This window comes from Sparus aurata, chromosome 17 (assembly GCF_900880675.1).
Source record: "Sparus aurata chromosome 17, fSpaAur1.1, whole genome shotgun sequence".
NCBI classification, from domain to species: Eukaryota; Metazoa; Chordata; class Actinopteri; order Spariformes; family Sparidae; genus Sparus; species Sparus aurata.
Window position 1 is genome coordinate 18,323,412 of NC_044203.1, and position 288,358 is coordinate 18,611,769.

Here is a 288,358-nt window from a genome sequence, read left to right on the forward strand (position 1 = left end):
ATGCACGCAACTCTCTTTATATGATCAAAACAAAACTTAACTATTTCAGACAAAAACAGCTGCATACTAAACATGCAGCGAGGCATTACCAAACAAACACAGATTAATTTGTCCTGAACGGACACAATAACAGCTGGTCTCATGCCAGTACTCCAAAACACGGAAAAAAGAAATGACGGAACGGAGTGCGTAGAAAATTAATGCACACACAGTGTTCCGCCCTTCCCACACACCGCGCTGATTTGCTAGCACACCGCCAATCAGAGTATCCAACGGCTCAGACGGTCGACAGCCAACCTCCTCAAACTTCGCATGTTGAATTGGATCAGACAACGCTCCGAAAGCTTCAGACGTCCAACGGTTGGGCCGGTGTGTTCCTGCCAGTGGCCTTCAATCAATACCTCCAGCAAGGGCCAATATTTAATCTCTCATGTGACTTGCTCCCTTTCCTCTATTGCCTTCACCAAAAAAGAAAAGGGACATCAGGAGCGTAAGTTAAAGGTAGTAAAGCAGCCAGCAGTAGCCACATTGATTCAAATGAATCTTGATAGCAAGAACGTCAATAGTCTTTCAACTGTGGAAATAATGTCAACTCTGAGCTAATCCTGGCTTCTGTCATCTGTCGGCTAGCAGTCGGGCTGCCAGCAACATAAAAAAGAAAACAATATGATTTGAATTTCAGTCCAGAAACCCAATAAAATCATCACCGTAATTGAATTATTTTGTCTGTAGGAAACACAGCAGCAGGCTGTAGAAGGAGAGTGGGCCGTAGAGGAAACAGGTGCATCTTCAGGGTCTCAAGTGATGTAATTATGAATGACTGTTTGGAATTATAGGCAGGAGTCAGCACTAAAATTACTCTTCAGATATTCAGCAAATACAACCTGTGAAAGTCAACATAATGGGTAATGAGATTATAAAAAAAAATGTTTCATATTCATTTCATATAGTATTTAAAAAGGGTGTGTTGTTGACCAAGCCTGCACCCTAGAAAAACAGTAATACTTCACATTTAAACATACTCAGGTACTCAGGTGCCAATGTCAGAGTAGACATTCTGTCAAAATTCTCAAAGGACACATTAGTTGTCAATGGTCTATTGAAGTTCCTGCTGTTTTTGTCTGTATCTTGATTTATCCCACCAAAAACATTTTACTCTCCATTAAGTGTGAATAAATAATTCTGTACCTCTCCATTCTCAGGCCATGAACCAACCATGCATTGCCTTAAACAAATAAATCACTGTTTGCTAATGAATCCATTAGAGTACAACAATAAAGGCGGTAACACCTCGGGTGTGTGCTATAAAGGATGATTAGTACCTCGTCTGATTTTTTTGTACTGTACGAGAGAGGGTGCTGCACCAGCAGTGCTCTGCCTTCAATATAATTAAGGGATAATGGTACAACAGCAATGTCTTACAAGCCAATAATGGAGGCCTTCAGTCGATAACAATTGATGTGGGTGTCACCTCATTAATGACTGAAACTAAACCTTAAGGTGGTTTTGTCTTAGAGAGTCAAGGCAGGAGACTGCTGTCAGGATGAAACCAGGTTACTATACTGTTAATTGGGTATCTAATTAGAGCATTAAATTACACTTGAAAATATTTTTTCAGACATACACTTTAATTTAAATAATGTTTGTGCAATAAATAAGCTGAAGCCACCATGAGCAGCCAGTTAGCTTAGTTTAGCCTAAGCACTGGAGATAACAGCTAGACTAGTTCTGTCCAACTCCTCCTAGCAGTACCTCTAAAGCCTAACAATTAACATATAATATCTTATTGGTTAGCCAAGAAACAGATGCCTTGTAAAAAACTAATTCACATGTTGGTTTTTGTAAGAATTTATGAAAGCAGAAATTCCACCAGATCCGTGTTCAGTCTGTCTCCGCTCTACAAACATGTAGAAAAAAGTGTTGAAAATTCTTGCTTCAACCACAGCTCATAACTATACCAGCATCAGGACTGCTACTAACTTTCATTTGCATACAAATGCACCATGTGCTTTTCGGCAGAGGCAACCAAGAGGAACCATCATTTGAAATTAATGATTGCAGTTTGACATATTGTGTGTTTCTGCGCAACTCACTAATCCTCAGCATTGTAATTGTTGGAGGCACACAGGGTTGTCAGAGCATGGAAAGGGCCTGATTAGCTCTCACCTTACACCAGTCAGCTCTGTTCACAGGCATTCGCAGCACGTTTAGTATTGCCTTCTCATTAGGTGCACAGGAGACCCGAGGTGCTACCCCTCCATTTAAGCTGGTTATTTAACTCTAGGGACTCCTCTCGTTTGTCGTAACACTGCAGATGCTGTCAGACATGAACGGAGAACTTGGGAATATAACAAGGCAGACCAATTCACCACACAGGTTGAATACTCAGTCAAGTAAACACACACAGAAAAAAAACAATAACACCCTAATTTTGAATTAAACTGTTTGTAACGGATAGGTAAAATGACTCCCTGACAACACACTTAGGATAAACCTTTAGTTGAGTCAGCAAACTTGTCAACTGGGAGTTGCAAAATTACTAAGAGTGGTGGGAAAAACTGAGTGAAATCGTTTACTTAAGCTTTTCACAAGAAACAACAAATTTCCCTGTGGACCATGTCAATACACATTTAAACTGATGGCAGTCTGCACAGAATCATTATTTCTGCATGTTGCCAACGAAATAGTGATGTTGAGAGCATAGAACATTTTTTTTCTAAATCTATTACAATGTTCTGGAGCTTTCAGTCGTTCGGTCATTCCCAAATCAACTCTCAATGTTGTTAATAATGTGGCTGATGATGGTGGTGTTGGATACATTGTTCACTCTAGGACTTTCTGGGAGTGCAGTCATCGGTATACAGTGTGAACAGGAGGGGGCTGAGCACACAGCTCTGGGGAGCTCCGGTGTTGAGCACTAACAGATGAGGTGTGAATGGCAATCGATACTGTCTGGGGTCTGCTTGTGCATAAGTGCAATATCCAGTTGCAGAGTGTTGTACTCAAGCCCAGAATGTTTAGTTTTCCAATTAGCTTCATTTGGGAGATTGCATTAAATGCTGAGCTGAATACAACAAACAGCATTCTGATGCAGCTTTTTTTATGTTCAAGGTTTCTGAAGACTGAGTGCAGGGCTGTGGATATGGCATCCTCTGTGGATCTGACGGTTCTGAGAGCGTACTGGTGAAGGTCTGGCTGGCAGGCATGCTGTTGATGATTTGCTGGAGAGCCAGTCTCTTTTCTCACAAATAGCACCTTTAAGATAAATATATGTCAAAGGGATATTCCGGTGTAAGTTTAATCCATGGTCTAACACACCGTGAAACTGTGTTAGACTCCCTCTCAAGGTATAAGGTTTGCAGACCCCTAGCTAACGTAGTTTTAGCATCCTCAGAAACGACCGCACGACAACAATACATTGCAGTAAATGGGTCCAAATATAAACCGCCATCAAAAAGCCACAAATAATGCTCAGAACAGCACCAAACTTCAGCAACATTAGAAATAGGGTTCCAGCACATATTTCGAGGCATCAAACATTTGATATAGTTGCCGTATTTGTCCATTACCGATTGCAGTAGAGTCCCGCAATAATGATCATCATTGAGCTGCGGAACTCTACTGCACTCGGTAATCGACTCACAGGGCTTCCCCACAACAAGGAAGGCTTCTCGGGTGGTGAGTTTCATTTATATTTTCCGACAAATACGGCAACTATATCAAATGTTTGATGCCTCGAAATATGTGCTGGGACCCTAAACAATAACTAAATAAATGATTAACAGGTTGTAAAGAAATAACAGATCTGACGTTATGCTGATGATGTTATGTATTGTGTTGCAGAGATTTTGACTAAATTAGCATTCTAACTAGCTACTGTAGCCCCAGCCTGTTCTATGCCAGAATATTACTTTGAACCTCACCTCGACATCATGTCATTACTTCAGCATCACTACCACTAAGCATGTCATTACATCATACCAGACAAACGTCACTATAAATATAAATATATAAATGATATTAATACTATTAAGTATTAAATATAAAAACAAGTTGTGAAGTTCAATTTAGAATAGTTGACAACTAAAATCTGCCTGTAAAAACATGCTATGAAGTAGATGAGTCTCTTTGTTTGGCAGGATGACGTTTAATGTCTGTGACAATATATGTAGTATCATTTAGCCACTCATTAGCAACTGTTGTTTTAAAGTCACATAAACATATTTGAATTCAAATGTGGGATATTTACTGATATAATATTCGAAACCTTTGGCAACCACAGATCTTATTTCAGGCATATAACCAAAAACCCATTCAAAAAACCACTGACTCTGAGAGGAGGGGACTGGAAGTGCAAAAATGCCAACCCTAGACACGTTTTAATATGTATGTAAATTGTTCTACTTTGAACAGTAATTTGTGTCTGATGTTCTTTTCACAGGAGAGGTTCAAATATCTTGGTAAAATGTCGACTCTCTCCTTCATTAAAAATTCAGAATTTGTAGGACTCCATCCAAGTTGAACTAGACGACAGATGTTTCTCACTACACTGTTAAGTCCAATCTCAGTGTATGTTCACTTCTGCAACCTTGAAAACTGGACCAGGATAGGTTTCCAAACTATTTTTGATATCACGAATCATGCTCGTAGACCTGTCCCTGATAATGGGATTGTCAGTGAGCGCTGAGAAACTTTTCTCCATCACCAAATGAATGTGAAAACAGCTTTTATTGTCAAACTACATAGATATGATTCTGCACAGTGAAGCTTCAAACATTACTAGGAGCAAGAAGAAAACATTTTTGAGTGGAGGAGAACTCTGAATTACTGTAAAACACAGTTAAAACTTAAAACATTACTGCTGACCTTTCCAACGCGTTGCTGCTGCTGTAAAGGTCTTCTATGACTCATTGGCAGTGGTGGACAGTAACGGAGTAAATTTACTTGAGTACTGTACTTAAGTACATATCCAGAGGATTTGTACTTTACTTGAGTATTAGATTTCTTTGTTACTTATTACTCTTACTTGAATAGATTTCCAAGACAAATATTTTTACTTTTACTCGCGTTAATTTCTAGGAAGGCTGAAAAGTACTCGTTACTTTCAGGTCTGCTCTTTTTTTTTCTAAAATACTATTGGACACAAGCTGTGTTTGTAAAAGAAGGAAACCTATCACAGTGCACGCTCTCCACTGGGATCTACGTAAAAGCGGAAATACGTCATCCCTCCCCATAAGGATACCACCAAAGTAGCCACGCTCTCGACTGCGTTTGTCAACACAAAACCGCGACAATGGCTGCATCAGATGTAGCTTTTTTTAAAGCAGCGATTCCCAACCAGTGGTCTGGGGACAACATTGGTCTTTAAGGTGGTTCCAGTTCCCAACTTAGCTAAATGATAGAGAGTTAGTTGGACGGTGCAGGTTCATTTGGTTACAGTTTTAATTATTGTTAATAAACATCTGCATCTGCAACATCTGCTGTCCTCCTGTAGGCGTTATATAACATTGTGGTTCTAAAAGCAAGCACATCAGTGCAGGTGGTTTCAAAGAGTTAATTCTCAGAAACAAGAGTTAAAAGGTCCTTAAATTCATTTAGAAAACATTATAGTAATTCACTGATGTGAAAAATAAGACATTTACTCTTACTCTTACTTTTACTTAAAGTAAATTTGAAAGCATGTACTTTTGGATACTTAAGTACCTTTAAAAGCAAGTTCTTTTTTACTCTTACTCGAGTAACATGTCGACTGAGCTACTTTTACTTGTAACGGAGTAAATTTTGACCAGTAGTATTTGTACTCTTACTCAAGTACTGGGGTCGAGTACTCTGTCCATCTCTGCTCATTGGTACTGTGAGCCTGATCCATGATGAGTGTGTGACTGCTCCCGACTTTCTCTCAAAGTGGCGCCCCTTGTCAGCCCAAATGGGCAGGAAATATAAGGCCATTGATAGAGGTCTGAGTGTGTTTCCTCTGAATGGTCACATTAATGCAGTGAACCCACAGACTCATATTAAAGCCGGAAGTGGACCCGCATCGCATCCTTTGTGGTTATTGGTGAAAGGGCAGCCATCTCTGTCTTCTCAATGTCTTTATCCACATTGAATAATAATGTCAGAACTGCAGGGGCAGACAGAGTTGTCGCATGGTTTAGCAACTCTTACTAGGCTACTGACAACACTGAACAACAGGGAGACCGCTGACTGCTCTAAGTGTATAGATTAAAAACAAGATGTAAATTTAATGAAAACAATTGTGTGTGTGTGTGTGTGTGTGTGTGTGTGTGTGTTTAGTGTCTTTCGTAGCAGGGATAGACTTTAAATCATATGGCTATGAGGGAATCTGGGTGTCAGCAATTTCCAGCCATTAGAAGGCCTTTGACTGTTCAATAATAGATAAGGCTTAATGGCTTCTTTGCCGCTGCTTCTGGCTGTATTTGACATGTAGTGAGATAATGAATGTAAAAGAGTGCTGGGGACATGGGTCACATGGTCTCAAACCTATTTTGGGACAGAAAATTTCCCCTTGTTTCCTAATGTCCTTTGACTACCACCTGCCAGCAAGGTTTCAACATGCGTCACCAAATTTCAAAGAGCTTGATTAGATTTTCGGTACACAAACGATTAATAAAACCCTTGAAGGCCACTTACGGATAGTCAATCATGTCTACCAGTATTCAGAAATGGGAACTGTGAGTACTCATATGTTTTCTTCATGCACGGAGAGCAACAACTTGCTTCTCTTTATTTCATCCAAACTGAAAATGCATTTGGCATTGTACGAAACTCTGGCTTTTCCATATGCCTTCAGAAGGCTCAGTGTTACAACAGCAGGAAAGTCTTTCATCTTAAAGCTAATTTTTTCTTTCAGATTAAACAGTAAGACTTTTAAACCCAGATATATCAGTTCTGGAAGTGTTTGGGCCATTTTGAAAGGAGTAAATAAAGTCGGGCGGAGATTCAGATAAGGCTGCTACTGAGCATATAATTTCAGGAACTTACTGCACACGCTCCCCTCACAGTGTCGGGATGCACACTCTGATTTACTGTAAATACCTCGCTCAGACACAGTCCAACAATATGGTGACAGAGAGAGAGATAATACTTTTAACAACATAAGAAAGGGTTAGGGTTAGGCAAATATGCTTGCTTTATGAAAATGTTTATTTAACACTTCAAATCATGCAGGAAAATAAAAGGCTCAAAAAATATCCCCTCACCCTAAATGGGATCAAAACATGGTGATGTCTGCTTTTGGCGAGGGGGGGCGGTGGGCTCTCTGCATCTGCCATGTGTTCGGCTTGCAAATGATATTTGAGAATCGATGTACTTCAATGGTAACTATTTCATGTCGACAGTACGTACAGATAACTTTTGTCCTATCGACCAAACCATCTGGCAGTGAAAGAAAATTTGCCGTTCATAAGTCCTTTATCCAGTTCCTTTCGCTTTTGCTTTTCCCGAACCGCCAACCCTGCTTCTTCTTCTTCTGTTTCCCTTTCTTCTTCTTCTTCTGCCACTCTGGATCAAGACTACAGGTGCCACCGGCGGCCGTAAATCATACAATGCGCGTTTCATTTTTTTTTTTTAATACCGAGCGTTAATCGTGCGTGTATATATATATATATATATATATATATATATATATATATATATATATATATATATATATATATATATACATATATATTATTTTTTTTCCCTGTGCTGTGAGTGCCTAAACCATAACAATTTTACTCACGCTATAGCTGCTATTAGTGGAGACCAATTTAAATACATTGTCAATAATATAATAATATACACAGTATGCCAGTTAACATAATTTCCTCATTAGGTTGCTAAAGAATTAATCTGGGCAGCACTTAATTTCCTGCTAAATGTACTCACTGTAGAAAATTAGCAGAATATAAACAGAATCTGGAGGAGACAGTGTTGCCCTTCTGACTCCTGTGACTGCATTTTGTTTCACATCTTAGTGTTTTCTAAATGTCTTATTTCCAATTCTCTGCAGCAACTGATACAAGTTCTGTGTTTGATTGATTTCACTGCCGGTGTCTTCTGTCTGTGTAAACATGTGATAAGGCAGGTAGTTGTTAAACATGGCTGACATTAGTCAGGAGGTACAGGCTGAAATGGAGGTGAGGCAGTACAAACAGATCTCTGTTAATGGGTCGATCCCTCTGAGTCCGCTGTGCACTGAGGCAGAGAGATAGCTCACGGACCCTCCCATCCTCCTGGAACACTGCGCCAAGAAATATTATTATCCAGATTATTGATGAGCAGCCTTCCTTAACTGTCAGCTCATTCAATGTGACCACGGGAGCATTCTTCATTTATTCATACCAATCATTAAAATGCTATCAAATCTAGTTTGTTGTAGTTTATTCTACAGCCCAGGAGAGAATAAAATGTTAGCAGTTAACATGTTTGCAAACCACTGATACATTTGTACCTGTCACAGGCTACGTTCCATATTGACATTTCTAAAAGAAAACATGTCATATGACGCTCAAATGATATGTTTGTGACCTGAGTTCATATAGGGTAGGTGGAGGGGATGGGTGTTGGAGTTTACACGATAAGACAGCCAAGCAACTGCCCGTTCAAGACTGCAATTCAACATTTGTCAAAATACCACTGGATATTTTGCGGACAACCTCAGGACAACTTAAGGCTGTGTCTGTGGTGACCAAAACTGGGTGTTTTTAAAGCTGCAATATGTAAGTTTTTTATTTTTTAATTCAAAACATTCAAAAGAATAACTGAAATTGTCAACACAATGGGAAGAAAGACCTGTTTTAACTTTATATCAAAGATGTGTGTGCTGTGTTGCAGAGAAATCTACTGAGGTAAGCATGCTAACCAGCTATCCCCGGCCCATCCTGATTCGTACTACCATTCTGGGCTACCAGTAACTGCACAGCTAACTGAGCTTAGTAGCCAATGGCAGCGAGAGTTAGGAACAATTACTCTGCTGAAATGCTGCCTCCTATTTGTTTGTGGTGACCTTCATTCTTACATATTGCACCTTTAACAAGACCTCAGGACATCTTTAGCCATGTTTTTGGCGATCAATTCAGGTTAAAGTGTTATTTGTGCCTAAACCTGTAAAAAGTAAAGTTTCAACATATTGCCAATATTTATTCCAGCAATTTGGTTTTATTTCTAAATAAACTAAACATAAACATAAACTAGAATATACAGTTAAAAGTCAAGATCAGTCAAAGGCAGCAACACTAGAGCACTTAATAACCGAAACATGTCCACTTAAACAGTACATAAAGCCACTCTTTCACTAAACCCGGGGATTAAAATTGTCTGGCTTTATCATTCAGAAGGCATTTCAGAATATTGGCAATGTTCACAAACATCACAGACCTAATTTCTTCAGCACTGATTAGAAGAAAAAAAAAACTTGGAAACCAAAGCTGTACGTCAAGAATTAAATCCGACCGTTTTCAAACCACAGCCTTATCTCACTGGTTTTCTTTTTCATCATAACAATTTAATGCATTCAAAACTTCATCAGCTCAAGGTGGCAAAACGGAGCAAAGCAATTCCAACAGCTGCATCTATAAAGGTGAAGATAAATACACCTGTGCAATGCAACATATAACAAAACATTTACACAACTCTACGTCAATGTGACAAAACCAATTAGCATGATATTTCAGTTACAGCTGTCTAGTTATCACTTGTTCATTGCTTACACATTTAATTGTGTGTCAACTGACAGTTACGATCTACATCCAATCAAAAGGTTTAAAAAGAAAGAACTCTTTTGTCTCATGTACGTTGGTGTTATATTGACTGTAAGTACCTTGTACTGCTACCTACGACGGATGTCATGCGTTGCAAAAACCTTCGACAATCTGAACAATGTGTGGTGCTTTTCAGAGACATCAGAGCATGCAGATAATCTCACAATGCCGCTTGTGATTATCTCTAGGAAACTGATGTTAAGTGTTTTTTCCAGTTGGCAGGATGTGTAAGAGATCTGATAGGACATGAACATGACGCTTGAGGATTAAAGCATTTTACATCGACAGAACTGCACTGGTAATACTTGACAACAACAGGTTTAAGGCAGGATACACTGCATGGTGTGTTTTCCTGAAAAGTGTTTTCAATACTTTTTTATGTTCAGTTCTCAGAGTTTGAAGTTTTTAATAAAAATAAAAATCCAGGATTGTGAGCTCCAGGATAAAAGTAACCACCATAGTCCATAACTGGGACTCAAATGGCTTTCAGTACAACACTTCCAGACTGAAATATCTGAGCTATTTCTTTGGACTTTGGTGATCCATGCCAGAGGGGGCCTCTCCAAAGTAACAGAGCTCACTTGGTTTTCAGGGAACCAGGATTACCCTGGTAAACAAGAGTTTCCTGTGGGACCACAAGCCATAAAGATAAGTATGTATCACCATCTACACAATGGAAAAAGACGACATTTTGCACACACATTAATCGTCTCCAGATGATTAATCCTAATGATTTTGGGGATCTTCTGACTTTTTCATCAAAATATGCAATGGATTGATATGAATTTTGGAACATCATTGTCCCCCTCTTAGGATGAATTTTATTAATTTTCGAATGACATTCCCATCATCCTCCGCGTCCTTTAGCATGCTGACGTGCTAAACTAAGTGAACATGTCTAACAGTATACATAGGGTTCTGTCAAATAATTTGAAAAGTAGGTACTAATACAAATTACATGGCAATTATCACACACCAATTATAAAAACAATTAGATGTAATCTAATATGAATACATGGATTCCTTCAAAATCAAACATCGAAACTATTGCACTGTATACTAAACCAATAATGCAGCCACAAATACGTATCTGCAGGTATCTCTTTAAACATCTCAAAACTTCCTCAATGTAAATAAATCATCAATTTATATGTAGCTTAAAGCACCCTGCATCCAAGTACAGCCTCACAGAGCTGCTAGGATGGCTGTAGACTCTTGATCTTGTTTTCTTTACATCCATTTAGTCTTCATTATGCTGACTTTTACCTGACAAACAGTTTACTATATAAATGTATGTCATTGCAACCATTCATGTAATTATCACTGATGTAAACATATCATCAAAATCCCTGTATTACCATGTTTCTGGCGTCTGTCACAACAGGATGACCTCTAATTACTAACTGCGTGTTTACTAGAAAAGCATCTAAACATCTGCCTGCCCTGCAACCACTTCACCCATGTTTCACGCACACTCAATTACCATTTCTCATCTGTGTCATCTATACTTGAATATTGTGGAGATCACAGCCTCTGATAGGGGAATTTATTCCCTCGCCTGATGTAGACAGAAGGAGTCACTGTCAAAGGATCTCCTGATTCTTTAAGGCCCAGGTCACCAGTGCAAAAGTGGGAGGAAATGCTGGAGGGGAATTACTGGAGGAGGGAGATATTTAAAATATTGGAAAGTAGGAAAAATTAAAAAGCTTTGACCGCTGCCAAGTAGCCTGGTACACTGACAGTCTCTGCGGACGCTCCAACAACAGCTGAACACGCCTGATAAGAAGTGAGCCAAGGAACAGCAGCAGAAAGAGAGGTACCAAGACTTAAAGAGAGACGAGAGACAAAGAGAGGGGGAGCGAGGGGAAGTCTGTGGAGCTTGATGCTTCCTATTTGATAGAAAACAATTTGATTGATTCAACTTGAATAAGAAATACTGTTTCTTGACAAGTAGAACTTTGGCTATAATGCAGAATTGTTCTCTTTATACTCAGAGGAAACATAATAGTAAAATAATAATAATAATTTGGAGATGGCGTCTGAGTTTAATTAACTTAATTAAGAAGAAGCTATGTTGTCTGACTGCACACTGGAGGATTTCCTCTACAAAAAAAAACACAACTTGCTTCAAAGAGCAAGTGAAAGTGAAAGAAGACTGAGAGCGTGTACATAAACATATAGCATCTAAAATATCCTCCATTTGCATGTTTACCTATATACATAATGCTTTTTGATATAATGACTGTCTATTTTTAGCACAGATGGCTCATATGAGAGTCAAACTGCATCCATTGTCAGTTCCTGCCTTTGCTCATTAAAGCATACTGTCCATGCATGTGTACTCATATCGAATTCAGCCATCAGAATTTAACAGGAGTCACATTAATCCAATGTCGGCTTACCTGGTGACTGAATGGAAAGATTTTAAAATTCACACATGAACACTTGAAAATAACTTTTAATCCCATGTAACCAAGAGTGCAGCAGATATTGTCTTTAGTGTACATATAGTTACTAAGACATGAGTGAGGACTGAACCAGGAAAGCCCTGAAACTAATGAATCATTAAGGAGTAATTAAAGAACTGTGGTCTCTACTAGACAAAAGACTCAGAGATACTGTATTAATAAAACATTAGGTAATGATTAGTTAATACATAGCTGTATATCATCACACTGATCACTTTATCCAGTGATCAGTGGTTAGTAACAGTTAGTGAGTAAGTCAGTAAGTAAGTAACTAACTAACTAACTAACTAACTGTTAGTAACTACTCAGTATTACATATCACATTACTTAATGGTGCAGAAAAAGAGTAAGTAACTATTAAGTAATTAGTAATTAATGAGTCTATGTAGTGACTGCTCAGTTTACTGAAGGGGGAAGAATCAGAGTAATTAATGAGTGGTGTGACAGTGTCTGTCACTCAGTCGCTGGTTCGTATTTAATGACGAGCAACTCATGAATGAATGAACTAATCGTAACCTAATGATTCATTTATAAAGTACCGCCCAGTCTGTTCTCTAGTAACTCTACTACTAGTCCTTAAATCACAGTTATTCAGGAATAACTCATTAATGATTCATTAATTATGTTCCTGATTCATTTCTCACTAGTTCTTAGTAATTCAGTCTGCACATTTCTATGCATCTTAATTATTATCCTAGTTGTCATTGTTGACATAGTTGTTGATATCATAAAACCAGTATTATTAGTATTTAAACTTCAGTATTTTATTATAAAAGATAACAGAACTCTTTGTGCTTTCTTATTTGTTGTTCACAAAATAAAATGTAGTTTTATTCAGCCAGGCCTATCCAAAATCAGAGAATAAACTACTTCCACAAAGTCGGCCCACTGGCCTTCAGTGCAGCTGGGGAGATTAGAATGCAAATTATTTAGAAGGGTTTTTATGTTCACTCCCAGTCTTCATCTGAAAATCTGATGTTTGTTGAGGTCTGCTGCATCTTTCACTCCCAGCTCATCTAAAGATGAACAAACAACAGAGTTCTCATATTAATTGACTTGTGATTTGTTAAATTCCGCACATGAAATGGTAACACCATATGGGTCAGTCATTTTAAATGTTTCCAACTGGACCTCCACATAAATATGGGTGACTAAGGTTGTGAAGCTGAACATTCAACCAATACTGTCAACCCTTTTGGGTTGGCACAGCGGGTGACTGCTTTAAATAACAACTCCAGCAGTCAAGTAAACAAGAGCAGAAAGAATACATTTGGTCCCTGTACTCAGATCTATGACAGAATAGATGATGTTGCCCACTATAGTGTTCACATCAGACTGAGGGTGTTTTGATCCTCATTCTTCCATGAACTGCTTTGTTTTCATTAACCATTCCCCTTCGCAAGCTATTTTCACAGCTGCACTATTTTCTTCCTGTCTCATCTGTTTTTCTGCTGCACATGGGCTTGGCTGACATGAAAGACTGAGAGGTCTCGAAGAAATTACCACACATTGGCAGCTCCATGCAAAGAAAAGAAAAAATACTTTAAAAAGGACTTTTTTGTGTTTGGGAACAAAAAGGTGATCTTACAATTTACTTTGAAATCATCAGCCTTACATGCTCAACCAGACTGAAACATTCTGCTGTTTAATGACACCTTTACTGGTCATCTATTTCTCGCACAGTAGGTCTTAGCTGAGTCTTAATTACAGCTCATTTTCAACTGTTCAAATCTGTTTCCAAAACAAAGCTGATTTGATCGTCTCCATGCAGCCCTGGTTATCTCACAGTCCTTTTTATGTGGCTGCCAATATCCTGTCTCCTGGTGCCACTGTGAACTTGTGCACAGTGCCCTGTACACACTCAGCGATCCATGTTCATCAACCCTGTCCACCTTATTCCTTTAATCTATTGTCTACCTAAATAAACTGCATGGCTTCTAACTGCAGGGCCTGTCAATACGACCTACGGGGGACGTGCAGGACTATTTCTAGTAGACTGGGTCTCACAAGGCCACAAATTGATTGAAAGTTGGATCCATTTTTGTACAACCTCTGGCACATTCATGTCAGCGCAACCAAGAGGGAGGCAAGTCAGCAATATTACAGTGAGTTAACATTGTTTTTCTTACCTGGGGTCCATGATCTCATCACAAAGATGACAAGAGTTTTGCAAGTTGCAAAACATTCAGAAAAAAAGACTAACCCTTCTTCATCGTTTGATGTGTGCAATAACAAGTGAAGAACCAAACAGTGTGAATATAAAGTGGGGGGCAAAGCAGTTTAAATTCTTTAAAAGTTTATATTTATTCAACTTCAAGTTTATATCATGTTGTAAAGTATTTTTCAGACTGTTACCCTTCTCATCTTTAATTTTTTAAGGCAGCAACTGAACAGTATGAAGCTTATTAAAATATCAAACATTTAGACAAGTTCCACCGTATAGAATATGAAGAGCCCGAGTTTCTTGAGTCTCTGATTTTGTTTTGCCCTTGTGCGTGAAATTTACTTGTCTTCCACACAATGAAATCAATGGGGAACATTAATCTTGCAGTGTTCATGACACCATCAAACATAATGTCTCAGGTGCATGTGAGAGTATTTCAAGCCCCACAGGTCTGATGTGATGAAATTTGGCCAGATGATGCATTCTGGCACCGCTGTGGAGATTGAAATATTACACAAATTGGCTTAATGGGGGTGTTAAAATGTGTAACTTTGAAAGGGCCTCACTTTTCTACTTCCCTTGACATATCCTATTAATCACTATACATCCAATCACAAAAGATTACCTTGAGACTGATTGGCCTAATAAAGCTCTGTCTTACAATCTTTGGAACAGTTATGATGATGCATGGAGATATCATCCATCAATGTTCTCGTTTATTCCTATTTAGAGATGGGATTTATCCTACAATGGTTGGAACCAAATGCAAGGAACACCCTATAAGCACTATAACTAAAGCTCACTTTGAAAAAAAACCTAGAGGTCATTCAGTGAGTGGAGGTCAGACAGTAGAAAGAAGTTCGAGGTCACAGTTTATTTTACAGTACATTAATAAGGCATAACAGGCCGTACTTTTTATGAAATTAGACAAAAACAATACACCAAAAGATGTAAAAAAAGTCATACTTTTTATGAAAGTAGACAAAAACAATACGCCAATAAGATGTAACAAGCTTTACTTTGTATCAAATTAGACAACTAGAAATAATGTAATCTTAATTAGACAGTAAACGGGAAAAGTTATACTGTAATTAGACACCATTGTATTAGTTATTTTAAGTATTAAGACTTTATATGCAGTTTCTGATTACAGCATAATTTAGGTAGGCTATATGGTGCCTAATTACAGTATAACTTTTCTTGTTTACTGTCTTATTAAGATTACATTATTTCTAGTTGTCTAATTTGATATAAAGTATAGCTTGTTACATCTTATCTTTTTTTATTTATTTATTTATGTATATATATATATACTATTTGTAAATCCGCAAGGGGAAATTCTTTTTCCTTTTTTCACTCACATTAGCATATTGTTTTTGTCTTATTTGATACAAAGTACGGTTTGTTACGTCTTATTAGTGTATTGTTTTTGTCTAATTTGATACCAAGTACGGCCTGTTACATCTAATTAATGCACTGTAAAATAAAGTGTGACCAAAGTGGATGTTTGAATCAATAGAGTTCCACCATATGAGGGGAAGCACTGTGAAAATGATGAATAATAAAAGGATTAATTATTTCTCACCCATACCACCACGGGAGAATCCCCATATGGAGGTTTCAGTCAATGAATTAAACTCACAGATGTTTTAGCATCTGGTTGATCCTTTTGGCATTTGCCAAGGCAGGATACATCACCAGTGGGGACCGCCCATGCTCCTTCCCTGTTTCTGCGTGCACAATTATACACATAAGCAAAGTGAGCACCTGAGGGTCCCACCTTCATTTCGCTGTTGGTCTGAATCCATACCATGGTTCTCTGATCACCTGATGTAATTTTCTCCCACTTCTCTTTGTCTTCACTAAACATAGAACAGTCAACATCGTCGTCATCTGTTTTAATTACATGAAGCACATCACAGGGCAGGTCAATATACCATACACACATGGCCGCCATATTCCGCTGACATCACGCTAAGGGTGGAAAGCTTAAATTTCATACTTTCTCGCTAACTTGCCATTTGACCCTGTCATATGTTACCATAGCTCAATTATCAACTCACATCGTGGACTCATTAATTTAGATCATGCTAACTATAGCTGTTATCAAATATTTTGACCACCTCCAGATTATAACTATTCATTGTCTCATCGTTTACTGATTAATCAAAAAGCTGTGTAATGTTAACACTTTGTGAGATTCCCTGCATTAATCCTACTTGCAACCTGTGATTCACTGGTAGCCTGCAACATTTGAGCTTCTGACCTTGAGCGTGATGTCAGAGGAAAATGGCCGCCATGGTCAGACAGAGTAGTTCTCCAAACAAGTGAAAGAGCAGAAACTGAACAAACCTGAAGACGAAGCTGTAAACTCAACAGGGCTTCGCATAGGGATTGAAAAGCTCTGTGCTCGGTAATATTTTTACATAAATATGAGCGTTAAGAACATATGGAGAGTACAGATGGACAGGCAAGAGTTTTATAAGTGCTTTGATATTTAATATTCCTCATAAAAAAAAATCCCACTCGCAATCAGCTGCTGTTTGCCTCTTCATGGAGACGCAAACTACAAATGATTTACATCCTGTGAACTCTGCAGGGGATGGGTGTCTCATACTCTCAAGACAGAGTTTGGGTGAGGTGTCACTTTCATGTAAAATAACATAATGAAACACACACACACACACACACACACAAACAGATGCATATACAAGTTGTGTACTTCACTTGCATATGAATATGTCTGAGAAGGTTCAAAGTGACTCTGACATACATCGCCTTCATTTTGACCTCAACAAAACACTCAGTCAGAGAGAGAGAGAGAGAGAGAGAAAGAGAGAGAAAGAAAATGTTTCGTTGGAGACGAAGTGAAGCTTCAACAAGGCGGAACATGTCAAATTTAAGGATTCATCGTGTGACCGCTCAGGTTTATGGTTGATTCAAGAATTCCAACGTGCCGAGAAGAGCTGATAGATGAAGGTACAGAAGAGGAGAATGGCACACATAACTCTTAAAAGCAGCGCAACTTGTTTCTTTTTGTCTCGTTCATTTTTGGCTGCTACACAACTCACAGCAGCAGCAGGACTGTGATGCTGCACAGGAACTGCTCAGCTCGCAGCAGTATTCTTGGTCATTTTAACATTAAACGGAAAACTGTATGCGGCTCCTTTGAGCTTATCATTTCTTATGAATGTGTGTGCGTTTTGTCTCTGCTGTATTTTTCATAATGTGTGAATTTATGCATTGTTGTGTACAGACAGCGGACAATATAGAACACTAACCGAGATTTAAAATAAGGTTGAATTAACCAGTGCCCAAAAGATAGAAACAAAAAACTGAACATTTTATGTTGTACTTCATGGCTGATCAAATGCAGAGATAGCTGAACTTTACGTATGTTATTATTTGGCATCTGAAGTTAAGAGAAATTTTTTAAATGTTACTACAAATTATAGCTGCAAAAGTCCTGGATTAAAAGAAAACCCTCCCCATCACATCATTTATACTTAATCTGTAATCTGTTTCCTAACATTTTAGTCACATCTCAAGCTCAGCAGATCATGACTTCCTTTTGCTTTTGCAAATGAATTTCTCCATCACTTCAAAGGCGCTCTGCCGCAGCAAGAGCAGCACTTTGCAACAGTTGTAGCCTGCCAGCATCAACAAGTTCACTTAAAGGCTTACTCACACCCCACGGTGTTTGTCTGAAGAAAGTTGTAAGCATTTTTGGATCCGTTTTTCTCTCTGTGGCTCCGAAATACAAGCTGGTGAAAGTGGCTGGAAAGAAGCTGAATAATGTACGGCTCCCTCTGTTTACTCCAACACACAGATATTTGCATACTTACAGTTTTTTACCACGTCCATACTGAGGACATTTCCTTTTGAACTTTTTGTGTGTCTGTTTGCATGCATCTGAAGATGTACTTAGATGAAGAATTATAAATACACAAAATGAGTTTTCTGTTGTTACAGTGTGTTCATTAAATATAATTGTCATAATCAAGAAGTTTGTTTGGAGCGAAGGCTGTCGGCTCTAATATCAGAACGTTTTTTCGACACAAAAGAGACGGCAGAGATTTTGATGTTTTTCTACTGTTTAAAATCAAATATGCACTTCATGTTATCTCACTGCCAGTTGCCAATTAGGCCTTCTTGTTTACCCTGAGCCTTTATACTTTTTCCAAAATCTATCTATTAAAACAAGAAAGCTCTGTCTGTCTCTGTCTCACACTGGTATGCGAGAGATACGCGAGGACAACAAACTGGAATCGGAATCTGTGGATGTTCCTGTGTAGTGTAGTGGAAATTCTCCTTTGTGAGGTAGAGAGTTGCTAAGTCTCCGAAGAATTTCAGACTTCAGCGTATGGAGGGAAGGCAAAAGTGTTCTCTCCCGAACTCTGAATTGTTATCCCTTAAGTACAGAATCAAACAGGAGGTTATCTTCATTTACAACAGTCATAAAACATTTTCTTTACATAATAATGACTCTTTGATATTTGGGTGTATCCTGTCTTCCCAGGACAGTGACACTTTGATGTAACAGACGGGACAGCAAATGTCATCTTATCTAATCTTGTGTATCTTCCCATGTGGGGTATGTGCCGCCCCTGTGGCTCTTGTGACACAAGCAATGTGACATTCTCCCTTCCTCCTCCTGTCTTTACAGCACAATTCTTCCCTCCCTTAGCCCCACACGTTCTGGATGTCTGGATACTCTCTGTAGGCTACTCATCTGTAAGTTACACTCTTATGTCTCAAAGTGTTTCTCCCGGCTTAACTTCATACTGGTGTGTTTCCTATTTGCTTACATTATTAATCCATTGCCAATGCTAGCTTAGGCTAAAACATGGTTACATGTTTCAAGTTCCTACCTTGCTAGCATGTTAGGCTTATATTTGTCTATCTATGTTAGGCTTCTGTTCAGTAGTTTATTTTGGTGTTTATGATGAAGTTTTAAACGTGCTGTTTTTCATATAAGTTGCAAGATCGCATTTTGCTTAGTTTATCTTCCTGTTAGCATGTCTGGTGCGTTGCTTACATTGTTCATCTTACGGGATTGCTAGCAGCTAGCTAATGTTTTTGCTTTTTCCCAATGGCTAAAAAAGCAAAAGTCACCGGTAGTGGTACTTTCACATTAGTGGAATGTGGTTCAGCTCCCTACAGTGTCCTTGCTAAGAGCCAAAATATATGACAACACAATAGTCATCAATCAATCTACACACATTTCACAACAAACCTAAATGTCCCTGACGTGCCACCTTCAAACACAGCCTCATTTGGCCATCCATGAAAAAGCTACTTAACCTCCCACTTTTCTATAGGAATACATACTTCCTACGGGTGATGCACTAGTTAGTTAAATTACAAATAGACTGTCTGCCATTCATCATCGGTCTTGCTGTCTAAACAGTGATAATCAAAAAATGCATGTTTCCTGTATCATGCATGTCCATGAAAAGAGAAAGCAGGAAACTCCACATCCTTGGCCTTACACACATGCATCTTGCCTCTGCAGCACCAAGGATGTGGAGTTTCTGATTTATGTGCAGCTTGATCTGTACACCTCAGTGTATTAGGGTTGAGAGATGTTCTTTACAGTGTTCGCTTCATTGTGACGAATGGGGAAAAGTCTATTTTCATCTTCACAAAGCAATCCCTCTGTCCGAAACATCAATTTCTCTTTTATCTGTTTTGACCTGACCATAATTGACCATTCAAAAAAAGCCTTGCACCACTAAGTAAAAGCTGCTACATCTCTCAATTTTCCCATTCTTGCACGACACAATTTGCCAGTCGAAATACTTGGTGAAAAAAAAGGTCCCCAGTTTTCGAGCAGTGGAAGTAGTAGTTATTTCTAGCTGGTGATTGGCAGGTTTGCTGGCTGAAATGAAACCTGTCGCTGGCACATTTTCCAGCTGTTGCCAGCTAACTAATTGGGCTGAGGTTAGCTCCATGAGTTGTTGTTATGCCTAGCTTGTTCAGGGATCTAACAAACACTGTAAGATGAAGCAAGGGGATATTAGACACAATCAAAACTAAGCAAAGCCAAGTTCACTTCTGTACGGAATGACACTTCCAGGAAAGAGCCATCTTGAAACCAAACAATTTATATAGGCTCCAAGCAGGTGAGGCTAGTCCATCAACTATTGTAGAGGGGCCACGCAATCAGGGACAACCTCAAAGGGGAAAACAGATAAGCAAATCAAGTGTTTTGGGTAAAATCGCCGTCACCAGCTGATGTTTCATTATTTACAAAATGCTCATTTTAAATGTTTAGAGTTACCATGGTTTTAAGCACTGGCTGGATAAATCATATCATGCTAAAACTAAATATGCCTGGCAAAACCTCAGCTTGGAGTGGATGATACATGTAGAAGACAGGTAAACAAAGAGGCAGCATTGTTCTTGTGTTGCAGGTGGAGGCTGTGGAGATAGTTCTGAGTGTGATGATGTTAGAAATCACACTGTTATTTCCTTCTACAGTAACATCTGTTTGGCAGTTTGTTTTGCTTGTTCATATTTTGAAGCAGAATGTTTCCACTTTACAAAGGAGAGGCTTTTTTTGGATGAGGACTAATGATGTGTTTGGCAGACAGTATGATGGGTAATGCGTGCCAGGGTTGCTGGAGTGTAAACTTCCTAACAATCCAGTAAAGAGCAGCAGAGAGCTGCTAATGTTAGCCTACACTCTGATAGCTTTCAGGCCTGGCTCTCACATGAAATAGGACTAAAATAGAAATTGAGCTTTTTTTTTTTTCTTCACCAAACTTAACTTTTTGGAGCAAATGCCTGACTTGGAAATAATAGTTAATTACCACTGTAGGTAGTTAACTACTTGGTAGGGTATGCTACCAAAATTTTAAGACTACCCACCGTACTTTTCAAAGATGCAATATGTAAGAATTTCAGTTTAAAACATTGAAAATGAATAAAAATTACCAACAGAATGTATTGAAATGACAGTTTTGATGTTATGTAAAGGACTCCTATGTATTGGGATACAGAGACATCTAGCTACTGAAGTTAGCATGCTAACCAGCTAGCCCCTGTAGCCACTTTATACCTCAAGACATAATAGTGCAATAGTAAACAAAACACCAACACTCCCCAGTTGCTCCAGGCTCCCAGGCAGAGTCAGCTAATGAGAGTGCTAGCTGCACAGCTATCTTAGCTAACGACAGACGCAGTTAACAGCAGTTAGTGGTTACTCTTGTGATTAGTTGCCCCTGATGGGACCAATTCTGACAAATCGCAACTTTAAGTAATGAGTATTGTTTTTGTTTTTTGTTATAGCCTCATGAACACAACATCAGCACATTAAGAAATCCAAAGCTCTACAGCCTGTTTAGCCTTTCGTTACAGGCGGATAATCCATGTTTTTGGGGAGGGTTTCGGCAAATGATCAATCATCTATGGGACCAAAACACACCAGTATCACGTTCTTGTAGAGCACCAAATGGCTTTATTATTATTTTGCTCTATTAACTTTCCCAGGATATTTTCTCTTATCTTGATAAATAGCAATAACAAAGCCCTGGTACATACAGTATTAATGATGTAGCACTCCTCGTGTAGCTGGAGAAGAGACATTTCCCATTTGGCAACATGTGTTTCATTGATTATGTTTTGTCACTGTGTAATTAAAGTGAAGCTTAACAAAATGAGAGTGTTGCATTAAATTGTTTTAGATCTTATCGCAGCGCAACTGAATGCAAACATATAAAATAAGCCAGAGTAGACAAAATTACACAGGTTTCATCAAAACTGCTTCCCCTCAGGCATCAGTTAAAAATCTGCGAGGGGAAACCTGGAGTTGTGCAGTGTTTAGTAAAAGCCACAATTATGTTGTGTTCCATTGTGTTTTTTGGTCTGCTCAGCGAAATTGCTTCACCCAGCCATCTGGTTGCTCTTTGTCTGTTTTTCTCTTTCATCCTCCGTCTCGTCAAGAGTGGCTAATCACAAAACTGAAAACAAATGCAACACACATTTTATCAAAAAAATATAAGGAGAGCACCTCTAAAAAGAGAGAGAGGGATTCTGTTTTGCGACTATGGATGCCCACGAGAAATCCCTTTTTTGTTTTTGTCTTTTCTGGTTTTTTTCTAATCTCCAGGAAGATTTACTGAGTAGGAGGCTGTGACCGTCGAGAGGATGTGAAGGTGAGTACAGGATTTTCTCAAAGTTGTACCTGAAATAACTTCAAAGTACATCATACCTTCAAACTGAGCTGTAAAAGGTGAGTTCTGAAAAATCAGTTGTTTATGAGTCAAACATTATGTTATCTCTTCTTTTGAATTTCTGTTGATTATAAACTAGAAAAGCTCAGTCATCTTCTCATTGTTTGCCGATGTCATTGATGAAAAATTGAAACAAAACAAGAAACACAGGCACTGACAAGTTTTTGTCACTCGAGAGGAAAATACATTCTCTGGTATCCCTGCCCACTTGACCCACTCAGGGCAGAGAACTCCATAAAGGGGCGTTCCTAAGAGCATTATAATCCCATATTTGTCGCTACGGTGTGTCTAGGGAATACCACTCTGCCATACTGTGATGATGTAGAGAGGAGGGAGGGGATTGTTAACTGCGTAACAGACAGGAAGTTAGCTAAAACCATGACAGAAGCATTAAAGGGTCTCTGAGACAAGGCCCCTCAAGAACATGTATGAAGTCACATCCTTTGGCATGCTCTGGAAAATCCAACCCGAGTCCATCACAAAGAAATCCACAGCCCAGCAGCGTTAAACAATTTGGCCACAGGCTTTTACAAGGCAGGAGAGATGCGGAGTGTTTCATTTTTCACGTCACGTTACAACAGGCTTACATATCACCGACGAATAAGTGATTAATATATGTAAATTACCACAAATTATTACATTGAGCCGATTTAAGTGTATATTTTATTGCCATAGAGTTATTTCCCAAAAAGAGGTGTGTGTTATTTCTTCTCTTAAAAGTCACATTAAAACATGCAAATTAACGCCGATCGAACTAAGAAGTGACTCTGAGGTAGTAGGATGGTTTCATTTTCCGTCCTATTTGCTATCCTCCACATTGTAATCCCGATTTTTTCTATACACCAATTTACTATTTTCATTTTCATTATAGTAATGATTGCAATGGCTGAATTTAAATTCTAAAAAGCCAACACGAGAATTGCCAAAGAATATTACCTGTTCTAGAGAAAAACAGAAAGAAATAGTGCAAAATATTTTCAGTATATTTACCTGAGTTTCTGCCTTGGGTGGAAGGTAGTAAATTAATCAGCCTCACATAATAACCTGACCCCGTGAAAAGAGCTCCTATTGCTAGTCAGTTGTTCATTATCCTCAGGAATATACTGCAGAGTACGAAGTGTGTGTGTGTGTGTGTGTGTGTGTGTGTGTGTGTGTGTGTGTGTGTGTGTGTGTGCTCATGTAATTGTGTGACTGCACATAATTACTGTACTTGAGCAGGTCTTTGCCTACTTGCATCCTGCCTGAAAATTGCATGTGTGTATTTACTGATCATTCACAGTGTGTGCTGTCGAAATATAATGATTGCATGGGCAGAGGAGATAGTATTATCTAGGATGTCCAAAAGACCAGGCAATGTCACTTGGTGGGATAAGTGTGAGCCAGCAATTGAATAGAGGTCCATTATTGCCAGTAGAGGATTTCTGATGATGTTTGTGAAAGCTATTATAACACAGAAATTGAAAGAGCTGAGCGCTCAATACAGAGTGCTCTCCACCAGCTCCGGCTGTTTATGTAAAGCACTCCTACAGGGATCGAAAGCCATCCACTGGTGTCTCACTTTGGAGAGGGGAGGACAAAAAGAAAGACGGAGGGAGGAGGGGAGAGGAAAAAGACACCATGTGCTTCAGTTTGCAAAGTGTGATTTCAATAAATACAACATCCTCAGACCTGTCTTCAGACAATTGTACAAAAACACTCCTAGTCAAACTGAGTTATGACCAGTTGAGTGGCTGCTGACAGCAGCTCTGTCACCACACATCTGTGACATTCCTAAAATCTTGCGTTTTCCCTCCCAGTTTGTTCATTCCACTAAAAATCTCCATCTCACCATCTCATTTAGGCTCGCCAGGTCTGCTGCTATAAAAATCCTCTGAGAAGCTCACCTAGCACAGTAAATATCTATAATCCTGGCATTCTCCAGAGTCTAGCTCGAACATAAATTTGGCTTGAGGACAAGTGACATGAATAATTCAAAAGGAACTGCAACATTTCCAGCACCATTATAAAACTAAATGATACAGGAATAAGGAGAAAGAAAGATATGTACGGCCTCTTCTCACGTATATACCCGCATGGACATATTGAAACATTCTCAGAGAAGTTTTTCAGATTCAGATTCAGAATACTTTATTAATCCTTGGGGGGAAATTGTTTTTGTTCCAATGCTCCGTGCAAAGTAGAAATAGAAATACAGCATGAATGGAAACAAGCAATGAAGATGAAGATGTAAATAGAAATAAAATATTAAAGTAGAGATTAAAATACAATAAAATAAAATATCAAAGTAGCCAATAAAATACAAATAAATAATAAAATAGTAACGTACACAATCTGAAATATATACAATATACAATGAAATGGTTGCAGCGTTATAAATGAAATGAGAATGAATAGTTATATTGTTGTATTGTTTAGCCAAATGAGTCCGATAATCAGAGGGAGGAGTTGTACAGTTTAATGGCCACAGGTAAGAATGACTTCCTGTGGCGCTCAGAGATGCATTTAGGAGCAATTAGTCTCTGGCTGAAGGTGCTCCTCTGTTCGACCAGAACGTTGTGGAGAGGGTGTGAGTTGTACTGCAGTATCGCCCGCACCTTCGACAGCATCCTCCTGTCTGACACTGCTGTTAAAGTATCCAGCTCCACACCCACAATGTCACTGGCCTTTCTGATCAGCTTGTTGAGCCCGTTGGCATCGACTACTCTCAGTCTGCTGCCCCAGCACACCACAGCAAACTCCAGTCCAGTTTATTGTCAATGTACACCCCCAGATATTTGTAATGTTCAACAGTGTCCACGTTATGCCCCAGGATGGAACCTGGGGTCATTGGTGTCCTGGGGCCTCATTTACGAAACTGTGCGTAGGATTGACGTCAAAAGGTTGCGTACGCACGAAACACAGAAAATGCGTAAGCACAAAAATATCCTGATTTATTAAACAGTGCGCACGCACATCCTATGCCGATTTCCCTTTATAAATCACAGTCCACTATAAATGTGGCGCACCTGTGTGCGGGTCATACCACGCCGATAGTCGCCTATGAATATTCAGAGAAACGCCCCGCTGGAGCTCACCCCGCTGGATGAAAAACTGGCGGGGATTATCAGGGAATCCCTCCTGAGTGACGTGGTGACGGAGGTGGAGGGGGACACCGATGCTGGCCCAATTCATTCTCACTCGGCACTCTTATAGCAACATGAGTGCAGTTAGTGGCCCCGATTACATTTGGGAAACCAGACATTGCTGCAAATTGCGCATTTTTATTTGCCTGTTCACCCACCGTATAAGGAAACTTTATGTACTGCTGCGACAAAACAATTATACCTCCTAACACGTCTGGCATGACACGTCTAAAGGTTGGCTGGGATATCCCTAACCTGTCAGCCAATTCCCTCTGGAATGAGTGTTGTGAGCACTTGAAGCGGGACTGGCACAGCGTGGCCATCCTCCAACAGTGCCAAAGCAGACATTGTGCGCCAAAACGCATTGTGAATACATGCCTTTATATACCCATCCATTAGGTAATATCTGCTACACATGTGAGAATTATCTAATTGACTAACAGTCCTTCAGACTAACAATATAAGATAATTATAGATATAAGATAATTGTATGGCAACAAAACAGTTACAAAGTGTTTTATGCATTATGCATTGAAAACGGAGATGAAACGAAATGGTCTATATGATATAGGATTTTAATATATTAATATAACTGCATTTATATCAGTGTAAATGTAATTTGCTTTACTGTTGTCTTACTATTGTTCTAAATCATGTTTCCCGTGTGCACTGCAGGGAGTATGTTTGTTTATTCATTGTAGAAATATTTTTTTGGAATACATTTTCTCACAGTTTCTCCCGTTTCTTTCTTCTGCCATCAGTGGCGCAGTTTCTCCTTACCCCAGTTATGTGTGTACGCATGGGTCAGAGTTTGCGTGGAGGACCACACATTTTCCCGTCAAGTTCTTTTTATAAATCCCAAGGTGTGCATAGAGAGGGGCGTACGCCTTCTTTTGTGCATACGCAACGTTTATAAATGAGACCCCTGGTTCTCCTCAGATCCACCACCAGCTCTTTGGTTTTTGCAGTGTTGAACTACAGGTGGTTCAGCTCACACCATGTGACGAAGTTGTCCACCACAGCCCTGTACTCAGCCTCCTCACCCTTGCTGATACATCCAACTGCAGCAGAGTCATCAGAAAACTTCTGAAGATGGCAAGACTCTGTCTGGTAGCTGAAGTCCGTGGTGTAAAGGGTGAAGAGGAAAGGAGAGAGGACAGTCCCTTGTGGGGCCCTGGTGTTGCTGACCACTGCATCTGACACACAGTGACGCAAGCGCATGTACTGTGGTCGGCCAGTGAGGTAGTCCACAATTCAGAGCCACTATCTGTGAAGAATGGGATGAGAGCTTCCTTTGGGTTTTCAGCTACGGGTGGGGATTTGTATGAAGCTGATAAAAGCCACTGAGGACCATGGGGCTGCTGGGTTTCATCGCAAATCTCAGCAGATCTCATTTGCTATTGAGTCATTGGACAGATACGCCTGAGTATAGGCTGAATGTCCACTTTAACATACGTACATAAATTATATATATATCAACTTGGCGCATATGTATGTTTGGGAATTGGAAGCATTAAAAATATGGGCAGTACAATTTAAGGGTGATCTTTAACAGAGAAGATATTTTTTTTGAATACATTTTGTAGTGTCTTCTAACAGGTGGTTTGATATCTTTATCTGGCTTTACTAGCATGTGAAAATTGGGATTGTGCGGGCGTTTTGTAATTTAATCCAGAGGAAATGTTTGGCCCATGATCACACTTTTGAATATACTGAAAAGCTAATAGTACAGAAATTGATTCAATTACTTTTTCAAAACAGATTTGTGGCACAGGCCCCTGATATATACTCTTTATGTATGATGTAGTGGTGGCACTGTAGTAACAGTTAAAAGCTAGCAGCTATAGCCGTATGTGCCTTAATACGTACTACTTTTTCCTCATATGTCTCCTTCAACCCTCAATCATTTTCCATCTGTTCCCCCCCAGTCTAATTTGCTATCGTACTTTCCTGTTTCCTGTAATGTTTCCCTTCCTCCTGCCGCATGTATAATCTTTTTGCTCAAGGCGGTTTGAGGTGACTCACCTTAACTGAGCTGCTCGGCATCCGTGTATCAATGACTTCTTCGCGTTAGTGGTGCACTTGCTATGTAACAACCTGCCAAGGATAGGAAAAATATGAACTTGGAAACATTCTGTATTTCATTGTCAGAAGGTTAAGCGTAATTGATTGTCATTTTACAACAATAGAGTTGTAAAACAAAACTGAGATTAGTCCCTTTATGCTACATAACAGGAATATACAATGGAGGGCTGAGGAAGAACTGAAGGGTCTCGCATCCTGAGAAAAGAAGCTGCTCTATAGTCTAGTGGTACGGCAGCAGATATCTTTTGTCAGCTGGCAGCAGGGTGACCTGACTGTGGCTGGGGTGTTTTTACATTAGGGATGATTGTTTTGTTACGCTTGCTTATGTACATAGTCTGATACAGTAGGTAGCAATATGCACCTAGTTGGTGTGCAGTCTGTCAATTTACACAAAGAAGAAGAAGCGAACACTTGCAGCTTCAACACATACTATAGCAATTATAGCTCCCACTTCCTTGTTTTGGTACAGTTGCTCAAGATCTGTTGAGATTGGAGAATTGTAAAGATCACACTGATGCAAACTGTACCCGACACGAACTTCAAGACCAGCTTTTCATCTGGAACTGTGCCCAAGTGTTCGCACTAATCAAACAAACTGGACCTTGTGGTCAAGTGTATCAAGTGTACATCTATCACCGGTGCTCTGTAGGTGAGCAGCGAGAGCCTTCCTGTCCTGGGCAGTGCACAAACCATTCCAGTTTGTGATGTTTCCAGTCGGGATGCTTTCTATCGCTCCTCTGTAAAAGTTGACAAGAACTGGCAAAAAGAAAAGAAAAAGGTGGACCTGCGCATTTTGGGGTACAAAAGCCCCAGGGGCTGGGGCAGTAGACTATATGAGTACATTACAGTGGCTAAAGTACAAGGACATGATCCCTCAACAGCTTCCCACCCAGGAACACTATATTCAATGGGGCCAAACACTGCTGCTGGGCATTGAACTCAAGTCTTTGTAGTGCTTTTTTTCCCCTGCACCACCCCTGTGCCTCCATCACTGTGCTACCTCTACTGACTTCAGTAACTCTGCTCGGAACACAGTCGTACATTCACCTCGGAGAAACTACTTATTTTTTTGTCTGCACTCAGTTTCTTGCTGCTGCAGAATGTAATGGACACAAGAAAAGTTGCTCTCTTCTTCTATTTACTGCCGTTTACTACTCAGAAATGTCAAAGCCCTCAGGCCTTGTGATTATATATCATTACAGATGGTCATTAGGTCATGTTGCTGTTCGTCAGGTTCTACTGCTGCCGTGAGGGAGAATTTGCAGCTTTAATCTTCCACATGTCGAACTCACATGCTGCATATTGACAGCAGACACAGATGAATAAAAAAGATATTGAAATTCCCACAAGAGCTCATACTCATGCACATCCCAGCAGCCTCTTGGAGGAAGGGTATTAGTCACTGAGACACTGAAAGGCATGAATAAACACAGCTAGGGATGACTGGGTCTGAGGCCAGAGAGACAGACTGGCTAAATACAGCCAACAATTTGACATCTCTCTCCCTTGGGACAGGGTGGTACATTGGGTTAAACGTCTGGTGGCACCTTTTGGTGTGAAAGACACTGCGATGTGTATGTGTTTTGCATCTTAACCTTTGCTGCGTTGAGAGATGAAATTTCTCAGCATTGTCGTCCTGCTGCGTGTGGGAATGATCTGAATCTGTAAGTTGACGTTGAAAGGCAACAAGAGGGTGCGGATTGGCCAGGCTGACAAAGAGGACGGCGCATTGTTATCTTTTTTCAGCATGTATTTGCAGACTTATCTCTAAAAATGTATCATTTCACCCTTGAAACAGCGTCCCGCAAAAACTTAAGTGGGAGGCACTCAGGCATGAAGGAGGGGCACATGCACAGAATGCATCTGTATAGGAGAACGCACACTCACTCACACACACACACACACATACACACACACGCTTACTCAAGTTTCACTATTTACACAGTTTTCGTATGGGCACGGTGCAGAGTAAAGGTCCCTTTTATGCTCATTGTGTAGTTTTAAGGCCATGGGTCATTGTCTCTGGGAATGTCATTTGCCAGAACATTTTATGACACTGTCGGTCGACCCCCATAAGCCCCAGGGGAAGAGACAGTGAGGAAGAACTCATCCTTGTATTAAAGCTATAAATAAAATCATTGGACTTGTGATATTGTTTCAAACCTCTAGGCTGCTTGCTCATCCTGCTGCTGTGAAGGACAATTTTCTGGCTGTGACAGGTGTTAGAGGATTGTTGTATGCCCTCTAGCAGTCTAGAAGAGGCTCTCCGGACATGGGCTACAGACCAACAGCATTCTGTGACTGAGACATCAGCCCCCGAACAGGTTGGTCATCTCATCTGATAGAGCTGAGTCTTTCGTACTAGCCTTCACAGCCGAGCAGCCCTGCGGCGCTGAGCCACAAGCACATAACATGGTGATAAAATACAGTAACTGGGCAGAGTTCCTACCGATACTTAACCAGGCAGCTTCAGGTCAGCTGCCAGCTGCTCTCGAGCTCCCAAGCATTTAGCAGAATGTTAGGTTACTGGCGCATACTGGATAAAACTACATTGTTTATGATCCGGGTTTATGCTTTCTGGCAAAGCATTAGGTGAGAACTCTTATGTCTGTCAATGTGGAGCTGCAGCCAGCAGGTGGTCAGCTTAGCTTAGCACCGGAAACAGTCAGTGCGTTTACATGCACAGCTTAGTCTGATTACAGCCATAGTTCGACTATGCTACTCAATCAGACAACTGCAATTGTCCGAGTATACATGCCGGTGAGAAAATCGGATTAATGGGCCGGAGCATGACATACCCCGGTACACTAGGTGGCGCTGTACCCATTTCAACTAGTGGTAACAGAGCCACCTCTGGCTGACCTCTTTACGTCACCAGCTGCCTCGGCATTCAAGAAAGATGGCATACGAAGACCGAGATGAAGCTACATCTGTGTACATTACGTTTATGGTGTACATGTTAATTACACGAACTAGATGCACAATGGCGCTCTTTCTTGCAGTGATTTCGGAGGAAAGACGCCGGCTCACGGCCCCGGGGAAAAATCTTGCGCCTGTGCAGAAAGGCAAAATCCGATCTGATCTGATGGAACGTATACATGCAGGAGTAATGCGACTATCAATCGAATAATCTGGGTGCTTTAGTTCGACTATGAGAAATCCGATCCGGTCCGGTTTTAGTCAGACTAAGGTGTATACATGCATCTTAAAGATCCGATCATAGTCGGACTAACACAGTAATTCGGTTTTCTTGAGTGTCATGTAAACGCACTGAGTGACACAGCAACATGACGTTTTTAGTATGGATTAAACAAGAACATATGACATCTTGACCAGTAGTATTGTTGTTAGTTGGCACATTTTGTCTGCTTTTTGTGGCACATGATGTCAAAAAAGTTACCGGTTACAAGAATTACCCGGATCTTCAGCAGTGCACTAAAGACTTCCGCTAGTCGAGCTGGCTAACTTCTGGTTTAGCCCGCAGGTAACTTAAATAGGGATAAAATAATATATGATTTTTTTCAAAATGTTATTGGACCAAACAGGGGATTTTGACATTTTACAGCCACCCTTTCACGATATAAACTTATAGGAAAAGTCTTTTTGGGCCCCAGTGCATCGCATGACGTTGTAATTACATGGTTGGACACTATGCAAATTGGATTCAAAGCTTGGTGCTGATCCTAGGGGCTGAATCAACAAGGTAAATTAGCCATCGCCGTACTCGTAAATGGCGTGACTAACTGGGTTGATCAGAAGCTGTTACATTTATTATTCATCAGAAAAAGTATTTACAGAAAAGCCTCAGAATTTCACTAGAGTGAGAGAATTATTTACGGAACAGAGTTTTCATGAACTTTAATGAATAAACTTCAGTCGGCTACCCGATGAGGATTATCCTTGATCACGAGTAAAGATATTGACACATTTTACTCAGATGTGTACTCGAAAAAAAGAACTCACTCAACCCTGAATATTATATTGTAGCATAGCTCTTGGCAGTTTTGTTATGGATATGAGTGCGTGCTGAATGGTTGAGGGTGCATGTCGAGTAAAAATGATCACTCTCACACCTACAGCAGAGGACCAGGCATCGACACCAGTCAGACAAGATTACAGGCCGGTCTGTCTCTCACACACACTTTCGTCAGACCACTCACCCTTTTTTCCAAAACAGTTCTTCTCAAAAGACTGTTTTTTTTCAGCTGTGCTTCAGAGAGTGGTTGAGCCAGAATCACTGCACCTATATTCTCTATCAGCTCCGTTAGCTGTTGAGAAATGTGCACCTGATTGCTGTCAAAAAGAGGGAAAAGATCCTGCTTCTCAAAGGTTTTTCTTTTAGTCCGTATTTGTACAGCATGGATTTAATTCTGCAACACACTGAGGAATAGAGCGAGCATATGCTTTAAGAATCAAGGCTTTTTAAAAATGTATGTAGTCCATACTTTGAGCCACTTATCCTTTTAAAATGACTTGGAACACCTGGGTACTCAACACCAGCTTAGACCAGATTGCTTGAGGATGAGGAAACTCAAGATTCAACAGATGGATAGACTCTCTTCCCACAGCATCCGAAGCAGATGGAGCAGCAACAGCGTCTCAAGGACTTAAACTTCAGCTCAGGTGGAAAACCAAAGGGGCTCGATAACGTGTGATATATCCCTGACTAATTGTTTAAAAACCTGTTTCTCAATGCGATCAAAATTTCTGACCTGACGACGCTTCGGTGTTTAGAGAGACAACTCAATCGCAATTTTTAAAAACAATTCTTCAGTCAGAAGAATAATAGCTTGAGCCCGCAGGGTACACAAAAACAGCCAGCTGTGGGTGGTAAAACTCGAACATCAATGGATTTTAACATTTATACTGTTCCTGTTAATTACACCACGGTGGAGATTTTGTTGGCACAGTCATAACAAGAGTTGTTTATGTCTTTGGTGAAGGGTCATTACAGAAGCTCAGGTCGGAGATCTATCCCCTTTTAATTATCTCTCCATTTGTAAAGTCCCGGTCACATCAGCACTGCATCAAGCTGTCAGCCGCACCGTTGAACTCTATGAGGATGGAGCAAGGTTAATTATATTGTTATTGCATGGCTGTAATATACTGAAGTGATTCAGAACTGATTACATCTTGTGTGCAGGTAAAGTCAATCAAACATGGGCTGAAGACTGGAAAATAAACGGACATAAACTTGAATACCTCTAAGATCGATGATATTTTGGAAAATTATAATAACTGGCACCCTTCGAGACTGACGTCATTCATCTTTGTTTATGTTGTCACTTTTTGGGTCACTTCACATATAAAAAACACAATATCTTTGTATTAGTGTACAAAGGCTTTGCTGGTGGTTTTAGCCTGTGTGCACAGACTGGAGCAAATCTTTGTGCTTTTAGTGCTACTTTGTTTTTCCCTGATGAAGTTGCACTAAATGGCACAACAGTTTTTTCATTGTATTTATTTATTTATTTATTTTATGTGACAAATGTAACACATCCTGATACCTAAATGACAGAGGTCAATTGACAATGAGGACATATATCCCCATTGGAGAGTACCAGCGAGAAATCGTACCCAAACTACTTTAAAAAATCAGTGGGCAGGTTTTGCTGCTTACTGATCTAGATTTTTTTTACCATCTCAAGACCCAGCTGTGAGAGCAGACACTTGTCAGCGAGGGAACAGACTTTGACACATCGGTTTCCATCACTCTCCCTCTTCACCGTCTTTCCCTCCTCCAATAGCGAGGTCATTTTTCTTCTGCAGTGTAGAGCTATTTCAGTTATTCCAGTTATTCGCGGTTATCCACAGATATTCCAGCTGTTCCACTGTTACCGAGGGAAAACGATGTCTCATTTGTGCTGTTATTTTAAAAAAGTGAAAGCGAGGCTTATGGGAAACCAATCTATATGCAGATGGTGGCAATTTTCTAGAGCCACTGCATATTGCAATTGGTACTTACTCTGAAATGATGAGTCAAAGCAAAACAGTTTCATTACATACATCCTGTAAGTTGACTTGCGTTACCGAAGTTGACATTGGTTATGATTGATTTCTGGTTTAAACAGGACATGAAGAGCGGCCTCCTTGGTAAAAGGATACTAGGTCACCTGACTTTGTCCTTTGCTCCTATCATCATTTCTGCAGTCGTAAGAGGTCGGCACATAACAATCATCACAAATTTGAGAGGTAATAAGCTGCTTAAACAGATGATTTACTTTATAGGTTCAGCTGTGTTTTTGGGGAGGACAGTCAAGACGATAATTGTCTTCCATCGTCTCCCTTTAAAAAAAACACAGAGATTGTGAAGGATTTTTCTTTTCCAAATGATAAAAGTTGTGGTATACACATTGCGGCAGCCCATTGCTTCTCGGGACTCCTTAATGGGATTTGAATTGGATGCCTCGACAACTTAAACCCAAACCCACTCTATTCGGAATAAATTAAACCTTTGTTGCAATAATAACCAATTAAAGCAAGATCAAAATAATACATTATCATGGTAGTTGAGCTGACATGAAAGAATTACTATTAATTTCCCTTCAAATTTTCAAATACAAAAGTGCGTTCACCGGTCGTGCTGAGAGATGATGCATGAGTAAAGCTAAAAGCTCCCCTGTCAATGCACCGTGTGGTGCTAAGTGCCTATTTTCAGTTCATTAAAACCATTTGAGCCTTAATTATTAGGACAGCGAATCTGCGCTAGTTTAATCAGAAAAAAAACAAAACATTTTATTATTTCATTGAGTTACTTTTCTTTTACGATCATGTATATGTGATGTATTGGGGTGATAAATACAGTAGATGTTAATCAATGACCACCACTGTAAAACACACACTAAACCCCCCCCACCCCGCTCGCCTTGTTACAAAAAGCATTGTTCTGAAACCAACACCAATGTAATTAACATGATTACAGCGTGTTCCATCATGCTACAACCTCCTAACAAGATCTTTTAGTGGGATCATTAGCTACCTCCATCACTTGCCTCCTATATCAAACTGTGACGTTATTGTTTGTGGCAGATGCAGGCCATCAGCTCACCCAGAGGCCTGTGGATGCAGTTTGTGCAGTGATACAAATATTAATTCATCCCGACTCAATTAAATGTATATTCTAAACTCACTCCTTTGCTTACAGCTCGGAGCTGAATCTTTTTGCTACACCGTGAAGCCTTGTTGTGCCTTTGAAGCACTCCAAAAGGTTAAATACTACACTTTGCTTTTCGAGGGCACAATGGACACCTTTCGCTTGCCACTCTTTTGTCATGTCTAGTCTGAAATTACAAACAAGGTTTCCTGTTGTTCAACCTCCTCCCACGGGGATAACAGTGGAACTGTGTAGCAATCGACTATGCCAGGACTCTACAATGTCCCTCCACCGTGGCCTGTGTGGAAGCACTGCTTTCCTGCAGCACAGATTGAGTTCAAGCCCCCAGACTCAAAGCAACGATTCAGACCGTCTCTTTATATTTTTTTCTCTGAAATGAGGAGACTGCGTGATTGACAGGGTGTTAATAGTAAATGGATCAGAGCAGCGATGTTGTCTGTTCAGAGTAAGAAAGGGAACTATCTGCTGTACCATATACATCTAGAGAGCCACAACACACCTACTCTGGCCTTCAACAGCTCATAAGTCATGGCTCTCCTGCAGGTAAAGAGAGGCATTTGATAATAATGGCTGTATGCAGAGGTGAGAAGCTACATGGATACATTTTCAATGCATTTCACTGACGGTCAGAAGCAATCCTATCCTGTCTATCACTCTGAATCTTTATATTCAACGGTGTGAGAAAAGGACGCTGAGTCCTTGTGTTTAATGTGCACCACCGTGACTAGCCATTCATTTACATAGGAAATTATTAACATAATCATAAGTAACATCGGCCAACAGGAAGCAGCTGTCCCCGATGATTGACTTGCGAGAATGTGGGCCTTAAAGAGTCTTTAATATATAGTGCTCGTATCAAAACTGAATCATGCTGTGGAAATAAAATATACGAGAATATGTGGGTGTGTGTTCTTCATATTAGATTAATCAATTCAATATGTTCTTATGAAAAGGGATAACAACAACAAGCTCATAAGTTATAATTACGTTGTTTTGTTTTTTAAAAAAAACCTTAGGAAAACTTTCACCAGAAAATTTTAAATTTGGTCATCATCAGCGTATCGTGTAATGCATTAATAGTTGTCATTTCCATGATGTGTTGTCATAACAAATTAGAAATAATCCGTTTTCAAGAAGGGCTACCGACATTTAATTATAAAAGGCCAAAATAAGAGAACAACAATTCAGTTTGATGACAAAGTCTGCATTTAAGGCAGAGTAAGTAAGAGACCTCACAGGAGACCTCTGCTGTGTACATTATATGAATGTAACAGTCTGCAGTGCACCTCAATGCTCATGTCACGTGGAAACAGTTCACACCAAATTAGCACACAGCAGACCTGATGTGCGACTGACAATGATCCCAAAGTGAACGGGATAAACTAACCTGGAAATGTTTCAGAATCTATGTGTGAGAGCAGTTTAAGTTTAGACTCTAAAAGAAAACACCATCATGAAAGAAGTGTGCCTGCCAGTACTTCACCCTGAGGAGAAACTGGCGCTGTCATGCCTCACAGCAAGATTTATCGGCACCTCTGCGAGAGGGTGTATGATTCCCTCACACCTCTCTCCTGACTCAGGGGTCACTGACAGTGACTTATGCGAGAGGAGACAGAAGTGTCAGAGGGAAAATATGTGTGTCAGCTCACATCAGGTCCTTTCTGCTCCCCTGGAACCCGATCACATCTGAAACAGTTAGAAATCCTTGACCGTGATGCTATGATACCTCCAGAACCTGAAGTGCTACTTCAAATCTTTTTTTTACGGTATGTAAGAGCTCAAAATTTACTGAAAATGACGGAAAATACATTTTATTGACGTTCTCTCCGTTTTAAAAATAGATGTGGACAATCAATAGTAACTGTATGATTAAGTGCTATGCAAGTTTATAAAAACTCAAAGTATATTTTTTATGTTTTTCCCGGACATTGTTCAACAACTCTGACCTCAGAAGCCAAGTCTCCTGTATATGATTATCATCAGTTCACCATTCGCTAGGTACCCCTCCTACTGCTACACCGATCATGTTTTCCATTGATGCACGGCACATAATTTAGTTTTCAGTCGTAATAGTAGCACTAGCACCACTCAAAACTCAAATTCACTGAAATGAACACTGCAATGAGAAGCTGTAGTTAGTGGACTAAGCTAATATTAGCTCCGTAAGTTGGTTTTAAAATCTCCAGGAGATTTTTCCCTCAAACTTGTTCCTGTAAGCCATGCGACTTGATGGCTGTGTAAATGATGTCATACTGAGGCTAAAACTACATGTCCCTGGTAAAAATAAATAAAAATAATAAATAAAAAAACTCAAAATCTGTACATATACATATATCTGTAATACATGAGACTAAGAATAAGATAAGAATCAACATGTTTCCTAAATTGTGGTTTCCTTGGGATTATGTGGAAAAATGTTAGAAGTGACTACAGAAACATTGGTTTGCCAAAAGTTGCTTGAGTATAAACGTCCGCAAATCAAATAGAGCAAGAGCTGCTAACACCTTTAGCAGCTTTAATTTGGAATAGCAGCATCAACGCTACCAGGTCTGACCCAGCGGAAAAAGTACCCAGTCGTCGTTCTATGGTTAACCACCTGCGTACAGCTTTTTCTAACAACCTGTTAACTGACAATATAATGTGGTTAGTGAGCGAAAATGCTCCCTGACCACTGAAGTAATGCTGGATTAGCTCAATCTGCATGAATTAAAGTTAGCCTAAGATTTTTAACTCAACATGCTAATGTTTGTAGCTCATGTTTTTGGTTTTAAGTAAAAAATGTGATTGATGGAGTCTGATGCCTTTGTGCACTAGACAGACAGACCCATAATGTTGCTCTGCTTGTAGCTTGATTGGATTGTTTTAAAACGGGGTTCAGCCGTCACATATAGCCTTTTCCGAGAATGAATTCTGAAGAAATATGAGAACTTGTCTCTGTACAGTGCAAACATTGTTCAAGACTACGTGTCTCTCTCTCAGTAAAGGCATCTCCATTTCTTTGTCTGCAGCTGTTGTTTACACCACGTGTGTGAATTATTATGGCTGCACACAGATATACTTTACCTCTTTGTCTACTCATTTACACATTAAACGTGGTTGTGCTAACCTTGTAGCATTGACCAGTGACTGCAGTAGAGCTCTGCAGTGCATCTTAAATGCCACATCTATACCTGTGTGGGAATTCCATTATTGCAAAGCTTTTGTCGTTGGCTCTGCACAGCATGATAACCTGTTGGTGCTGACAAAAGGAAATGGTGGGGAACAATGTTCACAGAAAACATGACTCACATCAGGAGGGGGTAGATTAACTGACAGCTGAGGCTGGCGTGCCGTGTACTGCTTTTGTGAAAAATGCAAAAAAATTACCTTAACATGAGTTTGTCACATTTTAAATATTAATATTCGCCGCCTAACAACCCTGTTAACAACAACAGCAACAATAATAGGCGGACGATAATGTCATCTTTCAAATTCTCTGTCTGTCTTGTTCTAGTACAATGTGGAGCACATACACAATATTTCCAGCCAAGCACTGTGGTCCCCCTATAAATGCATCCAGCGCAGGAGAACTACCCAGACACCAGGCCAGAGATAAATCCTACTCATTTCCTGTGTTGACAGTCTGAGGCTGCTTCCTTGACTTGGTAAAATTAACGGTCCAGAACGTTATTTTCCTATCCAATATGCTGCCATCAATCATCCTGTGTGCCTTCATCACTTTCAAAAATTATGTGTCACTGTTTTTTACAAAGGCAAAGCAACAAATTTAGTCACAAGGCAAAGGAGTGATGATAAAGCACAAGTCTTAGGGTGAAATGTGAAAAGGAAGAAGTAAAACCTCTGGATGAGTTGAATTCCTGCCTGTACAGGAGTGAGAATGTACTGCACAGCAATCATTGCTGCGTAGTTAAAGGTGCAATATTTAAGAATTGGCATCTTTCAAATTCAAACAAATAGGGGTCAGCATATCACCAGGGTAACCACTAACTGCTGCTGACTGCAGCTGCCCTTAGTTGCTTGATAGCCCAGTTAGCCATGCAGATAGCGGCTCAGACTGGGGGTCTAGGATTTACACCGCTAGCTCAGGGGCTTTGGATCGGGGCCGGATGGGGATGGCTGGTTAGCATGCTAACTTCATCTCTCTAAAACAAAATATGTAGGTACCCTAATGCCAAAACTGCTATTCATTCACATTCTGTTAATTGATTTAATTAATTTTTGAGCGCTTTCAACTTTTCTCACATATCACCCCTTTGAGACGCTTAATGTAAGAATTGTAGTTAAACATTCAAGAGAAATGAAGGTCAACATTATGCCAAAAACATCTATGTTCATGTTGCAGAGAACTCTATTGAAGTTAGCATGCTACCCAGCTAGTCTCAAGCCATTTTGTACCCGAAGAAGTGATAGAAAACACCACATTCCCCTGGTGAGGAGCTCCAGGCAGGGTCAGCTGACACACTGGTTAGCTGCACAGTTAACTGCACTTGCTAGCTAACTGCAGCCACAATTAGCAGCATTTCATGGCTATGTTTGGAGTTGTTTAGCGTATGAGTTAGACAGGTGGCCAGTTTTTACATATTGCACTTGTAATGAAAGTGTTGGTGATGTTAGGGCAAACTAGTCTGCATGCACTAACCTACAGTGAGAGCGAACATATGTATTTTTATTGATCCACTGACATAAGTAACTGAAAGAAATGTGGAATCACTGCAGCAAAAAAATATTCTGTAACCACTGAGAAAAAAAAAACCTAAATGTTGACCTCACGAAACTGATTAAGTACTTGTGGAGAGAGTGCTATTCATACATCATCTGTTATATAAAGTGCCACAGGCGAAGTATTAATAGTTTTGAAAAACAGAATCTTGGCAAAAGACTCCAAAAGCTGTTCATCTCTCAAAAGACAAGCATAAAACTCAGATGGAATTTATTTTTTTGGTTTAAGGCAAACATGGCAGACACCAGCATGCACATTTCATAAGCTTGATTCAATATAATTTATTTTTAATGTGATATGAGAGTTAAAACAGTTCCGCATGTGAAATATTAGCCTGAGCTGCATTTTTTGAGAGACTGAATCTGCATTTGAGGCCCTAAAAGTGGTTTGATTTGTGTTTTGTCGCAGAATAACAACTAGCCTTGTGTTCCTTGATAGACAGAGGAGAAGGTATATCATAACTGGTGACTGTGACTACTCCTGTGTGAAGTATGGAGTTTAATTGCAGAGTGGGAAATTGCAAGTGCCAGGGAACAGAAGTGAATGACATCAAGGAGGATGGTATGGTAAGGGAGCATGTAAAGCGCATCCTCATTTCACTTCGAGGCTGATGCTCCTTCACTCCCTGATCACAGAACAGCAAGGGCTGATGGGAGAGCGGCAGGGTGGGGGAATGTGATTTGAGGGCATCAAGAAGCGGAACTGACAGAGACGGATTCACTGTGGCCCAAGCATGGAATTGCTTTTCCTTTCCCCTGGAACTGAGCTGGAAGTGCCTGCGGCTGCAAACAATCTCTAAGCAGCAGCTTTCACAAAGCCCAAGAGCCAGAACTATGAGAGCTCAGAGGCAGGTGAGAAAAACGCTGAACTATTTAGAACAAGCGGAAATCAGATGGTGAAAAATAAGTAAAAATCAGCCCAGGTCCTCAAAACTGTTGCATCAACAGAAAAATGCTAATCTCACCATCCCCTAAATCTCTTTTTATAAATTAGCTGCATGTAGCATGCATGCGTTACTGTCTCTTGAGTCTATGTGCACACACACAGCCATTTTTATGGGTGTGTGAGTGCCAGGGACGGTCTGTGCGTGTTGTCGAGTTGCACAGCCAACTAATTACGCAGGTGTTACAGGCCTCCACGACGAACACTTACGAACACAAGGGAGTGTTTCGCTCTCTTGGCTTGACTCACGGATGGAGGTGCACTATTTAATTCACACCTTAACCTGAGAGAAGGTCCTCATGGAGTTGAAAAATGAATGGAAAATAAAAGTGGAGTGATAGAGGTTTCATATCAGAGCTACAGTGGCCGTCATCAACACCATTAAAAAGGTCGTAAATTAACACTCGATCAGCGCACTCCACGCCACCACGAGCACGAGAGAGGGGATGCGACTACGAAGAACATCATTAGAAGTATTTATGCATTAGCAGAGGAAATACAGATTAATCTCATTTGAATTCAATGTGACAAATAGCTTAGCTCCTAATGGCCCAAACTCTTGGGGTTAACATTCGTTCCAAGGAGATCAGAACAGAGCCCCTGTTGTTTCACCTCTAATGGTGCATGTCTGTGAGGAGATGAGGCATTGTCAGGCTGAGATCCTTGTACTCGTACAACCCGCTGTGTTCATTCTACTCTTTTTTGGGGTTTTTTTTCCACACGCTGAAAGCATGCAATCTCTCACGTCCGGCCGCAGATGTTGTCAACATGTCTGACGAGGTAAAAGCAGGTTGAGGTAACCAGTCAGCGTATTGAGCCCCGGACAGTCTAAAACCACTGAAACTGTCAGAGGCTTTCCGCCCTGCCAGGCAGCAGAAGCTCCACAGTGGGGCTGTGGACGGGCATTCATGTGCGAGAGACACACAGAGAGCATCATCCTGTGTCCCTGTTGTCGAGTCAGTGTGTTTGTGTAGAGTGAGCCCTCCTCATTTGTCTGTGTGCATTTAATCTGCCTCTGAAGCGGTCCCATTACAGCCAGCTGACAAGAGCAGAACTGAAAAGGACAGACAACAACAGAGAAGAGCGAGTACATACAATCGCAGACATGCTGCTGGGACAGAGGACGTCCTCCGTCCACTGACCTGGCGATATTTTTCTTTCATGAAATATCTACCGATAAAGGACAAGAGAAGAAGAAAAGGCTGCAATCGGGGAGAAGATGATAAGAGGATCACGTAACGAGCCATTCTCCCATCCATAATGCAAGCATGCGTTCGGTCATTTGCGGTAATTATAATCCATTGTTGCCACTTTAGAGACACATGTCAGGCTCAATGCAATATGCAACACGGTTCAATTTCCCTATTCTTCTGCTCATTCCAGCAGATTAACATCAAACGCGCCGTTAGGGACGCCACAGTGCATCACTGGACCCTTTAAATAACAATGTTCAAGCACAGAGTCAAAGTCCAGTTACTGTTCACACCTTGGAGAGTGTGACTTTCCTTGTCTCTTCCTGTGAGTGCACTTTGATATTTCCCCCTCTCTCTCGATCCATCCCTTCTCTCTCTTCATACACTCGACAATCACGGTTAAAAGTGAAGCAGCAGCTCTTCAAACGGAAAGACTCAACACAAAGCAAACCTCTGTTACACTACACTAATCTGTGCCATATCGCGGGCGCAAAATTGGCATGCTCTACATCGCTGTTGAAGTCTAACATGACGCAGTGACAGGTGCCAAGCACCCTGGCTCTAACAGTATGTGGTGTGTAGGTGGCCTCCTCTGAGGATGCTGTGAGTGACACAACAACATCAAAAACATGTCTCCGCAAAGCACGCCGTGACCCCCTTCACCCCGGTCACGTGGCACAGCAGACAGCTGACGAGAGGCCAGGGCGAGGCGTCTATTCGGGAAACTCTGTCAGAGACTCGAACCTCCAACCATCTTCTCGCCTGACACGGAGCAGGTGAGCGGCAGTGACAGAAAGAAAAAAAAAAGGACAGAGGGGCTAAAAAGTGAGGGAGGGAAGCTGGCGTGACAAAGAGAAAGAGGGCTGTTTACAAAAGAGGGAAACAGATGCAGATGGTGAGGAGATGGTAAAAAGAAAATACATAAGCGAAACGGCAAGAGCCGGAGTGAAATTGATAAAAGGCTGTGAAGGGAAAAAGGTAGCGAGACAGTCAAATGTAGGAAAAACAAGGCCATGAATTATTCTGTTGTTATCCTGTCTGACAGCAGTCTCCAAAGACTTTTCGCTTTTTTCTTCTTCTTTTTTTTTTTTTTGCAAGAAGGTATTCTTTCAGTACAGACGAGCAGCCCCGACCTGTGGAATGAAATATTAAAGAGTTCATATCTGCATGCGTGTAGATCCGAGGGCCCGGCCTACATGACATGACAGCATAATCCCCGGTGCTCCGCGGTCCAGGCACATTCTTAAATGGAAAAGCCATGGAGAGAGATGAAGAGAAACTGCTATTTCCTCCCTTCTAATTAGGTTTGAAGGTTGTGGAAAGCTCAGAACATGACACTGACAGTTGCTCTCTCCAGGCAAGAGACGAGACTCTTAAACCCAGAGACCAATTTGTAGCCAAGTCAGTCAGTCTCGCTGCCTCGCTGACCCCCAGGAAGAGGGGGGAGGAGTAAAGCCAGGGTGTCACACAGGTGTCGGGGCAATCAAGGTCAGATTTCTCGAACTGAGCAGATGCAAAAATTAAACTTAAATAAGGATTAATTGCAAAATGCTTCCTTTAATCAATGTAAAACATCTCGTCGGTAAGAGACATTCCCTTGTTTATAGAACAGCTTGACATTTTGGAAACGTGCAAGTATGGAGCTACAAGAAGCAGCTAGTTAGTGTAACATATCTGAATGACCTGAAACAGTCTATCAACGCATTTTTTACACATATTTTGAGGTATTACATGAGACAAGGTTGATATGTCAACGGCAAAAGAAAACAAAAAAACGTCCTCGACTTCACAAATAAAATGTCCGTCTGTCTTTGACATATTATCACCTTATAAAACAGTGGGTGAAACCTACAAACACAAGTCTATTTGAAGTAGCTTGCTGAAAAAGAAACAACATTTGCATTTTTTTTTTTTTTTCATTCGGAGTCATCTTTCCACGACTACAATATTCACATTCATTTTAACTCTTCTTGGGTTCCACTCTCTCTAACTAACTCCTGGCTCTTTAGCTGGTACACGCTCCACGATATTCACCAGCTTGTCTCTAACCTTGTTTTTGTGCCATTTTGGTTCCAGGCAGGGTTTTTTTCCCAAGTTTGTTTTTTCTTCTTTCTCCTTTTTGTTTTTGTGCTGGGAACAGCTGCCTGCTGCTAGAAATGAGGTTGATGAGCGCAGTGAGACCGAGCCAAAACAGAGAAGTCGCGAGCCCAGAAAAACCAATACTGAGCAGTACTCAGGCGCTCTGCAGAACTGCGGGAAACTGCCGGATTAGGTGATAATTCTCTGCGGGTTTGTTTGTACGAGCAAAGCCCTTCACATGCGGTACAAGCGCTCTTGAATCCAATTACAAATATATACAGATGTTTATTTTTTTTAAACATTTGCCACAGCCCTTGATTGAGTCCTTTCGGGCAATGTGAACCACGACTTGGTCATCTGTAGCCATCTTCCAGAGGAGCAGCCTCTCTCGCTCCAGGTGCAATGCAGATCAAATTCAGTAACGAAAAAAAAAAAAAAAAAAAAAAAAAAAATGAGAGAGATTGCAGCAGGCGTATTATTTTTGTACACTTACACTTACTCTCCACAGCATGAGGCGCTAAATGAGATGACGACATTGTAAGTGACACTACGCTGGTGTGAAATGCAGAGTGGCGAGAAGGAAGTAGTGTAGTGGGCCACGTTTTCATCGAGGATGTACAGAACTGTTTTACCAACTAGCGCAACATTACTCAACCATGGCAGAAGGGAGATAGGCTTCGGCTACAGGGCTGCATGAACCGGAGGACGTGGGGCTCCAGGGATGTCGGGGTGGGGGGGGGCCTGGGGTTGCAGCATTCTGCACTCTGGGATGTGTGGTGTGGATGAGAGATGAGGGAGCGGAGAGCGACTGATGTTCTCCCCGAGGTTAATGCAGTGCTATCAGCTGCACAACTGTCCTCCCGTGGCTGCATCTATTTCAGCAAGCGGCCGGAGGAGAAAAGGGAACAGAGAGGGAGAGAATGAGGAGGGTAAGAGAGGTGGAAGAGGGGAGAAGAGAAGGGTAGACAGAGAGTTAGAGAGGAAAGAACCAGGGAAGAGATGCTCTGTTGCTCTCGAGTGCCTTGAACGTAAATAGCGGGAGTCCCGTCTTTGTGTTAATGATCAAAAAGCACAAAAGTCGAGTTGTGTACTCGCTTCGAACACAAAGGCAGAAATCAGCTCTCATCAGTCTCAACTGTGGACGTGCAGTTATCCACTTGACAAAATGTCTACAGCTTTAAAAGAAAGAAGAGTTTTGTTTTTATTTGTATAAGATATTGATTGAGATCAGTGTGCAGTAGCTGCTTTGTGCCTGAATGATTTTTGACAAGTTACAAAGCAATAAAAAGGAAATATACACTTTATCGACTGCATTCCCTACTACCCCGAGAGGAAATCAAAAAGACTTCTGTTCTCGTCGAAGTTTGTCAAGGATCACAATGAAGTGTGATTGATGTCAGTCGTCGCTTGTGGCCCCATTTTTCTGCTCTAAATAAACTGAAGGATAAATCCAGTTGCTAAGCCAGTCCCTCAAAGGGCTGACCTTTTGATAAGCCCATCTCTCAAATTTATGGCAGCTCGGAGATGCTTTATTGCCACAACCTAGAAATGGCTCATGTTGACGCAAGATCATTTACAAGCCTATGCTCTCAGAACCCTCAAGGCTCAACATCTCTAGATGTGTACTAACAACGAGAGATTATCCTTGGGGGCAAAATAACTTCAGCCCCTGCTTCACCTGAGATTGCTATGGCGAGAGAGAGTGGTGACCAAGACAGCTTTTGTGTGTAAAACCTTGACATTTCCGCACTATAACTTCCACATCTTTGGTCTTTGCTTTGCCTGGATTTCACAGCTCCCCTCTGCCCTGTTTTATTTTACGGTGGCCATTTTATGTTGACCATTTTTTGCTCCCCCTCCCCCACTGGCAGCGATATTCAACTGCTCAATTCAAGGCCACAAACGACACAGGTCAAAGCGTTCTAACGAAGGCGAACTACTGAGGGGCTTCGTAACAGCAAAAGGTAAGTGTGATAAAGAGGAAAGGGACGGTTGAGTCACTCATGTGTCCTTTGATTCTGGTTATCTGTTTCAGGCTCCCTGTTTGCCCGAGCGGTCTGGGCTGGAACCATCAGTAGTACCCTCCATCCGCCTCGTTCATGTGAACCATGACTTCCACTGAACTGAGAGCGCGCTGCTGAGATAAGGGCTCCCGTCAGACTGGACTGTGGCAGCGGAGCCGGGGAGAAAACATGGTGGACGGAGCCATCTGGCCAGCTCTCCTCCGTCCTCGCTCTGCTGAGCACAAAGCTGGAGCCACCTGTCTTGTCTGCTGCGCTATCCAGCAGAAGTTGAGTACCACCAGGATCGTGAGACAAGATATTGTGTGTGTGTGTGTGTGTGTGTGTGTGTGTGTGTGTGTGTGTGTGTGTGTGTGTCCACCGTGTGCTGTTTTATAGGAAATATCCACAGGCAGGGGAGAAGAATTTCTCCTGAGAGAGCTGCAGTCTGTTTACAAGTCTGTGTTGTTTCTAAGAAATCATATCATACATTGATCCACTCTCCTACTCTCCTCTAAAAGCTTCCAACACTATTTCCATGCCATGTTAAAGGATATGCATCTTCTCTTTCTACTTATTGACTGAGGCTCAAGGCAAGGTCATCCGCAAAAGCTTTTGTGACAATATTCTCCCAGAGAATATTGGATTTTATCTGCATCTAATAGCGAAGCATTTGGCATAAAAGGAGCAACATTTAACATTTAGTAAGATACACCACTTTGCTTTGAGGCATCGTATTCTGCCAAGGGTGAAACCTTCCAAGAGCTCTTCAGCCAGGATCATGTCTCTGTAGCTATTAGGCAATTTGATAAAATGTCAATATAGTAAGCTAAAAGCAATGGCCAACTTGTCAATAGATAGCTTACGGAAATGGATGAATTGCAAAAATAGTTAGCAAAATGTAATGGATACTTAGTTTAAATATTTATCTATAGTTATGGGATTGACAGATCAATATTGTTAGCTAAAAGCAATGGCTAACCATTAGACCTAAATAAATACACTGTTAACAATTAGCTTGAAGTCATGGATAAAAATAGTGATAGTAATGGATGTTTATTTAAAATTTTAAATTAGTGGTCTAACATCAATGGCTGGATTGTCAAAACAGTTAAAAGAAATGGATAAATGGTCTAAATAGGTAGCTAAATGTAATGGACAATTATCTATTATCAATAAATTTACAGGCAAAATAGTTAGCTCTAAGTGAATGATGCCTTGTACGAACCACTATTTTGCAGCAGTCGTCAGCCATATCTCCCTCCCCTTCCTCGACCGGCTGACACTGCGAGTTGTCGACTCTCACTGCTGTTTTACAGAAAATACACATGAGAGTATATCTTGTGCGAGACTCACCGGGGAGATTGGGGAGAGGCCGACATCCATCGAGCCTGTCAGTGGAGGAGTATAAGACAGGAAGCCCAGGGAGAGAAGACAAAACCCAGTTGGATCTTGGCCCGGTGATAAGTTACCGTGCACACGGCAGTCATTACACCACCAGAATTAAATGATAAGATTCCAATTACCTGCTAATTTAAAACCACCGGTCAAATATGAGTAGTAAAGGATGATGGAGCCGGCCGCTAAGGATTTCATGTTATAATAGCTTTTCTGCAGGTGAAAAAAAAGTAAATTGAGAAAATTGTGCAAGTATAAATGACCTGCTTTCATAGAAATCTCCTGATCTATGTCATGTTCAATCTATAATGCCTTTTATGCTCCTTCTTGGCAGCATGACGGATGAAAAATCTCATCTGAAGAACACTTTCTTTTTACCATGTCTGAACGTTTTGTTTGTAACCCCCAAACAACCTAAAGGTGCACCCATATGGCCTCCATTGTCCTCAGCCCAACAATAGGGGGTCTTGTTCTCTAATTAATACGGCATGTCCCTCCGCTAAACACTGGATCCATTTGCAGGACTGCTGCATTATTCAATATAGCCGAGGGTGAGAGAGGAAGTCTGTGGTCTGGAGTCACCTTACTCCGGGCAGAGCAGCAAAGCGAGGGAGATGGAGAGGGATGAGAGGGAGAAATGAAAGTGATGGAGGAGGGATTGAGGATTGTGGAGGTGAGTGGAGGGGACAGAACAAGGCTGGGGGGGGGGGATGAAAAGGGGGAAAGGGAAAGAAATAAGGTGAGAGATTAAAAAAAGACGGGAGAGATCAAATGGTCGATGTGGTTCAAGGCGAAAGGGAACTGCTAAAAGAACACATCCGTGTGAGGAACCACAGGAGGGTCAGGGGCTTATAGACAGGAAGTCCATGTCCGGCTGACAGTTTCCCTGCTTCTGCTGACAAACCAATTATAAAAGCCAAACAGATTTTTCCAGCTGTGCGTGCATTTTTGACAGAGCATTCAGCGATAAATTGACAAAGACACATCTCTCTCTTTTTTTCCCCTTGTTCTTTTATTGTTGATAGCTGTTATTTCTCCAGAACAAAACCCCAATTCCTCACCCCAAAAATACATCCGTCGTCTCCGTCTCTCTCGTTAAATACACACCTCGCCCCCCCCCCCCCCCCCCCAAAAAAAATACAATGGTCAAAAACACAGTAGTCATGTACCATTGGTTCATACAGAGACAACACACGTGAAATCAAACGGTACTCTCGGCGGCAGCTGTCGCCACGCGGAGAGCTAGTCATAATAAAAAGCTTTGGAATGGTAAAAGTACAATGCACTCGCACAGTCGTGGCTGTTGAGAAACACTGAAAGCGGCTGAAAATTAAATGATGTGGATCAGGATATTCTGAAATGAGCTGAATGAAATGCGAAGCGGACGATGGATCCATACGTGCTGTGACGGACATGTTCTGATGCTGGAATGGACACTCAGGGAGACTCGGCTGTTAAAAGTTCTGGCAATAATCTCACAAAGAAATGGTCATTTACAGCACATTCACCTTCGTGGTTATTTAGTGGTTACGTACTGTACGTCTTTACTCTCAGCAAACATATAGCATATTATTCACATAGTATTCACAGAACATAATATACATCTGTATGTACACAGTCCTTCCACCACCCTCCAGAAAAAGTGTCCAGGCACTTCCTCCGGCAATCCGGCGTCTGATCACCGGCTGTCCGTAGCTACCTCATTACTTCATCCTCATTTGAAAAAAAAAACAAAAAAAAAACACAAGCTGCTCTATCGGTGAACCTGTGGGAGTCTGGTGATTTTGGTGCACTGTTAAGATTCCTCACGTATATTCTGGCCCTCCCACCTCAACCAGACTGTGAGCTGCAAACTAACAGCGGTAGAGTTTGCCTAGCTGCCATTTCTCAGTTTTCCGCGGGCTTCAAGGTGCCTCTCCTTGTTTATTTGGGCAGGTCCTGGAGTGATACCTCGACTGCCCCTCTTGAAAACCTGCACTTAGGAGGAGATATGGTGGAGCATAACATATTTTTAAAGGGTAATGATGCAGTGTAGAATTGATATTTTCTTGGGTCTGGGAAAAGAAAATAAAAGGGAGAGAGAGAAAACAATAGAAAAAAAAGAGAGGATTGCTTCCTGTCTGTGTGTTTGGGTGTTTTTAGAGAAAGGTTTCAAAAGCCGACTCGGATCAATTATGTGTAACACACATGCCAACCTGCCTGAGCTTTTCCCATTGATTCAGGCATTAACACAGTTCCAGTGGTCTCCAGGCATTGGCCAGTATAGATGAAAAACAGTGGATTCTGTTTGTCCATCAAGTCGGTGATAGCTAAACAGCAGAGTCTGTGGGCAACTGGTTCTCCACTTCCTCCTGTTTAAAGCTGCATTGTGTAGTCCTGAAAAGAAATTTCAACCAGAAGAGAAAGATCTTTACCGACTAAAGAGACTAAATGAATTAACCCTCTTTGTTTTCATGACTGAATAAACAAGCTGTCCTTAAAGGAAACCATAATTTCAGACTGTTTCATTCTGTTTATATGTGGCGGACCCTGCCACCTTCCTAGCTTCAAACAATGTTTTTGGGACCTTATTTTCTTCTGAGAATAACTTGTTTATTCAGTCATGTAAAGACTATATATCATTACATCATTAATATTGTAAATATAAAAATTCTGACTTTTTTCTCGTAGTGCCCCTTTAAAATATTTAATTCAAGACTCCTCCACCAGTGCGAGCCAATATGTTCAGTGGGGAGCGTCGACGAAATGTGGTATTTTTTTCCCTCTTCTGCACAATGTTAATGCCCATTTTTAGTCATATATATTTATTTATTTATTTGACACCACCAGGAACAACAACTAATATATTGTGAAAATGTAACCCCCTACCTGAAAGGGTTTTATGATCAAATCCAAACTGGCTTAGCTCGCTTCGACGGTTCACAGTACAACCAAATGCCTCAGACAACAGAATAATAGACTCAAATCTGTAACGCAGCACTGCTTTAGACACCACAGCATTAATGAAACATCACTTTTCACACCACCACTATGGCATGTCAGTACATCTCTTACAGGCCCCCCCCCCCCCCACGGCTCTGCTCAGTTGTCCTTCCCGCTGGGTATAAAATACAAACAATCACTTTGGAAGCGAGAGCATTAGCTGATGCAGTACATACTGTATGTTTGTAGGCATATATCAAGATGAAGCAGTAAGAACAAAGTAAAGAGAGGATTCAAGTCAGTCAATGGGATTGGCACTGTGACAATAATGAGACGGGAATCTCCCATGGTGGCACCGGGCCCAGTGCTGTGGTCCCTGGGTACGCCCACCTGTAGCACACATGGTAATCCAGCACAAACATTATGGCAAAAATACAACACTACTGTACAGTTTCTGCATCGATACAGTTGAGCACTGGGCTGGTCGATCCTAATGCTTCAGGTCTTTTTTGTGTACCAGTATGACAACCTTTTCAGATCCATTCAGTGTTCTGAATAAATCTGTCCTATCATCAGAGAATAAGGCAGTTTATGGTATGGTAGATAAGTCATGCCACAACCACGGTGGACTGCTGTTGTATGTAGCTCTTAAGAGAGAAGAAAAATGCCTCCACTTTGAGATAATTCTGCTGTTACTCTGGAAATCTCATCCAGCCCCCTCGCTGTTTGAAATGAAACGATGAAACACAGCCAAGGTGACCTTTCTTCAGAACAGACAGGTCCATTTTGTAGCTCAGATATTGTTTTGCTGCTACAGAAACCCATGAGCACAAAAGAGCCTTAGTCCAGAGGCAAAGAGGACAGAGGAAAAGCACAAAAAATATCAAAAGAGATAAACATCACCAACAAGGAGGAAATCACAGCTGTACATTAAAGGTTAAAAGTTAGAACCACAACCAGGTTTTCTTTTTCCTCTCCTTTCTTTGCAGTCCGTTCAATGCCAAGTCCACAGGTCCAAACATTAAAGTAGAGGGCTCACTAGGTGGCCTCAAAATCGTATCTCCAGCGCACTGGATCCCTCCGCTCTGGTAAACATTTAGTTGCTATCTATCATCAAAGCAGTCCAAGTACTCCAGGACAAGGTCATAGCAGAATCGATACTGGTCCTGGAGAAAAATACAATATTCTCAAATTAAAAAGTGAGATCAGGAGAATAATAACAGAAAATGTCTTGCATCTTCAAAACACACTTTTTATTTCGTTTTTTATTCAGACTGTCTTACCAAGGACTCCACCATGTTGGGTTTGCAGTTGCGTAGAGTTTTGACAGCATAGAAGATGTCCACCATGTTCTGGTACTGAATCATCTCAAGGAGAATGTTGCAGGCACAGAAGGTACCGCTGCGGCCACCACCGTTACTGCAGACGAAAAGACGTGTTTTGTTGAACATCTTCAACAGATTGCTGTATCTTTTTTAGTACATTTAAAAGCAGGTTTTATTCTTTTATGTTGACTTGAGCCATGCCGGCAGCGTGGTTTGAGTGATGGCTGTCGGTCAGCCAGCCAAAACCACTCATGTACAGATGTGTGAAAGATCTTCCCATATATTCAGTTGACTGCCATAATATTTTTGTTCATACATTCATGGTTCCCAGAAGATGAATCCCTCTGACTTTGGTGACCAGCCTGATAATTCATTAAAAGCTAATGTCTCGGGCGCGCAGGTAGTCGAGTGGTTAGAGCGCATGCCAAGAATGCAGCAGACCCCAGTTCGAATCCAGCCAGAGGACCTGTACTGCATGTCACACCCCCCATCTCTCTCCCCTTTCTGATCTATCCACTGTCAAAGAAAGGTGTCTATGCCTCAAAAATTTCTAAAAAAAAGTCTAATGTCTCAAAATCTCATTCATGTTCCAGTCTGAGTGAATTGTGATGACTTTAATGACGTCCAACCTAAGTGTGTTAGCAGGCTGATGTTTGCATAAGGCTCAACCAATAAGACTTTTTCAGGGAATATTAGAAATCGAAAAAGACCAATAAGTGATATCTGGAACAGTGCAATTTTGAGGCATTTTATTTTGAATATTTCCCTTTTCTGCTACTTTACACTTCCTTTCGACTACATTTATCTGATACATTTTGTTACTAGTTACTATGCAGATTCATATTATTTTATTGTTTATAGGCTAATAATTGTGACTTATTATCCATCAGATATTGGGCATTACGTGAGAGGATGTTGTATCAGAGGCAAAGTAGCACATTTTTCATCTGCAATCTGGCTGTGGACTCGTCTTGTTTATTGAATGTTTTTTTTTCGTCACTTGTGCACTTCAAAATATTTTTTAAGTTTGTGATTAAGAATTAATCTAATTAACTATATGTTTTGTGAATAATTCATCTAAATAAAATTGCATATATAACCTTTTTTTGTTGCATCGTTTAGTATTTTTGGACACAGCAATGTTTTTCGATAGTGGTGCAAAAGTTGTGTCAGGGGACAAAATCTGTGAAGCTGCTGATAAACTTCCATCGTTCGCCACCAAAATTGCCCGGCAGTCCATCACAATCCATTAAGCAATTGAGGTGGTTAATCTGTCACAGGCCTACTCAGTCTACATCTCAACGCCTGTGCTCTTGTAGCATTAGGGGCTGTAATAGGTCTGACCTCCAAGCTCACTGCTAAGTGCTTTACTTTGACATGATATTTAAGGCAACTAAAGTACTTTCAAGTACTCCAGTAGTGCGAGAACTCCTCAGTATAGAACGGTGAACGGTGCTTATATGAACGGTTCCATCTGAATGTAAATTCTCTGTTCACTGTCATGTGCCTCCATCAGGGACGGACTGGCCATTGGGCAATGTGGGCAAATGCCACTGCGGCCGCCTGGTGATGTGGCTGCATCACAAATAAATAAATAAATAATTAAATGAATAAACATAAAGCGACGGCTGCATCAAGCCGCGGCTGCAAATCGATAAATGGGCTAAATAAATAAAGTGGTGCGGCTGCGTCAAAAGGCGGCCGCAAATCAATAAATTAACAAATAAAAATAATTAAAAATAAAGCGGAGTTGATGGCGGTTGACAACGCTCAGAGCGGTCCCAAGCTCATTTCTCCCGGCTCTGTCATGCGTCATTCAAGTTTTTAAGCCAAATTTCTCCAAATACTACACAGTGAATTTTGATATGATCTAATCACTATTTATGTGCCACATACGAGTCTCTATATCACAGTCATGGTTACTTTCTACAGTCACAAACTTTTATATCACTCTAGTCTGCATTGTTTTGTAGCGAAATGTCTTATTCAGATGTTGAAAAACATGCATGGTTTGAAACAAAACAAATCTACCTGCATTTTTTATTTGAAAAAAAAAAACTTGAACCGGCACCTTATCGTGGTGGAGGGGTTTGAGCACCCGAATGATTCTAGGAGCTATGTTGTCCGGGGCTTAATGCCCCTGGTAGGGTCTCCCAAGGCAAACAGGTCCTAGGTGACGGGTCAGACTAAGATCGGTTCACTCGCCCCTGATGAATAAAACAAGACCAAGGACGTGCACGTCGCCCGGATCGGCGTCACCGGGGCCCCACCCTGGAGCCAGGCCTGGGGTTGGGGCTCGCAGGCGAGCGCCTGGTGGCCGGGTCTCTGCCCACGGGACCCGGCCGGGCGCAGCCCGAACGAGCAACGTGGGCCCGCCCTCCCGTGGGCTCACCACTCGCGGGAGGGTTCAGACGGGGCCGGTGCAGAGGGATATGGGTGGCGGTCGTGGGCGGGGGCCCCGGCGGCCCAATCCCCGGATGGTGACTCTAGCCATGGGGACATGGAATGTCACCTCACTGGGGGGGAAAGAGCCTGAGCTGGTGCGGGAGGTTGAGCGGTACCGGCTAGAAATAGTCAGGCTCACCTCCACGCACAGCCTGGGCTCTGGAACCCAACTCCTTGAGAGAGGCTGGACTCTCTTCTACTCTGGAGTTGCCCGCGGCGAGAGGCGGCGAGCTGGTGTGGGCTTGCTTATAGCCCCCCAGCTCAGCCGCCATGTGTTGGAGTTCTCCCCGGTGAACGAGAGGGTCGTTTCCCTGCGCCTTCGGGTCGGGGATAGGGCTCTCACCGTTGTCTCGGCTTATGGGCCGAACAGCGGTGCAGAGTACCCGGCCTTCTTGGAGTCCCTGGGAGGGGTACTGGAGAGTGCTCCAACCGGGGACTCCGTCGTTCTCCTGGGGGACTTCAACGCCCACGTGGGCGATGACAGTGTTACCTGGAGGGGTGTGATTGGGAGGAACGGCCTCCCCGATCTGAACCCGAGTGGTGCTTTGTTACTGGACTTCTGTGCTAGTCACAGTTTGTCCATAACGAACACCATGTTCAAGCATAAGGGTGTCCATATGTGCACGTGGCACCAGGACACCCTAGGCCAGAGATCAATGATCGACTTTGTGGTCGTGTCATCTGACCTCCGGCCGTATGTCTTGGACACTCGGGTGAAGAGAGGGGCTGAGCTGTCAACTGATCACCACCTGGTGGTGAGTTGGATCCGCTGGCGGGGGAGGAAGCTGGACAGACCTGGCAGACCCAAACGTATCGTGAGGGTCTGCTGGGAACGTCTGGCAGAACCCTCTGCCAGGGAGATCTTTAACTCCCACCTCCGGGAGAGCTTTGACCAGATCCCGAGGGAGGCTGGGGACATTGAGTCCGAATGGACCATGTTCTCCACCTCCATTGTTGACGCGGCTGTCCGGAGCTGTGGCCGTAAGGTCTCCGGTGCCTGTCGCGGCGGCAATCCCCGAACCCGGTGGTGGACCCCGGAAGTAAGGGTTGCTGTCAAGCTGAAGAAGGAGTCCTACCGGGCCTGGCTGGCCCGGGGGACTCCTGAGGCAGCTGACGGGTACCGGCAGGCCAAGCGTGCGGCAGCACGGGCAGTCTCGGAAGCAAAAACTCGGGTCTGGGAAGAGTTCGGGGAGGCCATGGAGGAGGACTACCGGTCGGCCTCGAAGAAATTCTGGCAAACCATCCGGCGCCTCAGGAGGGGGAAGCAGTCCTCCACCAACACTGTTTACAGTGGAGGTGGGGAGCTGTTGACCTCGACTGGGGACATCGTCGGGCGGTGGAAGGAATACTTCGAGGATCTCCTCAATCCCGCTGACACGCCTTCCATAGAGGAAGCAGAGGCTGGGGACTCAGAGGTTGACCCATCCATCACCCAAGCCGAAGTCACTGAGGTAGTCCGTAAGCTCCTCAGTGGCAAAGCACCGGGGGTGGATGAGATCCGCCCTGAGTACCTCAAGTCTCTGGATGTTGTGGGGCTGTCTTGGCTGACACGTCTCTGCAGCATCGCGTGGCAGTCGGGGACAGTGCCTCTGGACTGGCAGACCGGGGTGGTGGTCCCCCTATTTAAAAAGGGGGACCGGAGGGTGTGTTCCAACTATCGGGGGATCACACTCCTCAGCCTCCCCGGGAAAGTCTATTCTAGGGTACTGGAGAGGAGAATTCGGCCGATAGTCGAACCTCGGATCCAGGAGGAACAATGCGGTTTCCGTCCTGGCCGTGGAACACTGGACCAGCTCTATACCCTCCGCAGGGTGCTCGAGGGTTCATGGGAGTTTGCCCAACCAGTCCACATGTGTTTTGTGGACTTGGAGAAGGCATTCGACCGTGTCCCTCGTGGCATACTGTGGGGGGTGCTCCGGGAGTACGGGGTCGGGGGCCCTCTGTTAAGGGCCGTACGGTCCCTGTACTGCCGGAGCAGGAGCTTGGTTCGCATTGCCGGCAGTAAGTCAGACCTGTTCCCAGTACATGTTGGACTCCGGCAGGGCTGCCCTTTGTCACCGGTTCTGTTCATTACTTTTATGGACAGAATTTCTAGGCGCAGCCACGGGCCGGAGGGGATCTGGTTCGGGAGCCAATGGATCTCATCTCTGCTTTTCGCGGATGATGTGGTCTTGTTGGCTCCTTCGAGCCGGGACCTCCAGCATGTCCTGGGGCGGTTTGCAGCCGAGTGCGAAGCGGCTGGGATGAGAATCAGCACCTCCAAATCCGAGGCCATGGTTCTCGACCGGAAAAAGGTGGCCTGCTCCCTCCAGGTGGGAGGAGAGTTCCTGCCTCAAGTGGAGGAGTTTAAGTATCTTGGGGTCTTGTTCACGAGTGAGGGAAGGATGGAGCGTGAGATTGACAGACGGATCGGTGCAGCGGCCGCAGTAATGCGGTCTTTGTATCGGTCCGTCGTGGTGAAGAGAGAGCTGAGCCGAAAGGCGAAGCTCTCGATTTACCAGTCAATCTACGTTCCGACCCTCACCTATGGCCATGAACTTTGGGTCATGACCGAAAGAATAAGATCCCGGATACAAGCGGCCGAAATGAGTTTCCTCCGCAGGGTGGCAGGGCGCTCCCTTAGAGATAGGGTGAAGAGCTCTGTCACCCGGGAGGAGCTCAGAGTAGAGCCGCTGCTCCTCCACATCGAGAGGAGCCAGCTGAGGTGGCTCGGGCATCTGTTTCGGATGCCCCCGGGACGCCTCCCTCGGGAGGTGTTCCTGGCATGTCCCTCCGGGAGGAGACCCCGAGGAAGACCCAGGACACGCTGGTGTGACTATGTCGCCCAGCTGGCCTGGGAACGCCTTGGGGTCCTCCCGGAAGAGCTGGAGGCAGTATCCGGGGAGAGGGAGGTCTGGGTGTCCCTGCTCAGGCAGCTGCCCCCGCGACCCGGCCCCGGATAAGCGGATGAAAATGGATGGATGGATGGATGTTTGCAAAAGTTAAATTGAACAATGCCTTCTGGGAATTTCAAGCCTGAATCGAGTGGACCGTCTGAGTGTAGTTGTTGGAAGTTGACTGAGTTTAAGCTAGCAAAAAAATGAATCAAGGTGTCAAGCAACACAAGGTGGGAACGGAGAAAAAGAGAGAAATCTCAGAGAGCACTGTTGGTTGACGGTGAAAAATGCTGCAAACAGACTGATTTGTTTTTTAAATCAAGTGTAGCTTCAGCTAGCACTAGTGCTAATACTGTTAGCACCAGCACACCAGGGAGAAAGACAGGACAGTGAGGATGAACAAGAGGAGGATGAAGAGGAAGACGTGAATGACTGCGTGACGGTAAGACACGTTTGTGTTATGGAGCGGCTGGCTCTTATGATTTATTAATGTGTTTTATGTATTGGGGTGTAGTTGTTTATAGCTTGGGAATTTACGTTTACTATCACCGGGGCTAGTGCCTGTTCTTTACGTGCGTCAAAAATTGCCCGTGCGTGGGCGCGCGCACACCCCTTCCGTGGGCTGCTGGTGGGTGAAAATGCCAGGGCTGTTTTTTGTTCCCAGTCCGTCACTGGCCTCCATCATGTTCACGAAGTGCACAGTTGCATGTTCGGTGACGTGTGAGGTCAAGTGGCATTAAAGCGCATGATTAATCTACATTTGTTTTTTTGACATGTTTTGGTATAATCAATTTAAATTAACACTTTGTTAAGACATTGCTAGTTTTGAATGTATTAATACGTTCGCCCTCTTACGACCTTGAGTGGGAGCATGATGCAATCCCGATCCTGTCATATAGCATGTAAGGCAGAGTGTACTGCATACGTAGAGTACATTTCAATATATACTACTGTATCTCCGATAGGAATAAGCCTCCTAATATGTTTAACATGGTCTAGGAGACAACAATAAGGTATAAGCAGCTCAGGATCTGTGTAATCTGATAACCCTGTTTTTGTCTTCATGCCACCTAATGAAAAACAGACATCTGATACAGTTGATGCAGCATGCGCACGCAATATCTAGATACAAAAATAGCGACATGGGAAAAGCTGTAAGGGAAGAAAATTGAGCAATAACAGCACAGTGTGGCATTTCTTCGGAAATATTGTCCTGGTCATCATAAATGAAAGGCAATATCAATAAACCTGCGGAGAACAATCCACTTCCTCTCTCCTGAGACAGACGCAGGGAAGGTGGGCACCGAGAGCCTCCGCAGCGTATACAAGCAATATTAAGGTAATCAATCGTCGTCAGTGCTTTGGCAGTCTGGATTTACTGTAGTGAGAACCATCGCATTCTGTATTAAGCCATAATTGATTTGATCTCCATAATCTCTTTCCTGGTTGTCGTGGGTAACACTGTGTGACAGCGCTGAGTGATGTGCTTTTGGATGGGGGCGGTAGGGATGAACGTGTGATGGGTTGGCAATGAGCTGGACGGAGCCATTCATATTCATCAGCAGGCGTGCGCTCCGAGGGCTTAGGACAACAGAGGAGCGTCTATGCCACACGCTGCACTACAGCAGCAGGGCACAGCGCATTAAACCACAATTTGATTTTCTACATTACAGAACGCTACCTTGGAAAGTAGTTTGCACTGCATCTTATTGTGTCAACAACCAGGCAAAAACCCCATGGAGACAAGACATGACAAGTGTCTCCCTGATTCATTGTGTTTTGAACAGACATGTTTTCACGATACTCCACTCTGTGAACAAGGTTTTGGTTTAAATGCCACTCTTCAACAGCACAGATTCACTACGACCAATTCAGAAGGGGGACTGAATGCGTCTCCGCCTCGTCTCCTTTTTCGTATTAATTTACAGTACACGATGCGTGCTGCTAACAGATTACTCACAGGCAGTGGACAACAGTGCGTCCTTCCCCACACTCCCTCTGCCACTTGTGCACTTGCGCCAGCAGGTTGAGGAAAGCCTTCTTGGAGTCAGGAACATCTCGATACGCCGACCAGCGCAGGAACTGGAACTGACACACCACCAGCTGGCCCTCTTGGAGCTTTGAATGCAACAGAAAAAAAAAAATTAAACACATGCGGTCTGATTGTACCGTACTGTAGTGTGTGGGTGAGCGTGCTCTTGTGTGATACATTTTTTTTTTCTGGTTGTTTCAGTATTCTGCGCGTGCCAGTTAACACCCGTGTTTGAGTACTCCCCCGGCACTGTGCTGGCGCTCTCAGCTGTGCTCACTCAGCAGACTGACTTTGAGATATATGGGTTTTGCAGGTGTAAGTGGGGCCCGCGCTGTGTGTAAGAGAGGTCCCTGTGTGTTCATAACCTTGTGCTGTAGAATCTCACCTAATACTTAAGGACCAGTGGAGAACTGTAAGTCATGCAAATTGGGCTGGCAAAGACACCAACGATGCATGGAGGAATTGGCTCAGCAGAGGTGGGATTTACACAATGTACTTTTTTTTTCCTTACTGCTCTCGCACCCAGACATACATATGCTTGCAATGCACTTCCTTTGACTTTTACTCCCTCCCCTTGTATATCATTGTCACGCACAGGAAACACACACACTAATTCACAGAGAAAGGGCCAGAGAGAGAGAGAGAGAGAGGTGTGTGTTATTTCTGTGTGATTTGATTCCTCTCATGCTGGGTTAAGTTGCCCTCTCCTTGACAGTGGCGTGCACCGAGTCGAAAAAAAAAAGGTGCCGGAGGTAGAGAGGGGAATGACAAGGGCAGTCTACAGGGGAGGGGAGGATGCCAATCAAGAAAGGAAGTTCTGGGTGCTGCCTGTCGCGCTGTTACTAATGGCGGCGGGGGGAAACGTCTTGCATGCAGATTCCTTTAATAATTGGTTGACAGCGATCCTGAGCAGAATGCATGCATGCGCTTATGCAAATGTTCCCGTGCTTAAACCGTACCTGCGCGCACACACACACACACACACACACACACAATCAACATGACGAGGCGTGTGAAGTCAAAACGATTCATACATATGCACTCAAAAAGTTGAGGAAAAACGACCACGCTCGCATCCCCTGTGCTCCCTCTACCATGACAGAACTGTCGATTCCTTTATTTAGCTTGTTTCATGAGGTCGTCCTAATTCTCCACATGCCAGGTTCTTTCTCTTTTTTTCGTGTCTGTGTCAAGGTTTGTGAACATATCTAAAGTGAGTCGGCTTTGCGAGCTTGAAAAACAGTATCCTGCAACTGAAAAATATGGCATGCATTATGATGATGAAAGGGAGGGGACCCTCTTTAGTATGCCAACAGGCGCCTAAGAGTGGGAAGACGCCTATCTAGATAATGACAAGAAGAAATTGAAAGAGGGGGAAACTGACCTTTATTGCATGCATGTCAATGGTTTTCTCTTGCATGTTTTTCCACAGACAGTTCTTATTATATGTATGACTCTCATGAGAACACTGGTTGCTCCGGTTGAATTTTATGGATGGCTGAACATCAAAACAAGTTTCTTTGTAATATGTATGATACAGCCTATGAATACGTTTCTTACGGATCCGTCATTGTGCTCCGTACAAATCTCCAGGCTACACTTTACAGTGTATTTATTTTAGAGTGTATTCATTTGACAACCTCCTGTGACCCATGAGAAATGTTGTTGTGTATGCGCGAGAAAACAATATAGACAGATAACAACACAGAGGCACACGTTGTGAGGGTTTAAAGGATGAGTTCACCCGAAAACTTAAAATTCTGTCATTATGTATTCACCCTCAACTTTTGTAGTTCGCAAAGGATTTCTGGAGATTCACAACAAATGAGCATTCTCCTAACCAACATTTAAAAAAATAATAATAATAACACAACTGAAAAAACATAAAGGGGCTCCACACAACTGGTCATCGTGGCACGATCAATGTCTCCGGAAGCCGTGAGATCTCACATTGATTTGAAAAGCAGTCATTCACACCCATTTTAAGCCAAAATGGCTTAGAAAGCTTGGCGGGCTATTCATCCGCTTTATTAAATACCATGTTTTGGTCATCCAGTCTTTGGTCAGTCCTACCTGGTACAGATTTATCAATAGTAAACATTGAAAAGGCCCCTGAAAAGACTACACAAAAACGTTCAATCTGGCTCTCCACTGAACGTCTTTTCATCATCTTCAAAGACAGCACTGACGCCTTCTGGACATGTTTTTAATGACTGAATTGTAATATTTGTATGGACTTTAAAGGCACACTAAGAAGTTTTTGGAGAAGAAATACAATTGTAATATTTTCAATATTAATGAGGTCATAATACAAACTTAGAAAATATTTCTTCCATAACTGAATAAACAAGCTGTTCTGAGGAAAATAAGGTCCCCAGAACACTGTTTGAAATTAGAAAGGTGAACAAAGTGAAACAGTGTAAAATTGTTGGTCTATTCAGTTATTTGGTCATGAAAATTAAGAAAGTTTGTTTATTGAAGTTTTGTTTATCAATGAAGATCTTTCACTTCTGATGAAAATGTATTCCCAAAAACCATGTAGTGCACCTTTAAGCCTCTGAGTTTGCGCACGTACTGCGCAAGAAGTTTTACATCACTTGAAGGTTTCATGTATGCAGCATTTTTACCAGCCGAGTGTGCATAAGTCTGACTTTGAGGACTTGTGCTGGTTTTTTAGATGCACATTACAGCTGGCAGCTCTAAATGTACTGTAGGTAAAATGTCACATCTGAATTACCAGCGAGGAAAACAGCTAATGCATTTCTAATGAGTCTCAAGTTATCATTTGTGAAATACCACTGAATGGAACAACATGTTCTGTGCAGGCTTTTTTTTTTTTTTTTTGGAACTGCAGTGACTCACCCTCGTTACGTTCTTGACCCGAAACAGACGCGTAATGACGTCCTCGTCTGCTGACATGGACAGAAACTCCACTTCCATTGGCCCGTACTGCTGTAAGCCAGGCTCCGGCCAGTACTGCACGCACGGCTACATGTGGAGGGGAGATCAGAGAGAGAGAAGGGGGGGTTGTTTATCAGCGATTTAATGTGGCACATACAGTACTCACGTAATCTTTAGTAGCTGAGGCCAAAAAACTGCCTTTGCTCTTGCTTTGGATTATCAAAGAAAAAGAAACTTTAAGAAGTTGAAATGATGAAATTAGGCAAGTGTGTGTGTGTGTGTGTGTGTGTGCATGTGCGTGTGCGTATGTGTGTGTGTGTGTGTGTGTCTGTGTGTGTGTGTTTGCTTGCAGTGGGGGGTCTGCGTACAGGCAGTAATTAAAAAAGAAGAGAATACTGCTGAAGACAAGCAGCCACACCAGTATAACACTGTAACAGGGATGACAAAAGTGGTGTTAGCGTGTGCCGACAGAGAACCGGAGGCCTTACGGTGCCGAACTGGTGTTAATAAGGGGAGAGAAGCAGCGCGGGGCGGGAGAGATGTAATGTGCTTTGAGAGATTGCAACAATAGGGAGACAGACTACTCCAGTGCCACGATTGAACTCTATAACAGAGTTCATAACAAGATCTCGCAATGAACAACTTAAAGTGGCGATAACTCAATTTTCAGGCGAGGCCGAGAAGGAACTGCATCACACTGGAAGGAACAGGATGAAAATACATTTAAAGGAAGTGGATGAAAAGTGGAATTGAACAGGGCGACCTACAATTTCTTTTCTGCTTTTTTCTGTATTACCAGACCACACAGGGTGGTAAATAAAGAAGGTCAAGGTCTTAATAGTCATATTAGCTGGTGCTGATTTTGATGAAAATCTTTCGAAGGGATACTCAATGAAATACTGGCCAAGGAACATTATTACAACAGGTGAATGAATGCAGACAGAACAATATAGGCACCAGTATAATTATTTCTCCACCAGAGGGTCATTATTCAAGAAAAATGTTAAGGAGTGATTTTACAACAATCTGAAGGTAGACCTTGAGCCCAAAAACTATTCAAAATTTAGAGAAAGCACCTGTTTTCCAAGGCTGTGATACAACGCGATACATATTTCACTCAGTTAATTTTTAAAGTTGGACTCTACACAGCTTGTAAATCTTGCATTTATGGCCAAAAAACTAAATCTAGATTCTGTATAAGCCATTCACTCCAGCGTCTTTGGGTCGGTGGTCTGCTTGTTATTTATACAGATATTAATTATAGAGGTGTGAATACAAGGTGCTATAAGATGAATAGATATTTGAGATAGTAACAGTTTGTAATGATATGTTGATGAAAGCTGGTGAAAGCTAATGCTCGGTGCTAGAAAGTCTAATCTCTGCGGAAGAGGATAAGTATTGAATGTTTTTTCTCACATTTTTTTTTCTCAAAACTATGTTTCTGATTTTAATCTCAGAATTCTCAGAGAAAAGTCAGAACTCATTTTTTTTTATAGTGATCTTTTCTGTAGATCTCAATGAAGCATTAGACATTAAACATTAAAAGTGGTAAAGATTTCTACAGGATCCAAGTCAATGGTCTTTACTTGTCAGTGTGTGGTGCACCACAGGGATCAATTTTGGGACCCATCTTTTTCCCCATTTTCCATATTGTCCTTCTGCTGCATTATAAGACAGCATAACATTTCTCATTTCTTTCCATCACTATGTCGATTATATCAGGTCATACCTGTCCCAGCATTGCTGAATTATTCAGCAGCATTGTCAACTCCGCACAACTGTTTATCTGCAATTAGGCACTGGATGTCTGCCAAACTCTACAGCTAAAGTCCAACAAAGACAAGATCTTAATTATTGCCTGAACCCGGTCTGTAGTGAAGTTGTGCCAGCTCTTGGCTCTTTGACAGGGGATGTTGTTCCTTCTGGCAAAAAATTAGGAGTTGTATTTGATCAGAGCCTTAGCTCCCTTATCCCCATATTACAACTGTATTCTTATCAAGTTCCGTTTCTACCACCTGAGAATTATCTGAAGAATTCAAAAATTCCTTCCTTTAAGACTCTCACGCTATTTTACATGCTTACATTTCAATCACGCTTAATTATGTAATGACCCATTCATCCGCCTTAACTGTAGAACTTTGGAATGGCTCGATTTCCTGAATGGTTTGGTGCCAAAATCCTGACAGAAACGCTGAGATATAATTAGATTTCTGTGCCCACACTTAGAATAGACTTTAGGATCTATTGCTGCCTTTTAAATCCCTCTTCAGTATGGCACCTGATTGTCTAGTAGAGCCCTTAAGTCCTTATTTACCAGCTCAAGTGCTGCAGTTGGAGCTCTGACTAAAGCCAAGGCTTTAAAATCTCCTTTTAAAAAAGAATTGATGGCATATTCTTTAAGATGTCCGTTCTAAGTGTTGCACTGTATATTTAACTGAATCTTGAACTTGAATCGTGTGTTACGTTTCCACTCATTACTGCAGCTATTATTACAAGTGGCAAAGATAGAACGGGAAATATTGTAGTACAGAAAAAGGCATATGTTGATGAGAAAAAGTGGGACGCCAACAAAAAGAACCCTGAGATGTGGCTGGAGGGTAAAGCAAGCCTATTCTCCAGAGATGTAACGTGAGGAGGGGATGGAAAAACTGGGGCGGGTGTTATCTAGTCATGCCTTGCGATCAATGTGGTCAGGGATCAAAGCCCAGCAAAATGGCATGAAGGAACTAATCCCGAGCAGAGTAAGATACAGAGAGAGTGAAGGAAAAGTCTTAAGTAAAGTTCAGATAACCTCGAGACTTAAAGTAAAAACTAGTACAGCAAACAGCTCTTGTTTGAGTGAACTCAAGCTTTTTTTTTTTGCTGCGTCTCTCTTTCCTCATAGTGTCCAAGAAATCAATGGCAATAAAACAGTATATAACACTTTGACCTCACCCAGGCAGAGTTCGACTGGTTGAGTTGGTTGAGCATGACCACGGCCGTGCAGCCGTAGTCAAAGACCAGCCTCCAAAAGTCCGCCGTGGTGCCCGGCAGCGGGTGAGGGGTCACAATAAAAGCAGCCTGCCGGTGGAAACTGTCGGCGAGAGCGGCGTTGACGTAATTGTTGCTCTCCCCCTCCGTCGTAACCAGGAAGGCCAGGGCGCGATCGGGTGGCAGAACGTCCATGCTGCGGTTCTTCTCTCGGTTCCTGGGCAACAAAGCGATGCTGCACTCTTCCACATCCAGGTGGGGGGTCACAGAGTTGAGCGTCTGCAAATAGAAATGTTAAAGAGGTGAGATGGAAGCGAAGAGGACGTTTAAACGGTGGAGAAGACGTGAGGAGTGGTGAGACACAGCAGAGGAGTCAAAGATGTTACGGAGGAGGAGGAGGAAAAAGAAGTTAATCAGATGGAAGGAGGGAGGACTGGGACGCAGAGGATGCCAAGAATAATAATGTAAAAGGAAAACATCTTTAATATTCCGAACACCAAGTTGACAAACCGATTTAAGGGAATAAACGATACATTAGATCACAAAGTTTACATTTGAATAATAAAGTCTAAATTAAATCTCAAAAGGAAATACCACATATCAATATTCTTTGATGAACCCTCTGTTCATTTCGCCGTGATTACATTAGGCAACGTGAAAAAATAAATAAAAATGTGGATCATTAATACAGGGCATCAATAATAGATCTGTGACTTGCTGATCTCGGTGCTACCGGTTGGCTTGTTGCCTCCTGCAGGATGACAGAGTAAAAGGCAAACGGAGAGCTCACTGGGGCGGCAGAGAGGCTTTCAACGACAATGTCAGATGGATAAGTTTACAAGATCAAAGCGGGGCTTGTAACATTTGGCTTTATGAGGAGCTAACAGTTTGTAATCACAGCGTCGCACCTACAGTACAGTTCCCATAATTCTGAGCAGTGCATTTGTCATAATTCTTATAAGGATAAAAAAAAAAAATGTATGAAACGTATGAAATTAAATGGAGAGCGTGAGTCTTTTTCGGAAAATCACTTTGAAATGCTAAACCTGGAATCAATGTGGCTGCTGCGGCAGAGGGGAGGTGGATAAGGCAGGTAAAGCATGTGGGAACACAGCAGGCTCTCCTCACTCCTAATCACCATCTAATAAAATGTTCCGGAACCGCAATCCTATGAACCAGGTAGACGATTTAAGTGACAGTGATGCCGAATCAAAAAAGCACAAAAGGAAGCCGACGCCATCCCGCACGAACACGCGCATTTACAGACACATACATGAAACACAAAGAAACACGTCCATTAGTCTGTTCCTCTCTGCACTCTCTGCTGTTGATGTCTGTGCTATGAAGTACATCATTTCCACAGCAGAGGAGATGTACTCATAGTGCATCATTTGTCTGAATATCAAACAGGCTGTTTTAACCTCAATGGGCAAGTGTCAAGTACACAAACAGAACACAGGCAACACAAATGTGCCAATATGATACTCGTACAGTCACTTGTATGTGTGACTGTGTCCCCGTCAGTTATATGAAATTCAACAAGTGACCTAACATCATCAGCAGATTGTGGGGAAACTGTCTGTTTATAGTTGGAAGTTAGCATGCTAACCAGTTAGCCCCACCCTGTCTCATAATACCCCTTTGTACTGGCAAAAAGCAAGAAGTGTGACAGCCCCAGAACTTTCAGCTCAGCACAAGATCCCTTCTTAGTGGATTAAAGAGAATCAGATTGAGAGGAGGACAATTCTTACATGTTGCACCTTTAAGTACACAAAATAAACCCACAAAATGTCAAGAAAGGTGATATTTTTCCCCCAATTCTCCTTGACAAACAGAAAAACATAAGAATGTGAAAATATTACGTCACTACACGCTGTTTTTTTTTCTGTTGATGCCCGACTCTCTCTCTATATATCTCTCTCTCTCCTGTCCCTGTCTAGCACGTCTTCATGTCCCTTGAATCCCAGTCTTGGTCAGAGCCACTATAAAATGACCTCTGTATCCTATCCAGTGTTTTCAAACTGGTCTCCTACGGTCTCAGGGGCCGTTTGCTCCAAGGTTACCTGAGATAATTGCTCATGACAGCTAATCGCTACAGCCAAAGAATGTTTTGGAGCTACCTTCCAGATTCTGGAAGTATCTTACAAATTGCTCCCTTAAATCATCAGCAACTATCAATATTACTACTGCATTATAACAAGTAGAAGTAACAACAGTAGTGGTATCACTAGTACGAAGTAGGTACATGCAAAAGGAATGAAAGTATGTCTGTGCTGTTATTTGTGCCACGACAAGAAAAAATGTAGTATTAATAGTCCTGCCTGGTAGAACTGGTGTTATATTTGTTGTGACTAAAAGTTACTGAAGTTGTAGAAGTGCTTCTAGGATCCATTAAGGTAAATGAAAGAGTTTTGTTGATATTTAATGAATCGCATTATAAATGCAAATTACAGTGTGTGGGCTGTGTAATTGAGAATGTTTGCATGTTCCAGGATTTAATAGCTGCATATTAGAACAAAATTAAACTGTGCTTAGAAAAGTTGATGGAGGTCGCGATGCTGCTGTCCGGCGGAAAAACACTGACCTGAAACTCCTCTCGCAGCTGAGAGGAATTACTCTGAGAATCCACCCGCAGCATCTCTTTGTAAGTGACTGCAAACTCATTCACCAAGATGGCCGTCTCACCGCACAAGCAGGCCTCCAGAATGGCGTCGTGGATGAAGATGTACTGCTCCTGAAAGCACAGCAGGTAACGCAATTTCAGTTCATGCATGCAGTGGGCTTCAGCTGATGCATAGGAGCGTTTTATTCGGCTGCAAACACCTAAGCAGCGATTACAAAGAAGGCAGCTGCTGACAGAAGCCGGAACATATGTAGATGTAAATAAACAATCAAACCGTATGAAGAATGGAGGAGCTTTTCTCATAACCTGCCTCGTTGTGAATTAAACATGCACTATAATGTTGGAGGTGTATCAAAGCTGCTGGGGAATAAATAAACACATCTAAGTAAACAAACACATGCGGTGTGCATTTAATTAGAGCACCCCTGCAAATAACTACAAATGTAATAAACAGCCAAGTCAATGTCAGATTTACATAATAAGGGGTGAATATGTTAATTATCTCCACATCTAAAAGAACAGCACGTGCCGGCGCAGCACACCGCGAGACAATGTGAGTCTTTTCTTTAAAACTATTGCGATGACCTTTACCTAAGTCCCAGAGGGGGAGTACCGTGATAATACACCCCCCCCTCGCTCTTTGAATTTCCAAACAACAAGAGGGAAAAACAAATGTTTAAAGCCCGACTCTCCTGAAGTTTTCCAGCAGAGAGCGAGGTTACCGTATTGTGACCGGTGATGTAACCTCCTGAATATGTGCGAGACAAATTCTACTTTCGTTTTGAATGTGAAGCAGCTTCCTGGCTGTGCAAGGTGACCTGACCTCTGTCTGGATCATGTTGATGCGGCGAGAGCAGAGGGTTTTGACACAGTTGTAGATGTCCACCACGCCTTCGCACTCGGCCATGTCCAACATGACGTCCAGCACGATGTAGCAGCCGGTGCGGCCTGCCCCCACGCTGCCACACAAAGGACATGTTTCATCAATCAGGCATGTCTTAAAGCAGTGAGTGAAAGCATTTACCAGTCAGTAAAAATATTTTCACTAGGGTATGTATGCTCAGAAGCACAAGTTATTAGTGCTTCATGATTTAAAAGTCACAGAGAAGGCAAGGGTCATTCAACTAGCTATCACTGGCGTTAGCGGGCAAACAAGCAAGCTAGGCCACACCTTCCTTACTGCCAATATGCAAGTTATTATGACACTATTTTCTTATAAGCTGTGTGGCATGAAATGATTGAAAATCTTGTTTTGTCATTTTGGCTGCATAATATTTTGGTTGTGCCTCCTTTAAATGGCACCACTGTGAGGCATTTTCAAATCTGAATTAATGGACACTTAAAAAAGGTAATTGAAGGAGCCTCTACTAATGGTTTTCAAAGTCTTGATTAATAAAAGTTAGGTTTGCGTGACTATTCTTAAGTTCCTTCCGTCTCCCAAAAGAGAATATTATATCTTAGTAATAAGACTTCCTGGACTCAAATTTAGCTGATTTCGACTCCTCGACAAAGGAGTTTGTTTTTTTAATAGGTCCAATGACGACGCTGTGACAAAGTAATTTCAATATTCTAATAGTTTCAAAAAGATTATTTTTTTATTTGGCTTTACAGCACTACAGGTCACAACAGTTGCTAAGCATCACATTACCTGCAGTGGACCACCACCGGGCCGGCGTCAGGGGGTGTCGAGGCTTTCACTCTTCTTATAAAGGCCAACAGTCCAGTGGCGTGATAGGGCACCCCGTGCTCAGGCCAGGATGTAAAGTGGAACTGACGCACCTCATGCTTAGTCGAGTATCCTCTCTGCCACCAGAAAACAGTGCACATTAATATTACATGTAAAACACAACATTTACATGGCTTGCATCCTAACCAAAGCAGCCCACAGGCCCTGTTTCAACCAAAACATGCTCCCATCCACTCAGAGATGTCCCCCTCCGTGATAGATGTGACAGATTTTTCGGTTCAGTGTGAGGACAACCCCGGACATTATTTACGCGGGGTGTTAGGTCTTCTAGGACAGTTAGGCCTCCGGGCATCACATGCTAGCAGCGGCTGCCGTGTGACAGACACGCGGAGAGGAATTACTGAGGCTCTCGGAAGCTCAGGGAGAGCTGGGAGGTCTCTCCTCTCTACTGGGAGGCTGCAGCAGTCACACAGCAATTTCTCCCACTGTACAGAAGATGACAAAGTGAAGCGACGCAGAGCAAAGATTTGTTGAAGACAGAAATCCAAAAAAAGAACGGGAAAGGAGCTAAGAAAAACAAGCTGTCACCAGCTCCTAAATTCATGCCGATTTGAATAAGCAGCAGCGCGTGCCCATGGAGAGCGACTGTGACAGTGTGATGATAATGCTGTGTTTGTGCGACTGTCACCGCGGCACTGTTCTGAGCCCTTCCAGTGGGAGATTCCCCCGGGAGATTGACAGGATGGAGGCCATCAGGGGCAAAACAGTGTAACAGCTATATTCAAAAGACGGCAGGGGCATTCACATAGCTGCTGGTGTTAATTCCTCTCAATTTAACACGTGGCCGCCCCAAACCAATCAGCTGTAAATCCTGTCAAGTATCTAATCCCCTCTATTAATGTTCAACTTCTAATTTCAGGAATATCACAACAAGAATTAACAGAGGCAAAGGAGGGTTGGCAAAAACGTAAGTCTTGGATAAACTTACCCTCTCCAAGGCGAAGGTGCGAACTGTGTATTCAGCCAGCGTCTCCGTCTTCAGCAGAGTGATTTTGATGTCGCCGTACATCTCGCTGTCATCGGGCCAGTATTTACAGCATTTCACCTATTAAAAGAACAGTAAGGTGACAGAGTTAAACCTCATGTTGACATTCCTGGAAAATGTTCCGGCATAAGTGCAGGAAGTCTTTCAGTAATGTATGAATTACTGTTGGTCGCTTTGGACTAAAAGCGTCTGCTGAATGCCCTAAATGTAAATGTCAATGTAAATGTAAATGTAAGGTGTTACATGAATAAACGTGTTTGATAGAGTCTCTTGAAGGTCGAGTGTTTTTTTTCCCCAGCACAAAGAGGAGAATTCTGTTTCGTTTCAACTTATTTTTTCACAACACATTCCTCTAAACTCTCATTATAATGATGATAATGCTAACTTCAAAACTGGTCAACATGGTACACTGTAAAGCATCGAGCCATTCACAAAATGCTATACTTCTTTCAAAAGAAAATGATTTTCTGTGTGACACAATATGATCCAGTGGACTCTACAAACCAAAATGGCTTCAACCAGATCCTCGTTCGAAATATCCCAGGCTCAAAGTAACCAATCCAAACATCCTTGTACCGACAGTTGAATGCTCGAGCTTCACTGTGTGGAATGACGTACGTGTGATGTTTGACACGTAAAGGCTGCTTTCACTTTCATTTGATGGAGTTATAGTGAAAGTCAGTAGGGGACAATTTGTCCCTGTTTCGGATTTCTATGGAAGTCTTCGCCATCATATCATCATAAAATCAGAGCAAATGCATAGTAAGATACTGTAAGATGTGAGATTTAAGATAGTAGGGGTGTCATGATATACTGATATTGCCAAAACGTGATATCGTCATGTTGCTAGCACACATGTGATACTACCGGGTGAACAATACAGCGCCTCTTATATCATTTCTGTTTCTTTCCATTCTTGCTTGATAGTAGGTGGTTGAAATGCACCTTTACACTGATTGGCACCTGCCACGAAATGGATAAAAGAAGAAGAAGAGTTACTGACAAGCTACAGCAGCGTGATGGCAGATGAAAATTGGACACTTGCAGACACCTAGATGTTTTTTGAAATGCCCAAACAATTCATTTTAGCAACAGCATCATTCTCAAAAAGTTCTGTATATATTGCAATAATACTGTTATTGTGAATTCTTTTGGCCACAATAATCATACAGTGAAAATATGATAACATGACAGCCTAGTATCACACGAACAATTGCAGCAAATTATTTGACAGCTAAAGAGATACAATATAACCTCGTAAGTTCATTCATAATTAGGTAAATATCCGTTTAATAAAAACATGAAGTACTTCATTTGCTGGAGCAGAGAAATATTGGTGTGAAATGTAACAAGTTCAGAATGTACAGAGGTTTCACTTCACATTGTGTGGAGGAACAAAAACATGCTGTTCCTCGGCAAAAATTTCATCTCAGAAGGGCAAAGCAAAGCGCGATGATCACATAATGGTGGGAAGCATAATGAACGGGAGGGCAGCAATCTTTTTCACCAACAACAGGCACAAAGGAGATTCTTTTATTATTTTTTTTAATTTAATGGGGGTGTTATTTGGACTCAGCCACACCGACCGGTCCTCGTTTGCTGAGTGTTCCCAGAATTGTTAGATGGAGAACCAAATTGGTTGTGGAGCTGCTGCTAGAAAAATGGTGTCATTTTAACCATCCACTGAGGTAATACATTTCTCCTGCCTGGATGGAGAAGGATGGGGTGCTCGGAGCAGAATTCATATACTTCGGGTATTTATGTGAGGTGGAAAATAACAGTACTACAGTGTGGCCATTAAACCAGTGTATTCATGCAGCATCTATACGAGGACAGAAGTCGTAGATATGTGGCTCCAGAGACATTTTTATGCATCACAGGTATTTTATAGAACATTTTACGGACTCTATAATCATTACAGTCAAGATGTGAATTTCTATAAAACACAGTCGCAATTTTCATGATGTTTTTCAAAACAGACAAATCAGAGATAATCTGAGTAACAATCCCTTAAAATGCATGATTTTGACGACTTTGTGTGAACTCGCTGTTTTTTGACTCACTGTTACAGAAGGGTAAAGGAATAGTTTCACATTTTGGGAAAATATTTGGAAACAGAGGGAAAACACTAGCCTGGCTCTGTCCAGAGGGAAACATGTCCACTGAGCAGCACCTCTAAAGCTTACCTGTTAACATGTTCTAGCTTGTGTGTTTTATCTCAGAACAGGTGTGTTTTTTTACAGTATCTCTGCACAGAGCTAGCTGTTTCCAGCCGTTGTGCTAAGCTAACAGACTGCCTGCTGAAGCTTCTAGAGGCTGTTTACACCTGGTACAGACAATATTCACACGGTGGCCATTTTCCCCAGACGTCATGCTCAGGGTGGGAAGCTCGAATGTTTGGATAATGTTATGCTGCTGTGTTCCAGGTTGCAAGCTGTACAAAGATCGAGAATCTGAATTTGTTTTTAGAACTTTGCCACTTCGCGACAGATCAGCAACTCCAAAGGCAATGGGTGGTGAAAATCAGGAAGGTCGTCAGCCATAGTTTGATGTAAAACTACTTATTTGATAACCGGTTAGCTTACGTTAGCATTCAACCACTTACTAGCGAACATTATGGTTTGATAACATCCAGTGTGTCACGACTCCAGGCTTACATAAATGTGTCCGGATTGTGCGTTGTTATTTTAGAGTTCATTTAAGCCTTTCCAATTGTATCCTGTAACGTGTGTCAAACAGTAACGTTAGCTCGGAAAGCGCTGAATGCTAACATTAACTGTTGTCTAATGGGAGCTAATAGGCTGTCAAATATGTTGTTTTACCTTGGAATATGGCCCACGGATGCATTAAGGACGCACTGAGATCCGATCTCTCAGACCACGTTAAGGGTTGGACTTGGCATATGACCACATTTAGCAGTGTGTACACAAATGTATGGCCGCCTACTTAAATGACTTCCTCGGCAAAAGTGGAAAAAGAAGAAGAAGAAGAAAGATGAAGAAGGCAGAACAATATATGTATTCCCATACACATGAAACATGCCGTCTGATTTCCATTTGATTCACAATGCAAGGCACGTGTTTGACCTGCCAGTCTAAGCAGCGGGTGACCAAGTGTGAAATGGTGTCCAGGTGATTGGATCACCCAAGAGTAGCCTCATGGGTAGTAAACATACATGGGAGTGGTATCGATCTCCTCCTCTAACTTTCAGCAATGTGCCAAAATGTTGAACTACTCCTTTAATGTTGAAGTCAGGGTCTCCAAGTTAAAAGCAGCTCGTGATTTGTTGTGTCACATAAATACAGGACAGCTTCACCACAATGAGCAGCGTTTAGGCTGCTGTATGTATGCACAGCAAGGCCCTCTGAGGCCCATACTTATCACACACATAAAAGCCTGTTCCCTTGTGGTGATTGTGGGGTGTTTCTGAGCACTGGGTGATGACTGGGGGGGGGCATATCACTTACCCTGCCGACCTCCACCAGCTTGGTGATCATGACGATGCTGAAACAATTTTCCTGCCACACCATCCTCCAAAAATCATACAGAGTCTCCTGCTTGGGTCCTGGTGGGAAGAAATAACAGAGAAAGAGACATAAAAACGGCACAATCACAGCCTGACCCTTGATAATAGTGTTTTTGCTGTGAACCCTTGTGTTATTGTGACCTAAATGCCCTTCCTTCGACTGCTCAAAGTTCGTCGATAAAGTTTTTGGGAATTCCAGGCAGGAGGGGGAAGGGGTGACGGGTGACAAAAACAACAGCAGCAGCTGATGACGATGAAAGCCGGGTGGACCATCAGTCACTCATTGTCATCCAAGGAGGAGACGTTTAGGAGAAGGGAGGCGACTTGAAACAACGATCACGTAGGGAAGAAATGCTCAGAGAGACAAAAACACTGCTGACGTTCTTTTTTTTTTCTTTTCTTGCAAGTTTCATCTCAGCGTCTCTCTAACGGAGGTGTGAGGGGGTGCAAGATATACCCATGAGCAGACCTTGAGTGACTTTATGATAGGCGCTCTCCTAGAAACCGACACTCCTAGTGGGGTTTAGACGCAGCGGAGGGAGATTTTGAACCCTGGCACACGCAGAGTCCAACTGTCCATCAGGCGGCAACTCTGTATTAGAGCAGCAGAGGTAAAGTAGAGGGTCTCTATCCAACTGAAGAGCACACCGGTGCACATGTCACCAGGAATATAAAGCTATAATTAGAGCGCTTAATCATTAACCTCCTCCAAAGATTAATTTGGTGACATCACTAGCGCAGCCTTCATGGGTTGGTAGTCACACAATCACCTTGCTGGATTCTACCGGAGAGATGGTTTTGGCGAGGGACTGTACATGAGTAGGCTCATTGGCTGGATCATCTTCAATTTATTACACCGCCACGGACGATACTCGCGCACACACACACACACACACACACACACACACACACACACAGATAAACACTATAGACTTGCTGGGACACTCACCCTGAGTGGCGATGAAGTGGTTGGATCGATGGTAGCCCTGAAAGAGAGAAGAGGAATGACATGCTGAGTAAGCCATCTGCGCCTCAGGCACAGCGGTACAGGAGGGTGTCTCTCGGTCTCACCCTTTTCCTCCCCTTTTCGTCTCTGCAATTCTGCTCTCCTACTGACCCACTCTCTGCAACTGTGAATCGCTTTTCCTGTATAATTTTCCAGCGCTGGCTGACCTATTGCAGTCCTCTCCACCCCCCAGAGAGTCTGGAGAAGTCAAGGCGCCACGCGGTAAACACTGCGTTAAGACAAACTGCTGATAAATCTCTAGAAAAGTGATTCGTACAGTGAGTTGGACTAGCTGACTGAGCAGTGACTGAATCCCGATGACAGTTTGACAAGCTGCTGTACCATACAAACAAATCAGTTTTCACTCAAGATGCAATACGCACTCTGCTCCACTCAAGTCAAATGAGCGGAAGAATCTCTCACACAGGCTTTCACATAGACGCATGATAGCATCACTTACATAAACAGTTTGCAAGGCAGACTCTGACGTGTACAGTGAGATATACTGAGATCCTTCATATCAAAGGAGGTGGCAGCCTTTGATATAGATGACAGACATTTTCCCATGGTGGGCATGAGGTGAATATGAATGAACGATGAGAAGCCTTGAGGGGAACGGACATGACAAAGACCACCTGAGGGACTTTTTAAAGCAGGAACACTTTAAGGAAAAGCAAACTGTTCAAAGGAAGTCCTCCCGAAAATAAGCACTGCTTATCTAACCTCTTCCGGGCGAAGGTGACACCCGTTTCCGAGACACAGCCCTTTTGAAAACATCCCCACGTGGATGTTGTGGCTAACGGTTTGTTGTCATTTTTATGGGAAGAGCAGCTGAGAGGGAACACTGATGCCCCAATTACCTCTCGTGACTGCGTGGAGCGGAGAAGGCAGGTCAGGAATCGTAATAATAAGCAGCCAAGCCCACCGGCTCTCATCAAATCAGCATGATGGAGCAAATCCACCTTGATAACAGTTTATTTTTTAAAATCTTTTTGCAGAGGGCACCTTACAAATATGTTCGAGTCTGTCCACGTTGAATCCAGTCAGATATTTTGGGGACATGTTTGAAATGGTGATGGATGACCGGTGCTGTGCTGCCCTGCTATCCACAATTCCTCTGGCCCCTCGCAGAACACTATCAGCATGACTGTTACCTCTCCTCTACTTAAGACGGTCGCCATAGCAACTAAACTTCCTGAGTCTTGGCCACTCATGAGAACTAACAAAGGCGGCAGGGTCCTCTATCCGGGAGAGGACACATCTCCTTGTGTTCATTTAGAATCATTAGCTAAAAGGGCATGTTTTTTTTGGTTTTCCTTTTCTTTTTCTTCTTTTTTTTCATATGTGCACAAACCTGAAACAGACTGACCTTTGAGCATTTGTGGATAGAGGATAGTGGATAAATAGAACAGGGAAGGGGTAATAGAAGAAGGGGGAAAAAAGAGTAAAAATAGAGCGATGGCAGGCAGAAGAACGAGCAGTGAAGTACTTACTTCCCTGTTAATCCGAATCTACAGGGTCCAAGGTCGAGGAAGTGGGGAGGGGAGTAGAAAAAGAAGACATATAGGCTAGTTAATGAGAGAAGCGTCTGGTAAGTAGGAGTTATGGTCACAGACAGGTGGGAAGAGGTGTGTGTGTGTGTGTGTGTGCATTATGTAAGTACAGCAGGACCTGAGCACCCAGTTCTGAAGGGAATTTAAGACCAAATTCCATTGTGTTTCCATTTACTCTAATCTATCGGTTTTGGGTTTTCAGAGTGAACACACTTCCTCTTAACGGTTAAATTGGCGTTAGGGATTTTCTATTCAAAGAAAGTAGAGCGGAGAGAAACCCAGCCGCTGTTCACACATTATGCTGCTAATTGGAAAAACGAGGCTGTCTCACTGTTTTAAGAAAGGTGGCTATAATCTTTGCATTTCGTTGCATGTTGCACTGCAGCAGCGTAGGAGGGACACGCCGCATGACCACAGCTTATTTTAGTGTCTGTGACAAGCATCGTTCAAAAAAGAGTAACAATGTAATGTAGGTGCTTGTTCTTTAGGTTTCCAATATTAACACAGTACTCCAGCAGTTTAGATCTGCAGAACCAGTCACAATGTATGTTAACAATAACTTTCCAAGCAGAAAACCCCTGCCTCACGTAGCTTACATACAATTTAATAACATTTTCCTTCTCACAAATGTTATTTCCTAGAGTCTCGTTCATCTAAAATGCATGTTTGATGCCTGCATAGCTCATAGATAACAACACTTTCCCTGATTCACTGGTTGGGCCGCAGACTTAGTGACAGTGATGGATGACTCAAAATGGCTGGCTTCTCTTATTCTCATTATTGATTTACTGTATATGAGTAGTGCATGTAATGGAAAAATACCTGTAAAATATTATATTGAAGCATATCATGCACAACTCACGAGGGGGCTGAGGGGTGGTAGGCAATTGTATCAAGATGGCCGTGGCCCCCTTGACCACTGTTTTTTATTTATAATGTTACAGTTAAAAGCGAAAAATATGTGTGCTGTTATCACACATCTCTGCAATGTGAATCACACAGCAGTTATCTATCCAGAAGTGAAGGCTGTTGTTGGCGCAATGTCAAACATTCAGTCTATCCCATTGTCTTATGATGAACAGATAAAAAAAGGTCTAAATCTTTTTTATTGCACGCATTCTTCATCCTTCTTCCTCCACGAAAACCTGCCGCCTACATCCCCCACCATGCAACTTGACTGTGTGGTTAATGCTTAAAGCGACACTCTCGCCAAAATGGTCGGGTCAAACTCATTTTCAATGGGAGTGCTACAGGCACTTTTACGATAGCATCGCTATTTTTAAAACACCAAGAAGGCTTGAAACAACATGAAACTTTGCTCGTAGTATCACCAGGGTCTCTACGCATAAACACGAGCATTGAGAACATGAGTTGTTAAAAAAAGAACGTTTTTGAACAACTCACGTTAGCAGTAGCTTGTTCTGCTAGCCACCGTCCTGCCAGCCTAGAAGTATCGATTTCTGAATGTGACGTAACCTGGAGGAGAGTTAAAGTGGAACGCTACCGTCTTCCGGCAACAACGCAATGCGATATCTCACGTGACTTTTCCAGCTTTTGATTTTAGTATTGTTTCTTATATGAGGCTCCTTTTTCCAACTTCAAGGTCAATATTGTTTTTCGCTAACAACAAAACAACAAATTATCCGTGCATTTATATGGAACCACCATTTAGGAGCGGTCCACCTTATCTGTCCTCCATGTTACATCACATTCAGAGATACTTCTTCTTGAGTTGTTCAAAAACTTTCTTTTTAGTAAACTCTGTGTACACAAAAAATGTTCTCAATGCTCGTGTTCATGTGAAGAGCCTTCTTAGTGTTTTAAAAATAGCAATTTTGATGCTATCGTGAAAGTGCCCGTTGCACTCCAATTGAAAATGAGTCTGAAAACGAAAATATGGTAAATCTTAAAAGTGCCTCTTTCATTGTAATTATGCTTTTACACGAAGGTTTGACCTGGGTACATTCACAAAAAAAGCATAGGTTGCATTTTGGCGAGAGTTTCTCTTGAAGGTGTGTTATGCTAGTAGCGGCCAATGTAGCGGTAGCCCCAAGAAGCTTTGATGAGGAGTGGGATTCAGAGGTCTGGTAAGCTCCTTTCTTTTGGACTCCACAACACTCGATTTTTTGCTCTTCAAAGTTTTCAGCCCCAACCAATGCTGAGACGTCACACAGCTCCCTCTGTTACCAGAAAAGGCTTTTTACGCTTTCATACGTAGCAGGTGTACACCTCAATACTTGTTAACGGACTTTGTTCGGTGGTTTCTCTTTGTCTCAATAATATTAAATGCGTAATGTCTAATTTCCCAAGTGTAAAAAAATCCAACAGCAGCTTTTCAGCATATTTACAGCATTTTCCCCCCCAAGAGTGTTGCCCCATGGTACTGTGCTGGGATTGGCGAGTACTAGTTGCTTCAACATGTCCTTGTGAGCGAATGCTAGCACCGAGCATAACTACGGCCAACTGTGCAATGAGTGTGAGTGTATAGGTATCGACAATCTTAGGGAGTATCTTAGGGACTAAGCTGTGTTGGACGAAAAGCTTAAACACAGGAATTTTTTCCAGTTTTTAGTCACAGTTTGGTTAGGTTCAGTCACACAGGTGTAAATATTGGCTACTCCAGACTGTGCAAATCGCATTGCTGGCTTTGTAAACCTGGATACAAATAGCATTTATCTACTTGATATTTACCAATTATTAAGCAAAGTTCAAATTTAAGATAAATGTGTTATTTATTCATCTAGATATATGGATTCAAAGTTAAAAGAGCAAAATTCTGACTATTGCATTCAAATACGTGCCGCCCACAATAAAAGAGAGATACCGAGCTTTTTAATCTAAGCTATGCAAATGTTCTAACTATACCAGGAAACCGTGTATCATCATGTGTGCATCGATAAAGGTAGGAAGTAGATTGAGAAGAGCGCTCAGGACCTTTAAGGTAAGAAACAAAGTGAAAAGCTACTTTTATTTACATTAGGCACATCGAGAAATGAACAGTGTGTGTCTTTGTGGGTATGTGTATATGTGCGTGTGTGACGAAACTGACAGAACAGCAACATATAGAGGTCCATTTAGAGAAATATGCCACAACCACAGGTCAAGAACGTCATAATTTCTAACACTCAATATAAGTGGGTATTTTTGCTGAAAACACGCTCCGTGCTGTGGAGCCATGGCCCTTCACCTGCTGCTTTTACAGTCTCAGGTATGTGACATATGGTTTTAGAGCTGCTGGTGGGAAGAATACACACGGAAGAGTCCATTGTTGATTAAAAGCAGTTTTTCTCTGACTGTTGTCTCCTTTGCCATCTCTCGACTGTGTGCATTTAGATGGCGTCCACCCTCACTCCTCGTCTTCTGCCTGTGAATGTTCGTGTGTGTGTGCTTCTCTGAGTGGCCATTCTACACCTGTCAGCCGAAGCGGATCAGATGTAAACTGGCAACAGCCGTGGCGCAGTGGACTGATTTGCAGCAGGAGCAGTAAGTAGTCAAACGTACGCAAAGGGTCTGCACCTCTTCAGGCGTCACGCGCACTCAGGCGTCAAGTGACAGAGAAAGACGAGGCGGAGAGATCGCCGTTTCACACCTCTGCTTTGAAAGCGCAGAAAATGTTTCAGAGGAGAGGAAAAAACTTTTCCATTTAACCTCGGGTGAAATAATCACAGGCTGTCCAAAATATGCTCTGCTGTTGCTAAATAGTTACTATTCACCTCACTGGGTCGGCCTTGTCAGGGACTAACATCACTGACGCTGACACTGTAGTGGCTGCTGAGTGGTGTTTTCCCTCTAATGCTTGCACCTCTGTGCCCTAAACGCTAATGGAGACCCTCACAATAACTACAGTCCTAGCAGCAGGCCATGTTTTTAATGCCCTCTTGTTGTAATGAACTCTCTAAAAGCATCTCACCACTGCCCGTTCGCTACAGAGAAATAAAAGAGCGGAAAAAGGACCTGCAGTGTCCAGCATTTCTGATGAGACAATTGGGCGTAAAGGAGAAAACCGCCTAAACTCAGGTCAACTTAAGCTCCTAATAATTCTCTCTAGCTGAAAAATGGTATCTCTATTTAGTATTTAGTATAATTTTAACATATTCTTTATGAAGATTAAGACGGATGCTGAATCTTTTGACCTGTTATCAGCCTCAATAAGGACTGGGAGTATCAGCTTCTCACAGTGTGCCGTATTTACTTTACAGTAGAGAGACGTGCAAAATAAATCTTGTGAGATAAAGACATCATTTCAGATTGCCAGACTTCCCTTGACATAACTCAAATGAATAGCAACAACTGAGGATCGAGACAGCAAACTCACAGGGGAGCCAAAATACAAGCTTCTATCGACAGCATATCTGGTAGTAAAACTGTATTTTACTTTCAAAATCTAGTTTGATTTCTTTTCGCTAATAACTCCACTGCTGCCAGCTAAATATGCACAGCCTCCTGTAGTTTTAATGAATGGGAACACGTATGAATGGGACCGTGCGAGACATTAGCAACATATACATGTATTTTGTATGATCAGTGAGAATGTTACTGTGACGCTGCATGTGTGGCAGACAGTTTGTGGGTGAATAGTGGAAAGGATCATCCCCCGCTCCGAGCCCATCCGGAGATTGGATAACATCAATCATGTCTATTTAATTTAGGGGGATTTGTGGCATCTTACAGAAAGGTTCGTCTCCCCTGCAAGGCATTAAAATGCAATCATTCGACTCTGTTTTAATAAAAGTGATAGCAGACTAGGTCTGGGTCAGGGATTCAGTGCAGCAACTGACAACCATGGCATCTGGCAGTAAACCAATAGGAAGAGTGTTTGATTGGATGAAAGCCTCCAGGTGAAAGTGGGCCAGCAGACTGGTGAGCTTACAGGAATGAGAGAGATGGACTGTGGCTTTGCAGGGTGTGAGTCACTATTTGTATCCCATGTCGAACAGAGGCAGAAAACACAGGATTAGACTTACGTCAATGTAGTTAGCGTTAATGTAGTCTGAGTTGGGGTCTCCCAAGAGAGGGTGGAGCTTGACTCTGTGGCGGTCGTCTGAGACGGAGTGGGAATAAAAGAGCAAAGGAATGTTGAAATCCTGCTATTTTCCATAATATTTCCTGTTTTACAGGATGAAATGAGTTGTGACAACTTACATCCCAGCAAGGTGTCGTGCCTCCCTTTGGTCTTGTCCTTCTTCTTTGTGCAGTCCCAGCCGTCAAAGAAGCTCTGCAGAGATCAAGAGACAATTGTTGCAGATTTCAGAAACAGGGCCTCTCGAAATTAACCATTTGAATACCTAAGATAAACACAAATCAAAGCTTCAGCAAAGCTTTTGTTTTAAGTGTGATGAGGACAATTGTGTTTCACGGTTCCGTCTCTCATATCTCTGAAGCACAGCCAAGGAAATGAAGAGCTATTGTGCACCACAGAAAGGTTTTTTTGGTTTATGCTGCTATGTTATTAAACAAAACAGCACCATGACTATCATATGCTGTTTGTCTGACCCCAGAGCCCTCGCGAGTCATGGGCCGCCAGTTTCAGATAATTTTTCTAAAAAACCTTCTGTGCTATACACCCAGAACCCTGTGGCTAAATGCCTAATAGGTTGAAATTCAGTGTGCACCATCCATGAGAGCACTAAATGATGAAACATAAATCCATCAAGATAATCGGTGAATTAAATGTGATCACAGCAGAGGCTCAATCGGCGTTACATAACGTTGACCATCGACCAAACAGCTATTATCCAATAATAGCTTAGCAACCATAACCAGATGGGCAGATCCGTCAAACTGTGTACAAGGTGTTGAACATGGTCCCCTTAGTCGGGAGCGAATACTCATTGTTTAAATTAATAGAAGTGAGGTGTCTTTTTTTTAATCCTAAACAAAAGCCGAGAGAGCAGATCATGTATTGAGTGCATTAAACAGAGTGAATGTCTGATGGGTAGGGAAGTAGATGCTGATTGTGGATGTAATCAGAGTCCAGGCTACAGAAGCAGCTCTGTCCCAGCCTCTGTTGGATTCGGAAGAGTTCACATTCCAGCGGCCTCAGTGTTTGTCAGACTGGGTTAGTCCTCATATATTAAAGTTTTCAAGAAATGAAGTTATTGTTCTTACAATAATCAGACTACCTAACTTTACAAGATCCCAAGAACAATGCTGTCTCTTTATTTCTTTGTCTTCTACATCTTAGACTGGTCAGGATGCTCTTTGCCTGGGACATGCAGCTTTAACCTCAGTCTTTTAGCACAATGTAGCCATCAGCATATTAATACGTTTTTAATTTAATTGGAGTTTCTGTTGGAAACAGTAAAAAGTTAGCCCGAGACTCCTTTTACAACTCCTGGAGCTGGATGTTAGCTTAAAGCTGCAAAAAGGGCTCTTTTCATATCTCTTCTGTTAATTCTGGCCAAAAGCAGGACAAGCATCGCTGCATCCAGTTATAAAGATATTTGTTTTGGTTTTATTTTGTTTTTTAAAACTATTCCTCTATTTAAAACAGCTGATTGCAGGTTGCATGGCAATGGGGTAATGGATCTATTTGTGGCTATGTCAGATTATAATGTCATTCGTGCCATACTGTACCAACAGACTAGAGAGCAGCTTCTTTTCTCAGGCTGTCAGAACCTCAAGTCATCCTCAGGACTCCACAATCAGAAATAATAATGATAAATAAAAATAATAACGTCACAACTTTTCTGACCCTGTTAATAAAACCCAAGAATAACTATAGTAACTATGCAGAAATAGCCAATCTTCTCGCTGATGGTCTGATTTGCTTATGCAGGTCATCAGAATGGAAATGAGGCTGTTTCATAACCAGTCTAAAGTTCCTCATAGTACGTTTAAATTAACACAATGGAGTAGAAGATATTTACCAACAATTAGTAGTTTCTTTAATTTTTCAATGCATTGTGTTCGTACATCAAGAAATTAAAAAGTAACCCAGCTTGCCACAGGTGATCGAATTCACCAATGACAGTCGTATTGTCTATCATATAGACATATCTTAGACATATAAAAAATGTATGAAACCCCAGTCGTCAAACTGTAATGTTATCATTGTAAACTGTGCTGTGTAAGAAAAAGAAAGAAAAACAACAACTGCTCTTGTGTTAGGTATGATATGAAATAATGCTGTCGTTACACTAACTACGCTATGGTGAGATGCCTCGCAGTTAGCGTGAAGGCAGAGAGGAGCTGTCTACCACCTGCTCGCTGGATGGCTGCTCTGTCGCGTTACAACGCATCACACTCATCCACACATCTCCTCATTCCCCATGATCCACCTGTCTGCATGGATGCACTGGAGAGTGCTTACTCTCACACGTCGTTATAAGCCACTTTAAAGCGTCCACTGCAGGGCCAAATTAAGTCTGCAAACAGCCCCTTCAGATCCATGACACTCACATCCATACCAGTCTGCCCCCCTGTGGTTTTCAGCCACTGGGGGAATTTGGTGAAAACTCTGCCCAAGTCTGCATGCTGAGTAGGGGATTACAACGCAGTTCCCCCCACAGAGAGCCAAGAACCAGCCAAATCCTGACTGGGATTACACCCTCCTTCGCAATTTTTCCCCCCTCTTTCCATGTGCTCTCTCTCAAGGTCTGACTCTCTCTGAATCCCTTGTTCTCTTCATCTCCTTCCACCTGTCTCTATCACTTCTCTCCCCGTCCACCTCTTGATTCTTGTTCTTCCTCCATCGTTTATATTTCTGACACAAGACCTCTCGCTTTTTTTTCCGCACCCACCAGCCCTCTCTCTATAAGCAGGGAAAGGAAAAAAACACAGAAAGAAAAACTGAGAGAGAGCGACAGAGGACTGACGTGGAGGGAAGGCAACAACAAAGACCCATGGGAAGATTGATTAGAAAGCTTCATTGGCAGAGGTCACAGGGGTGGCTTGGTTAAGCGGATCATATAAAATGAGTCAAATGAGATGAAGGAAACATTCTTGAAGCACTGACACTACAACACACCAGATTTCATTATATGCATTGTTTGTTTCCCATCAGTAACGAGGCAACAGTGGACACAAGGCACTCGGCAATGTCCCTTTCAGATCACTCAATAGCTTTGACGCCACCTTACTCTGACCTGCTCCCTCCCTAATAATCTCTAAAAATGCCGAAAACAGTGATGAGATTCATAATCCCACCACATTCAGTCAAAATCCAATCAGTGATGTCAGAGACAAACATAAATTTAGTGAAAATTTAATAGGATATTCTGGTCAAAAAAATTAATAAACAGGAAGCCCCAATTTACGTAACCAAAAAGGTAGCATGAGGCAACTGTTGTTATTAAGCTACTGCTGCAACCAAAATTTGAATCCATCATCCTCGCTAACCTCAGCCTCGAGGTACAAAGCGGTACAATGAAAGTTTGGTGGTCTCCAGTAAAGCTCTGCTGTTGTTTACTCGTAAGTTTCTGCAGTGGGAATATGACTGTAGTGACAGCAGCTGCCACACATACAAGCCCCTTTACAACTCGCTGTAAATTCTTGATCAGTGTTTTTACAGAACACGGGTATTCTTCAGGGAAATAAAAACCCATACCTGCCAGGGGAGTGTAATATGATACTCCTCATCATTTTCCTTCATAATGGAGACAGACACTCCATCAAAACACATACTCCAGCACAGTGAGAAAAAATATAACAAAGAGGCGCGTATTGATTTTTTGAGTGGAGTGTGTTTTGCCCGTGAGGGACAGTTTAATGAGTCTACAAGCACAGTTCCAGAAAGGGGGGAACCGTGAACCAGAGACAAAAAGATGTTTTCTCTTTTTCATGAATGCCAAAGGCTGAGGGTGACCGGGATGGACCTCTCCCCGGGGTGTGATCTCAACTCTCGGCCACAATCATTCCGCTGGGGAGAGGTATTCAGAGATCTGGGCCCTTTCATTATGTGCCCTAAAACCTACAAGCAGAGATACCAGCCACAGCAACAACAAGAGAGAGAGAGAGATGCAATGTTCTGTAAAACAAACATGTTTGTCCAAGAAGTTCAATTCAGGACTAAAATCCTGCAAAAACAAACTCAAAGTTAAGCAATTATTTTCTAAGTCACCTACGCAAACAGCCACAAACAACAGTGGTGGCATGGGCAGATACTAATCATAGTTTTTAGAGTTTAGTGTAAACCCACCATGACATCACCCATTATTTGGAAATTACTGTTTAAAAGCCTCAAGCTTGTCATTTTGGCCATCGCCATCTTGGTTTCAGGAGGGTTAGGTTTAAGGGTAACCCTAACCCTTAAACCTAACCCTTAACGGTTTGAAAGATACTGATTGCATCTGACTGCAAACTCGAGAAGATGCCGTGGCGATGACCTGTCAATCATAACATAGCCATACCCTTAAGCATATCCTGCATTATCACGGTGCATTGAAGAAGAAATGAAACTAATGATTGAGACCATAAACTCAAGAGCAAACCATTTACTGAGTTACCAATTTAAGTGAGAAGTAGGGTAATTTTCTCATAAGCTTACATACAATCTGACTCCTTTTTTGAAACCAGTGGAGTCGCCCAGCCTTGGCTATTAGAAAGAGCGCATGTTTAGGGCACTTCCAAATTGGTCTGTTTCAAAGTGCAAAGCTCCATCCATATTTTATATAGTCAATGTGGTAAGATTTTTTTTACAAAAACATTGTGGTAAGTTGGTGACAGTTACCGAGCAATGTGCTTGACATTTCAAATTATAACAATAATTACCTCAAAATGAATTGAAAATTACCCCAATATTGTTAATTAATAATATCATGCTATTATCAAGTACACAGTTAATAAACTGGATTCTGCGTAACTTTCTGCTGATCATGGCAATTTAACTTCAAACCAGTTTCTGTTTAACTTCCCCTCAGCAGACTTCTAAATTGAAGTGAGTTGTTACAGCTTGATTCCTGGAAAACAGCAGAATATTAAATTGCGTTGGGGTCAATTTTAACACATTTTGAGGTAATTACAGTGGTACTCTGGGTGGTTAGACATTTCAAATACGAGACTTGGTAATTAACAGCTACCTACATGACATTTGTGGAACTGTAAAATGAAGTGCATCAGTGCTCTGAATGAGTAGTAATTCCCCTTTGTAGGGATACAGAGCCACTAAGACTTATCGACTGCTAGAATTGCAGGAAATCTGATTTGGCCTTTCCAAATCAGAGGATAAGCAGGATCATTATGGAGCATCGTCAGCAGATCCCAACATCTGGGACGTCCCCCAAACAGCACCCAGTGGCCTCCAAGGTTAAGAGAACCCTGTGTATTACAGTCTGATGGTTACCTTCATGAATTATAGAGCATTTATGTTGCACCATATATTGCACTAGGAGGCAAACACTAGCATTGTTACTTAGAGGAGGTTATTTGGAGGTTACAGGGCAGCGGAGCCAAGAGCTCTCTTTTCTCACATTTCTCCCTCTCTAACCTTTCATCTTTCCTCCCGTCCCACTCAATCCTTCAAGACTCCTCATTCGTCTCTTTGCTACCCTACAATCTGTTAGCAGTGGGAAGGGGACTCACAAGTTCGAGCACCTCCAGAGACGTTTAACCTCATCAGGCCTGCCGTCATGACGGAGGTCTTCTTTGGGCCCAAACGAGGATGATTTATTCATACGCACAGCAACAGTGTGATCCAGATGCCTTTTTAACCCTGCTAATTAATTTCAGTGGGTTGTGCGGGAGGGCGCATGGATGATGTCAGAAGAGGATTGATGGCCTCCCACACTCTCCCAAGACCCATCCTGACTAACGTGGCCTCTCTAAAGTAGCAGTTATCCACAACATGTACTAATTGCACATGATCCTGCTCGATACCAACAGCCAATAAAGATACTCAAGCTGCATAATTTTTAAGCACTTCATCACAAGCTCATCCAGATAGGACAAGCCACAGTCGCCTCGCTAACACCAAACCCTTGTTTGTCTCTTGTTTTGCCAACTGGTGAGAGAAAAATCCCATGCCTGCAGTGTAGATGCTCAACTCACAGCTGTGACTTTGAGTGTATAGGCTCCCAGCACTCCACACTCACTCAGTGGGTTGGCTGTCACCAGCATTGGATGTCTGGACTATTTCTCTGACTTGTTTCTACATGTTCCTTTCCTGTACATTCCTATTTTGTGCCTAGACTGCAAATCCGGTATCTTTGGGGAGAATAAGCTTGATCACTCACTCAGCAGTTCCCATGACATATTCTGGAGGTTGTCTTTTCAAAATCCACCAAGAGCTTTAGCAATTTCCAGCAGCATGTCAGCTTTCTATTTCAGGTTTAAAGGTGATCCACTTCTCTTGCCTGTAGTCATGAGGACCAGAAAATCTCTTGCAAGGCTTGACATCACTTTCTTCCACCACCTCTCACTACAGTCCTCTAGTCTGACTCACCAGATGTACACTGTTCCTATAAAGCCTGCCATTAGCTAACTACATCGGTATGCCCTCCGCTATCTGGGTGCTTCTGTTTCAAAATCTTTGTCTCTACAACAAACACACAACATCAGAGCTAGCAACCAACGCACTGGGAATGCCAAATGTCCAGAACACTAACCTATAAAGTATATAAATTATCATAATATAAACAAAAGGAACTTAAACAGGCCAGCAGCATTTACCTTTTATTTTACAGGGATTTAGCCTTGTTTATGTTGCCGCACCCACGGCTGTGCACCGCCCAAGAGACTGTGGTTTGTTCAGAGTAATGCAATTCTCATCTCCCCTTGGAGATGAGAATTGGTCTGGCCAGTTCTTCTCCAGCGCTAAAACGACACTGCGGAGAAAGATGTGGCTATACGAGACCTCCCCTCCTCTCCAGTATACAAGTCAAACACTTCCTGCAGCACAGAAGGTTTGACTTTAGGGTTAAGAAGTACCTCAAACTACTCCTTCCACCTCTGAAGGCCAACCACTGCTGCCGCTGACCTGCCCTCCTCCCTGGAGCACCAAGTACTGTTGCTTCATCAGGAACAATGCCTTTACTTTTTTAAGCGCTACACCAGCAGCCTTTTTAACTTGCCAGTTTTCTCCACTGTGTTTGAAGTGCCAAGGTTAACCAGGCATGGAAGCACATCAGTGTAGCCATTGTACTGCAATGTATGGTGAAGGGGGAGCTAACCCACAAAGCACATCTTTGTCTTTTATCTTTTCTACAACCTCCCCTATGGCAACACGCTTGGAGCTGAAAATGAAAGAATGAGCTCATGGATACAGGAGGAGAAGGAAATAAACTCTCTTTTTCACATCGTAGTTGGGCTCAGTTGGGCAAGGAGCTCGACACACTTGGGGGAACTTTGGTGTGCTCCACTTCTACACAAAGAGTAAAGCTCTTGGCAACTGGTAAAGAAGCCCCAAGGTCAGAGTTTTACAGGTATACTGGAAAAGTGGATTGAGAGGAGCTGGGACATGTTCGAGGGTTGATAGCTTCCAGTTGCCTCCAGCACCTACGAAGAACTCTCAGAAGTAGAAACGTTCTGCTGTGACCTTCACTAGGGATGAAAGATAAGGATCTCTTTCTCCAGACAATACCAATGACTGCGTCTCCTGGCTGATACTAATGAGAAAATTTCACATTTCTGTAGTACATAACCTGTTGTTAATGCAAACTTGAGGGTCATAAAGGCTTAGATGTAGTGAGCAAAAGCCAGACGATGTAATAATTCATAACCTAAAGAAGATTTGTTTTTCATCATTGCTGCCTTCTTCCGGTTCTTCTCTGTGTTTACTGGTGGATAGCAAAACAAACTTATAGGCCATTACTGCCACCTACTCCAAGGTGGATGGATAGATGGTTGTTAGTTGATTTGATGGATGGATGGATTGATGGATGGACGGACGTACTGCAGGCTTTTGGTTTAATTATTGATTTCATGATTTAACAAGTCTGCGTAAGTAACAATGATTCCCTGTTATTCGAAAACATAACCAGCAGTTTTAAATGAAGACAGTGACCTTGTGCATATTGGGAAATGCAGGCAGGGCTGCTTTACATTTATCTCATCTCATTGACGCGTCGTAGGTGTTCTACTTCCCTGCTGCACTGGTTTCTGCATGACACTTGTTTCTCCACAGATACTACACAGCACAGTATAGAAAGCTCTCTTCACAGGAAGTGGAATACGTGCAGGAAACAATTCTCCTCTCATGGGAGCCGAGTTGCCATAACACCACTGACAACCTTGGTTAGGGAAATAAACAAAACTTCCAATAAGTTACATAAACACGAAGGTAACTAGACCGCTTTCTGATGGCAGCACTGCAATGAAAGTAAAGGGGAAAAGCCTCCTACTGTGACAGTGGATTATGTATATCACTGCATTTTGAGTACTGTATCCTTGATTCTCTTACTGCCTGGATGTTGTGATTAGAAATGAATGGCCCAATCATAATCATGCTGTTCAATTCACAGTGAAGATTGGTCATTTAAGAGTCAAATCACAGCACACGTACAGACATTTTTCATGTATTCTCTAGAATAATGCAGGTCTGCAATCCCTCTTTAATAACAGTCCCCACCACTTGGTACTAGTGCTCCAGCATTAATATTTTGATGATGTTCACTTTATTTTGTCAGAGTGAAAGAGTAATAGCTGTCCATGTTGTCTTACGTTGTCAGAGAGTGTAAGAGAGGAGTGTAATAGGGCCCTCCCACCTCATATTCCTGTTTAAAGCCATAGCCCTCGGCAGTTTTCATCTGGTTAATGTGCTGGAGAAGGTCAGCCACTCGGACGGCAGGGTGGAGCTGCCCCGTGTGGTAGGGGGAGCCTTTGCGTCCACACTGGTGCCTCGGTGAGCCTCCCAGCAGGCTGCTGGCCTCGTTCACTGAGCTACGAGCGTCGCCTGCGCCAGACACAGACACAGACATATTTCAGCTGAAAAATTCATGCACGTGAGATGTTTTATAACATTTGTCTGTACTGCACATACAGTAAAGTGTGTGTTACAGGGGTGCCACTCACTACACACTACCAAGATTTGTATATCTTCACAATAGATATCATGTAGATGTGACAGCAGGTTTATCTCAACTGACTCATGACGCAGACAAAGATCTATAGAAGAGTTAACACATTTGTCTTTCCCCTCTCTGTGAGACTGACGATATCAGAAAGGAGATTAAGATGAAATGTCCTGAAAAAGAATCAGAAATCATTCAAAGTTTGTGAGATTCTTTGTGTACCGACTGCAGCCAGTAAATCACTGGAGGGTACCAGAGGATATTTTTCACACAGGGCGACATCTTTCTTTCAGAAATGGTTCAGACGTTTACAGAAGGAACGAGCGGCGGTCAACAAGATTACGAGTGAGGAACGATGTGAGCGAAGTTCAAAATTGTACTGTGTAGCGGTGGTAAGCTGCTAGGGCTGTGTACACTGCTGCTTTGAGCGCTTGTCTTACTGCGTGTGCCGCAGGTGTGTGCGTCCATGAAGGAAAGGGCCATTCTCTCATCCTCCTGTAGGGTGCTCTGGTCTGTGAAACTGCGCTCCATGGAGCCCATGTGGCTCTTCTCCTGTCGGTAGGTAATGGGCGTCTTATTCATGTTCACTGGTTTCCTATTCACGGATAAAGAGGGGGGAATGCAATACAGGAGAGATTGAGAGAGAGAGAGAGAGAGAGAGAAATAAAATGCTGTTTAGTGTGGAATAATATGCAGTGATAAAAAGAATGAAACAGTGAGAAAAGAGGTGTATACACGCACCAACTGCCTTATTGTTTTCCCCCAACAACTTGTGACTGACAGCCAGAGCACAAGCATGTATATGATGGGTCACAAAAAGGATGGAAAATCAAAGAGGTGGAGTCACTTACGGATAGTAAGAGTAGTAGTCCCTTCTGGCAAGAGTGCACGAGGAGGAGGAGGAAAAAAAAAATCCAGAGAAAGAAGAGATGTAAGATGAAAGCAATGTCAGCTGAGGGCAGAATGCATTGATTACAGTGAAAATGAGAGCCGTTCCTCTCATGAGCTTGGCAGTGCAGGCGGCCATATGACACATGCGAAATGCACCGCGCAGGTGCTGACAGACCAAACCAAAGGGAGGCAGAAAAAACCACACGTTTCCCCCTATTGAATATGTCTCAGTGTTACACTTCAAGGACCCGACCACAAGGTTTCCTGTCACAGCAAATTTGGCGATCAATTCTCTAAGAGCGAAACTTCATGGTGGCTTAGCAGAGGAACCCGGCACTAATGTGCAGAGAAGTGGTGACTTTTCAAAATCAACATTATTCAATATTAGGCTGGACGCTGTGTCAGCCATTTAATAATGATTGCCGGAGCAGTGAGTAACTTCCCATTTGGCGTAGCAGGCTCTTTAGATTTCAATAAATCTTATTTAAGTAAGGCAGGTTAGGCCTTATTTCAGAGTTGAACTATGGCTGCTGTTAAATAAATGCAGGGAAGGAGGATGCTGTACTGCAGACCTGTGGGATCATTGGCTAATAATCTCTAAAAGCACACCTTTTCCCTCCCAATTACCATTTCATTTAAGGGTCGGGCCTCTGCTTGGGGTGCGTAATTAAGTGGCTAATTGAATTGCATCCGCCTCTAATTAAATACTTCACACTCAGATAAGCTCTGCAGATGAGAGTTGTTAGGTTCCTCTGGTGCACCGTGACAGAATGGAAACAATGCAGCTCTGGCTGTTGGTCCGGCGTCTTCCCCAAACAAGCATGACCTTTCATGAAAGTTCAGCAAGTATAAAAAAAACTGATTACTGAACTGCTCCAAAACAAAACATAAAGGGAAAAACTGCGAGAGATGTGGTGCGATTGTGCACAATGAGGCATGTTTGGTGCTCAACGCTTTTCCAGCAGACGTTTACCCTTTCTTAATGATGATGATGACGGCACCCAGCAGAAGGATGAGGACCACCAGGCCTCCGGCACACACCCCGAGGATCAGACCCATCTCCTCCGAGTGCTGGGACACCTCCAGGGCCTTGCGGTGATCTTTGCAGGCCGCTAGAAGCGAGAGAGACAGAGGCAACATTGAACAGGCGCAATGCAAACAGGAAACATAAAGGAATGGGGTTGACAAGTGCCAAACTCTTCACAAGAAAGTGAGAGGCCGAGAGTGTGGAAAATAGAATATAAATTGGAAAATCCGCAGCTTTCAAGAACTCATCATTCACGCAAAACTTTCTTCCTCGCATGACAATACAGGCGAGGCGTCCACATTCCTTAATCTGAATACTCCGAGGAGAGCCACTGAATGACAACGGTCATCTTAATGCCAAGGCTACATTTCAATAACTGGTATTTTTAAGAGGTAGTATTCAATTAGTTGGCAAAAATGAAAAGAGACAGGCAAATAGAGAAGTGGTGGCCCGAGCAGGGTGAGCAGCCATTGTTTGTGTTGTCAAACCCAACAAATCTGCACATTTCATCATCTGCAGTCCTTGGAGACACATAATGACAACTTGTGCTGTGACAAACAAAAATAATTAAAGATTGGCTGTCACACAGATTTTGAACCAGATATTTAGGCTGGTAAAGATTCATACTTATGTTCACAGAAGAGGACTGAAGATGGGAATATATAAAGAAGTCAGAAAATTTCACAAGAAAGACCTCAACTTCCCAACAGAAATGGTCACAGCACAGACTTTACTGAAAGGACTTTGGGTATTACTATTGATCTGAACTTTACACTCCATTCACATATTTAAAACCTTGTTCCCAAGCTGAGACTTCAAACTGCAATATGTAAGAATTTGCCACCTGTGGGAGTAAATCTCCTGACAAATAGGGGGCAGCATATTTCCAGAAAGGCTCACTGCTGCTATCTGTATTCTGTTTATGACTGTAGCTACTGTTAGCTTGTTAGCTCTGTGAGCCCCAGAGTTGCTGTTTACACTGCGAGCAAAGAGAGAAAGAGGTTTTCAGTTAGTATGCTAACTTCTGTAGATTTCTCTGCAACAGGATACATAAACGTCACAACACAATGCTGCATAAAAACATAAAAATAACATAAAATAAAAATGTTATTTCTTCATGGTCTGTTAATAATTTTAGTGATTTTTTTTTTTTACATATAAAACTTTTAAACTATGTTTCCTTTTTCAGAAACAAATCCTGTTTTTTTTTTTTTTAAACAATTGATCTCTACCAAGTTTTAACATTATTTGATTACTGTGATCTCCTGACCAGTGCCTAAAGAGGTTGGAAACTGTCTATCATTGAGCTTTACGTTTTATTACTAGCTCTGGAAATCTTGTACACTACTGCAATCTGTACTGTGCGCTGGCCAACACTGTTTTTTTTTAAAAATATAAATCCCTCCTAGGGCTGGTTCCTTCTCATCTGTGTTCATACATGTGTACAAATCAAAATCAACATGGCCTGCGTTCTCACAATATTTTATACTGATGTTTTGTCCTCTGAGTTAAAAGAGGAAAAGGCAAAAACTCTTTTAAACCTTTGCCCTTCTTTTCTGGAATGATCAACAAAATGACCCGAAATTGTTGAGTCGAGTTACCACGGAAGAATTTAGGTCAGTTTCAAAAGAGCATGAGGATAGTATCATTGTAGAGCGTGTTTGTATTTAAAATCCAACATTTTTTAGGTTTTATGCATTTTTCTTTCTCTTGTGTTGTACTTGAGCTAAATTTTGTGTTTCACTCATTTGTAGAGTGCAGCAGTTGAATGTGTATGTCTGTCATCTGTTTACTGCTGTAACAATGTTATTCTACCCTCTTGGCGAGGTCACTCTTGATGAAGAGATCTTAATCTCAATTAGGCCTTTACCTTGTTTAATTAAATGTGAAAGAAATGTTAATCAGAAGAAAAAGATTTTTTTTTTCTCCCCTATACAAACCTTAAAAGGACAACACAATATATATATATATTTTTGTCTTTCACTGGCATATCTATGTGTTGCAGATATGCCAGTGAAAGACAGGACCCTCACTGTCTAAGAGCCATTCGTCATGCACAAGAGAAACTCACACCACAAAGTTCTTCAATACAGCGTTAATCATTGCAACAATAAACTGACACCTTGTGACATTGCAGTTGCACATTTGTATGCTCCAGTACATGCGCTAAACCTTTGAGGTGCATTTCTATTCAACACTGAATTAAATATTTCTTTCCAGTCACAAGTCATACACACAGCCCCACAGTATAATCTCAAGGTGCCCCGGTGTCTGTGAGCTACTGGAAAGGTCGTTATCATAATAGCAGGTTATTCGTTTCTCTGGCATAAAGCTTCATACTTATGTAAATGGAGCTGAGCAGCGGGCCTTCCTTTGTCTTGTTCTGGGGGCCCACTGATCTAGTTTTTTCTCGTGTGTGTCAGTGTGTCCTCCAGGCCTTGACAGCCCTGAAACTAGCCCTTCTGAGCCTATTGGAATGGCGCAACCTATCTGGAGAGCGGCAGAAAGTCAGAGCAGGCCCCGGGATAGAGCTCTATCTTGCAGCCTGCTGGGGAAGAATCAGATCTGGGGCAGGGGAAAATGAAAACAGAGCCATGTTCGAGCCCAACTAGCTGCAGCCGTGGGCACTTTTGGGGTGCTTTAGATCCCCCCAGCCCAAATAGAGATGAAAGTGGGGCAATACGATTGCGTTATTTTGCGAGATCTTTAATCAATGACGGCAGAGTCTGGCGTATCTGAATAGAGACAATTGAGGCCTTGGTTTGATATTGGAAAGGAACTGTTCTGCTCAGAATATGGCATTTTTGAAATGCTCCCTTTATGTAACAAACCGCTCGAACCGTGACATGTTCGGGTGCGTTGTTCAGTGTATAGACACTTTATTTGACAGGTTTACTTTACCTTGCAGTAGTTGTGGGTGAATGTTTAGTCAGGCCAAATCAAAGATTTTTTTTGTGTGTGTGTGGTTTCCACTCGCACACGTACACACACTACCATGTGTCTGCGAGACAAAGATGTCTGTGAGCTCCTGTAACTGAAAATAACACAAGATTTCAGCCGATCTCAGGTGCTCCATGCAGAAACAGCCGCAGACTTCAGCATGAGCTGTATGTTTTCCGCTGTGGGCTGATTTAAAATTACATGTGGACATAAAACACAGCGGATGCTTTACACCGGCTAAAAATGCAGATGAGGGGGTGAAAAATCAATTTCACTTTTCTGACATTTTGGACAGATAAGGAGGTTTTGCCACATTTAGCCTCGAAATATTCTATTAAGCCAAACACGAGCATGAAATAGATTTCCACATGACTCCATGCACCTGCCAGCTGCCCAATGGTGGAAATTGGCACTTAGAGGAGAAATGGAAGTCTATTGTTGTGTCGAGCCTGCCAGAGGATCCTTAATTAAACTGTCACCTGGAAGTTGAAATGTAATCTCCAGCTTTGTTATCCGAGCCAGAATCATTTGCCTCCACTTTGCTTGTGATGGGCTGCCTGATAATAACGGCTTAGGATGCGATGATGCACAGGCAGTGTTAATGGTAGAGGGATCGCGGAGATCACAAACAGCGACAAAAAAACCCTCTGACCTGTCGCACCTTGAAATTGGAAATCTCCCAGAAAATGTTTTTTTTCCCCGATCAATTCACCTTTCAGGATTTTTTTATGTTACATCATCCTGCACGCGGATGATGTAACGCTGGCAAGTCCTCAAATCATTACTTTCCATTGTGTATTTTTCTCCCCTTTTTCCCCTTGCCTTCTTGCTTATTTACTTTTTTAAAATCAAATTATTTTGACTATTGGAGCTCAATTGTGCATTTTTTCCCCCCCTATCTCTCTTTGCTCAGTATCAAAGTACAGAAGTGAGCACACTGCTGTCTGAAAGCATAATTAATCAATGCCCAACCAGGTGTCTGCACGGGGGCAGATGGAGTGAAACACTCAGCCTTGGCTTTCGGCTTTCTGCTTCAGGAGAATCTCATCTCTTTCCCGTTTTTGTCTCACAAAAAGAGGCCTTCACCCAAAAAAAAAAAAAAAAGAGAGAGCGAGAGAGAGACACCCCGCCAAGACAATTTACTTGCAAGGCTCTGCTTACTGTTGTGGTGCTATGATAACTATAAATACATGACTTTTATTCACCATGATCTGACAGTGCACTACGGCAGAAGGGCTCTCCTGCCATCAGGACTTAGAGTCAATTTCCCTGCCCTTTTCATGTCCCTTTGAATCCAAAAGATGAGGTGCAGAGGAGGAGAAGGAGGAGGAGGAGGAGGAGGAGGAGGGAGCAGGGCTTTCTCATACTGATAGGCCAAGGTATCTCCATCTGGAAGTTTTGATCTGGAGGACCCTTTTGGACTGCACCGAGGTCAAAGCTCTCAGATGTAGCCATCTACTGGGCTGCTGATCAGAACAAAGAGACTGCCTTTGATATAGTGTGTCCCAGCGCCTGCCCCCAAACAAACAGGATGAAAGCCTGACCTCTAATCCCTCCCCGCGTGCTGCCCCTTCCTCAGAGGGCCCACTGCTAAACAACCAGGACTGTCAGGCAACATTTGTCCAGATCCCCACCTTTGTGCTTGAGAGAAAGGTGAATAACTCAGTCTGAACTGTGTGCAATGTTACGAATCACGCTTCCTAATTTCTCATCTTGGAAAACAATTTGAAAGAAGACGATTATTTTTTTGCATAGCACTCAGACGAGAGGCAGGGGAAAAAATCAATTCAAGGTCACAGTGTTTGTGGGAGGAGAAGTGTTTATGTTGAATTACCTTTGCGGGCGATGCGGATGCAGTTTATTCTGGACTCCTGCGAGAAAAAGGAAAACACAGACACATCAGAGGGGAGGGCGCCGCTTTGAGTTTTGCATAAAAGCAAAGAAAGGATGACGTGACATAAACATGCATCACGTTGAAAATATGACCACGGCAGATAATAACACACTCTGCATGAACATTAATTTTTACTCCCCTACATGAGGAACACATGAGGTCACCATGGACCACATCTGGATCCACAGGCTGTCTCCCCTCTCTGCTGATTCAATTCAAATTATCAAACACAAGTGGGATGCACTACTTACTCTTCTCTAAAAAATAATCATAATTTAGTTTATGATGGGGACAGAGATAAACTGCAGGAAAAAAAAGGTTCAGTTAAGAGAACCTATTGATGGCACCAGATCTCATATCTGAGATCTGTGCAGAGGAGTTTGAGACGGAGATTCTTGCTGAAGGAGAAAAGATGAGAGTTGAAAGGGAGCGAGCATAATTAAGAGGAGGGTTTCAGACCAGTGCACCGCCATGAAAAGGAATTAATTTTATTCAAATTTGGGCTGATGACATCTCGGTGTTATGAAAAGGACCTTTTGTCAAACAGCACTAATGAGATCCAAGACTGTAATCCAATTCCATCCTGCCACCTCTTGGAGGAGATGCATTATCAAATTAAGATTTACAGATGCTAATTCAGGCATTATGGAACAATTATGCAAATGTGCCCGTTCGGAAATGAGCAAAAAGCGCTTTCTTCAAACCCCAGTTAAATTGCTTTCTTTAAAATTGAAAATCCATTTCAAGCTGACAGACACTTTAACAAGCTCTTAACCCAACGGTTTGATGTGAAAGTACAGACTGCAGACAAACATGTTGTCTGTCAGACAAACTGTCATTTCATTTCCCACAAACCGACCGCTCAGATTCACAGAATGACAGACTGTATGTTTAATGTTTGTGAGCGGTGGTTAACTCCTTCAGTTCTACCACATCTATCAGCCTCTCAGAACGTCTCAGTCAATTCAAATATGGATGTATTGCATATCGTCTTTTTCAGGATAACTAGGGCTTTTTGAAAATGTCGTGAATTGTTGCAATCAACGATGATGGATTATATAGAATTTTGGTTCATCTAGAGAACAATGTCACAAACATGCTTTATATCTTAGTTCTGATGTTCAACAGTAACATAACTAATCAGTGACATCTATTATGGTTTTTGGTAAAATTGACAACTACTACAACAGCATATCAGCTATTGAATAAAACAGTCAAGAAAGTAAAACAGGAACTACTTCTTAACAATTCACTAAATATCAGACTGTTCCTTGTTTGTTTCTCACTCGTTCCTTTGTAACTTCGTAACACAACTCTGTGACTGTTTCTAAAGGTGGTACTATGCACACATTAATACTGTGTTCACCTTGGTATCATACCGTGTTACCGCTCTGACATGCTAACTATGATAAGGCTAACATCCTAATGCTCAGGCCTAGCAGGTATAAGGTATGCCATGTTTACCATCTTACTAGCATGATAGCATTGGTAATCACTTGGGTAATCAATGTGTGCACGATATGATGCGCCAATCCATCCACTATAATAGACATTTCAGTCAGCAGGATTCATCCCCTGAGGACCATAAATGACTCTGACTCTGGTACTCTTAAGTATATTAGAATTAGAACTAGAATCGAATTAGAATTGTAATCGCGAAGGCCACTCGTTATCTATTCCTCTTAATCAATAATCTTTAGTCAAAAGTGCATCACTGGTTCATTTCTACTATATGTAGCTCTAGAAACGCTGACTGGTGACTTTTGAGCTTTTGAGGGACTGACTCAATTATCGCAAATATTTCACTTAGAAAAAAAAGATTCTTCTGAACCAGCCTCCTCAATGGAGACAGCAGCTGAATTCTCACTCTACATTTTATCATTACAAGCTGTGGCAAATTAAGATGGAGCGCATTTACATCTATTTATGTTGACGATTAAAAAAAAATAGACTGTTGTGACACATAGGAGCACATTCTGCAAGACGCACATCTGAATCACTGCGAGCCACATCAGCAGGAGGGTTATTTGGCAAGATTCAGATTGAGGGACACACATCACACGTCTGGCTGTGCCACTCTAGCCAGAGGGGCCGGTGGCTGGCAGCTATAAATACAAAAACACAAATGCCAGCACGCGACATGGGGCCCCCCCTGACACACAATGAAGCTTTAATAGTGTGTGTGTGTGTGTGTGTGGGGAAGAAGATGATGGGATGTTATGAAGGACTATACTGCGGCATGCGAGGCTGCAGTCTGCATCCGCGGTCTTTCAAGTACCTCTTTGGACGAATCAATCAAGACAATTAGAGAGGCTTGACAGCCACTCTGCAGATAATTAGCATGGGTAAATGCCAAATATTATGGGTCCCATATTGTTCAAACTATTCCCATTGCTGCACTGTTGTAGAGGATTAGGTGCAATGTTGTCCCTCCACAAAGACGCTCAAGACAAACAGAAACTCAAACAGACCCTGATTTAATGCGCTGTATAATTAAATGATAAAATAAGCAAGCTGACAATTCAGTTTGTATTTTAATAAGGTGTTCGGGGTGCAAATACCTTCAGTGACTGCAGAACATGAAAAACTAATCACCACCCTTACAAGCAGAAACTCTTATCAGCAGCTGTTTAATCCGAGTAAATATGTAACTGTTTTCTGATGTTTGGTTCTGAGGAGGGGGGAGATTGTTTCAATGCCAGCTACCCTTTCAGTTCAAGAGCAGGTACAGTTTTGTTCCTCTGCCACAATCAGTGTGCAGAAGGTAATTATGTTTCTCCCCTCCCCTTCTCTGTATACGATCCAAAAACTACTATAAATACATCCCACAGCACATACATATGCTGAATGCATTCATGCTTCTGTGCAAAATCAAATTGAAAATGCAAAAAATTGTGTTTTTTTGGAAGACATTTTGGTGACGGAGCGAGCACGGTGCGATAATGTAAAAAGGCCCGAAATGCATAATTGCACAGGGAGGATAAGCAGGGGAACGAAACACAAAGGAGAAACACATAATATGCACAAAACACACTTAGCAATCGCTGAACTCTTCCAGTCCGTGCAGGCTGCGCAAGCCAAAACCCCGACACCTGCTCTGAGGTTTTAATAGACTCTCTCATTAACATTTGGATGTGACTGCTGTCAAAACACTGTGTGGAGTGAAAAATAACTATGTACTCTTAATAATATCATTAACAGGCAGCAAAACAAAAAGAGGCCACGGGTATGATAATCTATTATTTGTTGCTCCGTTAGGGCTGAAATTGCTGTGATGTCGTCCTCCTTTATTTTATCTTACTTTGTGTAATGAGCACTTTTTCTGCTCGAGCCCCTCGTTGTAAGATCATGTTGTCATAGCCCTGCTGTGACATGTCTTCTCTGCCCTGCTGTTGACTGGTTATATGCCCGGAAATTAGCTGCCTCTCAACTGTGCCGAACCGCTTGAATCGAACTATATCACAAGGTTTCTTAGCTGACAACTTAATGAAAAGACTACTTGTGCTTAAACAGGAAACATCGCACCGGCAACAAAGACTTTACTTCGACAGAGGTCTGCTGTCTGAAACTTTGACACTAGAGTAAGTCGGCAATTATGGTTTCAGTTGTTTTGTGTGGTTTTTTTTTTTATTTAAACTTCCTGCCCTCCAAGCATATGTTGTTCCTTCAAGAGGAACTGTTTCAGCAGCCACACAGGACTGATACCCAGATTCCGACATTGACTGTGACTACTGTATTTCTAGGCAGCGGTGGCGGCAGTGTTTAAAAGGCCGGGGACAGTGCTGGCTGTGTGATTTGGCTCAACTCATTGTGGGTCATGGGCGCTGGCCCCCTGCCAGGCAAAACAAAACCTAATCCCATCCGCCGGTAAAGCCAGGCCTCCCCTTCCTAATCCCATGCTTAGTAGCCTGGTTGTGTGAAATGCTCACACTGCAGTCCCTCCGTGTATTTCTCCACTGGGCTGAAAAGAGATGCTACTGGTGGGGATTGAGCCACCCAGCTCTGTTCATGGGACTTTATTATACACACTGGGCCAATGCAAAGAGAGAAAAATAGAGTGACGCGATCACAAAATAAACCACTGACAGGACTCACAGCTTGTGTGTATTTATTCTCAGCTGATGATCAGAGAAGGCTACGTTGCCTACGGCAACGTCTCCCAGCATCATTGCGACAGTCTGTGAATATTAAAGCAGCAGCTTTCTACCTCTGATCATCCGCACCTGTGCCCAATTATCCTTAAGTAATTGCCTCACCCAGGAAGCAGCCTTTCCTGTAATGGAATTTGGAAAGGTAATGTGGCGTCCTCTGGGTCCGATGGGTAGACTGGAGGGCTTCGTGCGGCCCGATGAAATGGATGGGAACACGATGGCGCGGGAACAACGCAAGCGCTTCAAAGCTAACAAGGTCTACAACCGAGATTCACAAGCGGGTTTGTTATGTGGGCCCGAACGCAGGGGATGAAAACGCTTTAAGCCTGGTTTTGTGTTACCTTGGTCTCCACTCACCGGCTATTTTGAAAGATACTCAGCTGAATAGAGACACGGAGAATGAGAGGAGTAGATAAGGACGATAATGAAAGGAATAGTGAATGAGGGACACGAGGTAACAGGACAAAAAGAAAAAGGACTAGGAGAGAATGGGAACGGCTCTGAAAGTACAAGACAAATGAAGTGAAGTACGCTGTTGACTCTGAGTAATTCCAGCTAATCACAGCTTTGCTAGCTGTAAGTAATGCATGCAAGTAATTCCCAGTTTCAGACATGCTTTGTTTGCAAAGAATCAAAGCGCCCGGGTATAAACATACATCATTTCCAAGTAGTTACACTGCCAGCTCAATATGTTTTCATCCAAAAAGCCCTTTCACAGCAGCAAATACTCTTTCAAGGGTTGTGAGCTCAGACAATGCCAACTGTCCCACAGCGTCAACCGCAGCATTAGTAAATACAGATCCTCATTAACACCACTCACCACCGGCTCAGAATTATTCTCAACACTTATGTCTAGAGCTAGTCCATGAAGCGTTGCCAGACCTGCTGCACCACTGGTGGGTTTTATAGCCACTCACCCCTCTGAAGTTGCTCATTGCCTGGAAGTAGACAAGGTAGCTTTTGCGTGGGTCCAAAGGGCTGTTCCAGTAGCCATTGTAAGTGTGATTGTCACCCACAGTGAAGGGACTGGCCTCGGGAAGGCTGCTCGGTGGCAGCTCGGCCGTGTAGTAGTGCGGCGTGCCTCGGGCCTGCGCCTCGCCGTGAGACATGGGCAGCGGGAAACACTCCTGCAGCCCCAGCTCCCTCTTCACTTTCTTTCCTGTCTCCTCTTCAACCACCACCTGGTATGTACTGGACACAAGGTGGATGCGCACATTTAATGAGCTGTGTTTTGCATTAAAAAAAAGATGTATTTATATAGAGTTGAGATGATCTCCTCACCTGACAGGTGCCCCTCTGCCTTGGGCGGGGCGCAGCAGGACAGTAATGGTGCTCTCTGTCTCGCTGAGGGGGGACGGCATGTCTCCGTAATCGAACGTGGGAGCTGAGGACGGACAGAAACAAACACGTGTGTATGTCAGAAATAGTCTTCCAATCCAGACAGCTAGCTGCACTACTGCCAGCTTCAGTTGGCAGCAGTTAGCAATTACTTACACTTACATGCTTCAGTTGGACAGGTGGTCAATTCTTATATACCTGCACCTTTAAAATAAGATTTTGCAGGAAATGTCTCCAGTTTTCATCTTTGACTAACCCTAATCCTTTGTCAACATACAACTTCCAAAATCAGACAAATGACAAATATCTTGATATCATAATAAAGAAAACCAAGAACTTACAATAAAACTGATACAAATGTAACTAAAACTGAACATTCAAACAAAAAAAACTATCTGAACCTAAGCTGCATTGAAAACAAAACAAAAAATACAAAACTACAATAACTGTTTGAATTTCTAGTTGTCTTGGATACAAGTCCAATTAAAAGTCATGCGACTGAGGCTAAATTGAATGGGTTTTTCATCTGTAAGGATTTGGCTCGAGTCGTGCTCCTCCCTGGAGATGTGCCGGCACATTTCTCTTAAATATTAGTTGTCAATTAGCGAGGGGGAAGGAGAGCAAACTATTCATGAGGAATCAATGATTATCATATTAAAAAGGCGGTTCGCTATTACCGCGGCAGAAAAGAGCTGACATCATTAAGGAGAACTGATTGCGCATTTGTTGACATTAAGGGTCTGCTGCGGTTTGTTGAACTAAAAGAGGGTTTGACGCCTGCTGCCAGACGGACTCTGTTTGACGGATGATTGTGTATAAGTAGCGGCGGTGCGCACGTTTGAATGTGTGCGTGCCGATGAGGAAATGTGTGCTGCTGGATTCTCGGCGGTGGGTATTGCTTGAAGATGCTGACAGTAGTAGCTGTTGAAGGTGTTCAGTGTTTGCTGGCTGTCAGTGCAGATTTGAGAGACGCTCAGTGTAAGTGAAAGTTCTGCACCGTGGGCCAGTGGAGGATGTTGAGGATGATCCACAAAGACTTTTGGACTCCGTCTGTGGTCTGGCTCTGTGCCAACGTTCCTCCTGACATGCAGCCAGTAAGCAGTGATTGTGCACTAAATCTATAATTAAACAAACTTGGCCCCTCTGTAAAGAGATCGGGGCAGAAGGAGTGAGTAAATGTATGAGTATGGCAGGGTGGGAGTGGCTGTGTTGTGCACTCCTAAGAGGTGTAATCCCATCCCTTAACAAGCACAAATGCATCATTAAAAGGAAATAGGAAACACAGAGGCTGGATTTCTATCACCAGTAATAAGCTCTGAGACTCTCCGAGGTGACATTCTGGTTTCAAGAATGCGCTGCATCTTTCTTTATACACAACACACACACAGCAGTGTCCCCTCTGTGGTGTTCCTCCACTTCCTACCAGTTAATTTATGTCTCGAAGACCGGGAGATGACAGTGTGTCACTGGTTTGGGGAGGCAACGGGAAATAGCTCTTACACTGTGGGAGCAGTAGTTTTGCCTCTGCGAGAGAAGAAAGATGGTGAGGTCAAAAGAGAGAAAAACCCTGATCCTAATTATAGCACGCAGTGGGTGAAGTCTGGCGTTGTACCTGCACGCTGCATCAGTGATAGGCAGCAGCAGCACAGAGAGCAGCTTTGACATGGAGACGCTGCCTGTCTCCATTTCTATTTCACAATTTTTTCAAGGTAGCTTTCACACTCCCTCGCAAAAGCATGGATACCCCGCCAAGCCAGTCAGTCAGCGGTGATTATACCTGAAATGTTAGTGGTGATTTCAGTGAGGGCAGTCTGGCCAAAGCCCTTGGCTGTTCGGGCTCGAACGGAGATTAGGTAAGTGGTTCCAGGGTGGAGGTTGGAGAACATGTGGTAAGTCTCGTTCTTCAGCTTGGACACGGTTCTTCGAGGCCCCGGTACGTTGATGCCAGGATCAGACGACTCAATGCTCTGGTAACTGATCTGTTGACAAACAACAAGACAGTCTCAAAGTTCAGGCTGTTGATTCATTGAAAATAGAACTATTCTGAAGATCTGTTAATAGTTTACGACATCTTTTGAGTAAAAGGTTCAAACACATGCTGGTTCCAGTTTCGTCATTTAAAGGTGCAATATGTAAAAGAAAATGTGTACTGATTAAGTTTAAGTTTAAACATTAAAAAAAAATGTGTTATCAAAGAGGAGCAATAACCGTTTTGACATTATGTTAAAGATGTCCATGTGTTGTGAAGCTAGCATGCTAACCAACTAGGCCCAGAACATCCTGTCTTACAATACCACTGCGACTAACGGCAGCCACAGTTAGCATCAGTTATTGGTTACTCTGATAATGTATTGTTCGATTAGAGGGGGACAGTTCTTACATATTGCACCTTTAATGAAGAGCTTTTGGGTTTGGGGCTTTTTTAAACTTTTTTGACGTACCAGCGACAAAACAATCAATTAATCATGACGAGCAGCATAATCAATGATGAAGATACTCGCTAGTTGCAGCTCTACTCAGGTTAATATCACACAAAACAGCCACCTCCGTTCTGATTTCATGCCTCATGATTGTCGCCGCCAACAAATTCCTAATTCATTTCAAGTTTCATGCTGATTAATTGAGTAATGGCTCTGTCATAAGGGCTAATTCTTACACTTGATTGATATGATTCACTTGGTTTAGAAGTGAATTTTGGCTCGCTCCATCAATGTGCTAATTGCCAAGACGGGTTCATAGTTTTACTGTAGATGAAAATGACTTGATTGGCATTGGCTCTGTCAACTCAAAGTCGAGCAACCTGGAGTATTTGGAGTGGTTAATGACATTTCTCACTAAGTAATGCAATTTAAAGGCCAGGGAGTGAAGACACCACACGGTAAAAAAAAGTGTATTCAAGTGCTTGAATCAATAGCGCTAAGTGTTTATGAGTTCAATTAACACTCAAAAATGACTGTGCATAAGTGTCCTTGTGCAAGTGAAAAATTTCACAAAGTTTTTCCTCAAGAGGAGATTTGCCTCGGCTGCACGGTGCTCTCACGAGAATTTCCACTTATACTCTTTGAAATAAATTAGATGACCTTACTGCAATCAGACAAGGGTAAGCATATTAGTATATACTTTATTAGAGCTGGAAGGGATCCACTTCACTGAAGGAATGAACACGCACTCATAACGTACTTCATGTATGTATGTTTCTATGTATGTGCAACACACAAACGCCGAAGTTAAACGCTTCGCTGATTATCATAACAGCTTCATTCCCACTCATGTCTCCTTAGGTTTAAGATAGAATTATGAGCCATCCAGTGACTAAACACAGGCAGACCTCTGTATTCTCTCTACAAAGGCGGACATAAAAGATGCCCAGCAGTGCACAGAGCAGCGAGGAGAGCTTGCAAGACGGCGTGGCGGTCGATGGGCTCAGGCAGAGTGGTCAATGGTTTAATCTGAGAGAAATGAAGAGGATTTCTTCGGCTCTGTCTACAGCTTTCTCCGTCAGCTGAGGCAGATCAACACACTATGGAGTAAAAAAAATCCTGTGCAGCCTCCATTTTATGTGTCACACCACAAATCCTATTTAATCATATCCTTGAGGCGACATTGCGGAAGAGGCCAAGGAAAGAGGGCTTGAGGATAGGTGGGCAGACCTTCTGATGGCTTACCGCGGACAGAGGGTCTACAGGAACTCAAAAGTCATCATCCTGCAGAACGTGAGGCCTACAGCACAACAGACGCATGTGAGTTATCTAATAACGACACGGGGCTTTATCTAAATGGCACAAGACCAGCATGTGCTGGGCCTTGCGCACAAGGTCAGTGAGTGCGTACCAAAGCATCTCTGATATTTCCATTCGAATAGGAAGGGCACATCATGCGCTGGAGGACTGGCTGAATCAGAAGATAAATTGAAGGAGAGTGGTTTGGTGATTAAGCACATATCTGCACTGTGCCAATCGCAGCCGCACTTGAAGAAAAATGGCTCACCAAATAGAGAGTATTTTGTACTTGACATGAAAAATGCCAAAAGAACGGGCACATTTTCAATTCCAGGGAAACGCTACAATTTCGTAGTGTTGCTAGATATGATCTGCCATGACTATAATAACTGCTCCTGGGTTTACTGGCCACAGTGTGTTCTGCCTGAGTAGAGACAAAATCGTATACATACGTTTACAGATGCTGAAAACCCAAAATACTGACCACAGGGTTTGTTTATCAGCTGCATCAGAGCTTTCAGTAATATTACTTGTCTCCAGCAGATAGAATTGGCCCAGATCTCATGGACGGGCAGAGTTAAAATGTCACCTAATGGACTCCTCATCAATGATGGCTTCAATAAGGCTCTATGTAACAATCTGTGGAAGTGGACATGTGTTACTTACGTTTTTATGGCTATATGCGAGCGGACTGTAAAGTGACATTAAAAATAAGACCTTATCGTCTCTTTCAGTTGCCTGTACAAGTCTGTGGACACCTTTTTTAAATGTGTTTAATGCTGCTGCACTGAGGATTTCGAAGTGAAGGACTGAGGTTGGATTTTATTCCGTGACAGTCCAAAGGTTGTGACAGTCTTTTTAATCTAATTGAAAAATTGATGTTTTACACAGTGATTGTCCAATCGCAGCTTTGCAAAGTAACTCGGCAAGACAGCCGTCCAAGGCTCTGTATTTCTCCCACTCCCATCAATTCTCTGGCCAAAAGTATTTCTCCCACAGGCCGTCAAAACATCGACATATTCTCTAGTGTGTTACCTAAGAGCCATGAGAAAGCTCTGAGTGGTGACTCCGGCCCCCATGCCATGTTGGTATCATCTGACTCCTCCTAAACTCCGGCTGATCCAAACATTGGCAAAGAGTTGGAGCGTGGTTGAGCTGAGGTGCGCCAAATAAAGGCTGGTTGCTGACAGCTAGCAGCTTACTGTCACTCAGAACGTCCATGCCATTAACTATGCATTATTTTTGCCGTACGGGGCTCTATGTGACAATCTGTGGCAATTTACATGTATAAAACAATTTTTTTTTGTTGGCCATATGTGAGCCGAGAGCCGAGCCTGACTGTTTGAACAATAAAGCAAATCTAACATCTGTCCTGCTCCTCTGAGCATGTAAAATAAGCTCACAATCAAGCTAACAACACTATCAAGTGTCTGTCTGGGCTCACCTCATATTGGGTAATAAGGCCGTTGGGCTCGACTGGCTCCTCCCATTTCAGGAAGATCATGTCATCCAGCGGGGTGAAGGTGAGCGACTCCGGCGCTATGCCTCCAGGAACTGTGAGAAATTGTCAGAACAAACATTTGTCAGGGAAATTGAAGCGCTAATCCCACAGCGAGCCTCTCCTGTCAATATCACAGAAATGAATGTCAGAGTGGCTCAGAACAATGTACCACATGAGACGCTCAGGCAGCCAGAGAGCGGCAGGCACAGAACATCAGATAAAGACAATTTAATTTATGAACCGCATCAATTATGTAACCACAACACAGACATGAGAAGGAAAATATAAAGAAGGATATTATACTTTTATATCAATCTTCATTCAAAATTGAAAATATATTGATAAATGTGTCAGACCCTTGCTGGTAAACTTGTTTCTGAACGGCAGCGAGAGGACTGAATGGCCTATCACTCAATATAAGACTGTGTTAACAGTTTTTTGGGACATTCCGTTGCAGACTACGTCTCCGTGGTCTGTGTGAGCGCTGTACAGAGAAAGACTCTTATGTGAGATTTAGGCCTCGGGCTAAAGCAAGAGCCAAACAGCTGAGTCGACTATTATTACTGAATTGAGTTAGTCTGGAGGACAGAGTTGCTTATTAAGGCTTTTGGAAAAAGCATTTATAATTGATGTGTCACGTATCTATATACGTTTGCATATATTTATCTTTCAAAACTTCAGAAAAAAACCAATATTTTGTTCTTTTTCGCTCTTTCTGTGTGTATCTCTTTCTGAAAAATCGTGTTTGTTTTGATTTTTTCACGGCAGAATTGATTTCCCCCTCAGCCGCCATGCAGAAGATGTGCTACAGCACAAAAGAATAATGGGAGATAAGAAATAAGCACAAAATCCTATCTCAGGCTTGCCCGAGTCTCAGATATAATGTTTTCTCTTTTATGTTATTTTCATCCTAAAATGAAAAGGATCTTTTGTAATGCTGATTCAGCCTCGGTCAGATGGTCACCCTCTCTGCATTAATGTATCAGGAGGAAGACAGACTAGTGGAACTGTTAGAAGTATTAACTTTATGAAATATTAAGGGAATTCAGCACATTTGAACCAAAGTTGATTGACTTATAGATCAGTGTATTTAAACCACATTAGCTGCGCTGGATTTATGTTGGAAAAACACCTGAAAACCTCAGAAACAACCATCAGAGCAAAAGTTCAATATGACAGTGAAGTTGTGGTTGTGGGCCGTCTCAGGTCTGGGTTGTGTCCTTTCTGACATTTACAATGAGAACAGTTAAACAACTTGATGGGGTCTGGGGCATTGTAGTGGTCAGACTCCTCCAAAGTAGCTATTTAAAGTCATTTAAAACATGACATGATAACCCTGTGTCTCTCTGAAGAAGACGTTAAGAAAGCAAAATGCCCATGAAGCTAGTGGACACCATACGTTATAAAATACTATATAATTTAGTTAATTAGCTGCACATTAAGATCAGTCTCCTGTGACACAAAGGGGCTAGTTCAGCTAGGTGTACCTGATCAACTTATAAACTGCCACTGGTATATTCATATTCTGGTGGAAATTCATCTGAAACAGCTATTTTTGCAATGACACGTTTCAGCTTCTCTGTTCTGTAACTTCCTCCCGAGACTCACTGTCCTCCTCAGTCTGGAAGGTGACCTCTCTGCCCTCTTTCTTCCCCTCTGGGTTGGCCAGTGACAGACGGACATGGATGCCGTGGTAGGGTGGCAGATCACGCAGCGTGAAGCGCGAGGCGTTGTGCTCCACTGCCAGGCACTCGCGCACGGTGGTGTTGTGGCCCCCGCCGCCTCCCGCTGTGGTGTAGCGATAGCACAGGGACACTGAGTAGGTGTGGCAGCGTGTCAGGTTGAACGCCAAGTTCTCCCACTGCAGGGACAACTGCCTGGACTGGATATCCGTGGCCATGAGGCCCCGCAGTGGACGCATCGGCTCTGGGAGGGAGGAAGATTGAAGACGGAGCAGAAAATTGAGTAATAAAGAAAGCAGAGATGCATTGACAACACACAAGCAATTGTATTATAAAAGTGCTGAAGGTACAATTCCGAATATTTAGAAAATGAAAACACAGATAACTTTGTTTCATTGTGAAATATCTGAGTTCAGACAGAGCACTGAGAAAATGACAGCATCACTCATGTCCCAGGACGACCCTGGCAGTTCTTTGCTTGCTCCCCTCCTACATGACGCCATATTGCCCCGCCAAAACATGGAGGGGGTCAACGTTTAGCTGCCAGCATAACACACCCACATCCCTCCATGGCAAAGCAGGAGCTCATGCCAATTGCGCTAATTAATTGGACAGGCTGCGGGTTGCTGTCGCAGTCCCACCACTCCCCGCCTCCGCGTGGCAGAGCAAATTGACTATCCAGTAGTTGTACTTCTTCTCCCCGAGGTTTAATCCACACACAAAAATACCCGTGCTACACAAGGGCATTCACTTCCGCTGGTCCCTCTTACTGCTGGGTCATCGCGGTGGCCTGACGCATATTTTTAGAAGGCACAGAGTTAATTCTGGTCACTGCTGGGTTAACCCTGACTTTCTCTTACTCAGACTAAAAGAACAACAGCTCTCTCTTTGATATCCTCCTCAAGTGTAATGGCGAGCTGAGAGATACAGAGAGCCTCTATACGCAGAGGCACAGACGAGCCAGTGTTCAGGAGGACCTCCGAAACTGAAGGATGAGCTAAACCAAGGACATCCTCAGTATCAATGGAGGCATTTAACTGTGGCCATTAATAACACAATCAATGCCTTTTCATAAAGCAATATGCAACATAATGTACTGTATTTCTATATTCCTTTAATAGGGCATGTTGAGTAATGGGCCAGGGAGGCAGGAAGTGACAGCAGAGATATGGGGTACAGGGAGAGATCAGTGGAGTTTGAGGTTACTGGCCAAGGTCTTTATTCCTTCGCCGACTCGTACACTCAGTGGGATTCTCGCTGCAGCACAGATTAGTGTAGGGTACTTAAATAAGGCGGCTAATGCATCACTGAGCAGGGACTAATGCACTAAAACAAGAATTATCTCAGAAAATTGGTTTGAAAGTTGCTCTGTGGTCGTACAAGAACACTAACACTGACACACACACACATTTGCTGTACAAAACAATTATTTTGCCTCGTGTCTTTATCACATCATTCCTCTCCACTCCCTTCTTCCTTCTCTCTCCATCTATTATACATGTACACATGTTCAAACAAACGTAAATTAGCATGCTGACATTATCAGATACAAAGTCGCTCTGCCCAATATCTTATTCACTTATTGCAGCCTGTGGCAGGGCAATTCTTTTAAAGTGAAATTTTATGACACTTCCAATCTATTCTGGAGGCCTCTGCAGTCACCAGCCTTCTCTTTTAATTTGCTGCCTGGCATCTCATACTAGATGGAAATATGACCAGAGCACTGATCTGAACCTCATCCAGACTAATGTTACGACAGATGAATGGGTGGCCACAGTAATCGCAAAGTAGTAGACTGCACCCAGCGAGAAATGTTAATGTTCCATTGTTCAGTGTGACTGAGGATTGTCTTAATGGTGCAATTGATAGTCTGCACAGTCTGAGGGCTAAATAAAGAGAGGCATTTAACTGCTGAGTTGATGAAAGTGCCGCCAAAGAGGCCACAGTGTGCTCATTGTGGGTTTCCTCAAAGTGGATATTTGTGCCAGCCCCTTCCCCTCGCCTTGTCTTATTCCGTCCGAATGCCACGCGCACCCATTCTCTGGTACCCTGCGGCATGAAAACCACAGCCGCCCCAACGTGGCGCAAAGCCCAGCGCACCATGTTGATCCTTGGAGATTGGAAGTAAGAGTGAATGTGACAGGTTCTGGTGTATTATCTCCCCTAAAACTGTGACATGGGACAACAGCAGGACGGAGCAGAGCCGCCCGAGATTTAATGCGTCCGCGGAGCGGGATCTGGACTGACTGTGTCAGCCGGGAAAACTAGATTTATACAGACATGTACGCCTGTACCCGAGTGCGGGCAGAAAAACACAAGCACACATAAATCCAAACAACCCAAATGTGAACATATAGGGAATTCTGGCTCACAGTGGAAGACATGATGAACGATGTGCCAAGAAAAGGCAAAGCACTCGTGCGCCTAATGTGTCTAATTTTAGCCGGGCTCCAATGTCGGCTCCCACTAACAGACCAGGAGCATCCTGAGCCGGGGCTTTCCAGAAGGTTCAGTGACCCAGCAGCAGGTGGAAGCCCATTAACGTAGTTTGGGGACCACCTGCACTACAAATGCTCGCCTCTCCTCCCTGATTTACTTGAGGGGCTTCAAGCTGTGCTAATGCACCGTGCTGATAATCACAGCAATGGCTCATCAAGCACACCTGGACGGCCATCAGAGCCAGGCGGAGACCATGTTCACATTCACGGCCATTAGTTTTACAGCACCCCGCACGAGGACAGATCAGCGAGGATGTGCACGGTGAGGCCAGCTACAGCCGACATGTTTGGGAAGGAGGGAAATATTCAGCATGACCATAGATGAGGGAGATTAGTCACGGTGGCAAGACACAGCTTCTGAAGGGGAAATTCACTTTCCTCCCGAATACAGCAAGGGTCCAAATGTCCCGTCTGTTCACTGGATAGTTACCACCTCCCTGAAATCACTGCAACAACCTCACCATCCATTTTCTCACGCTTAAAAGCTAATCAGGCCAACGGCAAAGGAGGGCGATCAGGATTCAGCGACGGAATGTGGGGTCAGTAAGGGTGGTGTAGACCAGATGGTTTGGAGGTTGGGTCAGGGGAGCTCTGGAAACCAGGTGGTGATTAGACTCTCCTGCAGGGTTGAGGATAGGAAATGCACCAGGTGGAGGAGGCTTCCGTTGTTGCAATGTAGTGTAAAAACCACATCAACGCCACTGCCCAGGTACGAACGCCGATCAAGGAGTCGATGAGATGCAGCCGCGCTACAAAAAAACTAATTCAGAGATCAGTCACTCACAGCTGTGCAGCTGCCAACAGCAAGGACAAAACACAACAGAGTGACAAAATTAATTTCACCTATGCTTCCTCTGTGTTGAACTAGTACTGCATCTAAATGCCCTGTTTAACAGCTCAGCAAACACAGCAGTATTACTTATCCCACACATGGTTGAACAAGCTAATGTCACAGTGGTTGAAATGTAAATACATCATTAAAGGCTGAGTTTAGTGACTTTCACATACACCGATACCGGCAACTGTGAAAGCAATTTCCGTATGCTGTGAGTCCTCTCTCGCTTCACCTCTCGCACATTCACTCTCCTCATTTTTACTGTTTCCCTGTTTGAAAAACGACCCTCTCTCCCACACACACACTCCCACGCCGCAGCCTTCCCTTCCCTTCCCTTCCCTTCCCTTTCCTTGCTGTTTTTTCTTCAAATTTTCTTCTAACTTTTTTATTGTGAATTTTCGGTGTCTCTCGAGCTGGGGCGGGGGGGGGGGGGGGTTAGCGTCGATTGGGGAGGGAGGGTTGTAAGCTCACTCACGGCGCCTGATGAATGAGGGGTGTCTTTGGCTGTTGGGAGAGGAGAGTAGCTTTAATATGTCATTGGAGAGGGGACCAGGGAGGCTCTATTGGAGCAGGGTAGGGAGATGTGTGAGGGATGGAGTGTGGCAGGAAGAGACCGTTGGGCATAGAAAAGAGTGATGACCATGGAAGACACAAATCCACAGACCGCCTTTGGGTAACACAAAGCTCTCCATATTGTGTGCCTGCGAGCGCTGCGCACACATTGCAGATGCAGGCGGCGGTAATGAATGCCTGCATCTCCGTGGGTGCATCTGCATCAACACAGTTTCTCTTTGTTCTATATATATATATATATATATATATATATATATACACATATGTGTGTGTATGTGTGTGTGTGTGTACATATATTTAAAAGTAAGTAAGGGTGTGGCCTGCCGGTATCCTGCTCGTCTCCCTGGGTGTTCTGTGTCAAGCACAGTGATAGATGACAGGGGTGAAAAAAAACCAAGTTGGATGGAAAACAGTCACCTGGATGATTTATACTTCAATCTATATTTTACTGAAATGTTAGCTGTTACTGTAGTTCACAGGGTAATTATTTTTAAATCTAAACCTTTTTTTTTTTTTTTGTATTTCAGTTTCTTTACTAACAATGGGTAAAAAGTTATGGATTTGTTCAATGGATCGCCTCAGGTGGCAGCGACAAACAAACAAGAGTGTGTGTTCAGTTCCAGAATAACATGTCACCAGGGTCACACAATAACAAACAAACTAACCATTTTGAGGCTGTGGTAGACCAGCAACTACCATGCTCTGCAAAATTACTGTTTTTGTCAATGGAGTCTGGTGGCTGTGAAGAGAGCAATGTGAGCAATGCTATTTCTAGATCATATCCATAATGTTGTCAGACAGTTACAATAACAGTCCAAGCCATTTTCGTGGACGTACTTTGACGTGCCCGAGGGATTACACTGCTGCTACCGCAGCCCATTCTACAAGTCCCTGTTTCACACCTCTTTGTACGATCTATTGAACAAATCCATAACTTTTTACCCATTATTAGTAACTTAGAAACCAAAATACAAAAAGAAAAAATAGGGCATAGGTTAAAAACGTGTACTCAGTATGACTGTTAGTGATGTTGTTGTTTGGAATACATGAATAAAACGTTCAGTCTCCATCTTCAGAATCATTAAGGTCACAGCTTTTGCCATTAGCATTGTCTTTAAGTGAACAATACTTTGTGCAAGTCTGAAAAAATATATCTATATATATCTATCTATAGATAAATAGATATATATATAAATAATTAAATTATTAACATATACGTGTGACAACTAGTTAATTAAATGCTTGAACTAATGACTTCAAGGTCAGTGAGAAAAATAGAGTACGGGGCAGACCTTGGCTCACAGAGCTGAAACAATGGCTCTATTATTAAACGAGTTGAGCTGCAGACTGTCTGTAATCAGACACTATTTCAATAATCGCTTCATTTTTCAAGCAAAACTGTCAGGCTGTCAGATGTTAGGTGTTGATTTTCTGAATATATCCTGGTTTTAATTGTTCACATAAAAGAAAAGAACTGATGTTGAGCTCCTGAAATTAAAAATGAGCACGGTACCGTTTGTCCCTCAGTCTTTCGATTTCAAAACCATTTATAGTGTGTACTGCGGCTGATACGTCTCCATCGCTGTCACATACAAATTCTCATTCATTTATTTGTGACTGACGAAATAAGAAGTCTCTCCTCTTCAGCAGATACCAAAGAAGCATGCTTCAGGCTAGCTACTGTAGTCAGCCAGCTGTTATCTTTTAAATAAGCGTCACACCAATACTGCCATGCTGCCGGCAAGAAAGTCCCCCTTCTCAGTCTCCTGAGCTCCGGAGTCCAAAGAACACCAGTGATAGCGGGGGTGCATTTCCTCACGAGATAAGTTTATGCAGCGGCTGAGTTAGAACTTGTCTATCGGCTCCTCTCTTGATTGAATTTCAGCAGATTATCGTGACAGATGCAGCTCCATACTGTAAGACTCTTTGAAGTTCTGCTGTGTGGCTGTTGAGAATCAACGCTTTGAGCTACGGCTCTTTCATGTAAGTGCATAGAAGACATATCTTTTGGAATTATTTCAGTCTACATTAAATGTACAGCGTATGCTTAAGCAATTTAGAAAATCACAAGCCAGATACAGGTTGCATAGAAGACCCTGCTGCCCCCATGCTTGTGGCTTCTACCGAACAGGAGTGTAATCCCTTTTCCACAGCTCTGGGGTTCTGTGTCACCTGAACAGGGCACATTGTAGTTCTCCAAAGCATTGTTAATTGCATAACAGTTCCTTTGAGAGGACTGTCTCTGCACAATCATAAAAAAAAGACACAAACAGGGAATAGAGGGCATAGACTGTTGGAGCCTGTTATCTCTATAAACGTGACATCACTCGACAAGATCCACATGCAGCTATGAATTCCTGCCATTAAAATGATTTAAGCTTTGAGAACAATACTGCATAATGCAGCTTAAAACACACACCATATGGGCAAAAGCTGGGTCGTGGGTGGTGTGTTGTCAATGCAACAGCAGCTGCTGGCCAGTGAATAGCAGTGAAATGTGTTAAATGCACTTTAAATGTGATAAATACTGACAATGGTTCTACTTATCTGTACCTACGCTCTGAGCTCTATATAGCACAGCCTGCAATTAAATGAAGCGATATGACCTAAAGTACAGCACAGTGGTCTGCAAGCTGGGGGTCTCAAGATGTATCGGAGGGGTCACAGGATAATTAGAGGGACAAGAAGGAAAAAGACACATAATTATATTTATCTGCTTCAGACTTTTCTCTGTTTTCTTTCTATGTTATAATATTTCTGTTATCTTTTTTAAATAACTGATATTCCTTTAAAACATCCTGAGAAGGAAAAAAATCACGTTATTCAAACTAGTCAGACCACACTAAGACCATCACCTGTCACAATGTTTCATTTTCAAGGTATCGAATCTCGATTCTTGAATCTTGAATCGACACCCTGTCCAGTTTTACAGCGTGTTACACGGCCAGCGCTCACCTGCACACTTGGTCCTGCTCACAAGAGGCGGCCCCGGTGGGCCAGTTCCCCCCTCTCCGGGCCGAGTCAACAGCACGCTGATGTGGTACTCCGTGTCTGGATCCAGGTGCCACAGCTTATATGTGACCATGTTGACTCCGTGCACCTCTGACCACGGAGACTGGCTGGCGCGGTACTCAATCTCCTTCCTGATAATGGGGCCATCTCCCAGGATAGAGTTGGTGTTGAGCTGGATGATCAGGTAAGTGGAGCCGGCACGCAGCAGCTGTGGCGGTGCGATGGGGGATGGGGGAACTGTGAGAAGAAATGAAAAGCTGGGTTTTTTTTTTTTTTTTTTTTTTTTTCTCTTTTCCTAGTCAAACACAGTTGAATTGGTCAAAGCATTTGCTAGCGGGCCCGTGGCGCTGCCGTACAGTCTAGGGAGGTAATGTTGTGCCGTTCGTTTTATTAATCAGCTGTAGCCAAACAGCTTTCTCATTATGTTAGAGCCCACTGAGTCTTAAATGAGTCCCGGGAGACTGCAGGAAGTGAGCAGGTCAAACTGCGTTCAAAATAGCAGATTAGTCATAGCTATTAACAAGGCATTCAGAGCCTCTGCATACATTTGGGAAAGGTGGTGAGTGAAAAAACAGCTGTGGATGGAGTGAATTTGATGTGTATGATCTTTGTAACCTGAGGATTAAGTGCAGCACATCTTTTTCTCTAAAACGAGTGTTCCGTCCTCACGGCTGGTCACCACGATGAAAGAGGAGAGACTCGCGGTGCAGATCGCCAAACCAAGGATTAATTCCGGAGCTCACCGGTCAAATGTCACTTACTGTAAGATCCAAGCAACTGAGCAATTACACGGGCAACAGTGTGAGGGAGGAAAGGGAATGCAAAAGAAATGAGGACAAAGCATGAGAAAAGATCAGAGTTAGATCTGTGGCTGTGACTAATCCTTCATTCCCACGGAGGCGCCTCTGTCTTTTATGGCCCTCCTATCTGCGGGCTCTCAACATTACCAGCACCTCACCTCGCCTCTGTGCTGCTTCTCTTGACTTAGCCTGCAGCGGCTCATCTCTGGGCTGTCAAGGACTGCATCCATAATGAAAGGCCAAAATTTAGGGCCACAGGCGAGCAGCCGGTGGGGCCAAACATTTCAACAAACTCGCTAAAAGTTCACAGCTTGAAAGGTTTTTTTACTCTTTATTTATTTTGTTTATCATACAATGATGTTTTTTTCCGTATATTATTTATTGTCTTTCACTTTTGTTTTCCTCTGCGCACAGAGCTACTCTCGAACTAAACATTGCTCTCAGTGCTGCTTTCTGTTTAATTAAGGATTTTTCGCTGCTGAGATTTATGCTTTAACGGGCTGCGAATCTCTGAAAACCCATTTTCAAATGAGCTCAGGATCACGATATAACAACTCTGAGGCCACAACACAAAGCCAGAGAGACAAACACAACGTGAAGGAGGACGATGTTTTATTCATTTTGCAGACGCGTCCTCGTGGGGCAATAAGAGAGCTTGATCATGTTTCCTGCACTCAATCTACAGTCTTGATACGACTTGATCCAACTCATTAAGTCCCTTCTTATACGCAGCTACAGCCAGTTGACTTGTACGTGACTTACAGCCAGCCATCGCATCTACCCATGGCTCAGAATGAGCTGTTCCAAAAATAACATCTTTGTCCTGATTATAAAAAATAGTGAGGCGAGCAACAACCACATGGATACAATGATACTTATTTGCTGCGAGTGCGAGCACACTAAATGGGATTTCATGGCCTTCTATGAGCGCATTCACTGACTCCTCATTTACTGGCAGCTGCTGGCGGGAGGGTTTAGTAACATTTTGGCAAAAAAAAAGACTCCATTTTGTACTATAGCAATCAGCCCAGATCACAATACCAAACCGAATTCACACGTCCGTATCAATCAAAGGGATTTATTGCACGCTTTGACAAGACAAGACTATAGAGTCTATAGGCACGCTAGTGGCTCTGTGAGGCTGTCACAAAATGCAAAAATCAGCAAGCGAACACGTTCACTATCAACTATATATAAAATACGGCCAACATGAAAGCACCCCCCAAAAGTGAGGCCAAAACGTGTTCATCGCCCCCTGGTGGTTGACTAGAAAATCAACTTCATGTCAAATACATTTTTCCCAAAGATCGTGTCTGTTATTTTAGGTAAGTCATAATAATGTTATATATATTATTGATATATTGATATATAGTTTGAAACATCTGACTAATAACAACCACGAGCCTGCTGGTGGCACTACATGGAGCTAAAGTGACCAAGCTCACCGGGATACATCATCTGGAGAGCATGAATGTTGGTATACATTTTCATGAAAAGCCACTCGACAGTTATTGAGCTATTTCAGCCTGGATCAAAGTGATAGACAGACCAATATTGCCATCCATACAGCCATACTGCTAGCATTGCCAAAATAAAAAGATGAAAAAATAGGAAACGTATTTGCGCCAGGAGCACAAAGTAGAGGACGAGGATCTTTCACATCCTTATGCCTCGTCTCATCTTCCTTTTGCTGAGGGCTGGAGTTCGTTATGCCATCAAACCATCCCACAGCCATGTCATTACTATGCTGTCAAAGTGGTGTCAGGCTGTGGGGTTGGAGTGAGTAATGGGAGTGAGGTCACCATCTGCGGTACATGATATGACAGGGGCTTCAGGAGTCCAAGTCAAGTGAACAGCTTTTTGACAGAGAGCTGAAGAGCTGAGTGTGGCAGCTTATTTGACAACTCCAGCTCAGAAAACAACACGTCGGGGGAGATTGTATTCGCCGCCAAAGAGCCTCCATGTGCGTCGAGCACCGCACAATTTGCGATGAAGGAATTTTATGGGAATCAATTTGAAATAGGTGTCTATGATTTCCACCATTGTGAACAAATGATGTCCTACGGGTAATTTGAAATGTTCATAATAGTGGCTCTCACTGCATGTTATGATCGGTTCATTTTAAATCCTCATCTGAAGTCACAGGCGGTAATCTGCTGTGACCAAGAAGAGAACAAAATCGTGTTATCATGAAAAAAAAAACAGCGGGAAGACTCATGGTTGAGATGAAAGAAACAGAAAGACACAAAAAGAAGGAACAAAAAGAGACAAACTGAAGAGAGTGTTTACCTTTGACGACGAGTTCAGCAAAGTTTGAAACCCCGGAGCCCCTCTGGGACTGAGTGACGCAGCGGTAAAGGTCCTGATCCGTCCGCTGGACGCTGTCTAGCTGGAAGGATACCACAAAGCGCCGGTGACTCAGGTGCTTGACAGACGCCGTTGTTAAAATGTCGCCGTTGTGTCTCTGAAAAGCAAGAAAAAGGACAGGGTCAGAGAAAACAGAGCGGGTCATCATGTCCCCCCAACCCTCTCTCATACACAAACATACAGGTACATGTCATCTCATACAGGGTATCATGTGTTGTAGCTGCACACACAGACAGGCTACAGGCTAGGTTATTGGAAGAGAAGCAGTAAAGGCCAATACAGAGTATCAGGCAGGCTACCAAACCCTGCACCCCATACCCACACTGATACAATTCTGTATAGTCCCTTCAATAGATCCTACCTGTCTTGTGAGTGCCCACATGTTTAAAAGTTCATATCCCCTCAGTTTGTTATGCTGATTTTAACAGCCACACAAGACGTAACTGTTTTTACAGGCTGAGTAGAGCTCGGCTTATCTAGTAACTAACCTTCACTATATGTATAAAATTAGCATAGCGCCCCATTAACTTATGGGCCCTCTGAGCAGCCCTCTTTTGAAAAAATTTCCTAAAAAAGTTTTGAATCAAATTTGGATAATTAAAAGACCTGTAAAAATTTTGTTTTAGAGAGAAATTTGGACCAAAATAAGGATTCCATTGGACCAGTTCTCCTGTATGTATTCCCTTGTATAAGCAACTGTGTTTGCAGTTATGGTGAATATTTATATTTAGTCAGCTGAAAAATATATTTGTATTGTTCCAAAAGTTGAAGTGTATTCGTGTCTTTTGTTTTCCCCCATTTTTCTGCTCACCTGGGTTCCTGTGCTCCTCCCCAGCCTGACTTTACCCCCACACCTGTCTCACATCAGCCTCATTAGCAGTGAGCTATTCACGGTGTCTCTCCATCTGCACCTCACCGCCTTGTTAGTTTCGTTTGTATTTTAGCCCGTGTTGTTCCCTCACTCTTTCCTGGTCACGTCAGTCTTGTTTTTCATCCACCTGTCTTCTGTGCCCCTGCGCCTGTTTCCCGGTCCTCATGTGCTCCCTGTGTTCCTGATTTGTTCTTCGTGATTTTCTGGTTTGACCTGAGTTTGTGTTTCTCTTTAGTTTCTCCCTCTGACTGTCCTTGGCCCTGTCTAACTTGCTTTTGGGGATTTTGGTTTTCAGACATCAGCTTGCGGTTTGTTTTCAACCTTCATGCCTCTGTGTGTCTGCATTTAGGTCCTTTTGTGTAATTGCGGTACCTTCTTGACATTAACAAAATTGATCAGAGTACACAGATAACATGTCTAATGTATAGCCTCAACAACTTCATTGATTTTTGTAAATACAGCATATACTTCTTCTGAATACGATGCCAGCAACACGTTTCACACCTGTGGAAAAATGCCTGTTTTGGAACATACTACATGTAAACATTGGTAACAGATAATTATCATGTATCATGATTGGGCGTGAAAGGAGGTATCCTTGAAAGGCTCAGGATGGATGAAGTTTGGCCCTTTCCAAAAACACATGTACGTATGTATGAAGAATATCACTCCACTGGCTCAGGAGCACGTTGTCGGTCAAACACATGTGTTCTGTGTCTATTTATGTTTTACACAACGCCACAACTTTTTTTGGAACCAGGGTTGTAGTTATTTCATAAGTTGTGTATAATCATGTATATTCTATTAAAAAAACATTCACGTTTACACACCAGCCAACCTCCCCCTTAACACACACACACACACACACACACACACACACACACACACAAACCCTCATTATTTATTACCTATTGTAAACCCTGTCTGCGGTTATTGCCCAGTGAACTCCCGGGACACTAAGCAAATAATGTAACAAAAACACACTTAAATTATTGCTATCTGGGTCAGTCCTTATTAGAGCAATGTGATTAAAATCAAGGATTGTCCAATTGTGTGCAATTTAATTAAAAAGGCAAAACCATCTCTCTGATTTAATCACACAATATGACAATCAGACATGCTTTAATAAAAATAAATGAAATCTTGTTAAAATAATAGTGATTAAGGGGGTAATACATGTCATGAGTGTCGTCCCTTAATGGAGCCCATCTACAACCTCAGTCGTCCTCGGTGAGCGATGTTATTGAACCAAAACATTAAACTGTTCAGCAGTTAGGGACAGAGAGGCAGATGGGCTTTAATGCATTGAGGTTTAATCAGTTTAGTAAACAGGATAATGGATGAAGAATGGCGTTCTCACTTTCGGTCCAGAGAAAAAAAAAGGGAAGTGGAAGGATTTGGCTGTGAGACATTAGTGTAAAGTGGAGGATCTCAAAAGCAAAAACACAACGTAAACAAAAGTGAGTTGGGGCAGGAAGTGAGAAACGGAGGGAAAAAGTAATAGAAAGAAAGAACAGATTAGAGCGAGAGTGAGATCCAAATGAATGTTGTATGATGCACCTCGCTGTTGCACCGTGAGAGGCATTTCTCACATTGTTCCACACCATTAAAAACCACAAGCATCCGTCAAGTCCACGTACTCTCGCCAAAACACATTGAATCTGACATTTTTTCTCATGTTTTCGGGCCATTCTCTTTGTGCGAAACGGTGGACAAGAATCCTGATACTCGTCTTTTTGATCTGCCCCGTTTTAACAGAATCCAAAGCACGAGAGCATGCTGGGATTAACAAGGAGACTTTCGGGTTGGGTTTGGCCATTTCAACTGCTGCTTTACTTTTGATTAAGGCCTTCAAAAACCCACAGACCACACAAACCTCGGGTCAAGCCTTTTGCAAACAAACACATAAACACAACACCGCTGATTGGGGTTGGGCAGGCAACGACTCTTGTGACCGCAAGGAAAGGAGAAAAAAATCTTAATAATACACTTCTGTATCCTCACTGTATCTATTGTATTTCTTTTTCACTACCAAGCCTGTGGATCACAGAAAGGAGGCAAAGGAAATCAGGATAAATCAAATAAACATGAGATCACTTCATGTTACGTAAACAATCTGGCTGTGGCTAATTGGCGACGAAACGACAAAACGATCTGTTAATCTGGCAGGCGTGTGCATCCTAGGCTGTGCCACAGCTGGTATGGCAGACACAATGAACACAAAAGGGCACAACAACAGAAAACAACATCGATTTGAGTTCATATGAAGAAAGACAGAAGGGAAGTGCGGACAAAAAATGGTGAAGAGGACTGTAAAAGGTAGAGGAGAGGCAGGGAAGAGCATTCCAGTGGCCTGGAGATCTCATTACAGCTGGCGCCTGTGTGCTTTATGCCAGCTAATTACCCAAAGCATTTGTCTTCATCCTTGTGTTGTGACCAAATGAGTGGTTTGATAAAGCGTCCAGAGAGGTGGGGACGAGGACGCTTCAATTACATAAATCACACATTTCCCAGGGTCAAACAATACAGTAGGTTTGCCTAAGGTCAACCATGATTAACACTGGCTGCAGTGGGACAGGGGATATTGGCAAAAGCAGTGAATGTGTGGCCATGTGGTAATTGCAGTGTGAGATGAAAAAAGAGGGAGCCCTACAGCACGATGGTGTTTGGTGCTTTAATCAAGGCTACGTAAAGAGGAGCATTTTAAGAGCGCAGCGTTATTCCCACCAGAGGTATGGACTGTATGGCTCGTCTGACCTTCACAGAGTAAGCTATTCAAGATGAAAAGACAGATATCTAAAACACAGCACACGATCTGAATAAAAACAGGGTGCAGGGAGGAAAGCAGCGAACACTACAATCCAAAAAGCAATGCATCTTTTCAAAGGCAGTGAAGTGAGGAGGCACCAAGGCCATCAGTGCATTAGGAAAATGTCTACAATCTTAATTTAGGTACAAACAAGTCTGGGAAACATAATGATTCAGATATGGAGAGGAAACCTGGCTGCAATGGTCAACTAGGGTAATGGATCATAACATAATCAAATAACAATAAAAAGACACAAAACAACTACAAATAGAAATACAGTTCATACAAAGAGAGACAAAACAATTTCAAAGAAGGCTAAACGAGAACAAAGACATGCAAAATGAAAATAAAGAGTAGCAAAATGCCATAAAGCGATACAAACTAACTACTTACGAGACTCTGAAATCCCACAAATTACTGTAATCAACTACAAAGACATGCCAAATGACCACAAAGACACAAAACGCAACAAAGAGACTCAAAAGAACCACAAAGTAACGCAAAACAACTACAAAGACCTGCAAAAAAACAGTAAAAACTTCTACAAAAACACAAATCTTCATACATAAGTTGCCAAAACAACTCCAAAGAGTCGTAATCGACCCCAAAGACACGCAAAACACAAAGAGTGGCAGAACACTACAAAGGGACACAAAACCACTACTAATAAACTCTACGAGACTACAAAAAATCATTAATAACTAAAAAATGAAGCAGAACGACCACAAAGAGACAAAGTGTGACCACAGAGAGATACGTAACTACTGCAAAGAGATGTAAAAAACACAATGAGTTGGAAAAAAGGATGTAAAAGAGGCACAAACATGTGATGCCACTTTGTATCTCTTTCAGTCTGGGTTCATTGCTCCTTTATAGGAGGGATGAGGGTTCATTTACATGTCGGGCCCATTGTCTCATAATCTGTCCATCACCTGAGGTACCTCAAAAATTTGAATAATTGTGTGACATCTATGAAACCCAGTTCTCCTTTTGCACTCTTGATTGTCTTTGGAAGTAAAAAGTACAACAAACTCACACACATCGGAAACAGTCCGGCAGGTTCCTTTAGCTTTAAACTCCGCCTGATAAACCACTCACCTCCAACAGGAACTTCTCAGCCTCAGACGCCCTTCCAGCAGCAACACACTGGAAAGTGGCATTTTGCCCAGCGTTGACCTCCTCATCTCCTAGCCTGGAGAAGTGCGGCGCCTTATCTGAAGAGACAGACAGAGAGAGGAACACAGTGAGATCAAAAGACTCCATTACAATTCAGACACTCACAATGTCAGTCAAGGCACATTTTTATCAAGGCCTCTGTTGTTTTGTCACATCCAATCAACAGGAATATCAGGCATTTCTGCTGAAGACAACAACTCGTTTGGCCCGATATTTGCTCAGAATTAATTCAATGTCATTGGGACATTCATCAACGACATAAAGCAGGAGCAGATTTCTCAGCTAACAGTTTGAAGCAGCACTTAAGTCGAGAATTGATTTTGTGCTCTATTCACTGTTCTTCGTTTGTGCTATGATTGCACTGATGTATGACTTAAAGTCCCACTCCTGTCAAAAATGTGTTTTTCTTCCTTTTCAAAAAGTCTGAATGTTTGAGCTTCACTGAGCAGAATGATGTATGTGCAGGTTGACCCTAGAAGGCTGTTTTCACATTCATTGCTCACAGTATAAATTTCCTCTGTGCTGATTGAAAGTCAGATTGTAAGAGGCGGGCCTGAGAGCATGATTTGTGTCATCATCGTTAACAGTTTGGAAGCCAATCCTGGTCCAATATTCAGTGAAGGTGTGATGTGGAAGCTTGAAGCCTTGAGTGCACATACACTGGGAATCAAATGAAGAACTAGTGTGTCCCTTAAGAGCTACCGTAAGCCAAAGGTTGTCGGCGATTGTAGGCAAACCCAAGCCAGAGTTACCTTGTTGGCAACAGTGTTTCTTCTCTGCATCCACTTATTTACATTTTTGTAGCTTAGCCTCCTTAATAAGCTACATTTGTTTCAAGCTTCTGAGGCTGAACACAGTGAAGTTATGGAAATAACCCTGACACCGCCCTGGTGGACTCAGGGGGAATGTGGTGCCCCCATGTTTGAGACAAAAAGCAACGAGGGACCTTTTGGATGCCCCTATGGTAGATAAAACATGATAAAGTGCCCTCTGGGTTGCCTTTTCAGCTGCTCTCTCTTTCGCATAAATCTATCACAACTTTCTGCACGCTGGTGCTCCCCCATCATACAGCTAATTCTTTTTATTACTGAGTTGGCAACTGCGACACAGGGATGTATGTCGGTGGCGGAGGTTTTCTCTGCTGGGTGATATAGCTGGGTCAGAATGACAGGGAAAGAGCGGTGGCTACAGTGGTGACAACAATGGCAATACTTTGACGTATTTTATGTTGTATCTCCTTCATCTTCGATCAATTCATTTATTTCTTACATACAAATTGCAGCTGCCAAGATGAAACAAGAAAAACAGACGTTTCCGTGGCAGCTGAGAAGTCATTGCAGCCATCAAAATAAAACTCAGCCGGAATAAAAAGTTCTAAAATGTATGATAAGACAAAGTCTGTATACGTTTTTAAACGTATGTGCTGAGCGGGTCACTCGGCACCCATCACCATATAACTTTCCAACATACAGTTTTAAGGAAATCTATAGATGAGAAGAATGTGGGAGTGAATCTGTGGAAGAAAAAAGCCACAGAGTAAGATCAATCCTCCACATTTTGACTAATAATTCCCCAGCACACTGTGCAAAGCTGCCAGTGAGTCAGTGTGTGGGAGTAGCCCTCTCACCCAACTCCATGATTAACAATAGAGCGCTGAACACCAGACCCCTGCAGAGCCAAATCACTGGGTAAACGCCGACTGCACTGCCGGGAAATGGGTAAGGACACGCCCACAAGTCACTCCGGATGATTGACAGGAGGAGACAGTGGGAGCAACAGTGAGGCTGAAACATCAGGGAGAAGCAAATGTTTGGGTCTCAAACAGCTCCTGCTCGGGTTTTGCAAGGCGATGTGCTGGTATGTCTCATGGGGGCGGGACGATGATGATGTGATGATTCTTGTTTGTGCGGTAGAGTAAGGGGAGAGTGCTCACATCTGCACCCCACAGGTGGCCATGTTTCCTATGAGTGACTCTCCCTCCTAAGGTTAATTCATAATTCATGCCGGGAGAGCCAAACATAAACAAACACCAGAATGAGTGTGGATGTGAGAGAAAAAAAACCCTGACGGTTGGCAAGAGCGCTGGTGTTGAACAGCTAAATGTGTCAGATCTTATCCTCAGGACTCTTTAGCGTGATACATTTTTCATTGGAGTGCAACACTGGTTTCAGAGTCAAAGACTAAAGCTCAGGAGAATAAAACAGAAATGTCAACCACGCTTTACCCCGAATTCCACAAAAAGGAACTTGTTGAGCTTTCATTTCTATTTCATTTTTTTCCACCATGCGACACTTCCCTTCGGGTTCTCACTCATTCTTTCATCGCACTGGTGGCTGCCAAGTAATCCAGGCTGGCGACGTGCCACATCATAAGGCATGCTCAGGTCTTGATGAGAGTCTTAATTATTTAATGGCCACAGTGGGAGCATTCAGAAGATGCCATCTGCTGTCTCGGGGAGAAACAGGGTGACTGACTGGGTGCTATGCATGCAGTATGGGTACGGGCCGATCTCACAGCCGGCGTTCATTTAGTAAAATCACTGGTGGTATCCTCTGTAAGTTGACGTGTATCTCTGCACACGGCTGTGATAACAATAGGGGATACATAAATATTAACAGGGATATGACACTGAATCCCCCACGAGAGAGAAGTATCCTTCAAGCTTGTGTCAGTTACATAAGTCACTTAAAGCAGTGTGAGCCGTGAGTGTTAAATGTGCCGTGAGTCCTTGTGTTCAGCAGTAGGCCGTACAGGGAGGGCTGCGAGTGACACTGAGAGACTTTGTCCAGGTATTAAGCTCTGGGGCTTAGTGAATATGTTTTACACACAGTCCTCGGGGGCTGACAACGAGCCGAACCGCTGGCCTCGCTGACACAGAAAGCCCTCCGCTGCAGGGAGCCATCGGTTTTAGAGACCCACCCTGAAAAGAAGGCATTTTCATAAAAGCTTTGAAACACAGTACGCTGTACAAAGTGACTTATGACAAAAAGCGACACCGCACTCCCAGTCATGCCAGAGAACATGAAAGGGTGGAAGTCTTCAGAGAGAGAAAGCAAGATTTTTACTGATTAACAAATAGATTTGGCTGTCAAACAAGGCTGGAGGCAGAACAGCAGGTGTGTTTTCAGGTGGAATGGAGCACTGGCATTTGGGTGTAGGAGTATCTTAACAGCAGTGCTGCTGTCGCAGGATGCCTCGGGACAACCTGCAGTACTAACACAAAAGGTCGATCAGCCATTACTCTTCCCCTCATCCTATTTATGTTTCATGCTGCTTTGAAATACATTTTGCCACCCATACCACTAAAGCTCCTTTTCCTCCAGCACACTCTATAATTGCAATTCATTGACAGAAGTGGCACTTACAGCAGGGATAGTTGAGCACCATGATGTCATCTATGGCAATGTATCCTCGCCGCTCCCTGGATACTGTTGCTTCGATCAGTACCTGCAAAAAATGAAATGAAGTGAATACATCAGGAACTGACTTATTTCACAGCCGCACACTTGTGGCTAACCTCGTCCTCTCAAAGGTTTAAGTGTGAGAGCAATTCTGAGGGCTGTGTGAATTCAACTGCTCGTGTACCCCTTCTGGTGACAGAGGCATTACGTACAAACAGCCCCATCCCCACATCGCTGCACATCTGCTGACCCGAAACAAAAAACGGCAGACAATGAGAGAAATAAGAGGAAGACAGAAGCATAAAAATAGAGCAATGGATAAGTTTTTACCCAGTCCGCAGGGCCAGTAGAAATAATAGCTTTATCAAGAGGCGCACAATGTGTCGCCTGAATCATGAGCCCCATTCTACATTCAGGGCGCAGGCTGCTGCAAAAAGCCATAACGGCAGATAATGCAGCTCGCGCAGGGCCACGAGACTCAAGGGAGGACAAAAAAGCTCCATACCATCCCGTAGAACAATAAGGTGGATGAGCAGCGGGCCCTCATGAAACCCAATCAATATCAAATCACCATCCTCAGTAATAGTGAGAGAGTTATGAGACACAGGGGTGATGTTTGTTTTTGCGGCACCAAGGACAGTCGTCCATCCACGCGCTTGATCGAAGGCCAGCTTTGAGTTATTGTTTCTCATAATCCTCTCACCAAATGATTACAACATGGCTCCCATCACTAGGTCTTGATTTTTTTACAGAGGCCGCTGCGCACTTACACACACACACACACGTTCAAACTATGTCCTATATCCTTCAAGCTACTTTAAATGAGTGTGATGTCTGTGTTTACACGCTGAAATGGGTTATGCAAGATTGGAGCTTATTCTTCTCAAAGTCAGATAGCTGAATTAAGTGAGGTTAAACCACATCACACACTTTTTTTCTTTAATTAAGTTTTCAAACTCTACTGAGGAAAACCTTGAGTAGCAGGAAGATCCAAAAAAAAAGCCGGTGAGCAAACACTGGGGCTGAACATTTAGTTGTATAAAGCATCACAACTCACTCGGTGGCCAAGTTGCAATGTAGGTAATGTAGGCAGCAGAAGGAAGAATGCGTGGAATAAAAAAGTTGATGTCCCTGGTTCTGCTGCACCGACTATGATCCGACAGTGTTACATTGTTTTCAATACCTGGCACCTGCATTACCCACAATGCAACATAGCTAACACGCAGCTCCCACCGGAGCCACAAAAGGCTTTAAACTACTTTTTTCATATAAACAGTAGTTCTCCCCTGCAAACACACTTAAATGTGTGAAATTGGTGGAGTTAGACAGGTCACGGTCGCTTCTCCTGCATGCTATGATTGAACTGCTCATATGAAAATGTACCAGATCTGTGAAATGATCCTTCTGTTCCAGTGCAAACAAAAACAACCCTCTTTTGTTTGAACATGGAAGTTCATTCTCCCACACTGGAGACAGCAGTTTGACGAAAAAAATCTTAAACCTTCATCTCACGTTCCGCCTCAGTTATTTTTAATTATCTGTCAAGGGATGACGATGTAGCTGAAAACCGGACCTTTTTCCACAAGATACTTTGTGGTTATTGATTGACTGATTGATTGCAAGCAGATCTAACGGTTTTATCTGAAGGGGAGTTTTTTATGTTTCCAACATAAAAAGGTTTAAAAAGTCGGCTTTAATGTAAAGTTCAGGATACTCACTTAGAGGAATATCAAGTTGATTCTTCAGGAGAAAAAGCCAAACTTTTCAATGAATCATTTGTATGATTTCATCACATCAGACAGGTTTTAATACCTTCTAACTACTGATTTTTTGTTGTGCAGCAGCACGGTGACACAGGGTTAGCAACTGAAAGTTTTGATGAAAGGTACCAATATCTGATTTTATGTGCTGGTACTTAACAAAACCTAATTTTGTGGATTTTTTTTCTCAAAACCCTTCTTTCTTTTGGTATCAAACTGTTGATTAAACACATCGCTCAAGACTGAAGTGTCACGCAGAAAGTTTTGAAGGTCGACACTCGGACCAACAAGTCGCCCAAATTATCAACACTGCCACAATCCGCTTGTGTTTGAACACCCAATTTAAGAGCCACAGCAACATCTCCTGGACCTCTGGCCCAAATTCCGGCTTTCCACAGTCAGCGGGACACTGATAGTCCAGCTCCCTGGACTTGGGAAAGGGAGTCGTGTGATTACAGCCACAATTGGCGTGACAACAGCCCCGGCCATGCACGACCCCTAAAGGCACCATCACCGACACATCATGATGGGATGTGAGGAGATTGGGGTCAGCTAAAAAACTCCTGACAGAATGAGACACAGAAAAGCCAGGTGTGGGGCGAGAAAAGAGGGGGAGGCTCAAAAGCTGACAGGAGGAGAGGTGAAATAGAGAGCAGGAGGAAAAGGTCCTGGCTGCTGGGTCTCGGTACTGGAGAGTGACCCGGCTCTGTTTAAAGTTGGCTCCTCTCCTCTGGCTCGGAGAGGAAATCTGAAGCTGGTCTGCCTTTGCCAGAGTTAATTGTCTTGTTTGTTTCCAGACACCGCAGATGCCGCCGCATTCTTAAAAGGGATACCAACATTTCCTGTTTCCATCACTCCCACTTTTCTGTCCTACTTCAGGTGGTCTTTTTTCTTTAAGGCAGGGTCCTCTTCTCTCATTTCACTCATTCTCTCTTTCAATTAGTCATTGTCTGTCTTTATTTCTTTCGCAGTCCATCTCCCCCTCCTGTCGTCTGCCCTCTCTTCTATTGTGCACCCGCGTAAACATCCAACATTATCAGCAATGAGCTCAAGTTCCACCTATTAGGCAGCTTCCAAAGCTGCAGAAAGTCCTCCGGGGTCCATACTCTCCACTTGTGTTTCACAATCTACATTTTTCATCAAAATTTGTAAATATCATATTTCTTTGCTGTTCTATTTTGTGTGGCCAATCCATACATGTCACGCCAATCCTCCCGGGTCTAAGTCCAGTCTTTCATTGCCCTCTCCCGGTTTTCCTCCCGAAGTCACAATTCTCCTGTATTTTTCCAGGTTTTGACACATTTTTGGCATCCTTTTTTTCCCTTTTTAGTTTATTGCGACCTGTTTCTGTCACTACACAGGGTGCTGCCCATTGTACTGTTGTACCTCGTCCTACATAATGATTGGGAGAAGAACAGAGTGAAGGAGAATAGAAAGAAATACTTCGACACATTCTGGAAAAAAAAAAAAACATTCCTGTTGCTTTTGGAAAGTTTTAAAGAAAACCAGCATGCTTCTTCCAAATTCTTGCCATGTCAATCACAGGGGGTCTCACGGACTTCAGTCACCATGAGGCTGTCAATCACAAGGCAGTAGCGTGCACAGACTTTCTAAGAATGAATGAATGAAAACGGATGAACATTAGTTTGTGCCAGATATTAAAAGGCCTTTTTTTTTTTCCTGTGAATAAAAAAAAAATGTTGCTGCAGCGTACTAATTACTTTGTTATTTTTGTTCTTCTTCGGGAAACAAAGTCTCTGAAACTCACATCTTACTGGGGGAAGACCACCAGTCCCCTGCTTTGGTGCTTCTCCCTATGATTGAGGTTTTAAGGTCGACAAGTATCGGCCTGTTGTCTTCCACATCTCCATGGTGGAGAGGAGGACTTATGGCTCAGGTAACGTTTGGGACGAACAGAGATTTTTTGTATGTATGTAAAATTGTCTTCTCATGCTGCTACTACAGTTCCTAACACTGTCTACCCAGAATATGACCCAAAGGGTGCAGTAAACTCATTATCGAAGGGGGACGCACTCCATGTTCTCCTTGATTATGCTACATGAGGCATTAACCAGTGAATTGCAGTTTAAGAATCATAATGCCGCATGTTTACAGTAAATAGCCAAAAAGGAATTGAAGTACTTCGAGCCACTGTGTAGAACCTGTGTGTTGTGCTGAAAGCCTGTCATTTTTGTTATTGGACTCCATAAAAGCATGGTGAGTTTTTTTTTTTTTTTAGGGTATCGTGTGCTGTACGCCCGCAAGGCAAATTGGGATCAGTGATTCTGGGCCATATAAATAAAATATGGTTCGGTTCACATGATTAAAGAACAATAACCGTCAATATTGTGCAGTGAATTAGCTGGGCGAGCACACACTGGCATGTTGTTAGGCTTAACAGCAAAATTAGCTAAAAACACTGATTAGGCCTAATGGTAAACAAGGCAGAGGAAAAAAATGTCTTGAAAGTCTAATTAAAGGTGTTATTACTCTCTGCCAAGCTAAAGCACTCAATAGGAGATTGATTACTGAGTAATCCTCAGTCTTCTTAGCCATTAGGTTAGGAGGTTATTAGGAAGGAGACGTTCAGAGCATTTGTTTCAATAAACAACCTTCCCAGGTTTTATTGAGAGCCACTTTCCTGGAGAAACTTTCCATATGCCTGAACTTTATAGTAATGAATTGCCACTTCCAGCAGATAAAAATGCAGGAATCATCTTCTGGAGAACAAATTAAAAGTGTGACACGCAGTGATTTATGACCGATATAAAATGCGCATTAGGAGAACATATTACATTACCCTGTAATATTGGCTTTTAGAGGCAATTGTAATGTATACAAATCAAGAGACGATTTATTTGGCCCTTTAAACCAGATTTTACCTTCTCCACTCCAGTCGGGAGACACCATTAGACACACGGGGCTTTCACTCACCATTAGACACAGTCATAGATAAATAACACCTCAGACAGTCACAGACAAAAGGTCACGTGCAGACGTAAATCTCTTCAGGTGGAAAATGCCAAAGGATAACTGTCTGTGCCTAAGAATATGGCGCAAACGTTAGGAATCTCAATACATTCTGCACAGTATTTCACAAAAGCCTTTTCCATTGCCACAGGCTCAGGACTCTCTGCAGGCTGCAGCACGGAAAGTAGCAGATAATATCAGACAAAGCTGAGACATGAGGATTCTCATTTACAAGTCTTTAATGTGCCTCCTACTGTTTTGTTTTATTCCTTAGTCTGCATCACGGGAAAAGCCAATGAAGCATAGCTGGGTTTGAGCATATCTGCACATCTAGTACTTTTCAAGGAATTAAAGTTTGTCTTTAAGAATTTCGGGGAATGCTTATAATGCTTATTCACGAACCTGAGAACCCGAGACTGAGATAAGGCGATCATCAGTATTCTCCTGTTGAGTTCAGAGCTGGTAAGCACAGTTAAACTGAACATAAAGACGAGAAGCAGGGGAACACAGCTAAGCATGGTTCCGCTCAACTCCACAAAGTCACTAAAATAGTCCTGCACATAACCAACGTAAAGCCTGAACTTTTAAACAAACGAGATACAAGGCTACGAGGGTTAGTAGGGTTAGTGTTACTGGACGGATTAAATAACCGAAATGTAAAATATTACTGAATGAGCTGTAAAGGTGCTAATCTGCAGATGTTTTGACAAAGAGAAAGATAACCCTTTAGCCCTGATTCCAGTTTTATTATGGCAAGGTAAGCTAACATCTCTAGGCTCTCCTCTCACGTCCAGTGTTGAGTCTAAGCTAGGCTAACCACATCCTGAAATATGAGGTGGATTTTGATCTTCTCATGACACTCTTGAAAAGAGAATTACATTTATCATCACACCTTTAACCAGTGATGGAATGTAACTAAGTGCATTTACTCCAGTGCTAGATCAAGTATGTCCATTTTCTGCAACATTATCATTCCACTCCACTACATTTTGGAGGTAAATGTACTTTTTACTCCACTACAGCTATTTAATAACTTTAGCTACTAGTTACTTTTCTAGATTACACGCTGCATCGGAGCCAAAGCTGATAATCGGTCAACCCACAGGACATGTAAATATATGTATCATTTACCTTTACATGTACTTTTGATTCTTAAGTACATTTAGTATCAGATAATTTAAGATATTTATGCTAGTAATATTTATATTGGGTGACTTTTACTTTTAGCAAAGTAACATTTTCATTAAATATCTTTACTTTTACTCAGGTAGGACTTTTGGGTACATTATACAACACTGCCCTTTAACACATGATTCACATGTCATCAGCCCATTGAGAGCTGCTAGGTTGCTGCAATCAATCCTACTGACCAATGGGGTAGTGAAGAAAGTCCTTCCTTGTGTCAAAACACTGAGAGAGATAGGGAACGAAATCCACAGTCCTGAGACTAATATGAGGCGTCCACAGTCGCAGTGTTTTGTTGTTTAATTTGTCTTCATTATCGATGGCAGGCAAACTTTTCCTGGGATTCTATAGGTTTGTTGACATTATGTAGGTTTGAGATCTACAGAGCGAACAACTATTAGGGCAATCACACCCACTCAGTTTGAATTATGTACACTGCTAATGCCTGATATCAGCTTCAGATTAACTAAAGCAGTGAAGTCCTACTGGGACTAACGGCAGGGAGAGGAGCACTGAAGAAATAACGCTCTCAAGGTACATTTGACATGACATGTGAGTGTTGTATTAAAATAGACCGGAAAAAATCTCAGCCCGTCCTCAAAGCAACAACACCTGCACTAGGAGTGATGTCGTGGGATTAAATAATGTAGACAATATTAACATGTGGAATAAGTAATAAAAAGACAGAAGAGAAACAGGCCTGAAAAAGATTCTGACATTTTGAAGGAGACGAAGGTGAGAGAAGAAAGTGGGAGACGGTAAAGAGCGAACGGGGGACATCTCCGTCTCCGGCTGTACTTGGCAGTCTTGGAGGGCTGGATAACATCTTTAATATTTGATAACAAGGTTCTCCAGGTATTGCAAACACTTCTACCAATAAGAGGCAGAGCGAAATATGGCAATGTAAACCAGACACACACGACATCTTCAATCGAGACATCTCAAGGTGATCTTACTCCGTTAGATTTCAGCCCCAAAATCCATTGAAGTCCAAAATCCCAATTTCACAAACCGTGATAGGAGGGAGCGATGTGTGTCACACAGCGTTACACACACAGTGCGCGTAATGCTTCCCCAACCTTAGTATTGATATAAAAGGGCGACCTGATCAGAGAACATTTCCGAGCTCATTAAAAACCATAACACAATAAAACGGCAAAACGTGGACGTCAAGAGAAAAGACACACAAACTCCTGAATGATAAAATCTCTGAAAGTGCTCGAGCTGCAAGTAATCAAGAAAATAATTTTTCAAATCACCAGGCAGGTGAACAAATACCATTAGGGTGGTTTCAGTTTTTTCACCATATTAATTCTTAGTTCCGGTGATTATCAGAGAGTTGCTTGGACTGTTTTTAATTATATTCCACAATGACATTTTCAAGATATAAACAGCGGCTGGGTGTGTTCGTGCGTGCGTGTGTGTGTGTGAGCGCGCGCGCGCATGTGTGTGTGCTGTAAGCAAGGTACTTCATTACGCCCTCGATTGTGAAACGAGCAACCTTGAGCGCAGTCTCACATCTGTACCTGTGCAGTGCAGGAGGCTACGCTATGCCTTTTTTTGGATCCCTTGCGCTTTGGGCGACGAACAGGAAGTTCTAATATGACCTGAAATCTAATACGGCGGAAAAAAAACCTGCAGATTTTTGAAAAGAACACTGCCAACAGGGTGAGCGCTCTCCTGAGATGTGTTTTACTCAGAGACAATGAAACTAGGAGTCTCCACATCCGCTTCAAAAAGAGTTTAACAACGGTGTAAGTCTTCCTGCCTATCACTTAAAAACCAATGTGATTGTATTATGCTTGCTTTGAAGATGATACAACCCAAACCCCCTTCGGTGTTTAAAGGCACACAAGCTGCAGCTAACGTGCTTTAGAGCTACAAGTCTCGGGTGAATTTCAAGAGAGCCTTGTTGAAGCAAACTGGGCTAACAGACTCCCGACGCTCTTCCTTCTTTCTTGTGTTTTCTCATGGCACTGTTACCGACGGGGGGGGATCTCTCGCATTAAGATGCTATTATAGAAAACATTCAGCCCTACACCTCCCCGTTCACCGCTCTCTGTTTTGTAAAGGGAGCAGCGGCGTGTTGCGAGGCAAGACCCCTTGTCACTCCGCAAGTGATGAGGTTTTTGAATGCCGAGGGATTAGCAATGTAAGCCGTGGTGTATGTTACTTTGAGGGGGCAGCTTGTTTTGTTCCCTTTTGTACTGACGAGCAGCACAAGCTTGGCTGAGTTCGAGCGAAAAGTTAAAACGAGAGCGGAAGCGACAGAGGGAAAAAAAAAAAAAGCTTTAATTCCTCGCATGCTGCAATTAGATGCACTTTCTCTGACGCTGCCAATACCTGGCGACCAAATTTAATCCAATAAAATTTGAGTGCCGTGTTCTACCCCACATGAGATAAAAAAGCAAGGCCATTAGCAGTTTAAGCCGTTCTATTAAAAGGCTGTACCGTCGATACTAATTGAACTGTTAGGCCCATCTCCTTCTCCTGTACTGTTTGTCCCGTCTACAGAGTCATCTACTCCTCCTCATAAGCCTATTATAACCCTCCTTCTCCTGACAGGAACCGCTCACTGGAAGCCATGGCAGAAGTCTGACTCACCTATGAGCCATCGCTGTTTACTGGGATATATACAGGTCTGAGAGACATGAAAGCACACAGCTCCACTGGGGAACAGGAAATGGGGGGACGAGCAGAGCAGCGCCGCTAAGTACACAGGCAAATTCAATAGTACTTGACAGAGAAAAAGAGATGGCCGGATAAAACATGTTATTACTGTATTCATGACTTATCGGTCCTGATGTGATGATAGGGCAGAGGAGTGGTTAGGGAGTCTGTTTTATAACACAGAGATCACAGCTCGGCTCTCACTGCATCCATCAGTGGTGAAGCGGTCCTCAGCGAGACACTCGACCACTTTTTAGCTCACTCATTGTTAAACATTCAGCATAAGAGCAACAGCTATTTAATACATTTATTAGGGGCATTGTAAAAGTAATGATTCACTCTGAAAACTCTATTAATTATTTGTTTTAAAAACCGAGCTGATGAACAGCCTCGCTGGCAGGGGTCCTTGCTCGTCTTGCTGTTTGCCAGGAGCGAGACTGGCAATAGCTCTGGTTAGCAGAGCTCGCCGTCCTCATGCATACTGATTCGTTACTGCCGAGATGACACTGACATACACGGTATATAAAGAGTCACCAGCATCTGTAACTTAATAGGTTTTCCACATGGATAGTTTATTTCAATGGCATTTAAAAAAAAAAAAACTGAGAGAGTTCCTTTGGCTTACTGTCTTTGTTCTCATTTTAAATGCATATCAATGAAACTGAACTCAATTTAAACAGCAAGGGAGCAGGATTATTTTGTCAGCTCTTAAAAAGAAATGACAACATTTGGAGTTATACACCAACTCCCTTTTGCCGAGGAGAAGATTATATCACTCTCATGTGTGAATGCTAGATACTAAGCAAGAGCGAGGAGGTGATTAGCATAACTAGGGATGCTGTTTTTTCCGACTCTAAAGCTCACTTATCGTATCGGTTGAATAACAGCTTACTGCTGCCAACTGTAGGTGCTATTACCTAGTCCGCAGATAGAAGCGCAGCTAGTGGTCCAAACTGGGAGCTCGGAGCACCAGGTGACTGTCTGTGTTTACATTGCTATGCTAGCACAGGAGCTTTCGACCAGGTTGGGCTGGCTGGATAGCATGTTAACTTCAGTGGATATCTCTGCAACATACTGTTATTTGTTAACATTCTAATGGTCATTTTAGGGTTAGGGTTAATTTTTACTTTTTTCACTTGGATTATTACAAACGGCACCTTTAACTCAGTAACTGCAGGTTTCGTTTAAAGGGGGCCCCTTATGCTTATTCAACAGCTCCATATTTTAAATTATCAGACTCCACTAGAATTTGATGACGCTGGGTCACATTGATTTCTTTACAGAACCAAAACTTTATTCACTGATTGCTGAGATTTTATGTCGAAAATAACTCACCCATTTATAGAATTTCCTGATGGACAGCTTCAACAGCACAGCAAACCTTACAGCAGGCAGCAGTGAGCGGGTACTTTTAGCAATATGTAAAGCTCTCTGTCCATCAGGGAACTCTGTAAATCACAGTTCATACAAAGGAGCCAGAAGACATCAGAGGGAAAGCCAGAAAATATTTTACTCCATAAAATATGATTCAGACCAGAATCCTGTTGGGAGACGCTGTAAGTAACCTTGATAAAAAGAGCTATACAAGCTGAGACAGTGGACGGGTGCATGCTGATCTGGGTGTGCTCTGCCTGCAGGAGATGACAAAGACTTTATTTCATTTATTTTATTGATTTAATCTTTGTTTTATCAGGAATATGTCCATTGAGATTCAGAATCTTATTTTACAAGGGAGTACTGGCCAAGACAGCAGCATTAAAAAAGAGGAAAAATAAGTCACAATGAAATCTGATCATCGTGAAAGTAGATAATGCTGTTGGAAATGTTGCATTTATAGGAGTCTGGAACTTGGGCCATTGGCACATGTCTACCTCATATTTGAAAGTTTGGCCACATTTAATATAAAGGTCTGTTTGTCCATTGTCCACACAAGATAAAATGTGGCAATTAGTGATTGTAGGACTATAGACTGGTTTATGTTATTACCTCGGACAAAGTCAGGCTGGCTATTTCCCCCCCTGTTTCCAAGCAATGCTAAGGTTTCCTGTTGCTATCTTCATAATTGTCATGCAGATATATGACTGGCATTAATCTCCTCATGGAGCAGGACACCTAACTTGTCGAAATGCCTTAACTTTCCTTTAACAACAAATCCCCTGAAGCTTTGACAGAGTGCCAGTGGCTTAGTCTCTCTTTGAATTTGACAAAGCCAGTCACAACTTTACCTTGGACAACCTGTTCAGAGGTAGAAACCTTGCAACCTTGTGAAAAATATGTCTCTTAACTGAGAATAGGAGATTGTGCCCTTGTGCACAGATCACAGCAACAGAACGTTTCTCTAAGATGTTTGTGCGTGGGCGTTCATGTATGTATACCGTCTGTCTGTTTGTTTCTGTTAACCATAAAGTTGACCTCATTTTCAGATCAGGTGATATTGGTGGAACAGTGTCACTCCTGTTTGTGCAGAGGACTATTATTTACATAGTGAAGGTCAGATCTTGCAGGCCCGAACAGGATTTAATTAAATCAGGGTGGGATTGACAGTACTTGATATAACGCACACTACTCAACTTAATTGCTTTTTGACAGCTCTGCAGAGTTTGCAGAAAAGAGAAATTGGATTAATAGATGGATATCCCTCACGTTCACCTGACTGTGCCATCTGTAGTCCACAGCACAACAGGCAGCCACAGTAGCTGCCAGTCAAAGTGCTATGCAAATCGTCGGAGTCTGTTGAATACACAGTGCAGAGGCCTCAGTGGGTGGAATCTCTAGCAGACGTGCCCACAAGAGGCCTGGATAGGGCCCTCGAGCTCTTACATTAGCTACATTCACAAGGGAATCAATGCTAATTAAATTGCAAATGCGAGTAATTAACACCAGATTCACCTCCAGGCTAAAATGAGTGGTGATCACCAGAGCCTCACTGTGTAATATTTTTCAGCTGTACAAGATGTTGGCCAAAGGGTCTGCATGTCTTCATCGTGAAAATGAAACCTCTCTCGACTGTTCCACTCCTCGGTGATAGAGGAGTTTCATTAACACATCATGAAATCTGAGTCACAACACAACAAGCCTGATGAAGAGTTAAACAGACACATCGGTCACATCATCTCATCCAAGAGTCAGGAGTCTCTTAGAAGTGCGAATGACAAAGTCTGTACCTGGTATTCATTAGGCCAGAAGGTGCTGACAGCCAGCTCGACCTGGTGCCACTGCTTGGCATGAGACCCAGACGTGTTCCAGACTGGACTGCCGAGAGGGCCGCCGTTGACGCGAACATACGCCCGCAGGGCCCCTGGACTGTGGCCATCACGACTGTACAGGAAGTAGCTGAACTGGACGCAGTGCGTGTCATTTTCGCTCAGGGTCTGCAGCAGCAGCTGAGCACGATGACCCACGGCATGCTGGGAGGAGTTCACCAACATATACGATCCTGGAAGGAGCAGAAGAAAAGGCATCAGTTATTTATAGTATTCAGCTTTATGGGTCAGCATAGCACGCCGTATATATTTCCATACACGTTGTCATTTTATGTAAGCTTCAGAGAACTACTCATGTTCTGAAATTCAAATAGTAGATGTTTTAAAAGTCACGACGATTGGTTTTGAAGCTGTGTCATCACAAAAACATCAGATATTTTGAGCATTAAAACATTGTTATCTTCGCTTTATTTAAATCGTTGCGTTTCCTCTACACCAGCTGTCATCTACGATCAGAAACGCATCCACAAGTTGTGGCACTGAAGCATGCATTATAGAAAGTTAACAAGCAGATACGCTTCCTGCAGTGTTGAATCATTCTAAATAATTGGAAATCGGAAGCAGCCAAACAGACATTTGCTCCGTCTGCGAGCTCAGTCTCCAGAGGCACTTATAACACCTAACTTTTTGGGACCAGAGTTCTTTTATTCGTGCATTTCATATTAGGAGATATTTATGGTAGCTTACAATGTGTGTAACGCACTGTTTTATTCAAAAATGTGAGCAATTCAAGGAAAACTGCGGTAAGATTTACATATCGGAATGGGACTGTACCAGAAAAGACTTTATTTTCTACTTTTAAGAGAAATTCAAAAATCTTGACAATAGACAACAATAAAATCTCTCTCTCACTGTCATATTTAGTCTCCCACCAAGCTCGATTATGCAGGAAGAATGACTGTCGAAAGTGCGTCTGCAAGTGTAGAAGAGGAAGTTTTTTTACCCCTGGTCACTATCCTGTGAAAACGAACCACACTATGCGGAGTGAAATGAAGGCAAAGAGGGAGATGACAGAAGGGGCAGCAGTAGCAGTAGCCATGTTGCTTATGCCAACAGTAATACGACAGGGCAACACTAGGAGAGGGAAAAGGTTGCCTAATTAAAAATAAGTATGCACCTACATTTTGTCACATTTTGAGATGCAAGAATGAGTGAAAATCAAAAAAAGTCTTTACACTGTGTCTAAACCACAGTTTCAGCTTGCACTAGATTTATCCTGTAGATAACTGGCGGAGGCTTGTATGAGCCACCAAGAGATTTGTGTTAAGCAGACTCATATGAACCAAGGCAAACATGCCACAAAGGAACAAATCCTCTTTTAAGTACTTTTAGCTGGGTGAATCCACAAGAAGAAAAAAGTGAAAGTATTCTCCCGCAACTCGCTCGGATGTGTGTAGGCGGTTGATAACAGGAAAAGAAATGCACCCTGTTGAATAAAAAGACACAATCGACGCTTGCTAAGGCGTCCGTTCCTGTGAACACTGGAGAGAGACACAGAAAAATGAGGAAGAGGTGGAAGAGAAAGGAGACAGGCTGAGCAAGAGAAAGGACCGATGGCAGTTTTCCCTCTGCAAGGCGACGCCGAGGCAGGAAACGAGATTCACAAAACCCCCCAAAGCCTCCTCTAATCAGGATAACATAACCCCATTGCCCTATGCCTAGCATCTGTCCTGCCTTGAGTCTGTGCCCGCTAACGTGATTAGCACAACAATGTTTGGAGACCTTCCTGTGTACTCACATAATCAAGCCTGTTGTCTTTGTACTCCAAGGTCTTTCTGTTCTCGGTCAGAAATGAGCCCGAGAGACCAGACAGTCACAGCCTTGGCGCCAGGTGTCCTGAAGACATTTATTCTCCACTCAGATGTAACAGCATGTGAATGCTGAATCGCCAGACAGAGAAAGAATTCTTTACATCCCACACAGACTGCACCTCTAAATTGGGAAGCATCCCCGACACAAGAACACTCGCTGCACTCCTTAATGTTTTCACGCCTTCCAAACAACCCGCCATTCAGACACAAGTACTCTGATTTATGAGTGCAGAACTTGTATTTGTTCTTCAGGCTTGCCTTCCTCTCCCATTGTGCAAAACAAGACACTTGACAGAGTCATCCGCTTCTTCGCCAGCACCATCCAGTAACTGAGAAAACACTAATTAGCTCTTTAAGTGCAAAGACAAAACTCCTAAATTTACAGGCTGATGTTTTGCATAATGAGATTCAGATTCAGAACCTTTAACCCTGAGCTATAAAGAAAGTTAACCTGAGGACCACAGAGAAGTCAGGACAGTCATTATGTGGAGTCTGCCTTTACTGCCAGGCCCCATTGCCCTGCAGCCCACTGTCAACAGCCCCTGATTTGTGTCTCGTCCTGGGCCGGAGATCTCCGCACTCTCATTTCGCTTTGCTTAATTAGATCTTTCAGAATCTTTCTCCTCTCCTACACCCTCCAGGCCCCCAAGGGACTCATAAAATAATAGCAAAGGGCTGGAGTGCTGCAGCCGTACTGTCCTCACCGCTGGTTATATCCTGGCTGCGTGCCCCCGTTTTATATATAGACAGACATTAACACCTTTCTGTTGACTTTGCAAGTTACTATAACGTCACACAGGGACTCAGGAAGCAGTCGTTCTGCTGCCCTCTAACCTCTTTTCAGATTTAAAATAGATAAGCATAGTTGTAGATTTAATGAGGTACTGCTGGTGAGTGCATATGATGTATGAAAATGAAAATACCCATGAATTAAACATTTTGACAAATCAAATTATGGTTGTGGACACATTCTGTGAGGTAATCCTGATGTACTGTCAGACAGTCAATGGCAGCCCATTCAATATGGACATTATGCATAATATAGTCTTGCCTCTGGATCCTAGTTCTTAAGGAAATGTTTATATTTAATGGTGAGAAAATGCAGAGATACACAAAAAAGAATAAAGATAATTTAATTTAAATTCACCACATGTGAAAAAGTCCAAGGTAACATCTTTACATGTGTAATTAAATATGTCATCTCCTCCCTTGCATTGCATTCATGCCACAACACCGCTGCTGTTCAGATCATCTGCGCCTCTCAAATGGTTGTCCGTTTGTTGGAGCTAACGTTGCTAACACTACCTATCTAATGCTATCATCGTTAATGCGTTCTAACTTCACCAACTAACTTTAATATCGCTAATGCAAGCTAGATAATGTGAGGGCTGTGCAGTATGCTGGGCACACCATATAGGCATCAGCCTTTTTTACATAGTTTTCCAATAACCATGTGATACATGCGGTGTTATACTATTGGTGGACAAACCCTGTTAGAGGCTGGAGCCAACCAAACGTCAAGATTCTTACAAAGAGATAAACAAAACAATCATTTTGGACCCAAGAAACATTTTAAAATGATTAATTCACTATCATCATAAAGTTTCTAAGGGAAGGAAATACTTTTACTCTGCACCTTTCAACAAGCTCTGTTGATGCGATATTTTGTCTACATAAAATGTTTATGTCCGTGAAGGATAGTCTTTTTCCCTTCACCTTTAGACGAGCACACTTCGAATAACACTTGGAAGAAGCTGGGGAGATGAAGACCTTGTTACTTTCTACCACTATTACTGTGGAGAAAAGAAGAGGTCAGAGAGATGCTACCGTGCTATGCCCACACAAAGTAATGACGCCATACTGTCGCTCATAGAACTCATTGAACCCATCTGAGAAGTACTCCTCAGCTGGAAGTTGTCAGCCTGCATTATCACCAACTCTGTGATCGTACACCTCAAGTGTAACCTTCACTTTGTCATTTGTACTCAAGCCTTCATGAGGTTTTTTTTGTAGCAGAAGAGTTCTGGCAGTATCTTTGTTCCTCACATGTTATATTGGCTGTCTGTGTAGAGGCACTTTTTCCACATGTTCAGTTAACTTCTAACATAATTGGAAAATTCCAGTGGTCAAAGAATTAACACCACACTGTGACGATCTAAGGACAGATTTGACCCATGTATATGATATATAAGAGCTGATTATTTCTCTTTCTCATGTACATTCAGCAGCTGGCAATATAAGAACATTAGGTGCTCTTGCAAAAAATACCGATTAAAGTTTTGCACAATTTTTAGTAAATGTTTACACTGTTTATTTGTCAAGCTGTTAAATTTAAATTTGCTGTTACGAAAGGCGACATTCATTTAACTCAATGAAAAATTATTAATTAGATTTTCATGATACCATGCTTCCAAGACTTTTAATAATAAAGCAAAAAAAAAGGAAATAGAAAATCTTCTTCCAACTAATCTGGTGGGTAACTTTGTTCATAGAACCTAAACAGCTCTTGTCGATGTCACCAAAAACATTGTGGTTGCTCCTGGCTTTGTTTTTTCAGTTTTATTTAATCTTAAGTTTTTCTTCTGCTTGATTTATTCCCCGTCTTTGACATAACTCTATTTTAATTGCTTGTCAAGACTAATCTCTGAACTGGGCTTGTTACTGTTTTACCAGCAGCTTTTCTGTTGTTTGTTTTCCACATCTTCTCCCCTGACCTGTGGTGTTCCCCCTGGGTTGTGATTAGAGCCACTGTTATTTCCCAACCCAATCGAATATGTTTGAACTAAAGTAAATTCACATTTGCGAGCTTGCAACTTTACATTTATTTAAGCACAATTTTCATTTTATGTCGTGAAAATGCCACACTTGTGCTCTGGTTAGGTTTAGGCACAAACACCACATGGTTAGGGTCAGAAAAGATCATGTTTGGTTTAAAATGCCGGCTTTGGTCACAACCAACATGGCAGGAGATGTCCAAAGCTCTCTTTAACAACACCTGGTTTTGTCACCACTGTCACAGCTCCAGTTTGTGAACATGTGATGTGAACAAACTGTAGAAATGCCAATATGTCTGGTGACAGACCTGTATCTCCTGTCAATATGCTCCCATTGGACCACACGCAAAATTTCAGAGCCTATTCTTGTACCAAAACCTGGTCATTTATTATCTCATACAGAATCATCCATTCATAAATGTCATGTCATATTCAATTAATTTGTTTTGCAAATAAAATGATTTCAGTGATAAAGTCTCTTGCTGATAACGCTAGCTCAAATTAAACTGCTTCTCACACTCAGATTTACACAAAGTCATCAATGCTTTTATTTCCTCTTGACTTGGATGATAGTTCAACTCATTGAGACCTGTACCTTCATTCAGAATGTCAAGACAAGAGAACATTACCCCATTCTTGTTTCCTCATTGCTTGTCAGTGTCAGAATTGATTTTAAGATCTGACTGATAACTTTTAACACTCTACATGGTCAGAATCCCAGACACAACATAGATGTGTCAGCCCATCAAGAGTCTAACAAAAGCAGCCTTTTCAGTCAGGTTCTCCAAGGTTTCAAATTATATACATGAGCTTCTCACACTATACCACCTCTCACTGTGTACAAAGCTTGTTGTGTTTAATTATCTTCCTTTGTTGTCTTACGACACTGTCATTGTTTTACGCTGTTCTGCTTCTCTGCTGTTTCTCGCGTAAATATGCTTTCATGTTTGCATTATTTAAAAAGGTAAATGCTGGAAAATAAATTTAACTAATCAGATCAAACTGTGGTGTTTAGTGCTGCCATGCATGCCACCCACTCTCCTCACACACACACACACACACACACACACACACACACACAAGGCAGCACCTTTCATGAATTATACGGCAAAGCACTGTGAAATCTGATAAAGTTCCATTCATCCCTTGATGCCCCTCCCAAGGGCAAAAGAACATCCATAACAAGATTAGGACTGATCCAGCACATCATAATTCATATGCAGCACCGGTGGACTACGACCTGGTCACAGGCTGTAGGTGACGCTATCTGTGGCACGCCACAACAGACGAGGAGGAGGAAGGAGGATGATAAACAGAGGTGGAGTTTGGGTTGTGCTGTGATACATTAGGTAAGGTCACAAAAACAGAGTCGGCAAAACACAAGCAATGTAAGTGCAAATAAGATGCAGAGTTGTTAAGGCTAAGGCATAACGTTCCCCTCCTGCATTAAATGTACCAAGCCATTATCTGTATGACCCATTCACCAAAAGTCTGTTCCTTTGACATCCAAGGCCAGAGACCAAGTAATCTCAAATACACAAGAAACTAGAGGAAGCGGCAGTCTGAACATAACAGGGTCAGTGACTGTGTAAGGGTTTAAGAAGCGTCCTTCATGCTGCCTGCTATCACTGCAGTTAGTCTAAACCCTGGCCTGCTCTCAGCACATCGGCCTCAGTGCTCGTCTTCTCTCTGGTTGGGTTCATTCTGTTGTCTGAGAAGGTCGTGAGGGATTTCAGACTCAATCTCTGAGGGTCCCCCTACTGTCTGTTTACGTGGCGGTGGCCAGAATAACCTTCAGCAGAAGAAATGACTAAATAAATAAATAACATGCTAAGCTAGGGAAAGAGTGGAGCTCTGGCCATCGGCCTGAAAGGCACTTTAGTGTTGTTATTTCACTGATGTCTGGTCTCAATCTGAGTAAATTGCCTCCACGTGAAGTGAAATTGTTCACAAAGCAGTAGGAGCTTTTAGCATAAGACGCTGCAATCCCAGACATAAGCGTTACCAGACGATAATGTGTTTGTACTCATCAATGCACAAAGTAAATGACAAATAAAGCTACTCTTTGATTCTTTTGTGTTTGTTTCCTGTCTGACCTTAAGGCAAGCCTGGAGTTACATAAAAACTTAGATTGAGGCTTTGATAAAGGAAACCCGTTGAGAGGATGGACAAGTTCCCCTTCTAATGGAAGATCTCATACAGGGCCGGACCGATAATAAGACATCACACAGACTTAATCCACTTATCACAATGACAAGCAATGACAGCGTTCCTACTGGGAGGCTGAGGCTGACCTTCCACTCAAAGAGTAGCAGCACAACAACTACCTCCAGACATACAGCCGTTCTTTTGCCATTTCTTCCTCCTTTAATTATGTCAGAACGCCTGTTTACATGTTCAGATCTGCAATTCCCCACGTCAATTTGAATTTCCAGAGGACATTTTCCCCTTTGACATTGTTTACTGCAATCCCAGAGTGCCTGAATCTAATTTAGATTCTGTTCAACTGTGCTAAGGGAATTCTTTTTCTAACATTTTAACATCCTGAACATTTGATATTTTTGTTATGGGGCCAGAACAGTGACTCTAATTTTGGCACAGGGAATAAAATTTGGCTTTGAACATAAAACCAGAACTACAGACAGAATTATTTGGCATTGAAACACATGTATTAGAAAAAAAATTGGATGGCCTTGAAACCAGGAGGCGCGCTGAAAAAGTTCCCTTAGAAAAATAAAACAAAAACAATTTGATATTTTCGCTTTTCAATAATAATCTAAAGATTTTGAATTGTGTCTTTTTTAAGACTTTCAGTTTCAACTTTCTGTTACTGTCTTGGGGGTGGGGCAACAAGAATGTTATTTACATTGGCATTATAATATGAAATCGTAACCCGTCTCGTGACCCAAGGATTTGTTCCGGACACCCTGACATGACCACACACCTGACATACATCATCGGCTTCCACAAGTTCACCCGAAACTCATGTCAACTATCATAGCTAATGTGAGCTACTGTCAGCTATGATTGCTAATGTGGCGTCTGATGTGTTAAACAATCGAAGATGGCCTTCCATCTCTTAAACGCAGTCAGGCCTTTTCACTGAATTCACATCTTGTGTGTTATTGAGCCAAACACAAATCAACTGTACATGATGTAATTACATTTTAAGAATTAAAAGTTGACATTCGCTGCAACAGATCACACACGCAGAGACACACAATGATGTTAGACAAGTAAAAGCATCTGTGTTGGCTGCATTCGACCCGTCTCCATTGCAGCTGGATCAATAGAGCGGCGTACCAGCTTTGCATCAGGGCACGGAGGACTGACAGGTTTTCCATCCTCCAGGCTGACGCATCACCTGAAGTGCGGAACCTAATCTCATTTTCACCCCCCACTCATTCTATCATTCACAGCTCCACCTCCGTCCTACTCGTTCTCTCCCATTCATATAATTTTTCATTATCGCCTCCGTCATCCATCAAGTGGCTCTTCTCTCTCACATTTTTAAAAAACTCAAAGTGGGGTACAGTAGGCTTTGACATTTTCTGTTCTTTGAAACTATCCGCCCCTTACCCGCTGTGGTATTTCCCATTGACCAAAGATCATTTTGAAATGACATCTCCTCTGTCATTTATATCATCAACTCACCATTCATCGTTTCCAACTGCAGTCTGAATCATCTCAACCCCATGTCCTCGTCTTTTACGTCACTGTTCTGTGAAGCCCTCATTTAAATCGCAACAAAAGACCAAAAGGTGACAGAAAGGGAAAGTATTGAATCAGACTGTAGATCTCCATGGGGTGCTCTTAACCTTTTTTTTCTGATGCTTGTCTTTTGTCTACACTTCTAACTCATCCAATTGCTGAACTTCATCTTGTGCTTCCATTCGAGAACGAGCTGTGACTGGTTTCTCTGCAGGTCTTTATCACCTCAAGTAGAACGCCAGTGGACCATTACCCATGCCTCCAGGGACAACCAGGCTTGAAACGGAGAGTGAGAGAGATGTGGGGGCCAGCTCAAAAATAAATGAAATACAAGCGCTGCTATTGTCGAAGTAGCCTGTGCCTTCCAGCGCTTGAGAAAGATAAGGCCACATCAGCAAGTGTTGTTGTCTTCTTCCCGAGGAGAGACGGGGAGAGAGGAAAGGTGCATTTTCTCAAGAGTCTGCTTGTGCTGACCTTTTTGAATCGTCCTCCAGGCAGTTCAGGATCAACTGCCAGATTTGCCCAAGAGACAGGCGGACAATTGGACACATGAGGAAAGAGAGGAGGGAGGGAAGATGTACACTTTTTTGTATCCCTCAGTCTGTTTGTCTCAACACATTACCTCACTTCAAAAGGTCTTCAGTTCACAGTCTTTCTATGACTGAAGAGAAAACGACAGGTGTACAAGATAATTGCCATCGTCTAATATAACTTCTGTAAAGAACACACATTATTTTGGATCGTGATCTCGGTCAGATTGAAGAAGTATTTTCCACGTAAACACAGCTACTGATGACCAAGAAGTTAGCTTCAGTAGTACCCTGGTGGCCACGGAGTGAATGCAATTACTGTTAGCATCCTTGTTTTAATGCATTTTCAAAAACCTCTATTTCACCATCAGAGTGAATTCTTTCTGGATCATGATACTGCTGGAGCACAATGTATTTCTAGTATTTATAAAGAAAAAAGATCTCAGATCCTTTCAGAATAATTCCAACTTGCTATCTCCACAGTGGAAAGAGCACTTGAAGGGAACCGACCGAAGCATCTACATGTAAGATGACTAATTCCCTCCTCAATGGCTCAAAGTGTGCTTTTCAGTTAAATCTCCCACTGCAGTCCTGCATGCTCTCAGCAAAGCACGGTGCATAGTTGTCCTTCCCCGCTGCAGAATAAACCCTAGGCAAGACCTTAGAGGTACAATGCATTTTAAAAAATGACTGTAGTACTCATTTCTAAGTCAAAGCCAAATTGACACAGCAATCACTCAGGGTTAGCAAAAACATTTCCTGTGCATGCATGAGCGACTGTCACACCAGCTGTCCATGCAAGCCACAGCCAGACAGACAGAGGTGGTGTCTGCTGCAGTCTGGGAAAACCAAAAGAGAATTCCCTCACATCCCTCAGCCCAGATCTTGACCATATGACTGAAATTAGTAACTCATTAAAAGAGATTAGTTCAGCTTTAACTGCTGAAAATGCAAATGAACAGAATAATTGCAAATTTGTCTTTTAATACATTCTGGACTGTTAAAATTCATAAGATCCCCTTAAAACAGTTAGACGCTGATGAAGTGGAACTGCAACCATGCTGTTCGGTCCAAGCAGTGATTTGTTAGGAAGCTTCTGCAGCGGAAATCCTCGACCTTGCAGAGCAATACTGCTTTGCAAACACACACACTCCTACATCAAAATAAAACGTGTCTTGTGTAAAGGTTTTTTAAAGTTATTTTGGGTGTAATGCAAAAGCTCATTATTGATCGGTTTTTAAGGAGTTTGCCCCCAGCGTTCTCCGCTTAGACGCAGTCGCCTTTTGTTGTACAGTATGAGTGCAGACATGACAACCAGGATAAGATCCCCAGCGGTGCCAAAGGGTGGTCAGAGATGTCATCAACAATGCGGTGAGGCTACAACCTCAGTCACAGACAGACAAATTAAATAACCAAGAGTCTCTGATTAATGCTGTCTCCATTCAATGAGTAAGAAAAAAAAAAAAAGTTGCTCACAAATGAGCCATGCATCACCATTAGCAGTCTGGTCAAAGTGCAAGCCCACACTGCTGTTCAGCAGAATGAACATGTCATAGGCCCTCCAGGCCAGAAAGATACTGCATTTAGCCGATTGACACCGGCACCATGACTTAACTGCATGATAATCAGAAAGGAAGTCTTTCTAATTGAGATGAAAGGCTGTAAAGAAGGTATTTTGATGCTCATGTTTATTGCTCCAGTGGTGCATTGCAGGGCAGCAATCACCTGCAAACACCTTCCTTATATGCATCTGTGCTTTTGTAAGGGATGCAAGATGGCTGTGATCCAGCAGACTGGTTTGCTGCCTCCGCCTGGAAGACACTGAGGAAAAGGCTCAAAGCTGAGAAAATACACAGTGTGAACATGTGGAGAAAGAGGCCAAGACCTTGTTGTTCTCCTGCTCAGCTGTGGCTCCAGGGTATTGCACAAATCCATAAACCTTGCCCTTTAGCACTCAGCAGCACTTTATCAGTCAGTCATCACCATCCGAGAACACATCACACGGCCCTGAAAGACTCCCTTCGTCCCTTGGCGCAATTAGCCAAGAGCGTCCATAACAGCAAATACAATATTGATAAGTGCTGTGCTTCATTACGGGTTCACAGGTCTTTTTATATCACCATTCATCATGATCAATAGATCTGTATTTTCCATTAGGTAGGTGAAATATTATTATCACCCCCAAGGCTGCTCAGACATAAAAGACACTGATACCGATAGTCTTTTTAAGCCTAAAATTGAATGCATGCACGGTTTGTACCTAATGAGTTCTTTAAATATTTGGTTTTGCATAAAAATCAAATTTTCTTAAAAACAAACAATCTGCCTCCACAGTCGCACAGGATTAAACTTGTAGCACCTTTAGCAGATCTCTAATCACTTCTCTCTGGACACACACAGAAAAAGGATTATGTATGACTTAAAGTCCTTTTCTTTTTCTTTTTTTTTTTTTACTTAATGTTTAATTATATGCATGTTAAATCAACAGCTGAGCACATGTTGAAATGTAACTCAGGTGCAACATGATGTCTCCAGGCAGACAATACACATATGGCTCTCTATCGCTGTCCTACATTGAACGCCTACAGGGCATTCACACATTGCTCTGTAAAGCCTGCCCATTTATTTTACTGCAGCGTCGAAGGCCTTGAGGGCTCCATCCCAGTTTGCTGCTCCCCTGAGCAACACTGCCGCAGACAGAGACAAGAAAACACATTGTCCCCCATCATGACGCTGCAACCATATGCAAAACCTGATCCTCTCTGTCTCCTCAACTGTTGAATAAGTATAGGTTTAACGCTCCATGTAAAGATCCATCTGACCTTCTCTGCCGGGATGCTTAAAACATTATCCCGGCCTTCGCCTTGACCTACTCTTTGTCCTGCCTCTCAGCACCCCAGGAGGAGGAAGATAAAATAGAATGAATTAATGGGGCTCCATTAATTCATTTCCTGTATGCCCCTTCAACAGAACAGCTAAATTTAACACTGCTGCAAAGGAAAGACAACCTGTTCAAAGGGTTTTCTCATCTTTTTCCTACATAGTCACGGGTCATTTCTAGCCCCTAAAGATGATTCAAGATATAATATGTCACGTTTATGCACTGAAATGAATACAAAAAAATAAATACTCTCTCAAACTCAGTAACATCCATACTCTAACTTTAACTTCTGGGAACATCAGAAAAAAACAACAGAGAACAGTGGCGGACTCGGGATAACTGAGCAGCAGGGACGGAAAGAATAGAAGGGCACCAGCTGTAGGCGGTGGGGCACCAGCAGGCAGAAAGGGCACTGGAAGGACATTTCTGCCTGAGTCTCTTTAGATGGATTTTCGTCTGCAATGGTGGTTGTTTAACAATGAGGACAACAACTCCCATGATCCCACACGACTTCACGAGCCATCAGGCAAAGTCTTTGAGGCCCTTAGCAGAAGTTGCATACTGTGTAAATGGATAAAGAAAATGAGTAAGTACACCAGAATGGCTCTCAGTAGAGCGCATACCTCTGCCAAGGTACAGCAATCCCCTTGAATTCAATGAAGCCTATCTAATATCAAAGTAAATATGTTCAAATCTGCCGGATCCAGATTTGATTTGGATCAAACTATACTCACTAAAAGAGCCACCTACAAATGCAAATCTTTTCAACAAGATCCATGCATGCTTTATTACCTTAGCAATTAAAATGAGTAATGTTTCCTTAGATCCGTGTTAATGGGGTCTATTCTGGGATGAGACCCAGGGTCCATTCAAAGTTTCCTGGAAATCCGTTCAGTAGTTTTTTATGTAATCCTGCTTACAAACCAACAAACAGGCAAAAACATACCTTACTTCTTGGAGGTAATAAATAAATAAATAATAATATAAAATAATAATAAACAGGATGACACTGTAAGTCACATGAGCTAATGAGAACCGCGATGGAAGTTTTTCCCTGAGGCGGGGGTCTTTGCGGCTGTGACATTCAGAGAAGGAGACGAAAATCCGGCGACAGGCTAGTTGTCTGATTAGATTTTCATTAGCTCCTTGTTATCAATGACTGATCCCATTAACATGTCAGCATGGTGACATGCCCCTGTGGTAAACTGAGAGGCTTCCGGGGATGCAGGGCGCAACCACATAATAACGCACGCCACCGTTTGGTCATCGGTCCTGACACAAAGCTAATGAGCTAGTCGGGAGAGCAAACGAATGACAGTTGGCATATGTTGTGACGCTTGGAAGTCCAAAGCGCTTCCTGGGAATTATTTATCTAAAAAAAACAAAAAAAAAAACACACACACACCATTGTCACACCACATGTACTTGAAGGATATTTGTAGTTTCTAAAGCTCCACTCAAAGTCAACATTGTAGTGATTTAATTGTATGGCTCTAGGCAGGCTGTATCCCCGGATATTAGAGTCAACAGTGATAAATCAGCATGATAAGCCATTCAAGCATAACAACCCTATATACAATCTGCTCGTTTTCTCTACACACAACACGCGAACACACAGCCCGCTCACACACACACACACACACCTAATCTTGAAATCCGTGTCACAGTGGTGTCAACGGATGCAGCTTAAATGGCCTTCAGCATGCTTTTTAGTAATTACTCAGCTTGTTTAAAAAAGCCTTCACCGGCGCCATCAGCGAAGTTGTCCGCCCACACCATCCGTCCCAAAACACTTTAGTCCCAATAAAACTCTGCCATCTTTCTCTCTGGTGGATGCAAACACAGTTACAGAGGCTCCAACAATGACAAAACGTCTCCCCGGCTCCGCAGATTTGTATTGTAGACGCGCGTCACTGCGTCCGCAAACGCTGCCTAGCATTTATATAGTTGTACCCTCTGAATGAGCGCTGTGAACAATGGCATTGCCATGTGGCGCTGTATAGAAAGAGAGATTGTGTCGGCGGCGCCACAGGAGGACTTTAGAAGCTGATGGATGGACAGGTGCCAAGCTCAGCCCAAGACGAGGCCACAGTCTAGTGGCTGATAGATAAATCTGAGGCCGACACTGATAGGCCGCAGAGTCATCATAATGACAGGCAGGCTGGAGCCGAAGGCAGGAGGCTGCAGTTCCGCCCATCCCAGAGGTGTAATGTGCTTGTGATTAACTGTCAATCCCCCCGTGTGGTGGGCAGACGTTCTATCTCAGCGAGAACCACTCATCATTGTGACAGCTACTGTAGCTCTGACCTTGGCCTCCGCTAAGAATGCCGCAGACATTTTCTGAGGAATTCCCTGAGATGTTTACAATTAATACAGGATCATTAAAAAGGCGTTCCTCTTATTTTATCTTGCACACAGTGAGATAAAATAAGAGTGATAGGAGTGCAGCTACAGGACCAGGAGGAGGCAGGACTGTGCTGTATAGTCCCATTTTTTTTTACAGAAGACATTTTGACATGTCACAGTAGGAAAAGCACAGGTGTAAATAATAAAATTAATGATTGCTGAATTCCATTTAGCTCTTTCAGCTTCAGTGTCCAGGTGCTGGTTTCACAAGGATATTTTATGGTCGTCTGTACTATAGTGGGTTCACTTCACACACACACACTTTGATAATTACAATCATTATCTAACTAACAGACTTCAGACGGACATCTGAATTCATCTGTTGCACCAAGCTGTCTAAATCTTCACTATCTTGGTGAGACATATTTGCAATGAAATATGTGCTAAAAAAAAACAAAAACAAAACAGACCCTTTTTCAAAAAAAAAACATATGTGGACATAGCTGAGTGTCAAACCGCTCAGTTATGTTCACACTGTAATGAGGAATTCAACATTTACAGGACATTTTGATGGGACAAGTCAGCAGTTCAACAAAACAGAAAACTAGCTCGCCTGTGTCGGTGTGGCTTCTTAATGTGACACTTTCCTGTCTTGTTACTCATTCCACAACATTGCAAGCAGAGCAAAGTATGAGTCATGTTTTCCTGTTTACCAAGAATTCACAGAGAATTAGACCCACTTACAAAAAGAACCTAAATAATCAATACATGTGAATGTCTACATGTAGTCCGATTATCAGTTAAATCTAAGCCACGGTCAAAGTCCATCACTGTCAGACTGCGATGGCTTACTGGGACACTTAGTCATTGTTGATGTCATTAGTACGTTATTGGTAAGTGAGAAAGATGTATAGCTCGAGTATTCAACCACACGTAATCCCTCTCATCGACAGGTCACCTCGCTGCTTTTAGCTCACATCCACAAACAATGTCAAGGATTTCTCTTGTTGATCCACTAACCCTCGCGGTCAACCATATTCATTCTTCTTTAGAAGATGTACTTTGTTAAATCCCTTTTCAGAGAAATTCAGTCTTTTCACTTTGCTCGATGGCCATTATTCAGTGGAAAGTACGTTTACAAGTGGAACATTTTGTCACTGACCTTTTGAAGACATTAATTACATTTTACATTTAGGATATACTTCACAGGGATTCGCAATACTGACTTTGAATTGAGAATATGAATGCGTTTTTTGTTCGCCATTCTCCAGGGTGACAATACGCTCCTATTTGCACATAATAGATGGTAAACCTTGTTTTTAGAGCAAAAACAAATATAATGACATGGACGGGACTCAAACCTGTAACCTTCCCACTGGCAACAGAACAATGTGAAGAACACATTTCAGCTACCAGTGTAATATGACCTGGGAGAAATGCCACCACCTGCATTAATAATCTCCATCATCTCTTTTTTCAAACTTCAAATGAACGAATTATCAAAATAGTAACACAAACTTGTATTTTGTGACACGCTGATGTTGTAACTTCATTTTAGACGATTAAAAAACAAATTAGGGCCTAGACTTTGAAACAGGAAATCAGACGGGTTTCAACTAGAAATCAACGTTGAAATCCCGGTTTGTTTTCACTGGGTGAAAAGAAAAAGGGAGGCTGCTTCGATACCTTGTTCAAGGGCACCTCGGCGGTGCTCAGGTAGTCAACTGGCACCTCTCCAACTACCAGTCCAAACTCCACATAGACTGGTCCGAGCTAGCCTGAAACCCTCAACCCTCAGGTCCCAAAACTAAAACCCTACGGAACGAGCAACTGCCGAAACCTAAATTCTTACCACTTTCTCCTGAGGGGAAGGTGATTAGTAAACGAAACACAGGCACAGCTTGCTGAGTCTGAAGCTGTAGCTGTTTTTTTTCTACTTCCCAAGGACTTGCACTATGGCAGAACTCTCCTATTAAAATGTTTATTACTAGAAAAAAGACAACGCTGCAAGACCAAACAGGATCTTTGTTGGGTATTACGATTGAGTAGAAGCAGAAATATCAGAAATATCTCCAAACCTGAGCCAATCAAACCAAAATTATGGGCATATATTAGATATCAGTGAAGGCAAGTGAGGAATATGATGTGATTCGAGGGAACAAAAGTGTTTCTGTCAGCCACTAAACAAACCGAACCCAACCAAATATCTTTAATGGTGCCTCTGTTCGACTAAAGCATCCCAGTACCGGTGCTCTTGTGACGGCGTTCACTTCAATTGAAGGCAGTCACTAATGAGCCGGTAATAGACTACACCTGCGACATATAAAAAGGGCTGCCTTATTGACCCTCGTAGGTAATTGGACTCATCCTGCAGCTCTTTTGTGATGAGTTGCAACCGCAAAAGCACGGTAGAAGAACTCCACACAGAGAAGCTGACGTTTGAACCCTCGCCATGAACAGACCGCATTCACCAGCAAAAAAACCCCTGCGCTGCCAGTTAACACCAGCCAATGATATCCAGCTGGAAAAAGATGAGCACAGAGTTCAATATTCATACTTTGGTAATCTTGAGATTTTTTTTTTATATGCAAATCAACAAATGCAGCAGAGTGCCATAAGTGCTGCTCAGTGGCCGCGGCTGTCACTCGATGAGAAATGCCTGTTGTCTGAAAACAAACACCTGCTGTGTGTCTCCGCGGCAACACAATGGAATGGTATGGAAACTGTGACAACTTCTTACACCGTCATGTTTTAAACAAAAGATGTTGGTATTTGCTCTCACATTACAGATCACTTTTCTCCGCTACTGCCGCAAAAGGAAAAAACAAAAAAAGAACCTTGTCTGTACACAACAGAAAAGCTGAGCCAGTCGATGCTTTCTTTTCCCCTCCGCCATGAAAGCGGTTTCTGTATTCCACAGCTTGGCAGAAAGTGTGCCTTTCTTCCTCTGTTTTTGTTTAACGTCCCATCGATTACTACCTCTGCTGGCTGAGAGCAGTTTTTTATTTTTTTTTCTTCTCTCTGGCCCTCTTTGTGGTGCCTGTCTGTGGTGTGACATCCTCGTCCTGACAACGAGACTGTGAGAGAGGAATAAAAAAAACCTTCGGAAAAGAAAACATGAAAAAAAAAGAAAGAAAAAACATGCAGTAAGGCAGCAAAGCGGCGCAGCCAAGTACTCGCTGAGCCTTTGTTTTTTTCAGCACACTGCCTTAGGTACGCAACTGTGCACACTAAATACAATGAGGAGTGATTAAAACAGACGCAGGGAAAACAAATCTTGACTCGATATTCCTCATGACTTTTTTGCGTTCTCCTCCCTCCATTGTAATCTGTTACCCTTCTGCTTTCCTACCAGTTTTACTATTTAAAATTCCTCTCCCAAGATTGAATTCTTTTTTTTCTCCCCTTCTATTTTCTTCTCTTTTTATCTGTGCACCTTGAGGGAATTAATCACAGCTGGTCACAGATGATGGGCCAGGCGTGCTCCAGTGTTGAGGATGTCTGTCCTCCAGCGTGCCACTCGCCTCTTGGACTGGATATGTTCGCAACGCATGGCGAAACAAACAGTCGTTTACTTAACCTGCATTTTGGTGATACAGTGTGTTTGTAAAACAGCCCGCAGAGAAATCAGGAAACTTCTGAGCGCGAGAATATCGCATTCCTCTTGTTCTGTCAGTAGTCTGAGGATCTGGTTTCTGTTGTCAGCGAAGCCATGGGGGAATTTTCGCGCAAGCAAACTTCGCAAAGTGATAAATTTACAAAATGTCGGCGTGGCCATCTCGGGCGTTTCTGGCAGGCGCTGTTTTTTTTCTTTTTTTTTTTACAAAGCTCACCTTGGAATAATCAATAAATCACAGCGCACAAAACCTTTTTTTGCCCCAAAAACTCTCCTAGTTTTTAAGTCTCCACGGACGACTCAGACTCCGCTCCTCGTTGTCTGCCAGGGCTTTATCTCTTGCTTAAAAAGGATCAGAAACTGTCAACTGCCAAACTCTGAAGAGCAGCAGCATGGCCATTAGGCAACCGTGGAGACTGCTGTGCTCGCTTTCAGAGGGCTTGCGAGAGAGCAGCTCTGAAAAGCCCTGCCAAGACCCAGCCTAAGGGAGCTCCTGCAAGCTCAGGGCCCTATTTCTGCCTTCTACATCCAGGCTGCGCTCATCAGCCAGTCTGTCTGCAATCAACAATAGAGCCAGATGGACGGAGACCGAAGGATCCACAGGCTGACTCTACAGTATACGCAGCCAAGACAGTGCTCAGAAATAACTTTGTTAAGGCATGAAAGGCCTCGGCTTCACAGGTTTGAGCAGGTGCACGGGCGGAGAGCTACCTTGCGTTCAAAGAAGTTGTTTTTAACCTCGTTTTTATCCGTAGGAGGTTGGCTGAGCACTTACAGTATGTGCTATTTCAAGTGAACACCTACACTTATGTGCTTCTTCTTACGTCCTCCCAATGAGCCAAATTCACACCTGCGCAGTGCAGACCAAAGAGCTGTAGCCCCCCCTCTCAGCCTGTCTGGAGGCTTCCTCGCCACAAGGACGTTTCCAGGACTTCTCCAGGACGTCGATCAAACTATACACTACTGCTGCTTCACGAGGGGGGAGCAGAAGCACGCTCAAGATACACCATTTCACTGTCACGTCTTGTGGAAATATGCAAATAATTAGGCAAATGTCATGTAGACACTTGTTTTAACATCTTTTCATGAATATAAATCTAGCTGCACGAGATGAAGAGGAAATTAAAATATAAAATGTCATGTGAGAACAGCCGAGTCGTACTGTTTATTCAAAATGTATAATTGATTCTCTCCAGCCTCTCAGTGAGGTAGAGTCTAACATTAACGACAAGGATTATTCATATTTTGGAGAGACAGTGGAATGGAGGAAGAATCTGTGTGTTTCAGTCCGAGGTAACGCAGGTCTGAAAGGGGGCCAAGCCGAGGATGCGAAGGCGTCTGTTTTAGGAAAGGTTCACAAGCTTATTTTTCAGTGTGAGGAGGGAAGCTGTGATTTTGGCGCTCATGTCTGTGATGTGTCCATCAACTATTGTGGGTCGTGATGACAGCAGACTCACATTTCCTCGAGGGTTTGTGCACCATATGCTCAGGTATCACTTTACTTCCGCTCAGTGCATAATAAGCCCTTCAAATATACCTCAGTTAAACTCTAAATTGCTGCCACATAGAGCGATCCTTCAGCTGAATTCCGCTACAGCTTTAGCTCGACTTTTTGTGATTATATAAAAAAAAAAAAAAGATAGCACCAGTCCTAAAGTAGATGGCTTTGCTAATGACCGAAGCAAAGCTCCTCAGCCATCTGCTTGCTGGTGTGCGTTGCGTTGAACGAGCCCGAGGTCTTGTGAGACCAAATGCCGAGCGTGCCTCGAACAAAGAGAGCAGACTGCACATTTCTGTGTGGTGCTATGACCTGCCAAGCCTCCCAGGGCGGCAAGGTCTCCATGAGATGGAGCCGGGCAGAGACGCAAGGGGGAGGAGAAGAAGAGGAGGAAAGAAAAAAAGGAGGACGAGCCCAAAAGCCAACTGCATTAGGGACGAGCCTTTGAACTGAGGACTAGGCTAAACCTTCACACTTTAAGACGTCAGAGGGAGGATTTGCAGGTGCACCCCGCCACTGTAAACAACAAGGCATGTGTCCATCCACATACACAAAGTATATCTCCTACAGGGTGTTATTCTAAGGCACACGCGTGCACAAAAACAGGCGCTAGACACAGTAATTATACTGTACCAACACACACGCTTCTATGTGGGAGCTGATTTAAGCCTTTCCCTCATTCGCCTCGTCTTTGAAGTGTTCCCCTGCTCCTCTTGGTAGTGTAAGGAGCTTCGACCCGCTAAAGCCCGTGGAAACAGGATTAGTCTAGCCCCGCTTCCTAATTAATTGTCGGGATGTTTGCCTAATAAATCTTGCTTATCTGGCCCTCTAATCGTAGCAGGAAATAGCACGACTCTGACCCAGCCGCCGGAGTTTTTAACAGTCTGTGCTTTCTGTAATCAAGCGCCGAGAAATGCGGGAGGAGAATTTGAGCTTTGTTTTGCTCCCCTCCTAATTCAATTAAAAAAGATAGGCCAGTGCATTGCGGAAATTGTTGCGCATCGTTAGATTAGTCTCTAATTGGCTGTATTCTGCAGCAAGTTTGGCTTTGTGTGTTTCTGCGAGAACTTTTCCCGACACCGGGCAAGAGAAGACAGGACCTCAAGGAGAACGAGGGACTGAAGCCAAGCCGAGCAGGTACACCTCGTCTCCATGACATCTGAGTAAATAAAAAACGACACGTCACACCCAGAGGCGAGCACGCCTGCAGCGATGAGAGCAGGTCAGGACAACGGGAGCTGGTGTTCGGCTCCTGCCACAGACAGCTTGCCTCCTCTGGAGAATTGGAGGCGAGATCGCAGTCTAGCACTCCAGATTTGTCCGTGTGAGTAGGCATTTATAATTCACCAACAAAGCTCAGCAGCTGAACTACCATGTCATCTCATTCTCAATATCATGCTACAGCTGGGTGTGAATAAAACTCAAGAAGGGGAAGGCCGACGAGTGAGCCGACGAGTGAGAGATGAGCTGAGATGCAGGTGCAAACGTGCAGTTTGAGACCTGACAAAATGGAAAATGTATGTGAGTCTGTGTGTGTGTGTGTGTGTGTGTGTGTATGTGTGTGTGTGTGTGTGTGTGTGTGTGTGTGTGTGTGTGTGTGTGTGTGTAAAAATAGGTGCATGTGATCCTGGACCGGGACAAGTCCTCTGTTCCCAAAGAGGCCCTCAAATAAATTAGGTTAAGCGATGTGCAAATCCCGCAGCTGTCTGTGGGAGCATTTTGCAGCCGTGTAAGGGGGCATCCAGCTGAGCATCGCAGACCGTCCCTGCCACCTCAAAGAGAACACACATCAGAAGATGAGAGGAGCGGTTTCGCCTCCCTGCAGGAACCGCGAGACGGGGCTTTGAAATGTTATGTTTCCCACAAGTTGGATTCTGAAATTCCCTGTTTTCTCTGCAATGAAAAACATTACAAGCAAAGCGTATAAAAGAATATGAGTTTCCACTGAAGTTATGATTATGGCTTTTTCTATTGCTCCCTTTAGAGAGCATGGCCCTTAGCAAGGTGACAAGGAAGCAGCCCACATAGCAGTGGGAGCTGGAACTTCATAATTGTACTGTCACGATAAAACTGATGCAGAGCTTCCAGATTTCACTTTATGGCGCCGCCTCAACACTCGCATAAACTGACGCGCAGACAAAGCGGCCGATTCTCAGAGCTCGTTTCCAATTACTGTATATGCAAAACATACAGTAAGTCAGCAAACTGTACGCGTGCATACGAGGGGCCCGTGACAAGTTTATTCATGCATGTGTTGCTGTGCCATCGCCCTCGTTCCCATCGTCTGATATTAATATGTGAGCAAACGCTGTGAGACAGCTCCTCCTGGAGAACCCCCAGCAGTCATTAGCCGTAACAACCTGGGAGTGTTCCTCGGAGGGACACGCTCTTCACTGCGATTACAAACAACACGGGGAAAGCGGGCTACCTCGCCTGCGTCTCTGATGTTTTGTGCAATGCTAAAAATACTCAAGGCTTCAAGCTTCGGCTGGGGTCGGCATCTGCAGCACCATTTTTTATCGCAGCAGCAAAAGACGGTCGCTGTTTTATTTTATTTATTTTTTTCGTGCCATTCACACTTTTTAATTGCAGTCAATATTTCTGAAGGTAGGAGGTGCGCTGGAAAAATTTGATGGTGGCAGTAAAAAACAGAAATGGCTGGGGCTGTGAGAGGGGAATCAAACGTACAGAAGCGATAAAAGCACACGAGGTACTCCTCAGAACGCTCATTTCAGAGTCTGTTGAATCAACCATTGAAAGACTTCTAATGATTTAAGAACAGCGGTGTTCTGAACAAAAAAGATTCATCTAAATTTTTACAAAGTCAATGACTTCAGCGCAGCTAATTCATCTTTGTTTCGGTCCCTTCTTCTTCCACGCCCTTCATAAAGTCATAACTTTTTGCCTTTTATGTGTGCTAATGGAGAATAATAATGTTTGGTGAAGCTTGAGAAGCTAATTGTCGGCAGTATGGTTAAAGGCACAGAGATGGACAGCATACTAAGCAGACTGGCAGACAGCTTACAGACATTTTTGTCACTTACATCATTATCTGTTAGAGTAAATGCCCAATATATCTCCATCCAAACGCGTCTCAGAATATGTTTTATTAAGTCTCACTTCTACCATCCATTTCCACATATTTCTAGCGCTCTCCTCATCACATATTAAGAATAGTAGGGAGCATGAGGACGGTAGGAAGATAAAGAAGGAGATGCCAGATGTGATACGGACTATTTATATCCTGGCAGCGAGTGCCGATCCCACTAAAAGACAGGCAGCAAATGCAGAGCGAGCCTTGGACCCCTGAGACCTGATATAATATATTACTTATTGTGTATAATTCAAATAGCCATCCATCTCTGGTTAGTCATTCTGCTTGCATCAGGCCTTTCACATTCATTATCATATCAGTTAACACGATTTAATGCAAATGGCTCCACCCAGAAGCAGCGCCTACATATCAATTACTGACTGAGTGTTGTGCACGACAAGAGTTATTATGGTAACACTGCCAAATTAAATTGCACCTGAGAGGATGAGTGTGAGCGAGATAGAACGACGGCTCGGGACGGGAGATTAAGCAAGAACATAAAGAAGAAGAAGAAGAAAATGCTTTGTCCCCGCTCTTTATTACCTGGAGGACCCTCTTGGCACTCCAACCAGATGCCAACTCAAGAGGATCCTGCATCTCAGATCAATATTATTCCAACAACAAAAAAAAACAAAAAGAGATGTACACTCAGAACCCCTCCTGGCAGTTGGATTGCCACCCACCATGTCTGCAGAGGAAATACACTGAAATCATTAAGTCTCGCAGCAGAGAATCAATGGCCTCATACAAATTCTTCTCATGCCGTTTTCGCAGGGACGTTTATCTTCTCTATTATCTGGCTCTTTTCACCCCGATTATGGTGAGGGTGCTTAAAGCATACACTGCAGTTTCACTACTAAATGATGCATCCATCACCCCCTCAGCCACAGTGACAGCTGATATAAATATGGAACAGATAGTTACTTTTAAGAGGATTGTGTTTTTAAAACAAAGCATCGGGAGCACTTTCATACGTCAAACAGAATTGATATCAGGTGCTCTATGGCTGTGAAATTTAAACTCTTGAGTTCGCGGATATATGGATGCTTTGGAAGAGCTGGTGCGCCACTGAAGCCATTTTGTGAATCCTTCACAGCACAGCCGGTTTTCCCAGTGGGACCTCTGAAGTGTGAATTAGGCCCCCTGAGGGACACGTGGCACCGCAACTATGTGACTATATGCAGATGTCTGCGACTCGACACTCCCACAGGAGAACATTACAACATTTCACCCCGGCAATGAAAATAGAGAGTATGCTGGAGTAATGCCGTTCAAAAAGCAAGTCAGCAAGATGGCAATAACGTGTGCAGCATCCTGATGCTGTAGAGAAATGAGTAACGCGTCAGAAGGGTCTGCTTCTGTCTGGAATTTTGATAAACTCATGTGTGGAACAAAATTTTATATGAAGAACTTGCATTATATTGACATAGACGTCATTAACATGAGCATTGTTCTGAGTAGAACTTCCTGTTATCTAATGAAGCGTCTACGTCCGTACCCACCCCTTCACCATTCACAGAGCTAATGCGCTCTCCCCTCCCTCACGTGTCCTTATTTTTCGGTTTTCTTTCTGCACCATATGGGAGTTTCCACTGTGTTAATTGTACCGTGTCATCGTTGTCAGCATAAAGTCGGGCATGTGCACTCAACCAGTGCTGAGGCAGCTGATTTTTAATTACCAAAACCCAACTGCTGAAGATCATGTTGATATTGGGAAATTCCTGAAAGACTTGGATTATGCTCTGAAAAGATCTCTTTTTTTGGCTGAAATGTAAATAATAACTGGATCCAATCATTTGCAAACAGGCTGTTTAACGACATTGGTTTAACAAAGTGTCCCTGAGCCCGTGAAGTTACATCCTTTATACAACCAGGTGTTTCACAAAGTATTGAACCTTGCTGTGCTCTTGCTTGTGAGTGACAGAGACTTTCACGGATGCTTCTTTCAGGCCCAATAATGACGCAATCACCTGTTAACAATGAACCTCTTTACCCTAGAAGGTTCAAAACAAGTGTTCAAATGTGTGTGTCCAAATTTAATTGAAACATGTTGCATCACATCCAGAATAAGCATATGTAGTATAAGTTGATGAAGTATCCCACTGAGCATGTGTCAAATTGCAACCCTGCACCTGAGCTGTGGTGTTGAATAATGGATAGAGCCTTGTTCTGATGTCACAGTGCATTTAACCTCAGAGTTTTTGGATCATTTTCACCTATTACATAAAAATAAAATAAAAAATTGTAATGATTCTATGACATGTTTTGTGAGGTCACAGTGACCTTTACCTTTGACCTCCAAAATCTAATTAGTATTAGTATCCTTGAGTCATTATGGATATTTGTACCAAATTTTAAGGATTTCCCTCAAGGCGTTCTTGAGATATCGCATTTACAAGAATGGGACGGACAGGCAGACTCTAAATTATCACTTAAAACCAAACCAGCCGACTGCTGAACCGTAATGTAAGCAGATCTCAATGGGTATAAGATTTAAATCGTTTAAAACGTTCAGCTGCTGAGCATAGTCTGGTTTAGTCTGCCGACAGGTCTGGATCAAAATCTGCATAGGTTAAAACCATTGGTACCTTTCTGAATCCCCATGAGCTCACCTAGACATTGCAGGTTTCTATCCATATGTGTTATCGCAAAGTGACTGAAAACAGCGTACTCTCTGTGAAAACATATTTAATATATTATAATATATTCATGAGGATCCCCATGAAATTGTACTCCCTTATTGATACCAGCCACCTAAATACGCCTGAAGATTCATGGAAACTGTTCAGTAGTTTTCACACAGGTGAAAACATAACGTCCTCGTGGAGTTAATTAACACGTTGTGTTTTATTTATGCTTTACACATTTTCTGGAGTCAGGACTGTAACTAAAAGTTCCAGTTTACACTTCAGGGAAAGCTTGTCAATATGGTTTAATATTTGATATAGTCAAAATTATTGTTTTGTGTTAATTGTGATTTGTTGAACTATCCAATATGAAAGTGATCACTAGCACTGCAACTAAACCCTGGCAGCTGTTTGTTTATGTATTTATGTATGCCATTAATAGTTTGGACATTCGGTTTTATTAATCTTGATTTACTCATAAGCACTCTGCGTCTGTTACATGTTTTAAAGTTATTGTTTATCTGTGGGTCACAATCTATTCAGGTGATTAAACTGCTAAAAATTAGTCAAAACACACTTGAAATCTAGAATTAATGCTATTGCGGTTGTACGCCTCTCAGCAAGTTGTTGTTCCTGAGCTATTGGATAATGAGGAGAACGCTTTTTGCTGAAAATTATGACTTAATAGCAAAGTTAACCTTTGACCTTTTGGATATGAAACACCCTAACTTCATCATGTTACCCAAGATTTTGAGTTAGATTGAGTTCTTGTTGAGTAGTGGTTTGTGAGGTCACAGTGACCTTTGACCAACAAAAATCTAATCAGGTCATCCTCGAGTCTAACCAGACACTTGTGCTAAATTTTAATAAATTCCGTTGAGACGTTTTTCATGTATTGCATTAACGAGACTGGGACAGATGGAACAACAACCCGAAATGACCCAACAATCGATTACAATGCCTGATCCAACTCACAGATGACAATGAAGTTCAACAAACTACAACCTCCAGTCTCTGTCATGTTGTTTAGTGCTCATGCAAATACATCAAGCTCTTAAAGGACATTAGATACTACGTGGTCTCTGGACCTCTGACGTCTGGGAGAAAACAGTTTAAATCAGTGAAATGTTATCAAAGAAACAAATCTGCATACATCTTGTTCTCATCTGTCTGTGTTCGAGAACTCACCAAAGATCAGAGACGCGCCGCTAAAACGAATTTAACTCAGATCTGGTTATGAATTGTGGAAATAATAAAATGCACGGCTTTTACTTCTCTGCACATTTGCTCCAACATTTCTAATTCATGTGTATTGAGAGAGCTGAAATGCAGGCCTTTATACGGAGAGAATTTTAAGAAATACTCGAGATAATCTCGTTTCACACAACTTGCCAAGAACCGCAATCATGTGATCTGTGAAAATTCAGAGATAGCTGAAGCGAAGTGTGGGCCCGGAGGAGCAGAGGATACACCGACGTTGGGAAAATCCAAGTGCACTTAGAAAAACTATCCACACCAGGCACACGTACAAAGCGTATTTCCAATCTCCCGATCACCAAAGAGTGTGATTAGCAGAAAAGAGGAGGATATCAGAAGAAGAAAGACAACTTCCAAGTGTTTGAAGAACACGTTTCAAGTCAGCAGGCGGGAGCAGAAACTTAATTCAAGTGTTCACATTCGATTTACAAAGATGCTTTATTTGCTTACGGAGGAGGTCACAGAGAGCCCGAGTTGGATTAACGATTAAGTGTGGGCAGTTTTGTGAGCATCACTGTGACTAAAACTCTGTGCTCTGGGCTTACACTGCAAATCAATATTATCTCCACACACATTAGAAGCTGTAAAAAATATTTTATTAATAACAGAAATTGTGACTGGATCTTCTGCACTTATCTAAATGTTTTTTGTGTTTTCTTATATGCCAGTAAGGTCAGTTTATCTGTAATAATGAAAGCACAATCTCGTTCTCAAGTTGACCATTATACTTTTGAGCGGGGTATGGATCTATATACCGTATAAGCACCTCCGCCATCTTCCTCTGGCATCATGCACAGGCTGGGAGGCTAAAATGTCTTAGCCTAGTGCTGTGTTCCAGGTTGCAAGTCCTATAAACGCAGGAAATCTGACAAATTGTTTCACCAATTCTTATTGGAAAAGACATAGTGAAAGGTCTCTCATCTGGAGGTAATTCAGGCCATATTTCAAGTTAAAACAACATATTTGAACCAATCAGCTGCCTTTCAGACATCAGCTAACGTTAGCATCCAACCACTTTCTCAAATAACCATTCCGATAGGTATGATAGGAAAGGTGAACATCTATTTTGAAATTACAAATAATCTTGGATAATAATAATAATAATAATCATGGTTTATCATTTATATAATGGTCTTGTTTTCCTTTCAGATATGGCCTGGTGTTCTCCAGATTTTCACTGTCCATCAACTTTTAAGTGAAATTATAACAATTTGTCAGATTCCCTCTGTTTAGACGACTTGTGAGCTGGAACACAAGTAGTATGAGATTTGAGTATCCCACCCTGAGCATGATGCCAGAGGGAGTTGGCCACTGTATAATATGTCTCTTTTAATAAACGGAGGGCTGTGCGTTTTCCTAATCTGCAGATAAATGTAATTGGTCAAATTGTAAAAAACACTTATATAAAACTGGAACATTTGGAACGGAAAATGTGAGCTACACCTGTGGATGTCCTGACCCTCCACTTCAGCTGGCTTTCCTTCCCATTCCTCCGCAAAGAGCGCCGAAGTTGTTTAAAGCACAAGACAAACAATAAATCTCCCGCTTCTCAAGTATGTCAAATAGGGGCCAATTACGTGTGAGCAAAATCCAAAATGCAGCAAAGATGCTTCAGCTTAATTGCAGTTGTCACCCACATGGCCTTCTTTCATGAGCTGAACCATTATGCTTCAAGTGACCAGCCACTTGATCTCACCTGAGTTTAAGGTGATTCACCTGGTAAGTCTATTTGGCTACGATCCCGAGTGTGCCGCCTGAGCCTCAATTACACTGTTAAACTGGCAACCTTACACTTAAAAAGCCCTCTAGCTGTCCCTCTAAAGTGACACTAATTAGATGGAAGCAACAGCCTAACGAAGGCTGCATTAGCTTAGCCTACCTATCACCTGGGTGTCTGTGTGTGGGCGAAACACAGAACAAAAGAAACAGTTGCCGAGTATATACCAGTTCACCTGCTCTGGCAGCCGTTCCCAAAAGTGTCTATCAGTCACATTAATGATTACTCTTTACCTTGAAAGCATAAAGGGAGCTGATGGTCACCCCCCCGAATAACAATACAATTAATTTGCTATATTCTAAAAGGTTCTGTGCAGTGATGGGCATTTCTGAGATGGTTAATAAGTAGACAGAGCTTTCAGACATTCATATGGTACATCAGCGATCGATAAATATGATCTTCTTCGCCCTGAAGTAACAAGACATAAGCAGTTATACCCCTGGAGCCACTGGTGTCTGGTCCCGAGCAGTGGAAAGGTGCATGTTTTCATTCCCAACAAATACCGGAGCAGCCGATTGATTTCACCAATTAGTTCTGAAGGTGTGTTAAGTAATGAAATCAGCTGGTGGAACGTTTGGCTGGAACAAAACCCTGCAGACTCATCAACAGCTCAGCCGGACACAACCGTCTTCAAGGGAGCAATTGTCCTCTGTAACCCGAGCTAAATGATAAATATAGATGTTAAATGGCCCCTTCTCTCTTCATGGACGAGCTGCAGGGCCGTCCCTGAAAATAAACAGACTACTTTGTCTCAACTCTAATTTCATTCTTGATCGCAGAGATTTGGCCTTGGAGCCAAGCTCTACAGTCAAAGCTGACACATTGCTTAGGTCATCACATAACTTTTATTAAGATCTAGCTGGCGGAACAAATCATGGATCAGAACTAGATCTGTCTTATCAAGGCACGGACACAGGACATCTAGGGGTGTGCTGTGGTGTGGGATCCATGGATCGACAGATGCTCGATCGAATTGTGATCTTTTGGTGGCCAGGTTCTTCGGGCCAAATGTGAGCGATGTTACGCAGTATGGCGCGGCACATCATCATGCCATGAGGAGGTTTACTTGGTCTGCAGCTGTGTTTGGATGGATTGTGGATGTCAGGACCCAAAAGTTTCCCAGCAGGACATTGCACTGTAATGACTAATGATTGTAATGATCCATGTCAGTATTATCATTAAATGTGGCGGCGTTACATCTGCTGTCCCCTGGTAACCCGTCTGCCTTGGACCAGCTCTCCGTCTCTCGCGCTGGTGTGACTGTCTGCAGGTGTGCCGGAGTCATCTTCATCATCAAGACCTCTTCAAACACTCTGCCTAGCCCACATCCAGCCTGCCAGTTTGTCGCATCTACTTCCATCAATGCAGCCACTGTTCAAGCCCTGTTGTTAGTCAGCGCTCTTTGTTTACCTGTGAGAAACCTTGTTTTTTCCGTCCTCGTCACCCTGCCTCCGCTGACTCCGGCCCTGCCTCATCCTTCTCACCTGCCAAGCCTGCTGCTCGTTCACTATTCCTGCCACTTTGCTTCAGAACGACCTTCGGCCAAGTACCCCTGGAACTATCACTGGATCTGCTCATCTCAGTGCCATCATCTCACAGTTTCTTGCAATTAAAGACCTCACGTAATTGTTTGGGCTGGTTGTCAGGTGGCTAATTGGTATATTTATGTAGAAAAAAGATAAGCTTGTGATCGTTGCTTGGTGTAAACACAACTGGATTAAAGGTGCACTGTGTTGTTTTGGAGCAGGAATTTTAATCAGAACCGAAAAATTAAATGCCTTAACAAGCTACATAAACAAACTCTCTTTCTTTTCACGACTGAATAAACAAACTGATCTTGAAGGACAACACAGTTTCACACTGTTTTACTTTGTTTATATTTGGCGGACCCTGCCACCTTTCTAGCTTTAAACTAAATAATTATATATACATATTTCTGAATTTATGTGATTACCTAATTTATACTCTGAATATTAAAATTCAAATACTACATAATGTCCCCTCAAGACTAAATGAATCATAAATGCAGGCTTTTACTTTACTTGTTGAAAACCCTAATATAACATAACCCTAATATAACCCTAATATAACAATAATTTAAACTGCAATCGGGATATTGGACGGAAACATTAGGTATTGCAAGAAACACAGTTCTCACGGGCGGGCAACATTGTTTGGTTGAGGAACAGACTTTGACGTAACATCAGAACAAATCTTATTTTGTGTCAGTGATGGGGAATTGTAGCTGCGTGTGCTGAAAGATATGCAAGTTTACAAATTGTTAATTGTGTAGGTGGATGGATTATTAATTTACACTGCATTGCCTTAGGTCTGCGTTCACGATTGTTCTGTTTATAAACTAAACCACTTTTGAGGGAAATACTTCTTAGATACGAGTTACTTAGAGTTGTGATTAAAAGTGTGGGCGGGTCCCAGAAGATCTTCTGATTACAAACAGGGCCAGGTCATTCTTATGTTTGAGACTGGCGACTTTAAATCATTTGCAGAGGTCCCAGCTTTTAAAATGAATACCGACAGACTGATATCTATAAACATATTGCACTGCTACAATGCAGAAGGTCTACTGAATAGCACTTGTCGTCTCCAGAAATAAAATAAACTATCTGCAGTTTATCTATTGCAACCATTTTCCCTGCAAGTCAAGCAGCAAATTTACGAGCCATAAAGTATATCACCTGTCTACAAATGCACAGCGCTATAAGAGCAAAACAAACTGAATCTACAATAAATAGAGACCTTTAAGATAGGATGGTATAACTACATAGTATATACAGTATGTGGCGAAAGCAGACTGCCAGCAGGGGAAGTCGGAGGAGGGCAGTGTAATAGGGTATTAAACCAGCGAGGATGGCTGGTCAGCTCTGATAAAAACACGTCTCCTACAGCATATGTGTCCGTCTCCTCGCTCTGCCTCATCTTTTCACGGGCGCGGTTGAATCTCGGGTCGCCGTCAATGACACACATGCACTCATGTGCATCTGGTCCGTGGCGTGCGCCGGGGGCCAGGCAGGGGTGAGTGGTGACAGATAGTAAAGGCCAGGAGATAAGACATCGTCCTCCACAGTCGACTGCTGGAGATACAGATGGACGACTGTCTGTTTGTGTGACGGTGTGTATTAGCTTTGTTAAGGTCGTCACATTGAGCCTGCTGCTACAGTACCACTGCCAATTGACCAGGCTCTGACCCCGGGACAAACGCTCAGAACCACGCATCATGTCAGTCTTAACCTTCCTTATACCTGAAGTCCCCCTCCAACCGTCCATTCATAATGCCTGCGGGCATTTATTTAAGGATCTATTGTTCTAGTAGCTAATAAAACAACCAATCAATCGACTTTGTAGCTTGTTGCAAGGTGTACAAACACACAGATGGAATTGGATTCTAGCCTGCGGCGGAGTCTATTTTTAAATGTTACCTTGGTGTGCGTGAGTGCGTGAGTGCGTGCGTGCGTGCGTGCGTGCGTGCGTGCGTGCGTGTGCGTGGGCCACTGGACAGCGCAGGAGACATTTACTAAAAAGAAGATAAGGAGAGAGGAGGATTTACAAGATTAGTATGGGACACATGGAGAGAGAGAAAAAAAAAGGCTGGAGCATATTTTAACAGTCTTTTCCAGAGCTGTCAGTGAATTCCTGTGTGACTCAGCTGGAAACTAAAGCCCCCATTTCTGCACATCCAAGAGACACTGTTTGTGTGGCTGCTGAGGGGTGACAACTGAGCGAGGTTTGCGTGCTCAGTGGCACTTCAACAAGAGCGAACACCTCGCACGGAGGATTGAATCAGGAGCGTTTCGGGCAGGTGTTAGATCTACCAAGTGCCTAACTTAAAGGAGACATGTGAAGCTAGTTTTCAGGTTCCCATTTTTTGAGGAGGGGTCACTACTACAGGAGGTGTTTTAATGCTCAAAATCAGAATCAGTTTTCTTATACTGTCTCATACTGTCCCTCCTGCATACCCAGTCTCGTCTGATTGGTCAGCTCACACACGCCTAAGCCACCACCCCTCCCCGTGTCTCTGGTCAGCACTCCTGTGTTCCTCTAGCCTCCAGTGAGCTTCAGTGAATTATACAAATGTGTGACATGGTGTTGTGGTTGAGGGTCTTCTGATGAGGTGTTTCAGGCACTTCAGAAGCTTTTCCTTCTGTGGGAGAGAGGAGCTCCTGTTCAGGCTTTTTAACTTTCAAGACCTTTTACATGCACAAAGAACCTACAGTTTATAATGCAGCGGAGGAAAGGGAAAAAACGAAAAAGCATAATAGGTCTCCGTTGAGGGGAAAGTGCACCAATTTTGCACATCTAAGTGTTTTGAAAGTATGAAATGTATGTGTTAAAAAAAAGAAATAGAAAGAAAGAAAGAAAAACAAAGTTGAATAATGCCATTTGTGGCTCCAGAGAGAGAAAAAAACATCTGGGGGGGGGGGGGGTCGTGCACACTCAGGAAGAAGTGAGATTAGCAGACGTCTGCAGCCTGCTCCTCATCTCTGCATCTGCAGGCTGCATTAATGGTAACACACAAATCTCTAATCGAACTGTTGGTGGAAGGGTTGCATTGTGGCTAATATGATTGTCAGAGAGAAGGAAGGATGGTGAATAGAGGAAAAAAGACGCATTAGAAATCTCTGATTCTGCTGCATCGACCCATAATGAGTCCAACGAATGCAAAAGTGGTTGCGTGTTCTTTTGAAAAGGAAAAACCCACCGTTGGATAGAATACAAGACATTCAAGGTGTTAATGAAAAGAGTCATTTTACTTTTTCAATGCAGCCACTTTATTCATCCAGTTACACTTCAGGTGGTGTGTTTTTATACTTCTAGTGGCTGCTTTTCTGCCACAGGAACATTAACTGGGGCCAGGAAACCATTTTCATTTATACTCAGGGCTCATTGTCAACACGTTAAAATGACGATTGATCACAGTGTGGTATTTTGCAAGCTTTCAGCAACAGGCTCATGCACAGTCGAAGCGCCTTCTTGTTTCTGGTGGGCTGAAAAGAACTTGATGTTTGTTGTTGATGCCTAAGACCTGAAAAAGTTCTGCTTTTAATTGACTTGTGGTTTCTCTGGAAACATCTGGACATCCTGTCCCACATGTTTGACCTGTCATTAATAAGAATTAGAAAACAACAACACATAAGGTGAATAAGAAAAGCAAGATCTATTGACGCAAGTTGTTTTAAAGGTGCTTTACGGTATTTACGGCCACCAAACTCCTACTCAAAACAAACAGAGGGCAGTGTAACTGGCCTTTGGCTAGTTAGCTCAGTTAGCTGCGCAGGTAACGATCAGTCCAGGAAGAGCGCCAGGCTTTGAAATCAAACTGTGTAATTACAACGTGACATGATTCACTGCATGATTCACTGCCATGAAGCGACTTTAAAATGATGGATCCAATTTTGTGAGTGAAACAACCGCCACAACATTACTTGTTAAACTTCCATAATTTGAGCCATTCGGACCAATACAATTTGGAAAGTGTGGAAGAGCTGAGAGATTAAAACATTGTATCTCTAGTCAAATTGGCCAGGTGCTAAACCAGAAGTCCGCCAGCTCGGTGGGCGCACACTGTATGGGCCACAAAACGTGAAAGATCCAGGATGTTTCATAGCCAGGAAGTCGAGCCATTTTGGCTTCAAGCGCCACTGAGCAGCTTTCATAGTAATAAATGGGGCTCTGCCTCAAATGCTGTATCAAGGTTTTAATGTAACGTCCTTGTCAAGACTGGGAGCTTGGGCACCAGGGGATTGTTAGTGCTTACACTGATAGCACAGGAGCTTTGGACCGGGACAGGCAGGGGCTAGCTGATTAGCATGCTAACTGTTGTGGATATCTCTGCAACACAATACATGAACGTCATCATGGGAAAACTGTTGTTTATTCACATTCTGTCAATCATTTTTAGCATATTTTTGACGTTTCCGTCAAAAAATTCTTACATATTGCCTTTAAGCTTGTTTAAGACTTCAATGGATTTTCGTTCCATAAGGCCACCCTAACTCATACACTATAATGAATACTGCAGCAGACACAGAACTTTTCAAGCTGATTAATCCCCCTTTCAGAAAATGAGGTACACTTGACATGCAGACACATTCTTCTATACAAGGTCATCATCCCGCAAGCCTGACTTGTTCATTAAAACGACAAGAGAACTCCAGATTATGAATAGCAAGCGGGCATCTCCTATCTAATTCAAAATAAAGGAGGCCGTGATAAAAAATAAAAAATAAATGGGACATTCTTATTAAGATCTCACCACATTCCATCTTCTTCTTCTTTTTTTTTATTCGAGACCATTTTCTCTTTCATGGGAGCAGCGGTCTCTAATTTCTCCTGGGAGCCACAAGCTGCTGCTATCTCAGCTGTGTTTACTAATCTCCCCTCGACGCCAGTTTCTCAGCCCCACAAAGTTAATACTGGTCCAATGTAAATAGCCTTATCTCATAAACTCTTGTTATCCCCCCACCTTGGCTGTCCAATGTGATACATGGCTAGAACTCAACACAGGGGGATTAAGTCAGAGAGAAGGGGAGAGAAAAAAAAATAAAGAGAAAAGGAACATTTCCTCTGCCGATATCTGCAGAAAGGTTATCCACCTACAATAACACCGTGAAAATGTCAGGAAGGAACGTGGCGATCACAATGAAATGACACCAATCAGACGAGGAACGTGAGTAATGCACTGCCTCTAGCGCAGGCCTGAAGGATGGGCAGATAATAAATTAAACTGAATTTGTCTCCCGCTTATCGGAGCTGATCGATCGAGAGTTGACGCTCAGAGCCTTGCATGCCGCCTCGTCATGTGCAGATTACAGTACCTGTTTCCATTCCACCTGTGCTCGTCTGCTCCACCGAGGGCCCCGGAACACTTTAAATGCCAGGGCAGTAAGTTTTAATTAAACCCGAAGGGAAAAGTATTAATTATCCCATTGCCTGCCGTGAATTGGCTGGTGGCTGCTGGCGGATTCTCACCCGAATGCTGATGATGTGGAGGCGTGGTGTAAGAGTCCAGGATAAAAAATTTGGGATTTATCAAGTTCAGGATCTGGATAAATGCCTGCGGTGAGGAAGGAATTTTTAGCCCTATAAATAAAAATCACAACCATGCAGCTTTTAAGAAATAAATCCCTTCATCCCTGCAGTAAGTTTTTGACCATTTTTTAAAGGCTACTCCTGTCGATATCTTCCAAAAGGATTTCCCTGAATGATACACATTTCTTTTGGAATGATCTACAGTTATCCTGTCATCTTTACATGTGTTCCTCTTGGCTTTCTATCTGCCACGTTAATCCTCTCCTCTTTGTCAGATGATGTCAAACATTCCTTCCAAGCTGCCACCATTAAACTTGCAAGTTCTTTTCTCTCCCTCTCATGTACCATGCGTGTTTCTGTCATGGACCGGTCGAACTCTCATTACCATATGATGGATTGATTGGTTCTACCCGAGGGAGCTCGGTTCCTTAATCATGCTGCAAGTTTCCACAGTTAAAGTGCTTCGGCAGGGGGAGCCCACTGCTGCCACCGATATATTTCTGCTGAGAAGCTGAAACAGCACTCTTCTCTTTGTCGGATCCCTGTAGGTATTTGTTAATGCAGAGATGGAGGAGCGCCTTATAAACTATGCATGCCATCTCCCTCTGGCAACCACCATTGGGGAGGATGATGGCAGGAAAATGCTGGTTTCCATTAGTCCTGTGAGGCTGGTTAACATAAAATTATCCTTGGGGTTAGCGGGAAGCAGACAAAATGGGGGTGAGCGCTTCATTAGAGCTGGTGCATTATGGACGCCGGACATCTGTAAAGGCTGATTTGCATACAGGCACTTTTTCTGTTGTGCGGGCCACTAAACAAAGGTACAATTATATATCGGACTGAAAACAATGGAAAGAAATTGCAGAAGCATCAATGCAACTGCTGGCGTGTCTTGAAAAACAGCTTATGTTCTTCAACCCCCCTAAACTCTGACGTGCTGTGGTCCCGTGTGAGATTTATACAGAGCTGCAGGAGAGAGGACCACTCACCTCGCAGGAGGTCGGAGCTGGCGTAAGGCGAACTGTAGGTCCGAAACAGCAGCCAGTCGAAGTCGTCGTCCTCCCCCTGGGTGAAGTCACACAGGTTGGGGTCTGAGTCCTCTTCAAACGTGCAGCCTGCCGCTGAAAAAAAAAGGGGGGGGGGATTTGGTTTTACAACTCCGTTCTAAAGAGGTCGATTTACTTCACAGATGACTCATAAACACAAAGGAAGGAAACAATCCAAGGTATTCAGTCCAAAACCCAAAAACATATACTGATTCTCTTTTAAGTAAAACAGCGAGTATTCCCACTTGAGGAGCTAGAAACAGACAATGTTGGAATTTATGCTTAAAATGAAACAATTATCACAACTCCTGCAGCAGTCAACATTTCCTAAATATAATAAAGCCTTACTGTTGTGAAGTTTATGTCGTTTGTATATCTTAATAATAAATGTGGATATAAATATGTACATCTATATATGCATTTTTATTTCAGATTAGAGGGCAGAAAAAGATTCTTGGGGTCATTTCTTATTATTCAATTTCCAGCGTAATTTACTGTTTCAGTGCACTGATATCATTTTAGATGATAAGGTTTATTGCCAAACAAAAAAAAAAAGTCTTTGTCACAGTAATCTGTGGGTGTTGGCCAGTTTCATTAAGCACACTTGGTACACGTGGCAGCCAGCCACAATGAAATGATCACTGCGGCCACTCCGACCACCTCTCTACCGCCTCAGACCAACGCAGCGACCTGTGTTTATGACTGATGTGAGCAACCGAGCCCAGCAGGCTTTGCAATACTGCTACAATCAGGGTTTCATACAGACCTGATGTTGCTCAGCTGTGGTATGAAAGTTTGCACAAGGTTTACTATAGCATAGGAAATTAAGAGTAGTCACTGATGGCAACTTGCGGTCGTCTGGCACAAATATCCCACTCTTTGAAATTGTGAAGATGTTTTACATAAATAAGCTTTAGTTGAGCATAGAGCTAATACCGCAACACATATACAACAAATTGTCTGCACAAGATACTTAAAGGATAAGTTCACCTGAGAATGAGAACTCAGTCATTATCTACTCATCCTCATGACATCATGAAGTTTAGTATTCAACAAAACATTTCTGGAGCTATAAAGCAAAACAACATTAGAGCATTCTCCTAACAGCTTAAGTGGATGAGGACCTGTTTGCTTTCCATCTACATCGGGTGAGCGGATAATGACAGAATTTTCATTTTTGGGGGAACTTACCCTTTAATAGTATCTGCACATAAGAATAATTAACGGTCTACGTATTTCAAAAGGCTCATCAATTACCAGGTATAAACAGTATCTGGGACCATGATCTTGATTTAAATGGAATCAGCTTGAATGTGACGTCACTGTCCTACATCTCACACACACACACACACACACACACACACAGGAGTTTGTGTGTTCAAACTGTGCTAAATGAAATGTGCTCTCATGTGCACGAAGTCTCCCAGACCAAAAAAACGAATCAAGCAGTGAGCTATAATTACTTCAGACTGGCACAAAAGAATGCAAACCCTGGCAAAAGCAATAATTGCTCCGCGCACCTGAGGAGAACTACCCCTCCCATAAAGCATTCAGAAACAAGACTACATCTCCCAAAACCCATTCACAAAGGCGAACATATAGTAATAACATTTGGAGAAAGCAGGCACCCTGGGGATTGTAGTGATTATCATAATACCTCACAACCTGCTATTGCATGCGCCAAAAAGCTAATTTTTTCAAATTATATTTAATAGCTATGGCTTTAATGGCCCATGGGTCCTGAATAATGTGCTTCAGTCGTTGCTCCCTGCATCTGTTGCCATATTTCACATTAGTCCATCAGTGTGAGAATTACAGTCTAACAGTGGGCAGTTTGAACAGCCCAGTCATAAGACCGGAGCCTGTGTCAGTGATAATTGGAGCAGGACAGCACGAGATGCGACATGTTAATGATAGGAATAACCACGAGCAGGTCCTGAAGGTGACCCCTGTGGTCTGCAGCTTTATCGCTGCTCATTCTTTCCTCTAATCTGCCATTAAACAAATGGTCTCAATATGACTGGCTGCAGACAAAAACACAGTCGGCCACATTGTGGTGAGGCTTCATTATTCTCTGTTTTACTACGGGTGCATGAGATAGCCACAGCGTCCGGTCATTAACAGTGTATTGCGATTGTTGGACTTGTGTGGTGTGTCACGGGCCAAATAAAATGGAGGACATGAGAAAGACTCCGGGGACGGACTGGGAAACATTTGGACTCAGTCCATTTCCACCAATGAAAATGAAGCTCTGGGGACAATATTTCACCCCAAAAACAGTCCCTGCTCAGATGAAGCACTTCTCAAAAGTGAAGGAATTCAGCAGTCCGCAAACCATTTAGTTTTTTGTTCCACTGTACTTCCACTGTACTGACATCAACGTGGAGAAACCACACACCAGATGGACCAGCGATGAAGTCTGTCAAGAAATGTGGACACAAATCAGACATCTGCAGTTACACATGGCACATATTCATAAAAGCAAACATGGCCACGAGTGAGGAAATATCTGACACACAAATTGCTTAAGGACCAAGCATTTGATCTTCTTTACACCCGATGCAACAAAATACAGTCTGGTTGATACTCAAAAAGTAACAAGGTTCCAGCCAGCTCTCCATTTTAGCAGTTTTTCCACAAGGTCCAAAGAGCTTACTTCAATTTCAATATGATGATTTAATATATCAATTTCAACTGCAGCGGAAGACTGCACTGACCTACCGTCATGCTCCTGTTAGGTGCCAGGGTGGACAGACACCAGACAGTGATAGCTTACTTCTTCAAACCAGGTGTTCTTCTTCTTGTGTTAAACTTATTGGCTGAGTGTGGCTCTGTTGATGTGTAGAGAGGAAGCTCTCTTAACTTTTGAAGCTTGTAACTGAACTTCTTTGATTTGAGAACACATCAGCTTAACTTACTGTTTATCCGTCACTTTTCTAAAGACGTACGGGAGCTGTTTTAAGTTACTGATGATGCAAACAGAGGATTTCCTGCTACGGCTTCATAAGACGTTCATTAGAGTTTTTTGCTGTGAAGTAATTGTAGAAAATGCTTTGTATTTCTCACAGGATTAGCAGATCTTCGTTAGCGGTGCTAATATTCAATGAAGAATTGGTAGTAATGAGCATAAATGGTGTTAACCTGTTATGTAAAATATCACAAGAAAAGACGACAGAAGAAGAAGCAACTATTTGCTCTTTGCTAATAACAAGCAAACCTCCAAAAATTTAATCAAGGCAAATAAAACCTTTTACCGTGCCATACTGTATAGAAAAACATTTCGCTCTTTGCCAGAGAGCAGCTTGAGACAGGAAAGAAGATGGGCGAGAAGTTGTTGCGCTTTGGTTTAAAATGTTGCAGTTGATCCAGGGTGTTGAACTTTCTCCAGATGGTGTATTCACTGCAGCACAAACACACTCAGGGTGCCCTTCCTAACAGCCAACCTATTACATCACTCTTGCACCTCCAGCGATTGTACGATAACACCGGAGCGTATCTACCATCACGTGAGCTCGGCCCATTGGGTTGATAGTAGCAGCCGACCAGCAGGGGAGGGAGTGTGAGTTTCTCCCTCTTGGTTTGATTTATTGTCCCGTGCTGGGCTGTTACTGCACAGATCTGCTGCTGAGGCCAGGGGTTAATTGTCCCGCACTAGGGTCTATTTCTAATAGAACAGCCAGAGATATGGGACCTGACACATCCAAACGCTGGCACTATATTATTCCCCGCTGCTTCAGTAAATGAAGCCTGCAGACTCCTCCCTAGAAAAGTCTCATCATCCGGAAGGAGGAAGCCTGGATGTGAGGCCAGCGCTGCCCGGGAGTGTCATCTCCTCACGATGCACGGGGGGTGATCCAGCTCATCCATCATGACAAACACACTCCCACCTCACCTCCTTCTGGAGGACCGATGGGTGTGTAGGGTGTCAGCGGCCATTTTTTACCAGAATAATTACAGCATAATTTAGTGCAGTGACCAGGGCAAAGGCAGATACTGCCAAGATGTTGTGGCTGAGGCTGAAGCGTGTTTCACAGCTCTGTTGTTAGCTCATATAAATCATCCTACATTACATGATAGAGATTTGTGGAGTTCATTTGATAACAGTCTTATATTTGATCGTAAATATAGGCATGGTTACTTGATTTAACAATGTACCAGGAACAAATACATGCAAATTATAGGGCCCACATTATTAAAATGTTTGTAAGGCTGCTAAGGTGTTTCTGTTCTTATCACAACTGATGTGTCCAATCTACTCACAGTAAAGATGTTGAAGATATTACTTTGTTAATAGTCATAGGAATAGCACTTGAGTAAAAGTCTTAATTTGTCTTTCATTTTTTAGCAGAATATCATGATTAACCTCTGACTTTATCGATATCAAAGGTAATAACTGTCATCATTTCATCTTAGTAGACATTTCTGTAAACTGTTATAATGACGACCATGTACATTTTTGACTTATGGCCAAAAATGTTCACTCGAGGTGTTTGCCTACAAAATGCAGTGGGGTGGGAGTATAAAATAGCAGAAAACACTCCCGGTAAGTACAAGTACCCCGCAACTGTACCGAAACAGGGGACGAACTTCAATGGCGATTTGATGTTACAGCTACAAAAGAACCTGCGGCGTCTTCTTGGGAGCACAATGAAAGAACAGATTAATCAAATCTTTAAGAACGAGCCAAGGAGCAGTCGTCTCGAGGGTGCAACGGCAGCAGAAAACATGTTGAAAAGCTCAGCACTGCCAGAACAGCCTGCTGTGGTGCCCCGCGTGCAGCACAGCACAGTGCTGTTCAGAGGAGAACCTGAGTGTGAACAAAATGGAGAGGGACTGAAGACGATCATTTACAGGTCGGGTGGGAGAGAAGATCCCTGTCACCGTGTTGAAACACTAATCTCTGTGTTTACTGCGAAGAACACCAACGCAGATCACTCCATAAATACATTCATACATAACCTCTGAGACTTTACAGCAAACCAAAATAACTTCAGATTCACACAGTAGAGGGAAGTGATGAACCATGCTCTGTCGGAGGACGGATGCTGTGGCTCCTCTTTGATTTCATGAGGACATAAAAGAAGGTGGCAACTTGTTTACCAGACACTCCAATTTACTGGCACAGTCGAGGGGATACGTAACATTGTTCCTTAGTTTAATATGTGCAGTTAATCAAGGCTGCGAGTCTCTTTCTGCTCATATCAGTTGTTAGTGTCACATGCAGCCCTTCGTGTTAGATTTGGTATCTCTCCCTCTGTTTACTTGCATAATCCCCTGCCTTGCGATCTAATTAGAGTGCAGAGTGAATATTGTCAGAGTCTCTGCTTATCCCCTTTATTTGCATATGTTTTAAGCAGAAGGAGGCCGATCTAAGCTTATTTAAGGTGCTACTACTCCAACAACTTCCCACTCGAATAAATAAAACACCGCACAATGCGGAGGGGATGAAATCAAAGCGGCGGCTGAGCCTCTAACTCACAGTATCAACAACAGCTCAGGTGGTATTTGAAATCACAGAGCCGCAGTGAAGGCCACCAAGTCCAATCTCAAAATGTGCACCGATTCATCTCTAATAGTTCAAAGCAAAACAATGATCTGCAAAGAAAGCAATCATTTGATCTGAAACACTGCAGTTAATCCTTTCTCTGGCTTCTAAAAGATTCAGTACAGTGAGTGATCAGAATTAAACAGGACCGTCCAGCACCACGGGGCAGTACTTGTGCAGATTGTAAATTAGTAGTACTTGTGTGAGGACCAAATTGTCACAATCAGCCACTAACAGATCGTAAAAATCTGAGAACACTGGTGTAAATTAGTGATACAAGTGATACAACTGGGAGAGGATTCAAATGTGCACACAGCTAGAAATGTCGGGGCCACTTGACAACGGCAAACTGAGGCTGAAAAACAATAAATATCATGTTCATGGTATGCCACAAGGCCCATGAAAATACAATAATATGGATTAATGGATAAAATCCTCTAGCATCTTACATTACAATGTCGATATATAATTTTCTGAAGAAAATCAATTGAGCAAATGTTAATGGATACAATCTCGGATGGAAATGTCTGTCTTCCAGAAAGTTAAACACCAGGCAAATACAGATTCTTCATCGCACGAACCATAATTGCCATAAATCGGTTCAGCTCATTGATTTGCAACATTGCTCATCACGGTCTAATACAAGCAGAGATATCACAGCAAAACCACCAGCGCTAAAAATTATATAGTTAAATCTCTGAGGGTGAACACAATTTTTTATCTCTCCTCTCATGGTGCATTTATGTGCTGCCGGAATAATTGGACAAATCAGCTCCCAACTAGGAAGCTTCATGTGGACTTGTGGACTTCACATTTACTTTACGAAAGAACACGCTGGACAAAGGCAAATGTTTTGTTGATGGTTGGAAAATTTGTATTTTGTTTGCTCTCACGTAATTTGTAATAGATAGATAGATAGTTAGATAGATAGATAGATAGGTAGATAGATAGATAGATAGATAGATAGATAGATAGATAGATAGATAGATAGATAAAGAGGTGAACAAACAGTATTTAAAAAGCTGAACGTTAAATGCAATAAACTTGAAAGTAAACACACAGAATTTGCCATAATCTGCTTTGTTTCCATTTTAACAAATTGCTCAAATTGAGCGGTGTCAGCGGAGTCCCGCGTGGTGCCTATAAATAAAGCAGCATTATCAGAAATGTGCTGATATTTAGTCTAAATGGGGCAATCAATGACTGAAGTGACGCTTCTGCACATAAAGGTGTCGGCCTTCTGCCTGCTTTGATTTGTCCCCCTCCAGCAGGTCTTCTCCGTTTTACCACAAGGACAAACATGACAGGGGTATTAATCATCTCATCGAACCCTCAGCAAGAGAGCAAATGGGGGTATTTCTTATTCTTTTGACACAATAAATGAAATTCCTTGAAATTCCTAGGGCTTTTGGCTACCATTCAGTATTTGGCATTGTACATGAGGGCTATCCAGTCCAAGCAGACAATAAAAAAAAAATCAAAGTGCTTGAGCGAGAGTGATGAACACACACAGCTGTGTACTCATGGGGCTCTAGAAATAAACTCTTCCAGTCATTTTTATCCCAGACTGATATTCTGATAGATTCCAACAAAAACAAAAAGGAGGCCAATTGCAAGACAAAGACCAAAACTCTTAAAAACCCTGGCTCTCGTTTAATACAAAAACAGTAAAAAGCTACTGATGTTTGTGCCCCAAGAAAACAATGCCCAACCTTTGCTTTAATGTCAAATCCCGCCCGTGCCCTTAATTATCTGGCAGGCGGGATGGATAATGAACACCAGGACCTGTGAAGCCACCTGGGAAATGCAGTGTGGTGATGAGCCACGGATGCTTGTCATATCATCATCAAGAAATGGGGACCGAAAGCATGCTGGGAAGGCAGCCTTGCACCTGAGAGCTTTTCTTCCACTCCACACAGAAAACCCTAACATGAGTGTGGGGTGACTGAGTGTCTGACTGGTGGGGATCCAGGTGGGAGCAGATGAGTAATACCAGAGGCAGTTAGGGGGGAGGAGTGTGGCTGATTTGCATTGCAGTGAGTGTGGCCCGATGCATCAGCAGGAGACAGGTATATTTATTCTCTACAGAGGCTCTCCTCCCCAGCACTCCCCTGGCTGCCTCTGAAAGCCATCCATCCCCACACCTGAATACGCAATGAAATCATCTCTCTGCCTCCCCGGGCATTAATAACTCAACCCTGGTGGCTGGATGGGCTCGGTCACACAGAGAGGGCCAGGGAAGAGATTGAGAAAAGAAAGGGTTTGAGATGGTGAACAGGTACAGTAGAGGCGGCGAGCTTTAGGCTAAACTGAACTGAGATATTCTGCTGCGGAGCGTCTGTAGGAGGAGAGGGAGGAAATGAGGGACTGAAGGGAAAACGACTGGGATGGTTAACCCTCGTAGCATTATTCATATTTTCTTCAGACTCTCCCGTTTAGACCGAAATAATGTAACACCCTCGCCCCAGTATATTAAAATATATGACACTGCTGACTCATTGGTGAAACTCATTTAATGACTAAAAGTTTGATTTTTGCCAATATGCGGATACTCTGATATTTTCCAACTGTTTTTGGCTGGTCGGTGATGCTGATATTTTTATGTGCAAATATGTTTTCTCACCTAATTGCAGAGAACATCAAGGCTCTCCTTCATGGAATTAACACATTATCAAGCCTACTTTTATCATGATGACCCACTAGCAAATACAAAAACTGCATCCAAACATGATAAATAATGTGGTATATATATATAGATATACATTATATATATAAAATAGACTGTACAGACTCCAAAAAATATCATCGAGGTAAGAAATGTTCACAGGATCATTATCCATCTCCATTTTTGCCCAATAAGCATTGCATCGCTGTTGCATGATTAAAGCATCGTCTTTATCTGCGTGTCACTTCATTCTAAAGCGTTTCATTTAAAAGCCTTTGTTGGCCGATACCGATGACGCAGCTGACTGATATCATCGAGCATCCCTAATCTAAACCTTTAAAGAGTTCTCTAATGACTCGGCATCACACTATGTCGTACTCCTGATGGACAGCTTTTTCTTAAAAAAAAAAATATCAATGCAGCATAATCATACATAGTGTCTCTTTTATACCACGTTACCCACGATGCAACCAGACGGCTGACAGTCTGGATGCAGATTCAGGTTTAGCTAATGTAGTCTTGGGGCTACATTATGGATCCCCACAGGTTTTCTTGCTAAGACCTGCCCTACTACTGCCTCTGATTTGCTGATATTTGAACCCTTACCGCAGAGCTCTTGAGCGGAGAGAGTCACGTCATCAAAACAACAGGAAAAGCAAAACCAGAATAAGCTGCCACGGAACACACCGGGGCACCTCATGCCTTAACAGCCGAACCAACCCAACTTATGAGTGCAACCAATCAGAGGCAGAGAAGGACAGGCTATGGGGATCCATGAGGACGCGACCTTCAGCCGCTAGCCTCAAGCAGATATGAAGAGACAGCTGCAGAGGTCTGGTAGGTTCATATCTTCCTAACCATGCACAACGCATGGAAATTGGCAATACAGACATAACAGAATAATGCATCCTGTTTACTTTGTTAGGTGATAAAAATCAAGGTAATTACAGCTTGCTACATATGGCCCACTGACATCTTTTTACACATTCAACTACTTACTACTTGTAGCAGGAGCAACTGTAAGCTGAACAAAACAAGTTCTACCCTGAGATGTATTGTTCGATCGCTACTAACAAATATCCAGGCGTATTCTGTGTCTCAGAGCTGACACACTGATCCCATTGGGCATCCAGCTCACTGTCTATTCTCATGAGGCAACAAAATAAAGTTTGTGTTGAGAAAAACCCGATGTTCCCTTCAGCAACAATGCAAAGAAGTAACCCTCCATCTTTTTGACCCTCCCCCTCTCCCTTGATAATTTTCATATTGTAATTCAAACAAAGTAAAGTCATACTGAAGATTTCCCTTTTCGACTTCCGAGGGGTGAACAACGACACAAAGGCTTCCTACAGCTGTATCCACACCAAAGCCAGAGTTATCAGTCAGCTGCAGTTTATCGGGAAATTAATTTCTCCGTCACTTTAAAGCGCCGCTTTAATACTTTATCCCTGATGGTGAGCTGCTGATAAAAGCGTCTCAGATGTCAGTAAAATAAGAGTCAAAAAATATTATTCTTCCAATATCAGGCCTATCTGTGCTATTCTGAGGGCAACACAAAGGGAAAACAAGGACGCTAAGACAAAAGCAATCTGAGCTTGTTGTCTCCTGTTTCTCCTTCTCTGAGAGAAAAAAAAAAAAAAGAAGAAGAAGACATCAATTATTCCACTTCCCAGTTCCTGTGGGTTTAGGGCAGGGGGGTAGAATAACTCTCAGTTCACGCTGCTGATAAGGAGTTCACTTTAATTTTTTCTCCTTTTTATTTATTTTTTTTTCAAGTCGGTGGTCTATTTTGAGTCGGTGTCTTGTCTCAGGTAGGACTGGGCTGCTGTGTCGGCATCACATTCATCTCCACTTTGTGATTTCTCCTCATCTCCACAGAAAGATAACACGTGGTACACAAGTGGGCCCCGGCAGTGAAGCAAATCTAAAGAGCCACATAAGAAATCAGTTTCATTAGCGGAAAGGAAATCTCTGCTGTCTAGTGGCTCCATTCACAACATCTGTTTCATACATTTGACAGACATATAAAAGAACTCATTTGCAAATGTCTGATCAAAGCATGAGGATGAAAACTGTGGCGTCTCCAAGCGGTGGAGGAGGTCCTTGACTATAAGACTGCATGTCTCCTGAACACTTACACTAATGTGAGTGGAAGACTGAGACAGCGGCTTTTCATGAAATAATGTGAACATATAACAAGATTAGAATTATTGCGTTTGGTAAAAAAAAAAAAAAAAAAAAAAATTAAATGCCCTGTTTTGATTGAGCAGGGCGCCGAGGTGGTCGGGGAATTGATCAGTACATCGGTGGAAATCTAACTGACATCACGTCTGATAATTGATTAAATGTTACTAAGAGACTTTTGCAGGTTTCAGCCTCTAAAATGTGAGGATTTGCTGCTTCCTTCAGGTTTTGATCCTGTTATCCTGAGTTCCTTTGGGTTTTAGACTCGAGCTGAAATGATTAGTCCACTAATTGATCCACAACCCCGATTGCAATAAAGTTTGAGAGGCCCTTGTAAAACATAAATAAAACTAAAATGCAATCATTTGCTAATCATGTACACAACTGACAAACAAAGACAATATATTCAACTGCTTGTTGCTCCAAAAACAACGGTTTGGAACACTCTACAGGTAAACGGCTTCACTTTTAACAGGCGATAGTGTCATGATGGGGTATGAAATTAGCATCCTCCAAAGGCTCAGTCTATAATAAGCAAGGATGAGGTGAGAGTCACACCGTTGTTAAACACATGATTGTATAAAGGATATTACTACCTAAGCTCAGAAACACTTCATGAAACTGTTTGTCAATAAACAGTTTATTTGAAAAAAAAATGACAAGTTTTCTCTAATTTGAGCTCTTCTGGTTTTATGAGAATGTTTGTGGCTCGTTTTTGTCGTATATGATGGTAAACTGAACGTATTAGGGTTCTGAACTCTGACGAGAAAAAAAACAAGGATTGTGAAGAAGCCAGTTTGGGTTCTGGGATGTTACAAAGAAAAAAGGACAAATCTAATTTAAAGATGTCACCTTTGGCTCTAGGAAATTGTGATGACTATTTAGATTTTTATGTTATATACCACGGTTTGCCATTTATTAATGATAGTTTCATTAATAGTAGTTTTACCCATTTTTAGGATAAAAGGTGAAAGAAATTATTGAATATACTTCCAACCAAATGGGTTTCTTTTCCCTAACATCATTTGCAAACAGCTCATTTTCGAATGTATTCGACAGCACATGTCATACAAAACATTATTGTTCAGGCTGACTGTTGGTACAGCTGCGGCATATTGTTAACTAGTATTTGAGTCCATGTCATTGGAGCCATATATTGCAGGTTCTTTGCTGATTATCCACAAAACAAAAAGGTATTTTAAACCTGTTGAGTAAGCACGAGTAAATCCATTGTAGCCTTATCCAAAATATCCTCTGACAAACATGACGTCACCCGACAATTTTATTTCTCATTAAAAAAGGATAAATGCTGCACAATGACACACCTCACTTGGGAAATAATTGATGTCTTTAATTTAGGTGCTAAGACGTTATGACCTAATCATAATGATTCATAATCCATTTCAGCATTATGACTCATATTATTATTACATTCTCTGCACGACGGTGTAATTCAAATGTGCTTAAGAGGTGATTATGATGTGTTGAACAAAACGTGTGCAAACAAGCTCTCTCAGAGTCCTCACAGTGGTTAAAGGGCTGCAGTGAACATGCAGAACTGGAGAGAGAGAGAGAGAGAGACTGTGTTCACTCGAAAATTTCCACCTGTTAACACTTCCTGCGTGTTGTTGTAAGAACTGATGAGCTAAAGTAAATATTTGGCTCGTATCGCCGGCTGCACGGCTAGAAAAACACTTCCTGTTTCTTCTGTAATCTCCATCACACTGCCAGCAGTATGTGGACGAGCTCGGCGAACCCCGACGTGCGGGCAAAGGGGACAACCTTCGGGTTTGTTTAAAGGTCACGGGATACAGAATTGAATATGCACAATTAAACTTCCGCTAAACAAACAATCTCCCACACAAACACAAACTGCGGACTCTTATTTCCCTTCCCAGACAGACCTTTCGCAACTGTGTCTAACTCCTGACCAGCTGAGGGGAACTCCATTTGACTGTGCATCCTAATCATACTGCCTGTAGCGTCCCAACTGTCGGCGAAAAGAGAAAAAAAAAACTGGTGCCTATCAAGTCTGCTAAACCACATACCCTGTAGCAGCTTCACCGCTCTGCTGCCTGTCAATTCTGCTAACACAAAGGCGGCCAATTGTTGTCTCCACAACCTGCAGCCTTTCAATTCCACTAACCCACATATATGCCCGCATGAAGGGAGGGGAGTGGGCATGTCAGCGAGCATTTCACCGCACCGTGACTTCCTATTTGCCTTTTCTCCTTCGCAGTCCACTGTTGTGCATGTAGCGTGAGACGTGTGTGCTCTTTCTTTATCTTCCTCGGTCAACATCTGGCATCAATGAGGACAAGACAAAGTGCACATCATTGTACCTTTTTCATAAGTTTTTTCCTGGCAATTAAATCCCCATCTGGAACCTGTTTACTGAGTTTTACCCAGCGGAGAAAAATAAGCTTTGTTCACCGGGTTTCAACATGTTGCACTGAAGAGGAAGAACGTCACCAGAGCAACAGCAGCGACAACACTCTCAGTTCACATCAGGGGAGCTCACCACCTACATGCCTCTTTTCTAGACAGTTGAGAACAAACCATCAAATCTAATAGCATTAACTTGGATACCTTCATCATTCGGCAAATGTCTGTCAATATGCGACTTGTCGCTAGTAAACTGCCCTGTTGCTTCACCTAAATTACTGCTACAGTTATCACTGTTATTACATTAAATCACTTTCTGCTTATGGTCGTCTTGGCTCTTACCTGTCCTCGCTTATGACAGTCATTGCGAAACTGCTCTCCAACTTGTCATGTCTGTGCTTGCATGTGTCGTGTTGTGTTGTTTGTCTTGTCTTGGCTCGGTCGCACTATAATTTGCTCTGCTTTATTGCTGCCAATGTCGTTGGCGTGCCTTACATCATCAGCGTTGTTTTCATACTTGTTTCTTAATTTGAGTTTTACAACTTTACACCTGGGCAGGGACCACACATTGACTGTAATGTTAATTAATATGCACTGTCCCTGAGTAAATAAGATAAATAAATGTAAAAAAATACCACCATTGCAGACATGCAATTATGGTGCTGGATACAAAACTCCTCTATGCTGTGGTAAACACACACCCAGCGTGCATTTCATGTGACGCACTTGAAAACTCACGTAAACACTGAAAGTAAGGAGGCATTCACAAAGTGTTCCCTGTAAACCAGCCAGGATTTGAATTGTTTAATTAAAAGCTCACAGTGACACTGGAGTGTAGCATTGTGTCTGCTGAAACTGTGGTTATTTTGAGCATACTGGGGTTCAATTACTTCTCTATATCATTAAATATTAATAAAATGATTGACTGAAATGGCTCCCCAAATGTGCTTCACTCATATCAACACGCGCATGTTGTCTCTCTCGACCCTTCGTAAACAAACGCAGGAAGTCTTCACCATCATCCTCTATCTCACAGGTGGTTGGTGGCTACCATTTGCCTCCTTAGTCTGGCTAGGAGCAGATTTCTGCGGTCACCCCATTATAATTTGGGTCTTGAACATAGGCGTAAATCCAAGGGGGGAGGGGGGGCATGACCCCCATCCCAGGGAAGATATTATTTGCACCCCTAAGTTGTTGCTCTTGAGAAAGTTTCATGTAGTTGATATCAGATTTTCCGCTCTTACCAGCTTAGCCTCCTTCTCTCCTTTCTTGTGTGAAATTCCAATTTATGTGCAGGTCCTGGCACGGCAAAGAAATTCACTCCAACATTAGCTAGTTGTTACTTTATCAGTAAATTGAACGTTTGATGTCGCATTCAAAAATTACAAGTTGCTGTTTACTTTTGCTGTTTCAGTTGGTAGTTGTGAGTATTTTGGTTCGAAAAGGAAACTGGCTATCATTCTGTCCATAAAGATGAACATGACTTTTACTGGTCATCGTGGGGCACCTTAGTGGCTGGGATACTAGGGGGCACCACGATGGCCCTGTTATCAGCAATTAAAAGTTTCAGCCAGAGAAATAAATGCAATTATTTGTAAAGAGTTTAAGAGTCAAATGGTCACCAGCTTCATCCACACTAAGGGCGGGGGGGGGTTGTCACATCTAATTGACAGAATCATGTTTGAATGGGGTACAGAAGTGCATGACACCAGCTTTTTTTCCCTAACGAGCCCTGCACACCTCAAATCCGTGAGAAAAGAAAAAACTAAAATCCCATCTGTAAAATAAACAAAACAGCTGGCAGAAACACTGATGAGAAAATAGGTTTCCGAGCCTTTAAGAGCTGAATCACATTAGACCTCATGTGTGTAACCTGTGAAAGGTTTAACAGGACCTGTTCTACACCTCAAAGAACCTGGTCTAATGATAACTGACAGGGCAACCACCCCTGTAAACCCATCACGCTAATGACAGCAAGAAATCCGCATGACACCAGGTGTCACGAGCACTGAACACAGTTTATTGTTGGGTCAGAAACATGCAGCTAATTAATTAGACTGCAGAATAGTTTTGACTTTTCATGGGCTAATAAGTATATAAATAAGTCTGGAGGCTCCACAGCCAGGCAGACAGGAAGCGTCCTCTCATTTATGCTTGACATTTTAAGGGATTAAAAGTGAAGGAAGGTATCGCCACTGGTGCTCGGGGGGGCGAGAAATCTTTTGAATCTACTTTCAAAAAGAAGCTAAGTGTTTGGAGTTTGTGCCCAGTGAGAGGGTCGTGATCATCGAGCCGTGCAGCCGATTAGCAGAGTGAGATCACACTGGAACCAGCCCTGAGAAAGGTGCTCTGTCTGTAGAGATGAGACACAGCACTGTGTGAGGAAGTCTTCCATTAAGATGTGTACAAACAGTGAACAAAAAACAGATTCGGACAATACGGTTAAAAAGATAATTTTTAACTAGAAAAATTGCATTTCCCGCGAAAATACAGTGTGAATGTTGACGGCTGAAGTGAGTTCGGAAATCTGCTGAATGTACTGCCGGAAATGCATAAAACTATAAGAATGAATGGTCAAGAATTTGCAGAAAAAGCTGAGTTTTTCAAAAGCTGAAAAGGCAGAAAGGCTGACAAGTAATAGACTGAATGGGCATTTTGATAGCTGAACATAAAGCTGAATGTTTGAAAGAGCTGAAAAGCTGAAAAGTAAGAGGGCTGAAAGAGCTTAAAAAGGTTAACGGTTTCTCTGGCTGCACATATGCTGGAGCAGAGCCAAAGTTGAAAATGTCCTCATAAGAATGAATAGGAAAATGCCTCACAAACTCCTTCGATTTTATGAAAAAAGTGTAATGGTTATCGCCAAAATATTTATATATTGAGTAAAAGGAGACATTGCTGAACTCCGTGATGTATTTTTATTTCTTTAGTGAAAAATGAGGGCAGCAGAGCGAGAAACAAAACAGGTACCATCTGCTGTCCTCCAGAAATTTAGGCTCAAAATTAACATTGCGGCTTATGGGGGAGTTGCTGGAGTGCTTGTCGCTCTGGGGCTTCTACATCCAAAAGTGTAAGTCCTACATCTGAAATAAGCTGAAAGCCAACACGATTTCCAACATTTCTATGTATATATTGTCCATGTGAAGTAAAAGATGTGGGATCCAAATCAAGCTGAAGGGAATTTTTTCTCCAGTTTTTCCAGCTGCTCTCCACTCTAGCGATGATGTCACGCACTCTAGCTCACGCAATACACACCCATTATAAAATCAGAAGACAAGCTAAAAATCCTTACAACTAAAACTGTGATGATTTCAAAACCGTAAAAGATTTTAAAAACTGAATACATGCCCAGTGTAGTTCAAGGTCTTCTCACTCTTTTAAAGTTGGAATGGTGTATCTAGCTCAAAGCATGAGGGACAAGAAGAGGTTGAAAGTTGATGAGTTTTGAAGAGGATTTGAAGATTTTCCCATTTACTTCAATATTAATATCTTGTTTGAAAAAGCTGAATATCTGAGGCTGAAAAGGCTAGTACAGGGCTGAAAGAGCTTAAAAAGCTAAACATTTTGATAGTTGAACGGTTTCTATAGCTGAACGTATGCTGAAGCAGTAGCAGAATTAAATTTGAAAATTTCCCCATTTCCAACAGTAGAAAAGACAGAAAAGAAAAGACAGAAAAGAAAAGAAAAAAAAAAATACACGCCATCATGTCCTTAAAAGATGAACAATTTTGATAGTTGAGTGGTTTCTGTAGCTCAAAATTTGTAGGAGAAGAAGTGAGCCAAAAAACGTACTGAACAAGAAGAATAGATCCCAGAAGAACAATAGTGTGAATGCTTTTTAGCACTAATTACTTTGACAGATGATAACTAGACTGGTTAGACTGTTAGAATGATCAAATTTGAATCACAATTTTCATTTTCCCTGAATGACGTCACATTTGTTGGGGTCTGTACCAAACGAACACACTGTCTTACATCTGTAGAGCAAGATTTGTAGGAAAAATAGGACAGGATAGGACAAGACAGAACAGGACAGGAAAGGTGAACACACCTGTTATGTGTGAACTGACACTGAGGGACACGCTTCACTTCCTTTAAAAGGAGACAACCTGGTGCTCCAGATGGCTCTGTGCACTCAGTAACTGTCCTACAGGGCAGCTCCTGAACAACAGAGCTAATCCGACTGATAACGATGTCAGCGAGCACAGCTCTCAAAAAAACAACGAAAGAAAAACAGGACAATTAAAAGCTTCAGAGCGCAAAACGTCAACCTAAATTAAAGGGACACCATTTTTCACCTTTTACCAGTTTCCTCCTTTCCTCTCAGCTTCATCCCTCTCTGGGCTCGCACCCAGCCAGCCGTCGCCGTCCACCTGATCATCTAGCATCCGGGCAGCTCCTATGAGCACATTTGGCCTGCTGTGGACCTACTTCCTGGTGCAGCTGCCACCTGCCCAGTCGCGTGGTGTTTTGCATCAATCTCGCTGCAACCGGAGCCAAGTGGCTGGTCCGGCGTGTGCTCATATATGCATGCGTGCGAGTCCGCGTGTGTGTGAGCATTCAGTTATGTGTGTGAGATATAGACTGCCGCTGCTCCGGAGAAAATGGTGAAAGCAGGCCGTCACTCAAACAAAGATGGACGTGTAGACAAATGGGAATAGACATCCAGCAATCACCCATGAGTATGTGCTTTCACACTAAATCCAAGGAGAAATGGCCACAGAGACGCCAAATAAACCTAAATCCCAACTGTCCCAACTGTCATGGCGCATAAACCCTCCTGTCTCTCTGCTAATTCTCATTCCTTCCTTCATTCTTGAGAGGTTCTGTTAAATGTCACCGCCTGCATTTGAGGCTTTCAGCTTTTTATTGGTTTAGTGTTCGGCCACCTAACCTGCCCTGAACTGGTCCTCCCGCAGCGCAGACTGAAAGAGTAGACGTTGTTAGTTCAGCTGGTCTTCCGAGCAGACGGGGAAAGTGTAGAAATGAAAGCTAAGTACTGGACACTTGGCAGCCCTGCTGATACTCCTCATCAGTCTGTGGTTTGAATGTTTTTAGTCCTGATGAGTTCCAGACGCACGATGAAGAAAACATTACGTCAAAGCCGGGGCTGATTTTGGGTCATGCTGTGTATTTTCAAACATAATACAGAAGCGTGCACGAGCGGCTCCGCCGGTCTCTTGGGGACTAATCAGCGAGATCCTGACAGAGCGTCTGTTGTCGATACCACGTGAGCAGAGAAAGGAGAGGATTGGGGGGTGCAGAGAGCCGACTGGGTGCTGCCAGCGACGAGCTGAGGACAAAACCATGTTCCAGTCGTGTTAGGCCAAGTGAAGACGGCAGGAACAAAAAGCCTTGGTTAAAGTGATTAGCCATGCCTCAGTTACAGCACTTTGAAGGCAGACTCAAAGCTCTCTGGGTGGAAAATACCATTCTGAACAAATCTACATTTCCATTCTGTCCCTGTGGTTTGGAGTCGAGCACGTCAGGCGTTATCAAAAATCCATGAATATCCAATTCAGACTGGGAGAAATCGCATAGACAAAGGAAATATCTACATACAGCATTCTTTAAAACAAACACCATTGTTTCTAAGGTGGGAAGACATAACTTACAAAATAGTGTAACTGCACATTTCACCATCGTGTTGTAAATACATATATAAAAACAGAGTGTGTTTGCCAGAGAGTGAAAGAGAGAAATATCACAGAGAGTGGAACTGTCTACTGGAGCTCAGCCAACCAGTAGGGGACAGTGTTTGAGGTGAGAAGTCCTGAGGGGAACAGAGAGAGGGATGGCTGCCAACACTCACTGTTAGAAAGCTAATTAAACTATTGGCCCATTGTGAGTGAGGTGAGGGTTGAAGAACGGGCCCAAGCTCACTCTGGGAAGCACCTCAGTAGCTTCAGAGCAGCCATGCTCGCTGAAGCAAATTTTCCACTGAGTCACATGAACAGGCCAACAACGGCCTTTTTTTCGATCGCTCTGCTGTCTCCACGCAAGAAAAAGCAATTCCAGGAATCCCTCTGCAGCTTCAATCACTGTGCCCTGTGTGATCTGTGATGAGTTCCTCGTGTGTGCGGAAGACGTTAAGAAGGAAAACACAATGGACCTCCACACAGCAAATTTGGCACGAAATCGGCAGCCGTGCTTTCATTGGACAAACAGCGGTGCTGTCCATAGCAGGCATCTGTGTTTTGATAGTCCAGTTTATTGGACTATGAAAGTGGGAGCCATCGTCTACCACAGACTGACGGCAGCAGCTGTCCTGCTTTGATGAAGTGACACAAGAGGCTGCAGATGAAATGATCTGATGACTTGGCCACTTCTTCAATTCATCAGAAATACATATACTAAGCAGCGAAATACCATCAATTCTATAGGTAGGAGCTCTGACCTCCCTGCCAAACATCAATTTCAACAGGAGGACATGCGAAGAATACAGAGAACGGTCCCTTTGGGCCCTGCAAAGCACCAGTCCCTTTATACTCCATTCCTTTAAGCAATCCTGTAATTCTGCCGCTGAAGACATCCCAGCAGATCCAAGAAAAATTCTAAGAAAATCTGCAGAATGAGGACATTATGCTGGCAGATGTACAGGGGCGCCGCTAGAAGATGGTGAGCAAGGGGTTCATTTGTTATGAATGGCTGCTGGCCAGAAGAATAACGGCCCTGCACACTAATGTGAACCCTGAGTGCACATCTGAACTCCTCAAAACATCTTTCTTCTTTGACCGTCGCAGATAAGGGCCTAACACTGTGCTTGGCTCCTGAATGTAAAGGAGAGACAGTACCTGTAGTTTATTACTGATTGATCTATTTACTTACTTACTTCTGTTTTATCACAATGCACAAGACAAAATATATAGAACCATTAATAATACAAAAAAAACTCTCTACGCCTGAACTACACATTACTAAAATGAGCAAAAAGCCTCTCCTCATAGTAAAACCATGCCCATGAATTTCATAGTGAGTATTAGCGACACAGTAACAAACATTTCTTAGATATTCCCTGCCAGTGGCAAATTGTGTTAATGCCGGGTATGACCCTGAACATTAACAAGAGCAACATAAAAGCAAGCGGAGCCTACAGATATATCTGTGCCCTGCCGTTCCACGGTTGCAGTTCTGCCCCAGTTGGTCAGCCCTGCTTATGGAAGACCCCACAGGCTACCTTCATCCAGTCCTCACATATTCAGCAGTTGTGGGATCCATGCAGTGGGGAGGAGAGGATATGCAGCCACAGATGGCTGTAAGCTCCAACTCCCTGAGAACTGAGGGGAGACATGCAGAGAGGTACAGCTGTAGAGTAATTTGACTTCTATGCTGAGACAAGACTTGATGTTTTTAGGGGTTTCCTGATTCTCCCAGTGCTTGAATTAATTCAACTTTCTGTTTTTAAGGTTTGTTTCAGCCCTGATGGCTATGCATCCATATTTCTAAAGACGCAAGAGATCATTCGTTTTGTGCCCTGACATCTGTCATTTACACTTTCGAATTCTTCTTTAAAAAAGATGGGGGTATTTACAACAGAAGCTTGACTTTATCCTGGGGGCTTCCTGCAGGTTTTGGTTTGGTAAAAGTTCAAATAATATTACCCAAAAACAAGGAATCCAGAGTTCAGTAAGAAATACTACGCTTTGGAGATTCAACAAAACACAACAGAAGATAGGCGCGCAGTTAATCGAGTGGTTAGAGCGCATGCCACAAACGCAGTGGAACCTGGTTCGATATCCGGCTGGAGGACCTGTACTGCATGTCACACCCCCCATCTCTCTCCCCTTTCCGATCTATCCACTGTCAAATAAAGGTGCCTATGCCTAAAAAAAATTTTTTTTTTTTAAATTAAAAAACACAACACAACACAACACAACAGAAGATGCAAATTCAGAGAAAAAGTGTGGAAGTGCTGAAGTACTGTTTTTTGCAAGTAGGCGTGGGTAGAGAGAAACAAATACTGGCTTTGGATTATTTCATTTCAACTGATATCTGATTTAGCATCGAAATCGTGACACCCCTGATGCTTTCATCAAAGCTGGACTTGCATCACTTTCAGCTAAAGTTCTCACTTGATGGGCCACAATAATGGAGCAGCTCCAGCTATGCAAATGAGAAATGACTTAACCAACTAATTTATCCGTACGCATCTATTTTTCATTTTGCGGTTTAAAGAGCTGTCCTAATGACCCAGTTCTCCAAGTACTCAGTATTCTCTTTGGAGCGTCGACAACCATGGACATCAAACACCGAATGAAGTGCCCACAATCAAATATGTAGCATATCAAATCATCCAAATCCCAGAAAGATGACTGGAACGCTACTTATCTACCAAAGCCGATCATGTTAAATCACACTTGTTCCACATCTAACGGGCTAAATTCTTTTTAAAAATCATGCAATAAAAAACAAAAATTCTTCAGTTTTGTAATGAGACTCGCAGCTGAGCAAAAATATGTCATTTTATTCCCAAAGTGTACGTTTTAGAAGCCAACAGGGTTCCTGTGAGTAAAAATGAATCAGAACTTCCTTTGCCACACCTCGGCTTAAAAGAGGAATGATTTTTCACGCTCCATAAATGCGCCTCAAATACATTTTCATGGTGGCACGTTGTGAAAGGTTTTAGCTGCTTTCAAAGACCAATGTGATTTAGTAAAAGGTCAGGAAATAATCCAATCTTTTCATGAGGTGTCTACTTTTTTCCCACCCTTTTATAAGTACTGCACTTTTGTGTAATGTTATCTTCCATAAAGGTGCAAAGTCGTCTCTGTAAAGGTCCCCTGAGGGGAAATGAATTGTTGAGAGAAGGACAACATTGTCACTCTGTGATCCTCCATAGGGTGTGTACATTTTTAATTTCCACTTAAAGCCCCTGTACAGACTTTTCATTTAGTGTTGATTTTGGCGGCCCCGCTGGACGAAAGCGGTGGTGTTTTGCCGGAATGAAGACTGCATTTCCCATGAGCCCTAGCGCCTACTGTCGTGAAGACGTTTGTCTGGCCGGCGCATGTAGATTTGTTTTGGAAACGTCGGAGAGAAGACTGGACTTGCTTTGAAAACTTTTTTTTTTAGCAGCTATCTGCAGCGTGCATATGGATGAGGTAATGTGTCTATTTGTATTTCTATGTAATATAATATGCCGCCGGTGAAACAAAGTAATGTTAAAACTTGTATCTAAGTTCTGTCTATGTAATTGGATCATGCCTTTGACCTGGACAAATGAGAATTTACACAGACATACATCTAAGTTCGTAACAGTAAGCCTACAAAAACTGCAGTAGCATTGCCAACATAATACGTTACGTTGTAAGCTAACTGTATTACCGTGATGTCTGTGACATAGGCTAAACATGCAAAGACACAGACACTATTGTCACTGTGTGTAATGCTGCTGTTGCACTGCAATTTCCCCGCTATATATATTACCCACAGTGCTACAGAGCTAGCGTTACAGCAAAGTCACAGTGATTGTGATGGATGTTTTGTTCTAAGTAAGAAACTGAATCATTTATAATGACAGAGGATATTACCGATGCATCGTTGCAGGTCGGCTGGGCTGATACACACAGCTGAAATGGATGCGTGATCTAAGACGTTTGTTGTCGTTTTTACGAGTGTAGTATCAAGAGCTAATCTAGTGGTAACGTTAGCCAGCTTTGTTGTGACAACATGAATTCATGTATTGCTGTAAACTACGTCCCGCAATACATTTCTTAAATGAAATACTATTTACATACCTGTCTAGGAGGAATCGGGCAAATTCTGGATGTGACTTGAATCCCTTCAAGCCCTGCAACTCTCTCCATCTCTGGAAGGAATCGCCAATGTTTATCCGTGTTTAGCCCTAGCTCGACCGGATTCCCTCTCGGCCTTTCGTTGGTCTTCGGTTCAAATTATTTTTATTTTAATTGTCTCATTATCAGCCATGACAAAAGTTTTAGCTCAGTTAGCACTGGCTAGCGTAGCAACAAAACAGATATGCTGAATGTCGTCAGTTCTGGTCTGACTGCCGTAAATCGTTTCGTCAGTGGTCCGACCCGACCAAGGCCTTTCAGAGGTATAGAATTAGACTACTTAGAAAAAGCGTATCTTCACACTGATGGGCTCATTTGCTGTTGTAGGTAACAGAGACACATCAGCAGAAACCAGAGACTTTTATATATCCAGTTAAAAACTCCGTACAGGGGCTTTAAAGGAGACACATTATGATTATTCAGTCTTTTTTTTTGTCTTTCATTCAGTGTTTTATATAATTGTTCTTGTGCATTTATAAGGTCTTGAAAGTTAAAAAGGTCAAAGTCCACTCCAACAGAAGCTCCTCTCTCCCACAGAAAACACTGTTCTTGAAATGCCTCAGCAGTAGTACCACCTTTAATTCTGGGACTTTGTGACATCACACTGCATTGCCATGTCACACGTCAGGTGACCAATCAGAGCAGACTGTATATTTGGGAGGAGAGGCCTTTACGAAACAGGAGCTAAAACAGAGCGTTTCAGAGAGAGGGGGAATAAAGTGCTGCAGTCCTGGTCAGTAAGGAAAAACTGATGTGTTTTTTGAGCACTTAAGCAAGTAAACCTATTCTGGTGGTAACCTAAAATAGAATTATGAACCTGAAAATTAGCATAATATTGTATCCTTTAAGTACAGTCATGCAATTTCTGTAGAAATCTGCACAATCAAAATCTGCTCTTAGAGATGAGTTTCAGAGCTTTTTTCAAAAACATAATTGCACACTGACATTATCTGAGGAGCAATTTCGTTACCGATCATCACACTGGGACTGTTAAAGCTTCATTACACAGCCAAAGTAAAATAACTTAAGGGTCTTAATCAGGGATCAAGTATCTTAAGACCTCTCACAGAGCAGATTAAAGGTGTAAATACCAGGGGACACCTGGCATTAGACTGGAGCGAGGGGCTGAGCCTTCTTTAATATCCTCCTTCCACCATCCGACTGTCTTCTGTATAGGTGGAGTGTCCCTGCTGGCACACTTCACATTTTCTCAGCATGCATCTCTCTAGCTTACGCTCAGAAAGATGTTCAGAAAGATCCATTTGTTTCCTAATTATAAAATCTAATTATGTTGAAATTGGACTGCTATTGTTACGGCTGACAAGCTCTATGAAATTGCAATTTCACCCCGAATGCAGGTGTTGATGGAATGTGTTATCTTTTTTGTAATGGCAATCCGTCATGGCGTTAATTATTTATGTCCATGTGTTCACATGCATCTCTGTCCTCTATTGTACCAATATGTTTGTGTGTGCATAAAAAGGAGCCACTAATGTCACATCAATACACATCACTCAACCATCAAATTGCAAATTCTTTCAGCTGTTGGAAAAAATCAACGAACAAGCAAACTTTGACCAGACACTGATAAATATCTTCATGGTTTAATTATCAGAACCAACATTGAGAGAAAGAAGTTAAGTCCAATAACTTCCCAAGGGTTATCTCCAAAGGTTAATTGCTCAAGGAACTCTGGGAGCATGTCTTGTCGAGCATGTCTTAACATCACATTAATTTGCTTCAACATATGCACAAGGCTTGTGGATGAACCTGCAGATGAACCCTGGCTCTACAGCAGCAGCTTTAAAAGGGGTAAAAGCATATCAGTAAAAATACCTTCACTGTTGTAGTCATGAAAGCAAAAGGACTTCTTGTCAGAATCTCTCTAACAAGCTGCTCAAATTGGTGAAAACAAGCACCAATTGGATCTCCCCAGCTGCCACCGTGGACAGCATGTGCCTTCATTTTATTAACGCTGCACACAGAAGGATGCAGAGTGATAGGATCCCAATGTGATGTCCCAGGACTGAGATGTTTCCATCATGATGTCCTCTGACAACATAATTATGCATTGTATCTCCCTTCGCACGGCTCGCCAGACCACATCAGCTGCAGCTGCAGCATCCCAGCAACAGCAGTGGAGCTGAGGGAGGGAGTGAAGGCATGAGGGGGGAGTAATGGGGGTGAAATTTGGAGCCTGAAGCTAAGCAAATGGAATGCAATGGCAGTAGATTGGAGGCCAGATGCAGAGGGAGCCGAATAGGGATGTCGGAGGAGTGCCAGTGGTCTTTCACTTTGCATCAACGTCAGATTAAGGGTACTGGCAAGAAGAGCAGGAGCTAAGGCACCAAGGGGCAGGGGTGGCAAAAGAGTGTGCGGAGCAAGAGAGGAGAGTGTTAATCCTGAAGCCAGCGCTGCCACTGCACATAACTGGAGGGCCGTTCTAGGGACTGGAAACATGATGAGAGATGATGAAGGAAAACCTGCCACCACTAGAGAGGATTTAAGGTTGCGCTGGAAACCACTATAATTAAGTGACATTATGTTTTCAATGACAAACAATATTACAATGAGAAGAAGCCATAATAATACCAGCAATATTACTCCAGAAAATCCAAGTGCTTCAAGTATATTAAAAATAAGAATGTGTAAACGGAGGCTTGAGTCATGCTTTGTAATTACTGAAAAGTGCTCTTTTTTTCCCAAGATATTTTCATTTAGTTGAGAAGGATAAAGTGAGTGAATATTAACTTATATAGCGCTTTTCATAACACAGGTGACAAACAGCTTTACGGGAACATCAACAAAGAAGACAACAGAACTAGAACAGCGCACAGAAGAGCGCATACTTCCACCCAGAAGTCCCTTTTTTGATTTTTTTCATCAAGATCAAGTTCCCTGAGAGATGAACGTAAATGTTTAAGAGAGTGAGACAAAATTCTGGAAGTGCACCCACAAGCTGTTGGGGTTATATTCTGGGCCGAGACCCATTCTCCATCCAAGTTTCAGTAGATTCCTTGTAATCCTGCTGAAAACCCAACCAACCAAAAGAACACTGACACGGTGAAAACATGACCTCCTTGGTCATAAATGAGAAATCACAAGTACCAAGTACCAAGCACACACGCAAACACAAAGCATAAAGCAACCAGTTCCTACACAGAGAATCCTTGTCCACTTTAAAGAGCACATCCTATGACTGAAGCCTACAAAGTGACCCTATGTGTATCGTGTATTTCTGGCTGCAGCGGCCGTTGTCCGGCTGAAGTTCAATTGTCTTGCTTCAGAGGTGCAGATGCATCGTCTGTCGTTCCCTTCCAGAAGGACGCAGAAATGTTTTCAGATCCGATGCCCCAGTTGGCGAGACGACATCATTTGTTACAGCCTTCCTTCCAAGACCGTAAATAACATTTTCTCATATTAAACCAACATGGTAAAGATTCACAACATTGATTTGGTAAGGGTTAGGGAAACATCATGGTGGGTTATACTCAAATGAAACCAGCACGAAGACAACATATTTAATGTTTTACCTCATCGACTTCATTGATTTTTCAAGGGTTAGTGTTAGGAACCTAACCCATGTTGGGACAGAGGCAAGAAAAGACTGGAGAGTTGTGGAATGCTCAAGAACTTTGGATTCAGGGCAGCACTTTATTTGATCAACTCATTCAGTGCGTTTACATGCACAGCTTAGTCAGATTACAGCCATAGTTCGACTATGCTACTCAATCGGACAACTGCAATTATCCGAGTATACATGCCGGTGAGAAAATCGAATTACTGGCCGAAAGCATGTCATACCCCGGTACGCTAGGTGGCGCTGTACCCATTTCAACTAGTGTTAACGGGGCACCTCAGGCTGACCTCTTTACGTCACCAGCTGCCTCGGCATTCAAGAAAGATGGCGTACGAAGAGCGAGACGAAGCTACATCTTTGTACACTTAGTATATGGTGTACATGATAATTACACAAACTAGGTGCACTCTGGCGCTCTTTCTTGCGGTGATTTCAGAGGAAAGACGCCGCTGCCGCCGCCGCCGTCCGTCAACCTCCGGCTCACGGCCCCGGGGAAAAATCTCGCGCCTGCGCAGAACGCAAAATTCGATCCGATCCGCTGGAAACGTATACATGCAGGAATAATGCGGCTATCAATCGAATAATCTACGTGGTGTAATTCGACTATGAGAAATCCGATCCGGTCCGATTTTAGTCAGACTAAGGTGTGTACATGCATCTTAAAAATCCGATCATAGTCAGACTAACACAGTAATTCGGTTTTCTTGAGTGTCATGTAAACGCACTGACTGTTTCAAACTTTTCACTGTTGAGGCATTCAACAATCATTATACAACAAGTAGTTCCGACCAAGCAATCTGATTGGTCAACAAGACATTTAGACCATGATCAAATCAGCATGACAGCACGCCTGATTCATTACTCAAAATATTACTCCGCCAAGTCTGTGGCAATAGTGTATCCATCTCCATGGCAACATGCTGTAACTGTCAAAGCTGGAGCAAAAAAAAATAAAAAGTACGGCTTGAAATTCAAACTTTCTGCTGTAAAATATGCAGAGGAAAAGTCGGGAGAAGCAGCCGCTAGACGTTTCTCTGTCGACCCCATGAAAGTGAGAGATTGGCAATAAAATAAAACGGAGCTGTCCGAGGAGGACAGCAACAGCGCCAGGCTGCCTGGTGGAGAGAGGAAGAAGGCCAGCGAGGAGCCTGAGATAAACATGCGGGAATTAGTTATCAGCAAACGGGCACGCCACGAGAGAGTGTCCCGCAAAATGACCAGGGCGATGGCGAAACAAATGTACGCCACCGTGAGTGACAACAGAGATGAGGAGTTATCTGTGAGTGCTGGTTGGCTGAATCGTTTCCTCCGCCGCAACAACTTCACTTGCAGAAGACTACTATTGCCCAGCAGGATGCCGGAGAATTCACCGAGAAGCTGGAGAAGTTTATGACATTTTCATCTTGGATTTTTGAGAGGAAGGAATTAAACGCCTGTCCCAAATTGCCCCCTAGTCCCAAATAAACGCCTGGTCTGTTAAGTGATTGAAACAAATAAACGCCCCGGCTATTATTTATTTTTCCTTCAGTGTGAGAGAAACTATTGTGATCGCGGTGAAAACGTTTTATAAAAATAAGCATTTTCTGTTTATCTGTGCAGTATTGATTTAGTTCAGGAAATTCAGAGACCGTGATAAAACATTAACGTCAGCTCAGAGTTCATCATCTGGGACTAGAAAATCCTTTCTGTTGCTAGGTCGTTACTAAGGGTTGGATTATTTGCTGTAGTGGTAAACTACGTTCCATTACACATATGAGTATGACGTTAAAGTACAACTCTCGGGTAATATTGCTTAATTAAATCTTTTTAAGGTCTTCAACAAACAAAACAGTTCTGGTTTGCTACCACCATGTTTCCGTCCCTCCCTAAATTTAACATTACTAATGTTCCCATGTGAGGCAAACAAGCGCAGAACAATACATATATTCTGACAGAGACAATAAAATTCAGCGTTTACATGGTTAACAGGCACAAATATTTTCCTGTTAAATGGATCATAAAAGGTTTATCCCACCCGTCTTGTTCTGATTTTAAAATCCATTCTGATCCGGCCGGATCGGACCAGTCTTTTGTGATTAAGGTGGCTAGAGGAGGCATTGTCTTTCTGATTGGGCTTTTATTCTATTTAGTAGTGGAATATTAGGGTCCATGTAAACTCAAAGTCCAGTGATAGAAAACAACAAGAAGCTTTTAATGTCAAAGGTTTTCTTTCATCCATCCAAACCAAACTTCTTTACCAAATGTTTTGAGTCTTTAAAGACATGATGCTCCTTCCTCTTGACGGAGAGAAGAGTCAAGATTCCTATGATAACATAAATTCAAAGGCAAATAGGACATGTTACTGTGCTGGAACAACAGATGCTGTCTGGATCAGAGTTGTAGATTCAAGCTTTGAAACAGCATTTACAAAAATCCTAGAAATACTATTAATCTCTGAATGAAAGCAATAATACTGGGAAAGCAAACAAGGGAAAGCAAACAATACAAAAGCCATCTGAGCAGTCAAAATGCAAGTAAATGATCTGCAGTCACCACCTGTAACTGTGTCAGATATTTCACTGTTTACAAATGTGTTTCATTATGTTCCTTCACGCTGCATTTTGATGAGAAAATTGATGGAAACTTATTGCAGAACTACAATTCTGTGAAACTTTCTGTCTTCGGTTCAGAATGTGTTGGCGTTGAGAATGGATAATCACGCGCCTCCCACTCTACTAAACTATGTCTCTTCAGTTGTGTCCCTCTGGAATTCCTGACACTTTGCCTTAGATAAAAAAGAATGTTTTTAAAAACACACAGACACAGACGCAGGCTCTATAAAGCCAAACGAAACATCAGATCATGCCGGTGTCGAATATGGGTTCATCACTTTTACTTCTTTATCCGCAGACAGCTGGAGTTTGCCCCACCGAAGAGCGAATCATCCCCAGTGATACATTTGGCCACTTCTCTGAGGTCACTGTTGTGGAAGTGCAGGTGGCCCATCAGTCCTGCCGCAGCCAATAGGGGATGCTAGGTAAAAGGGGTGGGGACTCAAATGGCTCCTTAAATCTCCACATCCATTAATCACACTTTGCACGCCCGCGGCCCACCGAGCAGTGTGACAGTGACAGCGCTGAGAATGATTAATACTTAATGCAGCGTTTAAGAGAATGATTTATGCCATCTGTTAGTGGATGACATGCTGCAGAAGTTGGCTTCACCACTCACACACACTTGTCAGCAAGGATTAGGAGAATGATACATAACTTAATCTTAGGAGCAGCAGGTCACCTCCAAAATGAGGCCGGTTTTAGACCATGAACACAGGGGGGCGAAAGTGGGTGTGAGGGGAGGATATAGGGGGTTGGATGTGCATAACCTCTGCATCAAATTCATTGGATCTGGTCCGGAATCCATCCATTTCCTGCCACTTATCCAGCTGGGGAGTCTGGTATTAGGAGTAAAGTCACAGATAGGATAAAACATTTAGTTACGTTGTAAAGGTACGTTTCTTTAATCATGGTTCTGTTGTAACAACGTTGTCATTATGGTCTTGTTAGGTTTAGGTACAAAAAATACTAAATTCTTCAATACTTAGGAAAAGAGGACATTTTGGCTTAAGATACCTGTTATGTACGCCACAGACACAGCTCGACATGTCACGGGATCTCTTAAAAACATCCAGTTATGGTCACTCACGGAAAATATTTAGTGGTTTCACACTTATTTAAAAATGTTGGCGCACAGTCGTGAACTGCAGTCACTGGCTTAATTGGCAGTTTTGTCACCTGTAACTGTGTAGACAACAGCTTCAAGCTTCAAGAGTAGGAACAGGCCAGTTAAAGCCACTCAAGGGAAATAAAAGGAAAAGCTGGATGTTAAGGGGATTTATTAAAAGGCTATGAACTGAACCCAGGTTATTAAACCGTTACCAACAAGTGTCGTCTAATCTCAAAACCTGATTGCAAATGAGCAGCGTTGTCTCCGCCTGCCTCCCCTCACTCCCTTCCCTCTGCAACATTTACATATTCAAACCAACTGTCAAAGCTGGAAAACAAACAATTTGTTATCCACCAGTGTTTGCATGGTTAAAAATACTCCGCATCTGATCTGCATAAAACGCATCAGTCTTTCGTCAGAGATTACTGGCATTCCCTGCACTCCTTCTCTGTTCCTCACAGAGCTATCAGATGGCAAGGTGAACACAAGGGTAATCAGTTTGGTCACTGCTTTGAATCCTTCTACTCTGGGAGGTTGCACGTTTGATGTTCCTGCTTAGAGTTAATCGACAAAGTCGGTTCCTTAACAACACTCCGATCTTAACTTCCCCCAATAAACAGCCTGTCTAAAACTTCACTTCACATTAGCATAAACATTGCGCTTTCATAAAAAAAGGAGAAAAAAAAATCGGCCACTGTTTCATAATCAAGATCAAAAAGAACAACCATTGCTGTATTCAAATGAGGAGAAAATGTGTCCTAGGGTATTACTATTCAACCGGAACCCTTAGGGCACCGAGGGGGGGATGTTTGTCAGTCACGGGCGAGCACAGGCTTGCCTATCAGCAGACCGGTTCGACTGCAATGGTGTCCAAGAGAGTGGGAGCTTGTGGGGCGAGGAAGCTTGATGCTTTCATAAAAATTGAAAAAAAATATCGACAGGAAGCAAAATGATGCAGCACAACTTCACTTTTATGCATATTCATCATCCAGAGCTGTTGCTTTAACAATACTCAAGCCAAATTATCGACTCGGTTTTTTAAACGAGCGTTACAAAAAGCAAATTGAGCCGTTTACTAAGCCAAAAACATTCTATGATTTGTTGGAACAAGATACTTTATCCAATCAATTGAGAGAGTTTGGAAATTGCTCCCCTCTGCACCTCAGGTTGTTAACCTGGAAGTGGAGCTGTCTGAATTTAAATATATTACAACTATTTATAAGCGTAAAAGACTTTTTTTCCCTTGACCTATTTAACTTTGCTTTCAGTTGCACCTTTACTCCTGCCGGTGTGAGTGCCTCCCGCGTGTCTGCGAATGGAAGAGAACATGAAAACAAAACAAAACAAAAAACGAAAAACAAGGTGTTTAAAAGCAGCGAGTTGTAAGATTTTTATGAGAGAAAATCACACCGTGGGAATGAACAGCAGGATTCATTTTACACAAGCAGAGCAAAGTCAAACAACGGTAACCTCAGATCTCTCATTTTTACAATCAAAAGCAACAGTCACGTCTCATTCGCGTGCAATCACATGCTTAAGTTTTGCCTTTCCCTTTAGCTGAAGGAGTCAAGTAAGGCGTCTTTAAGGTATATATCTGCAGACGGCGCTCCACTTTTGGCATATGTGGCCTGTCTTCTTACTTGAACTCTAATGATGTGAGTGTTGTAAAACGATGAAGCACAGCCGTCTGAGGCGAGCTCACTCAAAACGCACACACTCACGATTGATTGATTGATTGATACACAGTGGTAAATCAAAGAGCGTGGTGCCTTTTCAATCACAGCCAAAGTCTTTGAACATAAATAACAGCTACCATCTTGCCTGTGGCAGTTTCAGCTCACTACGAACGCAGTCGCTTGGCAGTCTGCTCGAGAGGGAGACAGAATTCTTCACAAATACAAATTTATGTACGCCCATTTGACACTTTCCACTCTTGATTGGTTTGTATTTTGCCTCCTTCTCCTTCCTACCCATTATCAGAGATGATTAGCATTATTTCCAGGCCCAGTCGGGCAATGAAGAAGACTACTGGGTGGAACAGGGCCTTGCAAGCGCCACTAACCCTGACTAGTTCCCTGCCAGCCACAGATAGCCAGCGGGTAATCCTTTTTTTTCAACAAAGAGCCACTGCAGCCACTCACCTGAGACCTGAGCCCATCACAGGCTCACAGAGGAACGGTAATAACAACTCAGCTAACTGCACATTAAAGGGGGAGCTTTCTCCAGAGGCAATTAGTACTGAAGAGCTTTTCTTTTCTTTTTCTTGTCTGTAATTTTAGGAGTAGCCATCAAAATTACAGAGCCCTGGAGAAATTACTGCAGAGCCTAACCGAGATTTAATCATGCTTCTCAATATGAAGAAATAACAGTCGCATTGACGGCATCATGCCTGATGTTTGTCCCCACATGAAGCTCTGTTCCACTGAGTGAGGCATTTAAGCACGCCATCTTGAGAGCAGCATCTCACCATCACCTGACTGTTAACTTATCGACATAGTGAAGTTATACCATCATCTTCTAATGTAAGCAATTTAAGTAATGTCAGTAGGATGTTGCATAGTAATTTTAGCCCAAAACCCAAAGCCAAACCCTGATGTTTTCCGAAACCAGAACAAGTAGTTTTCTTGCCTAAACCAACCCAAATTGATATTGTGTAACGAAGGTCTGGTACATCTGTCGCTGTTACGCTGCAACGATCACTTTGGGAGTCGCAGACAGTTGTCCTATTCAGTTGTTTAGGGATGAGCATGTGTTGAAAAATACACATACATATTTCATATACATAAGAAAGTGCTGGGTAGTAACAGATAATATGCAATGTGGACTATGTAATGCCCAATGCCATGAAAAGTGCTTCTGATATATGGGATTTCTTAGACATCTGCTTGTTTAATGATGATTCATGGATGATGGGAGGATGAACATTTTGAGAAAGTGCTCCTCTTAACTACGAAGAGCAAAGTCCGCCATGTTGCCTTTCATTAAAAACAGTAGCAAAAAACAATTTGCATAAAAGAAACAGCATCCCGATTGTTGTACAGCACAGTACACCTGTTGTTTTTCCCTCTTTTCGTAAGGGTAATTTGATACCACCAACTGCAAATGTTGAATATACAAAGTGCTTTTTATTTGCATTTAAAATATTCAAGAAGTTTTAAGAGAAAAAAAAACAATGTGGAGGTAATTTGTTTGTTGCTGCATCCATCTTTTAGTAAAGGGGGCTAGTTAAATTAATAGTTCAATGTTCGTAGAAATCAAAAAACATTTAGATTACATTACATTTTTTTAATATACAAAATATTACCTAATGAGAAAAAATTGTCATGTAATTTGTATTCAGTAGCTGCCAACATTCCAATGTAATCTGACCTAACGCCGGGGACCGACAGCATGTTGATGCATCCGTGGGAGTGACAACTCTACCTGCTGCTAATGAGAGCTGAAATACTCAAAAATAATTAATGGGCAACAGTTTTGTACAATTATTTGCACACTAAATGAAGCCATTACCATGTCAAAGGCGGTCCAGATTCCCCTCAAAACGTTGGAATCTTTTATGTCTCACCATTTGCATATTTTCTTGCTTCCCATAAAACTGATTCACAGTTTGCATTGAGTCAGTTACCACTTTGTTGCCTTTAACTGGGTCATCATATCTCCAGGCACAATTACAGCCAAAACCTCAGCGAGACAAATTTGCTGTCAGTCGCCTTGCCACTTTTATGTATGAACAGCGAGCTGTCAGCAGGACGGGTGGAGATAAAAAAAACTGAGACAGGGCTGGAGAGGAAGCGTTGTGGATCATGCGGCAGGCCTAACAGGTCGATGGGAGACAAACGTATGTCTAATAGGCCAATGATGAACCCCAGAGTGGTCCCTCTTGTGGGGGAGCCAGGCTTGTTTCTAACAAATGTGTTATTGACTTCACACAGGCAGGCAGTCATAGAAACACACTCTGTTTCTGAGATGAATGTGAGAGATGAGACGTGAGAGGCTGCAGCAGCGGGTTAACATATCGATCACACAGTCCTGTATATGCCCTCTAGTTAATGATGAGGAGGACATAATTGACACATAACAGCATGACAGCAGTGGAGGAATCATTAGAGCTATTGAACCTACATATGGATGAGATCTGTATGAGTGGAGTTCCTAATAACGGAAAATACAATTGCAAACAGTCCAATGTTTTACACAATGGAAAATCAATTGTCATAACAGGCTATTTATGCCACACTTTTGTGTGCTTGTATTTATTGAATCCAGGATGCTGCTCAGCCAACACAGAAGAACTCACATCTGTTTTCAGTACTGCTTAATAAGTGTCCACTGCAATTTTCCTGGTCCTCAAGGTCACGTCTTCGACTGTCTTGTTAAGTCAGACCAACGGTTCAAAGCCCCACATCAGTCACTTCAATTAAGATAAGTAAATGCAACAAATCCTCACACTTGAGAAGCTGGAAACCAACTCATGTTTGTAGAGAATGACATTAAAGGGTAACTCAATCCATTTTACACATTAGAGGTTGTTGACGGTGGCTGCATGTACTCTGACAAATTGCCCCCAGTGACAATCAGTGGCTAAATTGCATTGTGGGCAATATAGGAATCAGGTTCTGAAATGGATCAATGTGTGGAATAAAAACGTTGATATCTCTAGTCCTTGATTATTTGTTTTCTAAACTGTCCATATTGACTTCAACTATGTTATAGTGCAGCTCTTCAAACCGGCGCCTACATTACCCACAGTGCAAGTTAGCAACTGAGTGACATCACTGGAGGATATTTATCAGACTACATGCAGCTTCCTCCGGAGCCACAAAAGACTTTTTATTACTCCTCTCACATAAGTAGTGGGACTCTCCAAGACCTGTAAACAGACTTTAATGTAAATTTGGTGGAGTTACCCTTTAAAGATATAACATGTTAGATCTCTTCGTTATAAAAAATCATAAAAATGATAAGACCTTTGTTATATGTAATTGAGTTGTGTATTTACATTATCCTAACGTTTTAAACGTATTGAACAACGTCTGGGAGAAAGTGAGGGTGACTAAACACAACATGAATAAAACTATAAAGTATGACCTTGTAAACAGACTACTCTGTCACACAGACATTTAATGGCAATGGTGGTTGTTTAACAATGACAGCAGCAACTCCCATGATCCCACGCTACTTTGCGTCTTTTGTCTTTATTGAGAGACTTCTAACGGCAGAACTGCACATTTAAGCAATTACCAAAACATCTGTCAGTTCATTTTTTGTCCATCAACGGATCGTTTCAGCTCCTTCATGGACTTAAATAACACTGATTTAATGAGTGCTGTTGTGGTTCATAAATGTATACTTAAATGAGTTACACATAATGAAGACAAAATGGCAAAATTGCTTCCAGATAGATTATTAATGCGTCGGCTACAAATAGAAACGCAAAGTGCATTATCTAGTGTATGTGTAGTGCTTCTGAGAGGGTTATCACGAACGAACAATAAGTCAGGACCACATTAAAGCCATTTCATCTGCAGTTATTCATCAAAATGATTCAGTAATATTAACTACCGTTATGCAGTTGCATGCGGTGCATTATGGATATGACTTATAGAGCTCTGAGGCTGAATTACAGTCGGAGGCCACAGAGTCCAGTGAGTCAGACTGCAATGGGCCCCAGCTGTACTTCTCCTAAGTTATGATGTTGTCTCTGTCTAATTAAGCAGAAAAAGTACAGATTGGCATTTAACTCTGTCATTAATTTCTTGCCCCAAAATATGTTTGTCTGTTCTTCAGTTCAACATCACTACCTTAACTGTGCACTGAAGTCTCTACACAGAAAGAAAGAAAGAAAGAAAGAAATGCTGTGTCTGCACAGACTGGATAATGAGATTAATTTAAAGCACTGCTGGGTAAACACTCTTGGCCTTGTGTTTATTTAACTTAAATTAGCAACTAGAAGTGCGACAAAAGTACTAGCACGGTGCCCATTAGGCATATGGACCATAGGGTACGCTGTAGTAATCAATATGTTTGTATAAAACCCACACAAACTGATCTGGAGGCGGAAGCAAACACACACTTCCACATTACAACCTCGTAGTGCTGACATGGTGAACTTCGGCAAACCATCTAGAAGACACAGTACAACATCAGCATCATCATGTGGAGTCTTGTCTCTGTCCACCTGCTGATATTCACTCTCTTTTAGCTTTGTTTTTTGGTCTCCAGCAACTCCGGAGAAAGAAAGTCTGGCTTCAGCTGCTAAATATTATGTTCACCAGCTAATTGCTGACTTTGTCTGTCAGCCACTTTTTAGCATCTTGCTCTGGTTTACAGATGTTTTCAGAGTTGGTGGAGACCAAAACAGAGCTAAAAGGAGGCTTAATGTTGGGCTTGTCTTAGCTAGGTTACAAGAAAGATCTCTACAAATGAAGCTACTTTAGCTGGTTGTGTAAATAAGCTAATGTTAGCTAACAATTTCACATCATCAAATATATATGTCAGGATTTAGATATTTCCCTAAGCATTTGGTTGAGACTGAAGGGAGTGTGTATTTGGCTTATATTCATAGGTAGCTAGACACAGTACTCTGTTCATGCTGGGTTTGTTAATAATTTACTGTTTGCTAATGATTTGGCAATATCAACTTGATATGTTAGTGTTGTGTTGTGTTGTGTTTACAGCTTGTTGCATTTTCAAAACAGGGACCAAATAAGTCAATCAATGCAGGTTCATAAAATATGAAAAAATACTAATTTACACACATGCTGTAATTCGAATTGTTAGCTGCACAGAAGTGTGTTTGATCACCTCCAACACTGCTTTTCTTGTTTGTCTGTTGGATTTACGTAGACATTATCTGCACACCTGTGTTTGTCTTTCTGTGTTTGCCTGCAGCTCATATTCTGAGATACAGTATGGGCTTGCGTCCGTGCTACGTGGGGTTGCAGGATTTAGGTGGAGTTTGTGATAAATGTCCTGTTTGGTGCTGACGGAGCAGGTCCTGGAAAGCTATACGGTCCCAGGGGCTGGAGGCTAATCACAGTGGTTCCTCTGGAGCCTTTCCGCCTCTGAATGACAAACAATTGTAACCTCCAGCCAGGAGAAAATCACACACATTGACACGCTCATGGCGATGATTTCATTTCAACTGTCCCAGACGTTAATGATCGAGTTAGGTGGCATCAAATTAGTCTAAAGCCCTTATCACAAGATGGGTGACAAAGAGTCACTTTGATTATGCGGTGCGTTCACGAAACATCCTTACAGTTGGTGAAAAAATGTACAGGGGGATTCAAAAGCATCAGAACGGCTCTGAGAAGAAAGTAATGAGTGTTCAGCTTTTCATTACCTGGAATTTAATTACCTACAACCACCAGAGAAATTAATGTATACGGAGGTTTTGTTTAGCCCATTGCAAAGCATTTTTGAGAGTTTTCCACCCTTATCCTCGTGACAATATTTGCATTTGTGATCAGAGCTGATACTGTGTGTAGACACAGTTCTGTTTAACAAAGCATTAATTATGTAAACTCAACAAAAGCAAAGCTGGTCCCACCGGCCTCTGTTTTCCTCCCCCTCCCTCTCTCATTGCCTTCCCCTACATCCATCCCTCCATCCCACAAATCACAAACACACAGCCTCAGACGCACACAAAGTGCAGTGAGGCAGAACGCATCTGGCTACACAGCCGTCAATCTCGCACTGCTGTGTGGCCTTGCTGCAGGACGACGCGGCCGCTGCCCGGTCTTGCTGCTGGTGTTGATTTGAGGCTTCACACAAGACAGCATGAGATCTCACAGAGAAAGGGCTGGAAATGTATGAAATAGAGGGTGAGATAGAGAGAAACAGGGAGGGAAGGAGGGGAAGAAAATACAGCAGGAGAGGAGAGAAGGAGTGAAGGGAAAGAAAAACCGTGGGAGAGACGGAGCGAGACGAGAGAGGGATCTGGAATGAACGCTCGTGCCCACCGAGCACCTCTTTTTCAGCTCCAGCAGCACTAAACACATGCATATGAAAAGTGTTGGTTGTGGTTATTGCTGCGAGACCCCTGAAAACTCGTCTGAAGCGTTGCGCTGTTTTGTAGAGAAAAAAAAGAAACGTTTTTCAACTCCTGGCGGCCTGAGCCGTGGGCCCTAAAGACATGCAAAGATCTCGCCGCTGCCAAGAACATGCCATAGCACATCTGAAAATAATGTGGAAAAAAGGAGGCGGCCGTGTAAATAGAGGCCCCCTGTGAACACGTAGCCTCGGGGCGTGGAGCAGTGCGATAGTGTCAAGTGAATGGATCAGGTGGATGGAGATGTGAATGGAGCACGGCGTGAAAAGAAAGTATTGCAAACGGAGCCAAAGCCTGACGAGTCATAATAGCATTACCACCTCTTCGAACCCCCTGAGCTCATTCCTCCTCCAGGTAAGAACGGCTTCTTCACAGCACGCCGGAGCGAAAGGAGGAGTTAAAAGAAGCTAAGAGACCCAAGTGAAGAACGCACAGTGCAACTGGGAAACCTCTGGCAGATACTAAAGGAGCCATCCACTATGTCTTCATAGTAATCCTGCTCCTTCAAGCACAAACGCAGCGCACCACTCTGCCTGAGAGCAACGCCATCGCTGAGATAACGGCTTTCTTACTAATTCCTACAGCGTGTAAAAGACAGAAAAGAAAAAAGGTGTGTTTTGTTAGCGCCTGTGTGTGCCTGGTGTGTTTTATAATGTACTTCCCAATGGCTATGATGTACTGTATATCACTGTCTATGTAATTATTAATCACACCAAGGACAGACAGTATCAGAATCTGACATGCAGCTGAGAAGCCTCACGAAAAACAGAACTATTTAATCAGGATTATCCAGTGGAATAAATATAGAGCCTCATCTGGTGATTATTTTGATTTTAATAATGAACAGTGTCGGTGCTTTTTACAACACTTATCTCTATAAATAAAATTAATATTGTCTCTACACAACACTCGACACCCATCCCAAGTGTACCAGAGGCACTGACTTTTTAAGTTTTATTCTGAGGATATTCAGATAAAAACATCTTTAAAAGAACACAACCAGCAAAATGTAACATTTTAAATGCATTTAGTGCATTTAGCAGACGCTTTTGTACAAACTGATTTACAGTAATCTATATACATTCATACACTCATGGCAGTGACTGCCATGCGGGGTGCCGACGAGCTCATCAGGAGCAGTTTGGGGTTCGGTATCTTGCCCAAGGACACTTCGACTTGCAGACCAGGGGTATCAAACCAGCGACCTTCCGAGACACTGGCTTTATCCCTGATCCACAGCCGCACACATTGCAAGCTTTATGTGTGTGTCAATGTGAAGGCAGCGTGCAATGATACATTAAAAAAAATGATCAATAATCGCCCTCTGTAAGGAGAAGGGAGAGGTTTGTGTTAAATTTATAAAGTAAAATAGAAATAAATACTCTAAACTCTCATAAATCTACTTAAGTATAGTAATGAGGTGATCTGTACATTGTGACTTTGCAGCAAGTCGAACAGTCTGGTAAGTTCAGAAAATAACATCACTTAACTGCAATGCAGCTTTTATAAACCAGGAAGACACAACCTGTGTTCAATATTACAATATAATAAAATCCAAAATCTAAGATGGCATAAAGTCTCATATCACCATAACAATATAATAGTATATTGTCCCTGGCCCTCGGCTGAAGTACCTGAAATGTTACAGCTCAACTCGACATTACAGAGACACAGTGCTGCTTCCTCAGTAGAAACAGTGATACAGTAAACAGTCACATTGCCCAACACTAATATCACATGCCTGCCAGAGATGCAACATGACAGGCCAAAAGGCCATTTGTCCAGGCTGCTGTAGAAACCCTCTCTGTACGCCTGCCCTGCTCTACTAATATGACCCTGTTTGCAGCCAATCCTTACCATGTGGACCCATCCTAGTCATATTTCATGATGTAGATAATCAAAGGCTGTGGAGAGAGGGCAGTGTTTCTCCACACAGGCGGCCCTGAGAAAGGTGGCACGGAAAAAACCACACCTGTGACAGGAAGCTCTCCGCCCTGTGTTCTGCTAGAGGCCAAAACAATGTGAGCGCTGTGGCTGCTGAGATAATAGCACACCATGTTGTGTTATGAGCTTTCATGTTCATATAACCACTAATGATCTACCTGAGCGGCTGCCTTTGTCTGGGTGCATTGGTGCCTGGTGGCTCTACTGTAAAACCCCGTGCCACACACAGCGTGTATGATAACGGAGATGACAGGAGGAATTTCGAGAGCCGTAATTTTCCTGAAATTATAATCTGCCCTCGTAAACACACGTGTCCGTGTGCTCATTTAGCCTGCAGCGTCAAAATCTGTTACCGCTACCTCGGCTGAGCAGTGACCGTGGAAAAAGAAAAATGAGCCCCTGAGCGCTCTTCCAGCAATCATCGCCAAGACAACTTCATTTTCATGAGCGGCATGTTTAAAGCCAGAGGTTGCAGTCAGCTCAGTTTTTCCTCATTTCCTGCAAACATTTTATCAAAGCGGCAGCTCGGCTGAATCCCTTTGAATCTGGCCCGTCAGCCAGAGAGTGACAACAACAGGGCGGCTGTCGGGCGGGCGGGACGTGCAAGGTCAGAAAAAAAATAGCCTCACTGGGAGTCTGACAGAAGGCTTAGGAATATTTTTTCAGGACTGGCGCTAAAGCCTTGCCTATGAATGTAATATTATAGCACTGTGTGTGTGTGTGTGTGTGTGTGTGTGTGTGTGTGTGTGTGTGTGTGTGTGTAAAGAATACAGAATTTGCAGACGTGCAGAGTAAAAAAAAATGTTCTGTTTCAACAGGTGAGCGCAGACACAAAGCTATAACAATGCATTACAGGATAAGAGGCAAGACTATTCATGAAAGTGGCCTTCACGACAACTCCCTCAAGAGATTTAAAGTGTTTAATCTGAAGCACGCAGTGGCGTGCAGAAAGCTTACACAGTTCTAATCTAACAGGCCTGAGGAAACTAAATTCCTCTATTTTCTGGTCAATAAAGTCTTTGAGAGAGAAAGCAGTGGGACTGCAAAAATATCCATGAAGATATGGAAAGTGATTGTGTCGATGAACTGGTTCCGTGAACGATACAAACTTATCTTGTTAATTCTCTGGCCCGGGATGCACCTCAGGGCCACAGATGTCTGCAAGCCAACACCAATCCTATCACCTAATGTGGGGCGTGGAAGTCAAGAGGTGCTGTGGATCAATGCAGGTTAAAAGAGGTTAATACTGTTTGCCCCGGGAGTAATGAAAGGGCAAGTGCGTGACTACGCATGACCGCGATTCTTTTTGCATATTACGAGGAAAAGATATCCTGACAGATACAGTCTAAGTGGAAAAAGCTGATAGTTATGCTTTGCGGCACTGCGGCAGGAATGTTTCAAGAAAAAAAAACAAAAGGCACGGGGGCGAGACAATGGGTAATCTGCACCTAAAATCTTAAAAGACAGGCTGCGAAATGTGTGTGTGTGCACACGTCCGGGCACACATTAAAGCTGGAGTGTGACTTCCATCAACCAAATTACAGAAAGGAGTTTCTCGACCGGTACCTGCTCATTACCTGAAGATGAGTCACTTTGCAAATTACAGAGCTGCCAAATGTCCCAGGTGTATCATTTGACCCTCCTTCCCTTCCTTCATTGCACACACCCACACTCCCACCACACAAGGGGACTTCTCAAAAAAGAAAAAAAAGATGCACAGATTTTAGTTCCAGGTGTGACATTTGCACTCTGCAGCGCTGTCGCCAGCGAGACTTGGTTAGTATAATCAAGTTAATCTGTACAGCGGGAACTGGCTAATGAAGTTACCTTCTCGCATCGCCCCAGGCTGGGAAATTATGTCTCTGTCGGGGGCCCTTTAACCTCCGCATGCGTGCATGTTTCCCCCCCACAGCCTCCGGAAACACACACCTTCACACACCAGCTTAATGAGTGCCTGGGGAGGAGGGCAGACACACACACACATACACTCATACAGGCAGGTCTGCTTTGAGCTCGTGCTCACCCCTGCCTGGAATACTGAACCCTCCCCAGAAACACAGAGAGTACTGTAGATCCCCGAGAAGCCCCAAGGCTGAGAGGACAAGGACAAAGATGGAGAGGAAACACGGAGCCTGGCGCGACACGCAGAGGGAATGATGGAGCAGTGAAGACAGAGAAATTAAGAACAGAGAAGCACCTTGACACTGGGACACTGTATGACGATATAAGCTTAGAAAGCTCAGCGCTCTCTGGCTTCACTTCATGTCCAGTTTCACAGCTCAAAGTGGGGGATCGCTAGAGAGTATTTCATAGATATCTTAAAAATGACAGACAATTTCATGAAATACATGAAGACGTATTTGGCTTTTAACATGTTAGATATTATTTAGTTTAGTCCAGGGGCTCCAGGGGAACGACTATTTTGGTCCCACATGCGCTCGAAGTTCTGTCAAGTGGGACTAAACATTTTCATTGGTTGTGGCAGTGCACCTAAAATTCAGCAGGTCACATTAAAAAAAACGGCAAACTCTCTTGTTGTGTGTGCTGTGATTTAAAAAAAGACAACACATTTATCTTCACCTTCAATCAATTGTGATTATCGACTGCTGTCAAAAACACTTGTTGGTCCCAGCCTCTTACATTCGAGGATTTGCTGCTTTTCTGTTTCATTGTCAACGGTAAATGAAGAGTCTTAGGGTGTTTGACTCGTGGTTGAACAAAAGAAACGATTTGAAGACGTCATTTTGGGCTCTGGAATATGGCACATTTTTGTCATTTTAAAGATTAGACGATTAATCGTAAAAATAATCTGCCCATTAGTCGCCAAAGAAAATAATCGGGAGTTGCTAATCGTGAGGGACTTCTATGTGGTTGTTGCTTATCAATTTGCAAGCATCAGCCACACATAAGCCCCAAATTACATTTTATGATGGAGACAAACAAAAAAAGTGAAGCACAATTCATCACAATGACTAAATTTGGCTTAAGAACTAGAGCAGCAGACAACAGCTGTGAGAAAGCAGATGCTTTCCATGTTTGTCTTCCAGTAATTCAGGCTCACTTCAGCTGCTTCGCAATAAAAGCCTTCAAGAAAAACAAAACAGATGGCGGCTGATTACTGCGAAGAAACTGCATCAAGTGCGGGGCTATACTCACTAAAATTAGCTTGGATGTTGGGCTAAAGCTACCTTTGGACTGTATTTAGCCCGGGCTGCGCTGATTTTATGTTAAGCCAGGGAAAACGTTGTGAAGTCAAGATCTGTGTGAAGTATCTCGCAGGGGTTTTTATCTCTGGTTGGCTTTTATCCTCCTTGAGCGGCACACTTGCTTTGTCTTTTTAGTTATTAAATTCTTAAGGAACCCCGCTTTAATGGACTGTTTGACCTCTGGGCTTCTGGAGAAGAGCTGCGGGCATAAAATCTATCTATTAACGACTTAATAAAATCAAAAACTCTTCAGTAATGCTTTACAAGGATTTGTAACAGTACCATACTCATAAAATAAACAGATGAATTTGCTCTCTCACAGGTGCACTGTGTCATTTTGTTAGCAACAATTCTTGCTATTTAGTCCTACAAGCCTGTTTGGCTCTAATGTGTGCATATAAAAAATGTAAATATATGGTTTAAAGGTCGTCTGAAACTAAAACAAGAACAAGAGCGCTGTCTCGGTTTGTTTTTAGGCCTGAAAAAAAAGTTGCGTAGTGCACCTTTAATTATCTCTGCTTATACTCAGCCATGGTCAAACTAAAACTGAAGTAGCAGTAGTAGTATCTTAAATGTAAACACAACGTTTAGAGTTGTTACAGGTGATCATATTGTCGACCTTTCTGCATACAAACCTAATCTGTCAAGATAGAATTGTGATGTATCTTAGACTCAATCTTTTCCCCACCCCCTCCGATGAGGAACTAAGATTTCTAAACCTATTTCATACAGCAGAGTGAGAGCACACAGTACTCTCACTCCTTATGGAAACCACATGTTTGTCATAATAGCTGCTCCAAATTTCACCTTTCACCCACACTTCGCATGATTAATTTCAACTAGAACATATCCACCACAGACGTATACGCAAATGTTCTTGGAAAGAAAAAATCTGTCGTCTCAATCTCCGCAGAAAAAGCCGACAGACGGACAGGCCAATCCTAAATCCTTCAGCAGGAGTTTGTGGCGCCACAGGGACCTACTGGACTGGGATAAATCCTCGGTTCCATGGCCTAAGCACTGAATGAGCCCATTCCCCCAGGAGCACATGTGCCTAACCAAGCCAAAAGACAACCAGTGAAGCGAGGAGTTCCTCTCGGAGGTAAAACCTAGTTAATTCATCTGCCATAATGACAGTCTGAGTCACCATCACATCTCTCCAATCCACTACTGAATCCAAATCAAAAGTTGCCTCCTGCTCACACTAACACATGGAGGATCACAGAGCCAGACACTCGCTCCTTACCCTGGCTCAGAGGAAGGAATTAAGAAGTCAAGTTGTCTAGGAGGCGTTTTCCTCCTTTGCTTTTCCAGTCAGGAGTGAATAAAGCCAAGTTAGCCAGACAAACACATTCCTGTCTGCCTCTTATTCTGGCAGCGCTGCCTCAGACGTGACTGAGTTAGCCCTCCATGCTGCGCAGTCCCTCTGATGGGATTAGCTCTTAAAGACTGTGGAAAACAATTCCCTGCTCCCTCTCAACAAGGTCAAAACAAAGCATTGCTGTGTCACGTCATGCGCTGATAAATCTGCCAAATACCCACCTGCAGGAATGTTTTCTAATACGCGGCTGCTGATACCAGGAATAAGTGCAACGGTTCATTGTAAATAAAAGTAATGCGACGAATTAGGTGGGCCATTTGATCTGACCTTTCTGTGTTTGCATAAACCCTCCCTACATTGTTATTATTCACACTGGCATGCTTCCATATCCTTTCTAAAGGGCAGCAAATGGCGTCACTTGTGGTGCACAGGCTACAGGCATCAGGTTACCGCTGCATGCAGATCACAATAAAAGGCAGGACTAACAAGAGCAGTTGCTATCTCTGTTCCACATGCTATACACAGGCTATAAGTTTCAGCTTCTACAGCAGAGGAGGGCAAAGGACCCGAGGGGTATCAGGCTTTTAGTTCTGCCTTGCAGCTCGTTCACTCAGTTAATGAGAACATTAATTACATCCTGCAAAAAAATATCTCAAAAACAGCAAGAATGTGTGTGTGCGTGTGTATGTGTGTGCATTCACAAGGGACATGAGAAATCATGCATGTTTCGTATCAAAGGTGCTGGTGTAAGGCAAATACCTCTGAACACTGTCAAAATGCCCCAGGGAGGTGTACAGCAAAAATATTACCATTTTCTAATTAGGTTGAGACAAATTGTAAAAAAGTTTGAATGCGTAAGGAAGGAAGATAAAGCAGGAAGGTGGTGCACCCGCTGTGGGTAAACAAAGCTATCTGCTGTAAAGCCTATTAGCAGAGAGCGAGGGATCGCAGCATCAACAGGGCTCCATTGTCAGCTGTCTTATTGTCACATGATACCACTGCTAAGCAGAGTAATACCCATATTAACCACCATTCTCCTAATGCCTTTTCTCCTGTCCCCTGTGATCAGCCTACTTCCAGCCTTAATCCCGGCCTAAGCTCATTCTTAATTACCCTGGCTGTCCAGACAGACAAAGGCCGGGGCCGACCTGCTCAGAGGTCCCTGACACCACGCTACTCTCCAAACACACGACGGCTCCCGAGTCTGTTTCTGTTCCAAACCCTGACTCCTTGATCTCTGCGGTGCAACATATTTATCATCAAAAGAACATGTCCTAAGCACAGTATGCTAATTTTTTTCATTAGCATTTTCACACCATGGAGGAATAAAGCAAACAAAAGCTCCATAATAATCCACATGGCTGTGATTTATGGAAGTTCACAATGGCCAGCGGAGTTCAGCAAATATTTACATATAATCAGGTAGGAACAATCACCAATCTGCTCCTTCCACATATACAAAACACTCAGTCAGGCGCTCGCCAGCGCGCATACAAACACCTACCCAAACACCCACCCACAGACACATACACACACACACCCACACACACACAGAAGGGCTGGGCAATTATTCTAATCTTCTGTTTGTGGTTTTGAATTAAGCTCTTTGTTAACTACACCCCGTGGGCTCCCTGGACATTCTTGCATATTTCTGTTTTTTGTGCTAATGTGGGACACGCAAACGGTGCACTGCCTTTGGCTGCAGAAGGTCCACGCTGTTTGAAAATGGCATGAAAGCTTTCAGTCCACATTACTGTTTCCAAGCCGTTCTCAAATAGTTTGCCATTCATATCAAAATGCCAAAGACAACACACGCGCAAAAAAATCCTCTCCACTGGGCATGCGCGACGCCTCATTGAGCCAGCAGCTTTACAGTAGATCACATCATGACGGCGGTGTCAGCGTTTTTCAAAAGCTCCTCGTTTCCCCTGCTCACTCGACAATGTGAGACCAGCGTTTTAGGAATGATCCACGGGAAGAATTTTCAAAAAGGTCAATTTTCAGTGCCAGCTTACTGGAGATGGCAGGCTGAGAACAAAAGCATTTTCAAACATATCCACACGAGTGTTGACATGGTCTTCGGCTGACTGTGGAGGGAGACTTGAAAGGTTCCTTAGAGGAGGCCATGTTGGTATCTACTTCAATCGACCCACAAGCCCCTCATCTCATGGGGCAATCACCTCTCCATTTCCAGTCTTTTGAGTTGGGCAGCCAGCACGGGGACACACAATGGTCTTTCAAACTGTTTGACACACTGTCTTTCAACAATGGAGAGAAGCTTAGCAATCACCAGCCCAGGAGGACAGTGAAGGGCACTGGAGTGCTGTGAAGTGCCCTGAAGGAAGGTTCATCAAGCCTACCCCACTCGAAATGAAGATCACCTCTCTGGGTGTGTATAAACTGACCTACACATCAAAGCACATATGCAGGCATTATGATAACTGTGTGTTGTCCCCGTTTCTGAGCAACAAAGTAATAACGCAGCGATCTGAGGATAAAGGGCACATATTTTCTTGGTCAGGAGCTATCTCTCTTCATTAGCATCCTAGCAGAACTGACTCACACACTTTCTCAACACACCGGGCAGCACACAGAGATTCTCTTTGCCCTCAGGCAATTAAACCACCTTGTCAAAAGAAATGAATAATAGACAGTGTCTTCCACAAATCAGCTGTTAATGAGTGACTTGAATGCCACATACGAAATACGGTGACATGAGGGAAATGGTACAAAGGGGGCAAATCCTGATCTGTTCGCCCCTGAGTCATCTCGTAGCTACACAAAGTGCAGCCTCAAGGAGGGCTAGGGGTGTGTTTTTATGAAAAAGGAAGTCGAAATCCCCAGAGCGAATGCGGCAAGTCATAGTGAGGGGGAATGTGATGGGAGGTCATGTAGGATCGAAAGGAGAGTTTCGAGAGGAAGAAGACAATAAGCTGACTGTGACAGGCTGTGTTTGAGAAATCAATAGGCTCTGCTTTTGTTCTGCCTCTCACTTCAACACCTGAATCAGAACAAAGCGTCCAAGGCTGGCCGAGCTCTTGAACTCTCTTTGCTAAAATCACTGTGCAAAAGCTTTTCAACCCGACTGGCTGTCAAAAGCCAGTGTGCTGTTGGCATATCATATCATATCATAGCGTGCTGCCGTACCCCACATATCCACTGTTTCTATTTAGATTTGAATAGGATACCAATTAAATGCCCTCTTAGTTCGGAGTAGAATAAGGATTCTGCAATAACAACACAAATTACAAAGCTTTAATTTCCCACGAATCCGGCAGACTATTGTGGATTTTTTCCGCTGCATGAAACCGTGATGAAATTGCATGCAACATTCACATCAATGCAATTCCAGCTTGGGTGAGTCTGATGTTTCATTTCAACTAAAGATTTCACGGACTTCTAGATCAAACCCTGTTTACGTCGTCCGGCCAAAAATGAATACGACTGTAAATCAAGTATACATCGATCAGCCACAACATTAAAACTACCTGCTATATTCTGCAAGTCCCTCTCGTGCAACAAGGACAGCTCTGATCCAGCAATGCGTTGACACAAGACCTCTGAGGGTCTCCTGTGGTGTCTGGCATTGGGATGTTGGCAGTGGATCCTTTGGGTCCAGTGGGTTGGGGGATTGTGCCTCAACGGATCAGACTTGTTCCCACAGATGCTCGATCAAATTGGGATCTGGGGAGTTTGGGGGCAAGCCTGACGCATTGGGCTCCATAACGGTGTTGAGATAGGTGGTCTGTGTCAATTGGCATCCACATGAATGCCAGGACCATAGGTTTACCAGCACATCATTGCATTGAGCTGAATGATCAGTGTCACTCACATCACCTGTCAGTAGTTTTAATGTTGTGGCTGATCTGTGTACATGATATATGTGAGCAACAGGTTTGGAATCAGTCTCACCGCCAGCTGGCACCTGCACTACCACAGCTTCCGTGACCTACCCATAACCCACCAGCAACAGCAGCTGTCACAGCTGAGTGTCACCGCTGTGCCATGCGCCCGTGCTGCACAGAAACAGGAACAAAATGTGGTCAATTCAAACGCAATCGGGAGTGAGTAATGCAACCTAGATCGGACACAACCGAGCACATATGGCATTCCTTGAAAAGAGCTCCGTTTTACTTATATTTCATGCTGTGAAGGCTCCAAACACTACGCTTGTTTAAATCAGCACACTAGACATTATCCACGCTCCGTCGCACTTTACTGCTCTTCAATTTCCACTGTCCTAATAAAGTTTATGTGAAAGACTGTCAGTCTAATAAGTGTGAGATACATCAGGGTGATAAGTGTGTGGGTTCACGGTTGGGTCTCTGAGGATATTTCTTTGCCTAAAGGGACAGGCCAGACCAGAAATACCACTTCCCCTCAGAGAGCAGGCATCATGGCACAAAGATAACTAAAGCCTGCATCCATTTCACCACCAGGGAGAAAAATGTCCTGAAGAGAGTGTTTTGACTTTTAGAGGAGTGTCAGCAGTTCAGATTTCACTTGGGGGGGTTTCATATGCAGAGGACTAGAGGCAGCTCAACAACAGGTCAGAACTTGACACTGCAATCCTGGCCTAATCCCTAACCCTGACTCCGATGACCTGAGCACTCATTACAGCACTATATAAACCACAACAGAGGGTCGGGAGAATCTGGCTGCAACTTTGTTGACACAGGAGAAAGGTAAAGAACTGAAACACGGCCAGTGGGCTAAATATAAACTGCTCAGGAGGTTCTCTTTCCTCTGGGTAGAGGATGAGGAGCAGCACTCGCAGCATCAGTCTTGCAGACCCACTTTTTGCAGTCTGGAGCTCGCAACCTCCGGGGAAGAAAACACAGGGAGTGAAACGACTGCAACTCACAGCCCTGCTTATTCCTTCGTTGGATAATTACACATCTGTGTGTGTGCGAATGTGTGAGTGTGCTCCCACTCTCCTTCACATCCAGGCTATAAACACTAGCCCATCTGTGTTGAATGATAAATTTCCCTGTCCATTATTCAAGTGAAACATATGCTTTTTAGTGATAATGAGCACAATGGCCCTGTCATTTTAGACCAGTACATCAACAGGATATTCCGGAGCTTATTTGTAATATATACGGCCTTCTTATGGAAATGAGGCTCCCTCTTTTGATGTCTGAGAGGATTTCTACTTTTTTTCCTGTCCTTTGGTCTACACAATACTGCAAACGCTCCTCTGCTGCACAGCCCGGCTCCTTGTATGCGCTTACATCATGCAAGCCCTGGCTGGGCTGGCCGATTCCCGCTCCTACATCAAACTTACAGGCCACAGGCGGGATGCCACTTTGATCAAATTTAACTAAAATGGACTTGCTGGAGTTTGGAAGATCAATACCACATTAATAACACCTGGCTGAGGGAGCTGAGGAGCCGGCACTCTGGCTGTCGCTGCGGACCGGAAAGAAAGAGGCAGAGAAGCTGACTGTAAATCTCTCCATCTTGGCACCTCTTCCAGGGTGCTGGAAGGTCTCACAGTGACGGCCCATGTCAGGGCTTAGCATTCAATTGTTCCTTTTTTTCATCCCTATCTTTCTCTACCTTTTAGTCAAGCCTGCCATCTTACTTTCTTACTCATTCCTGTCATGTTTCTCTTCTTTCCTACCTAACATTCTCTCTATGGTCGAGGCCTTTTGTGGTGACAGTTGCTGTGTCTCAAATCAGGGTCTGCACCCTTCGGCAGCCACATTTGAAGGCCAATTATGTCTTTGCGCCACGTGAAGGCTGTCCCAATCGAAGGCTCCTCCAATTGCAGCCCACAAATGCAGCCCTCTTTTCCCTGCTTCTCGAGGATGCACCGTCTTGCATGTATCTTTCGTGGTTTCACATATCCCAAGATTCTTTGCGCACCCAAAAAAGAAGAAAGAAAGAGAGAAAATGGTGACATCGCATGTCACAGGCCTGGGCGTCAGAAAATCGTGACGTAAGGGTAAAACATCTGGTGATGCAATCAGGAAATGCTCCAAGGGCTAGACCGTCCCATTTAACAACAGTTGACGCAGTTAGCAAGGTCTCTCTGAAGGACTCACCTTGTGGATCGCATAGGCCGGGTCCTTCGAAGGATGCAGACTCTGACTTGAGACACAGCAACTGTCTGACCCACCTTAACAAAACTGCCTGGTAATCTGTGCATTATTGACCACTTAAGGTGAACAGTGTGCTTGTGTGTCTGCCTGGGTGCAATGTGGCAGTGAAAACGTGGCATGGAATCTCACTGATTTGGCACTTTTCCCTTTGATGAAGCGAGTGGGTTTGAACATAAAGCACGGACACAGTGCTCTGAAAAAGAGCGCTGAGTGAATAGGCCGACGCATTTTTCCAACATGGTAACAACTGAGACCTTTGGCGCCTGATTTCCAGCTCTTCAACAAGGAAGTAGCAGATGTATGCACACGAAAGTGTAAAAGCAACACCCACACATGCATTCACATACAGTATTTTAATCAATATGTTAAAATATTCATAGCACACAACGCAGAGTGCAAGTTTCAAATTTATAATAATAACAATTCCCTCTGAGTGGGTCCATTCAGAGCTCTTTGTTAGTCTGCAGAATTGGTCAGCGAGCTTGATAAGAGAAAGCTTGAGCGCACGGAAGAGGGCCGGGCTAAATGGCGGAAGTGGCATCCAGCAGGAACAACCCCGCTTTTGGACACTTCCTCTGATCAATGGCAACGGCCCGCTCTCTCTCTGCACAAGACTCCCAACTTGTACTTGACCTTTGTGAAAGGCAAACAATCCTCTGCCTGAGTGGGCCACAACTCACAAAGCATTGGAGAAAAAAAAGAAAGAAAAAAAGAAAGAAAAAAAAAGATAAAAAAACTGGGAGTGATTAACAAACAGAACCGCAACATGCGATAATTAAACCGACAACAAAATACTAAGCAGGATTAATTAAGCACAACTATCACAAGATGTGCGAGAGCTGCAGTCTAGCATGAGGGAACAAGCAAAGGTGAGATGCATCACAAAGAAACGAGAGACCAGCTCAAGATGGAGGAGGCCCTCAATTTGAGGAGTACCAGTCATGGCACTCGGCATTAAGAGGAGTCTTTTGAGCACATACAATAGATAGATATGTTTCATCTTTCCGTCTTGTGAGATGGGCGAGCCAATTTAAGGGGGCTGGCTCTCCTCCACATAGCCCCACATTATAATAGATCAGAGACAGGGACTGGAGGAGACGCACTGCAGAGCAGGGGACTCATCTCATAAGCGCCCTGTTCAATCACAAGCGCTGAAGACAAAATGGCAGAGCACAGCAAATGTCCTGCTGCGCAAACAAAGCATCGTGACAAACTATCTGAATAAACCCCTCTATCATTCACAGCATCGCTCTCTAAGAACTCCCCCCATCATCCCCTCTAGTCCCCTCCCTCCTTGTTGCAAAGTTTTCCATCTGCTCTCTGAATTACTGCCCGTGATCCCGCAAAGATGGAAATCAACCAGTCTTTTCAGGAGGCTGATGTAGGCCCAATCCCTGTCTCCCCTCACCCTCCACCCACAGATGGTGGCCTGGCTCCTGCAGGGAACACTTCCACTTTGTGGATCTGTTGCAACTCTGTGGTGGGAGAAGCAGCATTTTCTACATGACGGTGACATTATTTCTTTCCTACCATAATTCACAAATGCATCAGGCTCTTTTTTTTTCTCCCCTCATTCAGTTAGATACCTACTATTATAGTGAACACATTTAATGGACTCTCAAGTACCATCAAATACACAACTAGGCACTGTGAGATGAATAATGTAACAGTAATGAACATTTGCAATAAAAAGAACATTTAAATTGGTACAGTGTGCACATTTAAACTGGGTCAAGACAATTTCATTGGAAAATGTAAATACATTTCATCATGTACTAAATAGATTAGTCCCCTTTTAAAAAGGTGCACTATGTAGTTTTGGGGAAAAAATGTAATCAGAAGAGAAAAGAGCTTCACTGATATTTTTTTTCACATGTTTGAATAAACTGAATAAACAAACTGACCTTAAAGGACAACACAACTTCATACTGTTTTACTCTGTATGTGCTAGACCCTGCCACCTCTCTATTATCAAACAGTGTTCAGGAGACCTTATTTTTCTCAGAGAACAGCTTGTTTATTAAGTAATGCAAAAAAACTAATATTTGAGTTAATATTACTGCCTCATTAATGTTGTAAATATTAAAATTCTCAGTTTGAATTTCTTCTCCAAAACTACATAGTTCCCCTTTAAGCAGAGCCTTCTTTATATCGTGTTTAATCTTTCTTCTTCCTGTGTGCTGCTTTGTTTCCATTCACCTGTTCATACCTGGTTATCTGAGCAGCTTTTGTCTCCAAAATGTCAGAAAAATAGCGACGAATGCTCTTTAAATGTCTCTGTTTTGTCTGTCAACCAGTCCAAACCAAAAGATATTCAGTTTACCATCATGTTTGACAAAGATATGCAAAACATTCAGATTTAAGAGGGTGACACCTGCAAATGTTTTGCATTTTTCTTGCTTTCAAAAATGACTAAGACGATTAATTGATGATCAAAACATTGCTGCAGCTCAGATCCCTCCATGCTTATGCGTGGTAGCTGGCCTGCGTTGCGCTTGCTGCTGATGCTGCACTGGTGTTAACGCAGTTCAAACTTGAAGCCTTGAGTATTATTCATTCCATGCCATGCTTTCACTCGACAGCACTTTTTCATCTCGATCCAAGTGCTATCTTATTCACTGAAATAAGCAGAAAGGATCCTCTGCCTTAACTTCAGATCAAACTGAGAAATGAGTCATGAGACGCGGGATAATTACACCACTCAGTTGACAACATTTGCCGCTAACAGAGGAGACATATGGTAAGTGAACAACCATTCAATTCCCATAAGAGGCAAACAGAGGAGTGAAAGTGTCACATTGGGCTTCACACCAGGACTGACAAAACACACACACAGACCAACACCCAGGAACTGGACTTCTTCTGTTAATCACCTCTTTGTATTGGGGAAAATACGATGAGAATGTGATATTTTTCTCCTCTTATCAACCTCAACACAGTCTGTGCAGTGCAGCAGAGAGCGTCCATATTTCATAGCCTCTAATAATTTCACCTCCCCTGAACTGACAGCTTGGACCGGCAGCGCCATGAGCGAGAAAGAGTTATGGAAAATATGGATTAGATCGAGGGGAAGGCGAGAAATCCCCAAAGGAGTGCAGAGACTTAACTGTTATTAAGCATCCAAGGTTGAGGCGTGGTCTTCACACAATCACGGCAGAGAAAGGCAGAGTGTTAATCAAAGATTGTTGGAGTCCAGGCTGCATTCACGCTCTTTAATTTCTTCTCCTTTTGGACGGAGGCATGACGGGAGCCAGGCCAAGCAGGGGATTATAGTCACATAGAGGGGAAGCCACACAAACTACTGGGGGAGGTAAAAGTGCAGATGGCGAGGCTTGCAACACTCGGGTTAACAAACTAAAAAAGCGACACCATGTAGATATTTGTTGACAGGCGCTCTCACACAGCCGTAGTGAAGCATCTCCGTTCCATTCAGCTCTTTTTAATTACCTGTGTGTGATTTAATCCTTCATATGTCTCAGCTCATTCCTCTTAATGATTTGCTCCATTCAGCTCTTGACAATACACATTCTGCTTGCATGGTTTTTGTGGGGTTTTTTGTCGCTGCGGCTGCTGCTTCTCCAACGAGTTATTCTCACAGTGCATCTTCGGTGAGAGGTACAAACATTAGCCAGGTTTCTATTTAAAAAAAGAACATGTCGAATCTCCTTGCGATCTCGACATAATTAAGCCTTTTCTGTCAAAATGCATGTAACAAACACTGTGATGCATTGTTATACAGTGTCAAGGCAGCCTGCAGTCTAAATGTTATTAACATTACTGCCTTATTACCATGTGTTTATGTTCCACAGGGGTGAAATTATGCATGTGTCTGTGTGAGTGACAGAGACACTCAAACAGGCCCAAGCCATTTCAGCCTTTAGACAAAAAAAAGCATCCAAAACACAGCACTGTAATTACATTGCATGAATGCCTAATGGAATTCAGAGAATAAAAGCAGATTTTGATAACACGAATGTGATGAATATGAAAAGGTCCGTGTCAGATTCCCATAAAAGACGTTTATTTTTGCCACTCTGTCTCCCTCTCTTTGAGCTGCTCTGATATGTGGCCGGTTTTCAAAATGTATTTATCCTGCTGGAACACTGCTGCGAGAATGAAACGAAAAAAAAAGTCAGAGTGTATTTCTGGGGAACATTTCGAGAAATTGCATAATTTCTGATCCTTTTATCTGAAAAACACACTCTCGCCATGTTCCAATCCAGCTTGTTTGCACACACACACAAAAACCCAGAAAAGACGACTTTGTAAGAAGTGAAAGCCTCCTCTGACAACCGTTTAACATTTTAGCAAGCATCGTTTTTTTCCTCATCTTTGGGAATATTTTCATAAAAGCATAAAATACGTCTACAGCCAGACAAAAACCAAGAGACCAGAGACAGCTCATCACATCAGGAGAAAACATCCAGCAGCTTTGAGAATGAATCTGACTGTCTCCCTGCACAGAGGACGCTGGGATGTTATTATATCAAAGATGGCATGAAAAAAAATGGCTCATACCTCATTAAAATGTAAACTTTAAAGCAGTCACAGTAAAGCACTATGTAGCAGTATGAAGCAGCTCCAGATTTTTTTGGTCCCTGGCTGTCATCACAGGCTGGTGGGAATTTGGGAGATTCATGCTCACAAATATTGAGTAAATTGCCTGTAGGTCGTGGGAATGTCGTGGACTCAGTGTTAAGAGAAATTCAACGCTCTGAATGAGCTGATATCTAACTTTAAATCACACAGACAAACACCTTTTTTTACACCTTTAAATTAAGCTTGAGCCAGACAAGGGAGCGGAGGCAGCGTAGCGCAGAGGACTGTGCTGTTTGGGGAGATGGGAGCTCCCCCACCCCCTCCACCACCCAGCCGTAGCCCCCTTAAATACCCAACATTTTTGCAGGAGTCTGGCACTCACAAAACTTAACACACCAGTTTATAAACTTATGAGCGCACACAATTTTATTTTCCGCTCGGGGTTGCTGACATTTCCCCTTTCTCAAGTCATGTGAAGCACCGGTGAGCCGCAGATAAACGCAGCAGCGTGTCAGGGGACGGGGGCACAAAGTTGGCACCTTCGCCAGACTCGCTCTGCTTTTGCTACAAGTAGAGTTTCGTCCACATGTCAAAACTTCCCAACTGCGTTCGAGGCGATACAGATGAATGCGAAGCTTACCTGTTGGCCCCTCGATGCCATCGGCGTAGATCTGAACAGTCAAAATCAAGAGAAAGGCGCAGGTGTTCATCGTGTAGCTGTTTTAGTCCACTTTAAATGTGCAGGAGAAATCATTTCATTCACTCCGTCGGGTCCGGGCGCGCGAGTAGCAGAGCCGAGCCCATCTACTCCCCCAATTCTCACTGAGTGGAGTTTCAGAGACACTGAGGGAGACAGGGCAGAGCTAGTTCTGCAAACTGACGTCAGGGTAAACAGTTCAGGGAAGCGATTTCTTTCTCAAGCCCACTTTCCTTCCCTGCCTCCACTTCTCCGCACACACAGAGTATGAGCCGGGCGCCTCCAAGTGGCGGAGTCCGGCAGCGACACTGTGGTGCTCAAACGTCGGCCAAGCAAAACCCCCGGTCTGTGTGTGTGTGTGTGCGTGCACTCTTTCCTTGGTATCTTTGTGGGGACAGAGACGAGATGAGGGCATTTCAAGAAAGCTGATGTGTTTGCCGTGTGACGTCATCGGAGGTCATTTCTACGTAGTTTTTTTTTATTGATAGGACAGCTTCGGAGATGACAGGAAACAGGATGGGAGACAGGGAAACAGGATGGGGGGGAGTAACACGCAGCAAAGGGCCTCAGGTCAGACTCGAATCCCCGGGCCGCAGCGAGGACAAAGCCTCTGCACATGGGATGCCTGCTCTACCATCTGAGCTAATGAGCGCCCCATAACCAGAGGGAATTTATCAGGTTTCGTCCTCTGGAGCCACAAAAGGCTTTATACTTTCGACTTTTTCACATGGGCAGCAGATCAAAGTCCAATTTAAAGGGTAAGTTCACTTAAAACATGACAATTCCGTCACTGACTGCTGCAGCATTCTCCTAAACAACTGGAGGAGATAGGGACTTGTTTTAAAACATCACAAAAACAACCCAAAAAGAAAACATAAAATGGCTCCAAACAGTACGTCTAGCAAGTCTCTGTAAGCCCCAAGATCACAAATTGATTTGAAAAGACATTATTCATGCCCTCGATGCGTAGTTGAGCTCACGCACCCGCTTTAGACAGTGCTACGCTTTCAGCTTAGCAGCTACATGGAAAATTTCAGCTCACTAAAAATGACTTCACAAAAATATCATTCCAAATCAGTATGGGATAATTTAATATATGGGAAGCCTAAATGTGTGTGTGTGTGTGTGTTTGTGTGTGTGTGTATTTTAGAATTAAGATTTGTTTTCTGTTTGAATCAGAGAGAATTAGAGTTAGGGTAAAAGTGAAACTCATGCCAAAATGCAACCTAGGCTTTTTTTGTGAATGCATATGAGTCAAACCTTCATGTAAAAGCATAATTATGATGAAAGAGGCACTTTTAAGATTTACCGTATTTTCGTTTTCGGGTCAAACTCATTTTCAATGGGAGTGCTTGGGGCAAAGGTTGCATTTTGGCGAGATTCATGTCCTTTTCAGTCCTCTTCTAAGTGACAACACAATGCGTATCTCTACAGACAGGAACAAGGTGCTGATGTCTTTTTATGCTTTTTCTGCCATTTCCGGCTTAATTTTAATGGGACGTCTCTTAATCTTTACTGCCCATCCACTCTTAACAGAATCCCCGCTGTTTTACCCTTGCATTGATTATCAGTTTGCGTCTTCATTAAACAATCACATCATCATTCTCATGTTCTAAAATCACATCAGCTCTCTGACATGTTATTATCATTCAGCTACACCTTCACTGGAAAAAGCTGCTGTTTCCCAGCTGAGGTTTGTCTTGTTTTCACACAACAAACAGTTTTGAGCATGTCGTTACACCCCTGATGACAGGTACGAAGCAAACGTCTCCATAATTAATGTGTTTCTTCATTTATTTTCATTAAATTGGGTTACATCTTTTAGTTTAATTGTTTGTTGAGGAAATCTTGACTCACTCTTCACTGCACTGTTGGATGTGTAAATCTTTATGTAGAAAAACTGTGACTGTGACTGTGACATACTTTTTAAATACATGGTGGTGCAATATTAAAGAACTGGCCTTTGGATTCATATTCCAACAATATATGGGGCAGTATATCACCAGAGTATCCTCTGACTGTAGGTACCATTAGCTAGTTAGCTCAGTTAGCCTTGCAGCTAGCAGTTTTAGCTAGCTGCAAAGCTAAAGGCTAAAGGCTCATTTTAGCTGACCCTGCTCTTATTGGGAGCTGGAATTCTGGCTGGGAGAAGCACCGGAATGGACCCCGAACCAGAGTTGGAACCAGAATTAGCAGCCTCGCAATTAACATGGCCAGACAGGGACAGAGTCTAGCCTCCAAGAATGTCAGAGGCCAGTTTGATGATGGTAATACAGTACAGAGGTGATTTACAGTTGTTCCGACCAAGACTTTGACACTGACGGCAAAGACATGGTGGGTTGAAGCGTGAAAGGGGACCAGAGCGTGAGGAAAGTTCAGCATCAGTCAGCTTCGTAGGCCTGAGTGTGTTCTACGTTTGGGTCATCCCCGAGGTGCCAAGGGCCAAGCCCATTAAGAATATGACCTTGGTGTTTTTGGACTGAGGGCAGACTGGGCACTACAGTGACTCACTACCATCGTCTCTTCAGTTTCAAAGTGGTATCATGAGACAGGAGGACAGGCCAGGGTTAACTTGTTTGCATGCTAACTTCAGTATATCTCTGGAGCACAATATATAGATGTCTTTCAGGTAGTGCCAAAGGGTGTTTTTTTTACATTCTGTTGATAATTGTTGCTAGATTTGAATATCATCAACCAAAATCTGAACGCACTGCTCCTATAAAAGCCTTACAGTTGCATGTTTGATGATGGGTTATTGTACACTAGTCATATGCTGCAAGGTGTCCTCTCTTATATCATCACTACATTACCAAGCCCTGAGATTCACCTTTGAAATTAAACATCTTGCACAAGTGCTGATGCTGCAGCTTCTGCTCTGCATGAACCAAGCTGGTGTTGAAACATGGCTGGCTTGACACGTTTAGCTGCGGCTCCTGGAATCCCAATTGGATCAACGTGCCATTATGCAGCCTATTCATCACTCATTTTGTTGTCGTGTGCGAACATTAAAGCTGTGGATTAAATTACAGGGGGGGGCCAACAGACACATCTAAGGCTTCCAACACGAGTACACATCTCACCTCTAATGTTGTTAGCCCTGAATGACAGATGAACGATGGATTGCTCAGCAAATTACTTAATTTAACCAAAGGAGCACAGCGTATGTCAAGCTAACACCTGTAATTACACCTGCTTGATGCATGGCAGCCATTTTGCACCCTGGTATTCCAGGCACAGAGTGGCAATTCATTTAAACTCAGAAGTATTTTGGCCCAAATCTGTTCAACTGCATGATAGTTTAATTTGCAGTAAACCTAACAGGATGTTGCAAAAACACAGACAACAGCACAGGCGTTAGCGGGGATGCTGACAGCTGCACTATGATGAAATTCATTTTATCAGCTGCCAATCATGACCTCGCAAAACACAACGACATCTGCACATGCAGTGTTGTGCATGAATTTATAATAACATACCATTACAGTTCTGAAGGGAGCTGTCGAAGGCTGGCTATCAAACTATCACTGTCTATCACACCGACTCGGCATGCAAAAGGGTGCTTCAGAGGTAAATGAACAGTGAATCACACAAAACTGCTGCTACGCTGCTATCTGTGAGGTAAACTTTGAAGCTTGGTGCACATCTGGCCACACACCACACATTTTTGTTTGACACCATAAATTATTGTGTTACCCAACAGAGCTGTTGGATTATCTGTGAACTTTTGTTCTGATGAATAGAAGTAACAGGTATTTCAACCAGAAGTTAGCGAGAGTTGGTGAGTAGCATTTGCATAATATGCTTCTCAGTAATGAGTGCCCTTTGCATAATATGCTTTCATCTGATATTTAACATTATATACTATTAATTTACAGCGCATAAAAAAATGGGAATAAGATGAAAATAACAAATGCATAGCCAGCCGGACAAATTTGACCATCTGTAAATGCCAACACACCACCCCACTTTTTGGTGCCCACCCCAAGATTTTCCAGTGGCCCCTTCTGGCCCTCATATAAAGAAATGTCTAAGGGCACCCCTGCTGACTAGAGAAAAGATGAGAGTAGAGGAAAGATTAGATTAATTACACCAACAATTGTGTCAGTAGAAGAATTAACACAAACTCAAAAAAACTAATATATTGGCTTCCTGCAGTGAGTACTTTTCTTATCTGTACTGTCACAAAGTCAGTGACCCACAGACATTTTACAGTTCTAATCAACAACACTGACTTTAGCTCTTGAACATATTACTGTTAAAAAAATAAACAACATTTTTCATTTTTAAATGTGTTCATCTCTCACATGGTCACTTTGGAACATCAGTGTTCGTTCATCATCCTCTCATGTGCATCACAATTTTTTCTCTTTTAGGTCTTTTCTATGATAAAGAGACGGGGAAAGTAAATGTATGTGTAGTTGTGTATGAAGCACAGTACCCTGTTTGAAGCAACAGCGTGTTAAGAGTCACAATACTTACTTCATACGTAGTTTTCACTGTCAAGAATGATGTTACTCTTCAGACAGTGAGAGTCCGGGTGCATAGATTTGAGGCATTATAAACACAAGCCTGAGTGAGTTATACAGTATTTCACAAAGTCAAAATCATATCAAATTCCACACACAAGTGTATCTCATGAAATACATGTTTTCAATTACAAATAGTATCAGAAATTAATTAGAAAAGTACGAGGTCACAAATACCTGAAAAAGTTGCAGATTACTTTTAGCAAGGTCAATATATTTACAGACATCTTAAAGGCATCTTAAAATGTTGGAGACACTCTCACACAAACCTGGTGTTGATACTATATACAATAAATGGAGAGAAATTAAGTCTGTGTATTCATCAACTAAAGATTTAAATCTTAATTAATTGGTGATTATTTTTTATTAAAGGAGACTTAGTATGCTCATTTCAGGTTCATTTTGGGGTTACTACCGAAACAGGTGTACATGCTTTAATGCTCAAAAACACGTAAGGTTTCTCATACTGTCCAGTGCTGCAGCTCTGTATTCACCCTCTGTCTGAAACACTCAGTTTTAGCTCCTGTCTCTTTACGGCCCGTCTTCCCGAACACCCAGTCTCCTCTGATTGGTCAGCATGCCGAAGCAAGCGCCGCTGACAACAGAGCAGCTGTGCTAAATCAATTCCTACATGCCAAACTAGGCATTATCTATGAAAATGTGACCATGGTAGGATACCGTGATGTCACAAAGTCACAGAATCTGAAAATAGTCAAAAATGTGTATTTCAATCTCCCCAAACATACGTCTTGTAAAATATAGCACAGTTTGTTCAAACAACAGTCCAAAACTCAAATATAAGAATAAGAAAAACAATAAGTATTCACATATGAGAAGCGGGGACCAGTGCATTTTGGGCATTTTTGCTTAAATGAAACAATTCATCGATTATCAAAATCCTTGCAAATTAACCTTCTCTCTGTCAAGTAATTAATAGATCAACTAATCATTCCACCTCTGCTGTGTTTGAAGTTGATAAAATGTAAGAAAAAAAATGTCCAAAATGCTCTTTGTGAACAAATCAGTGCCATTAACATCGCTGACGTAACCACAACTGAAGTAACCACAATTCATAAATGAGATCACAAGAAAAAAAGTAGTTTGACAACAGTACGCTGTTTTTGAAATCTTTTCCCCTATCAGTCTTCAGGCCTCAGGCACATTCCCTCACCTAATCCAGCGTCCCTTTGCGATTGTCTCTCTCCCTCACTTGATTTTATGTTTCTTTGATGCCTTTCTTCCTATAACCACCTTTTCAATGTCATGCAAGCCCTCTGTCCCCTCCATCTCCTCACTTTTCAAGTGAGGGTCTGGTTGAAACTGAACAGTCCTCTGTCCAAGCTCTTTGTGGGTCCCTGAGGCGTCCTCTTTGTCCACGCCCTCCTGTCTGAGCCTGTGAAGCTTCTCCTGGTTCTCACTGAGCTCATGCTCCCTTTCTAGCATGCTGCTATGGCCATCTCGGTCCATCCTGCCAGCTCTGGCATGGTGATGAGAGAAATGGGTGAAGAGCTGAGGATTGATGGTGAGCTGAGCGTAAGATGAAGCAGACAAACCAGTAACAGAGAGAGGTTGGATCACTGGCCTGGACTGGACGGGGGACAGAAAGTTGTGGGTTTGGCTGTTTGATGGGTTGTGACGTTGAGGTCGTAGGTGTTTCAAGGATTTAACTTTGTAGGAGGTGCTTTTATCACAACTCTGCTTCCTCTGTTCCTCCAAAATGTCATCCAACACTAAAAAGAAACAGCATGTTAGTTCATTCAATCCATAGAGAGGCAGAGTCCCTCCCCATCCGGTGTAGTCAACGGCCAGAGTCAAATCATTTGTTGATCCAGAGTGAATTGCGAGCTAGCATGTGGACTCTACAGGGTTTCAATTAAGGGTTTTATAATTACTAAATGAAATGTCATCAATTAAGCATCTATTGGGTGGGTTGTCTTTCATACTATGTATTTTCACAGTCTAATACTTGACAAATGGCATATTTGTAATTAATGGCACAATTCACAATGGTACTAATGTACTTTTTTAGTTTTTAATAAGGTCCCATAGTGGTAATGGGAGGGACTTGGTCTCACTCACTGTATGTATGTACTGCAACAGCTTTCTCACCATAATCATTGTTATGGATTTTGTTCTCTTCATCCTGGCTGCGCTTCAGGTCCAGAGCTTGCTTCACTGAGTCTAAAAGCCCACACATCTTACACAGGGAATTGAGTATGATGGCATCTGCCAAAACAAAAACAGCAGGAGTCAGCTTGTCCACATCAAATCACTTTGAGAAATGTGAATTAAATAATGACCATTAGTTTGCCGTGTTGCTGCAGGACTGGCATTACAACTGACTTATCACATTTTATGAGGTTCTAGCTGTGTGACTCGAAAAAAAGACTGGAAAAATAGGCACATGTGAGACGGTCAGCCTGTCTATCATTAGGTTAACATTGTGGAAGGGTCTATTTCAACCCAAACCATGATCTTTTGCTAAACCTAACCTAGTATCTTTGATGCAGAAAAATCTAAATAAAAAGGAAATAAAGCGTCAACGAAAAAAACATAAGTCAGCCATATACAAGTATCATTTATGTTAAAATATTACTTTAGTAAAAGTGAGCGTTGCCCTTACAAATAGTAATTGAGTAAAGGCCCTAAAGTATATATTAAATGTAATTAAGTATGAAAAGTACAAGTGAGTTAAAGTATTTATATGTGTATTTATACTGTATTTTATGGGTCTACCAATTATCAACTGGCCGATTACTGGATTCAATTTTCAGCATTTTTATGATTATCAGAATCAGTACTTTTATCTATCTGATTGATGATACATTCATTTCAATCTGTGGTCTCCTAGGTAAAATGTCCTCTGCTGGACCCATTCATCCACTATGACCTGCTCCCCATGTGGACTCTGTTACTTTTTGGTCAGTTGTAATGATGAACCTAGAGTAGCATTAACTACAACGTTGTTGGAACTCCAACACAGGGATATCCAAAAAACCTGGTCCCACTGCGGGAACTCACCTGTCTCCTGCAGGTTGGCCTTCTCACTGCGAACCTCCACTCCTTTCAGAGTGGCTAATAATTCAGTCTGCAGACTGGACAGAACCTCCCCCATCAGCCCAGAGTCTGCCACACCCTTCCACAGGCTCAACACTCCGTCTGGAGAAGGTGGAACATTATAATGAACTAGGGGGAACGGTGTGTGTGTGTGTGTGTGTGTGTGTGTGTGTGTGTTTTGTTTGTCGTCACATTTAAAAACAAAAAAAAAAGTGCCACGGCAAAATAGGAGAAAAAGAGGTATGGCCGCAATTATGGTGAAGAGATTTCATTTTCCTATGTGTGCGTGGGAGTTGGGCAGAAAAATAGATTGGACTCAATGGGAAGAAAAAGCAAAGCAGAATAAATAAGAAATGCGGGATAAATGAGACGGAGGCAGGGAAATGCCTGGAAGTGAGATCTGGGGAGAGTTAAAGAATTGAAAAGAGAGTAATAAATTGGGGAGAGAAACGTAGGAAGAAGTGTCAGGGTTGGAGAAACAATGAAAAAAAGATATACAGAGATAGGGGAAATGGGAGAGGTGCGGCACTTGGAGAGAGGATGTTAAATGGGTGATAGCGGTAAGAGAGGAAAGAGTAGGAAAATGGGTTAGAAAAGAGGTACTGAGTGGTGAGAAAGGAGGACAGGGCCGATTGGAGGGACGCTGAAAAATGACTGGGGAGCTATACAAAACTGAGCAAAATACAAGTTGAGTACATTGGAGTGATAAAATGTCAGAAGTGCTTGATATCTTATCCGGCAAGAAATGCTTCCACTTTCACATTTCCTTAAATGTCTGTCAAGATAAATGCAATATGCCCGCGGAAAATATTCCAAATCCCATTTACAGCTATCTGAAGCTAAATTCATCTATCTCTGCGCATCGGGAATGTACACTAATGGAAAGAAACACACCTCTGGAGATAGAGGAGCACACGGCTACGGGTTGAGTACGTTTGCTTAAAGTTGTCAATTTGTTTTAAGCTCTGTGACAAGTAATATCGCTTGTGCAGTGAGGCGCTGCAATTTTCCATTCTAGCAAAAGATCACTTGAGGCTACGATGCCGTCTGTGGTAAAGTGGGAAGAATGCCTAATCAGGTCACCTTTAAAAGGCCTTAAATCAAAGATTAGGTCCCTGCAAGAAAAAGCCATGCAAGGAAATGATGCCGTCAATGGCAAATATAAAAGGACACGACTCCGCCTGCAAGTGGTCAGCAACTTTTTAAGGCCAGTCTGCAGGAATGGCAGAACATCCCACAGCTGCAGATTCAGAGGTTCATTGGCTCGGTGTATCAGAGGTGTCAAACAGCAGCGGCTGCAAGAGGCGTGACACGAGGGACTGACGGGCCCGTAGGTGGACCAATGGTAATATTCACAGATGTCACTGTTTTTCTGGTGTCCGCTCATTTATTATTCATGCAAGGACTGTTCAAACTTGAATGTTGCCTCTCCTTTCCTCATCACTTTGCAAATTTTATCCATCAGTGACACAGGGTTGTAAGCCAGTCCTTTAAAGGGTCCACCAATTTTACACATTAAAGGATATGTTCACCCCCTGAAAAAAAAATCCTCATCCACTCACCCCGATTCCAATGGAAAGATGGGTCAAGTTTTGTAGTCCACAAAACATTTCTGGATTTTCACAGCAAATCAACGCCGCAGCATTCCTTTCAAAAGCAGAAATCGCTTTTGTTGCTGCTAGGCCAATAAACGTCAGCATGCACACCTTTCAAAGTGGGTAGGTCGAGCTTGACTGTGCATCTTTTCAAATCAGTTTGGGATCTCACGGCTCCCAGGGACCTGAATTAGACCAGATGAGCTGTATGGAGCCATTCTGCCTTATTTCATTTACTTCAGTTCTTTAGAAGAATCCTGCAGTGCTGTTTTGCTGTGAAGCTCCAAAAATGTTTTATGGACAAAAAAAAAACTTTACCTGTCTTTTCATCGGCATGAGTTTGAGCTGATAATAACAGAATTTTCATTCTTGAGTGAACTTATCCTTAAAATTGTGCTCACGGGTCTCAGGGGGTACTACTTAATATGTGAATAAAAGTTGTATATAGCCTTTTGTGGCTCCAGAGGAAGCTGCAAGCAATCTCATAAATTGCCTCTGCTGATGTCAGTCAGTAGCTTTATGCGTTGCATTGTGGGTAATGCAGGCACCAGGGTTTGAAAAGCAAAATCATTGCAGTCCTATAACACTGTTGGACAGTTATATACGCTAGACAGTTTTACAAAGAACGGATAAAAATCGATACAGCAGGACCAGAGACATCACCTTTTAAATGCACGTATTCGTCTTCTTTTTCAAAAGTTACCCTTTAAAGGACATGTCTGCTGAGTGCGTGGCCTCTGGAGGACTGAAGGTCGGTGGGTTCTCAATCTGTGCTCATACCATGATAAAATGCTAACTTTCCAAATTTATCTCCAGGACATTGCCCTTGGTCAGCTGACAAAGTGGTTAATACCAGATTATAATGAAGTGCTGTAGAGCTGCTGAGATGTCCTGACCTTAGAATCTTTTTCTCCAGAACATGTTTGTTCGTACAGACACCAACAAAGGTCACATCATAATGATTTTGACTATCATTTCCCCTAATGGTGAATCATCCTGCAGTCATCATATCTGTCAAAATAGTCTTTTTCTTCCTCACCCTATTCAGACTGCATAACAAGCACCCATACACCCATTTTCTTATATCTACCAGGTGTGTCAGTCCTCTTTCTCTTTGCAGCGTGTCCATTGGCTGTCGTGGGGTTTCCAGGCCGAGCTGGACCGGCGCTCCACTCTGCTGCTGGGCTGAACTTCTCCTCCAGGGGTTCCTCCACCTCTACAGCATCATGCACAACCTCTCCTGAAATAAATACAAAAAGGGACGTACTGTAAATAGAGTGCATAAACATCTCTTATTATCATTGAATGTGAGTAGGAAGAGGGAAGGCTGCCAAGGATATTCACTTGTTTTTTCATAGATTTGTATATTTTCTCTGCGCAGTGGCGGCTCAGTAAGAAGAGTGGTGCATTATTGAAGGTAAGTGACTGTTCATGCTCTAAGTTGCTAATTCTTTATTGCCCTTGAGTGTTACAATTGTTCATTCATCACTGCAGATGCAGTGAAATATTACCAGGTGGCATCAAAAGTTTCTGTCAGCATCATCTCAGTGATAAAAAAAAACAAAACAGCAGCCAAAGCATATGTGGGAGGAAAAGCATCAAACTGTGAATGCCAACGAAAATCTACCTGTCAGGGGAGGCACCTGTCCTCCAAGAGGGTCGAGAGCCAGACACGACGGGCTCGGCTGCACCAAGGTCCCTGGAGGAAGCCGCGTGCTGTTGATCAGCACATCAAATTTAGTGCTGCGGCAGGTGTTGCTGCACACGGTGTCATGCTGGTAGAAATCTATCTGGCCAGAGTCCATCATCTTCCTGCGTGGGGAGAAGCAGGTTAAAAACAAACACCACTACAGAATATCCCAAAAAAGTATTTTTGCCACACAGCTGCAGAGAGGAGTTAAAGTATGGATGGAATTTGTTGAACAATCCCGATAACTATCCCAGAGGTTTGCTTGGCTCAAGGCCCATTGATCTGACCTCTGGAGGACTGAACATGAAAAGAGCAGATATTGCCCATTGAGTTGGTAATATTGAATCATTGCAACACCAAGAACAAGTGCTAACACGATACAAGGGTGAGAAGTATCATTCAGCAGCTTGCTGGCGTGTTATTTGATCCTGCTATCATAATGAAGCTGCTTACCGACTGCCTCTGGAATGTGCTGGCAAAGCCCAAGACAGACAGACTCGACACAAGTGCCAATTATATGAGTGAGATATGCTGCTAACTGCATTAGTTTGAGGTGTTTAAAGTCTGACACTTTAACCCCAATGCCACAAAGTAATGGAAGGACTCCTGGCATGCAGTTAGCATGCATGTGTTTCCACACCAGCTACAAGAAAAATGTTAGAAAGACAAATATTTCTTTTTCTATAATATTATAAGTCTACCTGAGCATTACACCTCCCAGTCTGATGGCCCTCTTCCAGTCCTTCAGAGTGGCTTTCCCCGCCAGGTGCACAAACTGCTTAGGACTGATGAGCTGGTCGTTGAACTGCAGACAACAAGAAGACAACACAATGTTCATGAGAACTATTGAAAGTATAGGGAGAAAAGATTAATACACATGACAGACAAGATGTGAAGATTATCATATCCATATGAGTAGGGAAGGTTAAAAGTCACGTCAAAACCAAAAATGCTCATTTTACCTCTTACCTGTAGTGTTATTTATCCATCAAGATTTCTTTGGTGTGAGTTGTTGAATTTTGGAGCTAGCGGTCATAGAGTTGCCGGCCTTCTCTTGAATATAACGAAACTAGATTGCACTCATGACCCAGTTATGCAAGATAATCAGCAGACCTTGTTGTGAGAAGTTTCATGTGGGAACTATTTTCTTTCTAAAGTATCATATTGCAGAAGGAAGCGAGCATTTAATCATGGACTAGAGGCTAGCTAACTAAGATAATAAGCTAGCCAAGCCGAGGATGTAGTTGCACGCTTCCTTCTGTGGTGAATGGTGATTCGGGTGTAGTTCTGTTTGAAGGGATACTCCCTTCATGGAATTTCCTCCAACAAGTTCTATGGATTATCTTGAGTAATCGGGTCATCATTTCTGGAGAGAGACGTTACTGTTGATTTCTTCACCACGTGCTGAGTGTCATCTAGTTGCATTTTATTCATCTCTATCTCCACAACTTGGCAATTCACACCAAAACTATATCGATCGATAAACAGCACTACAGGCAAGAAGACAAATGTGTTTGTTGGACTTTGAGTTGAACTGTCCCTTTAACTAAGTTACTCTATAATATTTACACATTAAAATTAATCAACTTACTTTGACACATCTGACATTAATTCCAGGGCACACAAACTTCTTGAATAGCAGAACCGCCCTGCTGTCTCCACAGGTGATGGGGTAGCCGTACTCCACCTCCTCTCCCTCAGCTTTACTGTCGTCTAAAAATGAAGAACCAAAAACATAACCAGTCACAGCAACAGTGTGGAATTTCCCGAGAGCTTTAGCAATATTCTTTATATTTATAAAATAATAGCAGCTTGAAGTAAACAGCAATGGATCAATAATCAAATTCATCATATTAAACAAACAGGTTATTGATTTTGTATGACTCTGTGGAGGGAAATGTCTCTGTCACATACCATGGTGTGTCTCTATGGCCAAGACTGTGGTGCCAGTGTCGGCAATGTCATCATTTATCCTGCAGAGGGCGACAGATTCCCAGACTAAACACTTGAATCGTGTAATGCTAGCTGAGAGTTGAACAATTCTGAATATAAGAGCAAAAACATGTGTTAAATAGCGACTGCATGTCTAACCTGAAAGTTGAATCTGAGTTATTTTCTTTTTCTCTGCACGGCCTATTGTTTCTGATTCTGTAACTTAAGCCTTCACTGAACTGATCCCAAACAGCACTGATTTTGAATGATAATGTAAGATTTGCCTAACATGAGCGAGAGGCGTACAGAAAACGGTTTCTTCATACTGCAAATCTGCGTATACATTTATGCAAAAATCTGTCTCACAGTTACATTTGCTTCTCAATTTTATCAAACAGCAGATGCAAATCATCTACTGGGACCATAATGATATACAAGCCATGTTACCCATGCAGGATGGGCTGCAGGTGCAGAATAACTTGAGTCTTATGGTTGTTGCCACTGGACTCCCCCTCCTCTTCTTTCACCATCATGAGATCCCCTGAAGACACAACGACCTCAGCACCCGCCATCACCCTTCCCCACAGAGCTGCACGCACAGAGGGCCGAGCACGCATGTTAACATCCAGATGACACACACACACATGCATGCACTGATGCTATTTAATGCATAGGCAAGTCAATGAAAGCCTCTCCCAACATACTTTTCTAGCATGCAACTGTCACAGAAATGAATCAATGCTGGGTTTTAAAAGACATAATCCTCACATAGGCAGGCCATGCCTCATATGTGCTGTTGAGGATGTGCATGACTATTCTAGAGGATGGGAAAAAAGCTTAAATTCTTCTCTAAATCCTGGTTTATAAGGCCTGAATTATAAAACAGTGGCACTGCAATTTAATCACCACATTGGACTCAACAGGTAAAATGTCCCGTCATAAATGTTTTTCATCTATTTAGAGAGAAACACTTAGGTCAAATCATGTCAGCGCTGTGTTATGCAACCTTGTTGCGTTTAGGTCACCACTTTGGCCACAAATATCACAGCAATAAAAGACCTGTTGAGCAAGAACAAATTCAATCTGCGGGATTGTTGTGACCAAGTCATTACAAGCAGATCTTCAAATTCCAGTTATTGTCCGTCTCCCGAGACAGACAGTTATGTGTTAAAGTTTTATGTAGTCCACACTATAACATTTCTGAAAAAGTTACAGTTAATTTAGGAAAAGATAAGGTAACTGCATGTCTATAATAATAACCGGTAATACAGTTGGTGAGAAATACACAGCATAGAAACACACATGTGAATAAACTGACTATCCGTGGTCAAAGAAACTGGAGGGGAAAAAGAAGTGTAACGTCCCTGTTTGGTAAAGACTACAACACATAATCAATACTCACAGCATTAATTCTAGTATGATTCTGTCTCTGATATTCTTTTCCTACACAAGCAGCAGCTAAGGCGTTAGTCTGTGCGACGAAATCAAATCAAAAGCACAGAGAGAGATGGAGGAGAAATTAATTCACAAACTGTCTGTTAAGATCATTCCACGGCAGAGAGATACAACAGGAAACCTCTCCATGCAGTGAAGAGCAGCCTTCAATAAACTGATCAACATATTCCACACACTGTATCAAGTAGCCCTTGTTGGATCACCAACTCCTACACGGACAGTTGCGTGCCTTTCTCACCCTCCTTCACCCACTCGAGCTGACGTCTGTTGGTGCGGCAGCACGCACACCCCGGCCAACAACGGGTGCGACGGCGCGCGCTCCTCTTCCACACACTGGGTCCACCTGGAAGTCTGACACACCACCTGCTACTTTTAAAGCATATTGTCAGAGTTTGTACCTACCGTGTTACAGCAGGGGATAATTCATCCTGCGCTCGTCGGAGAGGCACGAGAGCATGCGCCGTGCTGCCTCGCCACACTTCCTGCAGTGAAGGCAGCGTTTGCCTGAGAAGCATCTGTCCCGCTGTCACGAGAAGCGGTTAGTTCGCACGCGATGTGTAAATCGGTCAAACTGCTCTTATGTGCGAGCGCGCGGCTTTGTCTGAGCACCTCTGAGCCACGGCGCCGCACACGCTTAAAGATCTGAGGCTTAAAAGACATGTTTCCACCCCAAAGGAAGCACTGGAAATTATTATTATTATGTATTTATTTGAATGGACAGCTCCATCGTTGTAGGCTGTATATTCAACAACAACACGCTGTTTCAGTTTCCACTCGTTTGGCCTAATTCTGTTGGTTTGTCAAGCAATGAACGCTCAGAAGAGTTGCCCGTAGTGTTTTTGTTGTTGCCGGTGTTTCGCCAGCAGGTGGCAGTGTTTGCACTTAGTTTAAGGACAGAAATGTACGCGTGTCGCGTGTCACACGGAGAAAGTATTTAAAACATGTTTATGACTTTTGAACACATCATTTAACGTTTTTGAAATGATAAAATAGTCTCTATAAAAGAACATGCCAATCTGATATTCAGGTTCAGTGTTGCCATTTTAGCAGGAGGGTAAATCATTAACATTACGACTAACGGCTGGTCTGAGATCAGCACACACCTACAAATCAGCCCACCCCTATTTGGCAATGGAATGCCCGGGATTGTTTGATTGACACTCCCGGAGAACCAATGAGAGGCCGAGCTTGCCGCTCGAGGCCAATAGTAAAAATTCAGTACTTTGTACTCCAACTTCTTACTGAAGTCAGAAGCTCGAGCCATCCGGGCTTGCACCTTACTTTTCCACCCTGAGCTCTGGAAAACATGCCTGCAAAGTGCGAAAACATCCAGGATGCTGTGAAGTCCCTAATTGCCGCTTTCTGGATCACTTTTAGCGTCTGTTCCGTTGGTGTTGACGGCCAGGAGGGTAAGAAAAACATACTTTTATTGACGCTTTTTGATAGATAATGAATGTGACGCGAGTTTTTATTTCAAGCATCTTGCTAGCTAACTGCTAACTGTTACCTCTACGAGCTGCTATAACACAATAATTGCAAGTTGTTGCTTTTTTTTACTCAATGGTCTGTTTTTGTGTGTTGTGGCGTGATTTTAAAGCTGAACTGTGACCAGCACCAGTGAGCAACATACTTTAAAACATCCTTTGCATCCTACATAAACTAATAAGTGTCATACAAACGTCCTCCTGTCGATTACTATATTTTCTTAACTGATTTCACCTAACTTACACGGGTCGGTACTGTGTATGCACACATCCTGACAGTTTTTGACATGTTCGGCTGTCAGTTCTACTTTTATGTCGTGAACCACAAGAAACCGACATTTCCCTAACTTTACTTGATGTGTTTTGTTTGGTTGCAAATTCCTTAATTTCATGTTGAAGTGGGTGTTCAGGTCGAGCATGTGATGTCATGCAAGCATTCTTTACATACTCTTCCCTTACTGCATGTTTACCTACTGATCCCTGCTCTCAGCTCACCTTTCCTTTCCCACAAGTTTCTTTCAAAACAGCACTCAAGTCAGTATGAATCACAATGACCACACATATACACAGACAAACAGAAAAAGCTATTTATTGGCCCGCAGACTCTGACTGTTAAACACTCACCCATACCACTAATCCTTTGTGTGTGTTTTTTGTCTGTCTCTGGGACTTTGGCTTCCTCACATCGGAAGATGATTAAGTCCAGGGTCAATTAGTTATTCTGAATCACATTATACTGCTGGAAAGTGTGCAGAGAGCTTTGGTGGGGCCAGTGTACGGGGAAAACATTTCAACCTGGGTGTTGTAACGCTGTGATTGACACACAAGACAGGGTAAGGCGATGTAGTGACAGGTAGCACAGGTGAACATCCTGTCTGCCAGTGTGGACCTGTAAGGGCCTGCCAGAAAAGCCTCAAGCGAAAAACAATGTCGCTGGGCTGCTTTTGATTGTCTGCTATCCTGCCACCCAGTTTGACTCCAGTTTTCTGTAATTCACCAACTGGTCAGAACAGGCTGAATACATATTCTTGTCTGTGTAAAACTTGAAAACAGACTGGCCTGGAGACAGACTTAGGTGAAAAGGTTCAGTGAGCAGGGGAAGATTACCGGCCACCCAGAACTTCCTCAGCACTGCAGCCTCTGTGGCCTCCCACCGGAAGGTGACAGATCCACGCTCTGTTGCCCACAGTTACAGTATGTGGCTCTGGCATTTCCAGGGAATCCTTTGGGGGCTTGAGGAGGGGCAATAACATCCAAAGGTTTATGGTATTAGGAGCTGCAGAGCTGTCGGGAAGTAGGGGGAACGGCTGGTGTGATGCAGGATGTGTGTGACAGAGGGTGAGCGGAAGGTTATCCTCCTGTTTCCCCTCAAACAAATCTCCAGGAGCCTTATATGGAAGACAGGGCCTGGGATGGTGTGTAGGCTCAGATGGAACCCTGGTGCCTTTTTCAAGTTTTGACCATTCTTGGAACACGTCACCATTTGACATTTTGCCCACTAGTTTTGAGACAGCCACCCCCACAGCACTTATCTGTGTGTGACCACTGTGGGAATTGAGTCATTCATTTTCTGTGCACTACAGGGATGTTAGAGGGTCTAAATATTTGTGTTTCCCATTCCAGTTGAAGTGTTAGTCACAGCCATCGCAGGTCAGAGGAAGTAATGAATCAACACTCACAAAATTATTATTCACATGGAAAGTAGTGCATGAATTTAAAAAAGCAAACTTTTGACTCAGATTCTTGTCTCTTTCTCGGGGTCAACATCTTTTCAGATACAATAAGAAAATATAGCATGGAGCATCTTTTGCAGTATATCCAGTGTACAGGTCTTCATCAGCAGTTGTGTCATCTCACAGTTAGGATCGGAGGAGTATAAACATGCCCTTGTCTGTTTTACATATTCAGAAAAAATGTATTACCCCTCTGTCCTAAAATGGTGCATGACCAAAGCCCTTAATATTTTGTGGATTTAATTGAGAGAATTATTGACAAAACTGTCTGCAGGTGTGTCATTTTGGCTTAATCTAAGCTTGAGGTGCTCAGCTGGTAACTCTTCTCCTGGCACTGATGTTGTGCAAGTGAAACTTACGATTTAAACTTTGATAACTATCAGATGTGTGAGAAATAAATATTGTAATTCAGGAATGACAGTATCCTTGTAGAATTAAAACGATGAGACAATCAATCAATAGAAGATCAAAAGGCAAACATTTTAATAATTTTGGTAAAAACATTTTTATGTCATTTTATTAAAATGAGAAAGATGACAATAATTCAGTAGTTCAAGCTTGTCAAATGTGGATATTTGCTGGTTCCTTTATTCTTCTATAACATTCAACTGAACCGGGGCGCTGTTTAGCTTAGTTGCTAGAGCAGGCGTCCCATGTGCTGAGGCTCTGCAGCGGACCCGGGTATGAACCGGCCTGGGTCCCTTTGCTGCGTGTCACTCCCCCTCTCTCTCTCTCCCAGTTTCCTGTCACCCTCTTCAGCTGTACTATCAGTAAAGCCATAAAAAAATGCCAATATTTAACTGAACATCTTTGGATTTTGAAACGAAGAGTCTTACTACTCAAACTTGGGCCATGTTTGAAAATGTGATGGCCATTTTTCACTATTTTTCCTGATATTAACCAATGACCAAATGATACATTTGCCGAAAATAGTCATCAAGAGTAATACATTAATAAAAAAGATAAACAGAAGCACAGTCCTCATACACTTCAAGGTGAATTTCGTCACTAAACAGACACAATTCAAAAATAAGTCCAAGTGTTGGATTTACATGATGAATTAATGGCTTTCTCCTATCTCAGCCTCCTTATTGTCCTTGTATTATTTCAGGTAATGGCTGTGGACACACAGTGCTGGGCACAGAGTCTGGCACGCTGGCGTCGCAGAACTACCCAGGCACCTACCCGAGTAACACCTGGTGTAAGTGGAGGATCCGCATGGCGGAGGGTCGCACACTGCGACTGCTGTTTGGGGATTTTGACATTGAGAGCAGTCCAGGTTGCAGCAACGGCTCTCTCGTGATCATTGACAAGAACGGAGAACATAGTCTGGGTAAGCTTGTTCAGAAGTTGTCTTGTGTCTCTTCCATTTATTCTTTACTGGTGTACCTGCTGATGGACTTTATGTGCCCTGTCATTACTGACGTTTCCTCAGCAGTGATTGTGGAATACACACAGGATGCCATTCCATTGACACATTTGCTGAAGAGGCAATCCCAGTTTCACAATCCACACATGCGCATCTTCCAACTAGGCATTTCAAGTCGTGTCTCGGGGGCATAAATAATTGACAGCACACTAAAATGAAGATAGAAATATTGTGCTAGGCTGCATTTGTGTTTATTATCAGATTCCACAGAGCCGGCTCATAACTTTTTTTTATTGTGTCTAATGAGGAGGTGTTCTTACATGTCGATTTCCCATGTGACAGTCTCTCTGTAGGCAGGGATGCAAATATGGCAGGAAACCACTAGCAGTGTTAGACAGACTTACGTCTGATGATAAATACTGACTAAGTGACTGACTATATTCCCCGATTTTAAAAAATGTAATTTGCGGGATGTGTAGGCGTCTGTTTACATTGTATATTTGGAAAAAACATGTATTTGTGTTTATGTCCAGGTCCTGTGTGTGGGAAGCTTGATGCATCACAGAAGAATGTGACAATTAAAAGTAGTGAAGTAATAATAATCTTCAGGTCAGGCCCTCACCGCTCTGGACGAGGGTTTCTACTGTCCTACGCCACAGACCAGTATCCAGGTATGATATTTGTGACCAGTTGATTACTATTTGTTAAGTACCCGCATGGTTATGATAAGAATGTGAATGTTGTTGTGAGAGGTCATGCTGCTGTTGATTTATTACTGTTGTTATTTTAGCCAAGCACGTCGCTCAGTTTTCCAAGTGCTTGATTCATTGTTTGAATTCAGTTTCTAAAATTTGCTCATTTACAAGTGTACACTGTGTGTGTGATGGGGGGACTCATGTTGTGTGTATGTGTGGTTGTGAGCGCATGACTCACTTCTTATTGGCATTCATCCTCCATCGCTATCTTTGCTCTGGCGTGTTTGCACAGAAAGTCTCCTCTCAGGCTGAATAGAGTGAGGCCTCAGGCTTCAGTCTGTCGCTTGGAGTGGCTGCATTTCTTTTTCACTCCCCCTCCTCTTCATCAGCCAGTTAACCACTGCAAGTCCACAAACAACACTTTAACTCTCTCTAGTTATGCAACAGCAGACTGTAACATGTGTATATGGACATTTATTAAAGGATTCAAATCCAAATTTAACGTTTCTGGAACGTAAGGATTCAAGTGATGCAAAGGTCAGGTCTTCCTGTGTATCATTATAATAACTATGTGGACTTGTTTATTCTGAATGCTAGTCTATACTTAGAGATAGTTTCCTTTTCTCTGGATGAAGTCATCCTTTTTCTGCAGTATATATCATAGTTTCCTGTTTTTACCAAGTTGTTGATGAAATCTGGCAGTGTCTGGAGCTAAGCCCATGTACAGACATACAAACCGCTGTCTGTTAACTGTGATCACACGAGGACCATTCGCTGTTCTCGTGAACTGTGACAAAGTCACAGTAACAAAGGGCTCAGTCACATCAACAACAGTGATGAGCGCTCATCCCCTAATATAGCACACTTAGAACATGTCTCACACAGAATCTGTTTGTGTGTGGTTGAGAGAATGGTGGGGCGTATTATGTAAGCCTGAGATACTGACCAACACTGTGCTATTCAAGTCCACCAATACATTCTAGGGATGCATGGTATTTATCAGCCAAACATCGATATCGTTTGATATTCACCTTGGTGACTACTATCAGGAAATAAGATTACATTAACTGATGGCAGTGGCAGATATCTGTCAAGTCACATTCATGACCTATTGGCATGTAACATGCCTGCCATCAGTTTATTAGGCTGTGCAAGTACAGAAAAACTCTTATTATTTAGTAGATAGTTGGATAGCATGCTCAAAGGGTTTTTGAAGTAGTTGTTTTAAATAAAGATTTATTTTTGTATGTGAAAGAAGGTTATATTCTCAGGTTGTTTCATAAATGTGTATGATCAAATTACTACTGCACTGAAGGCTGAATGGTTTTCAAAGGGTTCAATTAATTTTTTTAAATGAGGATTTCTTTGTTTCCTTGATACAAAAGGGAGAATAAATAACAAATAAAACAAAATAAACACTTTAAAATAAACAGTTAAAGAAAACATTACCATTCAGACAGATCATTAATGAAAATATTGGCAGCCCTGAATTTCACGATTGATCAATCCCTAATACATACTGTTTAAGAGTTTGAATGTTTTTTTGGCTGTGTTGATTTAAGTGTATTTACATATGTCTGTTTTGTCTTTGCAGATCTCATTTCATGTTTACAACGAGGATCTCATTTTGGCTCGCAGCATTTGAGGTAAGTGGTTGACCTCTACATTTCCCTCTATAGAATCTGTTTCCTTTCAACAGTGAGTGTTTCTCAATTGTTATTCTGCGGTCTCTCAGTGTTTACTGCCCTGCTGGATGTAAGAACGTCACGGGGGATGTTTGGGGAAACTCTGAACAAGGTTACAGAGATGTAAGTAAACATGTTTAATTTCATACAGTTGTTTTAGACTTTATGGACTGATGAGCTGAAGTTATGAATTGAATATCCCCTCTGCTACAGACCTCAGTCTTGTGCAAGTCTGCAGTCCATGCTGGAGCTGCGTCTGATAGTCTGGGAGGTCGCGTCACTGTGAATCGTGGGAGAAGTCTCACACTCTACGAACCCACCTTTGCCAATGGAATCCTTTCAAAAATGTGTGTCTTCTGTTCTTATACTCAGAGATTCAATTAGCTGATTTTTGATTATGGAATGAGCATTTAATTGTCTTCTGCTTGACAGGGGATCATTATCTGAAAAGAAGCTGCTCATCAGCAAAGGTATGAGCAAGACATGACATTAATCATTGCATGTCATAGGAAGTGTCCTTGCAGGTCTTACTACAAGTAACACATTACTTGCATGTCTGAAATACCTAGGTTTTTATTCCTTTCATTGTGGTATTTAAAAATCTGTTTCTTTCATAATGTACTTTATCACATGGCTGTAAAAGTTGCAGGCAATCAAGTAAACAGGATTTTCTGTTTATAAAAACACTTTCATCTGTGCATCCTTCCCTCTTGACCACGAACAGAATGCAACAACATCCTGAGTGTTTCTGGCTTAAATGCCTCATCGTTCCGGGATAAAACCAGTCAGGAGAACTCAGTGGTCTTGTCCTCCAGAAACATACCCTGGGCAGCAGGCAGTAATGATCCGAACCCGTGGGTGGAGCTGGAGCTGAGTGACAGAAGCACTATCACAGGTAAGAATGTCAAAATGACAAGGTTTCAAATATGCTTTTGTTTAATATACTTTAATGAAGCCCGTCTCTTGAAGGGCTTTGTTGACAATAAGAAACATAATAAACATCACCAGATTTACCCTTTTAAATGTTTCACTTGGCTGAATGTATCAGTTTTTTGTGTCAAGTGAAACCCCTTTCCATCCCATCTCAAACGTTCAAAAAGCATGCTCTTTTTTTTTTTTTCAGGGATTATAACAACAGGATCAAACGAGTACTACATAGAATCATACATTCTTCTTTTCAGCAAGGACAGAAAGAGTTGGAAGCTTTACAAAGGTGCCCTCAGCAAAGAAAAAAAGGTATGTATTGTACTATATTCACTGATGTTCACTTGATGGTTCCTTTAGAGGCAAACAAAGCTGATGTGACCACTGTGTTTACACTGAAGGCTTCCTGATCTTCCCTGTAAATAATTAACTGAGTTGCCATGGTCCCCAGGTGTTTGAGGCCTACACCGATGGCCACTTGAGGGTTCTCAACAGCTTTTTTCCTCCTGTGGTCGCTCGGTTTATCCGGCTTCAGCCACTGAGCTGGCATGGCCGAGCCTCAGTTCAGGTCCAAGTTTTGGGCTGTCCTGTTGCCAAGGTCACACCAAGGTCACGCCCACCTGCTGGTAGGTATTCTAACCACTCATCAGAAATTAACCTGATCTGTTGACAGTGTGAATTCATGTCTGGACTGATATTATGATGTTACGACAGATTCTCCATCCATCAAAGTGAACATGGGCACACCACGCACAAGTCCCACTCCCACCCCCACAGAGGGTCCAGTGTTGGTGGAAACAAGACTGAGTATGTACTTGTGTCACCTTCTAATTTCAAATGTGTACAATAAGGAAGAATATGTGTAAAAACAGTGTTATATATCCTCCTGTCATTCAGCATTGTGTACATTGCAATAAACTGTATTCCTTCCTTGTACAAGTGTTTACTCACTCAGACACCTGTTCTCCTGCAGGTTCCAGTCAGCCAGTGATAGTGGCAGTAGGAGTGGTGCTGGCGCTGTTGATGTGCGGCAGTTGTTTGTTGGCTGGAGTCTGGTGGAAGCGAAGGTACTATATGTTAATACTGCACTGAATGTATTTATTTACTAGGTGTTGATGATTCATAAAACATGAAGTACCGTCACTTTCCACACTTTAAAACTTTTGGGGACTGATACTGAGGTTTATGATGATAAGGGCTGTGACCATCAACTATTTTTATCATTGATTCGTTTGCTGATTATTCTTTTGCTTAATCTTTTCTTTTCTTTTTTGGTCTAGATAAAGACTGAAACAATTAATCCATTACAAAAATACTTGCCTATTAGGTTTCTGAAGACCAGCTAGAGCTAGAGTAGGTTATGTATTTTAGAAGCATTTTTTAGGGATATAATTTTGTTGAAATTCTCTTAATGTAAATCAAACAAATGCTCTGGCAAAAAATAAATGCCAGACTTCAATGATTGGATGGACCACCTGCCTGTCCATGTTGAAGGCACATGCACTCATCGTGTATGACCGAAATCTTCCACAAGACTTGGTGGTTATATTGCTAAAGCCTTTAGCACGCTAGTCACAAAAGTTCATAGAGGAAGTGCAGCTAAACTTGCCCAATACCAACATGCTAGCTTGACAGCTGTAAATACTAACAGTAACCACGTTCATTACTGTGAGGTGTTTTCTTACATGTGATTAAGACATTAGGCAGTTAGCGAAGACAACAATGTACTAAGCTCGTTATGGGGGAGCAGCCTCTGAGGTTGACCTGAAAGGAGGGGTTATGATTTCTTTCATCTGGATACCTTCAAAATCGAACTTCAAAATCTTGCTTTTGTTTACTTCTTTCAGCTCTAGTGGTGATACTCCATTAGTCATAGCACACTTCACAAAAATGGCATCTAGTACGTACAATACTTACTCAGTGTCATACTCAGTGTTCATCTTCTTCTCCATACAGAAAAAAAGATTCACAGCTGAAGTACTCCTTACCCACAAGTAAGTCAAGTGCTCTTTGACTGTTTTCCAGTATTTTTCAATCCTCAGTTAAAAAGCCTCTGACTATGTGTGTGTCTGTGTGTCAAGTAGATTGTCAGAGTTTCCAGGCAAAGAGTCTCCCCTGCCCACAATCAGAGCTCATCTCCTACCCTCTGGAGCGAAATGTCCATGATGCTCTACCCAGCCCTCCTCTTAACGGTGAGAATTCATAGAAAAATCTTTCATAATAGAACACTGCTGCACCTCAGTGATACTGCTGTTACTATAAGCTCCTGCCTCTGTAATAGCTTTTTCATTGCCCATTCAGAGTTTACTGGTGATCTCAAGTTGTGAGCTCTGCCTGCCCTCCTCCATGTTTCCTCCTCTAACAGTGTCTGGCTTCAGCGGTCAGTTTGAGGAGCTCATGCCAGGCCTGACAGGCAAACAGCTCTCTCCACGGGCTGTCCATTCTTTGCCCTGGCTCAGCCCATCACCCAGTCGCAGTATAAACATTCCTTTCTTTGGTCCATAGAGCCTGTCTGAAAGAGACCCTTTAATTGGAGCTCGATAAAGGGCGCTCAGCCTACTCACCCCACCCCCACCAGTCCCCCTCTCAGCCTCCTCCATCCCCTCCCCCAGCGAGGGGGCCCTTCACTGAGAGGTCCAGTGATAAACAGGACAGCGGGTCAAAACTAAGACAATCAAAGCCCTTACTAAAGCCCGTCTAATTAAAATAGTTCTGGCTCTGAGGCTCCCCGTGGGCTCTTGAGTAAGGTCTAGGCCTCCCACACCACAGCCTCTTCTGTGGGGGCAAACGGTAGAGGCTGGTCGGATATGAGTGCAACACTGTCGGCCCCCGTCCCCGTGATTAGAGAAGACATTGTTGGTGGCCAAGCAGCTCATGCAGGGCTCCGCGTTGGCCTGGTATGAGACTGCTATTGAGTAGAGGAGAAGCATTTCCCAGAAATTGCAGCACAAGGTGCAATTGATCCTAAAATAGTGTTCTTCCTGCTGGTGAAAGGATGCTGCTCTGCTCCTATTTAATGAAATCTTTTCATTACAGTAATGGAGAATTATAACAGCTCATAAAATGACTGTTATTTCCTTCGCATATTCTCATATTGGCTGATCCAGATGCTAATATGCCCTTTGACATGGTCAATCTTGTATGTGAAAACCTATTCGGCATCAGATCTGATTTAGATTCAGATTTTGTATGTCTTGAATTCTTAAAGATACATAGCTAAAACTGCTTAAGCTTTCCGAACATGCTCGTTTGAACCGTGCATAGAGGTCTATTCTTCACCTTGGAATTGCATTTACCGTGAAAAAGAAAAGGTTCACTTACTTAGCTATATTGCAGCATTTAGCAATATGCTCAAATGGTAATTTATAGGTGTTTTAAGGTATTTAAATGATTATTAAGTAGACACTTATGTCAAGAGTTATATTACATTACTGCGATGGTCCACAGATGCCCTGTGATAGAATTGATGAAAATTAAATTTACTCGGGAAGCTCAATAGGAATAAGGACTCTTTCTTAGTTTAACAGGAGCCATTTAATCCTGCACAGAGGTGCAGTGAAAGATTAAAGAGTTCATGTTTCTATCCTTTAAAACAAAATTCCTGTCAAACACCACACTCAGAGAAATTGACAGCTGCAACCTCATCTGGCAAGAAGGCTAAGACTCCGATGTAAAGCAAAAGGTAACTAAAATACAGTTGTAGTCAGTGACACACAGATCCTTAGAACCAACAAGTTCAGTGTGTAAAAACAAGGTCCAGAGTTTGGCCGGCCTTGTGTGCCGAGTGAGGTATATGTGTCCTAAAATTCAAGGAGTCTGTGAGATTTAGTCAATACTTACTGTCGTAATTTTCCAAAATATTATATTTTAAAATCTTTGCACACCTGAATGTGCGACAGTTCCTTTGGAGGATGGTGCAACTTGATGCAAATGAGAAGTACTCCCACACAATGTCTCGCTTACTGCTTAAATGTATTTACATTGTTCGATCTGTTCGGGCAACTGATGAGGGTCTGACAGACCAAACCATTGTGTAAATAAGTACTTCAGCATTCTCATTATTATCAGTATTACATATAGTTTCATTTATATTAAGATTAAAATCCCATGCCTTTAGGACCTTGTCTACATTTATATTGGACAGCAAAAAAATCTGACAAAATCTAATCAAAAGGAGCCAATTAAGTGTAGTCTTCTTTTAACTGAAATACAATATATGCAGGATGTAGCCTTCACCTACTCGGGACATTTGCAATCAAAGGTAAATTAACTTTCAGAGCTCGCAGTCTGCCATGCAAAGTTGTTTCTAAAAACTATGTGCACAATCAGGACCCGCTACATGAGAAAAGACCAAAACACCAAAAATATCTGCAAGGTAACACATGATAACATGGATGAACATCTAAAATGGTCTCATCAGCTGTTACTGTCAGTGATTAAGGCAAACTGTGTGATACTTCTACAGAGCGTGCAAAGTTCAAGAACACTGAGTGTTTAATGAGACTTTAATGAGAATGTTGATACCACTCTCATATCTGTCTGTTCAGCCAGTATCTTAGAACAAAGACTGGCAACACGGGGGAAACAGCCAGCCTGCCTCTGGCCATTGGCAACAAAATCCGCCTACCAGCACCTATAAAGCTCTCCAAATAATGCCATAGTTTCTTGTTTGTTTAATCTGCACTAAAACTGACGTGTAAAAGCGACTATTTACCACATTTACGAGCGATCACGTGCTGCACTACTTCTTGGCTGGGACCAGTAACTCTCTGGAGTCACTGCTGGTTGCCTGGCAACTGCTCAGTGCTGACAGTACCCACAGAACTGACCGTACCACAAATTGAAAAAAACATATAAATCTAATATTAATATTGGACTGAAACTGATCTGGCACTTGGTTAGATTTTAGCTAATACCCATGCCAGTATTTGTTGCACCCCAAATTAATCAAAATTCAATCTCAGACTGTTTTTTTTCAATATTTTCCAGACTATGCTGAGCCTGCTGTTGGACAGAAAGTTGGTTCAACATTCAGACCCTCCTCAGACGTGGGTTACACCACCCCCTTCACCTTCAGCCACTATGACATTCCCGGAAACCTGCCAGAGTACGCTGAGCCTCTCCCCCCGGAGCCTGAGTACGCCACTCCGTTCAGTGAGCTGCTCTCTGACCCACACGGACCTCCTCTACCAGCCCCTAACGCTTGTACCAGGACAACGTCCAGCCAAAGTCAGTATGACTGCCCCTCACACGGGATGCTATCTAATGGCTACTGCACTCCTGCTCTACACACCAGCGGCCCACGACCAATCAGTGTAGTTTACGCTGAGCCGAAGTCATGTGACTCTTTACTACGTAAGCACACGTATGAGCAGCCGTTGTGAACACAGCAGACATGGAGGAAAAAGACTCCTGAGCCTTCTAAACTGTGACTTTGGACCAGAGGACCACATGATGTGATCCCCAGTGGACTCTAAGCTAGACAGTGCCGTCTAGAGCATACTGACAGAGCTGAACGTCCAGTGACTGTTGTACCCAGAGTTAGGAAGAAACTTTGGACAACTATGCATAAATGAGGGTACACCACTCAGAGTTGATGTGGATGCAGATATTTCCTTCTAGGAAGTATGTAGATGTACAGTGGAAATGTCCTGTGATGCACAGAGAGAATGCAGGTTCAGTCATCAGTGTTTGAGAGATACTGTTTATTGAAATGTTTAATCACAAACTGCACTTTCGAAAAACACATACAGCGATGTATGTCTATTTAACAGGTTAACACAAAAATATATATATTGTGTGAAATTTGTGTTCACAATGTATAATTTCTACATGTTTTTTTTTTTAAAACAATCAAAAAACCAACATTTACTAAGCACTATAAAGGGACACTGAAACAAATGGTTACGGTTGATGCTATGATTGTGTGTAACCACTAGGTGGCTCTCTTGAGCTTAAAACATCTAACAACAACGTTTGTCTGCTGGTTCACTTTCCTCAGATAACTACCATCCATTTCTAACATACTTACTGAAGTAACAAACAGTGGTTTAGAAAATGATTGGATTACAGTAGTGTAACTCAAAAAGGCACAACAGGTAAGGTGATGCTGTGATTAGGAAGGCGGATCAGCCTAATGCAGTGTCCTTGAGCAAGAAACACATACCTCAAACAAACTCCAGAGCTGTTGTCATGTTGGTTGGCAGAGTATCACAAAACCTTGACATTATAAAACAATTCCAGTATGAGGCCTTCTTGTTTTTTGAAGGTCTTTACCACAGTGCAGCAACTTTCCCATAAGTGGGAAACACTTAAAGAATTAAGTCAAAATACCAAGGTATTCCATACCCATTTAATGTTCTATGCTATGCAAAGTCCTTTGGATTGTCTCAGATTTTGTATGGGAGATACAGGTCTTAAACAAGTTAAATTACTAAAGATCGTAATTTGTTGTTAACACTGGCTGAAATAGAAAATGTTACTTTTCCTGTTACAAGGGTCAGGTGGCAGTGATAGTCCTCCGTTATATATGAAAGTGTTACTGAAAGACCCTCAGTAATGTAATTTTCTAGAAATACTTTTGTGGTGTCACATTTAGCGATGAATTCGCTAACCTCTTCTCAGCTGAGTAAGGCACAATAAAACAACTGTATTCAGAAGAAGTACTTGGAGTTGGCTTGGTGTGTGTTTAAGGTTATTTTAAGGTTGACCTTTAGCAATGATTAATCTGCACAAACGGACAACTGGATGCCTCAATTAAAAAAGTGTCAACCAATCTGAATGTCATGGAAGCTCCTATCTGCCAGTTAAAAGAGAAAAAATGATTGAAATGTGTGTATATATATGTGTGTGTATATATATATATATATATATATATATATATATATATATATATATATATATATATATATATATATATATATATATATATATATATATATATTCCCATTTAAATCATTAGTATTAGGAGATAAATGTTCAAAATCATTATATTTAATCTCATAATCTCATTTTGTGTCCTAGTTTGGATTTATTTTTATACATTTTATACATTTATCTCATAGTTATGACTTTGCATCTCATTATTTTGATAATTTGATCATTTTAATGGGCTTCCGTACAACTTTTATCTCGTCATTAATCAGAAATACAGGCATAGTTTGGATTCAGAATATAAAATATGAAGAATTCCCTCTTGAAATCCTTTTAGGAGTCACAAATTTGTAATTGAAACACTTGATTGAAGTCTATAAAAAATGCAATATCAAAGACTTTACTTGAAAAGAGTCATAACAAGGTAACACTTTCAATGTGTTTTTTCCTCCATTTGCTCTGGTGTTTCCAGGATTTTCATGTTGTGATGTATTCATAGAGTGCTTTTTCCAACCCTCTCAGTTGTGCTTAACTCTTTCCTCTGCCCCTCTTCCTCCTCCTCCTCCTCCTCTCTCCCCTCAGAGGAGTAGTGCATCAGAGTCTGGTGTCTGTTCCTGGACGGAGCATCCTTAAAACGCAGCCCGCAGTCTTCACATGCATACAGAAGCCCCTCTCTGCTGCCGCCTGGGTTTGCGCCCTCTGACTGAGATTTGCTCTCAAGCAGAACCAAGGAGGATGACGCGGGAGAATCTCTGACACTCAGAGCAGCATGTGAGGTGCTTTCCGTGCTGTTGGCTGTGTTTAACCCAGCGCCTGTTGGAGGAAAAGTCCTGGGACGCCCGAGAGGATAACCGCGGCCTGCTGGTCCCTGAGATGCACCCCCTGCTCCTGCTTCTCCAGCGTATTCAGGGTTCAGTCCGTGGACTGTGCGGTAGTGGAAGCGGATCCCGGAGCGGTTGGAGAAGCCTTTCCCACAGAGGCTGCAGATAAAGGGCCTCTCTCCTGTGTGGATGCGGGTGTGGATCTTCAGAGCACCTGACTGGGTGAAACATTTCCCACACTGGCCGCAGCGGTAGGGTTTCTCTCCTGTGTGGGTCCTCTGATGGGCCCTGACCCCAGCCAGGTGTGGAAACCCCCTGCCGCAGAACCCGCAGGAATACGGCCTTTCTCCTGTGTGGATGCGCCTGTGGATCTTCAGAGCGCCGGACTGGCTGAAACTCTTCCCGCAGTCAGAGCAGGTGTAGGGCCGGGCGCCGGTGTGCACGTTGAGGTGGATGCGGAGGTTGCTGTGCGAGTTGAAGGCCCTGCCGCACTCCGTGCACAGGAAGCCCGACGGCTTGTGCGCGTGCTCGGAGCGCTGGTGCTGCAGCAGCTGGGACGGTCTGGGGAAAGAGGCGGAGCAGTGCATGCAGGGGTGTAGCGACAGCATGCTTGCCCTGCCTCTCTCCTCTGGCTGCTGTGTGTGTCTGTGCTGGTGGCGGCACTCCTGAGTACAGGCAGGCAGGGAGTGCTGGCAGGACAGGCAGGGAAAAGAGCCCGGGAGCTGAGGGCAGGGCAGACACGAGGTGATGGGACAGTGGTGGTGGTGGAAGTGATGATGGGCGTGGGTGTGAGAGAACGGGGAGTCCGTGCCCTCCTGCTGGCTCAGGATCTGGGTGCAGGCTTGGAGGCTGCGGTGGCAACACAAGCAGGGAAACATGGAGAGGTGGGACAGGGACGCTCTGGAGGGAGGAGCGTCCAGGTTGTGGTCCGGGCTCCGACTCCCTCTGCCTGCCTCCTCCCTCTGCGGTCGGCTGGACGTCCTGGTCTCCAGCTCAGGCGTGGTGGTGGTGCTGCTGCTGCTCGGCTCCGTGTCCGATAAGTGGGGGCGTAAGGAGTACGTGGAGTAAGGGCAGCCAGGGCAGGTGCAGGCATAATGCACATCTAGAAAAAGAAGCAGAGATTAGAGTGACACGAGGAATATTCACAGTCAAATGACTGCGGATCATTCTGAGTTCTCACCTTCCCTCCTGTCTCCGGCCTCTCCCTTCCTCTGCGATGCCCCGGGCGGCATCTGTCTGCCAGGCTGTGCCTCAGACTTGTTTTGGGCAGGTCGAGGCTGTTGCAGAGCTTCGAGTGACGCTACACCACCAGCACCACCACCAACTACGCCACCAGCAGAAGCAGCAGTCACGCCCCACGCTGCGTTCAGCACATCTGGCTGATCCTTTGAGGTGTTTCCAGATGTGATAAGCTCTCCAATGAACTGGTGCATCTCCATCCAGGAGCACTGAGCATGCTGCAAGGACATACAGGCACCGTTATGAGAGTCTGATCGCATTAAACAAGTAAGAAGAAAAAAAACGTGTTGGAAGCTTCACGGCTGAAAACACTGGCTCCTCTCTGATTTTAAATAACTGGGTCGACTTACAATGTCGCTGCTCTTGTCTTTGTCCATGGATTTAAACCAGCGCCGGTGCAGCCCACAGATCCGCGGAATATTTTTGACCTAAGCGATTTCAACGCGGCAGACAGCGGCGTTCAAATCAATGAGAGCAACGCAATAATACACGTTATTTATGACATGATCACGTCTCTTCTGCAGCCTGCTCCCGTCAGAACACCACCGTCACCCAGTGGACATTGTATTTCCGGGTTGTGCGATCACGTGACATGAGTTGTAGCTCCTTTTTTCTTCCTTTCTCTCAAAAATACAAAATTCACTCGAAAAATAAACATAAATAAATCAAACATGATTTATTTTAATATTCAATATTTTAAAAATAAATACATAAAAACTTTTGTGCTACCTTTTTTGTGTGACCTTAAGCGACATCACAGCTTCATACCATTTTTGCTTTGTGTGGCGGACCCTGCCACAACCTGCCAATCACCTTTGTAGCTTCAAAGCAGTCTCTGGGGACCTTGTTTTCCTCTGAGAACAGCTTATTTGTTTACTTATGGAAAACATACATACATACAACATAAATATTTCGGAGTTTGTATTATTACTTAATTAACATTGTACATTTAAAAAATTCCAAGTTTGAATTTCTTCTCTAAAGCTACATAGTGCCCCTTTAAAAACATCATTCAATAATCATTCATTCCCCAAATTAATCTCTGTGTATAACTCTTAACTAATCATCACAGTTGGATCATTATTATGACTTGCAAATTAAAGCAAAGACTCACAACAGGATGTCAGTCCAGTGTTGTTTTTTTTATTATCGACTATTTATCGCTTACTGAATTGTAAAAATGATAGCTGATAAATACAGAAGCCATTACTGTGCTGTAAGGGACTTAACAAGCACAACATCTATACACGCTGATGCAGACAGTAGTGATTTTCCCCTTTCCAGTTTGTTTGTGTGCCAATAAATGGAGAGAAAAGAGGGAAACAAGAACAAGCACAGCACATGTTCCTTATAAAACACAAAATGAAAATAAAACCATCTGGATCAGCCACGAGGAGCAGGTCATTCCAGTTATCAGTAGTGACTAAAAGATCTGTATCGTGCATCCATAGTCACAACAAGCACTATACAGTAAATCCACACGGGAACTATGCTGGTTATGATAATGTTTTCAAATATATGACGAAAAACAGGATGTTCTGACATTTTAAATGTTTGTCTAGTCTAATCAGGCTGGGAAATTAGCGCCAAATGCTGATCAAATACAAAAGGGGCTAATAGATTTAAAAAAACGTAATTACTAACTATTGAGTGGCTGGCGATTTCAAAAATATACCTGTAGGATGCTGGTAGGTGTTCACTTTTTTAAAGAGTTAATCTCTTAAGAGTGAACCTCCAGCTCAACATTTTGCTCTCAGTCTCGTCTCACGCACACACACAAACACACAAGGCGACTAAGAATGACTGATCTCTTATAAAGAACAACTCTTTATTTTGCCTTGAGAAAAAAAAACATCCAAAGATACCTGCAGACTTTAAAGATTCAGTAATGACAGAATTATTGATCAGTACCATTATTTACATTCATTCAACAATAGTAATAAAAAGTCATGTTCAGATTTACACAAAATGCACATTTTTTTCAAGTTTCAGCTGAATACTATGAAATCCAGTGTTTTCATTCAACTTAATACACATTATTAAACCTAAAGACTCCCCTCCCTCGACACACACACAAAAACCAGTGCATAAAAGGTAAAAACAAGGGATATGTTTTTAATGAAGCCAAAAATCCTGCACAATATTGCATAGGCCTCAAGACCGTTACAGTACCACTTTGCTCCCGTAGCCCAAGCTGTAAGTGTTGCCCAAGATGCAGTTAAAACAAATGCAATAATGAGCTTATAAACTTGGAATGTAAATTACAGAAGAAACAAAAATCTTTCTTACTCTAAACGACAGTTACATGTGAGAAAGACACTGGATTTCTTCAAGATGGTTACAAAAATAGAAAAATTGCTTTGCAATAGAAGAGTATGATGATAGCTACTGATAAGACATATACAATATTGAATAGTATGGCTGCGACTTAAACTCAACACTTACATTCTATTCAGTATGATAAATCAGTATGCCAGATATTTTTAGTATGTCTGACAGTGCATACTACTTCTGAGGAAGTATTACTGTACGAGAACACTGTACACCAAACCGGCATAAATATCCCACAATGCAATGCAGGGATGATGAAAACATCAACTACAAAATAGATCAAGCGACCAAGGCAGCTCTGGCATAACGTTAATAATGCTTCCATGTAATGTAAGACTGCATTTTGCTAGGTGCAACACACTTTTTTTTATTTTAGTTTATTGTAGGTGCGGGTTACCGCGGTTACATATCTTAAACCGACTCAGAAAGTGACTGATGAAGTGATGGGTAGTACAAGTATCAAGAATGTAGTGCATAGTATGTGATTTCAGCCATGGCATCAATCACTCTGGCTGTAGTTGAACACCTCTATATTTGGTTACGTAGTGACAGGTACAGTAAAAACAGAAGGTGTGTCCTATGCAGGATTTAGGCGGGGAATGTGCTTACAGATGAGTTATTATTCTCTTTTTTGTTTGGCCTCATCAGCATAAGGAGGCCTTGAAATTCGACCTCCATCTTAATTTCTGTCTCCTTCGGCTGTCGAGATCTAGATGACCACAAATCAAGACTGAGGCTCGTCCTTAAAGTCTATTATTAGTTTAGAGGAGAGATCCACTGGATCCATTCCAAACCTCTTCACTTCAGTTAATGTATCCCTCTCTCCTCGGTTTGGTTCAATATTTGCACTGTTGTCACTGCTTTTAATTTCCCGTCTTTCAGAGCCTCCTGTGATCTCACAGTCTTCTGGCTCACTTTTCACAGGAAGAAGAGGAATGTCGCCCACAGCAGACTTTGATGAGTTACACTTCCTAGACAAATCCAGAGGTGCATCGTATTCTGGATCCCATTTGATCCCAGTTACCAAATCCAGGGGGGCATCGAGTGGCGCTGCGAGAGCAGCATTTGCTCCGAGGTGTTGCGGCTGGAACTGCACAGTTGAACCTGGTAGTGTCGGAGAGACTGCAGACGGGAGGGTCAGGCCATTGGATTGAGTCGGACAGATGGGAACCAATAAAACAAGATTGACACCTGGAGGAGGTTGTTTGTCGAGGGTTAGCTTCCATAATCCATCTGCTGGACTGGAACCTGCAGACTCAGCCTCTGTCACAGGTCCTGGACTACTAGAATCATTCACCGGTGCAGCTGGCTTAGTGACTATGTTTGTTGGAGTCGCTGAGTCTGGATTTGCTTTGAGCCTTTTTGCCTCGGGTGGAGAGCTCTTCGGGGCCGGACGTTTTTTGGGTGCACTCTAAAATGAGAAACACAACAAAAACAACCCAGGGACATTATGAATTATGTAACATACAAGTGGGACATGTCAGTAGAATCAAGATGGGACTGGAGTAACTTGGAACTGATGGAACTTGAGGTTTCAATCGAAGTTTAAGTTGTAGCATCAAAACACAGTGCATCTCCAAAACGATGTTTTGCAAATCAATTTGTTTGTTCGTGATTCAGATTCTACATCCAATGTCCACTTACCTTCAAAATATTTTTAGCTTATTGTTACTTCACTTGGATGTTTGAACTTGCTTGAACTTTTGAATATATTATTTTTTGAAACAAGTGCAAAACTTCCTGTGTCCAGCGGAACTGGAGTAGGAATAGATGTCTCTGAAGAAATTATGATGAGCTAATTTAACTGTCTTGGTGGAAATTTTATGTTTTAAAAGATATCTGGGGGGGGATCTCTGAGAGTCAGCTGCCAAGTTCTTGTAATTTCTTGTATCAAGATGTTGATTTGCAGAAGTAAAACTTCCAAATTCTGGGTCTTACAGTTTCTGCTCTTACATTCAGCTTCAAGATGACAAATGCACAGTTAATGATTACCTGACTCAAGCAATTTTCCTATCACTACAATTTCATTTTCATAAGAGGTTGAGTCATTCAAAGTTTATTCTTGTTAGGCTGAAATGAAACCAACTGCTGTGTCTGGGAAGGACGGAAATCACTTTAAAAATGTGTCCTTCAAAGAGTTACTTAACGTCACTGCTAAATCTTGTTTCTGATGATCTCCAGTAGTTTAACCTGTCGCTTTAGTGCAAAAATGTACAAGTGTTCTCTGGGATGCAGTGACATTACTGTTGGTAGTTACATGTGCAGCAAAGCATGCTTCGGACCACACCCAACCATGCCCTTATTGCTGGGTGTGGTGGGTGCAACAGGTTTAACAATTTACCAGAGAAGGAAGTCAAATATAGCTTGTCAGCATGGTATAAAGTTACTCTTGGCTGCCAGTACAAAGTATAATTTGTATTAAACAAAAATATTCTTCCTTTCAAACTTTAGATCACTGTATTGGCTCACACTTACTGCAGGCTGAGGTGTTTGTCCACAGGTCTTCAGGTGGCTGTCGTAGCTCTGCTGGTGGGGAAAGCCCAGTCCACAGCTCTGACAAAGGCAGGGGGCATTCCCTGCATGACCGCCCATGTGAGACATTAAAAGCAAGGCCGAGCGGAACCCCTTTCCACATTCGGCGCATTTCAGCACTCTCTGATGAGCCCCGGCATGTTTCTTCAGCTCCTCTGTAGTCACAAATCTCTGTCCACACTCTAAACATCGGATCTCATCCCCTTTAGGCTCCTGATTGCCCCAGCAGCCGGTGTCTTTTTTGTGCTGCTGGAAGTCCTCCTGACTGAGAAACTCTCTCAGACACGCCACGCAGTGAATGCGCTGGGGTTCACATTTGTGTTGCCGGTACAGTTTCGCCAGGCGGAAGTGGCGGTGGCATCGCATGCAGGTGTAAGGCAACAAACCGAGATGGGAGAAGCTGTGTTTCAGGAGAGCATTCTTGTTAGTGAAGATCTTTGTGCAGTCTGTGCATTTAAAACTGTTGAAGCACGTCTTCTTCTGATGGCGTATGAGGGATTTTTGACAGGAGAAATTGCGGCCACATTTATCACATGCAATATACATCAGATCTTTGTGTAACTGCACATGATATTCACACTCCTTCAGGTTAGTAAACACACGTTTGCACAGGTCACACTCATAAAACTCATCCTCGAGGTGAGTTCTTGACAGGTGGTTGGTCAGATCGTCCTGTGACACAAAACATTTCAGACAGACGCGGCACCGGAGACGATCCTGTTTGATCTGGGCGTGCGTGCGCAGGTGGACTCGGTAGTTGTAATTCTGGCAGAAGCGCTTTCCACATTCAGCACAGCAGTACGGGCGAGCTCCAGTGTGCAGATTCATGTGGTCCTGAAGCTTGAATTTGGAGGGCAGCTGGAGATCACAGACACTGCAGCGGGAGTCTCCCAGATCTGTGGAAAAGAGAGGGAGAGTCAATAACATTCTTGTTGTCAGGTTTCCTCCAACGATGCCCATACAATACATATCAATATAATATGGACAACACAAAAATAGGGTGTGTGTAAGAAAAACTTTGAATATATCTAATAGAATGAAATCAAATTAAATGTCATAAAAAATATATTACTAAGCTGGACTGGTGCACAGTAGTAAAATGATTTAACTGTAATATAAACAGGTTGTGCAGTAATGTAGTACATGTATAAGCTTAATGAGAACCTGTTATGGACACAGGATTTAAACATAAAGCAAATAAATATACAGCATCTTCTGTGATGGTTTTAAAGTGCTTCAAGAGCAGGGCTGCCCAAAGTGGGGCCTGCGGAACAAAGCTGGCCTGCCATATGGTTACATTTGGCTAACTTTTGTCTGAACGAATAAGACAATCTGTGAACAACTGATGTTTTGTACAAGGAAATTGGGATCCGAGGACCATTTTGCATTTGAACAATACAATAGGTGTCTTTGGCCTGTGGCCCATCAATAAGTTTTAGTTTTAACCCTCTAAGAGAAAATGTTTGGACACTCCTGCGCAAGAGGATTCACACAAATGTGACAGCTTATTTAAGTCAGATCATGATTGAGCAGGAGAAAAAAGATCATGATTTTATAAATAATATGCAAATGTGTGAATGATTTATCAGCACACATTCACTCACTCGTGATTTTTTAAGGGGATTGTTTGGGTGGAATGGGGGAATTTTCTCTTATTTTCTATTTAAAAAATTATATACAGCAATGATAATTACCATAAAAATACCAAAACCAGCAATGTGTTGGTCTGTCCATCAATAGTTTTAAAATTTTACCCACACTGTCCGTTGTAGCCCACGTGTCTGCAGTGTAATCTGTTTATATTCAGTACTCAAAACTAGTTAAGGATACTGAGATATGGGTGCACATATGCATGTCAAATGAAACGTGTCGCATTACTTTTGGGAACCAAAAATATTCACAAAACACCAAATACAATCGGATACGTTACAGAATGAACAATTAAGTGAAGCACTAAAACATCCATATTTCCCTAACTACAACAGCTTGGGGCTTTGCTTTCTAGAACATGTTACATAAACAGGAGTAAATACTGCATTTGTTGGGGGCTGTTTTCAGTGGTGGATTACTACAAGTTTGGTACTGTTGTATTGAGTACTTCTGGCAGCGGGATGGTGTAGGTGTAATCAGGTTACAGCAAACTACAGTGCTCAGGTTCATCGTAATGATGGAACATGTCACCCAGTCCAACAGTGTGATTTATTTGTGTTATGGTTGGAGTTAAAATCAAAATGGTGGTCAATGGCAAAGAGAAACAAGGTGCATCAGGGTTTAGCTTCACAGACAGTGTTCGTCAGTAGGCTCAGTTCACTGATGGTTCCTATCTTCTCGTGTCGACATGTTCAGTTATAGAAATTGTACATCAAACTATAGTCACCGGCTCTATAACGACACACTACTGGATCATTTTGATTCAAAGATTATCAGTCCTACCATTGTTGAGTCCTTCCTCGTCCTCATGATCCTCATCCACCTCTTCTTCCTCGTACATCTCTGACACGTCGCTGTCATCTGAGTCATCCTCCTCCTCCTGTGCAGTGTCACCATGTTTCTTTCCTTTGTTATCCTGTTCCGTGATCAGCTGTGGAGGGTCTGTGGTGTCATCTCCAGCAGTCACATCATGGGCTGAGGGCTCCGACGGCTCATCATGCGCGGTCTCTCTGTTAGCCTGCTCGTCTTGCAGACTTTGCGCGGAGTTTAAGGGTTTACAGCATCCTGTCTCGATGTTTGAGGTCGGCAGGATGTCTGGAAATCCCAACTCTGTCAGCTGGATATCGATGGTGTACTCAATGGACATGACTGCTGGCTGGGCTGAGAAGGCTGCAGGGGTCATGACAGGCAGAGAGGGACAGGTTTTTACAGAGCATTTTGTTTTCACACCCACAGTCACGGGCTGAAAAAGGGTTATGTTTATTAATAAACTCAAAAGATAGTTTGAGATGACAGCGTTTTCTTCCGCTTTCTCCATGAGGGTCGCGGGTGATGTTACCGCTTTATACCACCTTTTTGGTGGAGCGGGGGTTACTGGGGGCAGGGTACTCCCTGGACGAATCGCCAGCTCATCGCAGTGCCACAAAGATGCCAACTGCACATCAAGAGCAGGAGGAGTACTCACGGATACTTCGGCATGTAGCTCCCCGGGGAGCCAGGGATTCGAACCAGCAACCTTCCGATTACTAGTCCTCAGCTCTACCCACTGAGCTACAGCCGCCCCTCATAAGATAGTATTGTGATTATTTTTCTTTTGGCTTACCTGTCGAGGGACTACATGTGTGGCTGCTGTCCTCGGTCTTTGTCTTCTTCCTGGTACCTTTTATAGAGCTTGACGCACACCTTCCCCGCGGACAGCCATGGTCGACACACCTTAGCGTTGCTCACCTGGCAGGAGGAGCTGCTGATGGTACGCCGTCGCTCAAGGCTTCACCCTCCTTGTTTGCTTTTTTTTTAATCCCGAAAACAAACGAGAAGCGCGTGTCGTAGGAAAAAAGAAACAAGGTTCGCCAACACGACGTGGAGGTAGAGAGGTAACAATTAGCCGTTTAGCTAGCAGCAGACCTACTAACTGGCGCAACCCCCATGGATGAGAGAGGGGAGCTGAAAATGAGGGAAGCTACTGAAGCGACACAAGGAGAGGAAATACCTGCGCGTGCGTGAGCGCCCCCTAGTGTCCTGGAGCGGTATTACAACAACCATCACACAATCAGCTAGTGTCTTACCAGGTGGATGAGTTAACACCACCAGTTCACTACAGTTCACATGGAAATACGTTACCCTACTTTTGCTGATAAAGATTTTTCTTATATGAGCTTATAAGAAGGTTCTCAGTCATCCAGGTCATGGTACTTCTAAGTGCTGCATCGTAGGCAACTACACTTGTTTCCATTTCTTGAAGACGTTTCACCCTTTCATCCAAGTTCTAACAAACGGGAGGTCAGTTGCAGGGTTTAAAACCCTGTGCGGGAGTGTCCTTACAGAGTCGTTATGGACACATGTGAGCTCTGAGTTTCAGAGTCGTTAGGGCCACTTGTGGGTTGTTGACCAAACCGGCCTTCATGTGGGTTGCTGGTGCAAGGTGAGCCCAGGTATTAATGGTTGTTAAGCTGTCCGGGGAGGGAACTCAGTGCTGCATCGTAGGTGGGTGGTAAGTCATGGTGTAGGCCACCTCCTCTGTTCAAAGATGGCCGTCAACCGTGACATAGATGGATTATTTTACTGGCTCCTGGCTGTACTAAACAGTATAAACTACATGACTCTGTTTATGCCTGGGTGTTTTGACATAAACAGAACCGTGATATGTTGATTATTGAAGATCTTTCTGAGTTCAATGCAGCCATGACTGCACAGATTATTACATTTCAGAGAGAAAACAACCCCTCCATGATCGAATGGCACAACACAGAAGGGGTCAACTCCTCCGGTCAAAACTCTGTTGACAGTTCACATTTAACAGAGAAAAATCATTCATGGTAATATATGCTGGTAAAGCACCAGCATATATTACTGGATTATTATTTCTCATGGCTTTTATTATTAAAGTAGTCAGTTCTGATAACCTTATACTGTATATTACTGTTTTCACAATATATACACTTTTCATTTGTGCAATATATATTAATTAAAATATTTATTTGCAATGTAACTATAGCTATAAAACACATTTAGTTTAGTAAAAGGTACAATATCTTATTCTGAATTCTAGAAGTGTAAGTACAGCAGTGGAAATCAGAAGTACTTAAAAACTGGTGATGGAATGTAACTAAGAACATTTACTCAGGTATTGTACTTAAGTATAAGTTTGAGGTACTTGCACTTCAGTATTTTATACTTCCACTCCACAACATTTTGGAGGCAAATAATGGTACTTTTAACTCAACTTAATTTGATCACTTTAGTTGTATCCCTTACTTTGCTGATTCAATGCTGCATCAGCGCCAGTGTGGTGCAGTTTTAAATGAATTCATTTGATCAACAATTAAAAAATATAAATTAAATTAAAAAAACAGTAACATTCTGAATTCTTCCTGTTGTCTAATTTTGTATCTTATTTCCAAAGCGTGTTAGAAACCCTACGCACACATTCATCTCATTTCAACTCTTGTACTCAAGTGAGCATTAAAAAATCCTATTTCTGTAACAAAGTATGCAAGAATTGTATTCAAATTTGAATTACACATAACTGAAGTACTGCCAGCCTTGCATACAACCTAACAAAAATTTGATTCAGCCTTCTTCAGTTACACTGTTAGGCAGAAAAATCTTTTCTGGTTGTCAAGTTCCTGCATTAGAAGTGAGAACAAAGACAAAAAGGCAGCTTATTTCTTCAGCAGCCTCCCTTGGGACAGCATGTTTTATTACATTTTTGCAGTGTCCAGACACATTGCAGTGGGAGAGAGAAACAATCCAATCAGTGAATAACACATGATATACACAGTTCCTTATGGGACTCTATCGCATTAAAGAGCCATGAGTTCCATTTAAGAAATGTCTAAGACATGAAGTATTATTCTAGTAAGTGAAAAGATAAATCAGGATTATAGTGGATCATTTCTGCCCACATGCCAAACACTCCACATCGAATCTGGAGCACTTAGCCAAAAAACATTTTTAGCAGAACATAATCGGGTTATTTTAAAATTCTTCCTCAATGAGACTTAATTTAGAAAGGAACATAATCAAAATATTAAGTGTAAAAAATGCAAAAATATGAACCAGAAGCTGTACATTACACATTTCTTTTGACAAACTGTCTAAACATTCAAACATAGTATCTCTACTAGGCATCTATTATGCTTCAAAGTATGTACTTACCCAATCAGTTTTGAAAAAACAAGAGGAAAAAAAAACAAACATAAAAAACATTGTTTCAACCACAAAGTGAGTCGAACAACTCAAAGACAAAGTAATAAATTCACACCACACGCATTTCAAGCTTAAAAAACTGAAACAAATTATTTAAAAAGTTAATCAAAACAGTTTGTTTTTACAAATAAACTATTGTTTTTGACAAAGGGTGTAATACATCGATTTAACAACATTTGGTTAGTCAATTAAGGAGATGTGTCTGTTTGTCCAAAATTTCAACAGCTCAAAATCAAAACTCAACTTTAAATCCAAGACTTGCTAAAATGTCATTCTCAAAACCATTCCAACCTCATCTGAAACCATATTTGGGAGCATCAGATCTCCAATGTTAAAAGAAAAAAGGACAATTCCTGACTAAAATCTTCAAAAACCATACTCTTTCTCCAAAGTCCCCATGTCTCAATTATCTCTTTGCACTTGGGTTTTCAGGCTTTTCCTCTGGGTGGCTTTTCTCGTGAGCTTTCAAGGTGCGCTCACGACCAAAGCTCTTCCCACAGGTTTGACAGGCGAAGCGGCCCACAGCATGAGCACGTGACATGTGAGCTTCCAGCTGCTCTGGACGGGCAAAGCTCTCTTCACATTCCTCGCAGGGATGGGCTTTCCGCGGGGTGTGTTTCTCCTTCTTGTGAGCGCGAAGCTGAATCAGGCCGGGGAACATGAGGTCACACTCGGGACAGGGGTGCTGACGGGACGTGACAGGATCTGCTTTAGCTTTCTTCTCCTTTCCCGGAGACTGACCATCATCCTCGGGACTCTTCTTGTTTTCTGTTTCTGAATTTGCTGCAGCTTTAGAAGGGCGACCCCGCTTTGCTCCGACTGCTTTTCCCTTTTCCTCTGCCGGAGGTGCTACCGCCGACTCTGCTGTGCTGCTAACCTTCACTGCCTCCTCAGACACTTCTGCCTCATCCTTCTTTTTCCGCTTTCCCTTTTTCTCAGCAGCTGCCACATCTTCAGCTTTGGTAGGCCTTCCGCGTTTCTTGTTGGATGAAGCGGTGCCGTTGCATTGCTGACCTTCAGCTGACTCCTGGTGCACTATCAGCTCTGATTCTGTTTCAAATCCCTGACCACACTTCTTACAGCGGTGGGTTTTCGCAGGGTCCTCCGGCTGTTCTGCAGTCTCTACGTCTGGGCGGGGATGCTGGGTCAGGCGATGAGTACGCAGCAGTCCAGCACTCCGGAAGGTTTCGTTGCAATCTTTACAAACCAGCTGTTTCTCTGGACACACCTGTCTTCTATGGGCTGTGAGCTGTGAGGATGAGAAGTTGAAAAGAAATATTAAGTAAAAGCTGGAACGTTTTTTATATTTCGATTTTGGCATTTATGGTGTTACTAAGTTTGAATTCTGCCAATGAAAAAAATAAATACAAATACAAAATATACTTTTACTTTATACTCACTTCAGAGAAGGTTTTGAAGCTCTCCTTGCAGTGGACACATTTGAAGGGCTTGTCGTCCTTGCTGTGTGTTGGCTGGTGCTGTGTCAGTTCCTCAGATGACAGAAATGTGCGGTCACACACATAGCATGTGAACAGTGTGTTTCCCTGGGAAGACATAAAAAAGAGGAGCCAAAGTTAGAACAAGTCCAGAGCAAGAACTACTTGTAAAAAGTGAAACCCAATTTCATCAGATTCACCTTATTCACCAAGGACAAGTAATTGTCTTGGGCTCCAGACAGCTAACACAGTAAAACATTTTAAACAGTGAAGGGCTGCACCTAACAGCTATTTTCTTCATTAATTGATTTGACAAGTATTGTCTTGACTGATAAGTTGTTTGGTTTATAAAATGTCAGAAAATTATGAAAAAACGTCGATCAGTGTTTCAAAGCACAAGATGACATCCTCCAATGTCTTGTTTCGTTCACAACCCAAAGACATTGAAGTTACTTTCATAGAGGAGTAAAGAACCCAGAATATATTCACATTTAAGAAGCTGACGTGAAAGAATTCTGACTTATTTGTCTTTAATAAAAAGTGGCTTAAACATAAGAAGCCTGCTTCACTAAGTATCTGAGTACTTTGGAAAATTGGAGTAAATTGGAAAGGGGAGAGAAGGAACAGACACTTATGACGCATCAATCTGATTATGAACGAATATACAACACTCAGTGTCAGCATATAGGGTTAACAACAGATTGTGTAAAAATAAAAAGCAAAGCATCTAATGTATAACTCAGGATCATTTGTATTAGCTTGAGACTGACACCATTTCTACTAAACTGCATTAGCTGACATTTTGAGGCTTACCTGCTGAAGCTGTTGCTTATACTCTTCCCGGTGGCTCTTCTTCATATGCCTCTCCTTGGCTTTGGCACTGCAGAACGTGATGAAGCACTGGAAACACTGCAGATTTTCATGCTGGTCTGGAAGGACAGGAGAAGATTAATTAGGGTCATAGAAAGACAACAATAATCTTTAAATTGCTTTCAGCGAACTGAAGTAAAGTTGTGACCACTGTGCCACTTACAGGGCTGAACAGGGGGTGCAGGAGGTCCATTCAAAGTGATGGGTTTGTATGGTTCTGCTGGTTTTTCAGGAGGAACTTCCGGAGGTGGATCTGGTAGTCCCCGACCCATCACTATCTCCTCTATGTTCAAAATCTCAGAGTCCATCCTGATGTACTGGGTGGTCTCAACAGGCACTCACAACAACCTTCCTGGATTCAATTAAACAGCGCAGGAGCAAAGTCAGAACTAAAGTCCAGTTACACATCAGGTGGAAATAGCAGCAGTTTGGTTGACAGCGGGGACATAACATTGCTATAATCCTATAAATATCGTTAAATACGCATAAATTCATGGGTAACAGATGACACTACAAATAATTTGCCCTACTAGTCAGGTTGAGGGAACTGTAAAAGACAAATGTGTCTGTAAAGAACCACAACGTACTTAGCCTAAGGGTTGTTTATCTATTAGCCCAGTTTCCCCACAGGAATCACTCAAGTTTCAGCTCATCCTGGCTAACGTTACGCTGCTGCCTTTAAGGCCGCTCGCTAAGCTAACTAGCTCCATGCAAGCCTACAAAACCATCCGACAAACACCCCGCTGATTAGAAATACTCCACGAGTCTAGATGATGAACTGGAACCGCTTTCAGTAAAACGACACTGCTCCAGTTTAATGCATGCGCACGTAGCTAACGCTAATAATAAAGTATAAGGCCACCGAGCGGGCTAGCGCCAGCTAGCTGCTCGTTAGCGCTAACAACACTGGCTGCCATTCAAAGAGGATCGAATACTTTTCCTGCCTTTTCACACACCAAGTTTTAACTCATTTTTTGGCGCTTGCGTGCATTTGCTGTATATCGATATAGAGTAAGTCAGTATATGCACCTATAGCAAACGAGCTAAAAATACAAATACAAAATTGAGAAGACGCTCACGTTACCTCTAACCGCTCTTTGAAGGTAGTTTGACTGGGAGAGTTGACCCAACAGAAGTAGAACAGATAGATCGGACACTTCCTGGTGTATGGTTGTGGCAGCCGTTGGTACAACTAAGATGGCTGCCGCTGGAGGAGTCCGCGTTACTAATGTGAAGACGTGAGAAAACATTCAAATGTGAAGCACTCTGAAGACAAAGTGTTCCGTCGCCGATATAGAGGAGCAGTTAGTATCGAGGTGACTGCGGGAATAACCCGCAAACTTCTAATGAAAACGAAGCACATGACTTCAAAAGTTCTGCAGGGTAACAGCCTTATGATTAAATATTCTCTTATTTAAAATGTTGACACCCTTGCTCGTATATTAACTGTTAACTGTAACTCTCAAGTCTGCTCTAACACACGTCTTAACTGGACAACTACACCGTTACGACCATGGATTTGAACTTACCACCTTTTCTATTCAGTCTGAATCTATGGTTGATCTCTGTCACGTGACCCACAACAACTTAGTGAGATTCGTTATTTTCAATCAGTGCTGTGATATTTCTGTTTACATACCTCTGTCATAGAGGTCCATGCATCGTTTTATACGAAATCACCTTTATATAAAATATACCATAGACCTGAAACACAAACACAAACTTGTCCCAGCATTTGAAGTCCATTTCTAACTTATTTGCACAATTTTGCACTAGGTGTACGATGCTCTCTGTTATTTCTGTGGTAACTATAAGCTCATGTCTCTGTATAGGAATATGTGTATGTAAATATAAAAAAAAAATACAAACTGTATTTTTACATTGTATTTACGATTTTCCCTGATTTTGTGCAATGTATAAATCAAACACCTCAGAAAAAAACAACAAAAACAATGCATGTATTTCTTTTCTCTTTTATTGTTTTCTGAAATTGAATACTGTCAACTTCATAGAGCAAAACAAGCTCATTATAGAATGTGAATGAGTTCAGTTTAAAATAAATAGTAAAAAAAACATTGTGGTGACTTCAATGTCAAAAATCATGTACGCTATGAGTATTCTTTTTTACATTTCCTTTTCCAAGGCAAATTAATTTTTACACATGCTCAATGACATTCTAAGCCACATCACAAAGCATTTAGGTTGTTTGTTTTTTGTTTTTTTTTTACAACTGCAGCACAATAATCCTACAAAACGACAACAAGGCAAAGGCATCATGGAAAATTAGTAAGGACAAAGCAGATACTTCCATTTTTTGATTAGCTGGGTTTACTTACACCAAAAGCACAGTTACATTCTAAACTAGAATGCAAAATGTTGAATAATAAGGGTGAAGTAGACTGTAGTGGACACTAGTCTTTCCCCAAACTCCCTTGATTATGGAAATTTAAAAAACAGTTGTGGTTGCGTGAGATACAAAGAAAGACACAGCACTTAAGGCATAAGACTCGAGATGTTCTTTGACAGTCCCCAAAACGACACCTGCCGCCCTCTCCCTCCCCAAGCTGCTCGGGCCAGTGGCCTGAACCATCGTACCGTGTGGCTGCATCCGGCAGAGGACTTTCCTCCACCAGCTTTGGATTGGGTGTTTCATTTGTTCTATTGGCCTTCTCTGAGGGGGGTTGAGGGGGGACTGAGTCCTGGGTGTCGGAGCCACTGGAGAGGATCAAAGCCTTGGACACCTCAAGTCTAAAGGCCATGAGAGTGAAAGGTGCAGTTGCTGCTCTGTGATCCTGTCTGTACAGGAGCCAGGAGTTGACCAAGGCCAGATCTGTTAGGTACCAGAGCACCGCTTGAGGCCAGCAGGTTGGGGCTGAGGCAGTGAGAGGGATGGTGTAAAGATTCAGCAGCTCTCTGTTGAGGTGAGCCGACATCTGGGCCTTTTCAAAGTTGTCAATGAGTGAAGCCATGTTCCTCTGGCCGTTCCCAGCGGTAGAAAGTATGAAGCCACAGTGTGACCTGCGTAACATCAGCTTCCCATCTGAGCTTACAAACTCATCTCCGATCTGTCCTCGGGCTCCTCCCACCCTGCCCGCACCGTGAACTCCAGCAACTAACAGCCGCTCGAGCATAGCAGGAGTGGAGAGTTCCTGTTTGCAAAGAAACACCATGCTACCTTTGGGGACCATTTTTTCTACAGCATCTTCTTTGCTGGCCAGACCCATTTTAAGATCCACGTGTAAGAGCAAACCGCTAAATCCAATTAATGTAGTACAGTGGAGAGAAGGTTTCTTATTGTGTATTTTCCCAGTCAAAGGAAGCTGATATTGGTCAACCGCATAATGACCATCTCGTCCTAGCGACTGGCATCCTTCTTTGAAACGGCGCAGTAATGGCTGAGCCTTCCACAGGGGATCAGTCTGTGTTTTTGAACTGTTCAGGTCATCAGGCGTGTCCCCTTGTCTTTGTCCATCATTATGCTCAGAAACGTCACAGTGACTGCTTGAGAGTTTTTTCACATGCTGTACATTTTGCAAATCACATTCATGGGTTCCTTCCAGAGCATTACTGTTGACTCGATCCTTCACAGGAGAAGCAAGCTTCAACCTACGAGATAGCTCCAAGAAACGGGACAGTGGCATGGCGTCAGCAATCAAGGGCACCTTAGTCAAGTCCTCCCAGTAGAGCCTCGCACTGGGAAACTGAAAAATATCAAGAAAGAAAACAAGCTTTTAGTGGTTTCCTGTCAAACTAACAGAGCCAACCTTCAAGAGAGGGGTCACAACTGAGCACAAACCTTTAATGTTCCCATTGCAATGTGAATCCCAACAAACTGTGCAACCTCTCTGGCAGTGACAGGGCTGGGCATGTTAGTCAATTTATTTGTGCAACTGCCAATTTCTACCCAGGTATCCCAACCAAAATACTTGGAGAAGTAATCAATGGGCTCCTTTGTCCTGTTTTCCTCTATTGGTGTTTGGAGCTTACTCATTGAAGATAGCAAACTAAGTGAGAAAATGAAGAAAAAAAAATATCATGAGCACAACACGAGAGAGAACCACTTACAGTGCAAAAGCTATCAATTACCACGTTTTTTGTTGTTGTTTGTAATGTTTGAAAACTATAAAAAGTAAGATGCATTGTATTATTGTGACCTTCCATCTGGTTGACTTGTGCTGTCCGTTTGGTTCTTGTAGAAAAAGGCCATCACTTCTGCTTCTGAGTCAAGCTGAGGATCAGACAATTCGAACCCACCCACGTCCTCTTCGTCTGAACTCTGAAGGAGAAACTCTTGGATGTCTGGTGGATGCTCTACCTCAGCTGGAAGATCAATTATTATATTAAGTATGATGACAATTTCTCATCAATAGCTTCAGCATGTTAATCAAGAAGCTACAAATATTGGTCATTTAAAAACAGAAAACAAACCTTGTCCATCTTGAAAGTCACTGACCACTGGTTCTGATAATAGTCCTCTGACTCTCATTTCCTGGTAGTCAGAATGGCTCCCTTCATCTGCTGTGAAAAGATTCAACATTCAAATAGTGGTCTTCCTATCAACTTTCATAAAAAAGGAGGGGATTATCACTGGAAAAGACAATGACTCACCTAAATTACATTCTGTTGCTTGATGTTCTGTCTGCATAGCATCAGTGGATGTCCCAGTGGTTAAGTCACTGTTGGTCTGAGCAGTTCCCAGTAGCAACTCCCTCTCCTCCTCCTTCACTGGGTAGAAGATACACTGGCTGGTGTTGAACTCAGAGGTGACATGACAGTCGCTTGTTGTTTCTCCGCTCTCTATGACTAAAAGGACAAAGCCAAAAACATCCAAGTTTGAAACTATAAAGGCCACGTATTTTTTGGCATTTATATGGCTTTATTGCTAGAACAGCAGCCTGGGGCTTCTGCAGCAAGGACAAAGCCTCTGTACATGGGACGGCTGCTCTACCAATTGAGCTGAACGGCGCCCCATGTTTCCTGTTTACTTGTCAATGACAGCAAGACTCAGGAAGTCACTGCACTCAACTGTCGCTGCATGCGACTCTCAAAGAACTTTACCATTGGAAATATGGACCATGCAAAGTTCCCGTTTAAGCCTCAAATTGGCATATCTATATCCTTTATTGTGTATGTTTTAAACAAATAGTGAGTTAATAAGAAAGGCTTGGGTGTTAGAAGGATTATTTTAAAATTCTCGGAAGAGCCAAGTCAGCTGTTTACCCCTACTTCTCTTCCATGTTTATATCTACCTGCCCAGGAATGGCATTACCTAACTCCCAGAAAGAAAGACAATAATCACAATTCCCAAAATGTTGAAATAGTACCATATAAATGTACCTACTACAGTGTGGTCTAACACTCACATGGACTAGAGGTGTTTTCATTGACTGGCTCCACGTTCCATCTGATGTGTCCACTGCCCTCCTCAGCCTGAACCTCATTCAGCATGAGAGTGGTCTCCTCCTTGACAAGAACAGTCCTTATATCTCGATGGTGCTGTGGCTGCACGGCTGCACTCTGTCTATTTTGACAGGCGGCTGCAGGCAGCAGTGGATCTGAGATATTCTCTTCAACCTTGATCTCCTGGCGCGCAAGGACTTGTACCTCATTTTCAGCGATGCCATCCAAATCCTAGAATGAAAACAAAAGAAAGTTTGCATGTTGAATTCATTATTTGTTGTTAATGCAAACTATTTGTAGGTACAATTAGCATCTCACCCGTCGTTGATTGACCTCCGCTGTCATCAGGCAAAGCTCCTCGTCAGCAGTTACTCTTTGTCCAGAGGTGAGGGACTTCTCAAGTATGATGCCTGAAGACTGGTCCCTGTCTTGTTCCTCTCCTCCCTGCAGTCCTCTTTTATTCATTACCTCCTCAACACTAGTGGTAACCGACTCTAGCTCAAACACGACTTGAGCATCAGGAGATTCCTCTAATGTAGAGGTCATAGAGGCCAAACACGAGGACGGTGCAGTAGCTATGTTGGCCTCAACTTCAATAGTCTCTGGAACTTGTGAGGTCTTTGTCCTGTTCTCACCTGCATCGTTAATTTCTGAATCAGAGGTGACAGGATTCTTTTCATAAACTACCTGACAGTCTTCCTGGTCTTTCTCCAATTCTGTTCCTCTGACGGTATCTCCAACTGAAACTCTCTTTGATATTACGTCCCTATTTAGACGACCTGTTCCTTTTTTCCTACCCTTTGTAGCATTCCTTGCAAGAGCTACTTTCCCTCCATCTTTTTTCTTCTGGACTAAGATTTCTTCCTCTTCTTCTTTGATCTCTACTTCATGAGTGGAGCATGACACAGTCTGTGAAGTTAGACTCTTTCCAGTTTCATTACTTACTCGTCCAGTGATTCCACCCTTGGAATTACAGGTTTCATTTGATTCATTTTGGGAAACAGTATCGTCATGAGAAGTTGGATTATCTCTCTCATTTTGCTCTCCAACAGTTACTAAATTTACGTCAAGAAGTAAATCCTCTTTCATGTCTTCATTTGTGGAACCCTGAACTTCAGCCTCAGAGCTGGCATTCTTCTGGGTACCTTCTTCTTGTGTCTCCTTATCAGATGTCAAAAGTTCTCCTGTCTCAGAAATCTCTGAAGGATATTCAGATATGAAATTTGGAGGAATCGCACTGCTTTTCATTTGATCAGATGGTAAGTGTACCTCTGGAGAGGTGTGATGTTGATAATCTGTTCCTGTTTTACCTTCACCCTTATCTTCATAGGCACTCATTTCAACATCTGAAGGAGGAATGGGTAAAGAAGGGGATGGAATCAAAGATGGAAAAGAAACACTTCGCCCTCTGTCATCTAATGCCATCTCTCCTATCTCAGGCTCAGTATCCCAGTCAGTAGCATTATTAATCACCCCAACAACCTTATCATGCTGTTTTGGAAGCTGGTAAAGATCCAAACTGGAGACGCCTTCAAAGATGTTCCCATTGGTATAAGTGAGACCGGGACTCTCTACAATATGGACCATTGCCTTGTGCTTCTGAAGGGACGATACTTCACCAAATCTCTCCCCACAGTCCTTACACTCTAAGGCACGCTTGGAATGAGAGGTTATCACACCTTCAGTCTCCACTCTCAAGGAAGCTTTACGTTTTCTAGTGGTCTTTGGCCTGGTGGGCAGTGTCTCGGGTGGTTGATGGGAAACCTGTAGGGAGGACAACATTGAAAGCGCTTTCTGGGTTTTTTTGGGTCTTCCTCCTTTTTTCTTACCTCCTGCTGTGAGATGATTTGTAGACTCACTTGTTGGATGTTTGAGTCTGTTGTCCTTGCTCTGTTGGTACATTGTTTGGGACTCATGAGCGGTAGTGTCTTGTGTCTGGGCTGATGCCTTTGAAGTGTCCAACTTGTAAACTTTTAGCTGGGGCTGTTTATGACCTTTCAGTAGAAGTAGAACGTCTTGTGTTGTGTTTGGGCCAGGTATGTCTGCTAAAGCTATGTTCTTTTCTTTTTCCTGTCTTGCCAGGTTTTTCCGTTGCTTCCCATCCTTTGCATTTTTAGGCTGGTCTTTTTGCATTACTTTTGCTTGCTTGTTCTTTTTTAAAACAGGCGAGGCTTCAGTTTTGTGCTCACTGGTATGTGTGACACCCTTTGTGGCCACTTCTTTTTGCTTTTTCAGTTTATTTTTCCTTGTATCCTCTTTGATTTGTTGGGCAGGCTCCAGTGTGGATGGTGATTTAATTTCAGCTGTAGACATCAAATGTCCTGCTTTCTTGTCTTTTTTTCCCTTTCTTCCCCTTTTCTGCGATGGCAGTTTTTTTTCTGAGAGGTTTCTTGTTGGTGTTTTACCTCTTATCACATCTTCCTGCATTGGTTGACGCTGCTGTGATGGCTTCTTCTGTCTCTTGTTTTTCTTGTCTTTGCTTTGTGGACCAAATTTAACAACAAGATGAGGCTTTCTGGTTCTTTGGCGTTTGGCAGGCTGTGCATCAATTTGTAAATCTTCCTTGCGTTTGGATCTCACCAGTTCTTGCATATATCCCTGAAAGATAAACGTCCTGGCTGGCTTTCTTTTCCGCACTTTCACCAGTTCTTGAGCTGACATCACATTTACAGGTAATTCTGAGATCTGTGGCACCTGCTTTGTCTCAAGTTCTGATGGAGCCTCTTCTTTAGCAGATTGCTCCTCTATTTTGGACTGGTTCCCCACTTGCTTCTGACCTTCCCTGCAAACTCCCAGCAAATTCTCAGATGGGTCTTGTTCAAGTGGTTCTCGTTCAGCCCTTTCCTGTATCTCTTGTGGTGCGGCTCCTTCCACCTCAGGGTGAAGCTGATCCAGACTTACTGTTTGCATCAGTGAATCAACCTCTTCTTTGCAATTAGTTTTGGATTCGTTTTGAGCTTGTGTAAGTGTGTCTGGTGGAACAAATGGGCAAGGTGGAAGGTCCCGTTGTTCTTTACGTAACGGTGTCAGCTCCAACTCAACTGTATGTGACAGTGGTTGGACTGGCAGGCTCGTCTCCTGCTCAAATATTGCAGACTGATATGGAGCAGGATCAGGAGTCTTCTCCAATTCAGTGGCTGCTACAAGAGAGGACAGGATATCACTTTGTGGCATAGTTTGAGATTGTTCCAGCTCATCAGTTGGTATCAAGGCAGGGGTAAGTTCTAATATGACTGTTTGCTCAAGGTTTTGTTTGAGGATATCGTCTTCATTCTGACAAGCCATTTGATCCATAGGATCAGGCTGAATCGCACCAATATCGGGCTGTTGAAGAATTTGATGCATCACCCCTTCCCCGGGTCTCTCTGTTTGCTCAGTCTGAACGAGTGTTAGCTGTATATTTTCACCTGCTGCTATCTGGGAACCTAGCTCTGAGAAAGACGGGTTTTCCAACTGTCCATCTGGGGTAATAGGTTCCAGTATAATTGTTTGTTCCATTGGATCACATGTGTTGTTTGAAGGGTCCAATTCAACTGTCTTAATTTCTGTCTGTTTCAGTCCCATAAAATCTATTTGCGGTGGATTGAGATTCAGATTCACTGGTTCTGCCGGCTGTGATGTCTGTTGCACTTCCAGTGGTGGGGCATGAGGTGGCACTTGCCCCAGTATGACAACTTGGTTCACTTTCTGCACATTTCCTAAAGATTCAATAAGTCTGCGAATCTGCTCTGTGTCAATATTAGCATCAACTTTTTGCAGAGGTCCATTCGGCTCCACCTGTAGTAGCGCTGGCTGGCAAATGGATATTGGAGTTATGATGGGTGTACCTTGGAGGGCATTACTGACTGCAGCAGGCAACACCTTGTGCTTTGTTTTCATGTGATGTAGCCGTGTCTTGGTACTCTTGAAGGTGGCCTTGCATACAGAACAAGGATACTTTTGAGAAGAACCTAAAAAATATAAAGGAACAAAACATATGCATTGTGGTATATTTCCTGCGAGCTGACAGATAGGTTTGTTTCCTTCAGGGCCAATGATGATAACCAATGATTATCAGTTTGTTTTGGCAGATGCCAATGTGATAACTTATGACATTAATCTTAGAATGTGCAAAATGTGAAGAGGACAACAATACTTTTAGATTCACAAGTTTATTTTTTCTAATGCACCATTACCAATAATTAAAATGTTCTTACCGACTGGCGAATAATGTATTGGTCCCAGATATATCATGCATCCCAAATCATTTTATGACTTTAGATCAGAAAATAGATGATGGGGATGTTATTAGTTTTTCAAATATCTTGTCATAAACAAAAATAATTAACACATTAAAAATTTAACTAGAATTAATCTAGATATTGTGCTCAGAACCACAAATGGGAACCTCAGGTCTGTGTTGGAAGAAATGGTAGAAGCTCAACAAAATCAATACAATTCATTACCATGTCAATCTCTCATGGAAATGTATCAAATAGTTTTTGAGATATTTCAGTCTGAACCAAAGTTGTGGACTGACCAAGAGACAGACCAACTTGTTTCATCCCTACGGCCATGCTGCACATACTGTAGCTTAAATGTAGGTTACCATTTTAAAATGCAAAATGATAAGACAACCATAAAATCGATTCTTTTTTTCTTACCATCATCTTTCTTCACTTGTGCTTTAACTGTGGTTTCTTCACCATTTCGTTCAGCTCCATCTGACATGTGTGACTCTAAATGTTTCTGCAGAGCTTTGGACATGGTGAATCTCTTTCCACACTCCTTGCAAACATACGGCCTCTCTCCGGTGTGTGTGCGGCGGTGATACTTCAGCAATGTCATGGTTTTGCAGGGTTTGCCACAGTCGGTACAGGCATACCCATCCAAGCCAAAATGAATCTTTTTATGAGAGGTGAGCTCAGATGATTTGTTGAAGGCCTGGCTGCAGATTGGACACTTAAAGGGGTTCTTCTCTGTGTGAGCTTTCTGGTGGGCCATGAGTTCTGTCGAGTTGGTGAAGTGGCGGTCACAGACATAGCAAGCAAAAAGGGCATTTCTCAGTATGCAATGTTCATATTCTGCCGGGTGGCTCAACTTGAGATGACGCTCTTTGCTCTTGTGGTCACTGAAGATTATGTGGCACTCCATGCACTGCAGGGAGAGCTGAGATGCTGGAGGGAAACAGGACAGGAGGGGGATAATTTGTATATGTGATTTACATACATCCATATTCTTAAAAAAAGTACGTAATAAAGTATTTGTAGAAAGCATAAAGGCTTGCACAAAAAAACTTGAGGGTAAATATGGTGGCTTTACAAACAGATGGGTACCTTCATAAAGTAAACACACAAAACCATTAGCAAAAGGAGACCCCACCATTTCTACAACTTCCCCTTACCAGCAAGACAGGGATCGATGGATACGTTGCAGATATGATACAGATCATTTGTAATCAAGGAGACCAATGACTAATATCTGGAACCAATATACTGTACATGAGCGCTAAAAATAAAATAGTGTCAACATTTAGCATAGCCAGTGATACAATGTAACTAATTACACTCAAGTACTTCACTAAAGCACAATTTTTGGGTACTTTACTTTACCATTGTCTGCCAATTTATACTTCTAATCCATTATATTCATTTGATAACTTGAGTCACTTTACAGATTCTGATTTTTCAGTGCTGATAGGCTTTTACTTGTGACATGTAACCAATCAGATATTGTTGTGGGCGGGACATTAAGAGAGACCACAGAGTTGTGACTACAGAAACAGAATCTTGAATCAGAACCAAAGTGTTGCATTTTTGAATTAATGTATACACCAGTATATATGTAAGAGTTTAAAATATGATAATATTAAATAAGCCAATTGTTTTCATGAATCTTAAAGAAATAACATTTTGATGAGAGCTCTTTTAATGGGTTTATTTTGATGAAATGAGATAACTGCTCAGGGGCAGCCTAACCAAAATATTAGTCCAGCTCTAACCTGCAGTGCTTTGTTTGGCTGCTACTGAACACCAGAAACTATTAACTGTACAGGTTTAGCCAAACTTCATAATGTGTAAGCATGGTAAAACAAAACATCAGTGTTATTTCAAAAGCACATTTGTCTTGCAAAAAGAAAACTGTTAAAAATTAATTCCACAATAATGACTGTGCACAAGTAATTACTGTAGGAGTATTGTGTATTTAACCAAAAACAGCAGCTACAGTAAAAATCACAGTAATCATCAAACTACTGTTGAAAAACAAAGGGAACCAATATGCTACTGTAAAAAAAATACAGTAACTAACACAGTAAATCGCAGTAATCACTACACTACTGTCAAAATTCACAGTAGATTTCTAATAGTTTCTATAACATCCAAACCTCTCTAACAAGAAATGTGACTTAGAGTGCTGCTATATTTTAACTTTCATATGTAGTGCCTGGTTCTAAACTTAAATAAATGCACCAAACTGGCATCTCAGCCCATGCCCTGTTGAGAAGGATGTAACATAGAACAACACATATACACAGTAATACTCACATGTGAGAGGCGTAGCCAGATGTTTTGACATGTCTATCTTCAGAGGATCTACCATCGCCTTCTTGGAAGGAACATATTTCCTACCATCACGTGCACCTTCGTCCTGTTTCTTTTCCTTTTGTCCATCACAACCAGGGTTTGTATTCATATCAGGTACTGGTTCAATGGAAGCATTTGGCTTTGAAGCAGAGTCCAGCTCCATTCCTGCAGTGTTATCTGAGGGCTCAGTCAGTGGCTCATTCTCCACTGCCTGTGAGCCCGCCACACTCGCGGTTGCTTCAGCCCCCATCCCATTTTCCTGTGGTGTGACTGGTGTGTTGGTCTCAGCAGGAGCTGCTGATTTGTTCTCCACTTTTTGTGCATCTGGTTCACTTTGTGCTGGCTGAGCTTTAGTCTCGGTGTCCAGGGCTCCCCCTTGGGTTGCTGTGCTCACAGGGTTCGGCCCCGTGTTCGACTGGGTCGGGCTCTGCATGGCTCCCTGCCTCTTGGCTTGTCCAGTGCCCCTTCTTTCATGTGTTTCTATGAAACCTGGTGACACAAAGAAACACAGTGACTGTTAATTACACAGGTATACCAGGACATACAGGGATACTAACTAAACATACCAACTACGCAATATCTTTGTATCATTCAAACTAATTGGACTGCTGTTTACAAAAGTAGATTTTCTTGAAGGCGGTGAGCAGCAGCTTTGTTATCTGCATGGCGACAGCTGGGAGACAACAGAATGAATGGGCTTACAACATTTGTCTCACAAAAGGGGACCGACGGACATGGAGGGCAGTCGTTAGAGGCTGTAGTATGACCCAAACCCAATCCTTGGATGTGTATAAACACAGTGCTGCAAAATGCTGATGATTCCCTTAAACAACACCCCCACATTAACCACAGATACACAGATAATGGTAGCCCAGTTAGCTTAAATTAACCGATTTGCGGTAATAATCGGTTTACAAATGTTAGCATTTCTGGCTCGTTGCTGCGCCAAAGATGCTAACTGACTCTCATCGCCCACTCCCTCTCTCACACAGACACTCGTATAGCTGCTGTATGAGTGTAGGAGGATGTAGATTTGAGGTTACCTGGGCTCTGTCGTCCTCCCAAACATCTCCGCGTCGCTC

The 288,358-nt window shown here is 42.6% G+C and overlaps 7 protein-coding genes across 14 annotated transcripts in view; 1 reads left to right on the forward strand and 6 right to left on the reverse strand.

Moving 5' to 3' along the window:
* Nucleotides 1-49,005: 49,005 nt before the first annotated feature.
* ptprub (protein tyrosine phosphatase receptor type Ub) lies at nucleotides 49,006-231,433 on the reverse strand. 4 transcript variants are annotated; one of them, XM_030394021.1, is made up of 31 exons: nucleotides 231,151-231,433; nucleotides 175,432-175,563; nucleotides 139,375-139,646; nucleotides 127,590-127,671; nucleotides 124,147-124,262; nucleotides 119,291-119,465; nucleotides 116,145-116,438; nucleotides 109,210-109,527; nucleotides 107,545-107,654; nucleotides 104,159-104,360; nucleotides 102,325-102,427; nucleotides 101,961-102,234; nucleotides 96,833-96,869; nucleotides 92,005-92,143; nucleotides 90,992-91,015; nucleotides 90,581-90,735; nucleotides 89,835-90,022; nucleotides 81,337-81,409; nucleotides 81,159-81,235; nucleotides 76,135-76,152; nucleotides 74,585-74,621; nucleotides 73,577-73,674; nucleotides 70,053-70,169; nucleotides 69,026-69,180; nucleotides 68,201-68,336; nucleotides 67,339-67,488; nucleotides 64,719-65,033; nucleotides 61,746-61,871; nucleotides 58,812-58,969; nucleotides 51,489-51,624; nucleotides 49,006-51,371 (listed from the first exon to the last, which is right to left on the reverse strand). In XM_030394021.1, exons 1-31 carry the CDS (start codon nucleotides 231,218-231,220, stop codon nucleotides 51,309-51,311), a joined length of 4,350 nt encoding a protein of 1,449 aa, XP_030249881.1. In that variant the 5' UTR covers nucleotides 231,221-231,433; the 3' UTR covers nucleotides 49,006-51,308. The 4 variants fall into 4 exon arrangements, with proteins under 4 accessions (XP_030249881.1, XP_030249885.1, XP_030249884.1 ...); XM_030394025.1 differs by lacking the exon at nucleotides 90,992-91,015; XM_030394024.1 differs by lacking the exon at nucleotides 76,135-76,152.
* Nucleotides 231,434-235,331: 3,898 nt separating this feature from the next.
* LOC115567575 (glucocorticoid modulatory element-binding protein 1-like) lies at nucleotides 235,332-246,152 on the reverse strand. Of its 2 annotated transcripts, XM_030394295.1 has the most exons (10): nucleotides 245,540-245,686; nucleotides 244,455-244,596; nucleotides 243,990-244,048; nucleotides 243,667-243,788; nucleotides 242,777-242,880; nucleotides 242,013-242,197; nucleotides 241,476-241,625; nucleotides 238,755-238,892; nucleotides 237,843-237,959; nucleotides 235,332-237,463 (listed from the first exon to the last, which is right to left on the reverse strand). In XM_030394295.1, exons 1-10 carry the CDS (start codon nucleotides 245,625-245,627, stop codon nucleotides 236,940-236,942), a joined length of 1,629 nt encoding a protein of 542 aa, XP_030250155.1. In that variant the 5' UTR covers nucleotides 245,628-245,686; the 3' UTR covers nucleotides 235,332-236,939. The 2 variants fall into 2 exon arrangements, with proteins under 2 accessions (XP_030250155.1, XP_030250156.1); XM_030394296.1 differs by lacking the exons at nucleotides 244,455-244,596; nucleotides 245,540-245,686 and adding an exon at nucleotides 245,865-246,152 and having other exon boundaries at nucleotides 237,813-237,959.
* A 63-nt stretch (nucleotides 246,153-246,215) lies between these two features.
* LOC115567573 (discoidin, CUB and LCCL domain-containing protein 1) lies at nucleotides 246,216-260,014 on the forward strand. 2 transcript variants are annotated; one of them, XM_030394291.1, is made up of 15 exons: nucleotides 246,216-246,871; nucleotides 249,791-250,012; nucleotides 250,582-250,719; nucleotides 252,338-252,389; nucleotides 252,479-252,551; nucleotides 252,642-252,775; nucleotides 252,861-252,898; nucleotides 253,153-253,323; nucleotides 253,552-253,664; nucleotides 253,804-253,978; nucleotides 254,067-254,159; nucleotides 254,326-254,419; nucleotides 255,309-255,346; nucleotides 255,434-255,544; nucleotides 258,342-260,014. In XM_030394291.1, the coding sequence occupies exons 1-15, from the start codon at nucleotides 246,769-246,771 to the stop codon at nucleotides 258,734-258,736; spliced, it is 1,950 nt and encodes a 649-aa protein (XP_030250151.1). In that variant the 5' UTR covers nucleotides 246,216-246,768; the 3' UTR covers nucleotides 258,737-260,014. The 2 variants fall into 2 exon arrangements, with proteins under 2 accessions (XP_030250151.1, XP_030250152.1); XM_030394292.1 differs by having other exon boundaries at nucleotides 255,437-255,544.
* On the reverse strand, nucleotides 259,037-262,852 carry LOC115567574 (zinc finger protein 79). 2 transcript variants are annotated; one of them, XM_030394294.1, is made up of 3 exons: nucleotides 262,636-262,852; nucleotides 262,227-262,503; nucleotides 259,037-262,148 (listed from the first exon to the last, which is right to left on the reverse strand). In XM_030394294.1, the coding sequence occupies exons 1-3, from the start codon at nucleotides 262,660-262,662 to the stop codon at nucleotides 260,719-260,721; spliced, it is 1,734 nt and encodes a 577-aa protein (XP_030250154.1). In that variant the 5' UTR covers nucleotides 262,663-262,852; the 3' UTR covers nucleotides 259,037-260,718. The 2 variants fall into 2 exon arrangements, with proteins under 2 accessions (XP_030250154.1, XP_030250153.1); XM_030394293.1 differs by having other exon boundaries at nucleotides 262,227-262,852.
* A 1,237-nt stretch (nucleotides 262,853-264,089) lies between these two features.
* LOC115567979 (zinc finger protein 2 homolog) lies at nucleotides 264,090-270,779 on the reverse strand. Its single transcript, XM_030394959.1, has 4 exons — nucleotides 270,402-270,779; nucleotides 269,582-269,968; nucleotides 267,092-268,044; nucleotides 264,090-266,027 (listed from the first exon to the last, which is right to left on the reverse strand). Exons 2-4 carry the CDS (start codon nucleotides 269,943-269,945, stop codon nucleotides 265,341-265,343), a joined length of 2,004 nt encoding a protein of 667 aa, XP_030250819.1. The 5' UTR covers nucleotides 269,946-269,968; nucleotides 270,402-270,779; the 3' UTR covers nucleotides 264,090-265,340.
* A 1,681-nt stretch (nucleotides 270,780-272,460) lies between these two features.
* Nucleotides 272,461-276,599, reverse strand: znf576.2 (zinc finger protein 576, tandem duplicate 2). Its single transcript, XM_030394903.1, has 5 exons — nucleotides 276,398-276,599; nucleotides 275,477-275,665; nucleotides 275,257-275,372; nucleotides 274,408-274,551; nucleotides 272,461-274,256 (listed from the first exon to the last, which is right to left on the reverse strand). The coding sequence occupies exons 2-5, from the start codon at nucleotides 275,619-275,621 to the stop codon at nucleotides 273,414-273,416; spliced, it is 1,248 nt and encodes a 415-aa protein (XP_030250763.1). The 5' UTR covers nucleotides 275,622-275,665; nucleotides 276,398-276,599; the 3' UTR covers nucleotides 272,461-273,413.
* Nucleotides 276,600-277,270: 671 nt separating this feature from the next.
* znf576.1 (zinc finger protein 576, tandem duplicate 1) overlaps nucleotides 277,271-288,358 on the reverse strand; it is an 11,174-nt gene continuing 86 nt past the window's right edge. The window contains exons 1-10 of one of the 2 annotated variants that reach the window (XM_030394357.1): nucleotides 288,320-288,358; nucleotides 287,238-287,765; nucleotides 285,357-285,869; nucleotides 281,032-284,663; nucleotides 280,677-280,944; nucleotides 279,922-280,116; nucleotides 279,742-279,828; nucleotides 279,468-279,633; nucleotides 279,110-279,317; nucleotides 277,271-279,014 (exon numbers count right to left, since the gene is read on the reverse strand). The exon at nucleotides 288,320-288,358 is cut by the window's right edge and continues 86 nt beyond it. In XM_030394357.1, the coding sequence (XP_030250217.1) occupies nucleotides 277,725-279,014; nucleotides 279,110-279,317; nucleotides 279,468-279,633; nucleotides 279,742-279,828; nucleotides 279,922-280,116; nucleotides 280,677-280,944; nucleotides 281,032-284,663; nucleotides 285,357-285,869; nucleotides 287,238-287,765; nucleotides 288,320-288,358 (6,926 nt within the window). In that variant the 3' untranslated portion in view covers nucleotides 277,271-277,724. Of the gene's footprint in view, nucleotides 279,015-279,109; nucleotides 279,318-279,467; nucleotides 279,634-279,741; nucleotides 279,832-279,921; nucleotides 280,117-280,676; nucleotides 280,945-281,031; nucleotides 284,664-285,356; nucleotides 285,870-287,237; nucleotides 287,766-288,319 lie in introns of both variants that reach the window. The other variant, XM_030394356.1, reaches the window with a different exon arrangement.

What these genes read in the sequence shown, in the direction of transcription:
- ptprub (XM_030394021.1), bottom strand. Translation starts at nt 231,220, where the DNA reads ATGAACACCTGCGCCTTTCTCTTGATTTTGACTGTTCAGATCTACGCC. An exon ending in AGCTGGTGGAGGTCGGCAGG is followed by an intron (nt 70,170 to 73,576) that starts GTAAGTGATATG and finishes TTCTTTTAATAG; the next exon opens with GTGAAATGCTGTAAATACTG. An exon ending in CCAACATGGTGGAGTCCTTG is followed by an intron (nt 51,372 to 51,488) that starts GTAAGACAGTCT and finishes ATTTTTCTCCAG; the next exon opens with GACCAGTATCGATTCTGCTA.
- LOC115567575 (XM_030394295.1), bottom strand. Translation starts at nt 245,627, where the DNA reads ATGTTGATCAGTTTATTGAAGGCTGCTCTTCACTGCATGGAGAGGTTT. An exon ending in ACAGGTGCCTCCCCTGACAG is followed by an intron (nt 241,626 to 242,012) that starts GTAGATTTTCGT and finishes TATTTATTTCAG; the next exon opens with GAGAGGTTGTGCATGATGCT. An exon ending in GGCCAACCTGCAGGAGACAG is followed by an intron (nt 237,960 to 238,754) that starts GTGAGTTCCCGC and finishes TTGTTTTGGCAG; the next exon opens with ATGCCATCATACTCAATTCC.
- LOC115567573 (XM_030394291.1), top strand. Translation starts at nt 246,769, where the DNA reads ATGCCTGCAAAGTGCGAAAACATCCAGGATGCTGTGAAGTCCCTAATT. An exon ending in GAAGCTGCTCATCAGCAAAG is followed by an intron (nt 252,899 to 253,152) that starts GTATGAGCAAGA and finishes GACCACGAACAG; the next exon opens with AATGCAACAACATCCTGAGT. An exon ending in TGACAGAAGCACTATCACAG is followed by an intron (nt 253,324 to 253,551) that starts GTAAGAATGTCA and finishes TTTTTTTTTCAG; the next exon opens with GGATTATAACAACAGGATCA.
- LOC115567574 (XM_030394293.1), bottom strand. Translation starts at nt 262,545, where the DNA reads ATGCGATCAGACTCTCATAACGGTGCCTGTATGTCCTTGCAGCATGCT. An exon ending in GGCCGGAGACAGGAGGGAAG is followed by an intron (nt 262,149 to 262,226) that starts GTGAGAACTCAG and finishes TTCTTTTTCTAG; the next exon opens with ATGTGCATTATGCCTGCACC.
- LOC115567979 (XM_030394959.1), bottom strand. Translation starts at nt 269,945, where the DNA reads ATGTCCATTGAGTACACCATCGATATCCAGCTGACAGAGTTGGGATTT. An exon ending in CGAGGAAGGACTCAACAATG is followed by an intron (nt 268,045 to 269,581) that starts GTAGGACTGATA and finishes TCTTTTCCACAG; the next exon opens with ATCTGGGAGACTCCCGCTGC. An exon ending in GACAAACACCTCAGCCTGCA is followed by an intron (nt 266,028 to 267,091) that starts GTAAGTGTGAGC and finishes TTCTCATTTTAG; the next exon opens with AGTGCACCCAAAAAACGTCC.
- znf576.2 (XM_030394903.1), bottom strand. Translation starts at nt 275,621, where the DNA reads ATGGACTCTGAGATTTTGAACATAGAGGAGATAGTGATGGGTCGGGGA. An exon ending in TGCACCCCCTGTTCAGCCCT is followed by an intron (nt 275,373 to 275,476) that starts GTAAGTGGCACA and finishes CTGTCCTTCCAG; the next exon opens with ACCAGCATGAAAATCTGCAG. An exon ending in ATAAGCAACAGCTTCAGCAG is followed by an intron (nt 274,552 to 275,256) that starts GTAAGCCTCAAA and finishes ATGTCTTCCCAG; the next exon opens with GGAAACACACTGTTCACATG.